This window comes from Anomaloglossus baeobatrachus, chromosome 2 (genome assembly GCF_048569485.1).
Source record: "Anomaloglossus baeobatrachus isolate aAnoBae1 chromosome 2, aAnoBae1.hap1, whole genome shotgun sequence".
NCBI lineage: Eukaryota > Metazoa > Chordata > Amphibia > Anura > Aromobatidae > Anomaloglossus > Anomaloglossus baeobatrachus.
The window spans coordinates 723,181,259-723,468,784 of NC_134354.1; the positions used below are offsets into that span (position 1 = coordinate 723,181,259).

At 47.6% G+C, this 287,526-nt stretch overlaps 1 protein-coding gene across 1 annotated transcript; it reads right to left on the reverse strand.

Moving 5' to 3' along the window:
• Positions 1 to 22,179: 22,179 nt before the first annotated feature.
• On the reverse strand, positions 22,180 to 222,632 carry LOC142289995 (cilia- and flagella-associated protein 337-like). Its single transcript, XM_075333941.1, has 30 exons — positions 222,616 to 222,632; positions 222,291 to 222,561; positions 214,347 to 214,400; positions 207,904 to 207,987; positions 205,605 to 205,670; positions 197,488 to 197,718; positions 194,449 to 194,531; positions 192,830 to 192,922; positions 187,178 to 187,223; positions 183,112 to 183,158; positions 179,446 to 179,566; positions 169,428 to 169,497; positions 157,258 to 157,492; positions 155,965 to 156,070; positions 138,131 to 138,282; positions 106,556 to 106,658; positions 102,152 to 102,258; positions 98,067 to 98,146; positions 93,645 to 93,699; positions 89,263 to 89,308; positions 86,835 to 86,894; positions 84,802 to 84,964; positions 59,634 to 59,726; positions 59,496 to 59,554; positions 58,673 to 58,814; positions 55,819 to 55,858; positions 48,257 to 48,345; positions 29,499 to 29,689; positions 29,206 to 29,309; positions 22,180 to 22,594 (listed from the first exon to the last, which is right to left on the reverse strand). The coding sequence occupies exons 1-30, from the start codon at positions 222,630 to 222,632 to the stop codon at positions 22,426 to 22,428; spliced, it is 3,177 nt and encodes a 1,058-aa protein (XP_075190056.1). The 3' UTR covers positions 22,180 to 22,425.
• Positions 222,633 to 287,526: the final 64,894 nt, after the last annotated feature.

Genomic DNA, 287,526 nt, shown 5'->3' on the forward strand with positions numbered 1-287,526 from the left:
CGCTCTCTTCGGAGTCACCTTTTTTGTTTTTTCATCAAGACAAGGTGGTTCTCCGTCCGACTCCGGACTTTCTCCCTAAGGTGGTTTCTCCTTTCCACCTTAACCAGGACATTTCCCTGCCTTCCTTTTGTCCGGCTCCTGTTCATCGCTTTGAAAAAGCGTTGCATACTCCGGATCTATGTGTCTCGCACCACTGTTCTTAGGCGGTGCACCTCTCTTTTTGTGCTAACCACAGGTCGGCGTAAGGGCCTCTCGGCTTCTAAGCCGACCTTAGCTCGTTGGATTAGGTCGGCCATTTCCGATGCCTACCAGTGTACTCAGGTGCCTCCCCTGCCGGGGATCAAGGCACACTCGACCAGAGCTGTCGGTGCCTCTTGGGCTTTCAGGCACCAGGCTACGGCTCAGCAGGTCTGTCAGGCTGCCACTTGGACTAGTCTGCATACCTTTTCAAAGCACTACCAAGTGCATGCTCATGCTTCGGCAGATGCGAGCTTGGGCAGACGCATCCTTCAGGCGGCTGTCGCCCATTTGTGAAGTTAGGCTCCGCCTACTTCTCAGTTTTCTGTTTATTCCCACCCATGGACTGCTTTGAGACGTCCCAATGTCTGGGTCTCCCATAGGAACGATAAAGAAAAAGAGAATTTCTTTGTCGCTCCATTGGGAGACCCAGACAATTGGGTGTATAGCTTCTGCCTCCGGAGGCCACACAAAGTATTACACTTTAAAAGTGTAACCCCTCTGCCTATACACCCTCCCGTGCATCACGGGCTCCTCAGTTTTATGCTTTGTGTGGAAGGAGGCACACATCCACTCATGCATTCTCATTTTAGTTAATCGGTTGGAAGAAAAGTGGGCCCCCACGGGGCCCCCGGCATGTTCCCTTCTCACCCCACTACGTCGGCGGTGCTGTTAAGGTTAAGGTACCCATTGCGGGTACAAAGGCCGGAGCCTCATGCCGTCTCCTTCACCATCCCTTAGCGGCTCTGGGAGAAGTGGGATCCTGAGCGGTCATCCATTCACTGGGACCGTGCTCCCTCCGCAGCCCCTGTGGGAATCTGTCGGACAGGAGTCTATTTATCCTCAGGGACCGGGCCCTGCATCACTAAGGTACTCTGTGTCCCCATGGGGGATGTGCATGGAGCGCCCTCATCCCGGACGCTGCAGCAGCTGCTTATTTGTGACGGCCGGCGGACTTCCGCGCCGACCGCGCCTGCTTGTCGGCCGCGGTCTTAAATTTAGTCCCCGGCTTCAATTGCGGCCTAGTAGCAAAACTCCCGCCCCCGGGCCTGTCTATCAGGGGTAAGGGCGGGACTGCCGACCTGACGTCGGATGTGAGGGCCGGAGCATCCTGTATGTTTCCTCCCCCCTCACTGATCACTGTGGGGACTCCAGATTCCCGCACTTTTCTAGCGCCGCCCACGGCCCCACTCCTCCCCAGAGAGCTCCGGCAGCCATTTTTTTGACATTCTGCCGGTGGAGGATTTCCAGGAAAGAGCTCTGCAACACTGGGAGACCTAAGGCAGGGAATCTGGAGGACACACGCTCCGCTTTTTAGCGGTCGGTAAGCCACACCGGTCACCCGGTGCTGGTCCCCTTAGGGTGCCGGAATAGATATATTTCTGTTCGGTCGGGCTGTATACCCTTTCCCATATACCCTCAGTGATCACTCTCCTAGGAGACAACAGCATGTCGTCCACAAGGAGAAAGGGTGCCAAGGCACAGGGTTATTTTGCGACCTGTACCTCTTGTGCGGCTAAGTTACCTGCGGGTTCCACCTACCCTCACTGTGAGCAATGCTCAACCCCTGTTTTGCTTGCTCAGCCGGAGCCTCGGTCACTAGGGGGCCCCTCGGCTCAGGCAGACCCCCCTGCTCTCCCTGTCCAGGCGGCAGGGACAGAGTTTGCCGTTTTTGCTGAAAAACTCTCTGAGTCTCTCTCACAATCCATGGCTCAGTCTATGGACAAATGGTCTGCCAAGCTGCTTGAAGCTTTGCAGTCCAGACCGGTCCTTACACAGGCCCGGGCCCTGTTGGATCGTCGCCTCCAGGCCCCTCTCTGTCCGCGCCGCAACGCGTTCCCAGGGGGGCCCTAGGTCTCACGTGGAGGACTCCTGCCCGGACCACAGTCCCAGACCGGCTAAGCGGGCCCGCTGGGAATCTTCCCCGACTTCTTCACGCTGCTCGGGTTCCCAGCTTGAGGACTCTCTGGAGGACGAGGCGGACGTCGCAGCTCAGGGCTCTGACCCTGACGTTGCTCTCAATCTTGATACACCTGAAGGGGACGCCATAGTAAATGACCTTATCTCGTCCATCAACCAGGTGTTAGATATATCTCCCCCGCCTCCACCTGTAGAGGAGTCGACTTCTCAGCAGGAGAAACACCAGTTTCTGTTCCCCAAACGTACACGGAGTGCGTTTTGCGATCACTCTAACTTCAGAGATGCTGTCCAGAAGCCCAGAGCGGTTCTGGACAAGCGCTTTACTGAGCGCCTTACTGACACACGTTACCCCTTCCCCTCTGACGTAGTTAAGGGTTGGGCTCAATGTCCCAAGGTGGATCCCCCAGTCTCTAGATTGGCGGCTAGATCTGTGGTATCTGTTGCAGATGGCTCATCGCTAAAGGATGCCACTGACAGGCAGATAGAGCTCCTGGTGAAATCCATCTATGAAGCCACGGGCGCGTCTTTTGCCCCGGCTTTTGCAGCCGTGTGGGCACTCCAAGCTATCTCAGCTTGTCTGGCTGAGATTAATGCGGTCACACGTAATTCTGCTCCGCAGGTTGCGTCTTTGACTTCTCAGGCGTCAGCTTTTTCTTCCTACGCCATGAACGCAGTTCTAGACTCTGCTAGCCGTACAGCGGTGGCATCCGCTAACTCTGTGGCAGTCCGCAGGGCCATGTGGCTGCGCGAATGGAAGGCAGACTCGGCTTCCAAGAGGTTCTTAACCGGTTTGCCGTTTTCTGGCGACCGCTTGTTTGGCGAACGATTGGATGAGATTATTAAGGAATCCAAGGGAAAGGACTCCTTCTTACCCCAGTCCAAACCGAAGAGACCTCAGCAACGGAAAATACAATCGAGGTTTCGGTCCTTTCGTCCCTCCGCCAAGCCTCAATCCTCTTCGTCCAGCAGGCCAGAGAAAGGCCAGAGGAACTCCTATGTGTGGCGGGCGAAGTCACGCCCCCAAAAACCCGCCGGAGGCAATGCCTCCAAGACGACCTCTTCATGACTCTCGCCATCCCCGAACCGCATCCTCGGTCGGTGGCAGGCTCTCCCGCTTTTGCGACGCCTGGTGGCCACATGTTCAAGACCGATGGGTGAGAGACATTCTGTCTCACGGTTACAGGATAGGGTTCAGCTCTCGTCCCCCGACTCGTTTCTTCAGAACCTCTCCGCCCCCCGAGCGAGCCGATGCACTTTTTCAGGCGGTGAACGCTCTGAAGACAGAAGGAGTTGTGATCCCTGTTCCCCCCCAGGAACATGGTCGCGGCTTTTACTCCAACTTGTTTGTGGTGCCAAAGAAGGACGGCTCGTTCCGTCCCGTCCTGGACCTCAAACTGCTCAACAGACATGTGAGCACCAGACGGTTTCGGATGGAATCTCTCCGCTCGGTCATCGCTTCGATGTCACAAGGAGACTTCCTAGCATCGATCGACATCAAGGATGCTTATCTCCATGTGCCGATCGCATCCGAACATCAACGCTTTTTGCGTTTCGCCATCGGTGACGAACACCTTCAGTTCGTGGCATTGCCTTTCGGCCTGGCGACAGCCCCACGGGTGTTCACCAAGGTCATGGCATCTGTTGTGGCGGTCCTACATTCTCAGGGCCACTCGGTGATTCCCTACTTAGACGATCTTCTGGTCAGGGCACCCTCTCAGATGGCGTGTCAAAACAGTCTTTCCGTCGCTCTGGCGACTCTCCAGCAGTTCGGGTGGATCATCAACTTCCCAAAATCCAAGTTGACACCGACCCAATCACTGACGTACCTTGGGATGGAGTTTCATACTCAGTCAGCGGTAGTCATACTACCGCTGGACAAACAGCTTTCGCTGCAGGCAGGGGTGCAATCTCTTCTTCGGGGTCAGTCACACCCCTTGAGGCGCCTCATGCACTTCCTGGGGAAGATGGTGGCAGCGATGGAGGCAGTGCCCTTCGCGCAATTCCATCTGCGGCCACTCCAGTGGGACATTCTCCGCAAATGGGACAGGAGGTCGACTTCCCTCGACAGGAAAGTCTCTCTTTCCCTTGCAACCAAGACGTCTCTTCAGTGGTGGCTCCTTCCCAACTCTCTGTCGCGGGGAAAATCCTTCCTACCCCCAACCTGGGCTGTGGTCACCACGGACGCGAGCCTATCAGGGTGGGGGGCGGTTTTTCTCCACCACAGGGCTCAGGGAACCTGGACTCCGATAGAGTCATCCCTTCAGATCAATATTCTGGAGATAAGGGCAGTGTATCTAGCCCTATTGGCCTTTCATCGGTGGCTGGAGGGCAGGCAGATCCGGATCCAGTCGGACAACGCCACTGCCGTCGCATACATCAACCACCAAGGCGGCATTCGCAGTCGTCAAGCCTTCCAGGAAGTCCGACGGATTCTGCAGTGGGTGGAAGCCACAGCTTCCACCGTCTCCGCAGTTCACATCCCGGGCGTAGAAAACTGGGAAGCAGATTTTCTCAGTCGTCAGGGCATGGACGCGGGGGAATGGTCTCTTCACCCAGACGTTTTTTTCGAGAGATCTGTCGCCGCTGGGGAACGCCGGACGTCGATCTCATGGCGTCACGGCACAACAACAAAGTCCCGGCATTCATGGCCCGGTCTCAAGATCACAGAGCTCTGGCGGCGGACGCATTAGTTCAGGATTGGTCGCAGTTTCGACTGCCTTATGTATTTCCTCCTCTGGCGATGCTGCCCAGAGTACTGCGCAAAATCAGGTCCGACTGTCGTCGCGCCATTCTCGTCGCCCCAGATTGGCCGAGGCGGTCATGGTACCCGGATCTGTGGCATCTCACGGTGGGTCAACCGTGGGCGCTCCCAGACCGCCCAGACTTGCTGTCACAAGGGCCGTTTTTCCATCTGAATTTTGTGGCCCTCAACCTGACTGTGTGGCCATTGAGTCCTGGCTCCTAGCGTCCTCACGGTTATCTCAGGATGTCATTGCCACCATGAGACAGGCCAGGAAACCAACGTCCGCCAAGATCTATCACAGGTCTTGGAGGATCTTCTTATCCTGGTGCTCTGATAAGGGTTTTACTCCCTGGCCTTTTGCCTTACCCACTTTTCTTTCATTCCTTCAATCCGGAATGGACAAGGGATTGTCTCTCGGCTCTCTCAAGGGACAAGTATCGGCGCTATCTGTTACGAGGGGGACCCGGGGAAGCGTGCCAAGATGGGGAATGGACAGCTTCCGCCGGTCAAGGTCCACTGTGCGGTGTAAGGGACCGCTGCTATGGTGGGTGAAGAGTGAGCGGGTTGCTGCTAGCGATCGTCTGGAATGTCACAGACGATCTATGTACACCGGTCTGCCCTAACCCGTGAGGGTTGTATGGCAGGGATCACACGGCTCGGTGTACCTGTTGCACGGGGAAGCACAGAGGTGCCCACGCACGTGTGCCAGTGGAAGTCACGAGAATATGGCACGGGGGTAGCACAGAGGTGCCCACGCACGTGTGCTTTCAATAACCAGGTGAGTCCGGTGGAGACTCGAGGAGCTCACCTGGAACAGGAACACGGCCTGTCAAAGGAGCTACTGCCGGAGCAGCAAGGCAGGGACACGGCCTGCAAACCAGGTGCTGCCTAAGCAGCAAGGGCCAAGCCCACAGAAGACGATAATGCCTGAGCAGTGGCGTGGCGTGGCAGCACGCTGCCAGACATCCAAACATAGAAGGACGGTCGCGCGCCGCCATGATGGCAGGAGGAGCTTTTAAGGAGGTGTAGCTCCAGCCAAGGGCGGGCACGAGGCGGAGATGACGGACTTGACCCAATCAGGATCCACGACATCCCAGCCTGGCCAGTCAGGATTCACCACGTCACCAGCCTTGTCATCAAGCCGTGTGACGTCAGTGGGCGAATCAGGATCCACCAAGCATAGCACATGCTCACCCTCCTGCCTCTGGGAAATAGAGGCGGGATCCTCGGTCTCATAATGTGTAGAGATAACGGGAGTCTCACTGCTTCCCTGAACAGCAAACCTCTGCACATTGTGCAACCTCACAGACCTTCGAGGCTGCTGAGCAGGAGGAGCTGCGGCAGGCAAGGAATGGGAGACCGCCTCATCTCTTGCAACAGGAGTACCACTAGGTGTCACCCTTGTGCTGCCTCTCTGAGGAGGTTTCTCCTGCAGTCTGGCAGACCTTCGGCGCTGCTGAGCAGGAGCGCTCGTGGCAGGCAAGGAGACTGTCTCATTCCTTGCCACAGGAGAGCCACGAGATGTAACAGCTATCCGTATTTTTTCAAAAGCGTCTAGCCAGGCTTCCGCAGGTCCGCACGTTCCTGCAGGGAGTTTGCCACATAGTCCCACCTTACAAGCGTCCGCTGGAACCCTGGGACCTTAACAGGGTGCTAACGGCTCTTCAGAAACCACCTTTCGAGCCGCTGCGGGATGTCTCTTTATCACGTCTTTCGCAGAAGGTGGCATTTCTAGTGGCAGTTACATCGCTCCGTAGAGTGTTTCGGAGCTGGCAGCGCTGTCATGCAAAGCCCCCTTCCTGGTTTTTCACCAGGATAAGGTGGTTCTGCGTCCTGTTCCGGAATTTCTCCCTAAGGTGGTATCTCCTTTTCATCTCAATCAGGATATCTCCTTACCTTCATTTTGCCCTAATCCAATTCACCAATGTGAAAAGGATTTGCACTCCTTAGATCTAGTGAGAGCACTCCGACACTACGTGTCTCGCACAGCGCCCCTGCGTCGTTCAGATGCGCTCTTTGTCCTTGTCGCTGGCCAGCGTAAGGGTTCGCAGGCTTCCAAGTCAACCTTGGCTCGGTGGATCAAGGAACCGATTCTTGAAGCCTACCGTTCTTCTGGGCTTCCGCTTCCTTTGGGACTGAAAGCCCATTCTACCAGAGCCGTGGGTGCATCCTGGGCATTGCGGCACCGGGCTACGGCTCAGCAGGTGTGTCAGGCAGCTACGTGGTCTAGTCTGCACACTTTCACGAAACACTATCAAGTGCATACCTATGCTTCGGCAAACGCCAGTCTAGGTAGGCGAGTCCTTCAGGCGGCGGTTGCCCACCTGTAAGAGGGGGCCGTTTTTCGGCTCTTTTTATTGAGGTATTCTTTTACCCACCCAGGGACTGCTTTTGGACGTCCCATTGTCTGGGTCTCCCAATGGAGCGACAAAGAAGAAGGGAATTTTGTTTACTTACCGTAAATTCCTTTTCTTCTAGCTCCTATTGGGAGACCCAGCACCCGCCCCTGTTCCCTTCGGGCTGTTTGTTCTTTTGTGTACACATGTTGTTCATGTTGAATGGTTCTTTTGGTTCATGGTTTTCAGTTCTCCGAACATCCTTCGGATTGAATTTACCTTAGACCAATTTATAAGTTTCCTCCTTCCTGCTTTTGCACCAAAACTGAGGAGCCCGTGATGCACGGGAGGGTGTATAGGCAGAGGGGAGGGGTTACACTTTTAAAGTGTAATACTTTGTGTGGCCTCCGGAGGCAGAAGCTATACACCCAATTGTCTGGGTCTCCCAATAGGAGCTAGAAGAAAAGGAATTTACGGTAAGTAAACAAAATTCCCTTCTTTGTTTACTTACCGTAAATTCTTTTTCTTATAGTTCCGTATTGGGAGACCCAGCACCCTCCCTGTTGCCTGTTGGCAGTTTCTTGTTCCGCGTGTTATCACCGGCTGTTGTCGTAGACAGAGGCTCCGGTTGTTCCGGTTCTTGCTCTGTCTTTACTTGTGGGTGGCTATTCTCCTTCAGCTTTTGCACTAAACTGGCTAGATCTGGTTATCCAGGGGGTGTATTTGCTCAGAGGGAGGAGCTACACTTTTTAGTGTAGTACTTTGTGTGTCCTCCGGAGGCAGAAGCTATACACCCAATGTCTGGGTCTCCCAATACGGAACTATAAGAAAAAGAATTTACGGTAAGTAAACAAAATTCTCTTTTTTTTAGTCACGGTAAATGGGTGATTAAGCAATTCCTTCAATTCAGCCACTTGTGTCCATTGACCTTTATTTAGGGTTACCTAAGGGTTCACCATATCTACTGTATAAGAAACTGTTTTAGTTCAAGCAATCGCTCAATCATTAAATAAGTGCTACACCACCGAGTGGCTTAATCAACAATTGCCCCTTTCGCAGCACGTCTCTCCAGGATGGAATAAATTTTAGGCGGCAATAACCAATTTCCTCCCTTTTCCAATCAGATTTCCAGCATGTCCCTCTTGTAGACTATCTCTTATTGCCAGCTGCAGCGTGTGCACAACACCGCGCATGTGATGAATATGAAAGTGTGTTGAAGCAGCTTCAACAAGATCATCTAATTCTAAAGTATCATTTTGCTGTTCTTCTGTTGTAATTTAATTGTTCCTCAGTTACATTAACAGCACTGTGGCTCCATCTCAAACATATGAATCCTAAATTTTCTTCTAGCTGTTGTTCATTACTCTCATTCATCAGTTTAATTGTACTTATCATGTTTGAAGCATTGTCTGTTACAATAGCAAGAACCTGTTCTTTTTTGAGTTGGTAATCTTGCAGAACTTTTTCCACTGAGGCCTGGAGAAACTGCCTGGTGTAATGAGCTTTAGTATCTTTTACTGCCAGTGTCTTGGTAACAATTTCTTTGTTGTCACAAACATATCAAACATTGATGGCAAAATAGTGCACTCTATGACGTGTGCAGGCATCCATTATAAGAAACATGAAATGTCTTTTGAGAGTCTTTTTAGGATCTTCCTTTTGTTTAAGGGCTTCTTCAATCACTAATTTTCAAATACTTTCCCTTTTTAGAGAAACACCAAGTTTGTGGGCCATTTCTCCATTAAGAGCTGTAAAAGCTGGTCGTGCATATAATGATAATGGTACACCGTCCTTCACAACAAGCTGTATGTGTTGTCTGTTAAACATCTGCTGTCATTGTTACAGTAACTTTGTCACTTACAAAATATCTTGTTAATGATGTTTGAGATGCTCTTTCCTCCACCTTTGTCTGGTAGGAAGTGCTGGCACTGGTTTCTTGGTGCTGCTGTTATCTTTCTCAGCTTTGAAAACGTCTGGGTAGAAGCATTGTAAATTTCTTCTTAGATTGGAAGCTCTTGCAGGAGCATTTTTATCACTGCCTAAGTACGCACTGATTTTGGCATCACAGCATTTATTTTCATCTGGGTCACTTGTCATACGTTGACACACACAATACTTTTCATTTTGAGTCACTGTGAAATGCTCAAATACAGCTGACTTCATAGGGAGATTCTTGAACATTTTGTAATCATATAAATTCACTCTCAAAATAAATATGTCCTATTTAAAAAAAAAAAAATAAATAATGTATATTATTCCAGCAAGAACAGGGAACCTTGTACAGTGGTGAAAATAAGTATTTGATACACTGACAGTTTTGCAAGTTTTCCCACCTACAAAGAAAGGAGAGGTCTGTAATTGTACACTTCACCTGTGAGAGACAGAATCTACAAGAAATCCAGAAAATCACATTGTATGATTTAAATAATTTGCATTGCATGAAAAAATACATATTTGATACAATAGAAAAACAGAACTTATTTGGTACAGAAACCTTTGTTTGCAATTACAGAGGTCAGACGCTTCCTGTAGATTCTATTTCTCTCAGTTGAAGTGTACCTATGATAAAAATTTCAGACCTCCATTCTTTGTAGGTGGGAATCGACAGTGTATCAAATACTTATTTTCCCCATTGTATAATTTTAGAAATAAAACAAACTTTATATTTGTCATCTGTAGTATTGATTTATGCAAAGTTTGTAAAATATGTCATTAGATAGCTTTACTTTGAATTTCCAATCTCAGGCTTTTCTTAGGTACAGCTCACTAAATGTTTCACATCAGATTGCTTCAGTCTATGAAGAGGGGAGGAGGGAGCAAGTTTGTTGTGTATCATACTCCAGGAACAAAGACTGATAACAGAGCTAATAACTTGATGTTTTGGCTTCTATACCTATACAAGTCCTCATATAAGTCCTCATCAATCCTGTTGCTGTATTTTCCCTGTATATTGTATGTATATTGTATAGAAGCTATCCTCCCAAAAGTACATGAGCTCAAAGAAAAAACAAACAAGCATCCAGCATACAGAGAACATACAGTATACTGGACTAGTGATTTATGCACAGTTTGAAAGTTTAAATATGCTTTAAGAAGTAATGACCTTAATCTTGTTCTCCTGTTCACTCCAGCAATTCTGAGATGAGTGCGGCCTTCCTTCTTTCTGAGTGTGGTTACATTTACCCTTGCCTGTAGAGGAGGAGCTTCACTGGTGCTCAAGTGCAGCACAGACTTCTCTCAGCTAAGACAAAGCCTAGATCCTCAGGCTACATACATTCACACACAGCGTTTTTGCAGATCTGTTTTTTTGCAGTGAAATGCAGTGACTCTGGGCATCCCAGCAAAGTCAGTGGGTTTCAAGATATGACATTCAGACACCACATTCTGTGAGGATCCATTTTTGGGCTCAAAAACGGATCCTCACAAAGAATGAGCAGTCAGTTTGTGGCAGTTTTCTAATCTGCTTTTGCTATTGAAAGCTTTATTTATGAGCTCAAAAATCTTTCAGGTGATGCGGTTTTTTAAAGCTGATCTGCTTTTGCAGCTGAAAAACGTATCCTCAAAAACCGCAGCAAAAACGCTGTGTGTGAATGTAGCCTTAGATCAGGAATAGAACAGCCATTTATAGGACATTTCATAACTTTCCCAAATTCCTATGAAAAAATATTCAGCACATTCTGCATTGCACTGCTGTCCCCAATTTATTATATATTTTAGGAGTCTGAGTCGGTCCATTTTATACCGACTCAGACTCCGACTTCACAGCCCTGTTTCAAAGGTGTTGATTCTTCTTTTGTCTTGTTTTTTTTTTTTATAGTCCAGGTTTCGCATCCATATGTTACCACACAAAAAAACAGACTTTGTACGAGTCGTGTCTTCGTCATCAGTGAAATGTTACTCAATTTGAGGACCTTGTCCAGTGACTTACATGTTAATTTCTCCATAGCTATTCTCCTATTGACTTCTGGTGGCATCGCTGCGTCTTGAGTGATCATTGATCTGAGTAGGTTGAATTCCTTTTACAATTTGCAGTTTGTCGCCTTGAAATCATTTTGAGGTGGTAAATTGGGGATGTGGTTTTGTTCAGAATTAATCAATAGTGTTGGGCGAATAGTAACATTCGTGTTCGGATTATTCGTAAAGAATCCCAAAGTAATATTCCGGTATTCGTCATGAATAACAAACCTAATGCAAGTCAATGGAGATCTCGAGCATTTTTTCCTTGTGACGAATACTGGAATAGTACTCAGGGTGTTTTTTTGTTTTTTTTTGCTGCGCTTTTGGTGCAGAATTGGTGCAGTTTGTGTCCATAAACTTCATGCAGTCCTTCCCCAGCAAAGCCTATGAGAAATCTGAAATACTGTGCACATGTTGCTTTTTTTTTTTCCTTACAGGTTTTGCTGCAGTTTTTCTGCAGCAAAAAGAAGTAGCATGTCACTACTTTTCTGCAGGTCCCTGTGTTTTTCCCCTGTGCTCTGCCATAATGTTAAAAAAACACAGGGACAAAAATGTGGAAAAAATGCACCGAAAACAAGGCAAAATGCTTGCGTTTTTTTTTTCTGCCAGAGGGTGCGTTTTTTGCTGGAGAAACAAATCTGCACATGTGCGCATATAGCCTTAAACGTGTTAAATAGTAGTTAGTACACAGCTGCTATAATTTACAATGATTCTGATAAATCCCATATAAGGCCTCTTTCACACGTCAGTGAATCTGGTACATATGTGCTAATTTGTATACATACCAGAATCACGGATATATGCAGGCCCATTATAATCAAAGGGTCTGCGCACACATCGGTGATTTTTCACTGACCATGTCTCCGTGCAGTGTACATGCATGTCCGTGATTGCTGTGCGGAGACAAGTCTGTTTTTTTCTGGCATCACTGATGTCCCACGGACAATACTATGGTGTGGTACGTGAAATACGTACCAGAAAAACACGAACCTTCAAAATAAAAAGCTTTTTAACCTCACCCTCTCCAGCGATGCTGTGTTCGACAGCTGCTCTCTGCTTCTTCCTGGCCAGCTCATTACTGGCATGCATATTCAGTTATACAGCCACAGCCTGCCCGGAAGTAGCTGCAGAGGTGAGAGACGCAGAGGCGGAGAGTTCAGCACCATGGACAGCAGGAACGGGACAAGTGAGTGAGTTCATGTCCATGTGCAATCACGGCACACGAAGGGACATATGCGTTTTTAACACGTCAGTAAAAAACGTGTTTATCACTGACGTGTGAAACAGGCCTAACGTTTAGCTGTTTCACTTGAATTTTCCTGACATTTTCTTAGTTGCATTTAATAGCAAAAGCCATAGTCTGTAAACAGCGTACAACACGGCAAATGTCTCATGTACCCAACAAAAAAAAATAAAGTGTAGCAAAAACGACATACAGCTGGAAAAAAAAAGTGGAAATGAAACGCGATCAAAAAGTCATATGTAAATAAAAATGTTAAAGCTAAAAACGCCATCTAGTCTCTCAAAAACAAAAAGCCGCCATATAGCTCCATCAGCGAAAAATAAATAAGCTATAGATCTCAGCATACAGAAATGCAAACACGTTTTTTTTTTTATAAAATTGTTTTTATTGTGTAAAAGCAGCATAACATAAAAAAACAAACAATATAAATGTAGTATCGCTGTAATTGTACTGACCCAAAGAATAAAGCTGTCTTATCAGTTTAAAAGAAAACAACCTGCACTTTGGTGAGTACGGACAATGCCAGTGGTCAGATTTTCAGCAAAGGGATTTATGTATTAAAACTAACAGAAAAGCTGTGACTTATTGACCATATCAACTGACTAAAGTTGAGGGCTAATTTGCTATAGGCAACAAGCCAGTATCTTGGGTAGATGGACTTAATAAATCACTAGTAACGTCAGATATTCATTGTGTTGTTTATAGTCCTATTAACCCTTTAGTGACGGAGCTAATTTTCACCTTAATGACCAGACCAAATTTTGCAATTCTGACCAGTGTCACTTCATGAGGTTATAACTCTGGAACGCTTCAACGGATCCCGGTGATTCTGAGATTGTTTTTTTCGTCACATATTGGACTTCATGTTAGTACCAAATTTAGGACAATATTTTTTGTGTTTATTTATGAAAAAAATTGAATATTGGCAAAAATTTTGAAAATTTAGCAATTTTCAACTTTTGAATTTTTATACCGTTAAACCAGAGATTTCTGTGACACAAAATAGTTAATAAATAACATTTCCCACATGTCTACTTTACATCAGCACAATTTTGGAAACAAAATTTTTTTTTGTTAGGAAGTTAGAGGGGTTCAAAGTTTATCAGCAATTTCTCATTTTTACATCAAAATTTACAAAACCAGTTTTTTAGGGACCACATCACATTTGAAGTGACTTCAATAGGCCTAGATGACAGAAAATACCCAAAAGTGACACCATTCTAAAAACTGCACCCCCCAAAGTACTCAAAACCACATTCAAGAAGTTTATTAACCCTTCAGGTGCTTCACATGAACAAAAGCAATGTGTAATGAAAAAAAGCAAAAATTAAATTTTACCTAAAAATGTTGCTCTAACCCAAATTTATTCACTTTTGGAAGAAATAACACAACAAAATGGACCTCAAAACTTGTTCCCCACTTTCTTATGAGCGCGTCGATACCCCACATGTGGTCAGAAACCTCTGTTTGGACAAATGGGAGGGCTCGGAACAGAAGGAGCAATATTTGAATTTTGGAAAGCAAATTTGGCTGAAATAGATTGCGGGCACCATGTTGCATTTACAGGTCCGCTAAGGTACCTAAACAGAAGAAATCCCTCACAAGTGACACCATTTTGGAAACTAGACCCCTCAAGGCTTCTATCTAGGGGTATAGTGAGCATTTTAGATCCACAGGTACTTCACAGATTTTGTTAACGTTACGTTGTCATATTGAAAATTTTAATAATTTTCTCAAAAATGTTGCTTTAGCATCAATTTTCTCACTTTTTCAAGAGGTAATTCCAAAAATTTGACCTCAAGGTTTGTTAACCACTTTTTTATGAGCGCGGTGATACCTCACAGGTGGTCTGAAACCTTTGTTTGGACAAATGGGAGGGCTTGGAACGAAAGGAGCAATATTTGAATTTTAGAAAGGAAATTTGGCTGAAAAAGATTGCGGGCACCATGTCGCATTTGGAGGTCCCCTAAGGTACCTAAACAGCAGAAACCCCGCACAAATGGCCCCATTTTGGAAACTAGGCCCCTCAAGGAATTTATCTAGATGTTTGGTGAGTACCCTGAACCCTCAGGTGCTTCACAGAATTTTATAACGTTGAGCCATGAAAAAAAAAAATAAAATTTTACCACAAAATTGTTATTTCAACCAGGTAGCTTTTTTTTTTACAAGAGTAAAAGGAAAAAATTCAGCATAACATTTATTGTGCAATTTCTCCTGAGTTTGGCGATACCTTATATGTGGTGGAAATCAACTGTTTGGGCGCATGGCAGGGCTCGGAAGGGAAGGAGTGCCATTTGACTGCAAAATTGGCTGGAATCAATAGCGGACGCCAGGTTGCATTTGGAGAGCCCCTGAGGTGCCTAAACAGTGGCGGTCCCCCACAAGTGACTTCATTCTGGAAACAAGACACCTCAAGGCTTTTATCAAGGTGTATAGTGAGCAGTTTGAATCCACGAGTACTTCACAGAATTTGATAAGCTTAGGTTGCCATATTGAAAATTTTCATTTTTTTCACAAAACTGTTGCTTTAGCATCAAATTTCTCACTTTTTCAAGAGACAACAACAAACCGTGGACCCCACAGGTTGTTATCCAATGTCTTATGAGCACAGGGATACCCCACATGTGGCCAAAAACCTCTGTTTGGATAAATGGGAGGGCTTGGAATGGAGGGAGCACCATTTGAATTCTGGAAAAGTTGAAATAAATTGCGCGCACCATGTCACATTAGCAGGGCCCCTTGGGTACCTATACATCAGAAAACCCCCACAAGTGACCCCATTTTGGAAACTGGATTTTATTCAGGAGTATAGTAAGCATTTTGAATCCACAGGTACTTCACAAAAATGTTGCTGTAGCAACAAATGTCTCACTGTTAGGCTCTGTGGCCATGATCCAGCGACACGGCATCTAGTACACAGTGTCAGCCTCCTGCAGAGATGTGAGTGTTGTCCACGGGAGAACGCAGCTGCCCAAGCCCACGATTTGGGTTCAGGCCGCTGTGGAGCTCTATGCTACCTGCAGAGAACACTCATCTCCGCAGCATAAATTGACATGCTGAGGCTCGGGAAGCTGCGCCACAGGTCGGTTTATGCTGCGGAGAAAAGAAGCACATTGGGCATGGGATTTCTAAAAATCCTTCCACTGTGCTTCTACTGCACAACGCAGCATTATGGACACAGGGAAAACACTCTGCACCCAAAACGCTGCAAACCCTGATTGTGGGCACACAGCGTAAAATGCTACAATGGATGAATGGATAGATGTCAAACAAATATAACGTCCCATTCCCCTGCATATTCTAAGCTGGCGCCCTTTAGTGCCTTTCATGTGGCACTAAAGGGTGCCTAGCCTTGTATTTAGCCCCCCAAAAAATTAATAATTAAAATAAACGACGTGGGGTCCCCCCTATTTTTGATAGCCAGCTAGGGTAAAGCAGACAGCTGTAGCCTGCAAACCACAGCTGACAGCTTCACCTTGGCTGGTGATCAATTTGGAGGGCTCCCCAGGCGTTTTTTAAAAAAAAAAAAAAACGTGGGGTCCCCCCCAAATTAGATCACCAGCCAAGGTGAAGCGGACAGCTGGGGTCTGGTATTCTCAGGGTGGGAAGAGCCATGGTTATTGGACTCTTCCCAGCCTAAAAATAGCAGGCCGCAGCCGCCCCAGAAGTGGCGCATCCATTAGATGCGCCAATCCTGGCGCTTCGCCCCAGCTCATCCCGCGCCCTGGTGCGGTGGCAGACGGGGTAATATATGGGGTTGATACCAGCTGTAATGTCACCTGGCATCAAGCCCTGGGGTTAGTGATGTCACGGCATCTGAACAGATACCCGACATCACTAACCCAGTCAGTAATAGAAAAAAAAAGACAAAAAAAAAATTTATTTGAAAAAACACTCCCCGAAACATTCCTCTTTTACCAATTTATTGAAAATAAAGAAATTCCGGTCGCTGTAATCCATTTTGGAGGTCCCGCGCCGACTCTGGATCTTCTAGAATATGGGGGGCACGTTCAGGGAACGTATCCCCCATTTTCTGGAAGAGCAAGCTCTCCATGAGCAGTGTGGGTGCAGTAATCTGAGAATACTGCACTCACACTGCCCCGGTCCAACCTAGGGCAGAGTGACCTGCAGTAACCTCATTCCAGAATATGAGGGGCACGCTCACAGAACGTACCCCCCATTTTCTGGAACAGCAGCCTCTCCATGTGAGGAGTGTGGCTGCAGATCACTGCACTCACCATCCCCCGGTCCACAGTGGAGCCTGTGCATCAGCGACGTCAGCAGGATCCCTGCTTGCAGGGATCCAGCTGACAGCCGCTGTCTGCGCATGCGCCGCCAGCATTGAAGAAGGAGGCGGCGATCGCGGGCCCGGAGCGGCAGACAGGTAACGTATAACCGGGGGCTTGGGGGGGGGGGTGACCTAGTGGGACCTGGGGACACCTTTCTGCCGCATGTGACGTGTCACATGCGGCAGAAAGAGCAGAATGAAGGCGGCCGCGCGCTGTGCGCCGCCATCTTCCACGCTCCAGAGGGGGGAGGGGGGTGGTGGCTCTGGAGAACCGGAGGGGGCTCCGGTGACCAGAGGGCTCCGGTGGACCGGAGGAGGGGTCAGGGGGAGGACATTTCCCTCCGATCTGAAATGTTTGATCATTTCAGATCGGAGGGAAATGACTGCAGAGCCGGCGCCGGCGGCAGTTTTCTGTGCGCTTCGGCGCCATTTTGGATGTCCGGTGGGGGTAGGGGTGGGGGTGGGGGGACTCTCCGGTACCGGGGGCTTTGGGGGCACTAGGGGGTTAGATTTCTTTCTCATCTGACATGTTTGATCATGTCAGATGAAAAAGAAATCAGTTTTACCGGCCATTTCTTTTTTTTTCATGTGTTCGTCGGTATACGGTGTATACCGCCGATCACATGATCGGGGTCCAAAAAAAACACCCCGATTCATAATCTGGGGGGTCTCAGCTACCCCCGGTAGCTGAAACCCCCGAGATTTTCGGTCGCTGGGGGGCGCTACAGGGTTTTTTCGGGCCGCCGCTTTAAAGCGGCGGAACAGAATAAGTACCCTGTTTTGCCACCGCTTTAAGTCGTACGGCCGTCGTTATGAGGTTAAGCCTGCTTTACACGCTACAAGATATCTTACGATGTGTCGGCGGGGTCACGTCGTAAGTGACGCACATCCGGCATCGTAAGGTATGTTGTAGCGTGTGACAGCGACGTGCAATTGCGATTGAACGAAAAACCGTTCATCGCATGCACGTCGTTCATTCCTGACGAATTGAACGTCAGATTGTTCATCGTACCCGGGGTAGCGCACATCGCAGTGTGTGACACCCCGGTAACGATGAACAGATCTTACCTGCCTCCTGCGGCTCCCGGCCCACAATGCGGAAGGAAGGAGGTGGGCGGGATGTTTACGTCCCGCTCAGCTCCACCCCTCCGCTTCTATTGGCCGTCTGCCGCGTGACGTCGATGTGACGCCAAACGTCCCTCCCACTCCAGGAAGTGGATGTTCGCCGCCCACATCGAGGTCGTATGGAAGGTAAGTACGTGTGACAGGGGTTAATCGTTTGTGCGGCACGTTCAACAAATTGAACGTGCTGCACATACGATGGGGGCGTTGCAAATTGCATACAATATCGTATGCGAAATTGCAATGTGTAAAGCAGGCTTTAGCCAAATTAATTAAGACCGGCGTAAAGAAAAACTGTGGCAGTTTCTCATAACAATCAACCAGAGCCCAACTATTTAGAGACAACCTGCTATGGGCTCCTCCTTCACGTTTCCTTCAGTTCCGTTACTTCTCTGTATTTATAGAAGTTCTATTTTTTATTACAAATAGTGTATTTTAAGATTTCAGTTTTTAAACCAAATTTTATTTTCAAATAATTTACCACATATACATATCGATATAGTTCTGCACTCTAGAGATACTCTAAAAAGGGCTGTGGAACTGGAGGAATTAATATGACATGTCTATGAGATTTCTAAAGTGCAGTGCGCATGCTGCTTTTTTTTTTTTTTCTTTTCCTTGCATATTTCATTGCAGAAAAAAATCTGCAGCATGTCAATTGGTGGGGTGTTTTTAATGTGTTTTTTTTAGCCCTTGCAGCCACTTCACTTAAATTAAAAAAAAAAGACCAAAATCGCATGCGGCTTTTTGGTGCGTTTTTCTGCCAGAAGGTGCAGATTTTATGCAGAAAATATCTGCTCCAAATCTGCAGTGTATGCACATACCATTCCATGTGAATATACCCTTTTAGGATAAAGGTACAATTACATATAGATAGATAGATAGATAGATAGATACTGTGCCTTGCAAAAGTATTCGGCCCCTTTGAATTTTTCAACCTTTTCCCACATTTCAGGCTTCAGACATAAAGATAAAAATTTTAAATATTATGGTGAAGAATCAACAAGTGGGACACAATTGTGAAGTTGAACGAAATGTATTGCTTATTTTAAACTTTTATAAAAAATAATAAACTGAAAATCAGGGTGTGCAATATTATTCGTCCCCTTTAAGTTAATACTTTGTAGCGCCACCTTTTGCTGTGATTATAGCTGCAAGTCGCTTGGGGAATGTGTCTATCAGTTTTGCACATCGAGAGACTGAAATTCTTAGCCATTCTTCTTTTGTAAACAGCTGGAGCTGAGGGAGGTTGGATTGAGGCGTTTGTGAACAGCAGTTTTCAGCTCTTTCCACAGATTCTCGATTGGATTTGACTTGGCCATTCTAACACCTGGATACGTTTATTTGGGAACCATTCCATTGTGGATTTTGCTTTATGTTTTGGATCATTGTCTTGTTGAAAGAGAAATCTCCGTCCCAGTCTCAGGTCTTTTGCAGACTCCAACAGGTTTTCTTCAAGAATCATCCTGTATTTGGCTCCATCCATCTTCCCATCAATTTTAACCATCTTCCCTGTCCCTGCTGAAGAAAAGTAGGCCCAAACTATGATGCTGCCACCACCATGTTTGACACTGGGGATGGTGTCTTCAGGGTGATGAGCTGTGTTGCTTTTACACCAAACATATAATTTGGCATTGTGCCCAAAAGTTTGATTTTGGATTCATCTGACCAGAGCACCATCTTTCACATGTTTGGTGTGTCTCCCAGGTGGCTTGTGGCAAACTTTAAACAACACTTTTTAGGGATATCTTTGAGAAATGGCTTTCTTCTTTCCACTCTTCCATAAAGGCTATATTTGTGCAGTGTACGACTAATTGTTGTCCTATGGACAGACTCTCCCACCTCAGCTGTAGATCTCTGCAGTTCATCTAGAGTGATCATGGGCCTCTTGGCTGCATCAGTGATCAGTCTTCTCCTTGTTTGAGATTACATTTTTGAGGGACAGCCGGGTCTTGGTAGATTTGCACTGGTATGATACTCCTTCCATTTCAATATGATCGCTTGCACAGTGCTTCTTGGGATGTTTAAAGTTGTGGAAATCTTTTTGTAACCAAATCCAGCTTTAAACTTCTCCACAACAGTATCACGGACCTGCCTGTTGTGTTCCTTGGTCTTCATGATGCTATCTGCGCTTTAAACAGAACACTGAGACTATCACAGAGTACGTGCATTTATACGGAGACTTGATTACACACAGGTGGCTTATATTTATCATCATCAGTCATTTAGAACAACATTGGATCATTCAGAGATCCTCAATGAACTTCTGGAGTGAGTTTCCTGCACTGAAAGTAAAGGGGCCGAATAATATTGCACGCCCCAATTTTCAGTTTATTCTTTTTTACGAAAGTTTAAAATAAGCAATACATTTCATTTAACTTCACAATTGTGTCCCACATGTTGTTGATTCTTCACCATAACATTAAAATTTTTATCTTTATGTTTGAAGCCTGAAATGTGGGAAAAGGTTGAAAAATTCAAGGGAGCCGAATACTTTCACAAGGCACTGTAGATAGATGGATAGGTAGATAGATAGATATATAAACAGAGCGAGAGAGAGACCTGACCTGACCCGACCATAAGTTTAATGTAGTGTGGTTGTGTAAAACTGGACATACATTGATTTCACACACTAACATCATTATTAAACAGGATGTCTCAGACTTTAACAATAACGACCTATCCTTAGGATAGTTCATCAATGTTTGACTGGTGGAGGTGCGATACCCAGCACCCCTGACGATCAGTTGATCCTGTTTCTGCCGCTGGCCGGGATTGCTTGGACAGCTCTGTTGACGGAATAGTGGCCGTGGCTGAGTACTGCATATCTGCCCCTTATTAATTTGAATAGAGGATGGATCTTCAATATCCAGTCGTGGCTACTACATGTCAGGGTGATGTGTGGCCTAGAAACCTCTTCCTACCCATCCCTGTGTTGTAATAGTGTGTAATATGAATGTATAAAAATGTTTTATTACTTACATGTTACCTATGTAAGTGAACAGAGGCTCTAGTTCCCTGGGCGTCACATTGCCCTGTGAGCGTGATACCATGTGGGTCTGATACCATGGATTTACATGAGCAACGTCACCGGTGCTCCTTGAGATTCCGCACGTGCTCGCTTACCATTCCCGCAGCCTTGTTATCTGGGTGCTTGCTTCTCGGCTTCAGACACGCTCTGCGCATGGTCGAAAGGGCTGGAGTCTCCTGAGCATGCGCAGTGTGTGTTTGAAGCCAAGAAGCAAGTACCCGGATAACGAGGCTGCAGGAATGGTAAGCGCGCACACGTGGGATCTCAAGGAGTGACGGTGATGTCACTTATGTAAATCCATGGTATCACACCCACAGGGGCGTGATACCACGTAAACCATGCAAATGCCCACAGGGCGATGCGACGCCCAGGGGGCTACAGCCTCTGTTCATTTCCATAGGTAACGTGTAAGTAATAAAACATTTTTATACATTCATATTACACACTATTACAACACAGGGATGGGTAGCAAGAGGTTACTATTCCACACATCACCCTGCTTCTAGGTTAGAACGCATATGGGACCTGACAGGTTTCCTTTATATAAAAGGAGGAGGATAGGGTATAAATAGGACAGGATGCAGAAGGAGGGTAGGAGAGTCCCCAGTAGGAGTTAGAAAAGCGGCTATACGATTGAACTTGATTAGAGGTCCTAAGGGTCAGCCCTTTGATCCTGGACATGCGGGGTCCTGCTCTTAAGCGGACTGTCGGAACTGCGTCCCCAGAAGAGGGATTTAGTCCAGTCGGTCGGGGTGGCGTCCATTCTTTCCTGGATTGAAAACCCAAAGAAATCCCCTGCAAGACCAAAGGTCAGTGGGCCCTGAAAGAAGGGTAGGTCCTGGTGTAAAGCATGAATGGAGGAGTGCTGTCACACGTAACCCTTCCAAAGCGCAAGCTAATCCCTGTGGGTGGGACGGATAGGTTTAATGGCTATTTAAATCGGTTCGTGTAGCATGACATCAGACAGGAGAATGAGGGGCCTCATAGTGTCCAGTGGAGCTCAAGTGCCAGGAAAGCGGTCGGCCGTTAAATTTAATGTTGAGCTGGAGTCTGGAGGGGAACCCATTGGGACCAGAAGCAGTGCCCGTGTTATGCGAGTGGAAAATGTCACTGTAAAGAAGACCAGTAAAATTTAGTTGTTTGAAGAAAATATACCAGTGCCTGCTTTATTGACTCAGAGAGAGAATGGACTGTGGCGAAGGCATCCCTGCAGTGGAGTAGCGACTGGGAGGCAAGGGGTTACCAAGTGGCTGCGCTGCGGCCTGATATCCCCTGCTCACACAACTACTACTGCTTGCCCGGTACCCTCCACAAGTCTAAGTCCAACTCGCGCATAAACCCCAGTTTGACTATCAGAGTCTGAATGGTCACTTGACTCAGAAGAAGAGCGGTGCGGAATACCAGAGAAGGCGGCGATCGGTGTGAGGCGTAACCCATTGACACTACACTAGTATTCACACAGGTTTAGGGGAAGAAATTAACAGGAATGCTTCTTTAAAATAAATCTGTCTTTACAGAGTATATGGTTTTGTTGCCGCTAGTCACATGTCATGAATGTACATAGCTCTGAAATGGATCAGTACCAGCAGCAGACATATCCGGCTTTTCGAAAGTCACAGAATTACTTTCAAGGTCAAAATATTGAAGATTGTGAAATGCATTGGGTCCACCATGATCCAGAGGCTTGTGTAAGATCTTGTATTTCTCATGACGTAACCTGCAAAGCCAAATATCAAAAAGACAGAGTTTTGTATAGAGGGAAAAAAAAACAAAAACATTTGCCTTACTGTACACGCTATATAAAGGGAACCTATCAGGTCTCCTCTGCCCTCCAACCCAGGAACTTTCACAGGTGTATGCCAAAATTTCCTGCCTAACAAGCCCTGTCTAATGCTATTTACTAAAATCAATGTTTAAAAAAAGCATTTAGAAAGGGCGCTGTTCCCATGCTAATTAGGCCTGTGACTTGTTGAAGTGAAGGAGATGGAGACCCTTGGTAGAAGACTCAAGAAGGCCATGTGCAATACCCACACAGTCTGTCTGAATTGATGGCATGTACTGTTGTCTCTAGTTTCACAGTGAAAGTGGATGCGCTTGCCTCAGCTTAAGGATTCGGTTCCACTTGCGATTTGCACGGACGAGTGCAATCCGATAAAACATTGGATTGCTCTCACTCTAGTACATCATTATGGGGCAGTGTCCATCTGTGATTGTTTTCTCTTGCCATATTGACATGAGAAATGAATCACAGTATGCTGAGTTTGGCAGCGATTCTCGGCTCACGCACCCCCATACAAGTCTATGGGAGTGTGTGACACATCGTACTGCACTCGAATTGCATACGACCACAGTGCGATGTACGCAGAGACAGGCTGGGGAGGAGATGGGGAGACAATGCTCCCTCCCTCTTCTCCGCACCTGTGATATGGTCACAAGATTGCATCACAGTCGCATATCCCTCGGCTAACGCTCGCAGCAGAGGGTCATTAGCATATCGCTTCCGATGATCTCGCATCAGAAGGGCCTTAATGGCGCACTGGGATTAGAAAACAATGAGCCGGTTCTGGGTAAAGGTGTCTCTGACTTTTCTCAAATTGCGCCGCCTCCTTGATTCCAGAAAGATAATTAACACATGGTGCATACTACTGTACTTTTGAAAATGAGGTGACCTCTACAAAACACAGGAACTAATCTAACAACTAAAGAAAGCAGTTTGGAGAGGCAAACATTTCTTTAACCCTTCGAGAAACAGAGTCACCGTCCTGACGGCACTACATAATCTTCATAATGGATTCACATAGAGTCTCTTGGTCCGAATTTGCCGGCCTCATGTATGCCTCTAGGGTTGTCAGATTTAGGTCTGGAGACGTACAGTCGGTCCGTGAGTCACAGTCTGTACTTGGAGTGGGACACATGAATGTGGGAATGAGGCATAAAGCTTCTAAGCCTGATTTCTTTAAAACATTTTCACTACAGTAACAAAACTCTTCTTAAACATATGGAATGCTTAGAGGACGGGGGAATTACCAACTGTGACCCAATAGATTCACTATAATTTACACCAAAAAGTGACAAATTATAATAGAATAACTGGTATAGTTTTCTGATTCCGGCACATTATACTTCAAAATCCTCCGTCGCTGTCAAAATCCTTAAATGTCATTTATAAAATAGTGCGCTGTAAAATAGCAGAGGTGACCGGGTCATGGAGATTTCAGTTTTGCAATTACTTTATTTAATGTAGGGAACTTTTTTTTACCTTGATATCAAATCACAGGTCATTTAGGTTGAATTGATAAATGAGCACAGAATAATGTCTGCATAGTGACGAGGAAGGAATTTTTATGTCTAGAACGCGGTAGAAAATGTCAAAATCATACAGCTCTACTTTTTAACATATCATTTAGTCATTTCCTACAAAGCATTTAAAGGGGTTTCCCTCTTTATAAATGGGAGTCTGTCAGCACAAAGCAGACCAAGTACAGGCACTCGGGTCACCCTTGGTGAGTCCAAACATTTAAGTACACAATCCCATTTATTTGTTTTCCCTCTATGTTGCTTGGCAGCTTTGGCTTTATAGAGCTACAGAAGGGCGGAGATAGATGGAAAACAAGTGTGACGCTCTGGACTAGCCAGGTAGTCACAGATAGCGCCCTGCACAACACCAGTCCCACACAAGGTAACACCAGCCAAACCATAAACCCTAGTCACCTCCCTCAGAGCTTGATGGACACACCAGGGGGCGGAGCCAGGTGGTTGGCCATGCCCACCGATGAGTTCAGAGGGTCTGAGGCAGGAAACACGTAGTCAGTTGGGAGTTCAGAGAGTAGTGACATTAGTGAAGGAGAGTGGAAGCAGGCCTGTGTAGCAGGTCTGCAGCAGTCTGACAGGTGCCAGGGTCGGAGCCCTGGTACCTTGGCTAGGAGGCAGACGGTGGCCTAGCCTGCAGGAGCCGGGAAGATGGCGCGGTGGAACCGTGGTGGACCAGGACAGGGTAGTGGCCCGCTGGTACCGACCCGGGGAACTGACTGGAAACCGGAGCACACAGGGGGTACTCAGACCCTGAAACGAGGTCCAGAATCCACTGGACTGAGTTAATTGACTGATTGCGGTCTGGACTATAGGTCCTTTCCCACCCAAGTCCCGTCTGAAGACAACAGCCCACCGAGGGAGATAGAAAGCCACCGCACAGGCAGAGAGATCCCACGGGCCAGCGTCTGCGGGCAAACGGGCTCTCCCGACATATACACAGCCGGGGAGTGGACTCCCGTCGCTGAAGCGCAGGCAGTCTACACATACACTACACGGTGCAGGAGAAAGGCCAAGACAACCAAACCGGCTGGGGGACCAGACGCAGCCGGCTGTGGGCACCGACCACCATCAACTTTGTTTACCAGAGACTTGTGTGTGTCAATAACAGTGAGTACAACAGTGCCATCCGGCCGCGCACCGCCCTGCACCGCCCAGCTACTTCTCCCCAACGGGTCCCGGGGCCATCATCCCTGCCCACGGAGGGGTTAACATCTTGCTGCATAACCATCTCCCCCGGGTGCCAAGTAACTGCAGCGGTGGTGTCTACACCTTCACCACATCCCGTGGGTGGCGTCACGAACTCAAACACGACTCCGGCCGTACACCTACCTACCACCCCCCTAAGTAGCGCCAGCACCCTTTCAGAGCGAAGTGACTCCGGGTCCGAAGGCGCTCGAGCCACCCACCAACGAGCCCGGATCCGAGCGGCTCGGCTGCAGCCGAGCGCGGAGCGGTACACAAGCAGGTGGCGAGGTGCACTGAACTGCTTGGCCACACCAAGGGTGCACCGAATGCGCGTACTTGGTATGAAAAGTTATTCTATGCTGATAAGACTCCCTATAAGTAATGGCTTTTAGCTAGATTATGTCACCAGTTACTGACTGGTTAGGACGTGCATCGATTGTAAGAATGAAAAATAAGAAACACAAACAATAAAGGATGAGCAGCCAAAGATCTGTCTGTGCTGCAGCTATATAGCAGCGCAATATAGGTGAATGGGGAGTTGCATTGCAACCTGCAAGGTACTGTGACCACAACAAGCAGGTTTTAAAAAAAAATCCAACTGGTTCTGGCTTTTTGCCACCTGCTTGTTGTGTTTGTGAGTCACAATCTGACCCCATTTACCTGTACTACGTTATAGCAGAGGCTCAGAGCTATTTTTGGCTAAGTTACCATTGCTGCAGCCTAAATGAAAGGGTTAAGTGGGTTTTACACGCTACGATATTTCTAGCAATTACTAGCGATATGGTACGCAAAAGCACCCGCCCCCGTCGTGTATGCGATATCGTGTGATCGCTGCTACAGCGAACATTATCGCTACAGCAGCGTCACACGCACTTACCTGGTCGGTGGCGTCGTTGTGACTGCCGAACAATCCCTCCCTCATGGGGGAGGTGCGTTCGGCGTCACCGCGATGTCACTAAGTGGCCGGCCAATCAAAGCGGAGGGGCAGAAATGAGTGAGACGAACATCCCGCCCACCTCCTTCCTTCCTCATTGCGGCGGGACGCAGGTAAGGTGAGGTTCCTCGCTCCTGCGGTGTCACACACAGCGATGTGTGCTGCCGCAGGAACGAGGAACAACATCTATAAACAACCATTAACAATTTTTTGGTTTTAAGACGACCTCTCCATGGTGAACGATTTTCACCACTTTGGAGGACGTTTAAGGTCACTGGGAAGTGTTACACGCTGCAATACCGTTAATGATGCCAGATGTGCGTCACTAACGACGTGACCCCGACAATAAAACATTAACGATATCGTAGTGTGTAAAGCCCACTTTAGTCTTATGCCATTCACTTCTGCGATGGTAGGGGACCTCTAATGATACATGCGGGAACCCAGGTACCAGTAGATGTGATATCACCTCCTGATACAGAAGTGAGTGGAGCAAGGCTAACCCCTAATACCACTCTGCAGTTTACTGCATATTAGGTGATCAGATACACTGATGTGCTGTGCGTGGGATCTGTAGAGGGGGATCTCTGTCACTAAGGCTACTTTCACATTGCGTTTTTCCCTTTGTTCTCTGGTCCCGTCGGGGCATCCGTGTCAACCCCCCCCGCAAAACGTGTTTCGTAAGCATGCGCCGACGGAGCCATTGACTATAATGGAGCAGACTCTGTTAGCGTGTGCTCTGTCTTGCTGCACCATTTTTGCACATATACGTTTTCTACAGGTGGACACCAAACCGCAGTCTACTACATCTGGGTGTCCGCCTGCATAAAACGTATATGCCCAAAAATGGTGCAAGACAGAGCACACGCTAACGGAGTGGAGGGGAGGTTCGGACAGATGCCATGACCACTGATCGTAAGTAAAAATGCAATGTGAAAGGGGCCTTATTATCTCAGAATCAGTGAGTATGCCAGAGATCAGACCTCCAACAATCATAATTTTATAGCATATCCTAGTGTTACACCATTACACTGTATGATGGGAATACCCCTTTGTATAAAAAGCTTGAAATGGAGAGGGGATGGGATACCATCTAGAAGTCTGTTCGAGTCACCCTATGGTTATGTTAAGACCTTCACTGATTGTCTTCACATTTCTGTTGTAATTGTAATAACAAAGGTGCAATTTGATAAAGGTCTGAAAAGACCCAAAAGTCTGTAATCAATTAATACTAATATTTATTTAAAGCTAACCTGTCCGCATTCAGGCAACATGAATCAGAGCCTGGACGCACGATTGCAGTAAGGTATTGCAGTGGCGTTTCAGAGAATACACTGCTTGAGAAACCAGCAAAAGAATAGAGAAAGAGATTACTAGACAGATGTGGTCTCCGGCTGGCTTCTCTCCGCCCCGCTCCAGTTGATTGACAGATCTCTCCCTATGTGCACACACTGGACAGACTGGCATGGGGTGAGGAGAAGCCAGCCAGGGTCCACATCTCACTGGTCAGCAGAAACACATAGTCCCTTGCAGCATTTCAATAAATACATAAAAATAAAGATGGTATGAATCAGAGCTCTGATTTATACTGTCTTTATTTATTGTTTATTTTTATATTTTCAGAGTGATTTGGCTTTGAGTTCCTTTTTAAAGTGGAAGCGTAGAAACTGTTTTAGATATGTTTTCTCCTATAGTGTATCTGGAAATATCTGTAAGGAGGGGGACATGCAGCCGTTGCTCTCTGAAGACACCAATCTCATTGTTGTGCTGTCACGTGAATTGTGTCCTGCGTCTTTGTAACTAATGTACAATATAGTACTGTAGTAATGTAATGTGTTATAATGTTCATGTGTATAATGTATAGCACTTGCATATGTAGTAGTCAGACTAGAGCAATTGGTAGTTGAGTGTTGGGGCTGGCCCACAATAAGAGGGGTTAGCATCTATGGAGGGAGATGGTTTCCTGTAGGATTTCAGGTAGGCCTCAGTGTGTAACTAAGAGCAGACCTATTGTCTGAGAGGTCGTCAGGGCCGCATGCAAAAGGAAAGAGGACACCGCATGAGTTACTGTGATCCTAAGGTGCTAATCGAGGCACAAGAAGCGAGACAACACTGAGGCTAGAGACCAACCTCATAATGGAGCGTCCCCAGGCAGGAGAGTCCAGAAGGTAGAACTTTAGTGACAAGGTCCCAACCCTAATGGGTCAGGACTAGTCTATGAACGGAGTCGACTTTCCAGGGTGAAGTCTTCTCAAGCATCAGCAAGTGCAAGGCTTTTTCTTGACACTATTGACAAACCCCTTACCCCCTTCCTCTACGAGGAGAAGAGACGTAAATATGTAAACGCCTGGGATCATGAGGCTCCACTCTAACCATAGTGATTCGAACCACTGTACCCCCTCATCTACAAGAAGAAAAGCCGTGAAGCCGCGGAATGGGATACTGACTGTTATCAGCTGGTCTATTGAACAGGACTGAGTTGTGGTGGGACTCACAGGACCAGTAAGATCAGAAACAATCCAGAAAGGCAGGAACTATGTATGAATATGCTTCGTGAAGTTGGAGCATACTGGAAGTTTTGTGACTGCTATCTCATGAACAAATTTGTTACTGAAGGACTGTTGAGTAAACCGTTAATGGTTAAAGTGAACTGTTGGTCTCCTTGTTGGTCTGTATCATCATATGGTCCTGGCCAGCCGAAGCAAATGGTAACATGCAGCCTGTACGGACACAAAGCCCACATGACACCAGTCCACACACGCGGCCAGGATCGTGGCTTTCATGTAGTGTGCCGAGAAGTCCGGAGTCAATCCCGTGCCCTTGACTACCACCCCGCACCACTCTACGGATCTATGTTATATGCATAAGTAGATCTCCTGTCACATTGTACATCTCACCGCTTTCCGGTACTGTGGGAGAGATTCTGCTTGTTGATCTCCTTTTGGATATCTTCCTCTGTTACATTTAGCAGTAAGGATTTTGTATTGTAGTTTACTTCATTCTGCAAAATACATAACAATAATAAGATTCAGGAGAATACAGTTTGCAGACGCCTTATAAAAAAAAATTATTGCTAATTATAGAATAAGTCATAAACTAGATTGTAAATATGTATGAAAGGACTCTGGCGACTTTTCTATACTGTGAATGTGTTTTTTCTTTTAATTAAACTACTTATTGCTCTCCAAACCTTCATATCCAATGTTTCTTTCGATTCCTCTTTTTCTTTAGACATCACTTCTTCTGGATCAGTTGCGGGCTCCTCCAGCACCGGATGCACGGGCATGCTCTTTGGGTCAATGAGGATCTCGTATGGCACCATGGGATGTTTCCAGGATGCTGGGGTAAACACCTCCCATGGGTCAGCCTGGCCAAAGGTGCCTGAAGCAATGTATGAGATGTAAGTATGGTTTGTATAATTTCCACTGTGCAAAAGTTACCGTGCATAAATGTTAGATTATATCTACAGAAATATAACACAGTTCTATTACCCAATGTACTTTCTTCTTTATGTTACTCACCTGTCTTGGTTTCAGCCCAGAGCTCGGTGTCTTTGCGTGTCTTGGACGACTCCCTTTGCTTTTTTACATGTTGTGTCACCATGTCAATCAGGCACAGTATTGTGCAGTCATGCTAACAGGTCTTATAAGCTGGATAAGCTTGACTGGAAATCTCTATGCGTGGATACCGGAGTTAGTATCCACACAGTTACTTTGGACTGCTTCCTTCTTCTGCATGGACTCTGTGACAAACTCAGCCGTGTTATATTGCTGGGTAGTTCTGTTACATCATTGGCCAGTTCTGCCTGACCTATGTAACAAACCAAGCTTTGCTATACTCATGGGTAGCTTTGCCACACTGTTGGCCAGTTCTGCCTGGACTCTGTGACAAACCAAGCTTTACTATACTCATGGGTAACTCTGACACACTGTTGGCTAGTTCTGGCCGGACTCTGTGACAAACCAAGCTTTACTATACTCATGGGAACTCTGCCACTCTGTTGGCTAGTTCTGCCTGGACTCTGTGACAAACCAAGCTTTACTATACTCATAGGTAACTCTGCCACACTGTTGGCTAGTTCTGGCCGGACTCTGTGACAAACCAAGCTTTACTATACTCATGGGTAACTCTGCCACTCTGTTGGCTAGTTCTGCCTGGACTCTGTAACAAACCACGCTTTGCTATACTCATGGGCAACTCTGCCACTCTGTTGGCTAGTTCTGCCTGGACTCTGTGACAAACCAAGCTTTACTATACTCATGGGAAACTCTGCCACTCTGTTGGCTAGTTCTGTCTGGATTCTGTAACAAACCACGCTTTGCTATACTCATGGGCAACTCTGCCACACTGGTGGCTAGTTCTGCCTGGAATCTGTGACAAATCCAGCTCTGCACAGAATATACAAAGTCCAGCACTACCTGATATATTGTGAAAAAAAATATATATATATTTTATTGCATATGTGTAGAAAGTATAAATAATATTCACTTGTATCCCCAAAATGACATTAAATTTGGAAGAAACAATTCTTTGTCAAGCCTGGTGTACAGACAGACAGGAACTTCCACCTTAAAAATTCTTCTCCAGCCAAAACCCAAATCTTACAGGTATAAAACGCTCGGCTGGATGCTGCATTGAGAGGTAAAACTTTATATTTACTTTATACATAAACATATATAAAACCGTATTTACCATATTAAAACCAAACATTCTTAGCGTCTCAGGATATAATTATAATATGCTTACATGATACTGATGGATTCAAATCCCACCAAGAACAACACCTGCAAGGAGTTTATATGTTCTCCCCAGTTTCCTCCCACACTCTAAACACATACTGATAATGAATTTAGATTTGTGAGCCCCAATGGGGACAGTGATATTGTCTGCAAAGCATTGCGGAACATGATGGCGCTATATAAGCATTACATAATAAATAAAATAAATGGATCATCTTTATATATTCCTTCTCTGTTGTAGATTACTTTTTGTGGTACCATAAACCTGGGGAACCATGAGTTGCAGATGTGGTGAGCAGGTTTCATTTACTTAAAACTCACATCTGCTATATCACTGGATACATCACTGGCCAGTTCTGCATGACAAACTTAGCTCTGCTATATTGCTGAGTATACTGCCATGGACTCACTAACCAACTCAGCTCTACTACTTATAACACTGCTACAGGATACCACTTTAGTATTTAGATAGTTGGTGTCTACGCTGCCACCACTGACTACAACCTATTTTTTCTTGGACTATGTGACAAACCCAGGTATGCGATATTCCTGGGTAACTCTGCTGAATTGTTGACCAGTTCTGCTTAAACTATGATAAATCCAGCTCTGCTATATCACTAGGTAACCCTGCTTAAAGGGAATCTGTCAGCAGGTTTTTGCTACCTCATCTGAGAGCAGCATAATGTAGGCATCATAAGAGATCCTGAATCCAACAATGTATCACTTAGATTACTAGGTACAGCCATTTTGACACAATCAAAGATGAAAGAGATCTGTCCTACCCACACAAGACTCTCAATAGAGATTATACATTGACAGTGAGATGTCAATCACAGGAGGGGGCGTGCTGGACTGTTTTCTGCATGACATTGTAGTCCAGCAATGATAATCATTAGGTGATAAAGCTTTTAGTTTAAGTAAACAATATGTCACGGGTGTGTCACGGGTGACAGACAGTACTCTAGTGTCCGGCAATAGAAGGTCACAGCATTTGGCTGCACAAAATGCTCCCTGACTTTTATTGTTCCTCCTGTCAGTATTCAGTGTACTAGCTAGTTCCTCTGCTGGGTTTTCATCATTTTTTCTTTAAGACCCAGCGGAGCTCCTTTTCCCTTCAGCTGCTGATCATCTGTATTTCCTCTTGGGTTTAAATACTCTCATTTTCCCTGGACTGGTGCGGGTGATATTCAGTTCAGTCAAGCTCTGGATGCAAGCAGGTGGCTTGTACTCATCTATGGTGTTGCTGTACTTCTACATGAATCATTTGTGGATTAGTAGATCATGCATTTCTCAACTGTGTGTCCTCCTGTGTCTTGTTTAGTGGGGTTGACAAAGAGCTCATCACACACATTCCCTATTTAGGGCCCAGTACTAGGGATACCTAGGGTTCGGTTTCCAGCTGGGAGTGTAGGTGTGGGACCTATCTAGAGTAATGAGGGACCCCAGGGACCAGCGGTAGGATTGGTCAGGAGTCACTATCTCACCCTTCCTTAGACACAGGGTTTCCCTTCCCTTTTGCAGTTTGCTTGGAACTTCCCTGTACCTAATGTGACACAATAGCACACAGCCTGATAAGAGAGGCATAGTTGATTTTTGTTTTCTTTTTTAACCTCTACAGCATACTGTCCTCAGATTTCATAGCAAAAACCTGCTGACAGATTCTCCTTAACCACTATAACATCAGGTTTACTAATTCATTGAGTAAAATATGCTATATCGTTGACAAGTTTTGCCTCAAAAAGTCCTATGTGAGACAGCTCTGCTTCTTGTTTTCTATTTACGGCTGTATTGCAATACTACACTGCTACACCAGTTATAGTTGCCACAACTTCCACTTTGATTTGTGGCTTCCCGTGGTCCCAGTTCTGCTATTTTAGTCGCTGTCCTGCTGCATCTGCCTCCTTTGTTTTAAATAGATCATCCTACTGCACAAACACCATCAGCTGTCTATGCTGAACCATCATGCACCTCCAATTTTCACATTTCGGCATACAGAGGTCACTACTACCGCACTAGGTCTGAGTATGAGCCCTTAGGAAATATGTAATCTAGCCTACGATTCTGCATAAATGTGCTGTAAATTTACCATTACGCTGCTATCAGAGCTTTTGATGCAGTGTTTTGAGCCAAAGCCAAAAGTAGATTCAAAAGGAAAGCCATAAGGCTATGTGCCCACGTTGCATCGAGGTAGTTGCAGTTCTAAATGCACCCTTTGGCAGACATGGTATTTGCCAAAGTTGCTTTTGACCACAAAAACGCTATAAATACGCTTGCGTTTTTACCGCGTTTTGCCGCGTTTTTTAACGCGATTTACATGCTTTTTCATTGCTTAAAGTCAGATGCGTTTTGATGACAAATACACTGCTAAATAAAGTTTTAACATTCAAACACTATAAAAAAAAGGAAAAAAATGATAACAAATATCAAGATTATAATCATAAACAAAATAGCTGCTTTTATTAAAATGATAAATGTTTGTTAATATTTATGCATAAAATAACGTTAAATTAATCCTTTTCTTTATTTTAATTGTCGGACTATGTGTGTGTAAAGGATGCATTTAATATAATGTCAAAACGCAGACAATTAAATTGTCAAAAATGCTTGTTTTCTGCATCCAAAAAGCAGGTAAAACGCTAGGATTTTGATGTAGAATGCGTTTTGCATCTTCTCATTGACTCTAATGTTATCAAAACTCAGCTCAAATGGCAAAAACAATTGACATGCTGCTTCTTTAAATGCTGAGTTTTTGCCAAAAATATGCAAATTAAAAGCAACGTTTAGAACAGCATTGTGCGCACAAAAAATCCCTATTTCTCATAGACTTTGCTTGGAAATCAAAACGCATGCCTTTTGGCATTAAAACACTGCAGTTGAAAACGCTGCGGAAAAGCATGTAAAAACGCAAAGTGCGCACATAGCCTAAAACTATCTCCATATAAGGCCCCTTTCACACGTCAGTGATTCTGGGACGTTTGTGCTTTTTTTTAAACGTACCAGAATCACTGACATACGCAGACTCATTATAATGAATGGGTCTGCTCACACGTCAGTGATTTTTCACTGCACGTGTCTCTGTGCGGCGTACCCGCGTGTGCGTGATTGCCGCACGGAGACATGTCCATTTTTTTCTGGCATCACTGATGTCCCACGGACCACGCAGTGGTGTGATCCGTGAAACACGTGCCAGAAAAAAACGTGCTTTTAAAATAAAAATCATTTTTACTCACCCGGCTTCAGCGGCGCTCTGTGCAGCCAATGCAGCCTGTTGCTTCTGAGCCGGCTCATTACTGTCGCGCATATTCATAATGCACGACACAGCCGACCCGGAAGCAGCTGCTGCGGGGGTCAGCGCCGGCCGGATGCTGCACCGCGGGAGCGATCAGCACCATGGACAGCGGGAGCGCGCACAGGTGAGTTGTTTTCTAAGTGCAATCACGGGCCACGGAGAACGGAGCCCGGATTGCACTTAGACAACCCACGTGTGCCGTGATTCACGGCACACGCAGGGACATGTGCGTGTTTTACACACCAGTGAAAAACGGCAGTGTTTTTCACTGACGTGTGAAACGGGCCTAAATGTATTTTTATAAATAACTGTATGGCAAGAAGAAAGTAGATTTTATTATGCTGTATTTGTGTCTCTTATTTGTTATTTCACATGTTGTCTCTAATTAATTCAATTGACAGGGATGTATAATCTCCCCGGATTCCCACTGATTAATGTAGCTATGCGCGCTACTTATATAGAAAGATCACAAGATAATTGGGTCTATTAACTCAAGTTCAGATTGACTGAGAGTACTTGAAAGTCAATTTCCTCCAGGGAGGTTATGCTTTCTGTGGATGCCAAAATTCAATCGCTGCCAACTACAGCCGCTAATTCATTGTATTAAATTAGCAGAATAAAGGGGGCTTTACACGCTACGATATCGCTAATGCAAAGTCGTTGGGGTCACGGAATTTGTGACGCACATCCGGCCGCATTAGCGATGCCGTTGCGTGTGACACCTATGAGCGATTTTGCATCGTCGCAAAAACATGCAAAATCGCTCATCGGTGACATGGGGGTCCATTCTCAAATATCGTTACTGCAGCAGTAACGAGGTTGTTCCTCGTTCCTGCGGCAGCACACATCGCTCCATGTGACGCCGCAGGAACGAGGAAGCTCTCCTTACCTGCCTCCCGGCCCCAAGGAAGGAAGGAGGTGGGCGGGATGTTACGTCTAGGTTGCATAGTCCTATCCAAAGGTTCTACCATGTCATGGTCTATAAAACCTCCATGACATTCAGCTCAGTCACTACCTTGAGCAACACAATGAAAAGAGCATCATGAAGGAACCGTCACACTGGTCCAAAGCAATTGAGAGGCAGGAACTTCAAAGTTATAAGTAGTGGTAAATTACTTTTGTTACATATTACAATAGCCCAATGTGATGCCCTGGACTAGTCAGGTCGTCCCAGGTAGTCACACACACATCACCCCCCTCCCCGATTAGGTGACAGCAGCCAACCTAGAAACCCTTGTCACCACTTTCCAGGTTTGATGTCTACACCAGGGGGGCGGAGCCAGGCAGTTGGCTCCACCCACCGAGAAGTTCACAGGCCTGGAGGCGGGAAAACAAACACACAAGTTGTTGTGCAGAGTAGAGAGAAGTCAAGTTCAAGGGCAGACCTGTGCCCAGGTCTGCCAACAGACTACTCCGGTGGCTGGGTCGGAGCCCAGTCACCTTTGGCAAGGAGGCAGACGGTGGTGGCCGCCTGCAGGAGCTGGGATTACAGCCGATGGAATCGTAGGGACCGGGGTCGGGCGGTGATACACTGGTACCGAACCGGGGAGCCAATTGGAAACTAGAGCACCAGGAGGGGTACTCAGACCCAGTACAAAGCCCTGAACCGACAGGGCCGAGTCAAATCAACTGATTGAGGACTGGACTTAAGGACCTATCCCACACAAGACCCGTTAGAAGACAACAGCCCAACCATATAGGGTAAAGCCACCGCCAAGGCATAGAGACCCAAAGGGCCAGCGTCTGCGGGCAAACGGGCTCCTACGGCATATACAAGTTGGGGAGCGGACTACCGTTGCTTAGGCATAGGAGTCAAAAGATTCTTACAAAGAGGTGCAGGAGAAAGGCGGAAACCACCAACCTATTCTGGGAGAAGCTGCAGCTGGCTGCGGGCCCTGTTCATCACCCCGTTTGGTTTACCAGAGACTCCACTGTATTGTGCCATAGTGAGTACACCAGTGCCTTCGGGCCGCACACTGCGCCGCACTGCATCAGCACCCAGCACGCACCCGCTCCCCCGCCTCAGCACCTCCCTCGGGCCCCCGGGACCATCGCTCCCCTACCCACGGAGGGATCAACACCAAGCTGCGCAACATCGTCCCTGGGAGGCCTAGTTATCGGCAGTGGTGGTGTCCATACATTCACCACAACCCATGGGTGGCGTCACGAACTTACATCCCAAACCACCGTGGCCCCGGCCGTGGAACTCCCAGTAAGTCCCTGCGTGCAACTCCCTTGCAGAGCGACGTGACCCCCGGGTCCGTGAGAGGCTCCAGCCACCACCCACCGTACGAGCACGGATCCGAGTGGCTCGGCGGTCGCAGCCGAGCCCGCGGGGGGGTACAGATCGACTCTTCTGGCGTCTGCGAACAGGATAGAACCGTCCACTTACCTGTGGAAGTGTGCCTTGGAAATTGTCGTTGGCGGCGTCCCGCTGAAAAATTGCAGAATCCGCTGTCTTTGGCGCGAAAAGTTCCCTTCCGAGCCGTCTTCCCTGAACAAAAAGGGCGCAAAAGTGAAACCCCGCCCCCCGAGAGCAGAGCGGTGCAAACAGCAAGGAGAGTGCCCGAGAAAGACCAAGGGGGGGCGGGTGAAGATTCGGCCTCATGTGACTGAAGAGATAAAAGGCAGGGATGCCAGGACTCTGCCACCCGTTGTGTTCCTGGATCCCGAGAGTGCAACATGTCCGCCCCGTCTGAGAAGCCCGAATTCCCGGGGCCCGCGCCTGGAACGGCGGCGTGGCTGGAGGCCCAGATGATGCTACTGTGTCACCGCAACCAAGCCGAAGTGCGCCTCCTGATGGACCAATGGACAGCAGAGGTGGAGGAGCTGGCTGCGGTCGCGCGGTCAAACGAGGTGGAGACCATTTTTGCGGAGCTGGTAGGTGACCCACGCCCCTATGTCCCTGAGGGACCGGCCGCTGCGGCTGAGGGACCCGGTATGCCCCTGGCCCCCAGGACCATCGCTCCCCTACCCACGGAGGGATCAACACCAAGCTGCGCAACATCGTCCCCGGGAGGCCTAGTTAACGGCAGTGGTGGTGTCCATACATTTGTGGCGCCCCTGAGGCTTCCATCGCCACAGGTCATTGCACCCCATCTGCGGTGTGATGCCCCATTCTGGGAGAGGAAGAGAGTGAACTCCGGTCCCCTGGTAAATTCACACTACACCCATTGCTAGGGACACACAGGACCAGGGAAAGTGGCAGGCAACCCTCCCATGCTGCATGCTGAGAGGGGCTGTAAGACCCATCCCTGCTCCCATAGGTTACAGCTTAGCAACTGGGGAGGTGGGAGGAGCCTAGGAGAGCAGACAGAGAAGGGAAGGTCAAGTTTAGTCAGTTCGCTCAGGGAGTGGGAGAGTGAGGAGTGAGCATGTAGGACGAGAAGAGAAGAAAGGGTCGCAGGGCCGCGGGTAGTCCTGTATGGTACCACGAGCAGTCCTTGTTGGGTACCGCTGCCGAGGGCCCAGAGGCGCTACGGGTAGCTGCAGGCTGCGGTGGCCCGTTCCACAGTGACATCGGTGGAGTGATTAGCTGCGACAGGGGACGGTCCCTAGAAACTGGAGGAGTGAAAAGACAGTCTCCAGACAGTAAAAACCGAGGCCCAGGGAATTGCAAGCTCCCAGGGCCAGCACCCAGAGCAGACCTTCAGAAAAGGGGAAATCAGCCGACAGGTGACCCCCCAGCCTGGAGGCTGTAATGGAGGCCAAGCCAAGTCCATCTACCTAAGGCAAGGCTAGTGAAGACAGCAGAAGAAAGAGACACTAAGAGAAGGGCACCGGCTTTCACTCTCAGAATCACCCAGAAACGGCGGAAGTCCCTGACAGTGGTCCCAGCAGTCCAAGGGTCCCTACAGCTGTGACAAGAACTGTGAGTAAAGAACTTGAACTGCACCCTTGAAGTGGTCTCTGTTATTGCAGCTGCATAGACATTCACAAGCACCAACTGTGCCCCGGGCATTGCTCCACCTGTGGGGAGCAGTACTACCATTGCTGCCATAACATCATCCCGGAGGCCTCACACAGCAGCGGCGGCTTACTAGCCGCATACCACAGGTGGCGTCACGAACACAACCATTAACAAGCAAGCCACATATTATACTGACACCCACCAGGGCCACGGAGCCGGGCCCAGCCACCACTGACTACCACCGGACTAGTCCGGCCCGGCACCGGGTGTCCCATAGCCCTGGGGTGGGCGAGTCAACTTTTGGCGTCACGAACAGGATTTCGTGCCCGGTCTAACCTGGTACTGTGCGCCTGAAGAACCGTGTGACAGACTGTGTACTTTACTGAGAAACCGCCGCCATTAGCGCAGCTGAGAGCGGGAAGAAGGGGGGCGTGCAAGAAGAAAGGGCGCGAAGAGAAGCCCCGCCCCCTTGTCCAAGAAAAGCGCGCGAAGTGGTGCCCGCCATGGAAGGCGGAAGAAGAAGCAATGGCGACTAGACAAGCTGGCCGACTGGCAGAGAGAGTCTAAATGCCAGACCAGCAGATAAAGAAAATGTACCTTATCGCAAGCGGAGTGATGCCGGCCGTGATGGGCTGGGCGCCCGTCTGGCGCCAGATGCAAGTGCAGCCTCCGGCCCCGCCGCCGAGAAGGGAAAGGGAGAAGCCGAGTGGCGTGGTCGAGCACCCGAGCAGTGATCCAGCAAGCGTCCCCCAGGTCGGCAGCATGGCAGAGAGGCTGCAGGAGTGTACACCAGGGACCGGGAAGATGGATCCCGAGCTGGACCTGCTCCGGGAGGAAATGCAAATCCTGGCTCGGAGACTACGTAACCTGCAAGCAGAGGTGGACCGGCGGAGTGAAACACCGATGGTGCCGGAGAGTGTGGGCCACAGGATGGAGGCCGCGGAGCAGCGACCGGGTGAGCAATGTGAAGCCCCGACCCGTCCGGACCCACTGACCCACCAAGCGCCACCGCCCTGTCCCTCCACTGTCCCGCAGGCCTTCCCCGCCAGCCCCGCAGATGCCCGGTGGGGCACCGGAGGCCTGCCCGAAACCTCCGCAGACGGAGCCTGGGGAGGGGTGGACCCCGACCAGCTAGTGGGCCCCCTACCGAGTCCCCCTGTGAGTCTCCTGGGAGCGACATCCCCGGGAGTGCACTGGGACGCAGCGCCCATAGAGAGTAGGGGACTGCAAAAGCCCCTGCGCCCCAAGGAAACCGCACTGCCAAACGAGCTGACCTGCCGGGGATTGGTGCAGGAGTACCAGCAGGAGCGGGAGGCCCGGGAGGAGACGGCCTCAGAAGAACCGGAGTGGCGCCGCACTATGCCAGCGTGCAGCGTCTCCCCTGTCAGCAGCAGCCGCAGCACTACCCCAACGCAGGCCCAAGCCGCAGAACTGAGCAGAGGTCCTGCGACAGTCACTCAGGAGACGCAGACCAGGATCTCCATGGCGTGTGTGATGCAGGGAGCCCGGCCAAAGCAGGGCCCCAGAGACCACAGCAACAGCCCCCTGCAGACAAGCAGCCCTCTGCAGCAGCGCCGTGCGACACCCGCAAGTAGCCCCACTCCAATCCAGGCTGCAGCACAGCGCAGAAGGTCAGGGACCAGCGCCCAGGGGACCCAGACGATGATCTCGTCGGCGTACCTGCTGCCAGGAGCCATGCCGGAGTGGGACCCTGATATCTACCCTCGAGAGTAAAGAAGATGAACAGATGCTGAACTGTACATAGCCCCTCATTCTTTTTGAAGAAGTCCCTCGTGTTTTGCCCCTCATTCTTTTCGAAGATGACACCCTTTCCTACTGTACTGCCCCTGATGCTTTTTGAAGACGTCACCCCCCATGTTATGTGCTACCGGGCCACTGAACTGGAATGTGGGCCCCGGTGAATGTTTAGGTGTCCTGTCATATCAAGCCACTGGACTTAGTGGCTGGTGTGTGGTGTATGTGTTTTATGTCCTACCAGGCCATTGGACTTAATGGCTGGTATGTTGTTGATCTGTCTGATGCAACCAGGCCATTGGACTTAATGGCTGGTCGAAGATGTTACTTTGTTTGTTTGAAACGAACTGACGGGCTACTGGACTTGTAGTAGCCAAAAATGTAATTAGTTGCACCCGTTGTGCCCCCTACCAGAATTATGGGGGATTTGCCTGAACCGTGCAATGGACTGGAAGTGCACACTTAGAGTTTTCTTTATAAGAAGTTCGCAACGTTCATGATATGTGCCTCCCATAAAGGGAAGAAATGTTTTACAGTTTATGATATTGCATACCAAAAATGTTTTGCAGTTCTCCCATTTGTTTTTGTTGTTTTTCAGCCCGAGGACGTGCTGGGATTTGCTGTGGGGGAGTGTGGCGCCCCTGAGGCTTCCGTCGCCACAGGTCATTGCACCCCATCTGCGGTGTGATGCCCCATTCTGGGAGAGGAAGAGAGTGAACTCCGGTCCCCTGGTAAATTCACACTACACCCATTGCTAGGGACACACAGGACCAGGGAAAGTGGCAGGCAACCCTCCCATGCTGCATGCTGAGAGGGGCTGTAAGACCCATCCCTGCTCCCATAGGTTACAGCTTAGCAACTGGGGAGGTGGGAGGAGCCTAGGAGAGCAGACAGAGAAGGGAAGGTCAAGTTTAGTCAGTTCGCTCAGGGAGTGGGAGAGTGAGGAGTGAGCATGTAGGACGAGAAGAGAAGAAAGGGTCGCAGGGCCGCGGGTAGTCCTGTATGGTACCACGAGCAGTCCTTGTTGGGTACCGCTGCCGAGGGCCCAGAGGCGCTACGGGTAGCTGCAGGCTGCGGTGGCCCGTTCCACAGTGACATCGGTGGAGTGATTAGCTGCGACAGGGGACGGTCCCTAGAAACTGGAGGAGTGAAAAGACAGTCTCCAGACAGTAAAAACCGAGGCCCAGGGAATTGCAAGCTCCCAGGGCCAGCACCCAGAGCAGACCTTCAGAAAAGGGGAAATCAGCCGACAGGTGACCCCCCAGCCTGGAGGCTGTAATGGAGGCCAAGCCAAGTCCATCTACCTAAGGCAAGGCTAGTGAAGACAGCAGAAGAAAGAGACACTAAGAGAAGGGCACCGGCTTTCACTCTCAGAATCACCCAGAAACGGCGGAAGTCCCTGACAGTGGTCCCAGCAGTCCAAGGGTCCCTACAGCTGTGACAAGAACTGTGAGTAAAGAACTTGAACTGCACCCTTGAAGTGGTCTCTGTTATTGCAGCTGCATAGACATTCACAAGCACCAACTGTGCCCCGGGCATTGCTCCACCTGTGGGGAGCAGTACTACCATTGCTGCCATAACATCATCCCGGAGGCCTCACACAGCAGCGGCGGCTTACTAGCCGCATACCACAGGTGGCGTCACGAACACAACCATTAACAAGCAAGCCACATATTATACTGACACCCACCAGGGCCACGGAGCCGGGCCCAGCCACCACTGACTACCACCGGACTAGTCCGGCCCGGCACCGGGTGTCCCATAGCCCTGGGGTGGGCGAGTCACATTCACCACAACCCATGGGTGGCGTCACAAACTTACATCCCAAACCAAACCACCGTGGCCCCGGCCATGGAACTCCCAGTAAGTCCCTGCGTGCAACTCCCTTGCAGAGCGACGTGACCCCCGGGTCCGTGAGAGGCTCGAGCCACCACCCACCGTACGAGCACGGATCCGAGCGGCTCGGCAGTCACAGCATAGCCTGCGGGGCGGTACACCAGCAAACCACGAAAGGAATCTCCTTCTTCCCTTCATGTGAGGATGAGATGCGTTGCTACAACTCCTTACTACTACTCTCAAAGTCCATTTAATGTGGACCACATGCTCCTTGGTTTGCCAATGCATGTTCAGTTCTCCATAGAAGAACACATGTCCCAGCCCAGCCATCTTCTCCTTCATGACCCACTTCCTGTTGTCATGCCGGAAACCCGCACACATTTGCAGTGTCGGCCTACTCCCCACGCTTGCTCCTTTCAGCCTCAGGTCTGCACTCCAAGTCCTGTTGCACTTTCCTCATGTCTCCACTCGGCTTTAGGGAGAGGTGGCTGAGTCCTGCAGGACTTTAACCCTGCTGTGCCCTGCAGGGTTTACCTTCACAGACCTATCTCCAAGGAGCAGGGGATTTATCAATAAGCTACCCCCACCATTCCTTGCCTAATCTTGGTTCCTAGTTCAATTTGCTTTATCTATTGTAGTGTTCTGCTAGGTGCTTCTTGTATTGACTTTCTTGTTCTCTGACTCTCTTGTTTTATGCTGGCCTCTCTTGCTCCTGACATCGGCTTTACTGAACCTGTGCTACCTGCCCTGAACTTGGATTACCTACTACGTCTGACTACGTTTCTGCCTGTGCCCTCTGTACTTCGCACACCTGCCTTGACCAGTTGGTCGACTACTGCAAGTCCAGGGACTGCTCTGCGAGTTCTACCTGGTGACTACCTGCAGCCCAGCCTATCTTCACCATCAAAGGCTCTAGTAAATACCAGGTAGTCACTTAGTCACGCTCCCCCAGGGTAAGCCCGGCCAGTGGCGCAGTGGGCCCACATCCACCAGCCGTCACACTTATCAAGCCTTGATAACATTTGCTGTAGACCTCCACTTGTCTGAGATAAAGAATCCTTCTGCCACTTAATCCTTTTTTGCTTCAGAACATGGTATCTGAGTATGGTCTCTCCCTTCTTTGTACACAATACCTGTTCAATGCAGGTCTGCTAAGGTTAGGACCACATGTCCTACTCTCTTCAGTACTCATCCCTATCATGCCTAACAACCAGGAAGTAACTTCTTTTGCCTACTGAAATCCTTCCACCATGGACTGTTCCCAATACAGTAGTGAACCATATCCACTGGCTAACTAGGAGCTGCAGGTCACCAAATAGACAAAACCACATATAAAACAGTATATCACTAGAAGATCTTCAAGAGTTTGGTGACAGCTACTCCACTCCTTTGCACACAGAGCGGAGTATAGGCTTGACAGTAAGGGGTACTTTGAACGTTGCGACATCGCTACTGCGATATCGTCGGGGTCAAGTCGAAAGTGACGCACATCCGGCGCTAGTAACGACGTCGCAACGTGTAAAGCCTAGAAGCACCGATAAACGATCGCAAAAGCGTCATAAATCGGTGATCTGTGTAGTGTTGGACATTTTCATAATGTCAGATCGATAGGAGTTTCAATGTTGCTCCTCGTTCCTGCGGCAGCACACAACGCTGTGTGTGAAGCCGCAGGAGCGAGGAACATCTCCTTACCTGCGTCCCGCGGCTCACGCCGGCTATGCGGAAGGAAGGAGATGGGCGGGATGTTTATGTCCCGCTCATCTACGCCCCACCGCTTCTATTGGACGCCTGCCGTGTACCGTCGCTGTGACGCCGCATGACCCGCCCCCTTAGGAAGGAGGCGGGTCACCGGCCAGAGCGACGTCGCAGGGCAGGTAAGTTCGTGTGACGCTGCTGTAGTGATAATGTTCGCTACGGCAGCTATCACAAGATATCGTATGGCCCACGGGGCGGGTGCTATCGCGCTAGGCATCGCTAGCATCGGCTAGCAATCTCGCAGCGTGCAAAGTACCCCTAAGGCGGGCTTTGCACGCTGAGACATCGGTAACAATGTGTTAACCGATGCTGCAGCGATAGTCCCGCCCCCGTCGCACGTGCAATATCTAGTGAAAGCTGCCGTAGCGATTATTATCGCTACGGCAGTTTCACACGCACATACCTGCCGTGCGACGTCCCTCTGGCCGGCGACCCGCCTCCTTCCTAAGGGGGCGGGTCGTGCGGCGTCACAGCGACATCACACGGCAGGCGGCCAATTGAAGTGGAGGGGCGGAGATGAGCAGGATGTAAACATCCCGCCCACCTCCGTCCTTCTCATTGCAGCCGGCGGCAGGTAAGGTGAAGTTCCTCCCTTCTGCGGCTTTACACACAGCGATGTGTGCTGCCGCAGGAGCGAGGAACAACATCGCACCTGTCGCTGCACCGGCATTATGGAAATGTCGGAGGCTGCAGCGATGATACGATAACGACGCTTTTGCGCTCGTTCATCGTATCAAAAAGGATTTGCACGTTGCGATATCGACTGCGACGCCGGATGTGCGTCACTTTCGATTTGACCCCATCGACATCGCATGTGCAATGTCGCAACGTGCAAAGCCGCCCTAAGTCTATGGATATGTGCGCAGCTCTGTGAGAGTTAATGTAAAGATGCATAGACTTACAATTGAACGCATACACTTTGATAGAACATGAAGTAGTCAGTGTAAATTTGGTGTGCCCTCTAAATAACTCAACACAGCCATTAATGTCTAACCAAAAGTGGTACAGGTAACAAAAGTGAGTACACCCCTAAGTGAAAATTGTTCTTAATTAGCCATTTCCCTTCCCCAGTGTCATGAGACTCCTTAGTGTTACAAGGTCTCAGGTGTGAATGTGGAGCAGGTGTTACATTTGGTGTTATCTCTCACACACTCTCTCAGGGCTCCAACACACATCCGTTAAAACCACACACGTGTGATATGGGCCGTTTTTCGGGTCCGTTTTTTAGGTCCGTTTTTATGGTATGTGTGGCCAGCGTGTGTATCCCGTATGCTAACCGTATGTGCGTGTGGAATGTCCGTGTGTGCGTGAGTGAAATAACTGACATGTATGTGTGTTGTCCGTGTAAAATGTTCCGTGTGTGTGTGTGATGCACAATGTCGTTGATACATGTCGGCAGACAACAGAGTTGCGCGATGAGAATGAACTCAGGTGAACTTCACCCGACTTCATTGTCATGCTGCGGCTCTATCTGTGTGCCACGTACTGATTAGCGGTCACCCGTGAAGGACTCACCGGTGACCGCTAATCCCCTGACTGAATTGAGCAGCCGTCTCTCATACTTACCGTTCCTCGATCTCCGGCGCGGCGCTGCACGGCTGTTATAAAAACTTCGGCGGCTTTTACTATTTTGAAAAAGCCGGCTGCCCATTAATCAATCTCGTATTCCCTGCTTTACCCGCCCACCGGCGCCTGTGATTGGTTGCAGTCACACACGCCCACCACGCTGAGTGACAGCTGTCTCACTGCACCCAATCACAGCAGCCGGTGGGCGTGTCTATACTGTGCAGTAAAATAAATAAATAAATAATTAAAAAAAATGGCGTGCGGTCCCCCCCATTTTAATACCAGCCAGATAAAGCCATACGTCTGAAGGCTGGTATTCTCAGGATGGGGAGCCCCACGTTATGGGGAGCCCCCCCAGCCTAACAATATCAGTCAGCAGCCGCCCAGAATTGCCGCATACATTATATGCGACAGTTCTGGGACTGTACCCGGCTCTTCCCGATTTGCCCTGGTGCGTTGGCAAATCAGGGTAATAAGGAGTTATTGGCAGCCCATAGCTGCCAATAAGTCCTAGATTAATCATGTCAGGCGTCTCCCCGAGATACCTTCCATGATTAATCTGTAAGTGACATTTAAAAAAACACACACACACCCGAAAAAATAATTTATTAGAAATAAAAAACACTAACAAAGTCCCTCATCACCAATTTATTAACCCCGACAAAGCCCTCCATGTCCGGCATAATCCACGGACCTCCAGCGTCGCTTCCAGCTCTGCTACATGCAGGTGACAGGAGCTGCAGAATACACCGCCGCTCCTGTCACCTCCACGCAGCTAATGAGGTGAGTAGCGCGATCAGCTGAGCTGTCACTGAGTTACCCGCGGCCACCGCTGGATCCAGCGGTGGCCGCGAGTTACCTGACTGACAGCAGCTGATCGCGCCACTCACCTCATTTGTTGCGTGGAGCTGACAGGAGCGGCGGTGTATTCAGCAGCTCCTGTCACCTGCATGTAGCAGAGCTGGAAGCGACGCTGGAAATCCGTGGATTACGCCGGACATGGAGGGCTTTGTCGGGGTTAATAAATTGGTGATGAGGGACTTTGTTAGTGTTTTTTATTTCTAATAAATTATTTTTTCGGGTGTGTGTGTGATTTTTAAATGTCACATACAGATTAATCATGGAAGGAATCTCGGGGAGACGCCTGACATGATTAATCTAGGACTTATTGGCAGCTATGGGCTGCCAGTAACTCCTTATTACCCTGATTTGCCAACGCACCAGGGCAAATCGGGAAGAGCCGGGTACAGTCCCAGAACTGTCGCATATAATGTATGCGGCAATTCTGGGCGGCTGCTGACTGATATTGTTAGGCTGGGGGGCTCCCCATAACATGGGGCTCCCCATCCTGAGAATACCAGCCTTCAGCCGTATGGCTTTATCTGGCTGGTATTAAAATGGGGGGGACCGCACGCCGTTTTTTTAAATTATTTATTTATTTTACTGCACAGTATAGACACGCCCACCGGCTGCTGTGATTGGGTGCAGTGAGACAGCTGTCACTCAGCGTGGTGGCATGTGTGACTGCAACCAATCACAGGCGCCGGTGGGCGGGTAAAGCAGGGAATATGAGATTGATTAATGGGCGGCCGGCTTTTTCAAAATAGTAAAAGCCGCCGAAGTTTTTATAACAGCCGTGCAGCTCCGCGCCGGAGATCGGGGAACGGTCAGTATGAGAGAGGGGGGGGAACTGACCGACAGACAGCTAGAGGGACAGATAAGACATAGAGACTGACTGACGGACTGAGGGAGAGAACGAAACAGAAAAAGAAAAAAGACCGACATCACATGAAAAAAGCACAAAACGTACAGGGAGCAAACAGACATGCGTCCGTGTCACTCGGACGTGCGCACAGACCCATTGACTTTCATTGGGTCCGTGCTGCGTGTTGCGTGCAGAAAACGGACATGCTGCCGTGCAAAACGCACACAGGTACGGATCACGGACATGGACAAACGGACATGCATCAAAAACGCACGTGGAGCTTTTATCATACAATAACATTGGTGCACATTTGGCCGTGTCTCCAGTATACACGGAAAAGGACCAAACACGCACGTGTTTCACGGATGTGTGTTTCAGGCCTCATACTGGTCACTGGTAATTCAACATGGCTCCTCATGGGAAAGAATTCTCTGAGGATCTGAAAAAAGAATTGTTGCTCTACATAAAGATGGCCGAGGCTATAAGAAGATTGCCAGCACCCTGAAATTGAGCACGGTGGCCAAGACCATGCAGCAGTTTAACAAGACAGGTTTACTCAGAAACTCAGAATAGGCCTCACCATGGTCGTCCAAAGAAGTTGAGTGCACATGCTCAGCATCATATCCAGAGGTTGTCTTTTAAAAAAAAAGAGATGTATGAGTGCTGCCAGCATTGCTGCAGAGGTTATAGGAGTGGGGGATCAGCCTGTCAATGCTCATACCATACACTTCATATTGCATCAAATTGGTCCGCATGGCTGTCATCCCAGAAGGAAAGAAACCTCTTCTAAGGAAGATGCACAAGAAAGCTACACAGTATACTGAAGGTAAGCAGACTAAGGGCATGGATAACTGGAACCACGTCCTTTTGTCTAGTGAACTCTAGTGAACTCCATGTCCAAGAGAGTTAAGTCAGTGCTTGAAAATAATGGTGACCACACAAAATATTGCCACTTTGGACACAATTTGGCCATTTTCACTTTGGGGTGTACACACTTTTGTTGACAGTAGTTTAGACATTAATGGCAGTGTGTTGAGTTATTTAGAGGGTGCACCGAATTTACAATGTTATACAAGTTGTACAATTACTTCTTTACATTGTATCACGGTATCATAAATTCCGTCAAAATAAGTGGATTTTAAATAATTACTTATATCCATGATAAAATGTGTCTCTTGAATTAAGTATAAAAAGTCAAATAGACATAAAAGGAATCAGTTATGTTGCAGAAGCAGAGACTGGCCACAACTATAGAGAGGCCCGTGAGGCATAAAATCGCTCCCGTTACAAGTTCCTTCTTCACAGTTTGAGAAACACTAATTTAGACACTTTATACAGTATTGTTAAATTACTAATCTAAAAAAAGCGAGATAGTAACATATAAAGCACTAACCTATAAATTCTCCATCTATGCTCCAGAGCCGCACAGCACAGTCTAATGATGATGACAACACAACTTTATCATCATCTATCACTTCAAGTCTAAAATGGAAATAAAACATGGTTATTCATAATCTAATATATGTTTTAAGAAAGCCTAAAAAATATTGGGCTTCTAAAGCATAATACAAAATAGTGGGCAATAAAGAAAGCAAAGGGGCAGACACCACTGAATCTTTGTAGGTTGCACAGAATGTGCAGATGCTGAACCTCCCGCTAGATCTTGTCTCTGCAGGCATACACAGCCATGAATCCAGCACTGTAGTTGGACTAACTTGCTGGCACATGGGTGAATCCGTACCAAATATTGATACCTGTGATTTAGCTATGTGGTATTCATTTGGCAAGGAAACATATTTGAAGCATAAAGAAGCAGCACACACATCATATTGATCTATGCTCCACAGGTCATTAAGGTGAAGGTCCAACAATGAGAAATGAAGGAAAGTGATCCAGCTGAGTGACCAGGTGATTTATTCAGTGCAGTACAGACATGGCATAGTCGTGGTTAACGCGTTTCTGGCTTAACGCCCTTAATCATGGTTACGATTAAGGGCGTTAAGCCAGAAACACATTAACCACAACTATGCCATGTCTGTACTGCACTGAATAAATCACCTGTTCACTCAGCTGGATCGCTTTCCTTCATTTTCTCATTGCTGCGGCCAGGGCAGGGCCGGATCCCTGTCTGAGGTGCGGTGAGGTCAGACGTGGGTGAGCTGGCTTCCATTACAAGTGAAGGTCCAACACCCGGCATCTCCACCAATCAACTGTTATCATTGATGTGAACAGAGTGGGAACAGCACGGCTCGGTACACTATGTAGTGGCTGTTCTGGGTACTGCAACTCCGTTCTCGTTCACTTGAACAGGAGCAAAGCTGTTGTACCCGGGAACTACCAATACAATATTTTAGTAGCCAAAGCTTTCTGCCTTACTTTACTGTCTACAACCAGCTGCCCCCAGAACTCATAAAAGCGAATCTGAAGGATACTTGCAGTCAGACTCTTTCCGACTGATATTGATGACCTATAGATAGACCAATATTATATCAGCCCTGGACAAGTCATTTTATTATTTTGCACGATGAAAGTTAATTAGAGATGATGGACATACTTAAATACATTTACACTCCCTGACAGACGTTCTGTCGCTTATCCATGTTATGTAAATAAAAGCCTATAACCTGACTTTAAATTCATCCATTGGTTTTATAAATTACTCTTTTGACAGCTGAAACTCTCCCAAATTCGGTTTAGGTTATTAAAATAAAGTTGCTGCAAAGCTGAAATATTGATCATTTAATGAACACAGAAAGGTCAGATTTTGGCAAGACAAAAGTTTTGTCGCCTTGTTATATAATGCACCCAAACCTAGTTTACATCCTCACCTGTGCTCACTAAATAATCAGTTAATTAGTGGGTGTGTATAAAAAGAAACCCAACACCCCAGAACTTCACTTGAACTGCAACTTGACCTCTGAGAACATGCCAAAAATCCACCCTGCGACCAAAGCCTTGATTATCAGGAGGCTGAAGACCAGATCCACTGCAGAGGTGGCTGGCACCTTTAATATGTCTCAGCGTCAAGTACAAAGAATTACGAAAAGATTTGAAGAGACTGGAGATGTTTTTGATAAGCCCAGGTCCGGCAGACCCTGCAAGACAACTGCTCAGGAGGAATGTTTGCTGGTTAGAAAATCCAAAGCCAGCCCCTCTTCCACTGCAGCAGAACTGCAACAGGCCTGGTCACCTCAAATCCCTGTGTCAACTAGAACAGTTTGTAAGATTCTGTCTCGAAATGGCCTCCATGGTCGAATCAGTGCCCAGAAGCCAGCACTAAACAAAAGGCAATTAAAAACTGTGTGGCATTTGCCAAGTCCCACAGTCTGCTAAATACATGGATGCTGGAAAAGTGGCAGAAGGTGGATTTCTCTGATGAATCTTCAGTTGAATTACACCACAGCCACTGCAAATACTGCAGGAGACCTACTGGAGCCCATATGGATCCACAATATACCCAGAAAACAGTTAAGTTTGGTGGTGGAAAGATCACGGTCTGGGGTTACACTCAGTATGGGGTTGTGCGAAACGTTTGCAAGGTGGTAGGCAATATCAATAGCCTAAAATATCAAGAAGTATTAGCTACCTCTTACATTCCCAATCATAAAAGGGGTCAAATTCTGAGCAGGATGGTGCTCCATCTCATACATCCATCTCTACAACAAAGCTCCTCCTGGTAAACAAGATCAAGGTGCTCAAGGACTGGCCAGCCCAGTCACCAGACACGAACATCATTGAGCATGTTTGGGGTAGGATGAAAGAGGAAGCTTGGAAGACAAAACCAAAGAATATAGATGAACTCTGGGAGGCATGTAAGACTGCATTCTCTGCTATTCCTGATGACTTCATCAATAACTTGTATGAATCATTGTTGAACCGCATGGATGCAGTCCTTCAAGCTCATGGAAGTCACACAAAATATTAAACATGGCTCTAATAGCACCACAACTTCATTCACCAATGTTATGCAACATATCTTTGTATTAGAAGTTAATTATTTGTTTGAATTTCACATTACTTTCTGTAGGCAACAAAACTTTTGTCTTGCCAAAATCTGACCTTTCTGTGTTCATTAAATGATCAATATTTCAGCTTTGCAGTAACTTTATTTTCATAACCTAAAGCAAATTTGGGAGGGTTTCAGCTTTCAAAAGAGTAATTTATAAAACCAATGGATGAATTTAAAGTCAGGTTATAAGCTTTTATTTATATAACATGGATAAGCGACAGAAATTCTGTCAGGGAGAGTACAAATTACTATGGTTCGAACAGACCAAGATGTCAATGCTGTAGTAGAGCAATCTGCCCACTTGACTATTATTATATTAATTGCCAATATTCTTCAATTTATGCTAATATTATGTGAATTGCATAATTTAGTAATTTGCAGTCCCATTCTTCTGCATTGTCTTCAGAGCCTTCACCTACTGTATATTATCATACTCTTTATCATTGTTGGTCCTTAGAGCCTCAGAGTCTTCACCTAAATTATCATATTATTTAGCATTGTTGGTCCTTAGATCATCAGAGTCTTCTCCTATATTATCATATAATTTTGCATTGTTGATTCTTAGATCCTCAGAGTCTTCACCTATATTATCATATTATTTTGCATTGTTGGTCGTTAGAACCTCAGAACTTTCACCTTCCTTACGCTTGTTGGTTTATTCCGGGATATTTTTTTATTTCACGGAAAATAGAAAAGCTTTTATTTGCCAACACTTGCTTTATAAAATGTTACTGAGTGGGTGGTGTTTACAACAGATTTCCAACTAGATTAGTTTGACAAGGAACACAAATGTCTTCCTCTCCTAAAATTAAATGCTTACAAAGTCTGGGATGTAGTCCAAGAAATCTGAAATTATTAATATCATTCAGAGACATCAACTCAGTCAAAACTTGGCATTAATCATATGCATAAAAGATCTGAACTGTGCGGAAAAGATGGATTTCTAATGCGAGGAGCAGAAATCTGCTACATGGAACTAGTATTGACTATAGGATAATTAATGGAAATATATGGATTTAATGAAATGTGTTTTCATACAAAAGAGCAAATGACACATGACGGCGTAATTTCTCTGTGATGTTATAATATGTATGCATGTTGTCTCCCATATTGTTAAGTTGTGTTTAAAATGAATATTAGTGATTAGCAAGCACCCCCATGGCCGGATGCACGGTACTCATTATGAGCAGTTGGATGCTTGGATGGGCGTCACTCGAGGACACAAGTATAACGGAAGTCAATGGGGGACTAGAGCAGTAATCCGGGAAATCTCAGAACGAGGCTCTACATTCTTGGGAAATTCTGTGCTGAAGCCGACCGCCAGAAACCAATGGAGTCCTGTTCTGAGAACGAGGCTGCGTAGGTCAATTCCGGTCAGCTATTTAAATAATTTTAAAAATCAGTGTGGGATCCCCTCTGTTTTTGATAACCAGCCAAGCTAAAGCTGATAACTGACGGTTGTAGCCTCCAGCTGTCTGCTTTACCTGCGCTGGTTATCAAAAATAGGTAGGAGCCCACGTCATTTGTTTTTTCTTCTTTACTGTTCACAGCAGTGTACAGGCAACTTCCACATGCAATAAAGCTTGTTGATTGGCTGTGCTGTAGCTTTTCAACAACCATTATTAACATACGAACAATACCCAAACTATGAACTTGGACACAAACTTTTTAAAAGTCCATGTTTGAGTCTGAGACCTGGTCACCTGGTGTCAGGTACAAACCCTGAACTTTACTATTTAGGTTCGCTCATCCCTAATTATTTGCTTTACTCAGTGGTTTCCTCCTCAGTCATCTTACATGAAGTTCACTTTGGCCAAGACAGCGATGGATAGTGAAATCTGACACTGATGTACCTTGATCTTGGAGATCACTCCAATTTTTTAAAAGTTGTTCTGGGCTCTTTGTTTACCATTCGTATTATCCATCTATTCAATTTGTCATAAATTTTTCTCTCGTGGCCACGTCCAGGGAGATTGTGTACAGTCCCGTAGACATTAATCTTCTGTATAATATGCACACAACTGTATTAACAGGACCATCTAGCTGTTTGGAGATGGTTTTATAGCCTTTACCTTTAACATGTTTGTCTATAATTTTCTTGCTAATCTCCTGAGATAACTCTCTCCTTAGCTTTCTTTGGTCTATGTTCAGTGTTGTACACACCATGATACCAAACAGCACAGTAACTACTTTTCACCTTTCAAATAGGCAGATTAGAAGTTTATTTGCACCTCTGAAGCTAATTACAGGACATGCCTACGGTCAAATTATTTTCAATCTTTTCCATCATTTTTGTTCAGGCCATTTTCATTAGTTTTTCATTAGTTATTCAATAATTTAAAATAGAAAATTACTTTTGTCAGTTTCGTGTTATTTCAGTGACTATTTGGGGGTTTTCTTACTTTACCAGAAGAGTAAATTAGAGATCGGGCAGAGTACAGACGAAATTTACAAAAATATATCAAAACTCCAATAAAAAAACCATTTTATTAAAATTTAATTAAAAATGACAAAAATACACAAAAGATGTATAAAAACAGATCAGGACAACCAATATCAAAAGCATGAAGATATGGGCTAAAGGGTGCCCTAATAGACCCTAGGGAAAAATTGTCCCCTACCTAACTACAGAGAGTGTGACACTTTAAGTTTTGGGGTGCCCCGGTTCCACGTTGGCTGACCCTTTTTCTATCCCTGCTGTAAAGAATAGCCCTAGACCAAAGGAGGAATAGATGAAAACTCAAATAAGTAAACAAGAGTTAAAGACTAATATTAAAAATACCCTAGGGAAATTTTTACTGCCTAACTACGGAGGAATTTTACGCCTTGGATTTCAGGGTGCCCCCGTTCAGCGTTGGCTTACCCTTCTCCTGTCCCTGCTGATAAAAATAACAGTCTGCCATATAATTCTTTCTGACATAGAATTCAGATGTAGCAGATATTAGTTCTAAATACATTAATCGCCATAATAATAACCTGGTGAAGATATATAAAGATCCATCCAACGGGAAACCAGTCCGGTGATATAATCAGAAAAACCACAAAGAACTATATCAAAAAAACACCAAAAAGGAGCCAAGACAAATGATATGTGCACACACAGAATGTGGTGAGCCTTCCTCATAAAGATGGCTGCAGCCGAGGTGCAAGATGCTGATGTCACAGCCACGCAACCTCCACACTAGGGGGGAGGGGCAGCTGCTTAGCATAAGACATGCACACTAATAAGACTTGCACTGGGAGCCCATCATATAATGAGTGAAATGCACAGTGTCTGAACTGTGACCTATAAATGACGCCAGAAACCCAGGTCAGGCGGGCTAAACAGCACTATATAGGTGCATCTCGCACAGATACACGAGACGCACAGTGTCTGAATAAAGGCCTATAAATGACGCACAACACCAGGTCCAGGCGGGTGGGTCAGTTAGCACTATGAGTACATAACACATGACAGGCTCACCATTTAACCACCTGAATTCAAAAGGTCCACACACATCCTGCAAAAATTTATTCAGTGTAGGGACTCGCAAGTGTGAGAATCCTTGACGAACGGATTGCGAGCTTACATATTTTGGGCCAAAATATAAACTAATATCTCACTATTTGAGGTATGGCACATTTTATCCATTTTTGCAGGATGTGTGTGGACCTTTTGACCAAATGTCGCACGAACGACGGGGGTGGGTGCTATCGCTAGCGATGTCGCAGTGTGTAAAGCACCCTTAAGGGAGGCGCACCACAACACCCAGCAAATCAAGAAAATAAATCGAACCTCAGAGGGACTTGTGACTCACTTAATAGCTGATTCGTTTTCTCACCACCCAAAAATAGGTATACACATTCAGGTCACTAAAAGAAAAAAGGGTTCTTGATAAACCCAAAATCATGGCAAAAAAAAACTTTTACAAAGCACTAATGAAAGGGTTAATGAAAATCATTACTTCCCTGTATAGATGCAGATATCCAAACCTTTCCAATTTAAAGTTTCAGGGTTCTTTTCCACTTGTGCACCGCTTCCAATACGAGAGTATCGGAGGCGATATGCTAATGACCCTCTACTGCGGGTGTCAGCTGAGAGTCATGTGACTGTGATGCGATCTTGTGAGAAGAGGAAGGGATCACTTTCTCCCATCTCCTCCGTTGTCTGTCTCTGCGTATATCGCACTGCAGTCGCATAACATGCTTCACACGCTCCCATAGGCTTGTCTTAGGGTGCGTGAGCCGAGACTCACTGCAAAACGCAGCATGTTGCGATTGCACCAAGAGCACGATTCATGTCAAGAAATAAAAGGCAAGAGGACACTGCCTCATTGATTAACACTGGTGTGAGTGCGATCCGATGTTTTATTGCACTTGCACATGAAAATCGCAAGTGGAAAAGAGCCTTCATCAGGAGGCTGGGGGAGAGGCATAAGGTCCTGAGGACAAATGATCCATGGCTGTGAGTTTTATTGGGATTTTTAGATTTTTTTATTTTTTTTTTTCACTAGAAGAGTACCAACAATTTTGTCTATGTGTGTATATACTATATGGACAAAAGATTACCCATCGCACCTACAGGAGCTTTTTTGACATCCTATTCTAAATCCAGAGGTATTAATATGGAATTCACCATCTTTTTGCAGGTATAACAGTTTCAATTCTTCTGGGAAGATTTCCTACAAGATGTTGGTTGGTGTCTGTGGGAATTTTTGCCCATTCATCCAGAAGAGCATTTGTGAGGTCAGACACTAATGTTGGACAAGGGTTCCCTGCTTACAATTTCTATTTTTAAACATCCCAAAGATGTTTGATGGATATGACATTAGTGCTTTTTGCTTGTCCACCAAACTTTACACTTGGCACAATGCAGTCAGACAGGTAATGTTCTCCTGAACACCTGAATTTCAGAGTTGTTAACCTTTTTCAATTTTACACATTTTGATCATACATATCTTACTCACTGTGTAATCATATCCACGTGAGCCCTCCAGTGCTTGATAACTATGCAAAAAAAAATATAATAAATGTATATTAATACTAGACAATATTTACAGCTAAGAGGAAATTTATTTCAAGGGGTTTTCGTATCTCAGAAAGTGATGGCATCACTACTCAATTTCTACAATGGCCAAGGGCTCCCACCAATCCTGATATTAAAGGGCGCAATCCTGGTGATATTCCATCACTTTTAAAATAGTAAATCTTCATTAATTAGACTATACAAGGTGGGAATATACTTCAGAGTAGTTGCTTTTGTCAGTAAGTGCGTTATTAACGGTTTCCATAAACTACTGAACTAGTGGCATGGCTTTATAGATCCCACTGCAACAAAAAAATTACATCCGTTGTGTAGTAATTAGTGATGGGCGGACTCGCAGATACCCGGGATCGGTGGGTATGACCAGGTTTATTTAAAAAAAATACCCAGTTTGGGCCCGAAATTGATTCTGGATATCTGGTCAGACCCCGCTCCCCATATAAGTCTATGGGGACCAGAATCCGGCACTTAAAAGCAGTGGTAGGGGGATTGGAGAAAGCATGTTATACTTACTGAGTCTCCCGCGTGGCTGTAACGCTTCTTCTGGGGCCACTCATTATCCCTTATGTATATGCACTGCTTCCTCTGTCCATCGGCAGTCCTGTTATCTGTGATTGGTTGCAGTCAGACGCGCCCCCACCCTGTGTGATAGCATGCCTGACTCTTTTCAATTAGAGCCGTTGTATGTGCATCTCTATTTGTGTAAAAATAGCTAAAATAAATTGCCGTAGGGTCATGTTCTATTCCCGCGCGCTGTCACTTCAGAAGTAACAGAGCTGGAATTGTCATGGGACCTTGTGTGGATTACTTCGGACCTGAGTGCTTTGGGTTTTAATAAAGGGGTGAAAGAGGGTGGTTTCTTTTGTATTTAATTTCAAATAAAGGATTTTTAGGTGTTTGTGTGTATTTCTTTTCACATACAGATTAGTAATAAGGTGTCTCATAGACCCCTCCCATTACTAATCTAGGGCTTATTGGCAGCTGTGAGCTGTTATTATCCCCTTATTACATCGATTGGGACTGCACCAGGGAAATTGGGAAGAGTTGAGTAAAGTTTTGGGATTGTTGCAGATAATGGATGTGACAATCCTGGGTGGCTGCAGGTTGCTATTTTTAAGCTGGGGGCCAAAATAGACATGTGTCTCCCCAGCCTGAGAATATCAGCCCCCAGCTGTCGGCTTTATCATGACTGAGTATCAAAACTGCGGTGGACCGCACACCAGTTTTTAAAATTATTTATCTTAATAATTGTAAAAAGCCGCATGCGTTCTCTTTTTATTTTGATACACAGCCACGATAAGCACATGGCTGGGTGCTGCAGCTAGTAGCCGTATGCTTTATCTGTGCTGGATATAATATTGGGGACCCTACGCCAATTTTATTATTTATTTATTTTCACACCAATATATACACACACACACACACACACAGCACCTCTGATTGAAGGCAGTACAACACGCTGTCACATAGGGTGGGGGCGTGTCTGACTGCAACCAGTCAGAGACGTGGGGACTACCGGTGGGCAAGGGAAGCAATGAATATGTATAAAGAATAATAAGTGGCCCCAGAAGCAGTGTGAGCGGCCCGGAAGCAGTGTACAGCCGTGCTATAGACTCGGTTAGTATAACGCACTTTTTTTGCAATTTCAATGCACTTGGAATTTATTTGCCACTTTCCAGTGCATCACATGATAAAACTAATGGAGTCATTCAACTGTTTAACTTGTCATGCAAATAACAAGCCCTCATATGTGTATGTGGATGGAAAAAAAAAAAGTTATGGCTCCAGGAATAAGTGGAGGAAAACACTTTAAAGCTCAAACACGTAAAATTGCCCAGCATGAAGGAATTAAAAGCACTTCGGAATTGGCATATTACATTCAGGAAGGGGGCCACATTTTAAATTTACCAGATTCTTGTCTTGTTGTTGAGGGGGAACCAATTGGTATATATATTTAAGAAATTTCTATGATTGTTACTTACATCTGAATGGGAAATGCAAACAACCCCATCAGTGGATTAATCTCTCCCTTCTGCCTAACAGAAAATGGTCACAAGCGACATTAGATATGGTCACTGCTCGTGATACTATTAGACAACTTTAGTGTGACATTCTTGGAAATTCTAAAATAAACAGTCTCTAAGGATATTCATTAAAGGGGTGATCTGTAGGCTGAAGAAATTTCAGTCTAAATCCCTATCCATTTAGTGCCCTAATCAAAACTAATTTCTAACATGGCCACATTAAATATTCCTTACCCTTCCTTCACTACACTATGTTGCTACTGTTGATTATTTTTCTTCCTACTTCCTGTCTGAAGACACTTTATTTGGAACCTCAGTGCATGCTGGGATACTCAAACAAAACATCATCAGGTGGCAGAGGCTGCGTTCGCAGTCACATTTTCTGCTCCCCCCTGAAACTAAGCTTCATCAGTGAAGCTTGTTTCAGTGGCTGGTGTGAGGCTGGTCTGTCCCTGTGTGCTTTCAATGTGCAATTTTGTACAGTGACAGTGTGCTCTGTGTTGAAGGGCACAGATTAGTAGAGCTAGCAACACAGCGGCGCACATTGTTAGTGCAAGGTGTCAGAGTACCCGGCGGCATTCAGAGACCAGCACCGCCCTCAGAAGTGACGTCACTTATTGTGGCAATAAATACATAGGGATTTAGATTCAAATTTCTTCATCCTTTGGACCACACCTTTAACTGTTTTCTTTAGTAGATTTTTCTTCATTACTCATGCCTGTAAAAATTCTCATGAAAGAAAATTAGACTTACATATCGGACGGTCTTTTTCAGCTCCACAGATAGCATAGTCTTTGATGTCATAAACATATATATAACCGATGCAATCTGCTACAAACATAAGCGAGTCGTCCTTAGTAATGGCAAGACTGCTGACCTGGCACCTAGTCCGAGACTTAAGTGAGAGAAGAGGGATTTATAAATTCACTTTCTAAATTAAGACATGTCAGTGTGAAGGGTTTAATTATTAAGGGGTTGTCCACCACTAAGTCAACCCTTTGTCATTCCCCATGTTTGCTCCATAAAACTAAAAAAGTCTATACTCACCTGCGATGCTGGAGCAGTTCCAGCGATGTCGGAACTCGCGTTCCTGGGGCCCACGTGACATTGTTATCACACATGAGCCCAACGACCAATCAGTGCTGGCTTCCTTCTCCCCAACTTCGGGCACTTAAGTAATTAACAGCAAGTGAGTGGTAGCCGCAGCGCTCACTTCCTGTTAATTACTTAACCGTACAAAGGCAGGGAGCAGAAAGCTGGCACTGATTGGACGTTAGGCTCATGTGTCATAACAATGTTGTGTGCCGGGGAGCGCGAGTTCCAACATCGCTGGAACCACGCCTGCACTGGAAAAGAGTATAGACTTTGTTATTGTTATAGGGGTGCACATGGAGAATGAATCTGATTACTGGCTTCATCCGTACTGACACAATCTAAGTGATGCATTGTTGGATTCAGGATCTCTTTGCCTACATCATGCAGCTCTAGGATGACATAGCAAAAACCTGCTGACGGATTCCCTTTAATAGCAGCAATGTCTATCTTACATCTACGTGTTATTTAGATGTACACTTACTGGTATAAAACTCGCAGACAGTTTTCCTCCTTGGAATATGTTCCAAAAATTGACCGTGCCTATAAAACACACATGCATTGTCATCCTTCCCAGCATAAGCCGATTTTCACTAACACTGGTGAGGTCACCATGGATTACCTGATGGTCCATTGGAGACAAGCGAGGCTGCTCCTTGTAACTTCACAGTCCGCGTTTTCAGAAACAGAATTTTGCTCACACTTTTGTCTGTTGCTGCGGAGAAATAGAAATCTTCAAATTAGAAGCAAAAATTGTGAAAGATTACATAACTTTTTTTATAACGTGTAACCAACTTCAGCTGATTTGTTTTTTTCTTGTTTTTTTTAAACCTCTATATGTAGCACCCCTGAGCCACTCAGGGCACTACTAGGAACTGCATCCTCACAGGGATGCAGGGCCTAGCCCAGGGACCTAGAACACCAGTGCCAGCAACATCTAGACACACCAAAATCCTAGTTACCACTCCACACCAGCGGTAATTGCTTAGTCAGACACAAGGGGATGGCCACCTAGGGGGCGGAGCCAAACCAGAGGGACTAGACAACCTGGTGGGGGGGACAGCAGCCAGTTCAGTAGTAGTAGTGAAAGTGGAAAGACGTGCCTAGAGCTGGGTCGTGTAATGGTGGCCCGGGGGCACAGGAGAGTGGTCGCCAGGGCAGGTACACCCAAGTACCGCTGGGACCAGAGCACCGACGTGGCACAGGGCCCTAGGTCAGGCGACAGTTTCAGATGGCCTGGCAAATACCTGCACAGTGAGGGGACCTTCACAGACCTCACTGACCCACAGATCCGGGGGCACCAGCAGTAAAGCAAGGATCAGAGTTCGGGACACAGACCAGCCCTACAGGGTCCACACTGCCCGCCGTATGGACAAGGAGACTGCCACCAAAAAGTGACAGTCAGGCCCCAAACGCTCCACGCTACGGGGACCCAACCACACTGAGGGTGTTGGGGACACAGCAACCGAGTCAGCAACTGGCACTGGAAATAGAGGGACCTGAACCAGCCGTCCAAGGGTCCAGAGTGAGTAGAGACTGTTAACTACAACCCACGGTGTGGTCTCCCTTATTACTCCATTATACATCTCCCAGGCTCAGCCCTACCTGCGAAGGGCCTACCACCACAGCTGCCATTACCACCAGCCCTGGGGGGTAACCAACTCAGCAGTGGCGGTTCCACAATCTTAACCGCAACCCGCAGGTGGTGTCACACAATTTACTTTAATCTCCCCTGTAAATAGTCCCCATTAAAAAAAGCACCCAAGGCACGGGACCGGGCAACAGCCACCAAAGTGAGATTCCCCAGTTATTTACTGCCCGGGAGTACCCCATTCCCTGGGTGACACATATACAGTTAAAAAAATTTCACATACCTGTTTCTGTCTCTAGCGGGAAGGCTCAATTCAAGAGAAGCAATCCACAATGTTTTTCAATAATCAGCCACATATGACACCATAGCAGGGTATTATCCATAGCTTTATTATTGCTACTTATTCTTTACTTCTTTAGTTCTTTTTTGTCATTAGACAGTGGAGCCCCATCTCTCTATGCTATGGAGCCCCATTAATTCTTGTTACATGCTTGTGTACGCCTGCAAAACTCAACCTCTAGATGGGCTTCTTGGGAGTTAAGCGGGCTTTACACGCTACGATAGAGTTATGATTTATCATCGGGGGTCACGTCGTTAGTGACGCACATCCGGCGTCATTAACGATACCGCAGCCTGTGACACTTTTGTGCGACCTAAAATGATCGCAAAAGCGGCCAAAATCGTTTGCAGCGGAGAGGTCGCCCTAAAACAAAAAATCGTTCTCTTCTAATTAACGATGTTGTTCCTCGTTCCTGTGGCAGCACACATCGCTGTGTGTGACACCGCAGGAGCGAGGAACATCTCCTTACCTGCCTCCACCGCCAATGCGGAAGGAAGGAGGTGGGCGGGATGTTACATCCCACTCATCTACGCCCCTCCGCTTCTATTGGACGCCTGCCGTATGACGTCGCTGTGAAAAAACAAAGCAAAATTTAGAATTTTGTTTTCCAGTAAATTATATGGTAAAACTCATGGTTTCATTTAAAAGTACAGCTCGTTCCGCAAGAAAACATGACCAGATTGACTGAAAAATAAAAAAAATTACGTCTCTCGGAACAATGGCGAAAAACACAACTTAAAGTGCAAAATCGGACGGTTGTGAAGGGGTTAAAAATGTAAAAGATTACTTTTTGTTTTGCCTAAAATACAAAGGAAATGTGTCATTTTTAACTTTATGCCTTTTATACCTTTCATTTCATCTTCAACTTCCTTAGCTGTTCACAATAATAGTAATTTTGACCAGGGGTGCCCAAACTGTTGCATGCCACTGTATATAATGTTATTTAGAATTTAAGCTACTAGTATATTTTTAGCACCCTAACCCAGGGGTGTACTTGGACCTATGCTTACAGTACATTGCATATAGTTTAATAGTTTAGTATTGCAGTCTATTGCAAAACTAAAGCGGGCTTTACACGCTGCGATATCGGTACCGATATCGCTAGCGTGCGTACCCGCCCCCATCGTTTGTGTGACACGGGCATATCGCTGCGCGTCGCGCACAAAATCGCACACCCCCCCGTCACATGGACTTACCTGTCCTGTGACGTCGCTCTGGCCAGCGATCCGCCTCCTTTCTAAGGGGGCTGGTCGTGCGGCGTCACAGCGACGTCACACGGCAGGCATCCAATAGAAGCGGAGGGGCGGAGATGAGCGGGACATAACATCCCGCCCACCTCCTTCCTTCCGCATTGGTGGTGGAGGCAGGTAAGGAGATGTTCCTCGCTCCTGCGGTGTCACACACAGCGATGTGTGCTGCCGCAGGAACGAGGAACAACATCGTTAATTAGAAGAGAACGATTTTTTGTTTTAGGACGACCTCTCCGCAGCAAACGATTTTGGCCGCTTTTGCGATCGTTTTAGGTCGCACAAAAGTGTCACACGCTGCGATATCGTTAATGACGCCGGATGTGCGTCACTAACGACGTGACCCTGACGATAAATCATTAACGATATCGTAGCGTGTAAAGCCCGCTTAAGACAGTGACGACAATGCTGCTTCAAGTAACAGCGTGGCATTCTTTGCATGTGGTTTCTATAGACAGTCGCATCTTTCTGTACACATAAGTAATAGTCACCTTCTTTGGGATAAATATTGTAGGTACACTTTTCACGACCAGCCTCATACAGTGATACACTTCACTCTTCCTTAGGGCTACATACAGAAAATAACCTAGATACATATAAACATATGACCTATAGTTTTCTAACAGTAAAATAGAAGAAAAATGCTCAGATTTCCATAAAACATCAGCCCTCATGTATCTAGCACTGAATAAACAAGATGGATCCAAGAAGTGACCTACATTTATAGGGCTGCATTACTTTTACATACTGTTTTCTGAGGACTCAGCTAGAAACTGTCCATGTCAGCCCACCTATTCCATCCTGTAAGTCATATGGAGAATCTGTCACATATATCTCTGTATCACTGTAACTGGACCAGCATTTTTCAGACAGACATCTATCTCCAAACACTGCCACGCCCTATTAATTTCTCGTTTTCATTGCAACCGGTGGCAATCCTCCGGGTCAGGGGCCCCCTGGACGTGGGGCCTCCGAGAGACAAGCAGATGTGAAATCTGCACCCGTCCCGTAAAACAACACCTGGGCCCGTTCCTGGACTGGGGAAAAGGGGTGCTGCCCATTTCTTAGGGGCAGCATCAAGGCTAGGTTTGTTTGGGTGGGTGACTGAAGGACCCGTTCCCGTGTTAATAAAAATGTTACATTTTGCAACATTTAAGCATGTGCCTCCCGCAAGGGAAGAACTGAAGTCAATATTTGAAGTTTATACAACTGTTGGTATACTTGTATTGTGTTTCCCGTTTTATCTTTCAGAAACAAAATAAACTGGTGATGGACGGGCAGCCCGCGGATGGTCTGCATTAAACCAAAGGGGAATGTGACGCCCTGGACTAGTCAGGTCGTCCCAGGTAGTCCCATGCACACACACACACCATCCCCTTAGAAAGGTGACAGCAGCCAACCTACAAACCTTTCTCACCACCCTCCGGGTTTGATGTCCACACCAGGGGGGCGGAGCCAGGCTGTTGGCTCCGCCCACTGAGGAGTTCACAGGCTCGGAGGCGGGAAAACAGTTAGAGAGAGTGGAGTAGAGTCTTGACAGGGAGTGAGGAGAGTCAAGTTCAAGGGCAGACCTGTGCTCAGGCCTGCCAAAGACTACACCAGGTGTCTGGGTTGGAGCCCAGGCACCTTTAGCAAAGAGGCAGACGGTGGTGGCCACCTGCAGGAGCTGGGATTACAGCCGGTGAAACCGTAGGGACCGGGGACGGGCGGTGGCCCGCCGGTACCGAACCGGGGAACCGACTGAAAATTGGAGCACCAGGAGGGGTACTCAGACCCAGTACGAGGCCCAGAAACAACTAGGTAAGTCAAATCAACTGATTGAGGACTGGATTTTAGGACCTTTCCCACACAAGACTCGATTGAAGACAACAGCCCAACCATTAGGGTAAAGCCAAGGCATAGAGACCCAAGGGGCCAGCGTCTGTGGGCAAACTGGGCTCTCCCGACACACAGCAAGCCGGGGAGCGGACTACCGTTGCTTAGGCATAGGAGTCATAACGTCTACACTAAAGAGGTGCAGGAGAAAGGCGGAAACCACCACCTGTTAAGGGGAAGCCGCAGCTAGCTGCGGGCACCGTTCATCATCTCATTTTGGTTTACCAGAGACTCCAGTGTGTTGTATCATAGTGAGTACACCAGTGCCTTCGGGCCGCGCACCGCACCAGCACCCAGCACGCATCCATCCCCTCGCCTCAGCACCTCCCTCGGGCCCCTGGGACCATCATCCCCCTACCCACGGAGGGGGTCAACACCAAGCTGCGCAACACCGTCCCCGGGAGCCTAGGCAGCGGTGGTGTCCATCCATTCACCACAACCCGTGGGTGGCGTCACAAACTCAAATCCCCTTACAAACAACCGCGGCTCCGGCCGTGGACCTCCACACCGCAGTCCCTACATGTAGCGCCAACCCCCTTTCAGAGCGACGTGACCCCCGGGTCCGTGGAAGAGCTCGAGCCACCCACCGATGAGCACGGATCCGAGCGGCTCGGCAGCCGGCCGAGCCCCGGAGTGGTACATGGGACAACCACAACATTCCGGAATTTTTATCCCTTAAAGAATTTGGGCAATGGAGGAGAATTGGTATCTGGTACCTCTCCCAAGTGATGGATGGAAACATATTTAAGACTTTTGAAGTACTGCTAAAAGACTTCCCACTGGGACATAGTATGTTTTATAAACACCTGCAGCAACGTCACGCATTTGAATCACAGAACAGAATAACACCAATTGTTATACAATCAGATAGTGTAATTAATATATTAGGGACGCAGAGAGGGACGGCAGGATGTATATCGATGGTCTACGGGGGACTTCTGTCCATGTCGGTTGGGAGGCAACAAATTGGGGCATATGCAAGGTGGGTGGAAGATTTGGGAGAAATTGGGGAGGAGAAATGGGAGTCTATTTTACAATATGTCATCAAAATATCTCCGAGCGAGGCGAAACGGCTATCACAATTATATGTTATATACAGAGTATATAGAACCCCCATGTGGATGAAGAAAGTGGGAGTGAGAACGGATTCCAAATGTCCAAAATTTTCTGTGGAGGAAGCAGGGATCATGCACATGTTGTGGGAATGCCCATGTTTACAAGGGTTTTGGATCACAGTGTTAAATTTAATTCAATCAGTGATGCAAGTGGACCTAACCAGAAACCCGGTGGTGTGTGTGCTAGGGTATGTGCACAAAGTGGGGGTGGATGAACAAGAGAAACTGGCAGTGGCACGATTGTTGTATGCAGCAAGGAAACTAATTGCCTTGTATTGGCTATCTGAAAAAGCACCGACACGTCAGGCATTTGTTGAAAAAGTGAATTATATTATTTATATGGAGAAAAATGTTTATATTAAAAAGGGAAGGAAAACTGAATATGAGAAGATCTGGAGCAAGTGGCTGCACTTTCCAGGATTAGCGTCATTTGATCTACTGAAAGGATATGTAGACTATAGGTAGGAAAGGAAAGATCGCAGTGGCTGAGATATAAGGAGGGCAGGTCATTATGTGAATAAAGAGGGATGTAGAGAGTGGAGGGGTGAGACTGTCGACCGGAAGAGGGTGGGGGGAGGGGGTATGTGTGAGGACTACCCTCACAATGTGTTGTTATGTTTATGAAAGTTTTAAAATGCAATAAAAATTTATCTGATTTAAAAAAAAAAATCTATCAACATTTCCACATCTTAAGCCTGCTTTACACGCTGCAATGTATCTTACAATATGTCGGCGGGGTCACGTCGTAAGTGACGCACATCCGGTATCGTAAGGTACATTGCAGTGTGTGGCAGGTACGTGCGATTGCGATTGAACGGTAAAATCTTCATCGCATACACATCGTCCCTCTCTCTAGAATTGCATGTTAGAGTGTTCATCGTACCCGGGGTAGCACACATCGCAGTGTGTGACACCCCGGGAACGATGAACAGATCTTACCTGCCTCCTGCGGCTCCCGGCCCACAATGCGGAAGGAAGGAGGTGGGCGGGATCTTTACGTCCAGCTCAGCTCCGCCCCTCCGCTTCTATTGGCCGGCTGCCGCATGACGTCGATGTGACGCCGAACGTCCCTCCCACTCCAGGAAGTGGACGTTCGCCGCCCACATCGAGGTCGTATGGACGGGTAAGTACGTGTGACGGGGGTTAATCGTTTGTGTGGCACGTTCAACAAATTGAACGTGCCACACATACCATGGGGGCGTTGCAAATCGCATACGATATCGTATGCAAAATTGCAACGTGTAAAGCAGGCTTTATTCTGGCAGATTGCGCGGGATTAACCCTTTTTTTCCTCCTACTTTGAGGGTATAGTAGAAATTTCACAAGGAAAAGATAAGTGGGACACCACTGTGCTTATTATAGTATAAAATATATTGAACTTAGTAATAATAATTATTATCCTTTAAGATGATTATCTTTTAGGATGGCAACACCTCCGGCTAGGGAGAAATTCCTGTTAGGGCCATATTAGGCTCAGTGCTTACTGCACCCATTCCCTGTTTTTTGTTTTCCCCTTTGTACTTATACGCCATTTGGATATTTGGGCTATTATTTGTATTGCTCTGTCCTAAGGCTACCTCCTACTGCTTCTACGGTATATATGATTATTTGCTAGCCTGTGGAAGTGATGGGCTTCCCTTTAGTATATAGTAATTCCATTGGAACTATTCCATTACTTTTTTATATTAGTCTTAACTATTATTACTATTCATCTGAATATCTATGAGTTATTGTGCTTTCTTTGGTATCTAATTAATTTCTACCTAATTTGTTCAGAGTCCCTTGGCAATAAACTACTTAGAGTGTCTTTCTGTTGGGATAGCCTTGATCAGCCTTTATCTGTGAAGACTCCTGGCAGTCTCGACATTTTAGATAGCTGATGGCAGAACAGTGGTCAAAGCTTGCCAAACCTGCTGATATGTAGGAAGGTGGACAGAACAGCCTAGTAGGATTAGTGATGGGACACTGGCCTCTGCTGACCAAGGAAAGAAGAATCGCCTAGGAAAGAAGAATTGTCTAGGAAGGAAAATCCAGCCAGCAGCTTTCTGGAGGGAGGCTGTTAAGGGAAGGATGAGTTCAGAAGGGAGGGTTGTGGCTATATCCCAGTGGCTAGAAGGACCTGTGAGCGTAACCGGCTTGGTTAGTGGGCATGACAGCTTGTTTGGTGGGCATGGTGATGTTTCTTCCTTCCACTATACTAATGCAAGGGGGGGCTTCGCCCTCCTGCACCCTCCCCATCTGGGGATCTTACCCCCAGGTCCCCGCTTCTATAATAATCAACTCCATGCCCACGTGGATTTAAAAAAATAATGTTTTATCCTGGTATCAGCTATGTTGGCAGAGGTCCCGTTCCTTCTCATCACATGGGCGTGACGTCAGCAGAGGTCCCTCTGTCCACTGGGATTTACACGTTACCCAGAAGGTAGCAGTGACTCAGCAGCAGATGTTAAAAGCCCTGGAAGTGACCAGACGGGCAGTTTTGACGCCAAGGGAGAGAAGCAGAGAGACGTGCACGCAGGGGTGAGGAAGGTTGCCTCCCCTGCTGAAGAGTCGAGAGGCCCAATTGCTGCTCCTAAAGAGTCTATGTCAGGTAGTGTGCCAGAAGATTACCCTAAGCCCGGACTACGTGGTCAAGCCGCAGACATCACCTGTCAAGTTCATGGGTGACCCGAGTGTACCGAGCTGTTGCTACTTAGCAGTGCGGTACTTAATGTTGCGATTGTAATGTTAGTGTCTCAGATTTAATCCATTATACAAGTTATTGACTGTTATACAGAAAGACGTAGGATATAATATTTTTGGGACTATAGACAGTGGCCCTGACATAAGTACTCCCTTCATGTTGGATGATTTGGGTTAATAATTGTTTAGTAATGTAGTATTCCTTCTTGGGCCAGCTAAACTGAATGTGTATAAGCAAATGTCATGTTTATTGCATGTGTAATCTGAAGAGACTGATCAATTTTTCTTGTGATAACAATTCCCTGTATTAGCCCTATCCCAGTTTGTGTAATAATAAATATAGTGTGAGTCACCACTGAGTCTTCCTTCTCTGTGTACTGTATCCCGGGCCTGCTGTTACAGATACAGCGGTATCGTAGACAGTCTATTGTGTTGGGGGGCTTTGGTGTTCCATTTTCCTACACACCACCACATGGTAAATTAGCATTGTGAAGTACCGGACGGAGGATCTGCCAAGGTCTGCTGGTGTAATCGCATCCCCGACCGGCTCACTTCATGAAAAAGGGGCAATGTTTGTAGCGGTGGTAGAATGGTGCAAGCTCCCAGTAACGCTGCCAGGTCTATCTCTGAACTTTGTTCCAGTCCCCATAAAAAGAGAGGCAGACACCGGTTTCTCTTCTAACACACCATCTTTACTGTAGTATAAAGGCTGCTTTACACGCAGCGACATCGCTAGCGATGTCGCTGGTGAAAGCACCTGCCCCCGTCGGTTGTGCGGCACGTTGCCCGTGGCGCCCAACATCGCTAGGACCAGTCACACGTACTTACTTGCCGAGCGACGTCGCTGTGGTCAGCGAACCGCCTCCTTTCTAAGGGGGCTGTTCGTGCGGCGTCACAGCAACGTCACACGGCAGCCGTCCAATAGAAGCGGAGGGGCGAAAAGCAGCCAAAAGAAAGTGACATCCACCTCATTGCCGGAGGACGCAGGTACGGTGTTGTTCGTCGTTCCTGGGGTGTCACACGTAGCGATGTATGCTGCCTCAGGAACGACGAACTACCTGCGTCCAAAATCAGCAACGATATTTGGGATTAGAACGACGTATCAACGATCAACGATTAGGTGAGTATTTTTGATAGTTAGGGGTCGTTCGTACGTTTCACATGCAACGACGTTGCTAATGAGGCCGGATGTGCATCACAAATTCCGTGACCCCAACGACATCTCGTTAGCGATGTCGATGCGTGTTAAGCCCCCTTAACACTTCATAACTAGTGATGAGCGAGCATGCTTGTTACTACTCGGTACTCGCACGAGTATCACTGTACTCGGTCTACTCGGCGGGGACCGAGTAATCTCGCGATACTCGTGCTGTACTCGTGGTCTTCATTTCTGCATGTTGGCGCTCTTTTGAGAGCCAGCCCTCATGCAGGGATTGGCTGGCAGACCACTGCAATGCCACAGCCCTGTTAGTTGTGGAATTGCAGTGATTGGTCGGCCTGCACAGCGTGACCGAGCCTTTATACCGGCGGGCGCGCTGTGCTCTGCTCACTAGTGATGAGCGAGTACTAAAAAGCTCGGGTGCTCGAAGCTCGGGCCGAGCCTCCCAAGATACTCGTGTACTCGGCCCGAGCAACGAGCCCAATGTTATCCTATGGGAGACCCGAGTATTTTTGTGAAATGACCACCGGCAGCATGTAGAAACCCTAAAAATGGCACAAAAGTCTCAGAAGAGTGCTCAAATGACATGGCAACAGCATGGGGAAGACCCCTTGAAGCATTTATCACTCAAAAGTCACAGCTGTGAACAATTTTGTCCGCGTTTTACGCCATTTTTACGGACTCACCAGAAAACCTTCCAAAATGACACCAAAATGAATTTTCATGGCGGAAATGTTAAGGGCACATACCCAATAGTGAGATAGAGCTAATGTATGTTACTTTTTGAGATCAATACATGAAAGATTTTACGTAAAACATTGTGTGGCACTCCGATGTCCCTGAGAAGAGACGTACATAAAGGCCTCTGAGTCTAATGTGCCCATTTTGAGGAACTGAGTCTTTGTAGTATTTTCCTTTGCCAGGGCAGTCCAAAATTGTGAGGTTCACCAATGCCCCTGCATACAGACGTGCATGATGGCCTGTAAACCTGAAGTGCCCATTGTAAGGAAGTGGGTCTATTGTAGTATAGCCCTTTGGCAGGGCAGCCAAAAATTGGGAGGCTCCACGTTGTCCCTGGATAGAGACGTGCATGAGGGCCTGTAAACCTGAAGTGCCCATTGTAAGGAAGTGGGTCTATTGTAGTATAGCCCTTTGGCAGGGCAGCCAAAAATTGGGAGGCTCCACGTTGTCCCTGGATAGAGACGTGCATGAGGGCCTGTAAACCTGAAGTGCCCATTGTAAGGAAGTGGGTCTATTATTGTAGTATAGCCCTTTGGCAGGGCAGCCAAAAATTGGGAGGCTCCACGTTGTCCCTGGATAGAGACGTGCATGAGGGCCTGTAAACCTGAAGTGTCCATTGTCAGGAAGTGGGTGTATTATAGTATAGCCCTTTGGCAGGGCAGCCAAAAATTGGGAGGCTCCACGTTGTCCCTGGATAGAGACGTGCATGAGGGCCTCAAAACATTAAGTGTCCATTGTCAGGAAGTGGGTGTATTATAGTATAGCCCTTTGGCAGGGCAGCCAAAAATTGGGAGGCTCCACGTTGTCCCTGGATAGAGACGTGCATGAGGGCCTCAAAACATTAAGTGTCCATTGTCAGGAAGTGGGTGTATTATAGTATAGCCCTTTGGCAGGGCAGCCAAAAATTGGGAGGCTCCACGTTGTCCCTGGATAGAGACGTGCATGAGGGCCTCAAAACATTGTTCCCATTGCAAAGGAGCGGGTCTCCTGTCGTTGTAATGTCCATTCTGCAAAGAATGGGCGAAAAAATTTACCACTGGGGGTATACCTGAAACAAAGGCCTAACTCTTGTAACGGTCATCATGGTGGCGCATGAGGAGAAGGAGGAGCAGTCCAGCGATTATCCAAAGTCCAGAAGTGTGTACCCATGGGTGACTGGAGGTACATGGCAAATTCGCGTTACAAACTTTAAATTCCGCTCTCATTTGCTGGTGGTGTGGTGAAGTCTGGCCCAATCCAACCCTTGTTCATCTTGATCAGAGTCAGCCTATCAGCATTTTCAGTTGACAGGCGGGTGCGTTTATCTGTAATGATTCCACCTGCGGCACTAAAAACACGCTCTGACAAAACGCTAGCGGCAGGGCAGGCCAGGACTTCCAAGGCGTAGAGAGCCAATTCATGCCACGTGTCCACCTTGGATACCCAATAATTGTAAGGCACAGAGGAATGTCGGAGTACAGTTGTTCGATCTGCAAGGTACTCCTTGAGCATCTGGGCAAACTTAGGATTTCTTGTGGCACTACCCCGCACCTCAGGGGCTGTGGTACGTGAGGGGCTGAGAAAACTGTCCCACATCTTAAAGACTATTCCCCTACCTCTGGCGGATTGGACTTGTGCCTCTCTCGGCTGTACGCCTTGGTTGTCCACTGATTCCTGACCTATGCCGCTAGCGTTTTGTGAGGGGAATGCTTTGCCTACTTCCGTGACTATGGCCTTCCGGAACTGCTGCATTTTGGTTGACCTCTCCGCCTCGGGAATAAGAGACATAAAGTTCTCCTTGTAGCGTGGGTCTAACAGTGTTACCAACCAGTAATGATTGTCGGCCAAGATGTTCTTAACGCGAGGGTCACGAGACAGGCAGCTTACCATAAAGTCAGCCATGTGCGCCAGACTCTTAACAGCCAGGACTTCAGTAGCCTGACCAACACGTTGACTGAACATGCTGTCCTCCTCCTCCTCCTCCTCCTCATCTACCCTGTCCTCTGGCCAGCCACGCTGAACCGAGGATATGACTGGTGTGCATGTCATATCCTCAATTTGGCCGGAGATTTGCTCCATCCTCCTCCTCGTCATAGTCCTCCACTGCACGTTGTGATGAGACGAGGCTGGGCTGTGTGTTATCACCCACACCCACTACTGTTTCTTGCTGCAACTCATCGCGCTCCGCCTGCAATGCATCATGTTTGGTTTTGAGCAGAGACCGTTTTAGAAGGCAGAGTAGCGGTATGGTGACGCTAATAATGGCGTCATCACCACTCACCATCTTGGTGGAGTCCTCAAAGTTTTGGAGGATGGTACATAGGTCGGACATCCATCTCCACTCCTCAGGTGTTATGTGTGGAGTTTGACCCATTTCCCGACGGCTTAGGTGATGCAGGTACTCAACAACTGCCCTCTTCTGCTCACATATCCTGACCAACATGTGCAGAGTTGAATTCCAACGCGTGGGGACATCACACACCAGTCTGTGAGCCGGAAGATGCAAACTGCGCTGAAAGCCGGCAAGGCCGGCTGAAGCAGTAGGTGACTTTCGAAAATGTGCAGACAGGCGGCGAACTTTTACCAGCAGATCAGACAGCTCTGGGTATGACTTTAGAAACCGCTGAACCACGAGGTTGAGCACATGGGCCACGCATGGAACATGTGTCAGCTGGCCTCGCCTCAAAGCCGCCACCAGGTTCCGGCCATTGTCACACACGACCTTTCCTGGCTTTAGGTTCAGAGGTGTGAGCCAGTGATCTGCATGCTGTTTCAGAGCTGTCCACACCTCTTCTGCATTGTGGGGTTTGTCACCTATGCAGATTAGCTTCAGCACAGCCTGTTGCCGCTTCGCCGAGGCAGTGCTGCAGTGCTTCCAGCTTGGGACTGGTGTGGAGGGTACAGTGGATGAGGATGCGCAGGAGGAGGAGGAGGCTGAAGAGCATGACATTCCGGAGCTGTAGAGTGTGGGTGAAACACTGACTGAGGTAGGGCCTGCAAACCTTGGTGTGGGAAGGACGTGTTCCGTCCCTCGCTCAGACTGGGTCCCAGCTTCCACAATATTAACCCAGTGTGCCGTCAACGAGATGTAGCGGCCTTGCCCACAAGCACTTGTCCACGTGTCTGTGGTTAGGTGGACTTTGGGTGAAACAGCGTTGTTCAAGGCACGTGTGATGTTTTGTGACACGTGGTTATGCAACGCGGGGACGGCACACCGGGAGAAATAGTGGCGGCTGGGGACCGAGTAACGTGGGACAGCTGCCGCCATCAGGTCGCGGAATGCTTCTGTCTCCACCAGCCTAAAAGGCAACATTTCCAGCGCAAGCAGTCGCGAAATGTTAGCATTTAGAACTGTGGCATGTGGGGTGTTGCAGTGTATTTGCGCCTGCGTTCAAAGGTTTGCTGAATGGATAACTGAACGCTGCGCTGGGACAAGGACGTGCTTGATGATGGTGTTATTTCTGCGTAGGCAACTGCAGGTGCAGGACCGGAGGAGGCTTGTTCGCAGGCAGCATGGACAGGGGATTGGCTCGCATGCACAACCAGCGAAGACGTAGCAGTGACATCAGCAAGCACTGCTCCTCGACTCTGTTGTACTTCCCACAAAGTCGGGTGCTTGGCTGACATGTGCCTGATCATGCTGGTGGTGGTCAGGCTGCTAGTTTTGGTACCCCTGCTGATGCTGGCACGGCAGGTGTTGCAAATGGCCTTTTTAGAATCATCTGGAGCCAACTTAAAAAACTGCCAGACTCGGGAAGACCTAACATTTGTACAGGCACCTTGTGTCGTGTTGTTGTTCCGGGGAACGGTTGCCTGACTTCTGCCTGGAGCCACCACCCTGCTTCTTACTGCCTGTTGGGATGCTACGCCTCCCTCCCCCTGTGCACTGCTGTCCTCGCTCTGCATATCCTCCTGCCAGGTTGGGTCAGTTACTGGATCATCCACCACGTCATCTTCCTCTTCCGCACCCTGCTCCTCCTCCTGACTTCCTGACAATTGTGTCTCATCATCGTCCACCCCTTGTTGAGACACGTTGCCAACTTCGTGAGAACGTGGCTGCTCAAATATTTGGCCATCTGTACATACGATCTCCTCATGACCCACTTCAACATGAGCTGGCGAGAGGCCAGAATGTGCGAATGGAAACGTGAACAGCTCTTCCGAGTGTCCAAGTGTGGGATCATTAATGTCCGAGGACGTGTACTCAGCCTTGTGGTAGGAAGGAGGATCAGGTTCTGAAATGTGCGGTGCAGTATCACGGCTACTGACACTTGACCGTGTGGAAGACAGAGTGTTTGTGGTGGTGCCAATCTGATTGGAAGCATTATCCGCTATCCAACTAACAACCTGTTGACACTGGTCTTGGTTCAAGAGCGGTGTACTGCTGCGGTCCCCAAGAATTTGGGACAGGACGTGCGAGCGACTAGATGTGGCCCTTTGTTGTGGCAAAATTAGAGCTTGCCCACGACCTCGGCCTCTGCCTGCACCACCATCACGTCCACTTCCTTGTTCCTTGCCAACGCCCTTGCGCATTTTGCAATGCTGTGCTGACGTGTATTCACTAGACTTGGGCGTTATATCCAAGTTTGTGCAAATCGTGCACCTGTACGCTGCCAACGACAGGCACACACGTGCGGTTTTTAAATGCAAGCACGGACGCACTAAGAACCTAACAGGTTTTAGGAGCAAAAATTAATGAGAACTCTGACACTATCAGCCACTGCTGACTGACGTGTATTATACACTACACTTGTGCGTTATATAATAGTTTGATAAAAACGCACACAAGTGCACCTGTACGCTGCCACCGACAGGCACACACGTGCGGTTTTTAAATGCAAGCACGGACGCAATAAGAACCTAACAGGTTTTAGGAGCAAAAATTAATGAGAACTCTGACACTATCAGCCACTGCTGACTGACGTGTATTATACACTACACTTGTGCGTTATATAATAGTTTGGTAAAAACGCACACAAGTGCACCTGTACGCTGCCACCGACAGGCACACACGTGCGGTTTTTAAATGCAAGCACGGACGCACTAAGAACCTAACAGGTTTTAGGAGCAAAAATTAATGAGAACTCTGACACTATCTGGACTGTTTTAGACTGTGTACACCAGCCCCAGATATGATGAAGGCTGGTATACGGTCACCACTAGGAATGGCTATATACCCTGCCTGCCTGCCTGCCTGTATACTGCTACAATAGTCCTGACAAGGACTCTTTTGGTCACTAGCCTGTATTCCGACCTGGCTATACCCTGCCTGTATACAGCAACAATAGTCCTGAGAAGGACTCTGCTACTGTACTCCGACCTGGCTATACCCTGCCTGCCTGTATACAACTAGAATAGTCCTGAGAAGGACTTTTGGTCACACTGTTTGCAGCCCTTCTACGGAAATAGCTATAAAGGGACGCAAACCTTTCCCTGAAGCAGCGACACTCTCCCTGCACTGACTGTCTGGATAGCTGTGAGCAGAGCACAGCGCGCCCGCCGGTATAAAGGCTCGGTCACGCTGTGCAGGCCGGCCAATCACTGCAATTCCACAACTAACAGGGCTGTGGCATTGCAGTGGTCTGCCAGCCAATCCCTGCATGAGGGCTGGCTCTCAAAAGAGCGCCAACATGCAGAAATGAAGACCACGAGTACAGCACGAGTATCGCGAGATTACTCGGTCCCCGCCGAGTAGACCGAGTACAGTGATACTCGTGCGAGTACCGAGTAGTAACAAGCATGCTCGCTCATCACTACTGCTCACAGCTATCCAGACAGTCAGTGCAGGGAGAGTGTCGCTGCTTCAGGGAAAGGTTTGCGGCCCTTTATAGCTATTTCCGTAGCAGGGCTGCAAACAGTGTGACCAAAAGTCCTTCTCAGGACTATTCTAGTTGTATACAGGCAGGCAGGGTATAGCCAGGTCGGAGTACAGTAGCAGAGTCCTTCTCAGGACTATTGTTGCTGTATACAGGCAGGGTATAGCCAGGTTGGAATACAGGCTAGTGACCAAAAGAGTCCTTGTCAGGACTATTGTAGCATTATACAGGCAGGCAGGCAGGCAGGGTATATAGCCATTCCTAGTGGTGACCGTATACCAGCCTTCATCATATCTGGGGCTGGTGTACACAGTCTAAAACAGTCCAGATAGTGTCAGAGTTCTCATTAATTTTTGCTCCTAAAACCTGTTAGGTTCTTAGTGCGTCCGTGCTTGCATTTAAAAACCGCACGTGTGTGCCTGTCGGTGGCAGCGTACAGGTGCACTTGTGTGCGTTTTTACCAAACTATTATATAACGCACAAGTGTGGTGTATAATACACGTCAGTCAGCAGTGGCTGATAGTGTCAGAGTTCTCATTAATTTTTGCTCCTAAAACCTGTTAGGTTCTTAGTGCGTCCGTGCTTGCATTTAAAAACCGCACGTGTGTGCCTGTCGGTGGCAGCGTACAGGTGCACTTGTGTGCGTTTTTACCAAACTATTATATAACGCACAAGTGTAGTGTATAATACACGTCAGTCAGCAGTGGCTGATAGTGTCAGAGTTCTCATTAATTTTTGCTCCTAAAACCTGTTAGGTTCTTAGTGCGTCCGTGCTTGCATTTAAAAACCGCACGTGTGTGCCTGTCGGTGGCAGCGTACAGGTGCACTTGTGTGCGTTTTTACCAAACTATTATATAACGCACAAGTGTAGTGTATAATACACGTCAGTCAGCAGTGGCTGATAGTGTCAGAGTTCTCATTAATTTTTGCTCCTAAAACCTGTTAGGTTCTTAGTGCGTCCGTGCTTGCATTTAAAAACCGCACGTGTGTGCCTGTCGGTGGCAGCGTACAGGTGCACTTGTGTGCGTTTTTACCAAACTATTATATAACGCACAAGTGTAGTGTATAATACACGTCAGTCAGCAGTGGCTGATAGTGTCAGAGTTCTCATTAATTTTTGCTCCTAAAACCTGTTAGGTTCTTAGTGCGTCCGTGCTTGCATTTAAACACCGCACGTGTGTGCCTGTCGGTGGCAGCGTACAGGTGCACTTGTGTGCGTTTTTACCAAACTATTATATAACGCACAAGTGTAGTGTATAATACACGTCAGTCAGCAGTGGCTGATAGTGTCAGAGTTCTCATTAATTTTTGCTCCTAAAACCTGTTAGGTTCTTAGTGCGTCCGTGCTTGCATTTAAAAACCGCACGTGTGTGCCTGTCGGTGGCAGCGTACAGGTGCACTTGTGTGCGTTTTTACCAAACTATTATATAACGCACAAGTGTAGTGTATAAAACACGTCAGTCAGCAGTGGCTGATAGTGTCAGAGTTCTCATTAATTTTTGCTCCTAAAACCTGTTAGGTTCTTAGTGCGTCCGTGCTTGCATTTAAAAACCGCACGTGTGTGCCTGTCGGTGGCAGCGTACAGGTGCACGATTTGCACAAACTTGGATATAACGCCCAAGTCTAGTGAATACACGTCAGCACAGCATTGCAAAATGCGCAAGGGCGTTGGCAAGGAACAAGGAAGTGGACGTGATGGTGGTGCAGGCAGAGGCCGAGGTCGTGGGCAAGCTCTAATTTTGCCACAACAAAGGGCCACATCTAGTCGCTCGCACGTCCTGTCCCAAATTCTTGGGGACCGCAGCAGTACACCGCTCTTGAACCAAGACCAGTGTCAACAGGTTGTTAGTTGGATAGCGGATAATGCTTCCAGTCAGATTGGCACCACCACAAACACTCTGTCTTCCACACGGTCAAGTGTCAGTAGCCGTGATACTGCACCGCACATTTCAGAACCTGATCCTCCTTCCTACCACAAGGCTGAGTACACGTCCTCGGACATTAATGATCCCACACTTGGACACTCGGAAGAGCTGTTCACGTTTCCATTCGCACATTCTGGCCTCTCGCCAGCTCATGTTGAAGTGGGTCATGAGGAGATCGTATGTACAGATGGCCAAATATTTGAGCAGCCACGTTCTCACGAAGTTGGCAACGTGTCTCAACAAGGGGTGGACGATGATGAGACACAATTGTCAGGAAGTCAGGAGGAGGAGCAGGGTGCGGAAGAGGAAGATGACGTGGTGGATGATCCAGTAACTGACCCAACCTGGCAGGAGGATATGCAGAGCGAGGACAGCAGTGCACAGGGGGAGGGAGGCGTAGCATCCCAACAGGCAGTAAGAAGCAGGGTGGTGGCTCCAGGCAGAAGTCAGGCAACCGTTCCCCGGAACAACAACACGACACAAGGTGCCTGTACAAATGTTAGGTCTTCCCGAGTCTGGCAGTTTTTTAAGTTGGCTCCAGATGATTCTAAAAAGGCCATTTGCAACACCTGCCGTGCCAGCATCAGCAGGGGTACCAAAACTAGCAGCCTGACCACCACCAGCATGATCAGGCACATGTCAGCCAAGCACCCGACTTTGTGGGAAGTACAACAGAGTCGAGGAGCAGTGCTTGCTGATGTCACTGCTACGTCTTCGCTGGTTGTGCATGCGAGCCAATCCCCTGTCCATGCTGCCTGCGAACAAGCCTCCTCCGGTCCTGCACCTGCAGTTGCCTACGCAGAAATAACACCATCATCAAGCACGTCCTTGTCCCAGCGCAGCGTTCAGTTATCCATTCAGCAAACCTTTGAACGCAGGCGCAAATACACTGCCAACACCCCACATGCCACAGTTCTAAATGCTAACATTTCGTGACTGCTTGCGCTGGAAATGTTGCCTTTTAGGCTGGTGGAGACAGAAGCATTCCGCGACCTGATGGCGGCAGCTGTCCCACGTTACTCGGTCCCCAGCCGCCACTATTTCTCCCGGTGTGCCGTCCCCGCGTTGCATAACCACGTGTCACAAAACATCACACGTGCCCTGAACAACGCTGTTTCACCCAAAGTCCACCTAACCACAGACACGTGGACAAGTGCTTGTGGGCAAGGCCGCTACATCTCGTTGACGGCACACTGGGTTAATATTGTGGAAGCTGGGACCCAGTCTGAGTGAGGGACGGAACACGTCCTTACCACACCAAGGTTTGCTGGCCCTACCTCAGTCAGTGTTTCACCCACACTCTACAGCTCCGGAATGTCATGCTCTTCAGCCTCCTCCTCCTCCTGCGCATCCTCATCCACTGTACCCTCCACACCAGTCCCAAGCTGGAAGCACTGCAGCACTGCCTCGGCGAAGCGGCAACAGGCTGTGCTGAAGCTAATCTGCATAGGTGACAAACCCCACAATGCAGAAGAGGTGTGGACAGCTCTGAAACAGCAGGCAGATCACTGGCTCACACCTCTGAACCTAAAGCCAGGAAAGGTCGTGTGTGACAATGGCCGGAACCTGGTGGCGGCTTTGAGGCGAGGCCAGCTGACACATGTTCCATGCGTGGCCCATGTGCTCAACCTCGTGGTTCAGCGGTTTCTAAAGTCATACCCAGAGCTGTCTGATCTGCTGGTAAAAGTTCGCCGCCTGTCTGCACATTTTCGAAAGTCACCTACTGCTTCAGCCGGCCTTGCCGGCTTTCAGCGCAGTTTGCATCTTCCGGCTCACAGACTGGTGTGTGATGTCCCCACGCGTTGGAATTCAACTCTGCACATGTTGGTCAGGATATGTGAGCAGAAGAGGGCAGTTGTTGAGTACCTGCATCACCTAAGCCGTCGGGAAATGGGTCAAACTCCACACATAACACCTGAGGAGTGGAGATGGATGTCCGACCTATGTACCATCCTCCAAAACTTTGAGGACTCCACCAAGATGGTGAGTGGTGATGACGCCATTATTAGCGTCACCATACCGCTACTCTGCCTTCTAAAACGGTCTCTGCTCAAAACCAAACATGATGCATTGCAGGCGGAGCGCGATGAGTTGCAGCAAGAAACAGTAGTGGGTGTGGGTGATAACACACAGCCCAGCCTCGTCTCATCACAACGTGCAGTGGAGGACTATGACGAGGAGGAGGATGAAGACATGGAGCAAATCTCCGGCCAAATTGAGGATATGACATGCACACCAGTCATATCCTCGGTTCAGCGTGGCTGGCCAGAGGACAGGGTAGATGAGGAGGAGGAGGAGGAGGAGGAGGAGGACAGCATGTTCAGTCAACGTGTTGGTCAGGCTACTGAAGTCCTGGCTGTTAACAGTCTGGCGCACATGGCTGACTTTATGGTAAGCTGCCTGTCTCGTGACCCTCACGTTAAGAACATCTTGGCCGACAATCATTACTGGTTGGTAACACTGTTAGACCCACGCTACAAGGAGAACTTTATGTCTCTTATTCCCGAGGCGGAGAGGTCAACCAAAATGCAGCAGTTCCGGAAGGCCATAGTCACGGAAGTAGGCAAAGCATTCCCCTCACAAAACGCTAGCGGCATAGGTCAGGAATCAGTGGACAACCAAGGAGTACAGCCGAGAGAGGCACAAGTCCAATCCGCCAGAGGTAGGGGACCAGTCTTTAAGATGTGGGACAGTTTTCTCAGCCCCTCACGTACCACAGCCCCTGAGGTGCGGGGTAGTGCCACAAGAAATCCTAAGTTTGCCCAGATGCTCAAGGAGTACCTTGCAGATCGAACAACTGTACTCCGACATTCCTCTGTGCCTTACAATTATTGGGTATCCAAGGTGGACACGTGGCATGAATTGGCTCTCTACGCCTTGGAAGTCCTGGCCTGCCCTGCCGCTAGCGTTTTGTCAGAGCGTGTTTTTAGTGCCGCAGGTGGAATCATTACAGATAAACGCACCCGCCTGTCAACTGAAAATGCTGATAGGCTGACTCTGATCAAGATGAACAAGGGTTGGATTGGGCCAGACTTCACCACACCACCAGCAAATGAGAGCGGAATTTAAAGTTTGTAACGCGAATTTGCCATGTACCTCCAGTCACCCATGGGTACACACTTCTGGACTTTGGATAATCGCTGGACTGCTCCTCCTTCTCCTCATGCGCCACCATGATGACCGTTACAAGAGTTAGGCCTTTGTTTCAGGTATACCCCCAGCGGTAAATTTTTTCGCCCATTCTTTGCAGAATGGACATTACAACGACAGGAGACCCGCTCCTTTGCAATGGGAACAATGTTTTGAGGCCCTCATGCACGTCTCTATCCAGGGACAACGTGGAGCCTCCCAATTTTTGGCTGCCCTGCCAAAGGGCTATACTATAATACACCCACTTCCTGACAATGGACACTTAATGTTTTGAGGCCCTCATGCACGTCTCTATCCAGGGACAACGTGGAGCCTCCCAATTTTTGGCTGCCCTGCCAAAGGGCTATACTATAATACACCCACTTCCTGACAATGGACACTTAATGTTTTGAGGCCCTCATGCACGTCTCTATCCAGGGACAACGTGGAGCCTCCCAATTTTTGGCTGCCCTGCCAAAGGGCTATACTATAATACACCCACTTCCTGACAATGGACACTTAATGTTTTGAGGCCCTCATGCACGTCTCTATCCAGGGACAACGTGGAGCCTCCCAATTTTTGGCTGCCCTGCCAAAGGGCTATACTACAATAGACCCACTTCCTTACAATGGGCACTTCAGGTTTACAGGCCCTCATGCACGTCTCTATCCAGGGACAACGTGGAGCCTCCCAATTTTTGGCTGCCCTGCCAAAGGGCTATACTACAATAATAGACCCACTTCCTTACAATGGGCACTTCAGGTTTACAGGCCCTCATGCACGTCTCTATCCAGGGACAACGTGGAGCCTCCCAATTTTTGGCTGCCCTGCCAAAGGGCTATACTACAATAATAGACCCACTTCCTTACAATGGGCACTTCAGGTTTACAGGCCCTCATGCACGTCTCTATCCAGGGACAACGTGGAGCCTCCCAATTTTTGGCTGCCCTGCCAAAGGGCTATACTACAATAGACCCACTTCCTTACAATGGGCACTTCAGGTTTACAGGCCATCATGCACGTCTGTATGCAGGGGCATTGGTGAACCTCACAATTTTGGACTGCCCTGGCAAAGGAAAATACTACAAAGACTCAGTTCCTCAAAATGGGCACATTAGACTCAGAGGCCTTTATGTACGTCTCTTCTCAGGGACATCGGAGTGCCACACAATGTTTTACGTAAAATCTTTCATGTATTGATCTCAAAAAGTAACATACATTAGCTCTATCTCACTATTGGGTATGTGCCCTTAACATTTCCGCCATGAAAATTCATTTTGGTGTCATTTTGGAAGGTTTTCTGGTGAGTCCGTAAAAATGGCGTAAAACGCGGACAAAATTGTTCACAGCTGTGACTTTTGAGTGATAAATGCTTCAAGGGGTCTTCCCCATGCTGTTGCCATGTCATTTGAGCACTCTTCTGAGACTTTTGTGCCATTTTTAGGGTTTCTACATGCTGCCGGGGGGTCATTTCACAAAAATACTCGGGTCTCCCATAGGATAACATTGGGCTCGTTGCTCGGGCCGAGTACACGAGTATCTTGGGAGGCTCGGCCCGAGCTTCGAGCACCCGAGCTTTTTAGTACTCGCTCATCACTATTCATAACCAATTTCTTCCCCATACGAAGGGCACATTCTTTTTAGAGGACAGAATACATATCTTCGCACCACACTCTTCAACCTGGCTATGACAGAGTACAAACGGCTTCCAGGGGTTCCAGCATTTCCCACTACGGCTTTAGGCATACTGGACAGTCTGATCCAAACTTCCAGGAGTCCTCAGCACTACTACACAGTGGCATTCCCTAGGACTTGGCCCCACGCTTTCTGTGTCCGTGTCTTTCCATGCCTATGTGTAGCACCCAGGGATATGGGGTACTCTGTTTCGGGTAGTGTCTCTATTGGGAATGTCACAGTGGTGGCCGTTACCCGGTTCCATGCCCTGGGCCTTTTTTGTAATGGGGGATATTTACAGGGGATTTGTGAATAAAGTTATTTGTGACGCCATTTGCGGTGATGTGGTTAAAGGTAGGGAGCCGCCGCTGCAGTGTCTCTACTGGGGCTGATGGTATTGCAGCAAGTATGGTAGTCCCTCAGCAAGTAGGGTATTGCCCCAGCGGGTGTATCATGCAGTAGACGTCGGAAGTAGGAGTCCAGACAGGTATTCAGTGCAACTGGTTTACTCACTTTTTGGGTGTTAACTGGTTGCCGGAGGCCAGCTGGTTTCGCCTTCAAGTCCCCTTCATCCAAGTGCCAGTCTGGTTCTCTGGTACCTTCTTCCCTGCACCTGTCTCTGGTAAATGGGTCCCTGTGGTATGGAACACTGGGGGTCCCCGGTTTGTGGTTTTTCCACCTTGTCCGCCTGACGGTACCGTGAACCCTGTGGTGATGGAGTCTCTGGTCCTGTCCCCGGCTCTCTCTTTGCTACTGAGTCTTCGGATTCTTTAGGGTCAGCAAGGTCCTTGATGGCCCCCTTTGTTGTGCAGGTGTTAACAGGTCGGCTTCACGCTTTTTCCTGTCCTAGGGTCCTGTACCCTGTCGGTGCGTAGTTCCGGTAGTACTCCACCGTACTCCACCGGCAACTACTTCTTCTGGGTACCAGGTCACTGTTAACCCGTGTCAGGGAGTCACTTCACTTCCCTTTCACCTTTACAACTCTGCAGTCACTACTCAACTCCCCCTGACTTCCTGTGTTCCCGACCACAGTCTGCCCCTCCCACCTGGTCAACTAGTGGACTGGAGTGGCTCCACCTCTAGGTGGCCATCCATGGTCCCCCCCTAGCTAGGCACCATTGTATGGGGGATTGTTGGGGAAAACTGGGATTACCTGGGTTTTTGGTGGTACCGGCACTGGAGTTCTGGGTACCTAAGGGGGTAGGCCCCGCATCCTGATGGGGATACAGAACCTTGTAGCACTCCGATGGTCTCAGGGGCGCTACATATGCACTGGCCAGGATCCCTCTTTCACTCTCCAACTCTGTCCATACAGCCTCTCTCTAACTTGTCTTCTTCACTACTCTCCTTGCTCACTCGTTCCCCTCCCCTTTCTACTGTCCGAGCTCATCCACTTCCACCCCTGAACTCAACTATGGGAACACTGTGCCCTCTGGTGGTGAATGGTAGAACTCCACCCCAACCCACCTTTCTAACATACCATGAAGCCAGGTCGTCAGGGAGATTTTGGGTCTCCTGCCACCCCATTACAATTACACAGTGTCATTAAAAGCAATGAATTAAATGTGCAACATGGGACATGACAGATCCTCCAGATATAGAGGCTAAAGCCTGCTTTACATGTTACGATTTCGCATACGATATTGTATGCGATCGTAACCGCCCCCATCGTATGTGCAGCACGTTCAATTTGTTGAATGTGCCACACAAACAATTAACCCCCATCACACGTACTTACCTACCATACGACCTCGATGTGGGCGGCGAACGTCCACTTCCTGGAGTGGGAGGGACGTTCGGCATCACATCGACGTCACACGGCAGCCGGCCAATAGAAGCGGAAGGGCGGAGATGAGCGGGACGTAAACATCCCGCCCACCTCCTTCCGCGGACGGAGCCGCGGACGGAGGTATGCTGTCGTTCAATGTTCCCGGGGTGTCACACACTGCGATGTGTGCTGCCTCGGGAACATTGCACAACCGCACGTTCAATTCTTGAGAAATAAACGACGTGCATGCGATGAACGGATTTTCGTTCAATCGCAATTGCACGGAGGTTTTACATGCTACAATCATACTTACGATGCTGGATGTGCGTCACTTACGACGTGACCCCGCCAACACATCGTAAGATTTATTGTAGCGTGTAAAGCGCCCTTAAGGCCAAGAGATGAGGATACTGAGGACCATCCATATTAACTCAGAATTTTCTAATAGGGTATATGACACTGGAGCAGAAATCTATTGCTATATTTGTACAGTTGACGATATGTCTGAGTCTTATATCTCCTACCATAAAATAATTTTTAAGCATAAAGATTTTCATCCTTTTATACAGTATGTCAGTCTGCTCTTACTAATTACCTATTTATTAGCTAAAAGAAAGGGAAATATGTATTATACTGTCCATTTAGGCTTCTCACATCTGATCAATATATTATCTCCACTTTGTACATATATAAAACTACGCGTTTCATTATTGCATGCAAGTATTCCTATAAGGCTCTGAGTACCTACATTTCATTCCTGCAGAATCCACATGAATGGATGTGTTTATTCGGCATTGTATGTGGCCCGAGATCATGTTCCAGATAATAATTTCTCCATCATAACTCGAGCTGGCAAGGAGATTAGGAGGATTTAGAGCTATACACAGAATGTCTTCACGGTGACCTCGGATCTGCAGAAGTAAAAGGTACATTGAGCTCTGATGTTATATCCCATCATCAAGGCCAGAGCTGTGCTCTGTAAAAAAAGATCACAATCAATTGTGCCTCAACTCTCGTGACCCTTTCATTATTGCTTATTTCAAAACTGGTACGATAAGCCCTGCCGAATCACATAGAAAAAAGACAAGACTAGAATGCACTAAAATCCTCTTACACTTTGTAGAGCTTATGTACCAAATGTCTTCAAAAAATGATGTTGTTCTGCATCCCTAAAAATAAAATTCCAATTTCCTGCAATACTTCACCCAACCATGTGGTGTGCTGTGATAAGAACTCATGACAATTACTGCAATTTTTTTTTTAAATACGACATACAGTCCCAGTAAAATGCTATTGTGATTTTTAGTGATGAGAAAACTCTGATATTAATTTTAACTTCTAAAATTGTGTTCTTATGATGATGGAGCGATGAGCAGGAGTGGACCTACTGGACCACAAGGGGGACTCGAGTTTATGAATTAGTGGGAGGGGCTTGACTAAGTGCCTACCAAAGCAGACGACTGGTGCTACCCCCAGGACAGGAACGGGGTCAGGTATGGAGAAGTGCTGCCATAGATCGCTGAGGCAGACAGAACGGCCACGACAGGCAGGCAGAGTCTCTACAGCCGACAGGTGGTGCCGAGGACAGCTGAGGCAGATAGTACCACCAGGACAAAAAGAGAGAAGCCTGGCTCAACTGTGGTTGGTGCTCAGAAGTAAAAAATAAGTCCAAATTAAAATCAAAATACTTCGGCACTCATTATAACAAAAAATGAAACTTCAGTCTGTCCAAAATTATGATTTTATTTATGCAGAAAAGTAAAGACAGCATCCAGACGTTTCGGCATTTTTTGCCTTTATAAATGCATCACTGTTAACATTTTGACAGTGGTGCATTGATAAAGGCAAAAAAATGCCGAAATGTCTGGATGCTGTCTTTACTTTTCTGCATAAATAAAATCATAATTTTGGACAGACTGAAGTTTCATTTTTTCTTATAATGAGTGCCGAATTATTTTGATTTTAATTAGTACCACCAGGACAGGCAGGCAGAATCTCTACTGCTGACAGGTGTAGTTAGGTAGGCTGAGGCAGACAGTACAGCCAGGAGAGGTGTGTACTGAGGGCATGGCCGAGATGGGGTGACAGATATGGATCAACGGACAATGGCACAGGTAACTGACAGTGGGCAAAGGGATCTGACAACTAGCTAGCTAGAGGGACAACACTAACAAACTAAGTTGCTCAGGCACATCCCCTAGTGGGAGGGATCCTTAAGTATCTTGTGCCACTTAGTGATAGGCTAAGAGACACTTCTGGAAAATGGCATGCTGGCCCTTTAGGAGCTGAGCAGGAAAGCGTGCCCTAGGCTGGGTAGAGTTAATGCTGGATAGAGGCCAAGCAGCGCTACACTACATCAGGCGAGGGGCATATCATAAGGTATGGGGCCCTGATACAGATTGAGTTACTCCTCGGCTTTAATGAGTCCATACACATTAAACATATGTTGGAGGAATGTGACGATTTTGGTGGACCTGGCCAACCAAGTTGATCAAACATGTTGAAATCCTTTGTTCGCAAGGGAGAAACACAAGTTCCAGATTGAGGAGAAAGGAATAGCTGTTGGCCTGATGTTTGGACACCTTTATGCAATATTAATATCTGTTCCCAAACTCTTGAATCTCACAAAAAAGTCAATGGGGTTCATCAGAGTTACTTGGGATGCATTTGAAAACTTTATTTTATATATACAAAAGACACGTTGACCTTTATTCTACTTATCAACATTTTTGTGGGGAAGGGGGGGGGTAGTGGTAGAAGGAACATTTGACTTTGTCTTACCAAATCATCTGACCAGCCTGCCTGTGGCTCTTGGAAGTGATGAAGATCATCATCGGAATCCTGGAAAAAAAACAATCAGTTTCCGGAGAATGTAAGACATATACTGTATATAGACTATATATTCAAATATGAAAAAGGACAAAAAAACCAGTGTTATGGCATAACTCATATCTTTTTCAAGGTGCTGATTTTTAAGATGGTCGGTTAGCTCTCTGATATGTCTGTTTAGTAAATATTTGCATTCCCCATATATTAACAATTCTGTATCATTTTTTTTTATTTTTTTTAAATCTAGACTTTGGCATTCCTCTGTTATTCTTCCTTGAAAGCTATGAGTAAATTGATAACTAGGCATTAACAGTTGGAGATCCACACATTTCAAAGGGGTATTCCCATTCCCACGATCCTATCCCAATATGTAGTAGGTATAATAATAATAATAATAATAACAACAACAATAACAACAACAACAAATACCTCCAATTAGAAAATATAGTATAGTTCTCCTGATTAGCTATGTCTCTTACCTCATGTGCAGGGCATTGCAGCTTAGGTATCCATAGTTACGTCCACTCACATAGGGACATTTAGTTAGTTGTTGTGATTGTAACCATGGACACCTAAGCTGCAATGCCCTGCACATGAGGTATCAGGAGAACTGTACTACATTTCTAATTGGAGGTATTTGCTAATATTATTATTACTCCTACTATATTGTTATAGGATCTTGGAGATGGGAATAACCCTTTAACCTGTATGACCTTATGCACAGATATGTTCGAATGCTTTTCCCATCACATATATGGTGACGTCACCGCTATTCAAAATAAGACTCAATGTAATCACTAACAAATAAATTCTGCTTGCCATCTATATATATAATTGCCTTATTCTGTCTGTCTGTCTGTCTGTCTGTCTGTCTTGCTCCAAAATTGTGTCCTTACGGTGACACAAAGCTGATTGGCCGCTGGGCTCGCCATGGCCCCGCCCCCCACACGGATTGGCCGCTCGCCTCGCCTCGGCTCCGCCCCCCACGGATTGGTCGCTCGCCTCGGCCTGGCCCCGCCCTCCGCATGGATTGGCCGCACGCCCCGGCCCTCCGTACACATCGCCAGACATAACCTTGCGCTGCTGGGATCGTGACGGAGCCGGTGTACGCTGGTAACCATTATACACATCGGGTAACTAAGGTCCCTTAGTTACCCGATGTGTATCATAGTTACCAGTGTACACCGGCTCCGTCACGATCCCAGCAGCGCCAGACATAACCTTGCGATGCTGGGATCTTGACGGAGCCGGTGAACGCTGGTAACCATTATACACATCGGGTAACTAAGGTCCCTTAGTTACCCGATGTGTATCATAGTTACCAGCGTACACCGGCTCCCGGTACACATGTGCAGGGAGCCGGCATTATACTCCTCTCCCCCCAGGACTACTCCTCCTATTATAGTCCTCCTATTATACTCCTCTCTGAGTATAATAGGAGAACTATTATAGCATGGGGGATGGAGCACGATGGGGTGCGCAGCATGGGGGATGTAGCACGATGGGGAGTGCGCAGCATGGGGGATGGAGCACGATGGGGAGTGCGCAGCATGGAGGATGGAGCACGATGGGGAGTGCGCAGCATGGGGGATGGAGCACGATGGGGAGTGCGCAGCATGGGGGATGGAGCACGATGGGGGGTGCGCAGCATCGGGGATGGAGCACGATGGGGAATGCGCAGCATAGGGGATGGAGCACGATGGGGGGTGGGCAGAATGGGGGATGGAGCACGATGGGGGGTGCGCAGCATGGGGGATGGGGCACGATGGGGGGTGCGCAGCACGGGGGATGGAGCACGATGGGAGGTGCACACCTCCCCCCAACACACACACAACACACCACACACACACTGGGAACCACAAACACCGCCATGCACAGACACCCACACACACAGACAACGCCGCACACACACAACACCCAACACACAAACACCGCGGCATACATAAATATACGCACATACCGCACAACACACATTGCACAAAACATACCTCCCCCCAAAACACACCACACCCACACAAACCGCGCAACACACACACACACAACGCTACAGACACACAGCACTCCACAAACAACGCAACACACGCAACACACATACAACACTGCTCTCACCCCCCGCCACACCCAGACAACACCCAGAACATGTACAGCCCCTACACAAACACTTGGTAACTACAGACAACAACATCTATATATATATATATAACAAAAATCATACATGAACTACACAATACGTAAATTCTAGAATACCCGATGCGTAGAATCGGGCCACCTTCTAGTTATACATAAATATATAACTGTATTTCATCTTATATCATGCAGGACAGCCATGATTATATTGTAATCAATATCCACTCTGATAAATGTAGAGCAGTGTACTCACAATATACATATTTATTCGTCTGTCCCATCCCACGGCAATAATATATCTGAAATAATAAAAATGCTGCATATTATTTTAATGACAATGTATCAATTTGCAACAGATAAGTTGTCAACTTACCTAAATAAAGAAGTTATTAAAGAAAGACTTGTGAGGTAAGCCTGGTTCTGATATTTTGTATATTTTTATATACATTTATGTTGTTCAGTTTTGTTGGAACTACAATAATTGGTTTGTCCTCTATGGCCAGATTTACAAGATAAGTTAATAGTAGTTTACCAACTACACGCATGGACAAAATTGTTGATTCCCTTTTGTTAAAGTAATAAAATTCCACAATGGTCACTGAAATAACTTGAAGCTGACAACAGTAAATTTTCAATTTAAATGTACTGAATATCAACTAATGTAAAATCAGACATTTTGAATGGTTTGGATAAAAAAAATTGTGAAAATGGATTGGACAAAATTACCCGTAAAGAAGATTGAAAGTTATTTAATCATAGGGGCATGTTAAAATAAGGTGTGTCCTGTGATTAGCAAACTCTCTTTTACATTTCAACTTAAAGTTAAAGGTTAAGTTTAATACTACTTCAATAAAAAAATAATAAAAATGGTGATGTGATAGAACAGTGCTAATGACCTGAGAGAAGTCACAGTGATGTGATAGAGCAGTGCTAATGACCTGGGAGAAGTCACAGTGATGTGATACATCAGTGCTAATGACCTGAGAGAAGTCACAGTGATGTGATACAGCATTACTAATGACCTGAGAGAAATCACAGTGATGTGATACAGCAGTGCTAACGACCTGAGACAAGTCACAGTGATGTGATAGAGCAGTGCTAATGACCTGAGAGAAGTCACAGTGATGTGATACAGCAGTGCTAATGACCTGAGAGAAGTCACAGTGATGTGATACAGCAGTGATAATGACCTGAGAAAAGTCACAGTGATGTGATAGAGCAGTGCTAATGACCTGAGAGAAGTCACAGTGATGTGATAGAGCAGTGCTAATGACCTGAGACAAGTCACAGTGATGTGATAGAGCAGTGCTAATGACCTGAGAGAAGTCACAGTGATGTGATAGAGCAGTGCTAATGACCTGAGAGAAGTCACAGTGATGTGATAGAGCAGTGCTAATGACCTGAGAGAAGTCACAGTGATGTGATACAGCAGTGATAATGACCTGAGAGAAGTCACAGTGATGTGATAGAGCAGTGCTAATGACCTGAGAGAAGTCACAGTGATGTGATACAGCAGTGCTAATGACCTGAGAGAAGTCACAGTGATGTGATACAGCAGTGCTAATGACCTGAGACAAGTCACAGTGATGTGATAGAGCAGTGCTAATGACCTGAGAGAAGTCACAGTGATGTGATAGAGCAGTGCTAATGACCTGAGAGAAGTCACAGTGATGTGATAGAGCAGTGCTAATGACCTGAGAGAAGTCACAGTGATGTGATACAGCAGTGCTAATGACCTGAGAGAAGTCACAGTGATGTGATCGAGCAGTGTTAATGACCTGAGAGAAGTCACAGTTATGTGATACAGCAGTGCTAATGACCTGAGAGAAGTCACAGTGATGTGATACAGCAGTGCTAATGACCTGAGAGAAGTCACAGTGATGTGATCGAGCAGTGCTAATGACCTGAGAGAAGTCACAGTGATGTGATACAGCAGTGCTAATGACCGGAGAGAAGTCACAGTGATGTGATAGAGCAGTGCTAATGACCTGAGAGAAGTCACAGTGATGTGATCGAGCAGTGTTAATGACCTGAGAGAAGTCACAGTGATGTGATAGAGCAGTGCTAATGACCTGAGAGAAGTCACAGTGATGTGATCGAGCAGTGTTAATGACCTGAGAGAAGTCACAGTGATGTGATCGAGCAGTGCTAATGACCTGAGAGAAGTCACAGTGATGTGATAGAGCAGTGCTAATGACCTGAGAGAAGTCACAGTGATGTGATACAGCAGTGCTAATGACCTGAGAGAAGTCACAGTGATGTGATACAGCATTACTAATGACCTGAGAGAAGTCACAGTGATGTGATACAGCAGTGCTAATGACCTGAGAGAAGTCACAGTGATGTGATAGAGCAGTGCTAATGACCTGAGAGAAGTCACAGTGATGTGATAGAGCAGTGCTAATGACCTGAGAGAAGTCACAGTGATGTGATAGAGCAGTGCTAATGACCTGAGAGAAGTCACAGTGATGTGATAGAGCAGTGCTAATGACCTGAGAGAAGTCACAGTGATGTGATAGAGCAGTGCTAATGACCTGAGAGAAGTCACAGTGATGTGATACAGCAGTGCTAATGACCTGAGAGAAGTCACAGTGATGTGATAGAGCAGTGCTAATGACCTGAGAGAAGTCACAGTGATGTGATACAGCAGTGCTAATGACCTGAGAGAAGTCACAGTGATGTGATACAGCAGTGCTAATGACCTGAGAGAAGTCACAGTGATGTGATAGAGCAGTGCTAATGACCTGAGAGAAGTCACAGTGATGTGATACAGCATTACTAATGACCTGAGAGAAGTCACAGTGAGGTGAAAGAGCAGTGCTAATGACCTGAGAGAAGTCACAGTGATGTGATACAGCATTACTAATGACCTGAGAGAAGTCACAGTGAGGTGAAAGAGCAGTGCTAATGACCTGAAAGAAGTCACAGTGATGTCATATAAGATTGCTAATGACGTGAGTGAAGTAACAGTGATGTCAAAGTGTAAGGTTAAATCTCAGAGATGTTATATTACAATACAAAGATTATAAACACTGGAAATCATAGGGAAGAAGTTACGACAAATTATGATGTCACTGTACAGTAATCATGGTCACAGTGTATAATACAAAGATAACGCAAAAAAAACCCCATGAAAAACAAAAATAATGAATAGTTATTACTATCAGTGATATCATAGTATTACAAAAAGTGATGTAATGGTATGGCAATGATATGCATAGTGATTACATCAAATGATATCACACTATGGGGTGATATTAAGATTGTGAGCCCCCTTGGGGACAGTGTTGCCAATGTATGTAAAGTGCTGTGGAATGAATGGCGCTATATCAGTGAATAGATATTATTATTATTATTATATATCCAATGGTGTCCCAGTATAGGAATAATGTACACAGGGATGTCACAGAACCGATATGACATAACTGAAGGATAAGGACAACAGATGTCACAGCACAGAAAAAACAAGTGTAATGTGGGTCTGTCAGTGGTGACTAGACAGTGCTAAATTGCTACCACAATCAGACTTGTCACAAGCCACTCTGGTCTTCACCCTTTAACCCCTGTACAGGGACCTGTACTTACACAGGTGAGTCGGGGCTACAGTCATCTGCTGGCTGGTATTGCAGGCTGGCAGATAGAATGGTCCGGTAGCTGGGTCAGGACCAGGAAGGAGGTCAGTGCAGGGACAAAAATGTAAGGCTGGAAATTAGTCAAAAACTGAGTGGAGGTCAAAATCAGGAATGTCTACTGAAATCACAAGCAAGACACATGTAAGTACAGTGAAGCTAGTAAAGTTATAACTGGTAGCAGGATTTCATGAGCTTAAATAGCTTACAGCCCCACCCCCATGGAGAAGACATAAGGGAGCAATCACTAACAGAAGTTAAATGTCAATCTCCTAACCAGACGGAACTATAAGTCCAAAAGGTCACAGAACTTGAATTGTTGCCTCACGTCACCTACAATGAGAGTGTGGCACTGCCTGGCCATAGGAGCAGAGACAGGAAGGGCAGGCACCAAAACAGAGGTCACAGATACACAATATCATACAAAAATAATGCACAACACATTGATAATGGACACTACATCTAGGGGTGACGCAGCCTCTATATTCCCTGTTCAGACAATTTTGGTCCCAATTCATCAGTCTGTGGCAGACAGTTAAGGCCCTGTTACACGCAACAACGTATCTAACGATATATCGCCGGGGTCACAGATTCCGTGACGCACATCCGGCATCGTTAGCGACGTCGTTACATGTGACACCAACGAGCGACCGTTAAGGATAGAAAATACTCACTGAATCGCCCATCGTTGACACGTCCATTTTCAAAAAATCGTTGGTTGTTGAGGACGCAGGTTGTTCGTCGTTCCTGAGGCAGCACACATCGCTATGTGTGACACCGCAGAAATGAGGAACAACCTCGTACTTGCGGCCGCCGGCAATGAGGAAGGAAGGAGATGGGCGGGATGTTACAGCCGCTCACCTCCGCCCCTCCGCTTCTATTGGGTGGCCGCTTAGTGACGCCGCTGTGACGCCGCACGAACCTCCCCCTTAGACAGGAGGCGGTCGGGCTATATCTATTAATTTTGTCCGTTTACCAAAAAATAATATTACAAAAAGGATCTTACTTGTTCCTGTTAATTTCCACATATGTGCAGTCACAGATTTCATCAGCCTTGTTTGCTGTGAATGAAAAAAATATTCCTATATTATAATACATCTTAATTGTGTTTAAGTGCTGTCGAATATGTTTGCACTATATAAATATTATTATTATTATTATTATTATTATTATTATACATTAAGAGGTATTGCAACCTAAAACTGACAAATGTTTTAATTCAGGGGATAATAAATAAGTCCTCTGTGAGGACTCTAATGGAGAGAAAAGGGAAAAAATGCGGGAGCGCCTAGATAAAGAATCGGGATTACTCTACTTGAGGCTGATTAATTCAGGGGGTATAATATGGTGCTGTCACTAGAGATGAGCGAACCGATAGAGGTTCAGTTCACAGGCCGCAAATGAACAGAACCTCTTTGTGACCGAACCTTGCACGATAAGGTTCAGAAACACTGATTTCCAGTTTGAGTCTCCGCCCACATATAGCCAGCCATATGCAGATCACTTCAGGGGGAGGGTAATCTAAACCTTTTTTGGAGCACACCACATCAGATCATGCTGTTGTTACCTCCAGTGCGAGCCAATGAAACACTGCAAGTGTCGCGGGCGGGGAGGAGGGTGTCAGCACACCGCGCTCACCCCTTCTGCTCGGGTCCGGCAGCTGCTCCTGGTGGCTCGAGCTGTGGGCCGGATCCCGGGGTTTCTCGAGCGACACTCCTCGCCCGTGAGTGAAAGGGGGGTGTTTGTTGGGTGTGGGGATTGTTATAGTTCATGACGCCACCCACGGTTGTGGTGACTGCACCACCGCTGCTCAGTGTGGGGGTCCCGGGGATGGTGATGCGGAGCAGCCAGGTGTTGTGTTGCCCCTCCATGGGTAGGGGTTGGTGATCCCGGGGCCCGGTGATGAGATGTGAAGTGTAGGGCCTGGAGGGCGCAGGGATGCGGGGGCAGCGCGGTGCCTTGCGGCACTATGGTACTCACTCAGCCTGACACACGGACACAGTCTGTACGGTAAACCAACGGCTGGTAGGACGGTCCCACAGACGGCTGCACCTGCACTCCCGGTAGGTGACGGTGATGTCCCTCTTCCTTGCACCTGTGTTGACTGATGGTAGCGGTGGATTCCCTCCGGTTACCCGCTCCCCGGCTGCAATCTGGGCCGGAGGAGCTCTACACTTTGCCCGCAGGCGCTGGCCCTGGGGAAACTGGTGCCCTGGCGGTGGCGGTGTCTCCCCGGTAATGGTCGGGCTGTTGCCTTCACTCGGGACTTGGTTGTTGGGGGAGCTGCGTCCCCGTCACTGACGGATTTGGCAAATCTGGCGACTCCTAGCCTTGCCGGGGTCCGAGAGGCCCCTGCCCTGGTGCTGACTGTCCTTCGGAACACTGCTCCAGACCACCGGGCACACAGCCAACGGGGTCCTTCCAGGAACTTCCGAACTGTCCCACTCCGGACAGTCACCGCCGTTGCTGACCTTGCTGTTCTGGCCCTACACAAAGCTGGGCTCTCAGGCTTTCTTTCTCTTCTGTCACTTTACTTGCTTTTCCTCCTTTTCCACTTTCTTACTTTCCCTGCTTGTTTACTCCTTCACTTAGCTCCTTACACTTGCCCTGCCTGGGCTTCACTTCACTCCTTCCACTTCCTCCTCCCTGACAGAACTCCTCACTCAAGCTCTCCCTGAGCTCTTCTGCCTGGTTCCTTCCTGCTTCCAGAGTTGTGAGCTCCTCGGTGGGCGGAGCCAACCGCCTGGCCCACCCCCCGGTGTGCATCATCAGACTCCTGGAGCAAGGCAACAAGGATTTCTGGTTAGCTGTGATGTGCCTACCTGGAGTGTGGGGTGTGGTGGTGTTGTGACCTGTGTCCCCTGGCTTGCCCAGGGCGACACACAAGCGGATCACACAGGGCTGAGCACCGAGCGTACCTGAGCACTGCCTTGCTCGCGCAACTTAAGTTCACACATAAAGCATTCACACTCCAAACCTGAGACCTGTGGTTTTTAGTTGGTGTTTGGTTCGAAAACTGAACTCCAGGTTCGCTCATTTCTAGCTGTCACAATTCCTCCGCTTAGTATGTCTTGAACGCAATGAGTGACTGTTTGCTGTAGTATGGAATTAGGGTGTGCTGAGCTGTCAATGTTCAGTCAGAGGAGTTTGGCCAGACTGGTTAGAGAAGAGCCCACGATACTGGTCTAATAACCTCCATAGTTGACTGGATTGGGCTGGGGAGAGGTGATCCCCTAAGGTGACTTGCTCCACCCATCCCTTTTTTTTGGTGTGACGTAACAAGTCCAGGAGGGGATCAGGTTCTGAGGCATTTGGAAGGGGACAAATGTCATTGTACCACTTCTGCATCTTCCTCGCGCCTGCCTAAATAGGTCACCGGCGCGCGCGAGGGCAGCTATGTTTTCTGCTCTGCCTGCGATATAGCAGAGCGAACTGCGCCTGCGCGAGCAAACATGACTGCACAGGCGCGAGATTTTAAAGAGCAGCGTGGATGATGACGGAGGCGTCATCACGTCAATCCAGAAAGGAGGACGGCGAACAGCGGCAGGAGGGGGGACAGGAGGCGAAAAAGAGCATGCCCATCTGAGCCACACAGGTCATTAGCATATGTAACGGTCATGTTTTATAAAGTTATTTTTGGGGTCTGTAAGGGGAGTCAGGGAACAAGGTGCACCTTCATAGAATGCAGCCCAGGAGCTGCAGAAGGTGACACTTTTAGTTTAATAGTAAAAAAAACTGATGACAGGTTCCCTTTAATAACCTAGGCAGATTAACAATGCAATTATTTTTATTTCTTCTGTTCTGTCTGACAGCAACTTTGGGTAGATGACCAAAATGAGATGCCCCTACCCATAAGATCCCAAAACGGGACAGGTAGTTCCACTGCCCCTTTACCAGGTGACACCCACTGTCTCCCAACGTTTGGTTGGCCCACAGTTTTGTATCTCCTGCCGTCATAGCCTACAGTCACAGCTTATGTGATGCGATGGATACCACAATCGGAGCACGTGTATCCAGTTACAGCTAGCAGCAACCCCCCTTCCTCTCGCCAGTGTCCTAAGTATGCCAAGCCGCCCCCGGGATCGGGCCCTCGAGAAACACTCCCCGCACCCCAAAGCTAAATGTGCATCGTAGGAGGTATTTTCCTAACGCAACCCTTACCTGCGGCTGCATGTTAGACCTTTTGTGGTGACGGCTCCACTGTGTCTACTATTACCTTCCACATAATGAGACTAGTGGCTAGGAGAACAATGGCTTAATTGAGGACACTGTGACACTATCAATGGCTTTACTCTTATTACCAATCTCGTGCCTGGCCTTCTGTGTACTTTAATCTGACAAGCAAAAAATATTTAATAAAACACAACATTGAGATCGACGTAACCAGCGCCCCATGCCGTGGACTATGCTCTACGTCCATTATTTCATTAGTCTTTAGTCCGCAGCCAGCTCCTCACATGTACATAGAAAGTTTTAAGCGGGCTTTGCACGATGCGACATCGCCCGAGTGATCTCGTTGGGGTCACGGAATTTGTGACGCACATCCGGTTGCTTTAGCGATGTCTTTGTGTGTGACACCTATGAGCGATTTTAAATAGTCGCAAAAACGTTCAAAATCGCTCATCGGTGACATGGGGGTCCAATCTGAAATATCGCTGCTGATCGGTGCACGAAGTAGTTTGTCGCTCCTGCAGCAGCACACATCGCTATGTGTGACACCACAGGAACGAGGAACCTCACCTTACCTGTGTCTATGAGGAAGGAAGGAGGTGGGCGGGATGTTACGTCTCGCTCATCTCCGCCCCTCTGCTTCTATTGGGCGGCGGTTCAGTGACACTGCTGTGACGTCGCTGTGACGCTGAACGAACCGTCCCCTTAGAAAGGAGGCGGTTCGGCGGTCACAGCGACGTCGGTAGGCAGGTAAGTAGTGTGACGGGTCTGTGCGATGTTGTGCGCCACGGGCAGCGATTTGCCCGTGTCGCACAACCGATGGGGGCGGGTACCCACGCTAGCGATATCGGTCACGATATCGCAGCATGTAAAGCGGCCTTTAGATCTTAGAGTACAGCTCATGAAAAATGGGAGCAAAAACTAAAGTGTTGCATTTATATTTTTTTAGTTTATATTATTTATATTGTGCTTTGTATGTCTTTTATAACAATATCTTCATTCTTCACTTCCCTCCCATCTGATTTCGTTACTTGTTCAGAATACATTCCAATAGGGAATATAACACTTTTCTTACTCTCTGGTTTCTCTGCCCCATGTGTATTCCTCGGATTATGCAGAAATGGTCTGGTAACTGAAGCATAGGGCGAGAGAGATCTTCTGGGCTCATCACAATACTAATTGGATAACATAAAACATACCTCATTCTACCTAAGGGAAGACAATATCATTAAAGATACAGTGAAATTGTGCCATTTACCTCTTTTCAGAGTGTGCAGACACTGGCCATTATTGTAATTCCAGACTTTCAAGCAGCCATCTCTTCCTCCAGTTATTAGTCTAGGGAATGAAAATATCCGCAGACAAAGGCAATTTAGACTCGAAAAACTTGCAGACATGCACCATGATCAAATTTTGTTTTATATATGTATAGTTTTTTTTAACGTCTTCCACATTTAAGAAGAATTGTGAACATCTATGTACATCACATGGATAAAGCAGTGGTTTACATGAGTGGTAAGGGTGCTTTAAACGCTGCGACATCGCTAGCGATAGCACCCGCCCCCGTCGTTCTTGCGATATGTGGTGATCGCTGCCATAGCGAACAATATCACTACGGCAGTGTCACACGCACATACCTGCTTAGCGACGTCGCTGTTGCTGCCGAACAATCCCTCCTTCAAGTGGGAGATGCGTTCGGCGTCACAGCGGTGTCACTAAGCGTCCGCTCAATAGCAGAGGAGGGGCGGAGATGAGCGGCTGGAACATGCCACCCACCTCCTTCCTTCCTCATTGCCGGTGGACACATGTAAGGAGATGTTCGTCGTTCCTGCGGTGACACACATAGTGATGTGTGATGCCACAGGAACGATGAACAACCAGTGGCACGCACCACCAACGATATTATGAAAAGGAGCGACGTGTCAACAATCAATGATTTTTAACGTTTTTGCGATTGTTGATCGTCGCTCCTAGGTGCCACACGCTGCGATGTCACTAATGATGCCGATGTGCGTAACTAACGATGTGACCCCGACGATATATCGTTAGCGATGTCGCAGCGTGTAAAACACCCTTAAGGCTCAATTCACTTGAATGGGATTTTAAGGGCAAAGTTCTGAATTTCAGCATGTCCTATTTAGAAGAATTGGTAAATCATAGAAATCTCTTTAACAAACATGTCTTGAGTATACCCCTACGTTGTCTTCAGAGCTTCAGGATGCATTCAGTCAAACTTATTTTTTGTGCGTATGTTGTCCACATGGATCACAGACAGTAGCTCAGAGTCCTAATTTTAGTCTATATTCTAATTCTCTTACGGGTGCTTTAAACGCAACGATATTGCTAACGAGATGTCGCCGGGGTCACGGAATTCGTGAGGCACATCCGGCCTCGTTAGCGTCGTCATTGCGTGTGAAACACACGAACGATCGTTAACGATCAAAATTACTCACCTAATCGTTGATCGTTGACACGTCATTCTAATCCCAAATATCGTTGCTGTTGCAGGACGCAGGTTGTTCGTCGTTCCTGCGGCAGCACACTTCGCGATGTGTGACACCGCAGGAACGAGGAACAACATCGTACCTGCGGCCGCCCTCAATGAGGGAGGAAGGAGGTGGGCAGGATGGTCCGGCCGCTCATCTCCGCCCCTCCGCTTCTATTGGGCGGCCGCTTAGTGACGCCGCTGTGACGCCAAACAAACCTGCCCTTTAGAAGGGAGGCGGTTCGCCGGCCACAGCGACGTCGCTAGGCAGGTAAGTCCGTGTGACAGGTACTAGCGATGTTGTGCGCCACGGGCAGCGATTTGCCCGTGATGCACAACCGACGGGAGCTGGTGCTTTCACCAGCGACATCGCTAGCTATGTCGCTGTGTGTAAGGCCTGTGACACACATCCGTGCCGCCGGCACGTGTTTGTCATTTTTTGCACGTACCGGCGGCACGGAGACACGTTAAGCAATGCTACCCTATTGTAGCAGGCACACACACGTAAAACCACACGGAACATGTGTCCGTGTGCGTTTGTACGTGTGTGCGTTTTTCAAAGCGCTGACATGTCAGTGTTTTCTCCCGCAGCACGGGTGTCACACGGCCCGCACCCGTACCACACGGGTGTAGTGTGGATGCGGTCCCGTGTGACACGCGCTGGAGAAAACACACGTGTCAGTGAAAAAAAAAAAACATTTACTCACCTTCTCCTGCCCTCCTGTCTCTGCCGCTGCTGCCTCTTGCTGCCGACCGCCGCTCATTATTCTCATTGAATATTCATTTCACTGCCTGGCAGCAGCAGCAGCGGGGAGACGGGAGGGCTGGAGACCGAAGATCAGCACCACGGACAGCAGCGTGGACAGCAGGAAGGATCAGGTGAGTATGTAAATTACCGGTTCTACGTGTGCTATCGCGGATAGCACACGTAGAACACACGTGTCCCGCACGTACCAGAGACACGTACTTACCTGCACGCAACATGCAGGGGAAATACGTGTCTCTCAGCACGTGCGTGATTTTCACGTGAATGTGGCAGAGGCCTAAAGCAGCCTTTAAAGGGAAGGTGCCATCATTTTTTTTTTCTTAATAACTGAAAAAATATAAATTATTCATGTTTTAATGTCTTCTTTAAATATTATAATTTGTTTTTAATGGAGCCAAATATGAAAAAATTTAAAAAGTTTGATATGTTCCACTTTTAAACATTAGGGGGAGCAGCTGATTATTATATTTACTAAAACAGTGCTGACAGATATTCTTTAAATTAAATCCTTAATTGGACATTAATAGGATATCCATAGCACTGCTCCCTAGATTGGGATCCAAAACCTCTGTTGCACAGCTGATGTGACTGGAAGGCTGGCTATGAACACTGTAGCGCCCAGTCCCAGCATGGCATCCCCACGCACCCTTTCTTCCAGGTCCCGGCGGGGGTGCCCTCCCACTCACTTGCCCAGTGGCTCCACTCGCTTCTCTCCTGCTCCAGGGTCTGCAGCAGCCTGCCCCTGCATCCAGGCCGTGCGGAGCCCTTCTGTGCTTGCCCGTAGGGTGCGTGCGCGGCCACACCCCATTACCCGGAAGCGATTCCTGAGGTCACCTGTTACCTTAAAGGTATTTAAGACTGCCTCCCCTTAAAGGAGGCACCTGAGCAATGTTGCCTATTAGTTAGTGCGTTGCTAGTTTCCAGGTCCCATTACGCTACTGTGTCTAGTTCTGCTAATTGTGTCTTAGTACCATTCTCGTGTTCTTAACCTGTGTCTCGTCCTAGAGCCTGCTTTCTACCACCACCTCTGTGCTGCCATGTCTGAGCTACCAGCTGCGTGCTGCCACATCTGAGCTACCAGCTCCGTGCTGCCACGTCTGAGCTACCAGCTCCGTGCTCCACATCTGAGCTACCAGCTCCATGCTGCCACGTCTGAGCTACCAGCTCCGTGCTCCACATCTGAGCTACCAGCTCCATGCTGCCACGTCTGAGCTACCAGCTCCGTGCTGCCTTGTCTGAGCTACAACCTCCGTGCTGCCATGTCTGAGCTACCACCTCCGTGCTGTCACGTCTGCGCTACCACCTCCGTGCTGCCACGTCTGAGCTACCACCTCCGTGCTGCCACGTCTAAGCTACCACCTCCGTGCTGCCAAGTGTGAGTTACCACCACCGTGCTGCCAAGTGCGAGTTACCACCACCGTGCTGCCATATCCGAGCTCCGAGCTGTCTAGTTCAGCTAATTGTGTCTTAGTACCAGTCTCGAGTTCTTAACCTGTGTCTTGTCCTAGAGCCTGCTCTCTACCACCAGCCCGTGCTGCCACGTCTGAGCTACCACCTCCGTGCTGCCACGTCTGAGCTACCACCTCCGTGCTGTCAAGTGCGAGTTACCACCACCGTGCTGCCATATTCGAGCTCACCAGCACCGGACATTAAGAGCCGACAACCACTGAATCCTGGCAGTCGTGCATTTAGGCCCCCTGTTGCTGCGAAAGACAGTCCCTGTATAGGGGTTCGCTACTGGTTAGCTCCTTCAGGGGAGTCCGGGGTACGGCCCAGTTGTTCCACTCCCAGACGCTCGCCGCACGTAAAAAACATCTCTCTCCATTCACTCCTATTTTGAGGTCTGAACAGAGCCATTTTGACTGTTATTTTTTATAACTCCCATAAAGTGAATACTGAGAACTGGTATTTCCATCAACAGCAGCCCCAAGGGGTCTGGTATCCAGGTTGTGCAACCCACTTCAACCGTAAGATTAGATTTTATGAATTCTAAAAGGTGAAAAGAGATAGATGTGCGTGCAGGCAATCCTTCATTCAAAGCAGTCCCGTGATAAATAATACCTCTTTAGAAATATGAAAAACAACAACATACCGTCTACCTCTGGAATCGAATGTCATACAGGTGATCCCAGAACTACCGTGCGCGTCATTGAATTCAAACATTTGTTTCCCAGTCTCAAAATCCCAAACTCTCACAGCCTGTAGAAAAACAAATAGGTTAATTTTATCAAATATACATGCCAAGTAACAATGTAGGAAGAGGAGACTTAAAACACAGATAAAGAATATTCATATCATAACAGTTATATATAAAAAAAAGCTTAGAATGTTTTTAGGCATAACAAAGTTATTAATTTTTGTAATATACTTCATTACTGTATTGTGACTCCTCTTCTTTTAAACACTATGCTGAAATATTGTTTTAATACCCAATTCCTGCTCCTTTAGAAGCTGCTTTCAACTTCTGCTCATCAAAGATCACTATACTATACAGTCTGTGCATGGGGTTTTCCCAGTCTGAGGAGCAGGGACTGACAGAAAGGAAATTTTGGACGAAGCTTTTGAAGAAGCCAGAACTTGGCATTGAAATAACATTTCAGTATGGTGTTTGGGAGAGATTGATTCAAAATAAGGTAATGAAGTTAATCATAAAATTCATAATGTCATTGCAATGTCTGGAGAGTAATTATTTAATGGAAATCAATCTGTCAGCATGTTTTTGCTATGAAATCTGAGTGCAGAATGATGTAGGAGCAGAAAGACTTAATCCAGCGATGTTGTAACACACCCATCCCAGGTCCGGGCTCGGCTCCCTTCACCCCATTCTGCTATCCTTTCTTGTGTTCCTTGTCAAGCTTTGCCAGCAGCCTGGCATGTTCCCATGTGTTGAGCTTCCTAGGCCTATGTAAGTCCTACCAAGACACACACCTGTATCTTGGTATTAAGAATTTTAATTTGTCTGTGCGGAGCAACCTGTCTACGGTCACCAGGACTTCTCTCTGCCTGCAGCTTCCTGTAATTCAGCTCCCTGTCTGCCTGTGTCTTTCAGTACCTCTGCAACCTGTCTGCGGTCTCCAGGACATCTCCTGCCTACGGCTTCCAGAACCTCAGCAACCTGTTTTTCCTGTGGCTCCCAGTGCTTTCAGCATCTTGTCTGCCCGCGGTTTCCAGTACTTTCAGCATCCTGTCTGCCTGTGGTTTCCAGTGCTTTCAGCATCCTGTCTGCCTGCGGTTTCCAGTACTTTCAGCATCCTGTCTGCCCGCGGTTTCCAGCATTTTCAGCATCTTGTCTGCCTGCGGTTTCCAGTACTTTCAGCATCCTGTCTGCCTGTGTTTTCCAGTACTTTCAGCATCCTGTCTGCCTGTGACTCACATTGCTTTCAGCATCCAGTCTGCCTGCGGTTTCCAGTACTTTCAGCATGTTGTCTGCCTGCGGTTTCCAGTACTTTCAGCATCCTGTCTACATGCGGTTTCCAGTACTTTCAGCATCCTGTTTGCCGGCGGTTTCCAGTACTTTCAGCATCCTGTCTGCCTGTGGCTCCCAGTGCTTTCAGCATCCTGTCTGCCTGTGGTTTCCACTACTTTAAGCATCCTGTCTGCCTGCGGTTTCCAGTACTTTCAGCATCCTGTCTGTCTGCGGTTTCCAGTACTTTCAGCATCCTGTCTGCCTGTGGCTCCCAGTGCTTTCAGCATCCTGTCTGCCTGTGGTTTCCACTACTTTAAGCATCCTGTCTGCCTGCGGTTTCCAGTACTTTCAGCATCCTGTCTGTCTGCGGTTTCCAGTACTTTCAACATCCTGTCTGCCTGTGGCTCACAGTGCTTTCAGCATCCTGTCTGCCTGTGGTTTCCAGTACTTTCAGCATCCTGTCTGCCTGTGGTTTACAGTACTTTCAGCATCCTGTCTGCCTGCGGTCTCCAGTGCTTTCAGCATCTTGTCTGCTTGCGGTTTCCAGTGTTTTCAGCATCCTGTCTGCCTGCGGTTTCTAGTGCTTTAGCATCCTATGTGCCTGCGGTCTCCAGTCTGCCAGTACTTCTGGTAATGATCTCATGTCTGCCTGCGGTCTCCAGTTCCTCAGCTGTGTCCTGCGTGCCTCATCTGTCTGTTGCACCGATCTGTCCACCCGGACGTTGGACTTTGAGGATTGATCTCACATAGTGAGCCATTGACAGATGGATCATTTACTGAACTATGTGGTGCAGTTTAGATAGAATACCTGTTTTCTCTCCTGTAGGTCAGTATGCTGAGTTATATATTACCCCACCCCAGTGATTGGCAGCTTCCTGAGTACATTGTGCATTGTCCATAAGCTGCCAATTAATAATGAGGCTGTTTTTTGTAGATTTGCTGGACTGCCTTAGGGGTACTTCTTACATAGCAAGATCGCTGTTGAGTCACAGGTTTTGTAACGTACCAGTGACCTCATCAGCGATCTCGCTGTGTGTGACACTAAGCAGCGACCTGGCCCCTGCTGTGAATTTACTGATCGTTACACGCTGTTCTGGTTCATTTTTTGCTCGTTGGTCTCCCGCAGGGCAGCACGCATCGGTGTGTTTGACTCCGGGAGACCAACGAGCACCGACTCTGTGTAAGCAGGTTACGCTGGTAACCAGGGTGAATATCAGGTAACTAAGCAAAGCGCTTTGCTTAGTAACCTGATGTGTAACCTAGCTACGTATACAGGGAGCCAGCGCTAGCAGCCTGTAAGCGGTGTATGCTTGTAACCAGGGTAAATATCGGGTAACCAAGCAAAGCGCTTTGCTTAGTTACCCGATATTTACCCTGGTTACCAAGCGCAGCATCGTTACACGAGTCGCTGGTCGCTGGTGAGATCTGACTGTTTGATAGCTCACTAGCGACCCTGTAGCGACGTACCAGTGATCCTGACCAGGTCGTATCTTGGTCGGAATTGCTGGTACGTCGTTTAGTGAGACGGAACCCTTACAAGTGACACTTAGGGTACCGTCATACTTTAGTGACTCTCCAGCGATCCCACCAGTGATCTGACCTGGTCAGGATCGCTGGTGTGTCGCTACATGGTCGCTGGTGAGCTGTCAATCAGGCAGATCTCACCAGCGACCAGTGACCAGCCCCCAGCCAGCAGCGACGCGTGGAAGCGATGCTGCGCTTGTTAACTAAGGTAAATATCGGGTAACCAAGCGCTTGGTTACCCGATATTTACCTTGGTTACCAGCGCACACCGCTTAGCGCTGGCTTCCTGCACTCCTAGCCAGAGTACACATCGGGTTAATAAGCAAATGGCTTTGCTTATTTACATGATGTGTACTCTAGCTACGTGTGCAGGGAGCCGGCACTGACAGCCTGAGAGCGGTGGACGTTAGTAACCAAGGTAAATATCGGGTAACCAAGTAAAGCACTTCGCTTGGTTACCCGATATTTACCTTGGTTACAGCTTACCGCAGGCTGCCAGAAGCCGTCTCCCTGCACATTCAGATCGTTGCTCTCTCGCTGTCAAACACAGCGATGTGTGCTTCACAGCGGGAGAGCAACATCAAAAAAATGAACCAGCACTGTGTGTAACGAGCAGCGATTTCACAGCAGGGGCCAGATCGCTGCTCAGTGGCACACACAGCGAAATCGCTAATGAGGTCACTGCTGCGTCACAAAAACCGTGACTCAGCAGCGATCTCGCTATGTGAGAAGTACCCCTTACTCATGATAATCTCTTGCTGATAAAAGGTTGATTGTATTGAAACTACAGAAAGCTGCTAAACAATTGATAAATCCCTATTCAGGGTCTCTACCCGTACATTATGCTGCTTCCAAATTAAATAGAAAAATCCTGTTGACAGATTCCCTTTAAAAAAAAGTTTATTTACACTTTACAGTGTATCTGTCCTTTCACACAAACCTATAGAAAATGTATGGTCTTGCCACTCTCATCCCCCACAATAGATTAAAACCGCTATTGGTGCCTTCCCAGCAAAGTCATGCTCCTGAAAATGACAGAATCCCTTCTCTATCCATCAGAAATGATCTGGCACTGTGATTAATAATAGAGCTATGAACAAATCATTATTATTATTATTATTATTATTTATTATTATAGCGCCATTTATTCCATGGCGCTTTACAAGTGAAAGAGGGTATACGTACAACAATCATTAACAGTACAAGACAGACTGGTATAGGAGGAGAGAGGACCCTGCCCGCGAGGGCTCACAGTCTACAGGGAATGGGTGATGGTACAATAGGTGAGGACAGAGCTGGTTGTGCAGTGGTCTACTGGACTGAGGGCTATTGTAGGTTGTAGGCTTGTTTTAAGAGGTGGGTCTTGAGGTTCCTCTTGAAGCTTTCCATGGTAGTGGAGAGTCTGATGTGCTGAGGTAGAGCGTTCCAGAGTATGGGGGATGCGCGGGAGAAATCTTGTACACGATTTGGGAAGAGGAGATTAATCATTTAATAGAATACTAATAAATCAAACAGGCAAAGAACAAAGAATAGAGACATTGTGATGCAGCCTTGAGAAACACTTACCGAGGCTTCTGAGCAGGTGACGACTTGCCTGAAGGCTTTATTGTACTTGCAGCAGAGAACAGCTTCTTTATGGGAGCTGTCAAGGTGAGGCTGAGCCAAGGACCTAATACAGAAGATGATGGATTCATCCAGATTAAAAAATGAAATGTTTTGTAGGACATTTAAAATGGTTTTAAAAAAAATACAGTTTATTTATATACGTGGTCCTCCAAGTGGAGACCTCAGGGTGGTGGTGCAGTGTGAATATTGGGGAGATTTACTAATCTCCGCAATATTTACTAAAGCCTGCTTTACACGTTACGATTAAGCATACGATATCGTACATGCGGCACATTCAATTTTTTGAACGTGCCGCACATACGATTAACCCCCGTCACACGTACTTACCCGTCCATACGACCTCGATGTGGGCGGCGAACGTCCACTTCCTCGAGTGGGAGGGACGTTCGGCGTCACATCGACGTCACGCGGCAGCCGGCCAATAGAAGCGGAGGGGCGGAGCTGAGCGGGACGTAAACATCCCGCCCACCTCCTTCCTTCCGCATTGTCGGCGGGAGCCGCGGACGGAGGTAAGCTGTTGTTCAATGTTCCCGGGGTGTCACACACTGCGATGTGTGCTGCCTCGGGAACATTGCACAACCTCACGTTCATTTTTTGAGGAATGAATGCCGTGCATGCGATGAACGGATTTTCGTTCAATCACAATTGCACGGAGGTTTTACACACTACAATCATACTTACAATGCCGGATGTGCGTCACTTACGACGTGACCCCGCCGACACATCGGAAGATTTATTGTAGCGTGTAAAGCGGGCTTAAGCAAAATGCACTAGCATTAGGACAGATTTGTGATTTTTATGCATTTTAGACACTTTTGATAGCTGGACAGGACATTGCAGAGGTTCTGCATTCATCTGCATGAGGATTTTCCTAAACTCTTTATGGTAAATTGGCTACATTGTGTATTTAATGAGTCTCATTGCGAACATCGATTGATGTGAATTATGATAATTTCTGTACAGAATATCTTAAATCTCATTAAACTGCAAAAAATAAACATAGTTATAATTTATTGCTGAATTTGTCTATGAAACAAGTTGAACAAATCAATCAAAATTTGATTTTGTCAGATTCACTCAATTAAGCAGTTGAGATTTCACTTGCATGGAATAAATTCAGTACAAATCAAATCTAGAAGGTAGAGGTTAAAAAACAATAAAGCATGAAACCCTCCGCTCTACATATACTATTCACACCGACACAGCTGTTGCCCAGTCCTCTGATTGCTTCTCTTTGGCCTTCTTCCCACTCTGGGTCTCCCGACACTGCCACTGACTTGGCTCCATGCTGTCATGTGGTGCCTGATGCATGACATTGATGTTAATGACATGTGTTTTGCACATATGGATGCATAAGACTGTCGTGCGGTGTTCAGCATTGAACTTGCTGGGTGTCATGGAGGCGTCGGACTCTGTTCACACTGCAGAGTCTGACAAACAGCCTGGGATCCCTTAGTTGTGTGGCGCCCTGGACAAGCCAGGACGTCACAGGTACTGCAGCAACACACCCCACACCCCGGTTAGGAACACCAAAGTCAGACACGAATCCTTGTTGCCTCCCTCCAGGAGCTGATGTCCACACCAGGTGGAGCGGAACCAGGCGGTTGACTCCACCCACTGAGGAGTTCACAGTCCTGGAGGCGGGAAAGAGAGTGAAGAGAGTGAAGGGAGAGTGAAGGAGAGTGAGGGAAAGTGGAAGGAGTAAGTGGTAGGAGAGGAGCAGACTGACCATGTCCGGGTACGTGGCCCGGGCACCGGAGAGCAAGGTTGGCACTCAGTGGTGACCGTCTGCAGGAGAGGCCGATTGCCGCACAACCGTGATGACCGGGGACGGGCGGTGGCCCGCCGGTACCGAATCGGGGAGCAAAGAGAAGCCAGCACCATCCGGCAGGGCCTACGGACTCCGACCAGGCTTGGAGTCACCGTTAACCCGGTCAAATCCGTCAGCGACGGGAACCTCCGGGGTTTCCCAGCAGAAAAGACCCGACTGAAGGCAACCGCTCAACCGTGAAGGGAAATACAGCTACCGCCACAGCTAGGGTTCCCAGGGCCAGCGCCTACGGGCAAAAGGGGCTCCTCCGGCAAATATACCGCTGGGGAGCGGGTTACAGGTGGGAAGCCATCGGGGCCGAGAACATAACACCGGTGCAGGGAGAGACAGTTACCGTCAACCTACCGGGAGTGACCGTCGCAGCCATCTGTGGGACTCGTCCATCCAGCCGTTTGTTTTACCAGAGACTCCGTGTACGTTACTAGCTGAGTAAGTACCACCGTGCTGTCTGGCACTGCGCTGCCCCGCGACCCTGCACCTGGCCAAGCCCCACAATCCACTTCACAGACAACAACTCTGGGCCCCGGGACTACCAAAATCCCCCTACCCACGGAGAGGAGAGAAACATCCCAGCTGCTCCCTGTCATCGCTCCCGGGATCCCCGTACAGAGCAGCGGTGGTGCCCCAACCTCACCACACACCGTGGGTGGCGTCACAAACCGACACCCCAAACACCAACAAACCACCCCTTTCACTCACGGGCGAGGAGCGCCGCTCGAGTCCCCGGATCCGGCCCACCGCTCGAGCCACCGAGCAGCAATAGCAGCAGCGCTGGACCCGAGTGTGGTGAGCGCAACGCCCTCCGCGCCCGCAACAGTTGCACAGCCTGTTATGGGCGTCGGCTGGGTCTGGTTTTACTGCTTTCCAGTACAGCAGGAGTTAATTCCTGCTGGCTTGTGATCATCTGCAGGGAACTCAGGCCGCTGATCACCAGCTGCCTCTACCCTTTGTAAGGTTCTGGATTCTGGAGCTGAGAGCCGGATATAGCTTCTGCTTCCTAGGTACCTGTCGTTATCCAGTTCTACAAGTTGCGGTTCATCGTGGTGGTTGAGTCCTCTAGTTGTGCATTAATTCCCTACCACTTTTGCTTTACTCCCCTGTTCACTTCCTGTCCCTCCTTTGTGTTTGAGTGCAGTGTGTGCGAGTTTTCGTTTACCCTTGTCTGTGCCTATTTGTGGGGTTCTGAATACTGGGTTTCCGGCCCGCTCCCAGGGTGGCTGTGAGTAGTGTCAGGGCCTCAACAGGAGACAGGGTAATGCTGGGGGCTTGAACCTGGCTACCATCGAGCCTACCTTTGAGATAAGGGACAGCGCAGGGGCCCCAGTCTTAGGGGTACTTTGCTCGCTGCGACATCGCAAGCCGATGCTGCGATGTCGAGCGCGATAGTCCCCGCCCACATCGCAGCAGCAATATCTTGTGATTGCTGGCGTAGCGAACATTATCGCTACGGCAGCTTCACACGCACTTACCTGTCCTGCGATGTTGCTCTGGTCCTTCCTAAGGGGGCGGGTCGTGCGGCATCACAGCGACGTCACACGGCAGGCGGCCAATAGCAGCGGAGGGGCGCAGATGAGCAGGATGTAAACATCCCGCCCACCTCCTTCCTTCCGCATTGCAACCGGGACGCAGGTAGGAGATGTTCCTCGCTCCTGCGGCTTCACACACAGCGATGTGTGCTGCCGCAGGAACGAGGAACTACATCGTACCTGTCGCTGCACCGGCATTATGGAAATGTCGGACCCTACACCGATGATACGATAACGACGCTTTTGCGCTCGTTAATCGTATCAAAAAGGATTTGCACACTACGATATCGACTGCAACGCTGGATGTGCGTCACTTTCGATTTGACCCCACCGACATCGCACCTGCGATGTCGTAGTGTGCAAAGCCCGCCTTGGAGACAGTCTAGGAGCCCCTGTTCCATCTGTACAAAGCCCGTGACAAAGACAGTCAATATAAGGCCCAGAATGAGATAAAGACTGAAGAGGAAAAGCTAAGGAGCAGGTGGGAAATGGCTGCAATGAGGAGGATAACAGTTTATTGTTTTAACTTTTAACCCTTTTTCAGGACCTCAGGATGAAGAAAAATGTCATCTGGTAATTTGGTTGAAGCAAATTTGTATTTGCTAAAATTCAATGGCTATATTCACTTTTAGGATTGCTACTTCAAAAGGTGGGGTTCTTTGAAGAGAATATTTGCATTCCCAGGGGAGCATTTCATGGCTTATAAGTCTCCTTACGCCACCAAGGCACTCTCCACAAAAAGAAATGTTCCCCCCTTCTATTTGCTGAAATTCATTGTGAAATAGATTGTTTTAGAATTGTATTGCTTGCTTCAACATCCCACTTGAGTTTCCATATTTTAGGATATGGTCACACCTGAATTGTATGACAGATACCAAAGTACCCCACAGACCCCCACTCACTTACATTCTGTCCTTCTGGTTCTGTCGTAGTGCTCTTTGTATAACTTTTTGCAGAGATATTCTTATTTTAACCATAAACTTTATTGATTTTCATAGGCAGTATAACAGTATAGTAGCATATAAATGCTTAACAAATATTAAAGGGAACCTGTCAGCAGAATTTTCACAATTAAACTAAAAGATTCCCCTTCTGCAGCCCCTGGGCTGCATTCTATAAAGGTTCCTCTTGCTTCTGTGCCCCATTTGAGACCAAAATAAATACTTTATAAATTCTTACCTTTTTGTATGCAAATGTGTTTTTATGGTCACGGGGACGGATTGTATTTTGTCTGTTATTCGCATCCCTGCTGCTGTACGCCATCCCCCATTGCTCATTTACATATGTGATGCCCTGGACCAGCCAGGTAGTCACAGATAGAGCCCCGCACAACACCAGTCCCCTCACTAGGTAACACCAGCCAACCACATTAAACCTTAGTCACCTCCCTCAGGGCTGGATGGACACACCAGGGGGGCGGAGCCAGGCGGTTGGCATGCCCACCGAGGAGTTCAGAGAGCCTGAGGCAGGAAACACGGTGAGCAGTTCAGTTTTGAGTCTGAGGAGTTCAGTTTAGAGTTCAGTGGAGCAGGTCAGGCCTGTGTGACAGGTCTGTGACAGACTGACAGGTGCCAGGGTAGGAGCCCCGGTACCTTTGGCTAGAAGGCATATGGATGTCTCTGCCTGCAGGAGCCGGGAAGACAGCTTGGTGGAACTGAGGTGGACCGGGACAGGGTAGTGGCCCGCCGGTACTGACCCGGGGAACCTACTTGGAAACCGGAGCACAAGAGTGGGTACTCAGACTCTGAAACGAGGTCTAGAAACTACTGCACTGAGTTAATTAACTGATTGCGGTCTGGACTTTAGGTCCTTTGCCACCCAAAGTCCCTCATAGAAGACAACAGCCCAACGAGGGGGATAAGCAGCCACCGCCACGGCTCAGAGATCCCACGGGCTAGCGTCTGCGGGCAAAGGGCTCCTCCGACATACACAAGCCGGGGAGCGGACTCCTGTATTGCAAGTTTAGGTAGTCCATCATCACAACCAGGTGCAGGAGAAAGGCAGAGACCTCCAACCGGGTGGGGGAACCCGACTGCAGCCGGCTGCGGGCACCGAACACCATCATCTTGGTTTACCAGAGACTCGAGTGTTTCATTCTAATAGTGAGTACACCAGTGCCCTCCGGCCGCCCATCTCCCTGCACCACCAAAGCACCCCCAACGGGTCCCGGGGCCACCATCCCTGCCCACAGAGGGGTTAACAACTTGCTGCATACCATCTCCCCTGGGTGCCCCGTAACTGCAGCGGTGGTGTCCACCTTCACCACATCCCGTGGGTGGCGTCACAAACTCAAACACAGCTCTGGCCGTACACCTATGTCCCCAAACCGCCAACCCCTTTTAGATCGGAGTGACCGTGGACCCCCGGGTCCGGAGACCCTCGAGCCACCCACTGAAGGTCCGAGCGGCTTGGTTGCAGCTGAGCACGGGGCGGCACACATACATGAGGACGCCGCCCTTATGTAACTGTGTGCTCCCGAGGTCTGGCACATGCCCAGTGGCACTCTCGCGGGACTGAGCACTGTGCAATTCGTGAATGCTGGAGAGGTGATTGCGCAGGCATGAGATTATGGGCAGCGCTGTGATTGTCATCAGCAGCATCATCCAAGTACCCACCTATAATCTCGTGCATCATCCACAGTTATGCGCAAGCGCTGGCCATATGAACCACTTTACCTATGACCTATCGGTGGTGTGCTGGTCCTCCCACCTATTTCCTGCTCCAGGGAAAGATGGGTAATAGGTGACGTGGTTCATATGGCAGCGCTTGTGCATAACGGTGGAGGCAGAGGGAAAGCGCGGGCACGAGATTATGGGCGAGTATTTGGATGACGCTGCTGATGACAATCACAGCGCCGCCCATAATCTCGCGCCTGCACAATCACCTCACCAGCATTCACGCTTTGCAGAGTGCTCAGTCCCGCGAGCGTGCCACTGGGCATGCGCCAGACCTCGGGAGCACACAGTTACATGAGGGCGACGTCCTCATGTATGTAAATGAGCAATGGGGGACGGCGTACAGCGGCAGGGATGCAAATAACGGACGAAATACAGCCTGCCTCCGTGACCATAAAAACACATTTGCATACAAAAAGGTAAGAATTTATAAAGTGTTTATTTTGGTCTCAAAGGGGGCACAGAAGCAAGAGGAACCTTTATAGAATGCAGCCCAGGAGCTGCAGAACGGGAATCTTAGTTTAATTGCGAAAATTCTGCTGACAGGTTCCCTTTAACATAAACACTGAGTAATACAGGTTTACAGGGGAAGAGTAGAAAGAGTCTAAGAAATGGGGGGTAGTATGGTAAGATGGGAGATAGCGGGAAGCTGATAAAATTTGCAGCAGAGCCTCTGTTGGTTTTCCATTTCCATTCCAATGAAAATGGTTTATTAGTCTACGCGTTTTAAGGCACTCTAGCCCCTTCCTCAGGACAAAATATACTGTGGTTACTGGTTACTATGTTTTTGTACTGAAGAATGGGCTAGGTTGCCTTGAAACGCGTAGACTAATAAACCATTTTCAACTGAATCCATTTTGAATCCTTTTCGTCCATTGAGGCAGCGCAGAAAAACTGCATTTTGTCCTGATCATCTCTAATAATCGGCTTACAGACAACTAGTCTTCCTTTCCTTGGTAAAGAATCCATATGACTTAAAATTGAAAAATTGTAAAACAGCAGCCATGACCTTATATTTTTGTGAATTGCTATAATGTAATGGCCTCATGACCACTGAGGAAGGATTCTCCGGTCGTGATGGTTACTATACCCCCCAAACTTAACCTAAAAATAACACACCGACTGCATGCGACTTGGTTAAACAAATTGGCCACAGCAGCCTTTATTACCTATTATTAACATACTAACACAAAGGGGGCGCCGTCCAACGGGCGACCCCAACACATAATAATAATAAACGGTACATGAAACCCTATGTAGGCCCGGTCCAGAAACCCTTTCCTACACCAATATCCCTGGCTGCAACACTCCGACCCAGAGATGAGGTATTAATCACCCCACGGATTAATACCCCCCAAACTTTGCAGAACCCCGTGCCTGCAATTTCCCGGAACCCAGAGACACCATACCAAGACAGTGCCTCTCGGTCCAGCTACCAATCCCTTACAACCGCTTCTGGACCAGACCTACCCCCGCCACAGGACAGGACACGTGACACCTTACGTGGCCTGGACCCGCCACACACCCAAGGCTTGCTCCACACCATCCCGCAAACCCAGGGCCCATAAATCAGAACCAATGTCATTAAGATGAACCCCATCACTCCTCCGAAACTGCCACTTCGGCGATTCCAGGTCCGCATGCCTCACCACCACACCGCCGTTTCTCCGCACGAAACGCGCAACCACCCTGTTCACTTGTGCCCGGGCGCGATTAATCTTCTCAACCGACCGAGCCCCCCTCCACCATAATCTGGCCACAATATCCGACCACACCACTATCAAGCCCGGATACCTTGCCCATAAACGCAGTAGGTCGATCTTAATGTCCCTAATCAGATCGCGGGATGCCCACGAACCCAGGTCATTCCCCCCCACGTGTAAAACCAACATGTTCGGAGGTCTGTCCATCCTGCAATAATATTCAAATTCCGGCACGACCCTGCTCCATTCCATGCCACGCACTCCAATCCACTTGACCGACGCCAGCGATCTGTCCACACCCAACTGCCGACCAGTCGGGTGAGCGTCGGCCCGACGGGCCCCCCAGAAAACGAACGAGTGCCCCAGGATCCAGATCAGACACACTCCTACAATAAAGGAAACAATTTTAACAAACAACACCAGCATTCCAGATTGCAACAAAGAACAACCAAACCCAAAGGCAGAACAAACAAAACTTTAACCAGAGCCCTCAACGAGATAATAACTGTGGGCACACATAACCACGAAAACGAGAGGACTCCCACCGACCAATCCGTCTCACCTAGTCATCTCCAAGGCCCCAACGAGAAGCCTCGGTAGCCGCCCCAATCCTGAACGAATGGGACCCGTAATCCTCTGGGCGCTCACCCGCCCAGTACAGGCAACTCCTCAGCACTGCCACAAACTGGTAACGAGACAACCAAGCCCCGTCCTCGTGACGTAGCAGCGGGCCCGGAAGACCGCCCCGCAGACCACAAAACTTACTCACCACCTGCACCGGGCACAAGCCATCCCCTTGCACCGCATTCAACACTACTAACCTGCCTCGACCCATCTGGTCCGTCTTGGACCGCCGAAGCCGACACTCCACTCTCTGTCCCACTGCCGACACATCCTCAAATAGCAAACCACCCCCACTAACCCTCGACGGGCTCACCAATTCTCCTATCCGAAAAGCCCCGAAAAAAGCTAACACAAAAGCAGTTTCAAACAACACCGTCTCATACGCTGAGACACAAATTCCCTGCAAACCATCCACCAAACGCCGTAACAAGTCCAACGAAATGGGCCGCCTAGTGTCCCGCACCTTCACCCCTTTCCGAAAACCTTTCAATGCCTGCCTTACCCGGAAGTCCCGTGAAACGTCCTGCTCACCCCTAACCTTTAACTAAAAGGCCACGGCCGCCACCCTAAGCGCCACAGCCGACGCTGACCTCCCAGCCCTAAAATCCTTTCTCACCAATGCCAAGAGCGCCAATAAATAATCCACTCGCCCGTTACCAAACATCTCACCCAGCACTGCCTGCCACTCAACCCACACTTTAGCATAACGGCACCAAGTCACCTCGGTCACCGAATTCCTAATCAAACCCGCAATCACTGCCTCACCAGGCTCCACAATTCCTCTGGGCACACCACTCCGATCTCGTCTGCCCCCGGCAGTAACTCCCGAAACCTGTGGAACTGGAAACGAGATAAAGCGTCAGCCACCCCGTTATCAACCCCCGGCACATGTTTTGCAACCACATGAATATTCCACAGCAAACACTTGAGCACCAAATGCCGCAAATATGCCACTACCGGTCCAGATTTCGCTGACAAGCTGTTTAGTGCATGTACAACTGCCTGATTATCGCAATGAAAGCACAAGTTACGTCCCGAAAATTGCGACCCCCACAACTCCACCGCCACCACAATTGGAAACAACTCGAGCAGGGCCAGATTTTTTACCAGGCTACCCTGTCGCCAATCCTCGGGCCACCTTCCCACACACCAATGACCCTGAAAAATGGCGCCGAAACCCGCCGACCCGGCCGCATCCGTATACAGTTCTAGAGCATCATTGGGCACCACCTTCTTCAACCACAAAGTGCGGCCGTTAAAATGCCGCAAGAAGACGTCCCAAACCAACAAATCTGCCTTGATCTCCCGCGTGACCCGCACAAAATGCGCCAAGGACCGTACACCTGCCGTAGCTGTCGCCAACCTCCTGGCGAAAACACGCCCCATCGGCATAATCCTGCATGCAAAATTTAGCTTTCCAAGCAAAGACTGTACCACCTTAAGCCTCACTTTTTTTGCTGCCAGCATTGCTGCAACCGCACTCCGCAAATCCACAATCTTGTCCTCTGGCAACCTACATTCCATGGCCAGCGAGTCGATTTCAATCCCCAGGAACCGCATAACCGGCGCCGGCCCCTCCGTTTTTTCCTGCGCCAAAGGGATCCCGAAACGATCCGCCACTCTCTGCAAGGCGAACAACAAACCAGCGCAAACCATGGAACCCGCCGGACCAACACACAGAAAATCATCCAAATAATGAATAATGGATGACAAGCCGGACACGTCCCGCACCACCCACTCAACAAAGGAGCTAAAAGCCTCAAAATATGAACAAGAAATCGAACAGCCCATGGGCAAACAACGATCAACATAAAACTTCCCGTTCCACCAGCAACCCAGAAGGTGCTGACTCTCCGGATGCACCGGCAACAAACGAAACGCCAATTCTACATCCGCCTTTGCCATCAATGCACCGCGTCCTGCCGTCCGTACCAAGTCCAGCGCTTTGTCGAACGAGACGTAGTACACCGCCGACAATTCCGGCACAATGCCGTCATTCACAGACGACCCCTCCGGAAATGAAAGATGATGAATGAGCCGAAATTTATTCGGCTCCTTCTTTGGCACCACCCCCAGCGGGGACACCACCAAATTACTGAACAGAGGGCTCTCAAATGGGCCCCCCATCCTGCCCAGCTCAACCTCTTTACCCAACTTCTCACCCACAACCATAGGGTGGTCCCTTGCCAACCGTAAGTTATGACAAACCGGAGGCAATGCCTAAACCACCGACGGAATCCGAAAACCGTACAAAAAACCAAACCGCAAAAGCGACGCCGCTGCCCCGTCCGGATACCTACTTAAAAATGGCGCCATCGCCTCTATTTTCACCGGCGTCCTCCCTTTTACCAGACCCGTCCCCGGCCTTGCCTCTCCCTTTCTTAAAACATTTGGACAAACTATGTCCCCCCCCGCAGCCGGAGCACTCATGCTTGAACCTACACACTGCACCAAATTTGCACTGGCCTTCGTTAAATTGCCAGCACAATCCCTTTTTCTGGATCCCCGAGGGCCCGGCTCCCGTTCCCCCGGCACCGCCACGAAAGGGCTGGCTCAGGGCCGCCATTAAGTGCATCCATAAGGAAATGTCCTTATGATCCCACCGCATGCCGGGCCGCAACGCCTTCCGCTGCCTAAACTGCTCATCATACCGCAGCCATGCCAAGCCCCCGTACGTGCGATACGCCTCCCCGATTGCATCCATATAGCCGAATAGAGCCGAGCAGTGCTCCGGCTCCTTTTCCCCTACCACGCTAGCCAAAATTGCGAACGCCTGCAACCAATTGGAAAAGGAACGAGGAATGAGCCTATAACGGCGTTTTTCTTCCTCCACTTTTTCCTTCTTGGAATCGCTCGGCTTCACCTTGTCTAGGTTAAATTTTTCCAGGGGTAGTAAGGAAAATATCTCCACATACTCCCCTTTCCAAATTTTTTCCCTCACCTCTTTTTTGAGGTGCGCCCCTAGCGGTCCCTCAAAGCACACATACACCTCGCTCTTAGTCCTATCATCCAGCTGCACCACCTCATCCTCCTTTTCCTTCTCCTTTTCTCCCGCTTTATCGCCTGCAGGCTCCACTACTCCGCTACTTACACCCGCCCCTACCGGCGCCTTCTCGCCGCTAGCCGCCGCTGCGCCATCCACCGCCGACCCTGTCCAGGCCGCCGCCGGCACTCGCGCTAAACCCTGCAAAAGCCTCAGCAACTGGCTAAGCAAAGCTGACCCCTCTGGCGCTGCCGTGCCCGCAGCCACCTCCCCAGCACCAGCACCCCGCGCCGCAAGCAATGCCGAATCCACGACTAGCTCACCCGACCGTGACGCGGCGATGGAATTCGATACTGCGACGTCGTCCGCCATCGGCTCCTCTAATTCATCCCCCGACCTGAGGGCTCCTTCTTCTTCCTCACTGTAGCCGTCCTCCACCGTCCCAGCTCCAGAGGACGCAGCCGATGCGTCCCCTCCACCACAGCCACCCTCCTGGGCAGCCGCGTGGGCACTGGCGGTGGGCGTCCTCTGCTTTCTGTGCGGCGACAGCCCACAAGACCGTCCTGTCCCCTGGGCCGCGCCGACCGAGTCCTCTTCCTGGAGGAGCCTCTCCCCGAGCTCTGGGGGCTCCTCACCGCCGGTTCCTGCCCTCCAGGGCCTCCGACCGAGACCTCCCGCTGGGTCCTCCCCCGCCCGAGGGAGACCGCGGCCGCCGGGCGCAGTGCTGATGACCTGAGGGACCTTGCGGTCCCTGCGGGGCTCCCGCCGTCCCTCCTGCCCTCCGCAGCCGTACAGGTATCCGGGTGGCGCCTGCCCACACCGGTCCCCCTGCTGGCTGCCTGCGCCCGGCCCCCCCACCGTCCTCGGGGAGTACTGCTGGCCTCCATCGTAAGCCGGGCACGCTCCTGTCCAGAAGCAGCCGCCGGGATGTGCCCCACCGCCGGGGGCCCGGCGTCCAGAGCAGGCCCCAGGCTGGACACTCCCCCTCTCCGTGCCTCCGGTTCTCGCTGGGCACGGCCCGGTTCCCGGGCTGCCGCTGGCCTGCCAAATCTAGCCCGAGGCCTGGGACCAGAAGTAGGCCCCAGGCCGGGCCCGCCTCCATCCAGGCCACCGCTGGCCTCATTCCATCGCCGGGCTCGCTCCCGGCCGGGAGACGCCGCTGGGCTCTGCACTCCAGCCCGAGGCCTGACATCGGAAGAAGGCCCCGGGCTGGCCACGCCCCTTTCTCGGCCGCCGCGGCCTCGCCGGAGATTCCTCCCGGCGGCCGGGGCAGACGCTGGGAGCTGCTGCCGTCCGCCCCGCCGCGGAGGGTCCCGAGGGGGGCTCTCGCTGAGCCTCCTCGCCCCCCCTGCGCCCGGAGAGTACCTGAGCGGGGGCCTCGAACGCCGCCCGCGGCTAGAGGGGGAGCGAGGGGCAGGTGCCGACGGGGAAACCCAGGCAGCCCTGACGTGGGACTGCACTGCCTGGGCCCCGTGCACCGCCATCGCCGCTCTGATCAGCCTATTCAGCTCCTGGAGGTCCACCATGCTGGTTCCGTGGTCCTCCAATTTGTCGCCGTCCAGAGTCCAAAAGGGGAGGTAAGACCCTCCCTCATCACTTTTATACTCCCCCCCCCCTCCCCTACAGGGATCCTTTCTCCACCAATCCCCTATATCTTCCCATAATGCCCCTCATTATAACTTTATTAACCCCTCACTCCCTCCCTTCCCTCTGGTCATGTCGCCCCTCCCCCCTATGGGGTCCATGGCTTTCTTACATCAGTGTAGGGTCAAAAACAGTACACACACGTGATACAGAAATGCCATTTTATTTACCGCTGCAGTTTGAGAGCATCGAATGAACAGCTTGTACCATGATGAAATGTGACTCATAGTGATGAATGCACTTAGTGCGGGAATTCAGGGCTTGAAGAGCCTCTTGACCCAACTCCAAATGGCTCAAAGTGGTCTCTACATACCATGTAATTTGATGTACATGTAGAATGTCAAACTTAACCCGTTGTCAATGCCGTCATCATTTTCGTTATTTTGCTTTTGTTTTTTTCTTCCTCATATTTTAAGAGCCATTACACATGAGGGCTTGTTTTTTTGCAGGACAAGTTGTAGTCATCTATATATATAATTGCCTTATTCTGTCTGTCTGTCTGTCTTCCTCCAAAATTGTGTCCTTACGGTGACACAAAGCTGATTGGCCGTTGGGCTCGCCATGGCCCCGTCCCCCCGCACGGATTGGCCGCTCGCCTCGCCTCGGGTCCGCCCCCCGCACGGATTGGCTGCTCGCCCAGGCTCCGCCCCCCACACGGAATGGCTTCTTGCCCTGAGGTGAGCGCATCAAGGTCCTGCAGCGGCGGAACACACACACACGCACACGCATAAGAACAGACACACAGACTCACACACTTTCACTCACACTCAGACTCACACACTTTCACTCACACTCAGACTCACACACTTTCACACACACTCAGACTCACACACTTTCACACACACTCAGACTCACACACTCAGACTCACACACTCAGACTCACACACTCAGACTCACACACTCAGACTCACACACTCAGACTCACACTCAGACTCACACTCACACTCAGACTCACACTCAGACTCACACTCACACTCAGACTCACACTCACACGCACACTCACACGCACACTCACACGCACACTCACACGCACAGTCACACGCACAGTCACACTCAGACTCAGACTCAGACTCACACGCACACTCACACGCACAGTCACACTCAGACTCAGACTCACACGCACACTCACACTCACACGCAGACTCAAACTCAGACTCACACTCAGACTCAGACTCACACTCAGACTCACACTCAGACTCACACTCACACGCACACTCACACTCACACTCACACTCACACTCACACTCACACTCACACTCAGACTCACACTCACACTCACACGCACACGCAGACTCACACGCAGACTCACACGCACACTCACACGCACACTCACACTCAGACTCACACGCACACTCACACGCACACTCACACGCACACCCACACTCACACGCACACTCACACGCACACTCACACGCACACTCACACTCAGACTCACACGCACACTCACACGCACACTCACACGCACACCCACACTCACACGCACACTCACACGCACACTCACACGCACACTTTCACACTCACATCAGATCGCATCCACGTCCTGCAGCGGCGGAACACACACACCTCACACACACATCAGATCGCATCCACGTCCTGCAGCGGCGGAACACACACACCTCACACACACATAAGAACAGACACACACACACACATCAGATCACACTCACTCTCACACACCCCTCACACATACATCAGATCGCATCTACATACTCACAACATCCCATGATATCGCTTGCTTCTCGGCGGCGATACTGTGCAGTGATCTTCCAGGACCTGCCGGAGGATCACATGGCCGGAAGCATGTGGTATCTCCGGATGTTGTGAGTGTGTCAGCGCGTATGTGCGATATCGTCAGTGTGTGTGTGTATGCGATCGGATGTGTGTGAGTGTGTGTGAGTGTATGCGATCGGATGTGTGTGAGTGTGTGTGTGTGAGTGTATGTGATCGGATGTGTGTGAGTGTGTGTGAGTGTATGCGATCAGATGTGTATGAGTGTATGCGATCGGATGTGTGTGTGAGTGTATGCGATCGGATCTGTGAGTGTCGGCAGAGGAGCACGGCGTGCAGCACAGCTGCTGGGACCGTTCACCGGTGGGAGAAGTGGGGTGTGTGTGTGAGTGTATGCGATCAGATGTGTGCGTGTTTACTGTCTGATGTGTGACTGTGGAGCACGATGGGGGGTGCACAGCATGGGGGATGGAGCACGATGGGGGGTGCACAGCACGGGGGATGGAGCACGATGGGGAGTGCGCAGCATGGGGGATGGAGCACGATGGGGGGTGCGCAGCATGGGGGATGGAGCACGATGGGGGGTGCGCAGCATGGGGGATGGAGCACGATGGGGAGTGCGCAGCATGGGTGATGGAGCACGTTTGGGAGTGCGCAGCATGGGGGATGGAGCACGATGGGGAGTGCGCAGCATGCGGGATGGAGCACGATGGGGAGTGCGCAGCATGGGAGATGGAGCACGATGGGGTGTGCGCAGCATGGGGGATGGAGCACGATGGGGGGTGCGCAGCATGGGGGATGGAGCACGATGGGGAGTGCGCAGCATGGGGGATGGAGCACGATGGGGAGTGCGCAGCATGGGTGATGGAGCACGATGGGGGGTGCGCAGCATGGGGGATGGAGCACGATGGGGAATGCGCAGCATGGGGGATGGAGCACAATGGGGAATACGCAGCATGGAGGATGGAGCACAATGGGGAGTGAGGATGGAGCACGATGGGGGTGCGCAGCATGGGGGATGGAGCACGATGGGGGGGTGCGCAGCATGGGGGATGGAGCACGATGGGGGGTGGACCACGATGGGGGGTGCACACCTCCCCCCAAAACACACACACACACTGCCACACACGCACTGCACAACACACCACACACACACTGGGAACCACAAACACCGCCCTACACAGACACCCACACACACAGACAACGCCGCAGACACACAACACCCAACACACAAACACCGTGGCACACACAAATATACGCACATACCGCACAACACACACATTGCACAAAACATACCTCCCCCAAAACACACACACACACCCACACAAACCGCGCAACACACATACACAACGATACAGACACACAGCGCTCCACAAATAACGACACACAACGCAACACACATACAACACCGCTCTCACCCCCCGCTACACCCAGACAACACCCAGAACATGTACAGCCCCTACACAAACACTTGGTAACTACACACAACAACATATATATATATATTGTGAGACTGTGACCGGGCTGGTCCATGACGGCCGGTACGTCTCGCCCCGGTTGTGCTCCCTCCATGTATAGAAGGCAACTCCACTCCAGGGTTACTCCTGTTTCCCTACAGGCTGAAGTGAGGGTTAAAAGGAAACAGGAACATGGGCGTGGGTCCCTAGTGTGTGAGGGAGTGAACACAACTCCCTGAGTATCTGCCGGAGAAACAAGTGTATGCTGTATTGGACTTGTGGTTTGTGCAATAAACCGTGTGCTGTGACCCTTGGTGCCTAGATCCCGTGTCTTCTGCTACGCAGCCGACCACGCTACCTCACATATGGTGGAGAATGCGGGCATGCCAGCCCGGTGAGGTGTAGCTTCCATTTCTGGTGACCTGGTAGCACATGTCCTGGATTCAAGCGGCTATACTACAGCCCAAACCCGGCGACGCCATGGAGGACATACTAAAGCAGCTGGTTCAGGCCAATGCACGTCAGCAGCAAGCCTTGCAATTGCAGGAACAAAGACACCAAGAACAGATGGTTCTCCTGGCCAAGTCGATCCGTGGCGGACCGGCAGCAACAACCCCGGGACCGGGTGACGACGGCAGCGTCCGGAAAACGGTGAGACAAGCGTTGCAAAAGATGACCCCGGGGGATGATGTGGAAGCGTTCCTGGCGGTGTTTGAGCGGGTGGCCGAGCGGGAAAAGCTGCCGACCCCCCAGTGGGCTGAGGTATTGTCGCCCTATCTGACGGGGGAGCCCCAAAAAGCATACCTGGACCTCTGTACCGAGGACGCCATAGACTATGCGACCCTGAAAGCCGAAATACTTGCTCGGTTGGGGGTGAATACCTATGTACGGGCTCAGCGGGTAAATCAGTGGTTCTATGAGGAAGCCAAACCCGTACGCTCCAAGGCCTATGACTTGTTGCATCTGGTAAAGAAGTGGTTGCAGCCTGACACTCTGAGCCCTGTGCAAATGGTGGAAAGGGTAGTGGTGGATCGCTTTGTGCGTACCTTACCCGTCACCATTCAACGGTGGGTAGGACAGGGCGACCCAAGTACCCTGGACCAATTAGTAGGTCTGGTGGAGCGGCATGTGGCTACGCAGGACTTGATACGGGACACTGAGACTTTGCGTGCCGCCCGTCGGTCCGGCCCCTCCAAGCCTCGGGCCAAGGACCCACCGCTGACACCGGTGCGGGAGTCCGTTACCGTCCCATCTGAGGTTGCGCCCGCCGTCCCTGCGGTCCGGAAGGCTATGTACCCTAAACGACAACTCGTCAAGGAGGTATCCTTCCCTATTAGATGTTGGCGGTGCCAGCGGGTGGGACATATGGAGGCCCAGTGTCCACTCACCACGGAGCCCATGGATTGTGGCGTTACCCGGCGGGGTTCAATGTATGCTCAGGCGGTATATACCGCGGACCTTGTCTCCCCGGAGACTGAGCCCCACTTGTGCCAAATACAGGTGAATGGACGTCCGGTTACAGGCTTGTTGGATTCCGGAAGCTTAGTGACCCTTGTGCGCTCAACCCTAAGGGCTAACATAAAGGCCACAGGACGTACCGTGGGGGTGGTTTGCATACATGGGGACCGACGAGACTATCCCACGGGGGTTGTCCCCATCACAGCACCCTGCGGACAGGTGCAACATGAGGTGGGACTTATGAACTCTCTTCCCTATGACGTGATCCTAGGAAGGGATCTGCCATATTTTTGGACTCTATGGAAGGGGCCTCCTAAGTCCCTTCAGGTATTGGACCGTCCGGGACCTGAGCCCGACAATCCCGAATCCGGGACGCCTGCCGTAGGGGTCCCCATGATAGGGACAGAGTGTGAACCCGATAGGTCGCCCCTAGAGGTATTGGCAGGAGAGGCTGAGATGGTCGAGCCCATCCCGGAGTTGGAGGCGTCCCCGGATACGTTTGGGACAGCCCAACTCCAGGACCCTACATTAATACATGCCCGGAGTCGGGTGACAGTGGTTGACGGGGTGGCACAGCTACCCGGTGCCCAGGTAAGGTACCCCCATTTCGCCCTTAAGCAAGACTAAAGCGGGCTTTACACGCTACGACATCGCTAATGCGGAGTCGTTGGGGTCACGGAATTCGTGACGCACATCCGGCCGCATTAGCGATGCCGTTGCGTGTGACATCGATTAGCGATTTTGCATCGTTGCAAAACAGTGAAAAATCGCTAATCGGCGACACGGGGGTCCATTCCCAATTATCGTTACTTCAGCAGTAACGAGGTTGTTCCTCGTTCCTGCGGCATCACACATCGCTGCGTGTGACGCCGCAGGAGCGAGGAACGTCTCCCTACCTGCCTCCCGGCCGCTATGCGGAAGGAAGGAGGTGGGCGGGATGTTACGTCCCGCTCATCTCCGCCCCTCCGCTGCGATTGGGCGGCGGTTCAGTGACGTCGCTGTGACGCCGCACGGACCGCCCCCTTAGAAAGGAGGCGGTTCGCCGGTCACAGCGACGTCGCCGGACAGGTAAGTCTGTGTGACGGCTCTGGGCGATGTTGTGCGGCACGGGCAGCGATATGCCCGTGTCGCGCAACAGATGGAGGCGGGTACCCACACTAGCGATATCGGGACCGATATCGCAGTGTGTAAAGTAGCCTTTACTCTACCGGGTAGATGAAATAAGGGGCGTGGGGGTAGAGCAGTTGGTGGTGCCCCAGCCGTATCGCTGGCGGGTCCTCGACTTGGCTCATAAACACCTGATGAGTAGCTACCTAGGGGTCAAGAAAACGCAGGAGCGAATATTGCAAAGGTTCTATTGGCCCGGGGTCTTCGGGGAGGTAAAACGGTTCTGTGAAACCTGCCCGGAGTGTCAGCTTACCGCACCCCTGGCCCACTTTCGCAGTCCGTTGGTGCCCTTACCCATTAAAGAAGTCCCTTTTGAACGGATAGGGATGGATCTGGTGGGGCCCCTCTTAAAGTCCGCTCGAGGGCACCAACACATCCTAGTGATCGTTGACTATGCCACCCGGTATCCCGAGGTGATACCTCTCAGACATACTGCAGCAAAGCTTATAGCTCGGGAGTTGTTTGCTGTGTTCTGCCGGGTGGGGTTGCCCAAGAAGATCCTTACGGATCAGGGGACCCCATTCATGTCTAAAGTGACCAAAGAGCTATGCCGGCTACTCCAGATCAAGCAGTTGCGTACGTCTGTGTATCATCCTCAAACGGACGGTTTAGTCGAGCGTTTCAATAAAACCCTGAAAACCATGCTCAAAAGGGTGATTGCAAAAGACGGGAAAGACTGGGATATGATGCTTCCCTATTTGATGTTTGCCATCCGAGAGGTGCCACAGGCATCCACGGGGTTTTCGCCTTTTGAGTTGTTATACGGGCGACATCCCCGGGGATTGTTGGACCTGGCAAAAGAAACCTGGGAGCAGGAGCCCACCCCCCATAAAAGTGTGATTGAACACATTTTAGGAATGCAGAACCGCATAAGCGCGGTCATGCCAATTGTGAAGGAGCATTTACAGGAGGCTCAGGCCGCGCAAAGCGGCCGCTCCAATAGACAAGCCACCGTGCGGACCTTTAAACCCGGGAATCGTGTGTTGGTATTAATCCCCACGGCGGAGAGTAAATTCCTGGCTCAGTGGCAAGGCCCCTACGAGATAAAGGAAAGAAGCGGGGTAGTCAACTATAAGGTATTGCAGCCCGGTAGGCGGAAACCTGAACAAATATACCATGTCAACCTGTTAAAACCTTGGCAGGAACGGGAAAGCCTGATGGTTGATTTTTCCCCATCTCCCTCCTCTTCGGGTCGTTCAACCCCTGCTCCAGCGACCTCAGGAGAGGACGAACCGGAAGTAAGGATTGGAGAAGCCCTCACCAAGCAACAGAGGCGAGAGGCCAGACGGCTGGTTCAGCAGAACCCCGATGTCTTCTCCGAGCTGCCTGGTAGGACAAGTCTGATACGACATGACATTGTCACCGAGCCTCACCTGAAGGTACGCCTGAAGTCATACCGGGTACCGGAGGCTCGAAGACAAGCCATATCAGAAGAAGTGAAGACAATGCTACGCCTAGGGGTCATCGAAAAATCCCGGAGTGAATGGGCTAGTCCTATTGTCCTAATACCAAAACCCGATGGCTCCTTAAGGTTCTGCAATGACTTTAGGAGATTGAACGAAATATCCAAGTTCGATCTCTACCCCATGCCCCGGGTGGATGAGCTGATTGATAGGCTGGGACAGGCGCGATACTTCACCACGCTCGACCTGACCAAGGGGTACTGGCAGGTGCCACTGACGGAGTCCGCAAAGGAGAAAACCGCTTTTGTTACGCCGGAGGGTCTCTTCCACTATGTTGTCTTGCCTTTTGGGTTACACGGCGCTCCGGCCACGTTCCAGAGGTTGATGGACTTGGTGCTGGAACCCCACCAGGCGTATGCATCAGCGTACCTTGATGACATCATTATTTACAGCTCCGATTGGCAGACCCACTTGGAACAGGTACAAGCGGTGGTGGACGCGCTCCGAACAGCCGGATTGACAGCCAATCCCAAGAAATGTGCGTTGGGGCTCACGGAAGCCCGCTACTTGGGCTACGTAATAGGCCAAGGAGTGATTAAGCCCCAAATTAACAAAGTGGAGGCGATCCAGAAGTGGCCTAGACCCCTGACCACGAAGCAGGTTAGGGCTTTCCTGGGTATTGTGGGGTACTACAGGAGGTTTGTAAAGGATTTTGCGGGACTTACGGCCCCCTTGACGGACCTTCTCAAAGGCAAGAAGTCCGTCATGGTGCGCTGGACTCCGCAGGCCGAGGACGCCTTCCGGGCCCTGAAGGGGGTCCTGTGCGGACAGCCCGTTCTTGTCAACCCTGATTTCCGGAAGGAGTTCATAGTACAGACTGATGCCTCTGAGGTCGGCCTGGGGGCAGTGCTGTCTCAGGTGGTTCAGGGGGAGGAACACCCCGTCACCTTCTTGAGTAGGAAGCTCACCCCTCCTTAGCGGAATTATAGCATAGTGGAGAAGGAGTGCCTGGCGATTAAGTGGGCCTTGGAGTCCCTACGCTATTACCTGCTGGGACGGCAATTTCGCTTGGTGACTGATCACTCTACGCTGGTCTGGATGAGGTCCGCCAAGGAACGGAATGCCCGGGTTACCCGGTGGTTCCTTTCTCTGCAGAACTTCTGTTTTACGGTTGAACACCGGGCCGGTAGGTTGCAGGGCAACGCCGATGCCTTGTCCCGCGGCCCGTGTTTGATGGCGGGAGTTCAACCCCGCACGCTTGAACTGAGGGGGGGTATGTGAGACTGTGGCCGGGCTGGTCCATGACGGCCGGTACGTCTCGCCCCGGTTGTGCTCCCTCCATGTATAGAAGGCAACTCCACTCCAGGGTTACTCCTGTTTCCCTACAGGCTGAAGTGAGGGTTAAAAGGAAACAGGAACATGGGCGTGGGTCCCTAGTGTGTGAGGGAGTGAACACAACTCCCTGAGTATCTGCCGGAGAAACAAGTGTATGCTGTATTGGACTTGTGGTTTGTGCAATAAACCGTGTGCTGTGACCCTTGGTGCCTAGATCCCGTGTTTTCTGCTACGCAGCCGACCACGCTACCTCACAATATATATATATATATATATATATATATAACAAAAATCATACATTAACTACACAATACGTAAATTCTAGAATACCCGATGCGTCGAATCGGGCCACCTTCTAGTTCATTTATATTTACCTTACAATGTGCTGGAAAATTAGCAAAAAAATGGGGTGGAACTAGGAAAAACAGCAATTTCACCATTATTTCTTGTTTTTACGATGTTCATCTTCTAATAAGGCAAATGTGACCTGGTAACTCTGTTCTGGAGCACTACTGTTATAGTGATGTCAAATTTATATGTTTCTGTTTTACTAATTAAAAAATGTAAGTTTTTATAGATTCTATTTTGGGGTCTAATTGATTTTATTAACTCCTTCTCATTTCATTTTTTTTTTTTTCACTTTATGTGACCACTAATAGCAATTCTGCCATTTCAATTTTTTAACATATGGAATAAATATTTTGGTATTGTTTTACTTTGCTATTTACATTTTGGGAAATATAGGTGATTTATACTTTTCTATCTTTATACTTTTATGTTGTTTATATTTTTAAAACATATTTTTCACTTTTTTTATTACAGTCTATTGAATAATTAGGTTATTTTCACATGTTGACTATTTGGTGAGGTTTTTTTTACCTCTGTCTTTGTAGCCAAAACCAGAAGTGGATCAAATCAGAGGAAAAGTAGAATAGAAACACGTCACCTCTTCTGGATTTATCACCCACTCCTGGTTTTGGCTGCAAATACAGATGGAAGATACTGACCAAATACTGAATGTGTGAACATGGCCTTACTGGTCTCTTGTGGAGCCCTGCTACAGGCTGAGCTTCATAGGTGTACAAACATGGTAGATATGATAAGATAGACAATTTAACAGCATACCACAATTGCATTACAAAGGGGTGCGGGAACAAAGGCATTGGAAGCGCACTCACCCGCGTTCCTAACCTCTGTAATGCGAGTGTCACAATTATACTGTTGCGATTAAAGCTAGCTCCAATTGCAGCAGTTATTCTCGGATGAGGAGTGTAAGGGGGGCTTTGCACGTTGCGACATCGCAAGCCGATGCTGCGATGTCTCACGCGATAGTCCCTGCCCCGTCGCAGGTACGATATCGTGTGATAGCTGGCGTAGCGAAAATTATCGCTACGCCAGCTTCACATGCACTCACCTGCCCTGCGACCGTCGCTCTGGACGGCGACCCGCCTCCTTCCTAAGGGGGCGGGTCGTGCGGCGTCATAGCGACGTCACACGGCAGGCGGCCAATAACGGTGGAGGGGCGGAGATGAGCAGGATGTAAACATCCTGCCCACCTCCTTCCTTCCGCATTGTGGCCGGCGGCAGGTAGGAGATGTTCCTCGCTCCTGCGGCTTCATACACAGCGATGTGTGCTGCCGCAGGAACGAGGAACAACATCGTACCTGTCGCAGCATCGGCATTATGGAAATGTCGGAGCCTGCACCGATGATACAATAACGACGTTTTTGCGCTCGTTCATCGTATCATCTAACATTTACACAGTACGATATCGAAAGTGACGCCGGATGTGCGTCACTTTCGATTTGACCCCACCGACATCGCACGTGCGATGTCGCAACGTGCATAGCCCCCCTAAGACACAACTGGCACCCATGATGAATGGTGGATCTTGGCTCCTGACCCTGCTTTATACAGGTAAGCACAAATCTATGGTAGATATCACTAAAAGAATAAAAACAGAGGCCATTGCAGGTCACATCATGCAGCCTCAGGAGGAGATCATAGTAATCCCTCCCAATGTGCTTATTCCTAGTTTGTTTGTTTTTGGCTTCCATTTTTTCATCCCTGTCATCCAGTTGACTTAAGGGCGCTTTACACGCTACAATAAATCTTACGATGTGTCGGCGGGGTCACGTCGTGTTACGTCACCGCCGGAGTCTGCTCCAGCGACTTCTGCTCCAATCGCCAGTCGACGCCGTGTTCCTGCCGTGGATGGTGCTGGTGATGGGAGAGGAGTCGATGCCAGCAGCACCGGTGGGCGCAGGCTCCGATCATCCACTGGGCTGGGTTATCTTGGGATCTGCAGTACCGCTGGCTGACTGTAGGTGGCGGGTGTCTCCCAGCTGAAGTACCATCATTCAGCTACAGCTAATGGGAAGACACCACACCCTTCTTATTCCCCCTCCTGTCTGCTGACCTCTGCCAGAGATAGTTCTGATTCTGGCTCATGTGCTGTTTGTTTTGTGATTCCTGTGTGCTGACTTGCTTGTTGTTGACTACCCTTCTGCCTGCTGTTTTGTACCTCACTGCCCAACCCGGATCTGACCACTGCTACGTTTTCTGTTTACGCCTTTGCCTGCCGATTCTGTCCCTGTTCTGCTGTTCCTGGTTTGACCCTGCCTGACGACTACTCTCATCGGACTGCAGCCTTCCACGGGTAGAGATCTCCAGGGCCCTGAGTAATTCCTAATCCCTGTATAGGGGTTAAAGGGTTTCAGGGTTCTGGGGTCCTGCTTGGTGAGGGGCTTCCCTCTAGTCTGTCCATTACATCCTACCTGAGTCTGTTGATCCAGGCAGGTGTTACACCTCGTAAGTGACGCACATCCTGCATCATAAGTATGATTGTAGCGTGTAAAACCTCCATGCAATTGCGATTGAACGAAAATCCGTTCATCGCATGCACGTCGTTCATTCCTCAAAAATTGATCGTGCAGTTGTGCAATGTTCCCGAGGCAGCACACATCGCAGTGTGTGACACCCCGGGAACATTGCACGACAGCTTATACCGTCCGCGGCTCCCGCCGACAATGCAGAAGGAAGGAGGTGGGCGGGATGTTTACGTCCCGCTCATCTCCGCCCCTCCGCTTCTATTGGCCGGCTGCCGCGTGACGTCGTTGTGACGCTGAACGTCCCTCCCACTCTAGGAAGTGGATGTTCGCTGCCCACAGCGAGGTCGTATGGACGGGTAAGTACGTGTGACAGCTTTTAATCGATTGTGCGGCACGGTAAAAAAAATTGAACGTGCCGCACATACGATGGGGGCGGGTCACATCGCATACGATATCGTATGCGAAATTGAAAGGTGTAAAGCAGGCTTTAACTTTTCAAATTTTACATTGAAATAGCCATGTGAAAACTTGCTTTTTGTGGGATAAGTTGCAGTCTTTAAAGGCAATCTATCACTAGGATCAACCCTCACAGGCCGACTATATGGACATGCAGGTCATAGGAAATTAAATAAAGTGAGATCTTGATATTTGTGATCTGATGCCTTATTCCAGAGAAAGCCACATTTTACTATTATGTAAATGAGCTGTTAAGATCTAGGGTCTGGACATAGATCTCCATGAGAATTTGCCTTCCAAGCCTATTTTAAATTAAAGGGGGGGGGGCTTTACCTGTGTGAGACATGTAATAACTGACAGTCTGTTCTTGTCACGATGACTATGGGATGGCAGAAAACCAGAGATTCTAGGCTGTTGCTTGAACTAGGGGACCTTATGCTATTCCTAACCTCAAAGATGATGGAGAGTACTGAGTCTCCTTCCTGGCCCTGCTCCTGACCAGTCCTGATCTCTTTCCTCTTCCCCCTCCCTCCAGGAAGGGATGGGATCAGAGTATGATGAAATCCACAGATAAAGACAGACAGGGGGAAACCAAAACTCCATCACACAGCAAGCACACACAAAGGTAAAGACAATAAAAGGTTCAGGAAAAAAACAAGAGCCGGAAGGAAGCCATAAAACAGGGGTAAACTGCAAACCACACAAAGCAATAAGCACAACGTTCACCACAACATGTGATTAAAAGAGCAAGCAGACCATCAGAGATTAAATCAAGCTAGCCTGCTTATGAATGAGCACAAAGCAGTTAAACGCCCAAGTCTGCCTGTGTTGATCCCAGACACTGGAGAAACCTTTGGGAGGAGTGTCAGAATCTGCAATCTGAACAGTACTCGACAGTGCCATGACAGTTGGCGAAGTTTCTGCAAAACTCTGTGTGACAGCTCTCCTAATCACAAACAGCTCTGCAGTGAGATCAGAACAAACACAGTACAGCAAAAGTGAACTTTCATTCAAAACACATTTGCAGCAGCAGTTATCCTCTCTTAGCGCTGTCAGCTCTTTTGCAGAGCTGTGCCTGATTATAACCAATGCAGTACAGCAGAGTTGAAAATTACTTCATTACAAACATAGCAAACAAACAGTTGTCTCCTCACAGTGCTGTCAGTTCTGCTGTACTATTCTTCACCCCCACACTTATTACCTGTGAGACAGAAGCTGAAGCACTGAGAGAACAACTGTAGCTGCAAATAGGTTTGTAATGGGACAAAGGTCATTTCTGCTGCATTGTGTTACTTCTGATTACACTGCAGTGCTCACGTCTTAAACTGGTAATGCCCCCTTTCAGTTAAAAAGCTCTGGAGGTAGATTCCCAGGGTCATCTGTGTCCGGCCCATAGATCTTAACAGTTCCTTTACATATTAAGAGAAACATGGATTTCTCAGGAATAAGACATTATATCACAGATATCAAGGTATCATTTTATTCAGCATCCTATGACCTACATGCCGGGTTGTACACAGACTGTAGAACACGAGATTCTGACAGAACTGCATGTATGTGTGAATTTGAAGGCATATCTGTTTCCGAGGCTCGCCGAGAACTGATCTCCAAGGAGGATGCCGAGTTTCAGAGCCTTTGAGGAGTCTAAAGCCAGCTTTACACCTTACAATTAGGTGTGCGATCTCGTATGCGATGTGACACGCCCAGGTTGCATATGCGATTGAATGAGATTGAACGTAGGTCGTTCATTTGCTGTCACACGAGCGTTAGTAGTCTATGTTAAATTGATCAATTTTGTGTGCGATCCTTTAGATCATGTGTTCTGTGACGTATGCATTGGGCACCCTTTTTTTTTTTTTTTATTTATTGACTTGCCAAGCGTGTGTAATGTGTAGGGATGCGTTTTTACTATGTCATCTGCCATTCAGCTCTGCTACATGGCCGCTGACAGCAGACACAGACAGCCATGTAGCAGAGCTGAATGGCAGATGACGGCAGACACAGACAGAGCCGCACAGTCAGAATGAACTCGGGTGAACTTCACCCGACTTCATTGTCATGCTGCGGCTCTGTCTGTGTCGCGTCCTGATTAGCGGTCACCTGTGAAGGGCTCACCGGTGACCACTAATCCCCCGAGTGACTGAAGTTAGCAGCCCTCTCTCATACTCACCGATCCCCGATCTCCGGCTCTGCACGGCGTTCACACTGCTCCGGCGGCTTTTACTGTTTTGAAAAAGCCGGCCGCCCATTAAACAATCTCGTATTCCCTGCTTTCCCCGCCCACCAGCGCCTATGATTGGTTACAGTGAGACACGCCCCCACGCTGAGTGACAGGTGTCACACTGCACCCAATCACAGCAGCCGGTGGGCGTGTCTATACTGTGCAGTGAAATAAATAATTAAATAATTAAAAAAAACAGCGTGCGGTCCCCCCCAATTTTAAAACCAGCCAGATAAAGCCATACGGCTGAAGGCTGGTATTCTCAGGATGGGGAGCTCCACGTTATGGGGAGCCCCCCAGCCTAACAATATCAGCCAACAGCCGCCCAGAATTGCCGCATACATTAGATGCGACAGTTCTGGGACTGTACCCGGCTCTTCCCGATTTGCCCTGGTGCGTTGGCAAATCGGGGTAATAAGGAGTTATTGGCAGCCCATAGCTGCCAATAAGTCCTAGATTAATCATGTCAGGCGTCTATGAGACACCTTCCATGACTAATCTGTAAATTACAGTAAATAAACACACACACACATGAAAAAATCCTTTATTATAAATAAAAAACACAAACATATACCCTAATATACAGCTAATGAAGACAGCCGTGCGATCAGCGGTGGCCGCGGGTAACCTCAGTGACAGCTCAGCTGATCGCGCTACTCACCGCCGCTCCTCTCACCTCCACGCAGCAACTGAGGTGAGTAGTGCGATCAGCTGAGCTGTCACTGAGGTTACCCGCGGCCACCGCTGCATCCACCGCTGCATCCAGTGACAGCGGGTAACCTCAGTGACAGCTCAGCTGATCACGCGGCTCTCTTCATTAGCTGTGTGGAGGTGACCGGAGCGGCTGTGTCTGCTGCAGCTCCGGTCACCTCCATGCAGCAGCGCTGGATGCGACGCTGCATCATCCTGGATTACGCCGGACAAGGAGGGCTTTTTGGGGCTGATTAAAGTGGTTAACCAGGGTATATGTTTGTGTTTTTTATTTCTAATAAAGGATTTTTCGGGTGTGTGTGTTTATTTACTGTAATTTACAGATTAATCATGGAGGGTGTCTCATAGACGCCTGACATGATTAATCTAGGATTTAGTGGCAGCTATGGGCTGCCAATAACTCCTTATTACCCCGATTTGCCAACGCACCAGGGTAAATCGGGAAGAGCCGGGTACAGCCCCAGAACTGTCGCATCTAATGTATGCGGCAATTCTGGGCGGCTGTTGGCTGATATTGTAAGGCTGGGGGGCTCCCCATAACGTGGAGCTCCCCATCCTGAGAATACCAGCCTTCAGCCGTATGGCTTTATCTGGCTGGTTTTAAAATTGGGGGGGACCGCACGCTGTTTTTTTTAATTATTTAATTATTTATTTCACTGCACAGTATAGACACGCCCACCGGCTGCTGTGATTGGGTGCAGTGTGACACCTGTCACTCAGCGTGGGGGCGTGTCTCACTGTAACCAATCATAGGCGCCGGTGGGCGGGGAAAGCAGGGAATACGAGATTGTTTAATGGGCGGCCGGCTTTTTCAAAACAGTAAAAGCCGCCGGAGCAGTGTGAACGCCGTGCAGCGCCGGGGATCGGTGAGTATGAGAGAGGGGGTAAGAGGGATAGACTGACATGGACAGAGAGAGAGGGACAGAGGTAGTGACAGAGATTAGTGAATGACAGACATTGTGAGGCGCTTCAGAACGCAGCTTTTCAGCTGCGCTCTGAAGCGGACCTTTTTTAAGCTGCGGTGCAGAGCGCACACCTGCGCACATAGCATCAGACATCAAAATCGTATGAGGGATGTCACACGTTTCAATTGACTAGGTTCATACAACAAAACGTCCAATGTATGAGGAATAAACGACGTGTATGCGATCACCGTATTTTCGTTCAATCTTGATCGCACGTAGGTGTCACACGCAAATACGTCACGAACGATGCAGGATGTGCGTCACTTACAACTTGACCCCGACGACGGATTGAAAGATTTATTGAATCGTGTAAAGCAGGCATAAGAGTGGGTGGTCCAGCCTAATTGTCCTAGTACCAAATCTTGGTGGTGAAAGGAGATTCTGCAACCACTATCAGACACTGAATGAGTTCTCCAAGTATGGCGCGTATCTGAGATCTCGTGTTGATGAGCTGATCGAGACGTTTGGGCCGGCGTGGTACTGTATATTACCACCTTGGACCTAACAAAAGGATATTTGCAAATCTCCATGTCACAAGATCCTAAGGAGAAAACATCCTTCTCTATGCCTCACGGGTGCTTACAATACACTAGGATGTCATTCGGGTTGGAGGGAGAATGTAACGCCTGCCTGGAGCCACAGACTCAGACTGGCCATTAAGGGAGACTAGAGGAAAGCTGCTCACAAAGTAGGAGCCAGAGAACTCTGCAACCCTTTAACCCCTATACAGGGATTTGGAATTACACAGAGCCCCAGAGATCACCACCTGTGGTAAGCTGTAGTCTGTGGTAGTCAGGCAGGGTCAAAATCCAGGAGATGCAATACAGGAACAGCTTCGGCAGGCAAGGGGTAATGAGGAAACAAAGCAGAGGTCAAATCTGGGACTGGCAGCAAGGTACAAAAACAACAGGCAGGTGGGTAGTTAGAAAACAAGCAGAGGTCAGCGCACAGGAATTACTATACAAACAGAACAGGAACCAGGAATACAGAACTATCTCTGGCGGTGGTCAGCAGACAGGAGGGGGAATAAGAAGGGTGTGGTGTCTTCCAATTGGTTGTAGCTGAATGATGGTAACTTCAGCTAGAAGAAACGCCACCTACAGTCAGCCAGTGGTACTGCAGATTCCATGGAAACCCAGCCCAGTGGATGAGCGGATCCTGCGCCCACCAGCGCCGCTGGCATTGACTCCTCTTCCGTCACCAGCACTATCCACGGCAGGAACACAGCGTCGCCTGGTGATTGAAGGAGAAGTCGATGGAGCGGACTCCGGAGAAAGACGTAACAGAGCTCTGGTCAACTTTCAGAGGGTCATAGACCAGATCCTGGCTACACATAAGAGTTACACAGCGGCCTTTCTAGATGATATCATAATCTTCAGTCCGGATTGGGGAAGTCATCTGAGAAAGGTCTAGGTGATGTTCGATGCTTTCAGGAAGGCGGGATTTTCTATAAATCCAAAGAAATGTGCCATAGGGAAAGAGGAGGCCAAGTACCTTTCAATATATTTTAGGTAGAGGTGAAATCAAGCCCCAAATCAAGAAGGATGACACAATCCAGAACGGGCCGAGACCAGTCTTGAAGAAACAGGTTAGGGCCTGTCTTGGAATCATGGAGTACTACAGAAGGTTCATTCCATGACTGCCACACCCCTGACCGACCTTCTTAAGGGTACGAAGTCAGCTATGGCCAAGTGGACTTCTGAGGCAGAGACGGATTTTGAAGAGTTGAATGGCCCTATGCAAACAGCTGGTCTTGTGGGGCACCCAACTTCAAGAAAGAATCTGTGATGCAGACGGACGCTTCAGAGGTTGGTTTATTAGCGGGTCAATAGAGAAGAACACCTAGTATCCTGAGTAGGAAGCTGTCGGCCTGTGAGAAAAACTATTTGATTGTAGAACATGAGTGCTTGGCTATCTGGTGGGCAGTTGACACATTACGGTTTTAGGTCGAAAGTTTAGGTTTGTTTTGGACCATGCCACGCTCAGGTGGATGAGGGAAAAGAAAGGGAAGAATGCCCACATTACCTATTGGTTCTTAGCCCTTGAAGATTTCAGCTTCCATGCAGAACATAGACCTGGGAAACTGCGTGGTATTGCAGATGTGCTATCAAGACTCTGGTAGTGGAAGGTGCCAAGCTCCACAACTATAGGCACAGGGGGAAGGTATGTAAGATGACTGCTGGACACTTCGTAAATAGGCGGTATGTATCACAGAGGTGGTTAACCTCTGTGATGTATGCCCAGATGCAAGCTGTAGTACATCTACTACTAAAAAAGTTATCAGGGCACGTCAGGGTCGGGTTTTTCAAACAGCTGGACAGGTTTGGCTGCTCACATGCCTCCACCCTTGGAAGTGGTACATAATATAAAATGGAGACCAGTAGCCTGACAGATGGTCTGTGTGTGGAAGTTTTTTTTACTTTCTGTTTATCACTTTGTGCCGACAAAGGTTGTTTTTATTTCCATTTTACTGGAGCGGTTTACGAGGATGGAATAAACCTGCTGGACTTAGATCAAACTGTTTGTGTGTTTGCCTCAAATCCACAAACGAGCGAGTCAGAACTGTACAACTTGTATTGTAATGTATAGGACGTTTTCCAAGTGGAAAATGCCAGACGAATGGAGATGTCACTTGATTTAACCATTTGGCATTTTTAGAAACCTGAAATACTTAAAAGCTGTTCAATATCCTGAATATATGTACTGTGAGTCGTCTTGATATAGAAATACATATGATCATTCTTTAAACTGTTTTCTGTTAGTTTTTTCTCTATATCCCATCATTTTTGTCTCTTACTTCAGTTTCACCTGCAGAAGGGCGATAGAATCGGTGGTCACACAGAGAGCTTTGATTTCTGGGATATAAAGGCATGCGGTGAGCTCTCCCCTTATCCCACTGGATTTTGAGCATGCTGTGAATAGACACGTCTGACTCTGGATATCCCATATCTGAAACACAGAGGAATTTCATCACATACACTAAATACACAGGCAAATCTCTACATTGGGTTAACATTACTATTAGAGTCATAGAGACCCCATTAAAATGACTGGCTAGAAGAATCGTAGTCATAAAGAATAGTTGATTAAAACTTCATGAGGGGAATTCTAGTCCACTGTCACTTCAGTATGATAATATATATAAATATGATATACCATCTAATATATAAAGCTATATGTGTGTGTGTGTGTATGTATGTATGTATGTGTGTGTATGTCCGGGATTGGCATCTGCACCGTCGCAGCTACAGCCACAAAATTTTGCACACTCACACGTCTGGTCCCGAGAGCGTCATAGGCTATGTTGTGAGGTGAAATTTTAACCCCGCACGTTCCAATTTTCCAATCAATTTTGCCCCTATGTACATAATGGAGAAAAAGTGAAACGAAAAGTGTATCCACACCATCGCATTCACAATCATGACATTTTGCACAGACACCTCATGAGACCCAGGGAACGTCGTAGACTATGTTTTGACAGGAAAATTTAAACCCGCGCTTTACAGTTACTCTCCAAAAAACATGCCTCCATTAAAGTAAATGGAGCCTGGAACTACAGGTTATTAGTAGGAGCTGTGAGTGGTTGCTATAGGAACAAAAGACATTCATAGTATAAGAAGCTTATATGTGAGGTAATAAGATGTTGGTGGGGAGATGGATAGAGGGAGACAGAGAGAGACAGACAGGGACAGACAGAGAGACAAACAGTGAAAGAGACAGAAAGAGACAGATGGGGAAAGAGACAGATGGGGAAAGAGACAAACAGACATGCAGACAGGGACAGAGACAGGCAGACAGGGAAGGAGGAGACAGCCAGAGAGACAGACAAATATAGATGTTGAAAGACACAGACCTTGATAGAACACAGACGGGAAAAGAGACAGAGAAATAGAGACAGACAAGAAAAGAGACAGACAGGAAAAGACACAAAGAGACGGGGAGACAGACAGCGAAAGAGACAGACGGGGAAAGAGACAGACGGGGAAAGAGACAGACCTGGAAAGAGACAGACCTGGAAAGAGACAGACCTAGAAAGAGACAGACCTAGAAAGAGACAGACGGAGCACATTACTTGGCCAATTTAGTTAAATCTGGGTGGAATATCTGTGGTGTGTGTGTGTGTGTGTGTGTGTGTGTGTGTGTGTGTGTGTGTCCGGGATTGGCATCTGCATCATTGCAGCTACAGCCACAAAATTTTGCACACTCACACGTCTGGACCCCGAGAGCATCATAGGCTATGTTGTGTGGCAAAATTTTAACCCTGCACATTCCAATTTACCAATCAATTTTGCCTTTATCTACATAATGGGGAAAAAGTGAAACGAAAAGTGTATCCGCACCGTCGCATTTACAATCACAAAATTTTGCACAGACACCTCATGTGACCCAGGGAAAGTCATAGACTATGTTTTGACAGGAAAATTTAACCCTGCGTTTTACAGTTTCTCTCCAAAAACATGCCTCCATTAAAGTAAATGGAGCCTGGAACTACAGGTTATTAGTAGGAGCTGTGATTGGTTGCTATAGGAACCAAAGACATTCATAGTTTAAGAAGCTTATGTGTGAGGTAATAAGATGTTGGTGGGGAGACGGATAGAGAAAGACAGAGAGAGACAGACAGGGAAATAGACAGACAGAAACAAACGGTGAAAGAGACAGACAGAGAGAAACGGTGAAAAAGACAGAGACAAACGGGGAAAGAGACAGACAGAGACAGACCTGGAAAGAGACAGACCTGGAAAGAGACAGACCTGGAAAGAGACAGACCTGGAAAGAGACAGACCTGGAAAGAGACAGACGGGGAAAGAGACAGACGGAGCACATTACTTGGCCAATTTAGTTAAATCTGTGTGGAATATCTGTGGTGTTGAAACATATGTTGTGAAATGCTTCTATAAGCTTATTTTTTGTCTTTTAATAATTACATTTCTATCTATTTGTTTTGTGGTGTTTATGTGCAGATAAAATTTTTGGTAATACATTCTATTTTGTTAACAGCAGTCATTAACCCGGGCGAAGCCGGGTAGCACAGCTAGTATAATGTAAAATTGTACGTAATTCATAGTCACCAACGCGGCATAATTGTTGATAAGTAGATGTATTTTGTTTGAAGAGAACTCATGATCGGAGCATTCTTACATTAAGAAACTGGTATAGTGAGATAGTATGAAAGTAAATAAGCTCGTAATTGCAATTGACTTGCTTTTCATATCTACAGTCTTTCTCTTGTTATGAGACTTTATCATTCCTTGTTTACAGCTTGTTTCCAAGGAGACCGACCACCAGAACCTGGCTGTGTATGCATACCTCCCAACATTTAAGGAAAGTAAAGCGGGACAAACTCTGTGGCACGCACTGCCCCAAATTTTGACCACCCCCTAGCCACACCCATTTGGCAGTAAGGCTATGTGTGCACGTTGCATTTTTTCATGCGTTTACGCAGCGTTTTAAACTGCAGAGTAAACGCATGCATTCTTCGTCTACAGCAAAGTCTATGAGAATTTAGCCAATTCCATGGGCACGTTGCGTTTCAAAACGCAGCGTTTTGCATGCCAAATTTTTTACAAAATCAATGCGTTCTAAAAAGCAACATGTCACTTCTTTTGTGCATTTTGGATGCTTTTCCCACTCTGTCTATGGGAGAGCAAGCATCCAGAACGCCTCCATTCTGCATTCAAAATACATCCAAAACGCAGCGTTTTGGTTGTGTTTTGAAATGCACATGTAGTGACAAAACGCTGCAGAGTATTTGTCACGGCAGAATGCAATGTGCGCACATACCCTAAGGGTCATTCAGAAGATGCCCTGGACTGTTCATTCATTCATAGGAGCCAGAATTTTCTTATATTTTCTTATATTCTGTGTGCAGAATTATTAGGCAAGTTGTATTTTAGAGTAATTTTTTTTATTATTGATCAACAACTATGTTCTCAATCAATCAAAAAGACTCATAAATATCAAAGCTTAATATTTTTGGAAGTTGGAGTGGTTTTTTTTTTAGATTTGGCTATCTTAGGAGGATATTTATTTGTGCAGGTAACTATTACTGTGCAGAAGTATTAGGCAACTTAATAAAAAACAAATACATTCCCATCTCACTTGTTTATTTTCACCAGTTAAACCAATATAACTGTACAAAATTTAGAAATAAACATTTCTGACATGCAAAAACAAAATCCCCAAAAATTAGTGACCAATATAGCCACCTTTCTTTATGATGACACTCAACAGCCTACCATCCATAGATTCTGTCAGTTCCTTGATCTGTTTACGATCAACATTACATGCAGCAGCCACCACAGCCTTCAGACACTGTTCCGAGAGGTGTACCGTTTTCCCTCCCTGTAGATCTTACATTTTATGAGGGACCACAGGTTCTCTATGAGGTTCAGATCAGGTGAACAAGGGGGCCATGTCATTATTTTTCATCTTTTAGACCTTTACTGGCCAACCACGCTGTGGAGTAGTTGGATGCATGTGATGGAGCATTGTCCTGCATGAAAATCATGTTTTTCTTGAACAATACCGACTTCTTCCTGTACCATTGCTTGTAGAAGTTGTCTAGCAGAAACTGGCAGTAGGTCTGGGAGTTGAGCTTCACTCCATCCTCAACCCAAAAAGGTTCCCAAGTTCACCTTTGATGATACCAGCCCATACCAGTACCCCACCTCCACCTTGCTGGCATCTGAGTCGGAGTGGAGCTCTCTGCCCTTTACTGATCCAGCCTCTGGCCCATCCATCTGGCCTATTAAGAGTCACTATCATTTCATCAGTCCATAAAACCTATGAAAAATCATTCTTAAGATATTTCTTGGCCCAGTCTTGGCCCAATCTTATGTTTCTTGTTCAAAGGTGTTCGTTTTTCAGCCTTCCTTACCTTGGCCATGTCCCTATGGCACACCTTGTGCTTTTTGATACTCCAGTAACGTTGCAGCTCTGAAATATGGCCAAACTGGTGGCAAATGGCATCTTGGCAGCTTCACGCTTGATTTTCCTCAATTCATGGGCAGTTATTTTGTGCCTTTTTTGCCCAACACGCTTCTTGTGACCCTGTAGGCTATTTGCCATGAAACGCTTGATTGTTCGGTTATCATGCTTCAAAATTTTGCCAATTTCAAGACTGCTGCATCCCTCTGCAAGACATCTCACAATTTTGGACTTTTCAGAGCCAGTCAAATCTCTCTTCTGACCCATTTTGCCAAAGGAAAGGAAGTTGCCTAATAATGAAGCACACGTTATATAGGGTGTTGATGTCATTACACCACACCCCTCCTCATTACAGAGATGCACATCACCTGATTTACTTAATTAGTAGTTGGCTCTCTAGCCTATATAGCTTGGAGTAGAACAAAATACTCATTTGCCTAATAATTCTGCACACAGTGTATGACATGTTGCTTATTTGTGCCTATAAGGCCGTATTCACATGTTGCATAAATTCTGTGTTATTTTTGGTTTCTGCCACTTGTGCACCAAACTACACAATAACAATCTTCTCTGGTTATTCCACTTTTGCTGCATTTTTTTATGCCTTTTCTCCATTATTTAATTTGTTTTTGGTTGTGAATCTGCTTTCTTAAGTGTTTTTATTGTACAGAGAAGCTTTTTCCTGCATTTTTTTAAGCTCCACATAGAAAACTCTAGATTAAAAAAAGCACCAAAACTGCAGAGTTCAGCGGCGTCTTCTCATGGAATCACATCCACTTTAGACAATTGAACACAGCAGAATATACGTGTAAAAAAAGAGGCAGAAAAAAATGCAGCTTTTACACTACATGTGAACATGGACTAAATATCCAAGCAAAGTGGATGTGACGTCATGAAATCTCCACCCCTGGTGTATCTAAAAACACCGCTGAACTGTGCAGTTTTGGTGGGTTTTTTTCTTTATAAGCTTCAAGATTCACATCTGTAACAAACATGTATCAAATAAGGGGAACAATGCATAAAAAATTCTGCAAACATGCAATAATCAGAGAAGATTGTTATTGTGTTGTGTGGTGTGGTGCGGACACCTGCAGAAAAAAATCCACCATTTACGCTACGTGTGAACACGGCCTTAGCAATAAATTTTTTATGGGGTTCAATAAAGAAAAATAATAAATTGCTCCATTTTTTATGCAATTTACTGATCCCAATAAATAACCTTATCACTGTGTTGTTTGGGTCGTTATGATTACAGGGACACCAAATATGTCCATGCTATTTGTTCATTTGTGATATTTTATAAAAAAAAAATATTTTATAAAAAAGAGTGCAATTAAAATTACATTATTCTAATTTGCTAATTATTTTTAGTAATTTTATTAGAAGGAAAAATAAATCTCTTTTCCTCTCCCTCTAGAGTACAGGACAGAGACGCTGCTCTGTAAAATGGATCTCTATGTCCTGTGTAATCTGCTGTGTAAGAGGCTGCATTGTAGGTTCATCTATATAAAATCCTTCCTCTGCCATCATCATTCCTTATGGCTCAGCAGCTAGGACAGCTAAGGGCTGCTGGACACATGTTTGAAAGTTGCTGGTTTGAATCTGAGGGGAAGAAAATGTTTTTATATATATCTGTATTTTTTTTCTCATTTCTTTATAGTAGTTTTATGGGAGCAAATGAATCTGACTCTTTTCTTCACCTGCATAGAGATGCAGTATCTATCTATCTATCTACCATGTATCTATCATCTATATATCATGTATATCTATTATCTATCTATCTCTATCTATCTATGTATCTATTTTCTATCATCTAGCTCTATCTATATTTATTATCTATCTATCATCTATATATATATATATCTACATCTATTAACTATCTATATCTATCATGTATCTATCTATATCTATCTCTCTATCATGTATCTATCATCTATCTATTATCTATATCTATATCTATCTATCTATCTATATAAATAATCTGCTTCTGTTTTTTCTCCCTGCAATACAGGTCAAGATTATCAAATCTTCCAAATATGTTTGATAGAGGCAGTAGCTCAATGGTAGTGCTTCCTATGGACAATGAGTTCACGAGTTTAAGTCCTGGTCCTGGTAAACCAGAACAGATGAGAATTTAATTTATGCACTGACCTGAGTTCATTTATTCACTGCCCTGAGGGAAGGAGCCGGGACAAAAGCTGTGATCAGCAGGAGAGAGCCCTCAAATCGGGACAGTCCCATTTAAACCGGGATGGTTGGGAGGTATGAGTATGCACAATAGCTACATTCCAGGCTAAGGAGTTAACTCCTGAGATCCAAGTCACCTCTTTGCAACCTATTTATTTCTACATAGCAGTTGGCTGCTCACCTCCTCCTTCCTTTCATCATCTGACCTGAAGTTGTCATCAGTCCTGCAAAATCACAAGCCCCCTCCTTGCCCCGCACCTGTCCACTCTTCCAGACCAGCACTTCTTATCACTGCTCTCACTTTCACTATGCATGTGCTTGTTCAAAGTTCTTATTGTCTCTATATGCAAATCAAATTAAGTGATACCATAGTAACAAGTCCCTACCAAACCTGAGTGTGTCATAATACATGATTAATTCAATAGAAAGCCATGGACCACAACTGTCACTGAAGAAGGAGTACCCTCCCCCCAACAACAGGAAGTGAAGAAACTGTAGGGCTGTGAACTGCTGAACACACATGTTCACATGAAGACACATTTTAATGTTTTATTTACTATAATTGTCAAACCAAAATGTTATTTCTTTGGAGGTCTTTATTTTCTGTAGGAAGCAGTATGCCTTGAGCATCATCCTTTCTCATGGGCAGGTTGTTGTTGGTACAGTAGAGACCTGCAGACAGATCTGTTTTGGGGGTGTAGGGGTCATCATACTATATGTGAGGGGTGTCAGAGAGCTGGGGGGTATCATACTGTGTGTGGGGGCTAACATACTTTGTGTGGGAATCATCATATTGTGTTTGGGGAGAGACTGTGGAACTACATATTGTGTGTGGAGATCTGTGGGGGCCATCATACTGTGTGTGGGGGAATGTTTGAGACATCATACATGCTGTGTGGGGAACACTTTAGGGTCATCTCTTTGTTGGAGGTATTACACTGTGTTGGTAAGTTGTGTGAGGCATTATACTGTCTTGGGAGTTGCTGTGTGGCCGTTATACTATGTGTGAGTCTGTGTGGGTCATCATATTGTGTGGTGGTCTGTGAGGGCCATCATGGTGTGTGTATGGGAACCATGGGGACATCATAGTATGTTGGGGCACTTTAAGGTCATCACTTTGTTGGAGGCATTACACTGTGTTGGTGAGTTGTATGAGACCTCATACTGTGTTAAAGGTTGCTGTGTGGCCCTTATAGTATGTGTGGGTCATCATATTGTGTGGTAGGCTGTAGGGGGCCAGCATGCTGTATGTATGGGAACTATGGGGACGTCATAGTGTGTTGGGGCACTCTAGAATCATCTCTTTGTTGGAGGTATTAAACTTTATTAGTGAGCTGTATGAGACATTATACTGTGTGGTGGGCTATGGGGGCCATCATGGTGTGTGTGTGTGTGTGTGTGTGTGTGTGTGTGTGTGTGTGCATGCACTATGGGGACATCTTACTGTGTTGGGGCACTTTAGGGACATTATGCTGTGGGAGGGATATTGATATGGGGGTTCCATAATATCTATGTACACGATGGATAGCAATATATGCAAGATTCACTTCTACATATAGGCAAAGTTGATTTGGAAATCTGCCCTGTATAGACAGACATCTGCTGCAGCCAGGTATACATAAGCTAAATGTACATTATCGTTAAAAACCAATGTAAAAAGTAAATTGTCACAATCACACTTTACAAATGGCCAAAGGTCTGTCTGGCAAAAAAAAATTTGCTGCGTGTACTATTATTGTATGATTTGCAGATGAGATCGTGCTTGTTTACATGGCAGACAGCTCTTGCACCAATCTGCATTGTGTACAAGCGCACAGGCTGCAATTTACAGACATGATTGGTCCGATGATTTCAACATTTGTCTGTTGTCAGCCTAATCTTTAGCCCCCTTTTTCCCCCATAGACCACTTAGGAAGTGGTTATTACCCGGGGTCACCCAGAAATCAAATATTACCCCCTCTATTGTTCTACAACACTGGAGCTGGCAGCAATTAACTCTCCACTACCTAAGACCAGAAGACCACGAGGAAATTATAATTAAAATTTCGTGTAAAATAATATCATTCCGAATTTTTGCTGTCTAAACATGGATACAAATTTAGTAAAAAAATAGTGAAAAAAAATAAAAAATAAAAAATTCAGTTTGCCCTGAAAGTATGTGCAAAAAAAAAAACATTTTTGGCTTGGATTTTACAAATCAATATGTACAGTAAGCGAGGGCTGCATGTGACAGCAGCAGAGACGTGATATGAGACAGTATATGAGACGTGCTGAAGACTACAAGAAATAGAAATGTCCCCTCTCCTGCTTCATCAGCATGTAAGGCTCCGGTCACAGCGGGAGGAGGGTGTCACATTCATTTCCACCTGAGATCACCTTGTGTGATACCTCCAGGGTATAACCAAGGCAAATGCTCTGTCTATGACAGGAATTATTTATACACCTCTGTTCATGTCCCTGTTGCTTACACAATGTATCTATCTTATAGTATATCATTAAGGCCTCATCCAGAGATTGATTTCATCAGTCTGCAAGATCCAATTTTCATCCATTTTTAGTCCATTTGACCTATTTTTACTATCAATTTGGCATCTGTTTTTCTCATATGTAAAAATAAACAAAATAACCTTTTCAAGCATCTCCTACCTATTAAATAATGAAAAAGGCAACAAACTGCACGACTTTGAACCGTGACATATATTGTTTAAACTTTAAAGGGAATTTGACAGCATGTTTTTGCTATTTAATGAGAGCACCATAATGTAGAGAGAGATCTTGTTTCCAGCGATGTGTCAATTACTTAGTAGTTTGCTGTGGCTTCAATACAATCAGTGTTTTATCAGCAGAAAATTATTACTGCAGGACTAGCTGGGTAAGATAGTCAGGCTAATCTGTGTAACTCCACCCCTATCACTGATTGGCAGCTTCCTATGTACACTGTGAATTGTCAGCCAATCAGTGGTGTGGGCGTGGTTATACACAGCTCAGCATTTTACCACTGCTACATCTATAGCACAGAAAACAGGGATTCTATCAAAACTACAGCAAGCAGCCCATTAAGTGATAGATCGCTGGAATCAGGATATCTGCCTCTACATCTTAGAGCTCTCAGATTCCAAAAACCTGCTGACAGATTCCCTTTAAGAAGTCAACTGCCAGTCGGATCCAAATCTATAACATATATTATGACAGTATATAATTGGATTGGGTACATTTATCTAGCAAAATGCACCACAATTCTGCACACAAAAAACCTGTATTTTGTGACATGCACCATATCTTTGATGTGTTGGAGATACTTTTTATGACTTGAGAGAAGCAGATTAAATCAACGAGGATGGGATTCAAACCCACCCACGCATGCAGAGCACAATGGATGAGCAGTCCATTGCCTTAACCATGAGTTACCATCCATGTATCATGCATTTTTTATGGAGCCATTGCAACTGTTAACAGGAAACTTTATTTGGTCTTTATTATTTATTATATTATTTATTATATTGTTCATGTAAAACCAGATGCCATAAGGGATATACAAAACGGCTGTACATGGACAGGAAAAATGGACATATGGATGTAAACAGATGACAATACAGAGGAAAAGTTGTTTTTTTTTTTCGTTTTTTTTTTGGGGGGTGGGGGGGGATGCAAACTGGATGATTTTGCATACACTCGACTGAACCCAGACTTAGAAACTGGTTTTAGACACAGTATGAACCCCTTCAATAAATATGGTACATTATAAGACTGTCTAGTCTGTGTTTGCACAATCTAAGAATTAGAAAGCTTGGATCAAGATTCAATATACTCAATTGTTGAAGAAAAATTTAGGGGAAACCTCAGTGATATAACAGTCCAATTACGGGCGGCACGGTGGCTCAGTGGTTAGCACTGCGGTCTTGTGGTGGCTCAGTGGTTAGCACTGCAGCCTTGCAGCGCTGGGCTCCTGGGTTCAATTCCCACCAAGGACACTATCTGCAAGGAGTTTGTATGTTCTCCCAGTGTTTGCGTGGGTTTCCTCCGGTTTCCTCCCACACTCCAAAGACATAAAGATAGGGAATTTAGATTGTGAGCCCCAATGGGGACAGTGTTGCCAATGTATGTAAAGTGCTATGGAATTAATAGCGCTATATAAATGAATAAATATTATTATTACCTTGTAACTTTGGATCTCTGCTGCTCAATTTCTGTCTGACTGCAATGTATCCAGAAATTGTGCAAAACTGCCCTCTACTGGCTGTGAGCGGTACTGCAGCTGCAATATTTGGATTTCACACTTTCAGGATGACACAAATTATTATGCAATGGGTACGTCCACACAGGAAATTTCCACAGTGGAACCGCTGTGGTTTTAACTGAAGATTTAACTCTTTACATTTCAAGACTTTTTTTTACTTTTATTCTGTGCATGTAAAAGACTACTGGCAAGACTTTATTGTATTTGTATACTAACGTACACAGACATATTTATTGATGTAAGACAGCAGCCATGATGGTGACAATAGGAAACCTGAAAATCAGGTATAGTATTTCACTTCTAATCATTTCAGGCAACCATAAAGATAAGCCATCACCAGCATATAATGATCTATTTAGAACGTAGCCCAACCAGTAGAACGAAACGGCTGAATATTTGTAGTTTCTTATTTTATTTATTTTCCCAAGCACAGATAGTACATAAGAATGTGACACTTGTGGTAAAGTGCCAGAATAAACAAAAGTTGCACAAGAGCTGGCGGCAGTGAACTGCGTTAACCTCATGATGTCACCGCTCTTCACTGCCACTGACGGTTCTCACGGAGTGCAGCTTGTGAGAGCCAACAGTGGCTGCTGTTCCAGCCTATGGGGTTCATTCTCTGTACGTTCTTCATAAGCTGGGACACTGAGTCTGGGGAACGTCGTGGAATCCCATGTGGATTATGGCGGAACATCAAGGCTTTTTTATTTTTAAATAAATTGGTGAATTAGGGACTGTGTCCTGTCTTTATTTCTTTAATTCTCTCTTTTTATGTCTTTCAAGTTTGCTTTTGTGAAATGTTGTGGGACCTCCATGGCTTTTTTTTCATAATAAATTGGTGAATGAGGGGTAGAATCGGGGGGTGTTTTTGAACTAGGATTTTTTTTTTGTGTGTGTTTTTTTCTATTTACATCGGCTGAGTTTGTAATGGGGGTATCTGATAGATGCCCACTCATTACTAACACCTGGGCTTAATGCTTACTGTCAATTCACAGCTGATATCAACCCTATGAACCATTACCCTGATTACTACTGCACCAGTGAAATTGAGAAGAGACAGGTACTGCGCCAGTATAGGCGTATCTAATGAATGCGCAACTTCTGGGGCGGCTGCGGCCTGCTATTTTTAGGCTGGGAAGGACCAAATAATTATGGGCCTTCTTACCCTAATAATACCAGCCCCCAGCTGTCTGCTGTACCTTGGCTAGTTATAAAAAATGGGGGAATCCCACGCCTCCCCGACATTTTTTTACTTATTTATTTAAATAATTTAAAAAAAAACAAAACAAAAACACATTGTGGGATCCCCTCTATTTTTCATAGCCATCCAAGGTGCAGCTGACAAATAAGGGTTGCAGCCTGAAGCTGGTGCTTTACCTGTGCTGGCTATAAAAAATAGGGGGGACCCCATGTTATTTTTTAATTTTTTAATTTCTTAATTTGACTAAATAGCTGTACTACTTATCTATCTATCTATCTAGCTTGCATTTATCCATAATTTTTATAGTTTTGCACATCTTTTATACATAAAAATTATGTGTTTTTTTTTCCCGGTACCGGTCACTCGGACGATACACAAGGATGGCCAAAATGGACTGTGGAACACATGCAGTTTTTACATGGACATGTTTAGGAGGACTAAGCCTGGAGTCACACTTGCGTGTGACTGGCGCGAGGATCGTGTGGCCCTGGATCGCCCGCCTGCTCTACTTACAGCAGCGTGCAGCTTCATGCATTTCTATGCAACTGTATGCCCTTGTCAGGACAGTGGATGGCCGGTCCGGGTGATGGGATTCTCACGTGAGTCACATGCGAGTGTGACTCCAGCCTAACACTGAGAGAAGGGAATGGTTGCTGAGAGCCCTCATGAGCTCTGGGAGCTGCTGAAGAAGTTACAGACTCTGCAGCAGCAAAATGAAATAAATGTTTTAATGAAGATTATTTAGAAAGTAACTTAACTTTGCAATTTACACATGAAAAATAAAAGATGCATGAAGGTGCTCATGATATTAAAAATGTGTTACAGTAAATATGAATCAATTAATCAGGATTTATATTTTGAGATAAGAAAATGGATTTTGCCAATAGGCAACACAGGGACCATCACTGGACAAGCATTCGTTATCCTTACAGCAGAACAGGTGGACTATTGTCGCGGGCGGAGGAGGGGACGCCGCGCTCTCCCACTGCTGCTCGGGTCCGGCCGCCGCGGCTGCTGCGGCCTTCTGCTGCTCGGTGGCTCGAGCGATGAGCCGGATCCCGGGGACTCTAGCGGCGCTCCTCGCCCGTGAGTGAAAGGGGGTTGTTGGGTGTGGGGATGGTTTATTGTCCGTGACGCCACCCACGGTTGTGGTGATTTATTGGCACCACCGCTGCTCTGTATGGGGATCCCGGGAAGGGTGGTATGGAGCAGCCAGTTGTTGTGTTGCCCCTCCGTGGGTAGGGGTTGGTGATCCCGGGGCCCAGTGATGAGGTGGGAGATGCAGGGCTTGGTGGGCGCAGGGACACGGGGGCAGCGCGGTGCCTTGCGGCACTGTGGTACTCACTCAGCCTGAGACGTTGACACAGTTTTACGGTAAACCACACGGCTGGAAAGACGGTTCCCACGGACGGCTGCACTTGCTCTCCCAGTAGGTAACGGTGATGTCCCTTTGACCTGCACCTAGTGTTTCTGTGTTGGTAGCGATGGGTTCCTACCGGTAACCCGCTCCCCGGCTTGGATATGGGCCGGAGGAGCCCTGCTTTGCCCGCAGACGCTGGCCCCGAGGAACTGGTGCCCTGGCGGTGGCGGTGTTCCTCCTTAATGGTTGGACTTTTGCCTTCAGTCGGGACTTGGTTGTTGGGGGATCGACGTCCCCTTCACTGACGGATTCGGCAAATTATGGCGACTCCTAGCCTTGCCGGGGTCCGAGAGGTCCCTGCCCTGGTGCTGACTGTCCTTCGTATACTGCTCCAGACCGCCGGGCCACTACCCGTCCGCGGTCCTTCCAGCAACCTCCGAGCAGTCCCCCTCCAGACAATCACCGCTGTTGCTGACCTTGCTGACTCTGTCCTGCACTTAGCCGGACCAACTTCAGGGCTTTCTACGCTCACTTTTACTCCTTTTCTTCTTTGCTCCACTACCACATCACTTTCACTTAGCTCATCTACCACTTCCTTCTACTTTGAACTTCCACTTCTAACTCTTGACTCAAGCTCTTCCCTGAGCTGACTGCCTGGTTCCTCCTGCCTCCAGGGCTGTGTACCCCTCGGTGGGCGGAGCCAACCGCCTGGCCCACCTCCTGGTGTGAACATCAGCCCCTGGAGGAAGGCAACAAGGATTTCAGTAGCTTTGGTGTTCCTAACTGGGATGTAGGGTGTGGTGGTGTGATGACCTGTGACCCCTGGCTTGCCCAGGGCGTCACATTCCCTTTTAGCAAAATGCAGACCGTCCACGGGCTGCCCGTCCAACACCGGTTTTATTTTCTGTAAATGTAATAAAAGTAAACATATAAATCATAACATCATCCCACAACGGGAGGCACATTTCTTAAACGTTACTAAACGGTTTTACGGGTACGGTTTCCGCTCTCTCCCACCCAAGCAACCTGGCCCTGATGCTGCCCCTAAAACCCAGGCAGCACCCCTTGACCCACAGTCCAGCACAAGTTACCCGAGCGGGATCTGTCCTTCCCCTCCAGAGGGTAGCCACCGGTTCCGTTGGTGGCTGGGCCCAGCCTGCTCTGCTGAGGGCCCTCCCTCCAACCTGCCTCTCCGGAGGCGGCAACTGCGGAAAACAGTACGGTAAAACAACTTATTTACAAGCCACTTAACGTTTGTGGTTGCCCTGCAAGTTCACGGGCTTGTCCATGGATAGTTCCCATGCAAAACAACTTTTTAAACGGTCCCCACGGGGACAACGGTGCCGGCTCCGGCCGGTTCAATCACTGTTAATCAGGTTAAACTTCGGTTATTATTTTGCTTATCCTTTTCATTTTAAACTTTTCAACTTTTAAACTGGGGGTCCCAACGGGGACTGGACAACGGTGCTCCGCTGCCCTACTCCGATTCTTCGGCTGCGGCGGACCCATCCTCTTCCACCAGCACATCAAACATGCACTGACATGCCTGCGGTGACAGGGGCACCCGGTACCCATTTCCACCGGTACGCGGGGTATGGGCAACCACGGGGTCTAATACATAGCGGGAACGCTCACTTGCCTCTTCAAACTCAGCAGCGGACCCGGGACTAGGGCCGGAGTCGTCATCTCTTGTTTCTGCGTCAGGCGGGTTACCGCCAGCTGTCGCAGCCTCCTGGCCTCCAGCATCCAGCACTTCAGTCCCTTCTGCGGTAGCACGGAGCAGCAAATTAGGCGAGCTTACACTGAGGCGCCCCCTAAGTAGCGGCAAGGGTGATGTATAGGCCGAGACTAGGCCGGGCCCCTCAGCCGCAGCGGCCGGTCCTGGTAGGACATAGGGACGTGGGTCAACAGTCGACTCTGCTATATCCATTTCCCCTCCGTACCTCGGGGCAGTCGTAGTCAGCATCTCCACCTCGCTGGTCCACTGCTCCATCATCTGGAGGATTTGATCCTGCTGACGCTGATGGAATTGCATCACCCGGGCCTTCATCCAGGCCACGGTCCCGGGCTCAGAGTCTGGCACAGTCTCTACTGGGACTTCTGGCACCATGCTGTTAAGGGGCCGCGGTTCTAGCGGTTCCCCCTGGGGTACTTCAGGGACGTCCCGGACGTCTGCAGCCGGCTGGTCCGCCGGAGCGGCTGGGCAGGGTATCGCTACCGGTTGGGCAGGTAGCGGGCCTAATGGCGGAGCGGCAGCAGCTATCACGGGTAGCGAGGAGAAAGGCAGGGTGAGCGGAAGCCGGCCGGGCCCCTCAGCCTCAATGGCCGATCCCTCAGGAATACAGGGGCGTGGGTCGCTTACCAGCTCCTCCAAATCCTCCTCTATCTCGCGTCTCCACATAGCAGCCACCACGTCCGCCATGTCGGTCTCCCATTCCTCCAGGAGGAGTTGCATATGGGCCTGCAGACGGTTACTCAGCGGGACGGTCCGGTCCCTCAACCACGTCGCCGTGCCGGGCGCGGGGGCTTCCTCGTTGGGAGTTGGGTTGTACATCTTGGCAATCGTGCCTTCCAGGAACGGAGTGACTGCAGAGTCCTGGCGTCCCTGCTTTTATAGCTGCTTTCACATGCAGCCAGCCGCCATCGCGTCCCCCTTAGCTTCTCTCCGGCCCCTCCTTTATTGGGGCGGAGTTTTGGCCTTCGCGCCTCTGCTACTCGAGAAGACGCTCGAGCGGGAACTTTTCGCGCCAAAGATGGCGACTTCTGGAAATTTTCAGCCGGATACCTCCGGCGGTTACAAGGCGCACCTCTACCCAACGGCAGAGCGGTAAGATCCTGTTCACAGCGCCAAGTTGTCGCGGGCGGAGGAGGGGACGCCGCGCTCTCCCACTGCTGCTCGGGTCCGGCCGCCGCGGCTGCTGCGGCCTGCTGCTGCTCGGTGGCTCGAGCGATGAGCCGGATCCCGGGGACTCTAGCGGCGCTCCTCGCCCGTGAGTGAAAGGAGGTTGTTGGGTGTGGGGATGGTTTATTGTCCGTGACGCCACCCACGGTTGTGGTGATTTATTGGCACCACCGCTGCTCTGTATGGGGATCCCGGGAAGGGTGGTATGGAGCAGCCAGTTGTTGTGTTGCCCCTCCGTGGGTAGGGGTTGGTGATCCCGGGGCCCAGTGATGAGGTGGGAGATGCAGGGCTTGGTGGGCGCAGGGATGCGGGGGCAGGTGCGGTGCCTTGTGGCACTGTGGTACTCACTCAGCCTGAGACGTTGACACAGTTTTACGGTAAACCACACGGCTGGAAAGACGGTTCCCACGGACGGCTGCACTTGCTCTCCCAGTAGGTAACGGTGATGTCCCTTTGACCTGCACCTAGTGTTTCTGTGTTGGTAGCGATGGGTTCCCACCGGTAACCCGCTCCCCGGCTTGGATATGGGCCGGAGGAGCCCTGCTTTGCCCGCAGACGCTGGCCCCGAGGAACTGGTGCCCTGGCGGTGGCGGTGTTCCTCCTTAATGGTTGGACTTTTGCCTTCAGTCGGGACTTGGTTGTTGGGGGATCGACGTCCCCTTCACTGACGGATTCGGCAAATTATGGCGACTCCTAGCCTTGCCGGGGTCCGAGAGGCCCCTGCCCTGGTGCTGACTGTCCTTCGTATACTGCTCCAGACCGCCGGGCCACTACCCGTCCGCGGTCCTTCCAGCAACCTCCGAGCAGTCCCCCTCCAGACAATCACCGCTGTTGCTGACCTTGCTGACTCTGTCCTGCACTTAGCCGGACCAACTTCAGGGCTTTCTACGCTCACTTTTACTCCTTTTCTTCTTTGCTCCACTACCACTTCACTTTCACTTAGCTCCTCTACCACTTCCTTCTACTTTGAACTTCCACTTCTAACTCTTGACTCAAGCTCTTCCCTGAGCTGACTGCCTGGTTCCTCCTGCCTCCAGGGCTGTGTACCCCTCGGTGGGCGGAGCCAACCGCCTGGCCCACCCCCTGGTGTGAACATCAGCCCCTGGAGGAAGGCAACAAGTATTTCAGTAGCTTTGGTGTTCCTAACTAGGATGTAGGGTGTGGTGGTGTGATGACCTGTGACCCCTGGCTTGCCCAGGGCGTCACACTATTACCATTTGAATTTATGACCATCTAACACAGAGGTTCCCAACCTTTCTGACCTTGAGGGCCATATTTAGATCTGAAAGAGGGTCGGAAGCCACATTTGGCTGTAGTAAAGGATCGCGAGCCACATCCAGCTTTCGTCCCCCTCATAGTAGTGACACTCAGAACCCCTATTATCAGTATAATGACAGCAAAATCTTTTCCACAGAAATCACACAGACAGTATACTAAGATTCAGGGGTTCCTACCATACCACCCTTTCCGATTTGTTCTTCTATTTGGGGCTACTCTCAAAATTCCCCATCTGGAGACGTGCTCCTCTTAGCTGCCTGTTACATCTGGTGCTAATGCACAACACTGGAAAACATTTGCAAGCCACACATCACGGGCCTGAGATCCACGTGTGGCTCCCAAGCTACAGTTTGGGGACCACTGATCTAACATATGGTTTTATTGAGCCTACCAGAAAGTGAGATAGTCTTTGCAGAAGTTCTATGCTCTGACTCATTGAGGGGATGTCTGGAGACCCCACTTTCCTTTAAAGGAGTCATACCACACAATACATCCAACTGCTCTTATACTTATATATATAGTAATATACTAAACCTTACCTTTACTGTATTGTCTGCTGCAACTGAAAAGATCTTGTTATCTTCTGACGAGACATCAAGGAAAAATATGGGGGCTGTATGACCGCGGAGCATGCCTGTTGCCCTCCTGTGAACAACAATGAGGCTCACTTAGCGTGATAACTTTACACCAATCACTGCAGTATGTTAAAACAGGAAAAAAAATATCCCAGGAACCTGTGCATTGGTCACTTTCTGCTCATTTCAAATCGTGGCCAGCAGAATTATGAATGCAGCTCTGGGGTATAATGTTAAATACATACATACAGTAAGTTAACTGTAAAATTGTGTGCAACAGTGAACTCGTAAAAGTCTACTGATCCTATAGGACCTGATTCACCATTGGTATTTCTCCAGTTTTCAGGAGTAATTTGTTCTTTATTAGTGGCTTTAATAATTGCACCTTGAAGGCCCCGATTCATCATTGAATTTTTGCCATTTTTTTATGTAAAAACTTCTCAATTAGTGACAAGTTTATCAAACCATTTGTGCCTTTTCTAAAGCTGTCACGTTATTTAGTTGGTTTTCAGAGTTTTAGATCAACATTACTTTTCCAGATGTTTTCAAGAGATATATCAATTTAGATTGTGAGCCCCAATGGGGACAGTGATGATGATGTCTGTAAAGCACCGTGGGATTAATAGCTCTATGTGATTAAAATAAATAAATTGTAACTTAAAAAAAAGCAAAATTTGGCTCATATATTCTCCAGCCCTCCTCGGGAGAAATTTTATATAACCCTGCTATTTTGATGGAATTTTTGCACCATTTTTCAAAATGTGCCACTTTTTGAATCGACGAGACAAAAAAAAAAAAAGAGCATTTTGTAATGCTCAAGAACCACATGTACCATTTAGAAATATTCAGAGCAAAATATTTCAATAAAAATCATGAGATAAAAGTGACAGGTGACTTAAAAAAAACCTTCACAAAACATGAATCGGGGTCTAGGACCAAATCATCCAAGTGTTGACACCAGAATTTTGACATAAATCACTTTGAAAAGCCACAACATTTTTGCACAGCACAGAGTTGCACAAACATGTTGCCAATTTTAGTGTGTTTATGTCAAATTCATCCAACTGCACCGAAATCGGCAGAGCTGGGTCAAGACAGGGGCGTGCCAGCACAACTCGCCTAATTCATGATGAGCTGTGGTGTTCCTTTAAAACATTAGCGAATACTGTACGACAAAAAAGAAATGTGACTTAAAAAACGCAAATGATGAAATGGACCCATACTGTCTACATAATATATAATTGTACGTTATCTTACGCAGGTACATAGAGGTTCCACAGTCTTATAATGCGATCCATTCCACCTGTTACGACAAGACTGTTCTTCTTGCAGAATGCAAAAGTTTTCACCCCTTTATAGACACGGAACACTGTTTGGTCTCCACGCGCTCTCCTCTGTGGTTGTCCAGGTGTGAATGCTCCTCGACGTCCCTTCACGTGATCTTTTATGTCCTTCATCTGCTGCTCAACATTTGTGGTCCCAATTGTACAACCTTTAAAAGAACAAATGTAAGATGACATCTTCTCGCAGGTTCCTGATAGATCTGTATTGTGAGAGAACAAATCCATTTTGTTCTTATAATTTCCATCTTGTCCTGTAGCTAATGATGTCATAGGGTTCAGCTAACACTGATGGGTGAGGAAGTTTCATATTTCCGTTCACACTCCTACTGCTCTTATTGGTGGTTCAGCGGGAACCCTATATAAACTGGTCACATGTACTAATAAAGGAGAATTATTTGAGTACACCATACTATGCACGTGCTGTATTGATTTCTCAAGCGCTTGTAAAAAAAATCTTATTAATTTGGAGTTCAAGAGGTATAGGAGGAGTGTATTTCGCTCACAATTTGAAATCACTAAATTAAATTTGGTAATACAAGACATTTAGCTTTGCACAACAATGATGTTAACGAGTAGAAAAATGCACAAATATACAATACATACAAGAGAAGAAGCGAATAAGCAAAAAAAAAAAGAGATTAACATCTTGATGGTAGGTCAGGCACTTTGATGACATACCAAAGGGTCCAGTGCAGGTCTCAAACATACAGGCTGCATGTGGCCCCTCACGCAATTGGTTGTGGCCTGCAGCTAGGGGCGGGCAGGACTGGGTGGGAAAGGTTCAGCACTGTTTCTTTAAATGTGTCAGATGCTGTACCAGCCGAGTCACAAAATAGCAGACACGTCTGTAAAATTATATCATGCGCAAATGTGTTTGTAAGAAGAAAAGGTTCAGTTCAACTGTTCAGTGTTAGCTAAATGACTCAGACTGGGAACATTCCCTATTTATTTAAAATAATCTCTGGAGGCAGAATCTCATGCAGATCAGTGTCCGCCCCATAACCTGGAAAAAATCATTGATTGTGATCCAGTGCATACAGTGATGACACTGTATGCACTGCAGGCAGCAGTCAGATTATGACAGTGCCAGTAGCTACACAGGGGGCAGAGCGGGCGGTCCTGACCTGGAGGGGAGCCTCGGAGCTTATGAGCTGCAGCGCGGCAGGGGCAGAACACAAACTGCTTCTGAGAAGAAGAAACTGCATCTAGTGGATTTGCAATTAGCACCTACGATGACTCATGCTCATGTGACCGTGTGGGAGGAGTTGGGCAGGAGATGCCGACCGAGGAAGATGTGGCCGGTAAAAGAGGGGTGAGAGGGGCATGGGGGGGTGAGTGGCATATGAGGGTTCCAGACTGTGACAGAAGAGTGTTAAGGGATACTGAGTGTGGGACATGGTGCTTCAGTGTGTTTGAGAGAGGGGTAATTTGGGGTACAGCCAATCTGTCTGAGATATGCAGGGCATGAGGGTGCAGGGTGTGTGTGATTTGGGGGGTGCAGGGTGTGTGTGATTTGGGGGGTGCTGGGTGTGTGCACCAGTCCCTGCTGTGTGACGTGCGTAAAGTCCACACAGTAACCATATATCAGTAGGGATTAGGGAAAGAGGGATAGCAGCAGTCACAGCATGGATGTGAGAGGCTCTTTTCCTTATCACCCAGCTATTCTATGTTCTGATAGCCGTCTTGTCCTCAGCTCCCCAGTTTCCAGCTTTCCCATTCTCTGATATCATGGGAAAGCTGGGTGCTGAGCTGAGGGAAAGAGACTATTTTCCTCATCACCCAGCCTTTCTATGTTCTGATATCCATCTTGTCCTCAGCTCCCCAGCTCCCAGCTTTTCCATTCTCTGATGTCATGGGAAATCTGGGTCCTGGGCTGAGAGAAAAAGGTTCTTTTCTTCATACTGTACCCCATTGTCAGTGTCATTATCCTGTACCCCCAGTGTCAGCGTCATTATCCTGTACCCCCAGTGTCAGTGTCATTATCCTGTACCCCCAGCGTCAGTGTCATTATCCTGTACCCTTAGTGTTAGTGTTATTATCTTAGACTATATGTAATTACTCTTCAGGGGGCCTCTATATATGATGATAGTACAGGAGGGGCCTCAGTATAAATATTGTATATGTAAAAAAACAAAAAACCTGAGCTGCCTATAGAGCAGTATTGTCAGAATACACAGAAATAGTAAAGGGTTTATCCAACAAGTAAAACTAGTTTGTAAACCATAGTGCGGCTTTTCTAGGTCTCTGTCCCCACAGAATGACTGTAGAGATCCAGTACAGACAGTGGGGGCCGATCATTACCTGATAATTATGTAATGTGTGACGTTGGAAAGAGAAGAGAATTCACCAGAGTCTCCACATGGTAGAGTGTATGGAGGGAAACGCTTCACACCTCCACATACTGACTCTATAGGGGATTTCCCTATATGATGGATAGATGGGGGCAGAGGTGGATTAATTTTAGTAAACTTTTCCATCTGAAGATGCTGGACAGCATTTTATTTATTTATTGGTCGAAATGTATTTATTGATCCGAAGACTCGGCGCGACTTACAATAACATAAGTATACAACAACATATGATCCCTATCAGTATACCTTTAATTGTAGGAGAAAAACAGAGGAAACTCACGCAAGCACGGTGTTACGGTTGCTGCGAGCACTGGAGACTATGTCCAGATTTCTTGCTACTGCACATGTGCGAGCGCTGGAGACTAAGTCCAGATTTCTTGCTACTGCACATGTGCGAGCGCCGGAGACTAAGTCCAATCTTGGAGCCATTGCACATGTGCGGGTGACATCATCGCTGACACGAGGTCACATGTCTCTGACACCTTCTATGCCGATTGGTCGCTGGTCATGTGCTTGTGACGTCTTGCTCGGTGATAGGCCAGCATGACGTCACTCCTGTCGTTCTGGCAGCGGATTGGCTCTGGTGTCCTCCATCTTGGATGAGGCACAGAGTCTATATAAGACCCTGACGCACGCCGCATGGTGCTCAGTCCTCTTGGTTCATGCATATGAGTAGACGCTCTGTGCGCGTTCCTCTAGGCATTCCTCTGTCTATGCTAGGTGAGCGCTACCGGCAGGGTAGCGTTCTTATACCTTACAGCTTCGGCTGCTGTCCGTATCCTTACCTCTTAGGGGAGCGGACATAGGCAGGTGCCTGAGGCACATGGTCTGGCTGGGCCTTGTGATTCTACTCGTAGGTGGACGTTGCCGCTAGGGTAACGTTCCTTATACTGCGTCTGGCAGTTGTTCGTATCCTCGCACACTAGGGGAGCGAACAGAGGTAGGAGCTTTGTGCGGCTTACGCTGCTGTTCGTCTCTTTTGCACCACCAGAAGAGCGGACCTAGGCAGGTGCCATATCTAGTGGTTCGTGTCCTCGCACACTAGTGGAGCGAACGCAGGTAGGAGCTTTGTGCGGCTTACGCTGCTGTTCGTCTCTTTTGCACCACTAGAAGAGCGGACCTAGGTAGGTGCCATATCTAGTGGTTCGTGTCCTCGCACACTAGTGGAGCGAACGCAGGTAGGAGCTTTGTGCGGCTTACGCTGCTGTTCGTCTCTTTTGCACCACTAGAAGAGCGGACCTAGGTAGGTGCCATTTCACACACATTGCCTTTGTCTCTGTGATTATTAACAGAGATCATTCCACACACCCTCCAAGTAAGGGAGGAATTGCTTTACTTGCTTATTATATCCTTCTGTGAGTTAACAGAGGTATTGCACTCTGCCATAGTCTGCAGCAAAGTCTTTGCACGGTGGACCCTGACTGTCTGATACTCCTTTCGGTTATTATCAGACAGCCCCCCGTAACACACGGGGAGAATATACAAACTCCTTGCAGATGTTGTCGATTAGAACCGAGGACCCCAGCGCTGCAAGACTGTAGTGATAACCATTCAGCCACTGAGCCGCCTTTTTGCTTCTCTATTGTTTGGCTGATGGATTCGGTGGTTTTCCTAGGACAAGTAATGCCCATGAGTAAAGGTCCAGTCACACATAACGAGATTGTTACTACGTCACAGTTTCCGGATCATTGTTAAATCGTTGGTGAGATCGTTGGTGAGATGTCACACAGTCATTTTCCCAACGACTTTAGTAACGATGTCACACAGCAGCTATGTAAGGAATTCGACCTCGAATAGGGGCATAGTGTTTGATGCTGTAAGCCACATAGGCGTGCATATGCGTCGCCTTTTCCACACCCCTCCGCTCCGATTGGTGGCCAATACTGCGTTCTGATTAGGCGGCCGGCCTAGAAGGCAACTTTGCATCGCTTCATCCTTTGTCCCTTTTTGAGCCTTGCTTTGAGGACAGAACCTGCGACTCTACCCGGATTCATTCGTACTTTGTTCCCGGTTGCTTGCTTGCTTTTCGGATCGAAGCTGCATCTGCACCCGGATTCATACCTCCTTCGTTCCCGAGTGTTTGCTTACTGTTCTCAGGGCCAACCAATTGGTGCAGAGGGGGTGCGGAAAAGGTGACGCAACTACACGCCAACGTATCACACTTTAAGTTCTCATCTAGGTCGTTAACAAGATCGTTGGTAGGTGTCAAACATATAGATCCATCCTGCCCAGCAGAACTCCAACGAGCAAAAAATGGCCAGGACATTCAGCAACGACCAACGATCTCACAGTAGGGGGCAGATCGTTGGTACGTGTCAAACATAACGAGATCACTGGTGAAGTCATTGTTTCGTCACAGAAACTGTGACATAGCAACGATGTTGTTAGCGATCTCGTTATGTGTGAAGTGGCCTTAAGAAAAACTGTGACTGATTGTAAATAATAGATTCCATTATTAACTAGAATACTGTAATAAAAATGTTTATGGCAGCTATAGTGTGGGCCCCTAGAGGCAATTTCCCTGGTAGGCCCTTCACACCCCAGTCCGACCCTGCTAACGCCCCTAACTTTATGCTGCTATGCTGCTTGATAAGGAAACAATCCAGGCTTACCATGAATTGGGGACCCCCACTCTTCAACAAGAAGAGACAGAAACTTACTGTGGGTAGTGTGCACTACTGAGGAACCGACAACAAACAGAATCAGGATGCGAAAGTACAGCAGATGAGAAGATGAGGAGTATTACTCTGGCCCCAGAGAAAGACAGCAATTAAACTCAGTTGAGAAAAAGGGTCTTCAACAAAGAGATCGACTTTGCCATTGAGAAAGAGTACTGTATAGGAAAGTCAAACTACCAACCGAGCTAGGATTCACTATGCAGGTCGTACACCCAAAAAGCTAAGAAAAGCAGCCGAATGGGTACACAGAAAGAAGGGACATTTTGGTCCAGCAAACAAATTTGAATGGTTATCAAAGTTTTACTACCATCCTGTACAAGACACTGCCTTGGAAGTCTGCCAAAGTTGTCGAAGCTGTAATCTGTTGAAAGCTGGGGAGAAACAGGCAACAGTGAGAATGGTGCAGACCACTTACCCATTGCAGTTAGTACCAATAGATTACCTGACAGTCAAAAAGTCTTTACAAAGCCTTAAGTACTTAATGGTTATGGTGGACCACTTCACTAAATTTGCTGTATCAGTGCCCATGAAGGATCAAAAGTCCTAAGGAAGACCTTCATCCTTCCCTTCAGTTGCACTAATCAACGACACTCAGAGGCTTGCTTCGAAGGTAGGATGATTGAAAAATTGTGCCAGTTATATGGAATATGCAAGACACTGACCACTCCGTACTGCCCTCATTGTAAAGGCACCTGTGAACTTATACTTTATTGCAACATTTACAAACTCTTGAAGAAGAAAATAATGATGGCCTAAATATGTTGCTTAACATTGGCAACACTGTCCTCATTGGGGCTCACAATCTAAATGCCTATCTGTATGTTTTTGGCGTGTGGGAGGAAACTGGAGAACCCGGAGGAAACCCACGCAAACAAGGTGACAACATACATCCTTGCAGATATTGTCCTTGGTGGGATTTGAACCCAGGACTCCAGCGCTGCAAGGCTGCAGTGCTAACCAGTGAGCCATGTTATAGTCTTTAGATGTAAGAAATTAAATGTTCAAAATCACTTTCAGCAGAGTTTTGAAAATTGTGAGAAACTCCTCACAAGATAATTCTGACGCGTGATAAAGGTGCTGCAATATCTATGGTAGATATTACTTGAGAATATGCAAGAAAGATGTACCTACAGTGACCAGTAGATGTAGCCAAAACCTCCCTCTATTGCTCAATAAAGAACTTTCCTGCAGAATTTTCAGAGGGACGTATTCTAAGGAGCACAGGTCAAAGTGTGTGTCTTGGGGAACAGAGAGGGAGAAAGAGAGGAGCCGGAGGAATCACAGCAATGGGTGGGGACATCAGGCCACCCCAGCAGTGTCAGGGAGCTGGAGACAGACTGTGACCACTCCTAGAAGACGCCTGCCAGGAAATGTGGCAAGGTGCAGGAAGAGTTTGTGTACAGAACAGCAGGAATCCGGCACCAGGGCCTTCTCTAGAAAGAGGATAGCAGGACTGCACCTCACCTTCAGAGGCCATAGCAGCAATATTCTGAACCTCACGGTCCATCATCTGTGATTTCTAGAATTCAGAGACTGATTGACTTATTGCCATTGTGTCCCACTGCCCCTGATCAGAGCCCATCCAGTTATAGACTCCAACACTTGCTATTTTCCCTATTGTCGATGTTTACTTCAATTTTACCTAATCTCCACTAAGTAAATCATGCTGAAAATAAATCCAGTCTCAGTGTTATTGTCGCCTATTCACCTGCATCTTACGTAACGACAAAGCTTCAATTACAAAAAAAAGCAAAAATCCCAAAACTTTAGAGTATGTGCACTTGACGTCTTTTTCAGGTGGATTCTGCCTCTATCTTCCTGAAAAAAATGCTAAAAAAAATGCCAAAAAACCCTAACATATGAACTGTAATGTTAAAACAACTTGTTTGTATTTTCTGTCTTTTGTGACTTCTTTATTCTTCTTCTTTTTTCTTCTTCCAAAGCCATGAAGTGGAGTGACCTGTCTATTCTTTTGGCAGGTTCCCATTGGAAGCCACCACTATCTTCTTTATGAAATAAAAAATAACGGAGTCTTAGCCGCTACAAATAAGGCATTTTCCTTACACATTTTCCACTTCAAAAACAATGCGGGTATGCCGGCTTTTTTAAAAGGCGACTAAAAGGAATGATCAACATTTACTTTTATGTGGAGTTGTGGAAAAGGAGTAGAAGGAAAGAAAGAAGAGTTTTCTGATAAAGTGTTGTGGCTATAAGTGCACCACATACAGTGGAGAATATTATTTGATACATTGCTGATTTTGCAAGTTTTCCCACCTACAAGAAATTATCATAGGTACACTTTAACTATGACAGACAGAATCCCCCCCAAAAACCAGAAAATCACATTGTATGTGTGCCGCCCTGTGCTCGGCAGCTGAGCCGCTCGGGTCCGGACCTTCAGTGGGTGGCTCGAGGGTCTCTGGATCCGGGGTCCTGTGGTCACTCCGATCAAAAAGGGGTTGGCGGTTTGGGGACATAGGTGTATGGCCGGAGCCGTGTTTAAGTTTTTTGACGCCACCCACGGGTTGTGGTGAAGGTGGACACCACCGCTGCAGTTACGGGGCACCGGGGGGAGATGTTGCGCAGCAAGTTGTTAACCTCTCCGTGGGTAGGGATGGTGGCCCCAGGACCCGTTGGGGGGGGGGGGGGGGGAGTTTGGGCGGTGCAGGGAGATGGGCAGCCAGAGGGCACTAATGTACTCACTATTAGTAAACACACGAGTCTCTGGTAAACCAAGGTGATGGTGGTCGGTGCCCGCAGCCAGCTGCAGTCTGGTCCCCCACCCAGTTGGTGGTCTCCGTCTTTCTCCCGCACCTGTTTTGTGATGGTGGACTACCTGCGCTTGTAACTACAGGAGTCCACTCCCCGGCTTGTGGTCGCCTAAGGAGCCCTTTGCCCGCAGACGCTGGCCCGTGGGATCTATCTGCCGTGGTGGTGGCTTTCTATCCCCCTCGTTGGGCTGTTGCCTTCAGTCTGGACTTTGGGTGGGACAGGACCTATAGTCCTGGCTGCAATCAGTTAATTAGCTAGCCTCCAGTAGCTTCTGGACCTAGCTTCAGGGTCTAAGTACCCCCCTTTGTGCTCCGGTTTCCGAGTCGGTTCCCGGGTTGGTACCGGCGGGCCACTACCCTGTCCCGGTCCACCGCGGTTCCACCGAGTCATCTTCCCGTCTCCTGCAGACAGAGGCCTCCGTATGCCTCCTAGCCAGAGGTGCCTGGGCTCCTACCCTGGCACCTGTCAGTCTGCTACAGGCCTGTTACACAGGCCTGACCTCCTCCACTGAACTCTCAAACTGATCTCCTGTCTTTTCCCGCCTCAAGCCATCCAACTCCTCGGTGGCCGTGTCCAACCGCCTGGCTCCGCCCCCTGGTGTGTGCATCAAGCACTGAGATGTTTGGCTGCTGTCACCTTGTTAGGGGACTGTTGTAATGTGGGGCCCTATCTGTAACCATCTGGCCAGGGCGTCACATATGATTTTTAAATTATTAATTTGCATTTTGTTGCAAGAAATAAGTATTTGATCATCTACCAACCAGCAAGAATTCTGGCTTTCACGGACCTGTATTTTTTCTTTAAGAAGCTCCTACTCTGCACTCATTACCTGTATTAATTGCACCTGTTTGAGCCCGTTACCTTCATAAAAGACACCTGTAAATACACTCAATCACACTACAACCTCTCCACCATGGCCAAGACCAAAGAGCTGTCTAAGGACTCCAGGGCCAAAATTGTAGACCTGCACAAGGCTGGGATGGGCTACATGACCATAGGCAAGCAGTTTGGTGAGAAGGCAACAACTGTTAGCGCATATATTAGAAAATGGAAGAAACACAAGATGACTGTCAATCTTACTCGGTCTGGGGCTCCATGCAAGATCTCACTTCATGAGGTAAGGATGATTCTGAGAAAGGTCAGGAATCAGCCCAGAACTACATGGAAGGACCTGGTCAATGAAGAAAGCTGAGACCACAGTCTAAAAGATTACCATTAGTAACAATAACCCCTGCTCACGCCAGTACATTTGATGTACCAGTGATGATCCAGAGGAGGCAAGAGAGAAGGTCACGTGGTCCGATGACACCAAAATAGAAGTTTTTGGTATCAACTCCACTCGCTGTGTTCAAAGGAGAGAGAAGGATGAGTAAAACCCCAAGAACACTGTCCCAACCAATACCACGATAGATGCACGTAGAGTCTGTGATTGGAAGCAGTCAGTTGACACGCTGACACTCAGGGTGGGGGCGCATCTGACTGCAACTAATCATAGACGCTGGTGGGCGGGGAAAGCAGTGCATATGCAATTAAGGTAATGAGCGGCCCCAGAAGTAAATAAGCGGCCGAGGGAGCAGTTACAGCCATCTCGGTGACTGGGTAAGTACAGCCCGCATGTTTATTACTTTTTCGTTATTTTTCCTTTATTTTTTTTTGTATTACCCGAGTGCTGGATCTGGATCAATACACAGAATTCCCTGAGAATCCCAGGCCCGGCCCCGACACTTGGGTACCTTTGAACCCCTGCGATCCGGACTTTAGCAGTACGGGTCCACCCATCACTAGCCAAAATCCCTGCTGCAGTGTGTGCAAACTTTGTCAAGTACTACAGGAAACATCTGACCTCTGTAATTGCAACAAAGGTTTCTGTACCAAATATTAAGTTCTGTTTTTCTATTGTATCAAATACTTATTGCATGCAATAATATGCAAATTCATTATTTAAAAATCATACAATGTGATTTTCTTTATTTCTGTCTGTCACAGTTGAAGTGTACCTATGATATAAATTACAGACCTCTCCATTCTTTGTAAGTGGGAAAACTTGGAAAATTGCAAAATCGGCAGTGTATCAAATAGTTCTCCACTGTACTTGCGAACATACCAGTAAGTTGACAAGTATGGTCTACTGCAGGGGTGGGGAACCTCCGGCCCGCGGGCCGTATGCGGCCCGCGACGACTTTTTCTGCGGCCCCCGGGCTGATTCCCGGGAACTGTAGTGCTGGGGCGGCAGCCGCATCTTACTGGCTGCTGGCCCTTTAAAACCCCACACAGCGCGTTCAATGCTGAACGCTGCATTTCCTATACCTGAAAGACTACGTCCCCACGCTGGCACTGCCTACGTGAGGACGTACTTTGTATGTGGGGTTGGCGTGAGGGGCGCTAAAATCAAAAGGAGAGGATTGACTGCCAATCATCCCCCAGGTCTTACTGTGCCGGCAGCGCTCTGTGCCCAGCGGCGGCTCCCTGTGCCCGGTGGTTGCGGCGGCTCCCTGTGCCCGGCGGTTGCGGCGGCGGCTCCCTGTGACCGGCGGTGGCTCCCTGTGCCCGGCGGCTACCTGTGCCCGGCGGCTGCTCCTCTCTGTGCCCGGTGGCTCCCTGAGCCCGGCGGTTGCGGCGGCGGCTCCCTGTGCCCGGCGGTTGCGGCGGCGGCTCCCTGTGCCCGGCGGTAGTGGCGGCGGTGGCTCCCTGTGCCCGGCGGTTGCGGCGGCGGCTCCCTGTGCCCGGTTGCAGCTCCCTGTGCCCGGCGGTTGCGGCGGCAGCTCCCTGTGCCCGGCGGTTGCGGCGGCGGCTCCCTGTGACCGGCGGTGGCTCCCTGTGACCGGCGGTGGCTCCCTGTGCCCAGCGGCTACCTGTGCCCGGCGGCTGCTCCTCTCTGTGCCCGGTGGCTCCCTGAGCCCGGCGGTTGCGGCGGCGGCTCTCTGTTCCCGGCGGTTGCGGCGGCGGCTCCCTGTGCTCGGCGGCGGCTCCCTGTGCCCGGCGGCTACCTGTGCCCGGCGGCGGCTCCCTGTGCCCGGCGGCTTCGTGCCCGGTGGCTACCTGTGCCCAGCGGCGGCTGCTCCTCTCTGTGCCCGGCGGCTCCCTGTGCCCAGCGGTTGCAGCGGCGGCTCCCTGTGCCCGGCGTCTCCGTGCCCGGCGGCTCCCTGTGCCCAGTGGCGAAGGCGACTGCTCCTCTCTGTGCCCGGCGGCAGAGCCCTCCGTGCTCACAACCACCTCCAGCGCTCTGTGATCCCAGCCTCCCCCAGTTCTCTACCTCCAAGCTCATCTGAGTCTGTCTGTTCCCCCAGCGCTCTGTACCTCCAGTGCTCTGTGCCCCTCTTTCTCCCCAGTGTTCTGTGCCTCCCCCAGTGTTCTGTGCCTCCCCCAGTGATCTGTGCTCCCCCAGTGATCTGTGCCTCCCCCCAGTCTCCCCAGTGATCTGTGCCTCCCCCCAGTCTCCCCAGTGATCTGTGCCCCCCAGTCTCCCCAGTGATCTGTGCCCCCCCAGTTTTGTGTGCCCCCCCAGTCTCCCCAGTGATCTGTGCCCCCCAGTCTCCCCAGTGATCTGTGCCCCCCAGTCTCCCCAGTGATCTATATTCCTCCCAACCCTCCCCTGTGATGAATATACAGCAGTCCCAGCCAACTCAAACCTGGAAAAGCAGTTGTGAAAAGCAAAAAGATCAATATCGCCTAATATTACAGCTGCACCAAAGAGTAGAAGCTCCAGTCGCCACAGTGAGTTAATTGTTTGACCAAATATATTAGGGTACTTTTCAAGTTGATAATTTTGTGCGGCCCCCGAAGGTTGGTAAAAATTTCCAAATGGCCCCCGGCAGAAAAAAAGTTCCCCGCCCCTGGTCTACTGGGTGTTCAACAATTTTAAATGTTGGGAGGTATGTATATGTACCCCAAGGTTATATCAATATTCATGGTAGTGAAAAACGTTCTAGAATTCTAGATAATGCTCATAAAATGTCAATCTGATAGAGCCAACACACTTATATGTTCTTTATCAATGTCATCATTCAAGAAATTGCATATCAGCAGCTACTTGCTCTTCTGATTACCTCTGCCATTAGAGAATTGTATAAAACAAGATTATCTGTACAGCGGGGGCGATAGAATACTGGTCAATCGCACTAGGAAACATGGTAGGTAGTCCAAAATAATGCTCCCTGGTAGTCAGTGTCTCTCTGTACCCGTGTTAAAATAGATGCGCGCATAATCAAAGTTCTTATATATAGTACTGTATAGTACTGTAGTAATATGTACTGTAGTAATATGATTATTATTCACCAACTCACCAATTACTAAAGCCGTAGATTCATCATTTGATGCAGAAACAACAGCTTTAATACAGTCATAATATTTCATCTGAAAAATAAAACAGTCATAGATATGCTGTAAGTATGCGTGTGTGTATATATATACAAAATATATATATTTATATTTATTTATTCATCTTTTGTATATCATTAACATGTCTATTAATCATGTGATTTCCAAAATTCTATGTTCTTTCCTTCTTGGTGTTGCAAGTGAGCATTGAAATTGCACCAGCAACATGAAAACGTCGTGGGATTATGAAAATTACAGTATCGATACCATGATAATGATATGCAAAAGAGTAAAAAAACAGAAGCAATATATTAAAAACATCTTGACAAGTCCGGAGATGCGGAAGGCCAAAGAAACATATGGTAACACATTTAGGGCATGCAGGCTTCTTAGAGTGAAACAAGTAAAATGTGGCCTGGCATTGTCGTGTTAAAAATGGCTTTGGGGACACCTTGGATTCACCATCCACTCTGGAAAAAAAAAAATCTAAATTCCATATTGACCAAAACAAGATGTCAAAAACTCGAATTCTCCAAAATGTTTCCAAAACACCCAATTTAAAGGGAATTGCAATACTGCAAAGCCTCCAATTGGCTGGAAAAGACTGGCATGTGTTGCACTGTGAGGTTTCCTAGTAAGGCATTGAACCACTTTCAGCTTTTTAAAACAAAAACAGCCTTATTAATGTCTGAGTAACATATATAGATATACAGTACAGACCAAAAGTTTGGACACACCTTCTCATTCAAAAAGTTTTCTTTATTTTCATGACTCTGAAAATTGTAGATTCACATTGAAGGCATCAAAACTATGAATTAACACATGTGGGATGAAATACTTAACAGAAAAGTGTGAAACAACTGAAAATATGTCTTATATTTTAGGTTCTTCAAAGTAGCCACCTTTTGCTTTGATTACTGCTTTGCAGACTCTTGGCATTCTCTTGATGAGCTTCAAGAGGTAGTCACCGGAAATGGTTTTCACTTCACAGGTGTGCCCTGTCAGCTTTAATAAGTGGGATTTCTTGCCTTATAAATGGGGTTGGGACCATCAGTTGTGTTGTGCAGAAGTCTGGTGGATACACTGCTGATAGTCCTACTGAATAGACTGTTAGAATTTGTAGTATGGCAAGAAAAAAGCAGCTAAGTAAAGAAAAACGAGTAGCCATCATTACTTTAAGAAATGAAGGTCAGTCAGTCCGAAAAATTGGGAAAACTTTGAAAGTGTCCCAAAGTGCAGTGGCAAAAAACATCAAACGCTACAAAGAAACTGGCTCACATGAGGACCGCCCCAGGAAAGGAAGACCAAGAGTCACCTGTGCTGCAGAGGATAAATTTATCCGAGTCACCAGCCTCAGAAATCGCAGGTTAAGAGCAGCTCAGATAAGAGACCAGGTCAATGCCACACAGAGTTCTAGCAGCAGACACATCTCTAGAACAACTGTTAAGAGGAGACTTTGTGCAGCAGCCCTTCATGGTAAAATAGCTGCTAGGAAACCACTGCTAAGGACAAGCAACAAGCAGAAGAGACTTGTCTGGGCTAAAGAACACAAGGAATGGACATTAGACCAGTGGAAATCTGTGCTTTGGTCTGATGAGTCCAAACTTGAGATCTTTGGATCCAACCACCGTGTCTTTGCGCGACACAGAAAAGGTGAACGGATGGACTCTACATGCCTGGTTCCCACCGTGAAGCATGGAGGAGGAGGTGTGATGGTGTGGGGGTGCTTTGCTGGTGACACTGTTGGGGATTTATTAAAAATTGAAGGCATACTGAACCAGAATGACTACCACAGCATCTTGCAGCGGCATGCTATTCCATCCGGTTTGCGTTTAGTTGGACCATCATTTATTTTTCAACAGGACAATGACCCCAAGCACACCTCCAGGCTGTGTAAGGATATTTGACTAAGAAGGAGAGTGATGGGGTGCTACGCCAGATGACCTGGCCTCCACAGTCACCAGACCTGAATCCAATCGAGATGGTTTGGGGTGAGCTGGACCGCAGAGTGAAGGCAAAAAAGCCAACAAGTGCTAAGCATCTCTGGGAACTCCTTCAAGACTGTTGGAAGACCATAACCGGTGACTACCTCTTGAAGCTCATCAAGAGAATGCCAAGAGTGTGCAAAGCAGTAATCAAAGCAAAAGGTGGCTACTTTGAAGAACCTAGAATAAAAGACCTATTTTCAGTTGTTTCACACTTTCTTGTTAAGTATTTCATTCCACATGTGTTAATTCATAGTTTTGATGCCTTCAATGTGAATCTACAATTTTCAGAGTCATGGAAATAAAGAAAACTTTTTGAATGAGTTGTGTCTAAACTTTTGGTCTGTACTGTGTATATATATATATATATATATATACATATATATATATATATATATATATATATATATATATATATATATATATATATATATATATATATATGTATATATAGTGTGATATGATCACTGGTCCAGTGCTGAGAGGGTTAGGCTATGTGCGCGCTTTGCTTTTTACCTGCTTTTTTGCTGCTTTTTCATGCTGCGTTTAATGCCAAAATGGATGTGTTCTGCTTTTCAAGCAAAGTCTATGGGAATTTGGGTTTCTTGTCCGCACTATGCAGTTCAAAATGCTGCCTTTTTGTGGCAGAAATTTGGGCAAAAACTCTGCTTTTCAAAGAAGCAACATGTGAATTGTTTTTGCCATTTGGGTTTTGAACTGCAAAGCAGAGTTTTTGTTCAAATTTCTGCCACAAAAAGGCTGCAGTTTGTACTGCATAGTGCGGACAAGAAACCCAAATTCTCATAGACTTTGCTTGAAAAGCAGAACACAACCATTTTGGCAATAAGGCTATGTTCACACTAGAAAAATGATTTTTCTTAAGAAATTTCTTAAGAAATTTCTTAAGAGTGCACCTGTGTCAAAAAACGCACCAAAAACGCACCTGCGTTTTTGCCGCGTTTTTGGTGCGTTTTTGGTGCGTTTTAGGTCCGTTTTAGGTCCATTTTTGGTGCGTTTTTACCGCTGGTTGCTCCCTGCGTTATTGTGCCAATTATCTATGGCAAAAAACGCAGTTAGCTGCAGAAAAGAAGTGACATGCTCATTCTTTTTCTTAAGAAAATCTACTGAAAGAATTTTCTTAAGAAAAAAACGCAGTGTGTGCACAGCTAATTTTTTTTGCCATAGGTTTTGCTGGGGAATGTCTGCAGAAAGGTTACAAGAATTTCTCAAGAAATTTCTGCAGCAAAAACGGACCAAAAACGGACCAAAAACGCAGGTAAAAAACGCAGTGTGTGAACACAGCCTTAATGCTGCAGTTGAAAAAGCAGCAAAAAAGCAGGTAAAAAGCAAAGTGTGCACATAGCCTTAATGTGTATTACCTGGGCCGGGTTTGTTGTGAACAGCTAAAGAGATGGGTGGGATGGCTGTTCACCATATCTCCACCTCGGGGTGTGGTCCCAGAGGTAAAAGCCAGGCCTCTGGACACACTGGTGGCTCTGCTCTGAATTTCCTGTGCTGGAGGAAGTGGCTCTGTGTTTGTTTGTGGGTGGAGGGGAGGAAACTTCTTCTGAGAAGTCTCTGCAGGGACTTATGTGCTGGACTGACACTGAAGATCTGTTGTGTGGGAATGTACCTGTTTTTCCTGCATGTAAATGCCCTTGGTGTTCGGTACTGGCGGTATGCTTTATGTAGTCCAAATAAAGCAGCCTGAGGTTTTAAGCAAAGTGCCTCCCGTGTCTACCTGAACCCGCATGCTCAGTGAGAACCCCCCCCCCATGTTGCAGGGTGCAAAATCACAATAGCCATACATATACAGGCTACAGTTAAATGGAATCTGCCAGCAGGTTTTTACTACTTCATCTGAGAGCCACATAATGTAGGACAAGAGACTCTGATTCCAACGATGTATCACTTACCGTAGGTTACTGGGTTCAGGCGCTATGAGACAATCAGAGCTTTTAGACTAAAGTGGGCTTTACACGCAACAACATCGCTAACGAGATGTCGTTGGGGTTACGGAATTCGTGACGCACATCCGGCCTCGTTAATGACGTCGTTGCATGTGAAATGCAGGAACGACCGTTAACAATCAAAATTACTTACCTAATTGTTGATCGTTGACACGTCGTTCCTTTCCCGATTATCATTGCTGTTGCAGGACGCAAGTTGTTCGTCGTTCCTGTGGCAGCACACATCGCTATGTGTGACACCGCAGGAACGACGAACATCACTGTACCTGCGACCGCCCGCAATGAGGAAGGAAGGAGGTGGGCGGGATGTTCGGCCCACTCATCTCCACCTCTCCGCTTCTATTGGGCGGCCGCTTAGTAACGCCGCTGTGACGCCGAACGAACCGCCCCCTTAGAAAGGAGGTGGTTTGCCAGCCACAGCGACGTCGCTAGGCAGGTCCCGTGTGACGGGTCCTAGCGATGTTGTGGCCACGGGCAGTATTTTGCCCGTGACGCACAACCGACGGGGGCAGGTGCTTTCACCAGCGACATTGCTAGCGATGTCGCTGTGTGTAAAGCCCGCTTTAGTCATGCAGCAGAGCTGAGAAAGATAACCCGCCCACACCAGGCTCTCTATGTAAAAATGTAAAATCTTCACTATAGATGTACAACACCAGGCAGGGTAATAAATGACATATGGTTGAACTCAGTATGTCAGCATTGATCTCCTGCTATATTCAGATTACAATGCAAAAACCTGCTGACAGAGCCCCTTTAAATGCTGGATGGTAACCGATTCTATCAATAGCTGTTCAGAATGAGTCTTATTTATGATCAGCAACTGGTTAATTGTAGGAGATGAAAAAGCAATGGCTTTTCAATAGACTATACAAAAAGTATTACTCTTTATGGGAGCAGCAACAGATTTGTTGTTTTTAAAGTGAATGAGCAATGACTTTACCCTTTTAAAAATTAGGGTTCCCAGTAGCAGTACAGTATATTTATAGCATATAGGGAAAAGCAGCTGGGTTATCTATTGACTCTGTGCAGAATATACTCTCTGACAGTACACTGGAGGCTGGACAAGACAGTACGCCCATTGCAAATTAGGCCAGTTATTGCTATTGGTACATTATGTTGACCAAGAATTCCATGGGGGTCCAGGTACAACAGAACCAACCTATGCAGGCAGTGCATCTCCTTTTGCTGATGGGCGTTAGGTTGACATAGTGGCAGATAAATCATCTGGATCCAAAGAAAAGCACAGTCCTGCACTACACGTGCGTACCTGTCACACTTGGGCTCACTCGTAGATAGGAAAAACACAGCACCGGTTGTCAAAGCGGATTCCGGATCAGCGTGCAGGTCACAGTAGGAGCAGCTAGTTCCAACGATCCACATAGAAGAAGAATGAGACCGCACCAATGCTGATACTTTTTTCACGGTAATTCTTTATTCTATATGCAAGGTTAAAAGGTGTTTGGCAGTCAGCGGGTGGAGGAGACCTGGATGCGGCCCCTCGCTGCGGACGACGGCCGTTTCGCCTGTAATTAGGCTTCCACGGGTCCACATGTGGGGTAAGATCAGCTCTCCTTAAATAGGATAGCACATCCAGGTGACCTCCCCGCACATAAAAAATGCAAGTGAAGTGTATAATACAATAAAAGGTACTTTGCATCAATACATAGTGTACCATTAATTAAATTTCGTTTCGTTTTGTCAAAAAACGCTTTTATGTTTCTAGAAAAATGGTATGTACAATGCGGGGGTACTGCGATGGGTACCCCCGTCTCGTGCGCCATGGCTAACATTTTTTTGGGGCATTTTGAAGGCAAATATGTGTACACGGCCAACAACCCATATTTGAAGCATATTAAGTATTATTTAAGGTATGTCGACGACGTGTTCATGGTGTGGGACGGAACAGAGAAGGATTTTTCCAACTTTGTCTCCTACCTAAATACCACCAATACCATGAACATGTCGTTCACCTCTACCTTTGGAGGTAATTCCATAAATTTTTTGGACGTTGAGGTTGGAGTACGTGATGGGGTAATAACAACAAAAATTTATAGAAAACCGACAGCCTCAAATTCTGTCCTACATTACGGAAGCGCCCATCCCCAACACACAAAAACCGCTTTACCTTATTCACAATTTTTGAGGGTAAAAAGAACTAACAGTACCGATGTGGTCTTTGCAGAACAGGCGGTTGAATTAAAACATAGGTTACAGGAACGGGGTTATCCCGATACTATTATTGATGCAACGTATAAAAAAAACTGTAAGTGAGGATTCTCATCTCTGTCCGGTAGACTGTTTGAGGGGTAAAAGAAAGAAAAAGAATAACATCTATGATAGATTTGCCTTTAGTTTCAAATTCGGACCCATGTTTGATACTATAAGAAAAACTCTAAATAACAATTGGCACATTCTGGAGAGAGATCCAGAGTTGAAAAATATGACTATTTCCAAACCGTTAATTTCCTACAGGAGATGCCATAATTTGAGGGACTTGCTGGTCAAGAATAGATTGACAAGTAAAAGTACATGGCTGGATAGACAATCCCCAATTGGCAACTTTAAATGTGGCCAATGTAGATTTTGTAATCTACATATGACTGGAAAGTCCATAAAAATTGGCTCTCATATACATCAAATCAAACATTTTATATCATGTAAGACAAAATTTGTAGTCTACGTAATAACTTGTCCCTGTGGGAGATTTTATATAGGAAAAACTATCAGATGCCTATATATTCGGTTTAGGGAGCATTATAACTCAATAGTGACAGGCAAGGGATCCCCTAGATTGATAGAACACATACGAGAATCGCACAATAGCTGCCCTGATACCCTTAATTTTGCTGGTTTAGAAAGTCTCACTCCCACCACAAGGAGGGGACCATCAAAAATTATTGTTGCAGATGGAGGCAAAATTAATCATAAAATATGGAGCACAAGGGGCATTGGGAATGAATGACTGCAATGATTTATCAGTTTTCTTGTAACAGAGAGGTTTTTTGCTGCAGGAATATTATTATTATTAAATGAGTATATATGTTTGAAGATTAATGGGATTAATAATAACGAATAAAATATAAAATATATCCAAAAAATTAACATATATAAAAGATCAATACATGGATAAGTTTGAATAATTCTAATCATATATATTAATTATGTATGAATTCATTCTGTGAGCAGCATTGCAATTTATATTTCTGTATAATGTCATACTCTGGTTTGCTCACAACTTTGTTTTTAATTAATGGTACGCTATGTATTGATGCAAAGTACCTTTTATTGTATTATACACTTCACTTGCATTTTTTATGTGCGGGGAGGTCACCTGGATGTGCTATCCTATTTAAGGAGAGCTGATCTTACCCCACATGTGGACCTGTGGAAGCCTAATTACAGGCGAAACGTCCGTCGTCCGCAGCGAGGGGCCGCATCCAGGTCTCCTCCACCCGCTGACTGCCAAACACCTTTTAACCTTGCATATGGAATAAAGAATTACCGGAAAAAAAGTATCAGCATTGGTGCGGTCTCAATCTTCTTCTATGTGGACAGATAAATCATCTGGTCCATCATGTCATATAAACTGTAATTGTTGCTGGCTCCTCAGATATGTGATATAGCATTAGCCCAAGCACAGGGGAGTGTTGGCTTTGCGAGGAGCGGACTGTGGTCTCCTGGTTGAACATGTGGTCAGCAGGCATCTGCTAGGCCAAAAGCTTTGCTGCACAAGGAACACAGTTTATTCTGTTATCATACCAATTTTGACTCCCTTTCAGAATCTACAAAAAATATCCCCATTTGATTTTATATTGACGGTCTAAAACCATAGTTAATCAACAGTCATCTCTTTGCTTAATGCTAACAATATACTTGTCATCCTACAGTAATTGAGCTGGTCATCAATGTTCCACTGGCTGTCACCTTGGCCCCTGCCTAACTCAATGTACTTCTACAGATCCTTCTGTTACTGCTGCTCTTTTCCCTCTTCCATATCCTGCTGCATGTAACAGTGACCTTGAGGGTCCTCAATAGCATATTTCCATGTGATTTGGAGTGCAGTTCCTCTATGTGCTGCAACCAATGAGCTCAAGTTACTTTGCTCTAATGTAGTGTAATCAGAATGATTCAGGCATGGCTCTTATTACTATGCCCAGTCTCAGTTGATTGGGTGCTGTCCAGCATGAGATTTGTTGCTAAATACAGAAAACCAACTTACCCAGTGTATGGGTTTAGTTGACCATGGTCACAAACTGTAAATCAGCTTGATAGCACTTAAAGGGAACCTGTCATCAGAAATTTTGCACTAAACCTAAAAGATTCCCCCTCTGCAGCTCCTGGGCTGCATTCTAGCAATGTTCCTGTTGTTTATGTGCCCCCTTTCTGACCAAAATAAAGACTTTGTAAAGTGGTACCTTTTTGGATTCAGATCTTGATAATGGTACACGGGGGCGGGCTCTCTGGTAGCCGTTAGTCTGCCTCCCTGTCGCTTTAGGCCGTCCCCCATCGCGCAATTTCAAAGAGGTGACGTGGGTAAGCTGGCCAGTGCTTGCGAAGAACGGTGGAGGCGGCGTTGGAGGTGGCGATGGAAGCGCGACCACGAGATTATGGGCGGTACTTGCTGATGAAAGTCACAGCGCCGCCCATATCTCGCGCATGCGCAACACGTCACCAGCGGTCACACTGCACATTGCAGTCCTGCGAGAGTGGCACGGCGCATGCGCGAGATTATGGCCGCCCATAATCTCGCGCATGCGCAACACGTCATCAGCGGTCACACTGCACATTGCAGTCCCGCGAGAGTGGCACGGCGCATGCGCGAGATTGTGGCCGCTCATAATCTCGCACATGCGCCGTGCCACTCTCGCGGGACTGTGCAATATGCACAGTGTGACCGCTAGTGACGTGTTGCGCATGCGCAAGATTATGGGTGGTGCTGTGACTTTCATCAGCAAGTACCCGCCCATAATCTCGTGGTCACGCTTCCATCGCCGCCTCCACCGCCGCCTCCACCGTTCTGCGCAAGCGCTGGCCAGCTTACCCACGTCACCTCTTTGAAATTGCGCGATGGGGGATGGCCTAAAGCGACAGGGAGGCAGACTAACGGCCACCAGAGAGCACGCCCCCGTGTACCATTATCACGATCTGAATACAAAAAGGTACCACTTTACAAAGCCTTTATTTTGGTCAGAAAGGGGGCACATAAACAACAGGAACATTGCTAGAATGCAGCCCATGAGCTGCAGAGAGGGAATCTTTTATGTTTAGTGCAAAATTTCTGATGACAGTTTCCCTTTAATCTTACGAGAACAAAAATACTGAGGGTATGGAGCGAATGCAACTCTGTGTCATGCTCCTGTGAGGATGGGGTCATGTTCGTTGAGGAGAATGCTAAGGAGGTGTAGTTGGTGATGTAACCAGTCCTAACGCCCAACCATGGAGGTCTCTTCAGTCATGGTTGTGGTGTTGCTTTGTTGCCAATAAAAACATTCTCTCAATGATCCTTAAAAGACATATACTATCCCTGTACATAGTTGCTTCTCCATGTGTCAAAGGTGCAATGCACTTTTGAGCTCCTTGCCAAGTCAAGACAGTGTCCCACTTTCTCTTGCACGTTATAACACAAAGAGAGCACTCCTTTCTAAGAGAAATACATTTTGGTGGGTATCCTCCAGTGAGGCGGAGTACTTGCCTTCATTTCTTGAATGGTAGCAGAGCCCACACAGTGGTATGGCAGCAACTTCACCACCAGGAACTTGACTAAGTGGAAGTTGAGTTGGCACACAAATGGCTGACTGAGAGTGCTAATTTTCAATACGAAATAAACATATGACCCTTTTGTAATGTGCCTGCAAAACCATCCATATATCTTTTAGGCATTTTTTATGTCCTCTCTTAGCTCATTGCAGCAGGCTCATTGACAAGTAGTACTTCTGCAGCTGAAAACTCCATTTGTCACTTCACTTCTCTACTAGAAACATTTGTGAACTTCTGCTTTTAACTATGCATAATAATACTTTGGCACTTACTTGCGTCACCCAATCTGCATGCACTTGCCAGCAGATTAACGTTACGTGAGGAGACAGAATGGCATTTTCTAGGACAATAGTTGGCATTATGTTATCTGGACGAGGCATTTTTTTCCACATTCTGAAAAGTAGAATTTATAATATTTAAGATATGGTCTTCAAAATCAATTAGGTTTGTGACGGTTGGTTCAAGGATTCATTGACTGAATTAATTTTTACAGGAAACCAGGGTGAGAAGGAGAGAGTTACTGATCACCCTAGTACTACATCCCTTCGTAAGTTTCCCCTGCACAGTGGGAACTACAGCATTGCCCAAATTATTTTAATGGTGCTATGATGTTGTACCTTGTACAGCGAAGGGCTGCAGTGTAGGGAAAACAGAGAAAGTAGAGCTCAACTAGTGCTGCAGATCCCTTATTTTAAATTTTTATCGGGATCCCAGAAATAGGACTTTCAAAGATCATTAAAAGGATTCTATTGCCAGGTTTTTGCTACTTCATCTGAGAGCAGCATAATGTAGGCAAAGAGATTCTGAAACTAACCATGTTTAACTTAGATTACAGGGTGCAGCCGTTCTGACTTTATCTCAGAATTGAGTGTAGCAGAGCTGGGAGCTGTCCCCGCCCACACCAGGCTCTCAATAGATTGACACCTCACAGTCAATGCACAATCACACTAAATGGGCGTGCTAGTCTGCTCTGCATGTGTAGAGGAGGTAGTCACAGCAATGTTAGTCACAGAACAATAAATCTTTGAGTATGAGTAAACAATAGCTCACACACAGATAAAAGAATCAAAGATGTTTTTTCTTTTTTAACCCTCGCAGCATGCTGTCCTCAGCTTACAGTGCCAAACCCTAGTGACAGATTGCCTTTAAAGAGAGGCTGTCATCAGGTTTCCTTGTTCAAAACAGCCTCAACAGATGTTTTCTTACTGTAATCACTTTTTTTAAATGTATGTTTAGATCAACACAACAACCCTTTGATATGTCCAGTGGTGGATTGTGTGTACAGACATGGTGTAAATACAGGGAGGTGGTGAGGGAGAATGATGGGATAATTTGAAATCCACCAGATAAGATACCTAGTGTCAATTAGTAAGTGTGCAATATATAAAGAGGCAATGGACACTGCTCCAGTATCCCCTGACAAAGCAATAGGCAAAACCTATTTTGAGTTACTGGGTAGTGTGTGACACATGCCTTACCAGGATAGCATGTGTTGGGTATTTAACCTTAATGATTTTGATTTAGCATCTGGTCAGTTGCTCTATATATTTATACTACAGTATATTCACAGGCAATTTTAAAGGTATTTTTTCTGGAGCAGTTTTTTTAATTCGACTTTGGTACCCATCATCTACCTTTTGTGATTTAGTATTTATTCTAATGTCATTGTCACCCTTCCCTATGGGTTTGTGATGGCGTGTTTTTGGAATTTTTGGGGCATTTGCTATATATTTGTTCTTTAATAAATAGTATTTACATTAGTGATTGCAGGTATATTGATCTGGGATGTGTGTGTGTGTGTGTGTGTGTGTGTGTGTGTGTGTGTGTGTGTGTATTTGCTATTAAGTAACTATAAGATTTTGTTTGTATTATTGAGCTGCCTTTGGCTTTACTTTTTATGTGAATTATTACATAATGGGCCTTTTGGTGCGGAATTGGTTTCTAGTCTTCTGTGTTCACAATAGCCTCAACCAATGTTTTTTCTCTCATAATCAGTTTTTCTCAAACATAGATTTACTTCACCACCAGATCTCTAGAATCCCTGGGAAAATATCCTTTATTCCGGTCCAGTATTGTATGTCCATTCCCATTAAGTGGTCATATGGTTAGACCCTGACTATCCTCATAACCCCCTGCAGCGTTGTTAATCCTGAAACCTCTCTCTGATTGACTTCCGTACTTAGCAGTACGTATTGTGTCTGTGCTGTGCACCCAAACTCAGCGCATGCGCATGGGCAAAGTCAGTTACTGGCCTAAATAAGACAATGTGCGATGTGTGTGCGCTGGGCTTTGGGAGGGAAGCATCAAAGGACAGGCCCCCAAATCGGACCTCATGTTAGGGGTGTACATACATATTGTACAAAAATAAAGAAACTTTGTTACACATATCCAGGGCTGCGATGATTAACTAAAACTAAACATACATTTAAGAAAGTGATGACAGCAGAAACACACTATTTGAGACCATTTTTAACAGAGAAAGCTGATGATGGGTTCCTTTTACTTCATGACTAGTGATGGGCGGACCAGGACTTTAAATGTCCAGATCTGCCGCCTCGACTACTGCAACCTCCTGCTCTCTGACCTCCCTTCCAACACTCTTGCACCCCTCCAATCTATCCTAAACTCTGCGGCCCGCTTAATCCATCTCTCCCCTCGCTACTCCCCAGCCTCGCCACTCTGCCAATCCCTTCACTGGCTTCCCATCACCCAACAACTCCAGTTCAAAACATTAACCATGACATACAAAGCCATGCACAACCTGTCTCCTCCCTACATCTGTGACCTAGTCTCCCGGTACCTACCTGCACGCAACCTCAGATCCTCACAAGATCTCCTTCTCTGCTCCTCTCTTATCTCCTCTTCCCATAATCGTGTACAAGATTTCTCCCATGCCTGCCCCATACTCTGGAATGCTCTACCTCAGCACATCAGACTCTCCCCTACCGTGGAAAGCTTCAAGAGGAACCTCAAGACCCACCTCTTCCAACAAGCCTACAACCTACAATAACCCTCAGTCCAGTACACCACTGCGCAACCAGCTCTGTCCTCACCTATTGTACCCTCATCCATTCCCTATAGATTGTGAGCCCTCGCGGGCAGGGTCCTCTCTCCTCCTATACCAGTCTGTTTTGTACTGTTAATGATTGTTGTACGTATACCCGCTTTCACTTGTAAAGTGCCATGGAATAAATGGCGCTATAATAATAAATAATAATAATAATCTGCGCGGTTTCAAAGGTACCCGAGTGTCGGGCCCGGACCTGGAATTCTCGGGGAATTGATCTGGATCCAGCAACTTGGGAAATAAAAAAGAATAAATGAAAAATAAAAGAAAATAAGAATGAAGCAAGCGGTGCTATACTTACCGAGGCTCCGGCATAGCTTTACACTGCTCCAGCAGTCCTTCTGGGACCACTCATCATCGCTCATCCATATGCACTGCTTTCCCTGTCCAACGGTATCTGTGATTGGTTGCAGTTAGATGTGCCCCCAGCCTGTGTGATAGCATCTGACAGCAACCAATCACCGGCTCTGTCTGCAGGTCTACCATATAGTAAAAATAAATAATTTAAAAAATTGGTGTAGGGTCCAGCCATATTATGATACCCAGCACAAATAAAGCTTATGGCTACAGGCTGCAGCCCCCAGCCTTGCACCTGTCTTGGCTGTGTATCAAAACAGGAGGAACCACATGTAGCTTTTTATTTCTTAATTATTTTTTAAATAAATAATTTAAAAAATAGAGTACGTCCCCCTCAATTTTGATACCCAGCCATTAAAAAACCCAACAGCTGGAGGCTGGTATTCTCAGACTGGGGAGATCCATGCTTATTGCACCACCAGCCTACAAATAGCAACCTGCAGCAGCCCAGAACTGTCACATCCATTAGTGAAGCAATGTTGATTACAATACATTTATTACAATATTACTTTACCTTAGTGTTTCTCCTATTGACGTAAAGAGCAGAATATTCACACATCCCTGTAATAAAGAATAGGAGAGAGTGCTGACACCATAATGCTAAAATATCTCCACTTTATATTTTATTAGTTGGTATATTACCCAATGTAATTTGATTATTGTCAATAATAATAATAATAGAAAATCTCCAGATATAAGAACAAAGCTAGGTTAAAATAGATCTACAGTGCAGTTTTCCATATCCTAAAACTATTGGATGAGCAATATATATTGTATAACATACCCTCCGCAACATTGAAATTGCAAGACCAAGAAGGAAATATCATGGAGTTATGAAAATCACAGGATGGACAGACACGTTTTTGATATGCAAGTTATGAGGAAATGGAAACATTCTCAATGCTTCTCGATTGATTCATTATCGAGAATGCAAAAATCACACACTTACACACCTTCGCTGTTATCAGTGCCATTATTAATAGCTGTCAGAGGAATGACCTGCCATGCTGAATGCACTTGGGAACAAAACTCATCAAGATCCACTGTTGGCAGCTCCCCTTGCTGACCAATGACATCCCAGATGTGCTTATTTAAAGACAAATCCAGAGAGGCTGTATAGGCCATGGTAGACATTTAGGCCATGCAGGCTGCTTACAGTACAACGAGCAACATGCGGCCTTGCGATGTCATGTTAAAAAATGGCTCCTGGCATATTTTAGAGACATGGCCATAACACGATTGATCCCGTCTGTACTGCAAGTGCAATTGAACATCATATATAAAGCCTAAAGCGGGCTTTACACGCTGCGACATCGCTAGCCGATGCTAGCGATGGTGAGTGTGATAGCACCCACCCCTATTGTTTGGCCGATATTTGGTGATTGCTGCCGCAGCGAACATTATCTCTATGGCAGAGTCACACGCACTTACCTGGTCGGCGGCGTCGCTGTGACTGCCGAACAATCCCTCCCTCAAGGGGGAGGGACGTTTGGCATCACAGCGACGTCACTAAGCGGCTGGCCAATCAAAGCGGAGGGGCAAAGATGAGCGGGACGAACATCCCGCCCACCTTCTTCCTTCCTCATTGCTGGCGTGTGGCAGGTAAGGAGAGGTTCCTCGTTCCTGCGGCGTCACACGTAGCGGTGTGTGCTGCCGCAGGGACGAAGATCAACTTTGCCCACGCGACAGCAGTGATATTTGAGAATGGACCCCCATGTCAATGAGGAGAGATTTTGGACGTTTTTGCAACGATCCAAAATTGCTCCTAGCGGTCACACGCAACGAGATCACTACAGCGGCCGGATGTACATCACAAAATCCGTGACCCCAACGAGATCACTGTAGCGATCTCGTAGCATGTAAAGCCCGCTTTAGGCATCAAATTGTCTACATAAACCATCATGTGGTGTTTCCAGTTCATAGGGCTACGAGCCAGAAGTCCGACTACAGGTGTCCATTGACTTTATGTCACCACTCTCAAAAATTATCAAGATGCAGAGCAAGACAACAATGGAGGCTGAAATGGAGGTCTATCTTCTTCAGCAATAAGTGTTTGTTATGGATGTAATGATAGCCAGAGATTGGTCTGGAGATCACATAGGCGACGCTATAAAGAAGCCTTCATGTGGAAAAGTCACAACAGTCCTACTCTTGGTATTCTGGTGTGGGGTGGCATAATGTACGATAGCCAGACCCTCTTGTCTTTATTTCAGGTACATTACACAGTGCAGTGTTACAGCACATACCTTAAACAACCATTAATAACCTCATTGACGGCATCCAAGGTGTGTAAGTTTGGGGATTTCTGTACCTGGCGCTCATGCTTGATACTGAATAAATTCAGATGTTTTTAAAAGTTTGTTCCCGTTTTTTCATCACTTGCATATTAGTATCAAGTCTATCCGTCCTATGACTTACATAATTCCACAACTTTTCCTTCTTGATCTTGCAGTTTCATTGTTGGTGAGTTTATATCTGCACCCAAGTTTTCCTACTACACTGTGTGCAGAATTATTAGGCAAATGAGTATTTTGATCACATGATAATTTTTATACATGTTGTCCTACTCCAAGCTGTATAGGCTTGAGAGCCAACTACCAATTAAGTAAATCAGATGATATGCATCTCTGTAATGAGGAGGGGTGTGATGTAATGACATCAACACCCTATATAAGGTGTGCTTACGCTTACTTCCCTCCTTTTGCTTTATTCCCCTGTGCACGTATAGTCTCTCCTTTGTGTTTGAGTGCAGTGTGTAAGAGTTTTTGTTCTCCCTTGTTCGTGTCATTTTTGTGGGGTTTAATACTGTGTTTCCAGCCCGCCTCAAGGGTACGGAAGGGGGGGGAGTAAGAAGATAGGTCAGTCAGAAGTCAGGGTCACGCTGGGGGCTCAGACCTGGCTACCATCAAGCCTACCTCTAAGATAAGAGCCCACAGTCTCAATATAAGGTGTGCTTAATTATTAGGAAACGTCCTTTCCTTTGGCAAAATGGGTCAGAAGAAAAATTTGACGGGCTCTGAAAAGTCCAAAATTGTGAGGTGTCTTGCAGAGGCATGCAGCAGTCTTGAAATTGCCCAACTTTTGAAGCGTGATCACCGAACAATCAAGCGTTTCATGGCAAATAGCCAACAGGGTCGCAAGAAGCGTGTTGGGCAAAAAAAGCGCAAAATATCTGCCCATGAATTGAGGAAAATCAAACGTGAAGCTGCCAAGATGCCATTTGCCCCCAGTTTGGCCATATTTCATAGCTGCAACATTACTGGAGTATCAAAAAGCACAAGCTGTGCCATACTCAGGGACATGGCCAAGGTAAGGAAGGCTGAAAAACGACCACCTTTGAACAAAAAACATAAGATAAAATGTCAAGACTGGGTCAAGAAATATCTTAAGACTGATTTTGCAAAGGATTTATGGACTGATGAAATGAGAGGGACTCTTGATGGGCCAGATGGATGAGCCAAAGGCTGGATCAGTAAAGGGCAGAGAGCTCCACTCCGACTCAGACGCCAGCAAGGTGGAGGTGGGGTACTGGTATGGGCTGGTATCATCAAATATGAACTTGTGGGACCTTTTCGGGTTGAGGATGGAGTGAAGCTCAACTTCCAGACCTACTGCCAGTTTCTAGAAGACCACTTATTCAAGCAGTGGTACAGGAAGAAGTCGGTATCGTTCAATTAAAACATGATTTTCATGCAGGACAATGCTCCATCACATGCATCCAACTACTCCACAGCGTTGCTGGCCAGTAAAGGTCTAAATGATGAAAAAATAATGACATGGCCATCTTGTTCCCCTAACCTGAACCCCATAGAGAACCTGTGGTCCCTCCTAAAATGTAAGATCTACAGGGAGGAAAAACAGTACACCACTTGGAACAGTGTCTGGAGGCTGTGGTGGCTGCTGCACGCAATGTTGATCGTAAACAGATCAAGCAACTGACAGAATCTATGGATGGTAGGCTGTTGAGTGTTATCATAAAGAAAGGTGGCTATACTGGTCACTAATTTTTTGGGGTTTTGTTTTTGCAGATCAGAAATGTTTATTTCTAAATTTTGTGCAGTTATATTGGTTTACCTGGTGAAAATAAACAAGTGAGATGGGAATATTTGTTTTTTATTAAGTTGCCTAATAATTCTGCTCAGTAATAGTTACCTGCACAAACAGATATCCTCCTAAGATAGCCAAATCTAAAAAAAAAAAAAAAAACACTCCAACTTCCAAAAATATTAAGCTTTGATATTTATGAGTTTTTTGGGTTGATTGAGAACATAGTTGTTGATCAATAATAAAAAAAATCTAAAATACAACTTGCCTAATAATTCTGCACACAGTGTATTGTTATGTATGGCCTGTTGTGCATATTGTACAGCCATAAAAGGGCAACCATGGAGGCGTCATGCCTGTACTGTACCCCTGTAAATCTCCCATTTCATAGGAAATCTGTTATTATGTGACTGAAAATAAAGTGTCATGTTCTATCAGATAGCCAACTTGTAATTATATGATAACATTTTTTTAACTCAAAAATTCAGGTGTAAATATTGAGTGACCAGCGATGGGCCAGTTTGCTATATCTTTACCTTGTCATCGCCATATAAAATCATACATTCATCACTGTCAGTTCCACTGCAAAGAGAACAGAAGAAATAAGCTTAAATGCTGAAACCTATATACAGCATATTACTGAAATCAGTATACAGTACAGTATACGGAAAGTATTCAGACCCCTTTACAAATTTCACTCGGTTTCATTGCAGACATTTGGCAAATTCAAAAAAGTTAATTTTTTCTCATTAATGTACACTCTGCACCCCATCTTGACAGAAAAAAACCCAGAAATGTAGACATTTTTGCAAATTTATTAAAGAAAAACTGAAATATCACATGGTCATAAGTATTCAGACCCTTTACTCAGTATTGAGTAGAGGCAACCTTTTCATGAGTCTTCTTGGGAATGATGAAACAAGTTTTTCACCCCTGGATTTGGGCATCCTCTGCCATTCTTCCTTGCAGATCCTCTCTAGTTCTGTCAGGTTGGATGGTGAACGTTGATGGACAGTCATTTTCAGGTCTCTACAGAGATGCTCAATTGGGTTTAGGTCAGGGCTCTGGCTGGGCCAGTCAAGAATGGTCACAGAGTTGTTCTGAAGCCACTCCTTTGTTATTTTAGCTGTGTGCTTAGGGTCTTTGTCTTGATGGGAGGTGAACCTTCGGCCAAGTCTGAAGTCCAGAGCACTCTGGAAGAGGTTTTCTTCCAGGATATCTCTGCACTTTGCCGCATTCATCTTTCCTTCAATTGCAATCAGTCGTCCTGTCCCTGCAGCTGAAAAACACCCCATAGCATGATGCTGCCACCACCATGTTTCAATGCTGGAATTGTATTGGGCAGGTGATGAGCAGTGCCTGGTTTTCTTCACACATACCACTTAGAATTATTATCAAAAAGTTTTATCTTCATCTCATCAGACCAGAGAATCTTATTTCTCATAGTCTGGGAGTCTTTTGTGTGTTTTTTTGTAAACTCTATGCAGGCTTTAATATGTCTTGCTCTGAGGAGAGGTCACTCTGCTATAAAGGCCCAACTGGTTGAGGGTTGCAGTGATAGTTGACTTTGTGGAACCTTCTCCCTACTGCATCTCTGGCGCTCAGCCACAGTGATCTTGGGGTTCTTCTTTACCTCTCTCACAAAGGCTCTTCTCCCACGATTGCTCAGTTTGGCTGTATGGCCAGGTCTACGAAGAGTTCTGATGGTCCTAAACGTCTTCCTTTTAAGGATTATTGAGGTCACTGGGCTCTTAGGAAACTTGAGTACTGCAGAAATTCTTTTGTAACATTGGCCAGATCTGTGCCTTGCCACAAATCTGTCTCTGAGCTAATTGGGCAGTTCCTTTGACCTCATGATTCTCATTTGGTCTGACATGCACTGTGAGCTGTGAGGTCTAATATAGACAGGTGTGTTGCCTTTCCAAATCAAGTCCTATCAGTTTAATTAAACACAGCTGGACTCCAATGAAGGAGTAAAACCATCTCAAGGAGGATCACAAGGAAATGGACAGCATGTGACTCAAATACGAGTGTCTTAGGAAAGGGTCTAAATATTTATGACCATGTGATATTTCAGTTTTTCTTGATTAATAAATTTTCAAAAATTTCTACATTTCTGTTTTCTTTGTATCAAGATGGGGTGCAGAGTGTATATTAATGAGAAAAAAATGAACTTTTTTGAATTTACCAAATGGCTGCAATGAAACAAAGAGGGAAAAATGTAAAGGGGTCTAAATACTTTCCGTACTCACTGTATATTACTGAAATCAGTATACAGAATATTACTAAAACCTGTATACAGCATATTACTGAAACTTTTATACAGTATACTGATCACACAACAGAAATTTAAAGGGTTATTCTCACCTTGTTAATAAGTAACAATGCAAAGTTCTTGTAAACACAACAAATTTGCAATTTACTTCTAATTAGAATTCCTTTCCATTCACAAGAATTTAGGGATTTTTTTAATTCTATATTTTACTGGTTATTGCTTTGGTGACTGGCCACTGCTGCAGTCTATCAGAGGTGATCAGTTTCCTAGGCAAATTGTGTGTGCTTTCAAGATCTTTGCTTTAGAGCCTGCAAGCTCTGCTCTGAGGCTTGTCCCCCCCCCTCCCCCGACCTCCTCTGATGCTACAGAGGTACCTCTGCTTGCAGAATATGAGGGCAGGTAGTTTGGACCAGTGTCACAATCATGCTGCTGGCCCAAAGTGTCATTCTACAGGAATGCCCCTCCCCACGAAAAAAAAAGAAGCCAGAAGACAGTAGGAGGCAGTGCACTACTGAAGAACGATCATGAGTAAACATCTTTAAAGAACTTAGGCTTTTCTTGGAAAGAGATCCTAAAACTTAAAGGGAATCTGTCACCAGGTTTTTGCTACCTTATGTGAGAGCAGCATAGTGTAGGCAAAGAGATCCTGAAGCTACCACATTTATCTTAGATCACTGTGTGCAGCTGTTCTGACTTTATCTCAAAATTGAGTGTAGCAGAGCTGGGAGCTGTCTCCACCCACACCAGGCTCTCAATAGAGATTGTGCACTGACTGTGAGGTGTCAATCACAGCAGGGGATGTGCTAGACATTTTTTGCAGAGGAGTCACATTAATGTTAATCACAAAGCAACAAACCCTTTAGTATGAGTAAACAATAGCTGAACACAGATAAGAGAAACACTGATTTTTTTACTTTAACTCATGCAGCATACTGTCTTCAGCTTACATTGCAAAATCATTGTGACAGATTCCCTTTAAAGGGATTGTCTCAAGTTTGTATCTGGTTAAGAGATGTTTGATGAAGTTCTGGTGCTCACTGAAGAAATACAGGTGATTTTTGGAGACTTAAGGGTGCTTTACATGCTGCGACATCGCTAGCGATTGCTAGCGATGTCGCGAGCGATAGCACCTGCTCCCGTCGTTTCGTGTGACATTTGGTGATCGCTGCCTAAGCGAACAATATTGCTACAACAGCGTCACACGCACATACCTGTTCAGCGACGTCGCTGTAACCGTCGAAAAATCCCTCCTTCAACGGGGAGGTGCGTTCGGCGTCACAGCAACGTCACAGCGGCGTCACTAAGCAGCCGCCCAATAGCAGAGGAGGAACGGAGATGAGCGGCCGTAACATGCTGCCCACCTTCTTCCTTCCTCATTGCCAGTGGACGCAGGTAAGGAGATGTTAGTCATTCCTGCGGTGTCACACACAGCGATGTGTGATGCTGCAGGAACGACGAACAACCAGCGGCATGCACCACCAACGATATTATGAAAAGGAGCGACGTGTCAACGATCAACGATTTTTGGCGTTTTTGCGATCGTTGATCGTCGCTCCTATCTGTCACACGTTGCGATGTCGCTAACGATGTCGGATGTGCATCACAAACACCATGACCCCAACGATATATCGTTAGCAATGTCGCAGCGTGTAAAGCCCCCTTTACCCCATGAGAGAATGTTAATTAGCTTACATCCAGAAGGATAAAAACTATCTTCTATTAGTCTAACTGGACAGCTGTTTTGGGATTTGGCCGAGAGTCGTGACACCTGTCTACAGTTGTGTGTTGAGTTTAGCTAATATGAGATCGTTTTCATCCTACTGAAAGATGGATAATTGTATAAACCACCTGGGTCTCACTACCCCTTCCCCACAAAAGGCAGGAACTAAGCAGAAAATTAAAACTAAGAAATTCTATACAATTTGATAATTTTACTGTAAAATGTCCTACAGACCTCTCTGAGGAATTTTAAGTTGGCGGTACAGCTCTCAAGATTGTCCTTAAAAGGGTTATTCCCATCTCTAAGATCCTATCCTAATACCGTATGTTGTAGATGTAATAATAATAATATTAGCAAATCCCTCCAATTAGAAATGTATTATAGTTCTGATTATTCACTATGTCTCTGAGCAGATGTTTAGGGCATTGCAGGACCTTAGGTATCCATGGTTAGCCACAGTTAGTTGCTATTGATTATAACCATAGATATCTAATGTCCTGCAATGCCCTGAGCATGAGGTAAGCGACATAGTGAATCAGGAGAGCTATACTACATTTCTAATTGGAGGTATTTGCAAATATTATTATTATTACACCTACTACATATTGGGATAGGGTTTTGGAGATGGGAATACCCCTCTAAGTCTGTAATATGAAAATGTCTGTTAGGTCTGTGAGCCACTGTACAGGGTCCATGCACTCAGCAATGAGCTCTAAAGTCTGGGGCTAGTGCTATATGTGACCACCCAGTGGCTGTCATGCCTGTAAAGGTTTTAAAGGGAACTTGTCATGTAGAAAGTGCTATTAACCTGCATATATTGAGTTCATCTGCAGGTTAATAGTGTTCTAACACCATGCAGCAGACACACTGAGAGCCCCATTGATGGGAGGAAATGATCTTTATTCCCCCTGGCAGCCTTGGGCTTTCAGTCATGGGGGTGCGGCCAACACGGTTTCAGTCACCACTAAGAATAGTGGCTGTAAATACAATCCTGACACTAAAGGGGGCTTTACACGCTACGATATCGTTAATGTTTTATCATCGGGGTCACGTCGTTAGTGACGCACATCCGGCGTCATTAACGTTATCGCAGCGTGTGACACTTATGTGCAACCTAAAACGATCGCAAAAGTGGCAAAAATCGTTTGCCATGGAGAGGTCGTCCTAAAACCAAAAATCGTTCACCTCTCATTAGCGATGTTGTTCCTCGTTCCTGCGGCAGCACACATCGCTGTGTGTGACACCGCAGGAGCGAGGAACATCTCCTTACCTGCCTCCACCGGCAATGCGGAAGGAAGGAGGTAGGTGGAATGTTTACGTCCCGCTCATCTCCGCCCCTCCGCTTCTATTGGACGCCTGCTGTGTGACATCGCTGTGACGCCCCACGACCTGCCCCCTTAGAAAGGAGGCGGATCACCGGCCAGAGCAACGTTGCAGGGCAGGTAAGCCGTGTGACGGGGGGGCGCAATTTTGTGCGCGACGGGCAGCGATATGCCCGTGTCGCACAAACGATGGGGGCGGGTACGCACGATAGCGATATTGTTACCGATATCACTACCGTGTAAAGCCCCCTTAACAGCCGGCTTAGCATTGCATCAGTAGAGAACTGACTGTCTGTTAGTGCCAGTGTGTGGTTACAGCCGCCGCTCACTATGCACTGAGTGATGACTGAAACCACATCAGCCGCACTCCAAAGGCTGCCTGGGGGAGTAAATATCCTTTCATCCTGGCAGCAGGGCTCTTAGTGCAGCAGTTGCACAGCTTCAAAACACTATTAACCTGCAGATTAACCCCATATCTGAAGCTTAATAGCATTTCATTACATGGTTGGAAGGAGCCAGGGTGAGATGGGACTATGTCCACCAGTCAAATTCATTAAAAGTGGCGGCCCACCCTACATCATACATATTACTCCAGTCACTGGCAAGGCACTCAAGACTGATTTATTCGTGGCGTGTGACTCTTAATGAACGCGGCGCTTCTTATTCCTTCACGTCCCTCATTAAACTGGATTATAAATGTCTTAATGAAATTGGCCCTAATGCTAAACAGTAGAATTAAAATATTATTAATTTATTAATGAATTGATAAATAACTAACCTATGATGTTATTACTTGCTAATTAATAAATTTAGGTTATACTGATGATTTTTTTTTCAGGAAAAACAATACACACTCATAGTTATACATTACCAGTAATCTAGTTTTAATGGCATTGTTTCCAGTCCTGTAATCTGGCAGTATGGTTCCAGGTTGGAGAGTTCATACAGCTGGATCTCTCGATCCCTACATTGCGTACAACAGATTTCATTAGTCTTTCATGTTGGCTGAAATCTACATTACGGAAAATAAGTATATGATACACTGCCAATTTTACAAGTTTTCCTACCTACAAAGAATGTACATTTTTTCTTGTTTTTTTTTTTTTTTTATTCTGTCTGTCACAGTTAAAGTGACCTATGATAAAAATTACAGCCCTCTCCATATTTTGTAGGTGGGAAAACGTGCTAAATATATATAAGTATATATAGTATACTATAACAGACATAACTTCTCAAATTTAATTGCATCCTACACAAACATTTATTTCAGGGACTTCATATCATTACACCACAGCTGCCTCAGAGTATATATATATATATATATATATATATATATATATATATATATATATATCATATTAAATTAATAGTTTACTGTAATGTAATTGACCATGTTAAAATACGTCATGAGAATCGTTTCTGAAAGAAATTGATATTAGTGATGAGCGGGCACTACCATGCTCGGGTGCTGGGTACTCGTAGCTAGTGATGAGTGAGCACTACCATGCACAGGTGCTGTGTACTTGTAACTAGTGATTAGTGAGCACTACCATGCTCGGGTACTCTGTACTCGTACCTAGTGATGAGTGAGCACTACCATGCTCGGTACTCATAACTAGTGATGAGCGGGCACTACCATGCTCTGGTGTTCAATTTTTCGGAACTAGTGATGAGCAAGCACTGCCATGCTCGGGTACTCGGTACTCATACCTAATGATGAGCGGGCACTACAATGCTCAGGTGCTCGTAAGTAGTGATGAGCGAGCACTACCATGCTCAGGTGCTCGGTACTCGTAGCTAGTAATGAGCGAGCACTACTATGTTCAGGGGCTCAGGACTCGTAACTAGTGATTAGTTAGCACTACCATGCTTGGGTGCTCGGTATTCGTAATTAGCGATGAGTGGGCACTACCATGCTCGGGTGCTCGGTACTCGTAACTAGTGATGAGTTAGCACTACCATGCTTGGGTGCTCGGTATTCGTAATTAGCGATGAGTGGGCACTACCATGGTCGGGTGCTCGGTACTCGTAACTAGTGATGAGTTAGCACTACCATGCTCGGGTGCTCGGTATTCGTAATTAGCGATGAGTGGGCACTACCATGCTCGAGGTGCTGGGTACTTGTAATGAGCAGTTGGATGCTCGGGTGAGCATGACTCGAGTAGCAAGTATAATTGAAGTCAATTTGGAAATCGAGCGTTTTTCCAGGAACTCTTCCGGAAAAATGCTTGAGTCCCCTTTTGACCTCCATTATATTCAGTTACTCAATTCACGCCCTTCTGAGCGTCCAAATAGTAGTGCTTGCTCATCACTAGTTACGACTACCGAGCACCTGAGCATGGTAGTGCCCACTTATCACTAATTCATATGTAGAAAACATTAGGTAAAATGACAGTTTATGCTACGTTGTTATATTATAATGTAATATAATATACGTCAATAATACACTATACTATAATCTATATAGAAATAACAGATACATGTACATACCCTGTTGCTAGGACTAATTTATTATATTGTGTCATGATTGTAAAATCTGTCACCCATTTTGTCATCTTCTTTACGCTCTTTTCCTAAAACCCAAATGAAATGTTCAATGTTTAAGAAAAATAGACAGAGGAATGAATGCAGCACTACTGACACGTCTGGATTAGTAAATATTCATTTTAAATAACATTTTCCTAGCACTGAGGTATGATAGGTCCTCTTTAAAGGGGTGTTCTCATCTTCAACATCCCATCCCAATATGTAGTAGGTGTAATAATAATAATATCAGCAAAATACTTCCAATTAGAAATGTAGTAAAGTTCTTTTGATTACGTATGTTGCTTACCTCATGTTGAGGGCATTGCAGGACCTTAGGTTTCCATGGTTATGACCATGAGCAACTAACTAAATGTGACTATAACTGTGGTCGTAACCATGGATACCCAAGGTACTGCAATGCCCTGAACATGAGGTAAGTGTAACGCCCCCGTGGCAGCGGCCGAGCTGCTCAGATCCGGAGCCGCGGTGGCTCGAGGGGTCTCCGGATCCGGGGGGTCCGCGCGGACACTTGAATTAAAAGAGGGGGGATATGTACAAGGGAGTTAGAAAGTTCGTGATGCCACCCACGGTGCGTGGTAATGTGAGGTACCACCGCTGCTGTTGTGGAGCCTGGTGACGATGGTGCAGTAGCAGGATGTTTAACTCCTCCGTGGGTAGGGGGGTTGTGTCCCGGGGCCCGTTGGATTGTTGGTGCTTGGGGTGCCGTGGGGGATAGAAAAAGGGGTTTCCAGTGTACTCACTCAGTCCAGGAATAACAACACTGACAGCTTGTAGGGAGCACGCTTGGGTCCGTGCCCTTGGTGTTGCTGTTAGCCTGTGGCCCTTTCTTCACCCCCATCGGGTAAATTACCGGAACGCGTGAAACTACTTCCTGGCCTACGGTCCCCGTACCCCGTCGTACCCTGACCCCTGCCCGGTGATAGCTCAAGGCCGCCGGCTGCCTTCCTCGGCAGTCTGTGCCCCTTGACACAATCCCCTGTGACCGGGGTTCCAGCTCCTACCAGGCCCAGACCAACGTCTGCCACCTAGTAACTACAGGCGCCCTGCTTCAGGCCGGTGCCCTCTCCCTTTCAGAGAGTCACCTGCACCTCCTTCCTCTCCTGGTTCACTTCACTCTCCTCTGCTCCTGTGTCACTTTTCCCACTTTCCCCTACCAACCCCCCATGTGGGCGACCCTATTCCATTCAGGCCCCCCAATGGTGTGTCTGGTGGGTACAATGTAAAGTGTTCCTAGGATTTTGATTGGCTAAGCTGTTAGTAACACCAAAGGACCAGGACCCATAACCAAGGAGGAGTGGATACTGTGCAGAAGGGCAGATTGCACAATACCCTGTGACGACCTGATAGACCAGGGCGTCACATAAGCAACATAGTGAATTAGAGGAACTTTACTACATTTCTAATTGCTGGGTATTTGCTATTATCATTATTATTATTATTATTATTATTCCTACTACATATTGGGATAGCATGTTGGAGATGGGAATACCCCTTTAAATCTGACATCTTTGAATGAATTTTCACTAGGAGCTTTAGTTTCTTTCCACCCATTATCTTTCTCTTTGCCAACATTTCCCACTATATAACACTGATGTTGGACAGTACTGTATTTCCAATTCTCACATTGCAGTAACATCTTGAGCTTCGCAGTTGTGGAGTTAATAATGCTGCTGCACTGTGTTCTTCTTCTGAAACATCTAAAGAAGCCCGTAATGGGCGCCTTGAAGACACCAGACAGCGGCCATAAGGAGTTATGAAGTCAAACGGTGATGTCTATAAACATATGAGGCAGGTCTCTGTAGCGTCCCTGAGACTATCAGGGTGCTACAAGGTTCTGCATCCCCACAAGGATGCAGGGCCTACCCCCTTAGGGACCCAGAACCCCAGTGCCGGTACCAACAAAAACCCAGGTAATCCCAGTTTTCCTCAACAAGCCCCCATACAATGGTACCCAGCTAGGGTGGGACCATGGATGGCCGCCTAGAAGTGGAACCACTCCAGTCCACTAGTTGACCAGGTGGGAGGGGCAGACTGTGCAGAGTAGTCAAAGAGTTGACAGCAGTAGAGGAGTGAAGGTGGAAGTGAAGCAATGTCCTGACTCGGGTTAACGCTGACTTGGTACCCAGGAGAAGTGGTTGCCGGTTGAGTATGGTGGAGTACTACGCACTGACGAGGTACAGGACCCTAGGACAGGAAAGAGCTTCAAGCCGACCTGTTAACACTTGCACAGCAAAGGGGACCATCAAGGACCTTGCTGACCCAAACGAATCCAAAGACTCAGTAGCAAAGGGAGAACCAGGGACAGGACCAGAAACTCCAACCCCACAGGGTTCCCACTACCGTCAGGCGGACAGAAGTGGACAAACCACAGAACAGGGACCCCCAGTGTTCTATACCACGGGGACCCACTTACCAGAGACAGGTACAGGGGAAGAAGGTATCAGAGAACCAGACTGGCACTGGGATGAAGGGACCTGGAGGCGAAACCAGCCGGCCTCAGGCAACCAGTTAACATCTGCAGAAAGTGAGTAAACCATTTGCACTGAATACTTGTGTGGACTACCTTCTTCCGACGCCCACTGCGCCATACACCTTCTGGGGCAAAACCCTACGTGCGGAGGGTCTACCATTCTAGCTGCCAATACCACCAGACCCAGTAGACACATTCGGCAGCGGCGGCTCCCTACACTTAGCCGCAACACCGCAAGTGGCATCACAAGTGAACATTATCATATTCTCCCCTATAAATATCCCCATTAGAAAAAGGGCCCAGGGCACGAAACCGGGTAACGGCCACCACCGTGACATCCCAAAGAATGACATTGCCCGGAACCGAGTATCCCATATCCCTGGGTGCGACATCTCCTCCATAAATCATTCATACACCAACATATACATCTAACACCTTCCTAATCGCTCCGCAGACTGTACTTAACTTATCTTTATAGGTTTATTAAACATTAACCCTTTATTATAACTTACAAATATTCCTTTGTCACGCTTTAGCTTCAGTTGTGTAGACCAAAACAAGATGTGGCCGTCTTCCCTAACCATTATTAGTGCGTTGTCTGGCATTAGAAAAACTCGCAGAATAGGATCCCCGTGAACGATGTCTTGGATGGTCGCCGGTAACATGAAGCTGATTCTCCTGCGCCTGAGATAAGAGTCTTCCAGCTCGGAGTAGTCCAGTTGCATGTAAGTGCAGAATTGTTCCTAAATAGATTATTACATTACACCAAGGCAATAATAATAATGATAATAATAAATAATAATAATAATAATAATAATATTAAAAAACTAATAATGCAAAATAAAATAATAATATAATAATAATAATAATAATGATGATGATGATGACAATAATATTTGTGTTTGTCGTCATTATCATTCTCCTTATATACTAATATTGTATCATTTATAGAAAATCTGTCGCCCTTAAAACTGAATAGAATTTACAGTACTTTATGCGACGTAGCCTCTACAACTCCTTCCTGCACTATAGATTTGTCTTATTTAATTTTAAATGGTTTCATTGCATAAGCAAATATGGGCTCTCCGATGCACCGAACATGCCGCTAGGCTTAATTGACAACACTCACCTGCCGAGAGCAAGTGCTGCCTGAATGGAATCCCTGGCCCCACATGCCACACTGACACTGCAGGAGCCAAACAGGCACCCATGTACGCAGTGTAAGTGCTGAAACACAATCACTCCTATCTCTTGTCTGAGGCGTACCCTCGCTGAAGGTACGATCACAAAGTAGCATGAGAGAGCTGTAGACAGGAGAGAGATGAGAGCGCGCCCGCACTCACTGGGTTCCTGCAGTGTTAGTGCGGATGGGCAGTGCCAGCAATTTAAAACAGGCAACACTCGCTCTTGGAAAGTGTGCTGCGTTAATCAAACTAAGAGGGGTGCGCGGCATGATGATTAAAGGGGGGGTGGTACAGTGCACTGTGTCCTGGGCCAAGCTAAAGGTGCACCAAGGAGTAGTGCTGGACACAAACAGAAAAGGTCCCTGTGCAAGTGTAGTGCCCCTGAAGCCATCAGGGCACTACAAGGTACTGCATCCTTTCAAAGATGCAGAGCCTACCCCCAGGGACCTGGAAGACCAGTGTCGGTAACAGCAAAACACATTAAAATCCCAGTTTTTCCCCATCCCCAAGGACTGATAACAGACTGCAGCTGGACCCAATGGATGGCCACCCAGGGGTGGAGCCGATCCAGTCCACCTGACGACAACCAGGTGGGATGGGACAGACGGAAGTGGAAGTGAGAGGAGACGGACGTTACTGCTCTGGAAGGAGATTGTAATGGCGACCTGAGGGCCCAAGCGTGTGGTTGCCGATTAAGTACAGTGGAGTACTCCCGAAACCATAGCACCGACAGGGTACAGAGCCCTAGGTCAGGCAAACGATCCAGGCAGACCTCATAAAATCTGCACAGTGAAGGGACTATTCAGGACCTCACTGACCTTAGAAGTCCGGGGGCACCAGCAGTAACGGGAGAACCAGGGAGAACCAGGGACCGGAACAGAACACCGACCCTACAGGGTTCACACTGCCTGCCGTACGGACCAGAGACTGGAAGACTACCAGGAGGGACCCCCAGACACTCCAATCCACGGGGGCCCACCAACTTGAGAAGGGTGCAGGGGAAAAAAGCCACCAGGTCACCAAACCGGCACTGGGACTAAGGGGACCAGCGGTGAAAACCAGCCTTCCTCCGGGTACCAGCCATTCAACTGCTGTAAGCAAAGAGAACCAGTTACACTGCAATCCCTTGTGTGGCCTACCTTCTTTCTGCACCTAACTCCATCACCTACCCCCTGGGGCCCTGGCCCTACTTGCGGAGAGTCAAACATCCAGGCTGCCGTTAACATCAGCCCCAGCGGAGAGACTGTGCAGCGACGGTTCTATCTCCATAGCCACAACCTGCAAGTCGCGTCACAACATAAACTTTATTAAATATTCCCCTGTACAAAAACCCTTTTTAAAGCGACCGCCAGGGTCACGGAACTGGTCAACGGCCACCCAGTGACATCCCAATAGTACACCGTCCGGGAGAGAGTACCCCATAGCCCTGGGGCGAGTCACAAGGACAATGTATGGGCCCTACAGTCCAATACTTCTGTCTCTGGCGGACGCGGTTTGCTGCTTTGAAGATGGTAGTGGCCTCTCACCTCTTGGGTTCCTGTGCGGTTGTACAGATTGCCCCAGTGATATGTCTGCCACTCCTGAAGAGCCTTCATTTACAGATGCATTGAAACCATTTTTCTTTACAATTAAAGATAAAAAAGTCTATGCTGCTGTGCCACCCCCGTAACAGCAGCCGACGCTGCTCGGATCCGGACCCGCTGCGTGGCTCGAGGGAAACTCCGGACCCGGGGGTCACGTGGACACGCCGAATGAAAAGGGGGACATAGTTGTACGGCCTTGACCGTATTTTATTTGTGACGCTACCCACGGTGTGTGGTGAAGTGAGACACCACCGCTGCTGTTGTGGGGTACCTGGGGGAGATGTAATGGCAGCTGGATGTTAACCCCTCTGTGGGTAGGAATGGTTACCCCGGGGGTATCTCTGTGCAAGGTATGGCGATGGCAGGGGCCTGCGTGCCCAGACGTAGCAGGGGATATTTGGTTACTCACAAGTAAATGAATCACACAAGTCTTTTGGTAAACCAAGGTGCTGGTGGCCGGCCGCCGCAGCCAGTTGTACTCTGGTCCCCCACCCGGGCTGGTGATCACCGTCTCTTCCTCTGCACTGGTTGTAGTTGTGTGTTTGGACTTCCCGGTGTGGAACACAGGAGTCCGCTCCCGGCTGTCTGTGTGCCTGAGGAGTCGTGCCCGCTGACGCTGACCCGTGGGATCTATGGTCCCTGGCGGTTGCCCTATCCCATCTGTGGGTGGTTGTCTGCTTTTGGCACTTTGGTTGGGACAGTACCTGTAATCCTGCCCTCAATTGGTTGATTTGCTAGGCCGTTGGTTCCAGTCCTGGCTTTAGGGTCCGAGTACCCCATCAGTGCACGGTTTCAGGTCTGGTCTCCGGTGTTGGTACCGGCGGGCTCCAAACCTGCTCCAGTCCTCCTCAGATCTGCCAAGCTGTCTTCCCGTCTCCTGCTGCTGGATACCACCGTCTCCCACCTAGCCAAGGTACCAGGGCTCCGGCCCTGGCACCGTTCAACTTGAACTTCTCCTCTGCTGGAGCTACACCTAGCTCCAGCACACACTCCTCTCTACTTGAACTACAGACTAGAACTGTTTGGTTTCCCGCCCCAGGCTGTCTAGACCCCTAGGTGGGCGTTCCCTAACCGCCTGGTCCTGCCCACTGGTGTGCCTGTCTTGCCCTGAGGGGGGTGACTAGGGTTTCAGGTCGGCTGTATGTGACCTAGGTGAGTGATGGTGTTATGCGGGGCCTATTGTGTGACTACCTGGTTTTGCCAGGGCGCCACACTGCATGTATGAGAATTACAGGGACTAAGTCCCCTAAAGGACTGTATAGTTTAAACTAAGTTTTGGGGCTGACATCCTCTATCATCATGTCAATCTAAGAACACTAAAGCTCCTTTTTTTTTGCCACCGATTTGCCCGTCTTTACATCAGTGTTTACAGTGCGCTATTGAAAAGAGATTGTAAGCACTGTCTATGCTTGGCAGCGCTGCTAGACTGCAGAGGTGGCCGGAAACCTAGACAAGAATTAAACATTAAAATTAAAAAAGAGGAATTTAAACTAGACTAAAATAGCAAAATTGTTTGTTTTACAAGAACCTTGCCATTTTAACCATTAATGATATTGAGGCAGCCCCTTTAATATCCCTTCATAATGCTCTCAGTGGTGTTTTTCTGATATAGACCACTGAATCTCATGCAGAGGTATTACTTTAAAGTGAACTTGCCATTTCATCAGAATACAAAATTAATATGTAGGTTATCCAACACCCGTCACCCCCACTGATCAGCTGTTATCTGCTTCAGTGTTGCTGCTTGATTTAAACATCTTGAATGGAGCAGTAAAGTGCAGCTCTATTAAATGCATAGCAGCCATGGCCCAGTATTACGGAATGACTCCTAATCACTGGAATAGGAGCTGTTCTGCAATCCCGTAGCGGCTGCTACACTATGAATGGAGCTGTGCTATGTAGATCCATTAAAGGGAATCTGTCAGCAGGTTTTTGCTACTTTATCTGAGAGCAGCATGATGTAGTCAAAGAGATCCTGAATCCAACAATGTATCACTTAGATTACTGGGTGCAGCCATTGTGATACAATCAGAATTATTAGATTTAGCCATGTAGCAGAGCTGAAAGAGCTGCTTCCACCCACACCAGGCTCATTATAGACATTGTACATTGACAGTGAGATGTCAATCAGAAGAGGGGGCGTACCAGACTACCCTACTCATGAGTTTCTAGTCCTGTAATTATAAGTCATGCTGCTTAAACAAACATAGCAAATAAACAAAAGATGGGCTGTGACTAAATAGGCATGCCTGAACTAAAGGGGGCTTTACACGCTGCGACATCGCTAATGCGAACTCGTTGGGGTCATGGAATTGGTGACGCACATCCGGCCGCATTAGCGATGCCGTTGCGTGTGACACCGATAAGCGATTTTGCATCATCGCAAAAACGTGCAAAATCGCTCATCGGTGACATGAGGGTCCATTCTCAAAAATCGTTACTGCAGCAGTAACGAAGTTGTTCCTCGTTCCTGCGGCAGCACACATCGCTCCGTGTGACACCGCAGGAACGAGGAAGCTCTCCTTACCTGCCTCCCGGCCACTATGAGGAAGGAAGGAGGTGGGCGGGATGTTACGTCCTGCTCATCTCCGCCCCTCCGCTTCTATTGGGCGGCGGTTCAGTGACGCTGCTGTGACGTCGCTGTGAAGCTGAACGAACCGCCCCCTTAGAAAGCAGGCAGTTTGCTGGTCACAGCGACGTCGCCGGGCAGGTAAGTAGTGTGACGGGTCTGGGCGATGTTGTGCGGCACGGGCAGCGATTTTCCTGTGTCACACAACAGATGGGGGCGGGTACCCACACTAGCGATATCAGTACCGATATCACAGCGTGTAAAGCGGCCTTTAGTTTAAACCATTGCAGCATGCTGGTTTCAGCTTACATGCAAAAACCTGCAGATAGATTCCCTTTAAAGGTTTACATCCCATGGCTATCAGACAAATAGTAGTCCCATGTATCTGACCCCCACCGATCTGATATTGATGATTTATCCTTTTGGTACGTCAGCCATATGTTGTGACTGGACAATCCCTTTAACTATCTTTTAAATTGACATAAGCAACATTTTGGATACAGACAAAACAGTTTTTTTTTCTGATGTTAAGGCTCCGTTCCCACTATGACTATTTGGTGATTCTTTGATTTTTGTAGAATGTCTGCAACATTTCTGCACCGTGTAAGACAATTAGGTTACTTGCTCATTTATTTATTGCATTTTTAAGTGCGTCTTTTTACATTTCTTATTATATTTTTTAACACTGAGGTTTTTGGCTCTATTCGTTATGTGATGCTTTATATAAAGCTGCTTTGCTTTAGATACAAAATGGTATTTGGCTTTGACAAAACTTTAATGATACTACCTGTGTTTTAAGTGAGTCTTTGCAGCATGTGTATTTTTCACCTGTAGATTTTCCGCATCTGATGCAATTCTGTGGGGAAAATCTGCACATAAAACTCAACGTTCCACGGAAAAGAAAACGGCATGTTGGAAATTTCAAACATGCAACGTAAAAAATGTAAAAATAAAAAGCACAGTGGGCATGAGATTTCTACAAAAAATACTTTGCTGGAACTGTACGACGGTGCTTTGGAAATACACTGGATGAAAAACTCACAAAGTCATCGTGGGAACATAACATAACAATTAAGATAATAATTTCATTAGTATGTATATCTGGAATTGATATTAGTCAACATGTGGCCAAGGGTTAGTCGAGCTTTGGAAGTGATGATTATAATAAAGTGTCAGATCATTGATATTGGTTAAAAAAGATTGAAGAGACAATAAAAGCGTAAATACAATAGAGTCTTATCCGGGTAATATACAATTAAAACCGAGGTAGATGTACTCACCTTGCTGGGTTGTGTAAGTCACACCCAGTGTAATAGCATAAACAGGGCTGCACTAACCCCACATGGAAGTAGATGCTGATGAGGAGGAGAAGGGGTTAATCTAAGCTGCCATGAATGAATTGATGAGACCAAGATCATGAACAAGTGATTTAATGTCAACACATTTCAGAGTGAGTAGCACTCCTTCATCACAAGCTTGTGTCACGGGGTATGAAATGACAGAACAGGGGCTCCTAGGCTGCCCTCAGACTTGAGACTGTGCGCTGTCTCTTATCTCAGAGGTAGGGTTGATGGTTGCGAGGTCTGAGCATCCAACGTGACCCTGACCCTTGGGGCGGGCTGGAAACACAGTATTAAAACCCCACAGGAACAACACGAACAAGGGAGAACAAAAACTCTTACACACTGCACTCAAACACAAAGGAGAGACTATACGTGTAAGGAATGCAAAAGGAATGAAGTAAACGCACAACAGGGGAACTTCCGCACCACTCAAAATAGCAACTACAGATCACCACTAAGACCGGAATAGCTGGAGCTACGCTAAAGCTATTATCGGAGCTGAGTAGTAAGGTCCAGAATCTAATATAGGAAGGAGACGGCTGTGATTGGTCATTATCAACCTGAGCTCCTAGTGTGGCGCCCTTGAGGCTTCAGTCGCAACACAGTATTGCACCCAAATTTGGGTGTAATGCTAAACTCGGATCCTAAGGAGGTCTTTCCTAGTTTCACCACTTACACACTCAAATACACACCAGGTCATCGATTCTCAACTCACGTCAGCACAGACTAACCCCTTCTCTTCCTCTTCAGATCATTGACATTGGACATATAGTACATAATAAAATGCCTATCATCCTTCTCCAATAAAATACATAGGTCATAATTAATATGGAGTAAATATTATATAATAACTGCGCCTGTCATCTGATGTCTGCGGCTTTGTTTTTCTCTGTTTGCTTTACTCTGCATGTTAAGTAGGATGAAAATAATACATAGGAGAGTGTGAGGCTTGATGTATTTTCAGGAAACGTACAATCAGTCGTATTATGAGCCCATGTCTCAATATTCAGCAGAAAAGATTCATTTAATAGAGGTGTATAGTTTGTAAACTTCTCCTCAAGCCAATTAAAATCAGTAGGGGTTTAGTTATCTGTTCACGTCTCGCAGGAATGAGCTCGTTATAAGGAAAAGTTTTTCTATAACACTAAATTAAATATAAAGTCTATTAACTATGAATTGCCAATAAGCCGAAAACTCCAAGAATATCACTGAAAATGTGAGGCAGGGAATAATCCTCCGGCCAAACTACATTTTTATGACTATTTTAGAAATAAACAATCTTCTCATTAAATTGCTCAAAACTCAGAGACAATGCTCCAATTCAACGGAATATTAATCTTTACATTTACAGTTGATGTTGGAAAAAAGATTGTTTTTCTATAGCAGTTGTTGTTGGAGTTGGCTTTCCATCTAAAAGTTCACAAAGACGACCGTCTAAAAGACAACGGCTTCTTTAGAGAGGCCCTGTCGCTTTTCTTTTGTTCCTATGCCTCTCTGTTCCTGAGACATGGTGCCCTCCTCCTTATATGTAAGTCAAGTATTTTTTAGTCAACGGGGCGTGGTCTTCAACTCTTCTCTGGGGGCAACTTCTTAAGGACTATGCCCAGTTGGGTAAAAAATTACTTTTATATACAGGGAAGAGGGTGCCATATCTCAAGACCGGAGGAGAGCTGGAACAAGAAAAACCATGCCAAATTAAGAACCGCAACATTTACACAAAACAAATACATAATGAATGTATGACAACTGTCAGGTTGTCTTTAGTTTGTCAGTTGTCACAATATTACTGCAGGATAGTGAGGGACAGAGGGCTTCTATGCTGTCCCTCACACTAGGGGACCCTATGCTATCCCAGACCTCCAGATTACCCCTGAAGCTTGGAGACGCCAAAGGCACTTGCCACAGACTCCATGGATCATTGATCAGTGTAAGGTACAATAAAATACTAACCCACTGAATTTTCCCAGTTGCTGTGAAGTCGATTTTCATAAACAGCTTTTCTATCTGTTCATCACTCTGAAGAGAAAGAGACAAGCACATTATTAGTCACCGTTCTCTACTGATGAGGTTGAGCTGTGGTTCTTATTAGTTAGAATCTAGCCATGTCTTGGGTAACTTGAACATTTCAGATTCTCTTCACTAAAGAAAAACATTTTTTAAAGGAAATATGAAACACAATCTCTTTTTTGGCCATATACAACTTGGTGGGCAAGATAGATTTCCACATGCCTAATGATAAATCCATATATTCTTCTGAAAAAGCTTTCGACAAGATTGTGGAGGTGTCTGCGGGTATTTTTGTACATAACTCCAGTAAAGCTTTTATAACGTCATACTTTGATGCTGGCAAAGAGGGTCTGGCTTTATAAGCTCAATTCTAATACATCTCAAAGGTATAAGATGTGGTTGAGTTCAGGGCGTTGTGTGACCAGTCAAGTTCTTCACCATGAAGCTCCCCCAAGCATGTTTTTATGGGCTTTACTTTGTGTACTGGGCACAGTCATGGGGAACAGAAAAGGGCCTTCACTAAATTGTGTCCATAAAGTTGCAAGCTACAATTGTCCAAAATGTCTTGGTGTGCTGGAACGTTAAGATTTTCCATCACTGGAAGTAAGAGCCTAGGACAACCCATGAAAAACAACACACGGGATTATCTGTCCACCACCAAAATGTATAGCGAGCATAATACAGTCAGGCAGGTAATGTTCTCCTGGCATTTGCCAAACTTAAACTGACAGAGGAACGGGATTCATCACTCCAAATAACATATTTTCACTGCTGCAATGAGGGGAGCTATACATCACTCCATCAAACACTTGCCCTTGTGCTTGGCGGTATAAGGCTTGCATGCACTGCTCAACCATGGAAACCCATACTTGGGGCACAGTTTTTGTACTTATCTTACCAGAAGAGATTTAGACTGCAGTTATGGAGCCAGCAGGGCGTTGGTGACATTTATGCCCTCTGCTCCTCAGCACTTGGTGTCCGTGCTCTGTAATTCTACGTGGTCTCCGTGTTGTGGCTGAGTTACTGCAGTTGCTTCCACTTTTTAATAATGTTCAATAGATGTTAGTAAAGTGAGATGGCATAGTGAGGGGCTGCATGGTATAACTGGATGAAAAGCGATGGAAAGAAAATCTGAATTCAATGAGTAAGATGTGTGTCCCAATAGTTTTTCCAACAGAGTGTTTCTCAAATATATGGCAGGCATACCGTCATGGTGTAACTTTATCTTTTGTAACATTGAAAGTAGAAGATTTAGTCAAATTAAACTAATAAGTAGAGATGAGCGAACCTGAGGTTCGGTTTTCGAACCAAGCACCAATTAAAAAACCGGACTCGGGGGCTTTACATGCGAACTTAACTCTCACGAGCAATACTGCTTGGGTACGCTTGGTGCTCAGCCCTGTGTGAGCCGCTTGCAGTGTTTGAATGGCTCTCACTGGGGGTAACAATACCGCGATCGGATGTAGTATCCAACCCCCCCAAAAAAATTGAAAATACCTGCCCACCCTCTCCCGGAAGTGATCTGCTTATGGCTGTCTGTAAGTGGGCATAGACTCAAATATCCAATCACTATTTCCGAACCTCCTCGGGCAAGGTTCGGACACATAGAGGCTCGGTTCGTTTGGTGCCAGCGAATCGAACCTCCAAAGGTTCGCTCATCTTTACTAATATCCTAGATGGATTTCAGCTGCTAACCGATATTTGAGATTGCACAGGTATGGGCGAGAGCATCCCGGCTTCAGAGAAGCACAATGCGCATGATCGGCAGTGCAGAAGCTATTCTTCCTATCATGCTCATTGTGCCTATCTGAAGCTGGGAAGCGTATACCCGGCTTGTGAGGCACACAGATTTCAAGGAGCTCACGGTGACGCCGGCTCATGGAAATTATGTTATCATGCCCACAGCGACATAATAACATGTAAACAGAGCCGACTAGTCTTTTGAAACAACACCCCTGAGACTAGTCAAGGCCCTAATTAGCATGGAAACATCACACTTTTTAATTACTTTTTTTAAACATTGATTTTAGTAAATAGCATTAGACAGGGCTTGTTAGGCAGGGAATGCGAAGGCTGCTTGGTTGGAGGGCACAGAGGACCGGACAGGTCATCTTTAATGAATTCTAGGGTGAAATATCTTTGTAATTTTTGAAAGCCTTTCAAATGAGTTTCTTCTATCAGGTAAATAAAATATAAATAAAATCAATATCAAAATAATCCTACAATTTAGAAAAGAACTTACGGTTGCTCGTAATCCTGTGCTCTTCTTTACTGCCCATTTAAATGTATCAATAGTCAGAGATTTATGGCCATTCTTTTCAAGCTCCTAGAACAAACAAATTCCATTGATTACAGTAAAGAGAATCGATTCCTAACCAAGGTCGCCCTGACAATCTTGGCATATTATATAAACTCATCCAAATGTATTTGTTTTGTAACCTGTCCAAGAATAACTCAGGGATTGCCTTTGTACACAATTATTTACTTTTTTCATTTTGAAGGTTGAAATCTATTAAGAGACTTATCACTGGAAAAGAAAAAGTCTTATAAATAATGATAACAGAATAAATAATACATTGTATGAGATGTAAGACACAGATATGGCTGAGCTGATTTGCGGCATCAATTTATTTGACTTTTTTCATCTGCTTACTTTGGCTAAGGCTTTTAAAATTTCACAACAAAAGGATCAGATGTTGCCCTTGACATTACATGTACAACTTATTTATTTATTTTACCCGCTAATATAGCACTATTAATTCCACAGCGCTTTTGTCACGCTGTACTCTAAGATGTACAATAGCAGTACAGCGCAGTAATGTGGGACTGAGAGGATTCCTGAAACTATCTGAGAAGGTAGTTAGCTGGTAAACCACTAGGGGGCGTAAAAGTGGAGGAAACGTATGAGCAGGGAATTCCCTAGCAGAGGTAATACTAGTCAAGCCCACCAGATGGCAGTAGAATCGTCAGAAAGCCGTGTCACAACATGAGGTCTTGTAAGTACACAAGGGCAAAGTCTAAACGTAGTCAGAGGGAAGCAAATAGTCAGTAGCCGGGAAATCAGAGCCTAGAAGCGAGGGGGAGTGGGAAGACAAGACAGAATAAAGGTAAACAGATAAGGAACGATCAGGGAGACAGCGGGAGAGACACTGATGGAGACAACAGAGGAGGTTAACAGGTCAGGTGAACACGGAGGTCAGGAGGGGGCAGGGCAGACAACAGGTCACTCAAGAGCAGAACACAGCAGAGCCAGAAATATCACTGGCGAAGTCCAAGAGAAACAGTGCCCTAATAAAGCAGTCTGACCTCCAGAACGAGGCAGAAAGGATTAACCCCTAACGTAACTTGCATCAGAAGTGAAACTAAAAAAAAGGCTCAGCTCCAGCTGAGCCAGGAGTCAATCATGACAGCTTTACAGACATTGTGTTTAAAACTAAGATAAACTATGAACACTGCAATTGAAGGGGTATTCTGATCTTAAAAGGGAATCAATCACCAGGATTTTCGTATATAACCTAAAGCCAGTGCTATACTATATATCATACAAGGATAAGGCTGCACATCAAACTTAGATAATGGTATAATGCCTCAAGCATATGGAAAAATATTGGAATATACAATGAAAAATGCTACTTGCTAATTTGAACATGTGAATAATGAATTGCATACCTGCCATGAATATTAGGAAAAAGGAGATATTTAGCAATCGCATTGATCAATGTAACTGAGCCCCAAGACCTCGTCAAGGTATATCTCTATATTGGGGTCCCTAGCTCTGTGACCCTAACTGTGTGTCATCTCATTGCAATTAAAAACTGCTGTGGGTGGAGAGGGGTAACTAAGGACTTTCCTATATAGGAGATGGAAAAAAACATGGCCGAAAGGGGCAGAGCTGTGTTCACATTCAGAAAAAAAACTACATATAACTGAATAGGATAACTGAAGTGAGCACTAATATATATATATATATTATATATCCTTGTATAGTATGTATTTTTTGGCTTGCACTCATAATATATATATATTAGTGCTCACTTCAGTTATCCTATTCAGTTATATGTAGTTTTTTTTCTGAATGTGAACACAGCTCCGCCCCTTTCGGCCATGTTTTTTTCCATCTCCTATATAAGAAAGTCCTTAGTTACCCCTCTCCACCCACAGCAGTTTTTAATTGCAATGAGATGACACACAGTTAGGGTCACAGAGCTAGGGACCCCAATATAGAGATATACCTTGACGAGGTCTTGGGGCTCAGTTACATTGATCAATGCGATTGCTAAATATCTCCTTTTTCCTAATATTCATGGCAGGTATGCAATTCATTATTCACATGTTCAAATTAGCAAGTATCATTTTTCATTGTATATTCCAATATTTTTCCATATGCTTGAGGCATTATACCATTATCTAAGTTTGATGTGCAGCCTTATCCTTGTATAGTATGTATTTTTTGGCTTGCACTCATAATATATATATATTAGTGCTCACTTCAGTTATCCTATTCAGTTATATGTAGTTTTTTTTCTGAATGTGAACACAGCTCCGCCCCTTTCGGCCATGTTTTTTTCCATCTCCTATATAAGGAAGTCCTTAGTTACCCCTCTCCACCCACAGCAGTTTTTAATTGCAATGAGATGACACACAGTTAGGGTCACAGAGCTAGGGACCCCAATATAGAGATATACCTTGACGAGGTCTTGGGGCTCAGTTGCATTGATCAATGCGATTGCTAAATATCTCCTTTTTCCTAATATTCATGGCAGGTATGCAATTCATTATTCACATGTTCAAATTAGCAAGTAGCATTTTTCATTGTATATTTCAATATTTTTCCATATGCTTGAGGCATTATACCATTATCTAAGTTTGATGTGCAGCCTTATCCTTGTATAGTATGTATTTTTTGGCTTGCACTCATAATATATATATATTAGTGCTCACTTCAGTTATCCTATTCAGTTATATGTAGTTTTTTTTTTCTGAATGTGAACACAGCTCCGCCCCTTTCGGCCATGTTTTTTTCCATCTCCTATATAAGAAAGTCCTTAGTTACCCCTCTCCACCCACAGCAGTTTTTAATTGCAATGAGATGACACACAGTTAGGGTCACAGAGCTAGGGACCCCAATATAGAGATATACCTTGACGAGGTCTTGGGGCTCAGTTACATTGATCAATGTGATTGCTAAATATCTCCTTTTTCCTAATATTCATGGCAGGTATGCAATTCATTATTCACATGTTCAAATTAGCAAGTAGCATTTTTCATTGTATATTCCAATATTTTTCCATATGCTTGAGGCATTATACCATTATCTAAGTTTGATGTGCAGCCTTATCCTTGTATAGTATGTATTTTTTGGCTTGCACTCATAATATATATATATTAGTGCTCACTTCAGTTATCCTATTCAGCTATACTATATATCAAGCTGATTTTCTACATACCTGTAGTGGTCAGCTCGAATGTTTAGGTTTTGAAATCCAAGAAAGTAAAGTTTATAAAATCGGCAGCTGCTTGAGTGACAGCAGCTGAGGATTAGATAATATCTGGGCGGTATTCATAGTTATCCCCTCCCCTTGTTAGAATTAGTAGTATACAATCGATGTAACTTTTCACTTACAGGACCTGTGGTGAGGTGATACTCATGTGATCAGAAGGGGCGGGGCCTCAGCCAACAAAGCTGATATCAGGAAGTAACATTTTCCTATTGGCTGAGGCCCCGCCCCTTCTGGTCACATGGGTAATTTTTGGACATGTGAATAATTATCAGCTTAGTTTCATGTTTATGGCTTTCTTTATCCTGATCTCAGTTGGAAAGTTACTCCATGTGGATAAAATGTCCCCAGGTGCCATGATTTCCTCTAATCCAAACAGTTGTTGTTTTTTTTATAAAGGAAACGTGTCACCAGTTTTCCCTATTTAAACTAAATCCAAAATCATTAAGTCCACATGAATATCAGCCCAGCAACCTGTTAGTAAGATCTCAGCTGTCCCATATATCTAAAAACATATCTTTTGTATTTGTAACCCTCCCTGGTTTGCTCTGATAGTAATTGCGGGTCTGAACTCAACACCATCCTCCTGCCTTGATTGACATTTTGTACATGATCCAAAGAGTCTGTTGTGCCTGCACAGCTCTTATTCTATACTGTGTAGGCGCAAGAGCTGAATATCTGTGGATGACAAAGGAGATGGCAAACAAAGCAGGAAGACTACGATTCTGGGGACAAAGAAGGTGCCAAACACCTAGTAGCACACCACACCGTCCTCCTGCCTTGATTAACTTCTTGTACATATATCGAAGAGTCTTTTGTGCCTGCACAGCTCTTGTTCTATACTGTGCAGGTGCAAGAGGTGAGGATCTGTGGATGACACAGGAAATGTTAAAGAAAGCAGCAAGATTATAATTGTGGGGACAGAGGAGGCGCCAAACACCTACCAGCACACCACTGGGATGGACTGTGCCAATTAGCATACAGTGCGGGAGGATTTTCTCAGCTATATCGGGAAGCTGTGGTTTTATTAAGATTGTTGGACAACTTTGTAAGACAACTTAAAAGGGGTGGATGAGAGATTTGGTTTATTCAGTATATAAATTTATACTTATACAGGGAAAATCTAGTGACAGGTTCCCTTTAACTTAAAGAGAATCTGTCATTAAGATTTTGCCACCAAATCTGACAGCAGCATAATGTAGAGACAGAGATCCTGATTCTAGCGATGTGTCACTCACTGGGCTGCTTGCTGTAGTTTTTTTCAGCAGGAAATAATCACCAGAGGACAAGTAAACTTTCTGCTATGTAATGCTCCACATTATAAGCTATGTGTAAAGGGCGCTTTACACGCTACAATATATCTTACGATGTGTCGGCGGGGTCACGTCGTAAGTGATGCACATCCGGCATCGTAAGGTACATTGTAGAGTGTAACAGCTACGTGCGATTGCGAATGAACAGTAAAACGTTCATCGCATGCACATCGTTCAATTCCTAAAAATTGACCGTCAGGTTGTTCATCGTACCCGAGGTAGCACACATCGCAGTGTGTGACACCCCGGGAACGATGAACAGATCTTACCTGCGTCCCGCAGCTCCCGCCGGCAATGCGGAAGGAAGGAGGTGGGCGGGATGTTTACGTCCCGCTCATCTCCGCCCCTCCGCTTCTATTGGCCGGCTGCCGCGTGACGTCAATGTGACGCCGAACGTCCCTCCACCTTCAGGAAGAGGATGTTTGCCACCCACATCGAGGGCATATGGACGGGTAAGTACGTGTGACGGGAGGTTACTCGTTTGTGCGACACATTCAACAAATTGAATGTGCCGCACATACGATGGGGGCGGGTACGATCGCATACGATATCGTATGCTGGATCATATGGTGTATAGCAGGCTTAACCCAACACACACTACTGATTGGCAGCTTTCTGCCTACGCACAGATGCACACAGAAAGCTGCCAATCAGGGTGGAGTTTTACAGTGCTCAGCATTAAAATAAATGGCTGATTGGCAGCAGAGAAAACATTGATTTTATCAAAATGACAACCTCCTTTTAGCACCTGTGGATCCAGCTTCAAAAAAGGTAAATGGGCACTCCTATTATCTTTAAAGACTACATTTTCCAGCAGCACCCTGCTACTTTTCAGTGCTACAGGCCCCTATCTCTGTTCTTCAGTGTCCTGATAGACATAGTTCTCCAAATATAGAGAAAGAAATGAGAGAGACAGAGAGAATAAAGAGAGAAAGTAATAATGAGTGGAGAGGGAGAGAGAGAGAGATAGAGATAGAGAGAGAGAGGAAAGAGAAAGAAGAGAGAGAGGGAAAGCAAGAAAGTAGAGGAACAGTAAGGTTGAGACCACACTGTGATTACTGTGAGTGGTCGCATGACACTCGGCACATGCTCACAGCACAGCGGGAGCCGAGTGTCATGCGAGTGTCATGCGACTGTGGTCCGATCGTGCGATCAGACCACAGCTGCGGAGGGGAGGGCCAGCACTGCAGAGGGGGGATTTATCTCCCTACCTCCTCTGTTGCCAGCTGATGCGAGAATCGCACTGCTCTCGCGTTACACCGCTGTAACGTGAGAGCAATGCGATGTTTCTCTCGCTCCATAGACTTGTATGGGTGTGAGTGGAACAAGATCAAATTCCACCTGCAGCATGCTGCGACTGTTTTCTTGGTCCGATTAGGGCTGAGAAAATAATTGCTCATAGGAGCTGCCCCATAGAGTAATATTGGTTCAAGTAGAATGTGATTTTTTTTTATCACATTGCACTTTGTCCGTATTACTCACTGTGTGTGCTGACCCGAAGGAGAAAGATTGGAAAAAAATAGGGAAAAACAGGATTGTGGTACATTAGTTGTTGCACTTATCATTCATAGAATAAACATTATTTTATAAAAATTTCATAAGGATACATGTGTGGTCCTGGGGGAGGTCACCCTCACATGAACATGCACAACCCACTTTTTAAATACAACCACCCTGACAATCAAAAAATATTGGCAGAAATGTGTGGGTGGCTACATATTTCCAAATGCATGGACAACACTGTGTGGTATAGTCCTCCAAAGCAGGAATCAGAACTTGAAGCATCTCTCCATTCTGTATACAGAGAGAATCCATATTCTGGAAATTGTATTCTGCAGTTATAAGTTTTTTATTTGACCATAGAGAACACATACCTCAAAAGCTTTCTTCAGTTTATGCAACTGCTCCAGCGTCACTTGTTGTTCAAACTGTGGAAACAAAATTATATTATCAAACATGATCATATAATTATCATTGTGAGGTATATACTGTACGTAATACGACAGAATTATAGAAAACAGAACACAGTTTAAAGGCGTGTTTCACCCATAATTATTATTTGCTAGATCGATATTATGTTGAGAAACAATGTTTCTCTCAAATATTTTATATAGGCAGTAGTGTCTGTGAGTGGCGCTATTGCGGACCGCTGTTCCCCATCGCCTGACTCCCGGCATCCGTGACCTCGGGGATCCGGTGATGTCACGTCAACTTCCTGCTGACCTGACATCACCGTGGCGGCCCCAGTCTCCGTGAGTGATTGGCTGTGGGCGGCGTTTCACAGCTTCCTCCTCCCTCACAGCAGAGCGCTGCAAGCAGGAGACACACTGGGCTGTGACGAGTGATGAAACTCCGCCCACAGCCCAGTGACTCAGGAAGACTGCGGTCAACCGCGGTGATGTCACGTGTTCAGGAACTTGACGTGACATCACCGGATCCCCGAGGTCACGGAGCCCGGGCATCAGGCGATGGGGAAGAGCGGACTACAATAGCGCTGCTCACAGGTACTATTGCCAACACAAGTTGAGAGAAACATAGTTTCTTAACATAATATCGATCTAGGAAATAATACATTTGGGTGAACCACTTCTTTAACATTCTGATCAGACGGTATACAGCCCTCTACTAAAGTTATGTGGAAAATTAGTCTGTTTAAAGTAACTGAGAAAAAGCTCACTCCTCATAATAGCATTAATTTCCATATACATATAGACACTACGAGCACTGCACATTGACTTCCACATGAAAACATGAACAAAATATCATTTTTTAAACTGAATATGAAGAAAAAGATAAAAATAGCAGTATCTGAATATTTATTTACAAACTCGAATATTTAAAGTATAAACTTAAATTTGTTTACAGACTTAGCTTTTTTGTTAATCACTAAACTAATATTTAGTTATATAACCTTTGTTTTTGATAACTGCTCTACATCTGTGTGGAATAGAGTCAACTACCATCTGACACCTGTGAAACAAATATTTCAGCCTAAGCTGACTGGACTACATTCCACAGTTCTTTTGTATTGTTAGGTTTGGTGTCATAAACAGCAGTTTTTATGTCATTTCACAAATTCTCAATTGGATTGAGGTCTGGGAATTGGGATGGTCTCTTTATAAGTTCAATCTTGTATGTCTGGAACCAGGATGTAGCCCGCTTGCTGGTAGGTTTGGAGTCATTGTCCTGCTGAAACACCCATTCAAGGGTATTTCTTCTTCAGCATAAGGTAAGAAGACCTCCTCCAGTATTTTGATATATTCAAACTGGTACAAGGTGCCTGGTATGCGATGAATGGGCACAACTCCAGAGTATGAGAAACATCCCCCAACCATTATGCTTGCCCCTCCATGTTTTACAGTCTTCATAGTATACTGTGGCTTGAATTTAGGGTTTATGTGTCATTTCACAAACGGTCTGTGGCCTTTAGACCAAATAAGAACACTCTTGCGCTCATCTGTCCATGAAATGTAGTGCCACGTCTCTTTAGGCCAGTCAATGTTCTTTGGCAAATGATAATCTTTTCATCTTTTTTCAGCAATGATACTTTATAAGGGCTTCTTGCAACTAGTTTGGCTTCACGGAGGTGTCTTCTGATGGTTGAAGAACGCACAGGAAACTGAAGATCTTCTTTGATCTCCCTGGAGCCGATCACTGGATGCTTCTTTGTCATTCTTGTTATTCTACGATCTATGCGGATGGTAGTGTTTCTTTTTCTACCACATGTTTCGGAATTTCTTTGCCATTTTAAAGCATTGGAACTCTATTTACCTGAGAAGTCAATTATTTTCTGCACTCTATATGTTTTCTCCTCTCCAATCAACTTCTTGATCAAAGTTCTTTCTCCTTCGGAACAATCCACTTTACTCAATGAGCAAGGGTTAAAACCAGCAGGTACAACATTTGATGACCTCGTTTTTTAAATAAGGGCCACAATTCACAACTGATTCTTCACAGACTGAAATACCTCACTAATTGAACTCTGCACTGCTAATAATTAAAACTCCCTCTTTTCAGTAAATTAGGAAATTACACCCAATTAGCGGCATTTATGCAATGACTGTTGATTCTGTTGGTTGCCAATTACTCGCTTAGACCCAGGCATTATTTTTTTTCCATGCTTTATGATCTTTTCTTCCAAAAACAGTAAATAAACCATTAGTGATGTTAGACCACTATTAGTTTGCACATAACAGTCCATCAGAATGAACCTCTTAGAGAATCCCTAGCTTAAAAGGTGCGGTGCTCCAACCATCCTTTTAGTGGCAGTGCACCAGCAGGGCAGTGCCCCCCAGCATCCATTCTTCAAGGCTGAGTCCCCATGACTTCAGGCCACACCACTCCACAAGAACAGCACCACAGCAACAATGGCTATCACACAGCACCAACATTGATTGAATTGATCTAAAACTAGGCTAGGGACCTACAGACGTCCACCATGACATGGCAGTTGTTTCATAAAGTCTGATCCGAATTTTAAACTAAGAACCTCATATTCAGTCTTGTAATTTTTGCCTAGCGATTCTAGACCAATGTATAATTTTTGGATGTGAAAACATGTCTGGTTTCTATAAATTCTGGCATATACTGTATATAGGAATATAGTACTCAAGGAAGATCATCCAAGATGATCATATTCATCAGAATGAGGCACAGTGGTGTGAAAAACTGTTTCCCCCCTTTTCTGATTTCTTAATCTTTTGCATGCGAGTCACACTTAAATGTTTCAAATGACCCCCAAAATTTAAATATTAGACAAAGATAACACAAGTAAATATAAAATAAAGTTTATAAATGAATGCCTTAATATTAAGAGAAAATGAAACCCAAACCTACAGGGCCCTATGTGAAAAAGTGATTACCCCTAATGCTAATATAGATTGGGCTACCCTTAGCAGCAGCAACTGCAATCAAGCATTTGCGATAACTGGCAATGAGTCTTTTACAACGCTCTTGAGGAATTTTGGCCCACTCATTTTTGCAGAATTGTTGTAATTCAACCACATTTGAAGGTTTCTGAGCATGAACCACCTTTTTAGGGTCCTGCCACAGCATCTCAGGAGGATTAAGGTCAGGACTGTGATTAGCCACTCCAAAGTCTTAATTTTGTTTTCCTTAAGCCATACAGAGGTGGACTTGGTGGAGTGTTTTGGATCATTGTCCTGCTGCAGAAGTGTGCTTCAGCTTGAGGCCACGAACAGATGGACATACATTTTCCTTCAAGATATTTTGGTAGGCTGCAGATTTTATGGTTTCATTTACCACAGCAAGTCTTCCAGGTCCTGAAGCACCAAAAACAGCCCCAGACCATCACACTACCGCCATTATATTTTACGGTTGGTATGATGTTCCTTTTCTGAAATGCTGTGTTACTTCTACACCAGATGTAATGGGACATATGTCACGGGCAGGGAGGATGCCGCCGCCGCTGCGCCCTCGCTGGCGCTCGGGTCCGGCGCTACTGCTGCTGCTCGGTGGCTCAAGCGGTGGGCCGGATCCGGGGACTCGAGCGGCGCTCCTCGCCCGTGCAGTGAAAGGGGTGATTTGGGTTTGGGGAGTTGGTCCGTGATGCCACCCACGGTTTGTGGTGAGGTTGGGACACCACCGTTGCTCTGGACGGGGATCCCGGGAGCGATGACAGGGAGCAGCTGAGATGTTTCTCTCCCCTCCGTGGGTAGGGGGTTGGTGGTCCCGGGGCCCGGTGAGGTGGGACGGGGAGGCAGGGTTGGCGAGGTGCAGGGTCGCGGGGGCAGTGCGGTGCCAGACGGCACGGTGGTACTCATTCAGCCAATGATGGATACAGAGTCTCCGGTAAAACAAACTGCTGGATGGACGGGTCCCGCAGCCGGCTGCGGTAGTTACTCCCGGTAGGTTGGTGGTGGCTGCCTTTCCCTGCACCTGTTGTGTATCTTCAGTCCCGATGGCTTCCCACCGGTAACCCGCTCCCCAGCTTGGATATGGGCCGGAGGAGCCCCTTTTGCCCGCAGGCTCTGGCCCTGGGAATTCTAACTGTGGCGGTAGTTGTATTTCCCTTTCTCGGTTTGGACGGTTGCCTTCAGACGGGTCTTTGCTGCTAGGAAACCCCGAAGGTTCCAGTCGCTAACGGATTTGACCAGTTTAACGGCGACTCCAAGCCTGGTCGGGGTCCATAGGCCCTGCCGGTTTGTGCTGGCTTCTCTTCGCTCCCCGGTTCGGTACCGGCGGGCCACCGCCCGTCCCCGGTCCTACGGTTCCACGTCAATCAGCCTCTCCTGCAGACGGCCACCAACATCTGCCAACCTTGCTCTCAGTGCCCGGGCCACGTACCCGGACACGGTGAGTCTGCTCCTCTACCACTACTTCACTCCTTTTCCTTCACTCTCCCTCTCTAATCTGACTTCCTTTCCCGCCTCCAGGACTATGAACTCCTCAGTGGGTGGGGCCAACCGACTGGCTCCACCCCACCTGGTGTGGACATCAGCCCCTGGAGGGAGGCAACAAGGATTTGTGTGTGACTGATGTGCCTATCTCGGGGTGTGGGGTGTGTTGTTGCAGTACCTGTGACGACCTGGCTAGTCCAGGGCACCACACATACACCAGCCAAAAAGTTAAACTTTTGTCTTGTTAGTCCACAGAGTATTCTTCCAAAAGTCTTGTGGATCATCAAGATGTTTTCTGGAAAAACTGAGACGACCCTTTGTTTTTGCTCAGCAGCGGTTTTCATCTTGTAACTCTGCCATGCCGGCCATTTTTGCCCAGTATCTTTCTTGTGGTGGAGTAATAAACACTGATCTTAACTGAGGCAAGTGAGGCCTGCAGTTCTTTGGATGTTGTTGTGGTGTGTTGTGACCTCTTTGATGAGTCATCACTCGTCACTGCGCTCTTGGATTAAGTTTGGTCTGCCGGCCACTCCTGGGAATGTTCACAACTGTTACATGTTTTTGCCATTTGTAGATAATGGCTCTCACTGTGGTTTGCTGGAGTCCAAAGCTTTAAAAATAATTTTATAACATTTTTCAGACTGATAGATCTTAATTACTTTTTCTCATTTGTTCTTGAATTTCTTTGGATAGCACCATGATGTCTAACTTTTGAGGATCTTTTGGTCTACTTCACTTTGTCAGGCAAGTCTTTTCTTTATTGAGAACATGTGTGGCAGTAATCAGGCCTGGGTGTGGCTAGGGAAATTGAACTCAGCTTTCCAAAGATGTGATAAACCACAGTTAATTTATAAGGAAAAAGATGGGGGCAAATCCAGCGGTATTCCTCAATAACCAGAAGGTATAAAACCATAAAGTCTTTATTCGGATAATATTTTAAATCCAGCTGTAGTAGCAGTAACAAGTCGAGAAATTAGTCAGACTAGTTTCAGCACTCAAGCCTTCATCCTATCTGAATAGCATTGCTCTCCAAGACGGCATACTAATGAACCCCACCGCGTTTAGCATAGTTAATGCAATTAGTATAGGGTGTATATCACTAGGTTTGCGAGGGTTAAATATTAACAAGAAAAAAAGGAGAACTGTTTTAAAACAATCTCTCGAATAGTCACTGAATACATAAATATATGCAAGGAGAAAAATGCATAGAATTGCAAGTATATTGAATTAGAGGAATAACTATATGGAATGCATTTCATACAGTTAATTTATGTTTTAAAGGGGGGAATCACTTTTGCACACAGGGCCCTGTAGGTTTGGATTTCTTTTCCCTTAATAATAAAGACTTTAATTTATAAACTGCATTTTGTGTTTACTTGTGTTATCTTTGTCTAATATTTACATTTGTTTGGTGATCTGGAACATTTTAAGTGTGACAAACATGGAAAATAATAAGAAATCAGGAAGGAGGCAAACACCTTCTCATACCACTGTACTCGTGTATACTGTACGTATGGATATAGTACTCAAGGAAGAACATCCAACAAGACCACATCCATTATTGTGAGTTATATGCTATTTGTAAGAATATAATGTTCTTAGAGTGAAAAACATCAAAGATGATCATATTCATCACTCAGAAATGGAATGTGGAGCAGTCTTGCCTGGTAAGAAGCTTTTTATTAGCAGCAGTAATAAATGATAATGGAACTTCAGACTTTCTTGACTTTTCAAAAATCTATACTATTCATATATTCATACTCATAAAGCCATATCCAACTACTTGAAGAACGTAGTATTGATCAGCTACATCTTTTATTTGACTTTTCAAAATAGCATGCTATTTTGATGCTTTTTTAAAAAAAAGTAAATGTAATATAAGCAGTGGATTGTGTTTGACCTAACATTCATTGTCATGACAATGAATGGAGCGGCACAGAGCATATATAACTAGACCACACTGAGGAGGAACAGAGGATCTGCACTCATATTCTAGAGATCGTGGGGGTTTTGATAGTGGGACTTTTGATAACACTTTTATCAACTATCATGTGGATAGGGGATAAATACAACCCCAATTCCCAAAAGGTTGGGATGCTGTGTAGAATTGAAAGAATGCAATGATTTGCAAATCTCTTCTAACCATATTTTATTCACAGCATAATATAGAACACAGATCAGAGGGGGAAAGTCAGACATTTTTCCATTTTATGTGAAAAAATTAACCCATTTACAAAGTGATGGCAGTAACACATCTCAAAAAGTTGGAACAGAGTTAACAAAAGGCTGGATAAGTGAGTTGTACTAATGAAAAAACAGCTGGTGGGTCATTTTTCATGTAATTCACATGACTATGTAAAAAGAGGATATGTTAGAGAGGCAGAGTCTCACAGAAGAAAAGATGGTTAGATGTTTATCAGTCTGTGAACGGCGGAGTCTAAAAAGTGCATACATTTTTCAGAACAATGTTCCTTAATGTAAATCTGCAAAGACTTTGAATATCACACCATCAGGAGTACATAATATAATCAGAAGAAACAGAGATTTTAGAAGAATCCATCTCCACAAGTGATAAGGTCAACGGATGATGTTAGTTGTTAGTTGCTTGTGATCTGTGCGCAGTGCTTTAAAAACAAGAATGATTCTGTCTTGTAGTTCACTGAATGGGCTCAGGAATACTTCCAGCAATCATTGTCTGTGAGCACTGTACAAGGTACAATTGCAAGTTAAAACTATCATGCAAAGAATACGCCATATATCAATACAACCCACAAAACACTGTTGTTTTCTCTAGGCCAAAGCTCAATTAAAATGGATTAATGCAAAATGGAAAACTCTTCTGTTGTCAGATGATTCAAAATTTGAAATTCTTTATGGAAACCACATATGTCGTGTCTTGCAGACGTTGGAGGAGAGGGACCATCCAGCTTGTTATCAACGCACAGTTCCTGCATCTCTGATAGTAAGGGGCATTACTGCCTAGAGCAAGAGCAGCTTACACATCTAGAAAAGTGTATCAATGCTGAACATTATATAGAGGTGTTAGAACATCCAGACAACATCTATTTCAGAGAAGGCCTTACATATTTCAGGTAAACAAAGCTAAACATCCGTGACAACAGTGCGGCTTCACAGAAGAAGAGTTTGGGTCATGAACTGGATGCCTGCAGTCTAGACCTTTGACAAATAGAAAATATTTGGCGCATTATAAAAAAAAATCTTGCAAAGAAGCCCCAGGAGTCTGGAGGAGATTCTTCATGTTCTCCATGTTCTTTGTGAATAAAATATGGCTATAAGAGATTTCCAAACCATTTAATTTTTGTTTGATTACATTTTACACAATGTCCTAACTATTTTGGAACTAGGGTTTTATCTTTCATGGAAATACCCTTTAAGCCTTCCATTGCTTTATTTTCTCTTGCTATTATTTGCCAATGTTAACACATACATAAACCTTACCTTCTCTTTCCGTAGGCTTCTAGCTGGGTCAGAAACATTTTGAAGACTTTCCATCACATTGTCGACAAGTCCCAGGGAATATCGTCTCTGCTGCCTGCGAATTATCTCCTTCTCCAACCATTCTGGCGGGGTTTGGATCTGCTCTCTAGGTTCTCCACTATAGTCAAATGGGGACATAGCTTGGACCCTGCTTGTCACCACAGCAGTTTTTGCCCTCTCTGGAACAGACTGGTTTGAAGCAGCAGTAGTTTTTCTTATTTCACTGAAAAGACTGTAATATTTGTTCAGTTTTGGTTACTAAATACCATGTACACCTTTGCAAAACCTTTTTTTATCATACATTTGTTTCCTAAATGCAATACTAAGCAACTATGTAGACTTCATTAAAAATGTTCAACCATTATTCTGCTGCCCAGTGTTTGAACGTCCTTTTGCTACTTTAGCAATCTACACAAAGGTTACAATTTTGTTAGACCTCCAGCTCCTCCTGATGGATCTCTCTGCTTCCCCCTCCCTTCCTTCAGTGTTGGAGTTAGCAGATACAACAGTAACCTAAGTACAAGAATTAATTTCTAAAAGAAAAAACAAAAAAGATTTTAACCCCTTATCAACCTAGGACGTAACGGTATGCCCATATCATGTCAGGGTAATCACTACTGGCGCTGCGGTGGGCCGGCAGTGATCCCTGCCCATGTCTGCTGATTTGAACAGCAGACATGTGCGGCTAACAGGCGCGGGTGGATCCACGATCCACTCACACCTGTTAACCCTTTAGATCGCTCTGTGAAAATTTTACAGCGTGATTTAAATGGCCACGATCACAAGGAGCCAATAGTTGCTATGGTAGCAACGGGTCATGTGATGACTCCTGTCGCTATCATGACATAGTTCCTGTTAGAGCCGACAGAGTAGCAGCTCTAACAGGAATGCAACACTTCTACTGATCAGAGCTGTGCAGCTCTGATCAACAGAAATTAACAAACAATGAGACTGCTGATCCTTATAGTCTCCTAGGAGAACTAGTAAAATAAAAAAAAGTAAAAAATGAAAGTTTTAAAAAATAAAAAAACAAAACCTAAAAGTTGAAATCACCTCCCCTTTACCCCATTGAAAATTAAACAATACAAATAAATTAAAAATATACACATATTTGGCATTGCCGCATTCAGAAATCCCAGATCTAGCAAAATATAAAATCAATTAACCTGCTTGGTAAATGATATAGTGGCAAAAAAATTCCAAACGTCAAAATTACTTTTTTTGGTGGTCACAAATTTTGCTCAAAATGCAATAACAGGTGATCAAAATAAAACATAGCATCTGTGCAAAAATGTACTGTTAAAAATTTCATCTCGAAACGCAAAAAATAAGCTGTCACTGAGCCCCATATCCCAAAAAATGAGAACGCTACAGGTTGCGTAAAATGGCGCAAAAAGTGCACCACTTTTTTTTATCAAACTTCTGAATTTCTTTTAACTCCTTAGAAAAAAAATAAACCTATACATATTTGGTACCGACAAACTAACTCGTAAAGACCTGAGACATCACACCGACACAAGACAACACACCGACACATAAGGTTTACCATATAGTGAACACGGTGAACCCCCAAAACAATCATCCAATCGCATTTTTTTTTTTTTTTACAATTTTTCCGCACTTGGAATTACTTTTCTGTTTGCCAGTACACACTATATGGTAAAACTCATGTTTACATTTAAAAGTATAACTCGTCCCCCAAAAAACAAGCCCTCATATGGCAAGATTGACTGATAAATAAAAAAGTTATGGCTCTCAGAAGAAGGGGAGCAAAAACCGAACACATAAAAATGGAAAAATCGCCCAGTCCTTAAGGTGTTAAGGTGTCCTAAGATCATCTGTTTTTTTCCTACAAGTGTCTTTGAGTACAAAATATGGATTTATTGTTACCTCTGCATTTGTAGATTCAGGCTCATTGACAAAGATTTTGCTATTGAATGTGGATAGACTGTTTCTACTCTTGGGTATCCTATTCAGGTGTCAGTGATCGATAATTCTCTGCTTACTCAAAGTCATGTTCTAAGGTCGAGAATGTATGCATGAAGGTGGGAAAGTTACATACACAATCAATTTCACTCATGGTCCTTTCTTCTTTACCTACTAAACTGGTGGTGTTTGACATACCCTGGTTGGTTAAATCGTACCATCAATTGGGAGACTTGGGAGATTAAGTCTTGGGGGGGACTTTTGTTCCCCCAGTTGCTTATCCAAGTCCTTAGCATCTATGAGATCTCATCTTCCTAGATTTATTCAGGATTTAGAGGATGTGTTTTCTGAGACTGAGTGTGAACTTTTTTCTCCACATAGGTGATATGATGTGTAAGGGATTGCTGGACTCGTGCACCCCACCCCTGAAGACCTCAGTTGATGTAGAGAATATTGTAGATATCGGTGAGGTATTTTCGCTAATTTTTCACATGTGGCCACTTAGTGGACAGTTTCAGGTACTGTTCCTTTGCAGGATGTTAAGGGTTATCTAGCATTAGGAGTAGCCAGACAAAGGGAGAGATAGAGAATAGTGTAAAGAAAAGTTTAGAGAGTATTGGTAGTGTGCAACCCAGCAAATATCTAGGTTTGAGAATGGTTGTATGTGGTGAAGCCCAAAACCAAAAACAGAAACTGTAATGTAGGATGGAACAGCAGAGTGCTCTATCCTACCGTAGTGAGTACCAAACCCTCAACCCGGTTATCCTGGGTTATAACTGTGTCCAACGGTACTAGTCCTAGAGCAGAGGGCTGATATAAACTTGGGCAAACAAGTCGTTATGGAGACACTAAGTGAACGAATGTGGTCCATCGGCAGTGTAGGTCAGCAAGAAGTGTTAGTAGGATATTAGTAGCAAGAGCCGGGGCCTTCAGGGCTAGGTTCGACCGTGGCCAAACAGGAATTTATGACTTTACTGGGTGAAATCGTGGTGTCAGCAAGTGAAGGAAAGGATAGTGTAAGACCAGCAGCAGTACCAAGAGCCAAGGAGGGAGAAATAATGTCTTCTGGAGCAAAGTGTTTCATGCCTACAATGTTCAAGTGTTGTGGCTACAGTAATGATGTGACTAAAGTACTGTCTGTAACTGTTAGGAAAAGATAAACACCAACATAGAACTGAAAGCAAGCTAATTTACAAGATTTACTTAAAAAATTATTTGTTAACAATAAATGTTTATATGTAAAAAAGCAAAAAACCAATCGAATGGAACCACCCAAATGACGAATGGAATAAATTCACATGGGGGACACGACACGTATGGTGAAATTGTCACACCACCATATACCAAGGAAAACAATAAAATAGTAGTACTAAATGTATGGTTGACAATAAAATCCACAGTCTGTATACTATTATATATGTATAAAATACCAATCAGGTATAAGATTATTATATATAAAGACAGCGGAGTGAAATATGCAAACCACACAACATATTAACAATGATAGTGTATCCAAACAAAGTACCTTAGTGAAGGTGTAGAGGTGGGTGCTCTCGGGATTGATCTCAGGGCATTAAGGAAGCTCAGGATAGTGCACCAGAGGAATTGCCTGTGAACAAACTACTGTATTTGTGCTATTTTGTTTTTGCACAGACCTTCTTAACAAAGTGTATGATTCCGTGTTGGCTGGTCATGTAGGTTCTTTTGCCACTTGGAGAGATATTTTGAGGTAATTTTGGTGGCTGAATACTTCTAAGGATGTTGATAAGTATATTTATAAGTGTACAGTTTGCGCCAGGGCTAAAGCTTCTCGCCAGTTCTCGCCGGGTTTTCCCTTACTTAATGAAGTCCCGTCCCAGCCCTGTCCATGGACATCGTCACTGATCTACCTAATTTTGGTGATAATACTGTAGTGTGGGTGGTGCTGGACCATTTCAGAAAGATGATTCATGTGGTTCTTCTTCAAAGATTGCATACTACTAAGAGCCTAGCTACACTATATTTTGCCGATCCTTGGCATCTATCTTACCTGACTCTTGCATTCACAGTACTCCTGTGTTATCTATGAGAGAGCCATTGCTAAATATGTCCGGCATTGGCTTAACACCTAGAAATAAAAAGGATACTTGAACTCAACACACAATAGACTATCGGTTTAATCTGGGTGATATTGGTAGCTTTGGTCAATGTTACTTTAATATGTATGGGGGCTTTTAATTACAATCGAAAGAGTGTGGGCACTTTTAGTATGTCTTAACTGGAAAGGTGAAACATGACCACTTAAAGTATATCGGGTAGCATGAAAACCAAATTTGGTCCTACTGATAAGGCATCAGAGGCTTTTAGTAAAGGGTAAAACTGGCATTAAATAAATATTACACTCTGGTAGATACTACTGATTTTAATTCACCAGCAACACATTAATTACCCCCCCATGGCAGGACTGGACGACTCATATGTATAATTGTCTCTTAACTTTCTTATCTGATGGCAGATGTTGGGTGAGTGGTGGGGCAAGGAGTAAAATGGTCCTGTTAATCGTGAAATTTTGGGGGAATATTTAAAATTGTTAATGTAATTGTTGGCCACCTACTGCTTATGGTGTTTGGAATGATTTAATAAGATCCTTTTGAATCTATTTGGCAGTGGCTCAGTCATGAAGAACACAGGACACTTTGGCCAAGCCACTCTGTGTATTGGGGAGTCAGGAAAAAGATAGGTCTTGGCCGAACGCTTTCTAATATACGTGTGAGGGTTTTATATCTTTGGTCTTGGTAAAAGAGCTCTACCTACAACTCTGAAGTGGGAGGCTGTTTAGAGTAAGACAGAGGCCATTGTCATCGGGAATTTCTTGCTTTCTTTCAGTACTAATAATAAATGTTAACAGATAACTGCACTCTAGACTTCAGTATTGTCACAACAATTAATTTTCCTCCTAAATGTTAGTCCATTAAGGAGTAAAAATACTGATATATAAAGGAAATCTATAAAGTGTTATTTCCTTTGTAAACAGAACAGAGGCATTTTATATACAATGGCATGCAAATGTTTGGGCACCCCTGGACAAAATTACTGTTATCGTGAACAGACAAACAAGTTTACGATGAAATGATCTCTAAAAGGCATAAAGTTAAAGATGACACATTTCCTTTGTATTTTAGATTAAAAAAAAATAAAAAAAATCATGTTTTACATTTGCAATGCAAAAGTTTGGGCACCCTGCATGGTTAGTACCTAGTAGCACCCATTTTGGCAAATATCACAGCTTGTAAACACTTTTTGTAGGAGCCAAGAGTCTTTCAATTCTTGCTTAAGGAATTTTCATCCATTCTTCCTTCGAAAAGTCATCCAGTTCAGTGAGATTCCTGGGTTGTCTTGCATCCACTGCTCTTTTGAGGTCTAGTCACAGATTATCCATGATATTCAGATGAGGGAACTTTTGTATTTTTCCTTTTTTGTTCATTTAAAAATGTAAAAGATGAAAATATTTTTATTTTGCTTAAAATACAAAGGAAATATGTCATCTTTAACTTTTTGCCTTTTAAGCCCGCTTTACACGCTGCAATGTATCTTACAATGTGTCGGCAGGGTCACGTCGTAAGTGACGCACATCCGGCATCGTAAGGTACATTGCAGTGTGTAACTGCTACGTGCGATTGCGATTGAACGGTAAAACGTTCATCGCACGCACGTCGTTCATTCCTCATGAATTGAACGTCAGATTGTTCATCGTACCCGGGGTAGCACACATCGCAGTGTGTGACACCCCGGGAACGATGAACAGATCTTACCTACGTCCTGCGGCTCAATGCGGAAGGAAGGAGGTGGGCGGGATGTTTACGTCCCGCTCATCTCCGCCCCTCCGCTTCTATTGGCCGGCTGCCGCATGACGTCAATGTGACGCCGAACGTCCCTCCCACTCCAGGAAGTGGATGTTCGCCGCCCACATCGAGGTCGTATGGAAGGGTAAGTACGTGTGACGGGGGTTAATCGTTTGTGTGGCACGTTCAACAAATTGAACGGGCCACACATACGATGGGGGCGTTGCAAATCGCATACGATATCGTATGCGAAATTGCAACGTGTAAAGCAGGCTATAGAGATCATTTCATCTTCAACTTGCTTAACTGTTCACAGTAACAGTAATTTTAACCAGGGGTGCCCAAACTTTTGCATCCCACTATAGTCAGCATAAATTCCATAATTATCAACTTGCTGACATTTAAATTTTAATCATACCTCAGTCTATACTACTTTTATATAAAAATGTTCCTTTATTATCAAATATCAAAATGATATACATATACACAACACTAAAAGCAATTACGATAAAGAATAGAAGGAAAAAAGGGGGGCTTTTACCCTAACCTTTCCCTTCCTATACTACGGGGGTCGGCGTCCTAGTCACAATGACGCCCCCGTTCCGCGATGACTATACCCTAAGCAAATCCGTCCCTACTTCTAAATAGAGTGCACTAACTCAAGGGAGTATATTAACCGAAAGCGGTAAGACCACAGGGAGAAAAATGTGCACAGTCCGAGGTGACTAATTTGTCTGTATCATCACCCAGGGCTATAAGGGATTGGGGCTTCTGGGTCGTCATATATGTCACTCAGTCTGTGTGCTCAGTAACAGGTAGTGAATGAATAATAGGTAGAAACAAAGAAAAGCTATCCAAGAATCGCCCTACGCGTTTCGCCCTTTCTGGTAATAATGATCCCAGGGCTCATCAGGGGCGTCTCAACTAAATTCATGAAGAGTTCTTTAATTCATTCCAATCAATAATGGATACAGCCATACTCCATGATTAAATGACATCAGTGGATCCTTTATGTCCAATATCTGAACTGGTCAATAAATTACCATAACATAATATTGTGCCACCTCAGTCTATAGCGGCATTTTTGTAATTACTCCTCTACCGTTGATGTCCAAAAATACCTTCATGGGTCTTCACATATGGCACTGTGTCCTAGGGGACCATGCTTTAGTTCACAAACGACTGCACCAATACGATAACAGAGCAATTGATTATGCCGTCCCAAGTGCAAGTGCTTAACATTCTGGGACCTATTCTTGCTAACACATAATAAGTTGTCAGCCAGGTCTCATTCCAATTGATATAGATTCCCCTCCAGTGGCTCTATCAAACAGGCTCAAATGTCACAAAAAAATCCTGGCTACTGTCCCTCACAGTGGAGCGATGTATGAGACCAAATAAGTTGTCCACAGCAACCCAGGCATCTATTATTTATGTCCGTGTAGCAGAGAGTGTGGATCTCAGGGTCTGGCGGTCGCTGAGTAATTTTACCCCCTCAGATGTTTACTAGACATGATATAGGTAGGCGTGTAACGACTGCGGTAGCACAGGTTGCCATCGTGACCAGGACCGCGGGGTTAAGGGCCACCCTGTAGAGAAGCAGCCGGCTACTCTCTGTGAGAATGGAGCTGCACTGTACAGTGGCAGACCACGTGGCCGCTATATGACCAGTCAGGGGGAGGCCCGGTGTCAGCGATGGTGGCACCGAGCCCCCCTTACCCATCATCACACACAGCAATGATGAAGCATCGAGCAGAGTGCTCCGCTTCATGCTTCATCATTCTCCCATGTGTCTGCGCTCGACGCCTCAGCACAGCAGAGCGCGGTTGTAATACTATTGTATGAACTGAGGATTTCGATAGCATTAGGGCAATGACAACCAGAGACAGGGTCTTGGTGCAAACAAGTTTTATAATATGCAACCAATAAATATGTACACAAAAAAGAACATAAACACGGTATATACCTGCCAGGTTCAGAGCAAGGGGAACTCCCGGGACCGCGCACCGGACTCCCCCAGGGAGGCCACCAGGAGCGAACCCCTATACAGGGGCTGTCTGGCAATCACCCCAGAAGGCCTAAATGCACAGCAGCCGGGACACGAAAGGTCAACAGGTTGTAGTCTAAAAATGTCCGTACGTGATGTGGAACGTGAGTCCTAGAGCGGATATGAACCGGAAGGGACCGGGCAGAAGCGCCGACCAGTGACTGCAGACGGAGTCCGGGACCAGCAAGGGCACAGCTTGATGAGACCAGGTGGAGTCCAGAGCCGGTGTCGGGTGTTTCAACAGGATCCAAAATAGCAATCAGGAACCAAGAGCAGCAGGGCAGGAGTAGATAGGAAGCAGTATACTCAAGCAACTAGACTAAGCTTAGGGGCAGGCTTTTAAACAGATGAACAGGAAGTAGGGCAACAGAACAGAAAACTCCATGTTAACAAAGGGCAAGATCCTTCAAAAGCAAACTGGAAATCCCGGAACACTGACAGCGGTGAAGTCACCACTGTGCGACTGATGTGCTGAGACTGCAGAGCGCAGGATGAGAGGACACTCTGACCAGAGCAGCGGGGGATTGAGGAGAGATAAGGACTAGTTGTTGTTGATTTTTTTTTTAATTAATGAGTACAAGGTGGCCAGAGGCCTATGGGGCTGCATTATACATGGAGGCCTATGGAGGTGCATTATACATGGAGGTCTATGGGGCTGCATTATACATGGAGGTCTACGAGGCTGCATTATACATGGAGCCGGCCTATGGGGCTGCCATCTGTGGATGTCGGGCCCTCATGCCATCCTCATGGAGTCGGTTTCTAACCGTTTGTGTAGACACATGCTCATTTGCAGCCTGCTGGAGGTCATTTTGCAGGGCTCTGACAGTGCTCCTCCTGTTCCTCCTTGCACAAAGGTGGAGGCAGCGGTCCTGCTGCTGGGTTGTTGCCCTCCTACGGCCCCCTCCACGTCTTCTGGTGCACTGGCCTGTCTCCTGGTAATGCCTCAATCTTCTGGACACTACACTGACAGACACAGAAAACCTTCGGATGCAGGTGACAGCCGCGGCAGAGACTGTAGGGTTGGTGGAGGTGAGTATGTGTTTTTTTATTTTTACAATGACACGTGTGTTTCTCCGGCGCGTGTCACGTGGGCCCGCATCCAAACTACATCCGTGTGGTAAGTGTGCGGGCCGTGTGACACCCGTGCTGCCGGAGAAAAACGGACATGCCTCCGTATGGAGCACACGGGCTCACGTCTGCTCCACACGGAGGCACGGGCCAATGGCTTAACACGTGCGTGCACATAAACCCATTGATTTTAATATGTGCCCGTGTCTCCGGTACATGCAGAAACGGACCTAGCACGTACCGGAGACACGTGCGTGTGAAGGGGGCCTTATTGAGTGTGTCTTAATAATTGCCAGTAATTTCCTTCTGATGTCTATTCCACTTACACAACAGCATGTGAAATTGATTGTCAATCATTGTTGCTTCCTAAGCGGACAGTTTGATTTCACAGAAGTTTGATTAACTTGGAGTTATATTCGGTTGGTTAAGTGTTCCCTTAAATTTTTTGAGCAGTGTATATGGAGGACTATGGGGGCTACCTTATACATGGACTATGGGAGTGCATTATAAAACATGGAGGACTATGTGGTGCAGTATAATATATGGAGTACTATGGGGGCTACTTTATACATGGACTATGGTGGTGCATTATAAAACATGGAGGATTATTGGGGTGCATTAGAATACATGGAGAACTATGGGGTGAATTATAAATCATGGAGGACAATGGGAGTTGCGTTATAGTAATTGGAGGGCTACTTTATACAGAGGACTATGGGAAATGCATTATATTATATGGAGGACTACGGGGGTTTATTCTAATATATGAAGGGTTATGTGGGACCCTTTATACTATATCGAAGGCTATATGGGGGCTATTATTGTATTTTGAGAAGTATATACGAAGGAGGAAAAAGATACAAACATGGTATGGGAAAGTTTTGTGCTGAGGGAAAGAGGCTCTTTCCCTCAGCACCCAGTTTCCCCATGCTCTGCTATACATCTTTCCCTCAGCATCCAGCTTTTCCATGCTCTGATTTCATGGGAAAGCTGGGTGCTGAGGAAAAGATGTATGGCAGAGCAAGGGGAAGGTGAGTGCTGAGGGCAAGATAGATATCAGAACATAGGAAAGCTGGGTGCTGATAGAAAGAGGGATTTCAGATCATCGGAAACATGGGTGCTGAGAGAAAGAGCCAAGTGTCAGCCACACTATCCCATACCGTTGGTTACAGGTATGTGTGCTTCAATATGGTTCTGCTTTTAATTTATTTATCTAGGAGGCCGCATGGCACATAAAATACATAATATAGAGTAGCACCCCCCTATTGAGATTTGCCGTGAAGTGTCAGGGGTGGCTCAAACAATTGATCAGTTATTTGCTAACTATCTCATTTTGTATTATAGTACAGTTGGAATAAATCCGTGAATTTGCACTTTTTATATGATGAATGCCACTCTCAGATCGTGCTGGCTCCCCTTTCTTTGTTTGGTTGTAGTTACGCTACATTGGTCTGGTGGCTGACCATCACCATGCCATGCATGCCTGATTTTGGTTTGCAATGTATTCCTCCTGTTGGTGGCTGTTCACATTCAGCTGCCTCACCCTTTTTCCACAGGCAATGCTAATTAAGCACCATATTTGGATCTGGTCCGCCTTTATTTATGGTTGGTGGTCTGGCACTCTGAAGGTCATTTCTGATAGTGTCCTGGCGTGTGTGGCATCTGCTGCGCATGCTGGGACCTGGGCTGCCTTTTATCCACAGTTGCCTCTTTTTGCAACATGGAAGTGGTTATATATAGGTTACAGGTATGTGTGCTGTAATATGGTTCTGCTTTTAATTTATTTATCTAGGAGGCCGCATGGCACATGAAATACATAATATAGAGTAGGACCCCCCTATTGAGATTTGCTGTGCAGTGGCAGGGGTGGCTCAAAGAATTGATCAATTATTTGCTAAAAATCTCATTTTGTATTATAGTACAGTTGGAATAAATCCGTGAATTTGCACTTTTTATATGATGCATGCCACTCTCAGATCGTGCTGGCTCCCCTTCCCATACCATTGATGTATGGTTGCGGAGGGGAGGCCCAGGTCCAAACTCTGCACCAGAGCCCATCAAACTCTAGTTATGCCACTGTGTTCTAGGGCCTGTACATACTTTGAATTGAACTATTAAACCTTTCTTCTAGATTGTGAATCTTGTTAAAGCATTTCTGTGTTAAATGTTTTGTTTAATTTTTCTTTTTACAATTCTTGGCAATATTTTTTACAGTTTTCCCATTAAAATAAAAATAAGAAATCTTGACATTTTCATAATGGCCTCCTCTAGGACTCATATTTCTGGTTATTTCAAGATGTCCACATTATTCATACATTAAAAAAAAACAAAACTGATTCTGATCCTGTTTTTAGTATTAAATTATCAAATGATTGTGAAAGGAGGGTGAGGAAAGAACAGCTGTGACATCACCTATTGTCATTAGTGGATCCTGTATTATCAGCTTTGTATATAGTTTGTACCTGTCATTGTAATCCTGTCTCTGATGATTAGGAAACTGCTGTAAACTCTCCCTGAAAAGACAGGAAGTTTGAGACTAAACAGCCACAGTGGCCAGTGTGAAAATTGCATGATCACTAATTTTATTTTTTAATAAAATTCGTGATATGAAAAAGAAAAAAACCCTCCGATGACAACACAAAGGCTTGCTTTAATGCATAGATCATTTTCTGATGACATATTCCCTTTAAGGTGGCTAGAATGTTAGGATAGCTGTTTGCAGAAAGCTATTTACTACAAATATGGATGCTTTTTCAATGCAGAGAAGGAATAAACTGATATCAGATCCTTATAGCAGCAGTTGGCATAATGAGGGTCAGGACACCTCCATACATATTATGTGGCGCCCCTGAGGCTTCCGTCGCCACAGGTCATTGCACCCCATCCAGCGGTGTGATGCCCCATTCTGGGAGAGGAAGAGAGTGAACTCCGGTCCCCTGGTAAATCCACACTACACCCATTGTTAGGTACATACTGGGACCAGGGAAAGTGGCAGTTACCCCCCCATGCTGCATGCTGGGAGGGGCCGTAAGACCCATCCCTGCTCCCATAGGGTGGTAGCTTAGCAACTGGGGAGGTGGGAGGAGCCATCTGAGAGCAGACACAGAGAGGAAGGTCAAGTTTAGTCAGTCTACCTCAGGGAGTGAGAGAGTGAGCATGTAGTTGGAGAAGAACGAGAGAAAGGAGGGAGGAGGAGGCCTGCTGGAGGCAGGCAAGGAGGAGAAAAGAAAGAAAGAAAGAAAGAAAGAAAGAAGGAAAGAAAGCTCCAAGTCAGACAGGAGCAGAGAACCAGAAGGAGACGCTTCCTGGTGAAGACCCTGGGACCCAGAGGTCCAGGTGACACCACGTAGAAGACAGAAGGAGTCGCAGGGCCACGGGTAGTCCTAGAGGTACCACGGGCAGTCCTAGAGGTACCCCGGAGAGGGCCTAGAGGCGCCACGGGTAGTTGTAGGCTACGGTGGCCTGTTCCACAGTAACATCGGTGGAGGGATCAAGCTGCGACAGGGGACGGTCCCTAGAGACTGGAGGAGTGCAAAATCATCTCCAAACAGTAAAAACCGAGGCCCAGGGACGTTGTAAGCTCCCAGGGCCAGAACCCATAGCAGACTTCCAGAAAAGGGGTAATCAGCCGACAGGTGACCCCCCAGCCTGGAGGCTGTAGTGGAGGCCAAGCCAGGTTTATCCTATCAAAGGCAAGGCTAAGGAAGACAGCAGAAGAAAGAGACACTAAGAGAAGGGCACCGGCTTTTACTCTCTGAATCACCAAGAAACGGCGGAGGTCCCTGACAGTGGTTCCAGCAGTCCAAAGGGTCCAACAGAGCTCTGACAAGAACTGTGAGTAAAGAACTTGAACTGCACCCTTGGAGTTGCCTCTGTTATTTCATCTGCATAGACATTCACAAGCACCAACTGTGCCCCGGGCATTGCTCCACCTGTGGGGAGCAGTACTACCATTGCTGCCATAATATCATCCCGGAGGCCTCACACAGCAGCGGCGGCTTATTAGCCGCATACCACAGGTGGCGTCACGAACACAACTTTATTCACCAAGTCACATAGTCTACTGACACCCACCAGGGCCACGGAGCCGGGCCCAGCCACCACTGACTACCACTGGACTAGTCCGGCCCGGCACCGGGTGTCCCATAGCCCTGGGGTGGGCGAGTCAACTTTGGCGTCACGAACAGGATTTCGTGCCCGGTCACACCGGGTACTGTGCGCCTGAAGAATCGTGAAACAGACTGTGTATTACAACGAGAAACCGCTGCCATTAGCGCTGCTGAGAGCGGGAAGAAGGGGGGCGTGAAAGAAGAAAGGGCGCGAAGAGAAGCCCCGCCTCCTTGTCCAAGAAAAGAGTGCGAAGCGGTGCCCGCCACAGAAGGCGGAAGAAGAAGAAATGGCGACCAAATAAGCTGGCCGGCTGGCAGAGAGAGTCTAAATGCCAGACCAGCAGATAAAGAAAATGTACCTTATCGCAAACGGAGTGATGCCGGTCGTGATGGGCTGGGCGCCAGTCTGGCGCCAGATGCTAGTGCAGCCTCCGGCCCCGCCTCCGAGAAGGGAAAGAGAGCAGCCGAGTGGCGTGGTCGAGCACCCGAGCAGTGTCCCAGGCAGCATTCCCCAGGTCGGAAGTATGGCGGAGGAGCTGCAGCAAGGTGCACCAGGGACCGGAAGAGTGGATCCCGAGCTGGACCTGCTGAGAGAAGAAATGCGAGTCCTGGCCCGGAGGCTGAGTAGTGTGGAAGTGGAGGCGGACCGGCAGAAAGAAACACCGAGGGTGCCGGAGGATCTGGAGCGGTGGATGGATGCCGTGGAGCGGAAGCAGGGTGAGCAACCAGAAACCCCGTCCAGTCCGGACCCAGGGCCCCGCCACGCGCCCACGCTTAGCCCCTTCACTGACCCCCTGGCCTTCCCAGCCTACCCCGCGGACGGCCGGTGGGGCACCGGAGGCCTGCCTGAGACCCCCGCAGACGGAGCCTGGGGAGGGGTGAACCCTGAACAACTAGCGGGCCCCCTGCCGAGTCCCCCTGTGAGCCTCCTGGGAATGGCATCCCCGGGAGTGAATTGGGATGCAGCGCCCATTGAAACCAGGGGACTGCAGCGGCCGCTGCTCCCCAAGGAAACTCCCCTGGCCAGCGAGCTGACGTGCCGGAGGCTGGTGGTAGAGTACCAGAGGGAGCGGGAACTCCGGGAGGAGAAACGGAGGGCCCGAGAAGCCGCTAATCTCGCCTCCAAGGAAGAGGTCAGGAAGGCCCTGAAGGGATCCGAGGGCCCAGTGCGACGGGGCCTAGTAGTAGACTTCAGACAAGCTGGTGGCTGGGGCTTCATAAGGGAGCCCGGTCTGGGCAAGGACGTGTTTGTGGCCCAAAGAGACATCGAGGAGCACCTGCCCAGAGGCCACCCAGGGCGCGATGCCAAGCCGGGTGATGTGGTGGAGTATACACGGCTGATGGGGGACCGTGGATGGTACGCGCTGCATGTACATATCCTGCGGGAAGAAGCGGCCCCAGAAGAGCCAGAGTGGCGCCACACAGTGCAAGAGCACAGCATCTCCCCTAGCAGCAGCACCACCTCAAGGCAGACCCAGGCCACAGAACTGAGCAGAGGTCCTGCGACAGCCACTCAGGAGACGCAGACCAGGATCTCCATGGCCTACATGCTGCCCAGGGCCCTGCCAAAGAGGGACCCCAAGGACCCCAGCAATGAAGAGTAAGAGTAAAGATGAAGAGATGCTGAACTGTATATAGCCCCTGTCTGCCCCTCATTCTTTTTGAAGAAGTCCCTTGTGTTCTGCCCTAAAGTTCTTTTCGAAGATGACACCCTTTCCTGCTGTACTGCCCCTCATGCTTTTTGAAGAAGTCACCCCCCATGTTATGTGTTACCGGGCCACTGAACTGGAATGTGGGCCCCGGTAAATGTGATGTCTTATGTGTCTTATGTAACCAGGCCATTGGACTTAATGGCTGGTTGATTTTGTCCCATTGTTGATTGAAAGAAACGAACTGCCGGGCTACTGGACTTGTTGTAGCCGAAAATGTATATAGTTGCACCCGTTGTGCCCCCTACCAGAATTATGGGGGAAGTGCCCGCACCATGCAATGAACTGGAAGTGCACACATAGTTTTCTTTATAAGAAGTTCGTAACGTTTGAATAATTGTGCCTCCCACAAAGGGAAGAAATGTTTTATTGTTTTATGTTTTGCATACCAAAAATGTTTTGCAGTTCTTCCACATGTTTTTGTTGTTTTTCAGCCCGAGGACGTGCTGGGATTTGCTGTGGGGGAGTGTGGCGCCCCTGAGGCTTCCGTCGCCACAGGTCATTGCACCCCATCCAGCGGTGTGATGCCCCATTCTGGGAGAGGAAGAGAGTGAACTCCGGTCCCCTGGTAAATCCACACTACACCCATTGTTAGGTACATACTGGGACCAGGGAAAGTGGCAGGCAACCCTCCCATGCTGCATGCTGAGAGGGGCCGTAAGACCCATCCCTGCTCCCATAGGGTGGTAGCTTAGCAACTGGGGAGGTGGGAGGAGCCATCTGAGAGCAGACACAGAGAGGAAGGTCAAGTTTAGTCAGTCTACCTCAGGGAGTGAGAGAGTGAGCATGTAGTTGGAGAAGAAGAACGAGAGAAAGGAGGGAGGAGGAGGCCTGCTGGAGGCAGGCAAGGAGGAGAAAAGAAAGAAAGAAAGAAAGAAAGAAGGAAAGAAAGCTCCAAGTCAGACAGGAGCAGAGAACCAGAAGGAGACGCTTCCTGGTGAAGACCCTGGGACCCAGAGGTCCAGGTGACACCACGTAGAAGACAGAAGGAGTCGCAGGGCCACGGGTAGTCCTAGAGGTACCACGGGCAGTCCTAGAGGTACCCTGGAGAGGGCCTAGAGGCGCCACGGGTAGTTGTAGGCTACGGTGGCCTGTTCCACAGTAACATCGGGATCAAGCTGCGACAGGGGACGGTCCCTAGAGACTGGAGGAGTGCAAAATCATCTCCAAACAGTAAAAACCGAGGCCCAGGGACGTTGTAAGCTCCCAGGGCCAGAACCCATAGCAGACTTCCAGAAAAGGGGTAATCAGCCGACAGGTGACCCCCCAGCCTGAAGGCTGTAGTGGAGGCCAAGCCAGGTTTATCCTATCAAAGGCAAGGCTAAGGAAGACAGCAGAAGAAAGAGACACTAAGAGAAGGGCACCGGCTTTTACTCTCTGAAACACCAAGAAACGGCGGAGGTCCCTGACAGTGGTTCCAGCAGTCCAAGGGGTCCTACAGAGCTCTGACAAGAACTGTGAGTAAAGAACTTGAACTGCACCCTTGGAGTTGCCTCTGTTATTTCATCTGCATAGACATTCACAAGCACCAACTGTGCCCCGGGCATTGCTCCACCTGTGGGGAGCAGTACTACCATTGCTGCCATAATATCATCCCGGAGGCCTCACACAGCAGCGGCGGCTTATTAGCCGCATACCACAGGTGGCGTCACGAACACAACTTTATTCACCAAGTCACATAGTCTACTGACACCCACCAGGGCCACGGAGCCGGGCCCAGCCACCACTGACTACCACCGGACTAGTCCGGCCCGGCACCGGGTGTCCCATAGCCCTGGGGTGGGCGAGTCAACTTCATGGTATGCCAGTCTTACGGAAATTGGATGGCCAATTGTACATGGACAAAAAACGGTAAAGCTGTGAGATCGCTGAACAGCTGACAGTTGCCTCTCCTAACTATTCTTATAAATAGACAGGAATAAATAATACACATTTATTAAAAATTGGCAAGGGCAATACCTCTCCATGACACCGCTGATTCTATTATGTATTCCACTGTGAAACTTGGCAGTATAATTCCCCAGGTCAATACAAATTCATAGACACCAAACTTGTATAGTTTTTTTTTATTTAAGTGGTGACAAAAATTCAGAAATTTGTTAAAAAAAAAAAAAGAATTGCGCTTTTGGCGCCATTTCCCGAGGCCCTTAATGTTCCAATTTTTCGGAATCTGGGTCTAAGTGATGTTTTATTTTTTGTGTCCTGAGCTGGCATTTTTAATTATGCCATATTTGGGTAGATATGATGTTTTGATCGCATTTCATTGCAATGTTGTTTTTTTATTTTTCTCGTTTTTTCTCGTTATACCCTCGTTATGCCCTTTACCAATCAGATTTATTTTGATAAATCGGGCATTTCTGAAAGAGGTGATACTGAATATGTGTATATTTCTATTTTTTTTTTAGATTTTTTTTCTATTTTCCATGGGGCAAAAGGTTGGGTGATTTGATCTTGTGTTTTTTTTATTTTTTCAGATTTTTTAAAACTTTATTACATTTTGTATTGTTTATACTAGTCCTCTTAGGCAACTTGAAGCTGATATACTCTGATCGCTTGTGCTGTACAGAGCGATGCTTCAGCATCAGTATCAGCATCAGCACCGCTCTGAACAGCAGAAATGATGATCTTGTGAATGCTGGGGCTCAGCTGGCAATCACAGGAACTACGTCATGACTAACACAGGGATCATCAGCTGACCCTCGGCTGTCATGACAACCCATTGGTGTTCTGCGATCACATCATGGGGCTACCGATGGGAATGGGGAATGTTGCACTCCCTGCCGATGCGTGTTGACTCCAACTGTCAGAGATTGACAGAAATGTAACTAGTTAACAGGTATGGGTGGATCTCCGATCCACCAGCGCCTGTTATAGGCACGTCGGTTGGGGGCGTGTCCTGGACATGGCGGCGTGAGGAAGCTTGTTCCCAGAGCTCCTGCGCCCACAAAAGATTACAGTTATATCCCGCTGACCCCGCTTACCCAGGATGGCTCCAAAGAAGAAACCGGGTAGTGCTGCAGCTCCTGCCTCCCCCACGGCGTGTCAGAACTCCCAGGGGAGCATATCCAGGTACCTGGCGGCGTCTGGGACTGAGCCTCCGCTGGCGGCCCGAAGCAAGATGGCGCCGGTGGGCTCGCGGCCCCCTCCAACGGGGAATTCCCCAGGCGCGGTCCGGCGCCCTCCCACAGCCAGCAACATTGCACCGGAGACCAGCGGTGGGGAGGAGCGGCGCAGGGCCCCGGCACTGATACAGAAGGGAGAGAGCCCAGGTAGGGAGGGCTGGAGGGGTGGGGGGGGAACCGCGCAGCATTCCTCGCGGCCTGCCTCCATACATGCTGCTGCGGGGGAGGCGGTGACCTCGGCCCCTGGGGGATCATGCGATCCGGGAATACCTGCCATCCTCTGCACCCAGGGGTCCCCCCCCCCGCTGGAGCGCACAGCGCCCCTGTCCTTAAAAAGCACCCTGCCCTCTGGCCCTCCGCAGGAAGACATAAATGCTCTCAGGGAGCTTATCCTAGCCCTCCCCAGCAAAAAAGACCTGGAAGATGTAGTGGCCAGAATTGAATCCTCCCAACAGATGGCGCTGTCCACCCTGAGAGAGGAAATGGTGGTGCTGGAGGACAGAATTGAAGCAACGGAGCAAGCACAGGAGTCCCTGGAGAGCAGAATGGAGCGAATTGAAAGGGACTGTGAATCTTCTAATGCCCACATCAGAGACCTGGCCCTGCTCCTGGATGACCAAGAAAACAGGAGCAGGAGAAATAATGTCAGACTGAAGGGTATACCGGAGAACTGGCCCCAGGATCTCCTGCGTTCTAAAGTCCTGTCCATTTTCAACATGGTCACAGATCGTCCGCTTGAGGCTACTTATCTTTTTGATAGAATCCATAGGGTTGCCAGGCCCGGCACCAGACCCACGCCCACCTCCAGGGATGTGTTATGCCGCCTACATTACTATGGAGACAGAGAAAAGATCCTGCAGGGGGCTTGGGCACACGGCCCTGTGAAAATAGACGGTGCTATGGTAAAGTTGTTCCCGGACGTATCCAGCCGCACACTGTATATGAGGCGTCTGCTGCAACCTCTCCTGATTAGAATAAAGGAAGCGAACGCCACCTATAGATGGGGCCACCCCTTCCACCTGATTGTGCGTAAGGGGGACTCGGTGTTCCTTCTGAGGAGGCACTCGGAGCTCCCGAATCTCTGTGCCTTTCTGGATATTTCGGACTGCTCGGTTCCGGACTGGACGGCTTGGGAGCCTCAGGCCTATACGGAGCAGAGGAGGAGAAAGGGGGGAGCCACCCCTGCTCAAAGAGAGGTCCCGTGAGAATGAAGGCTCTATATGAGCAAGATCTGAGCAGAGGCAATGCTGGTGGTGAAGGAGACGGGAGCTGGGAGGGTCTTCTGTGAGCCTACGCCTCAGAGGGAAAGAAGAGAAAAAAGAAAAAAATGACAATCTAGGCGTTAAATCAATTCTAATGGACACAATGTTCTGGGGGATGTCTAAAACATTTGCGTTGGTGGATCCTAAGATAGTGGGCTGGGGGGGGTGGGGGGGGGCAAAGTTTCTATAAGCTTGTTCTGGGGGGTGGGGTTAGTGGGAGGTTATTTGGCGGACCCATCCTTAGGTTTGGGAGGGAGGGGCCGGCCAGCAGGAAAAAGAAGGGCGCGGGGTAGCGCTCTGGCCGTGTGTCGGTTCGTGTCCCCGTTTTTCCCTTAAGTAGTCCCTGGGCTGGTCCCCGGTTCTACGAACAGTATATTAACTGTTTCTCTACTTTCCGGTTATCTTCTTGAGTTTCTGTTTTCTCTTTTTTCTAATCTCGAAGTTTTCTTCTCCCCCTTTCTTTTTTTCTCCCTCTCTCTTCTCCCCTGCCCCTTCTCCCCCTCCCCCCTTTTTTTTTTTTTTTTTTTTTTTTTTTTCTCTCTCCTCTCTCTCGCCCCTCCCCCCCACCCGGGTTCCTGTGACAGAGCATGGTGAAACAAAAGCAGCATGAGCTACGAGTGGGCTCATTGAATGTCAAGGGACTCCACAGCCCGGAGAAACGCTCTATACTACTGAACCTCCTATGGAGAAACCGAATCCAGGTCGCCTTTCTTCAAGAGACACACTACTGCGAATCCAGACCATACAGACTCACGGACAGAAGGTATCCAATAGTACTCCACTCACCCTCCCCGGATCCTAGATCAAGGGGCACAAGCATCTTGCTGTCTAATACGCTCCCCTGGGAACCGTTAGACTCTCGGTCGGATGCCGAGGGAAGGCTCCTAATGCTCAAGGGACGCATTGTTTCTCAAATAGTCACCTTTGTGGCAGTTTATCTGCCCAACAAGGGTCAGTGTGCCGCCTTGATACGCTATCTTGAGCAGATTGAGGAATTCTCAGAGGGTACCCTGATTCTGGGGGGTGACTTTAATGTCGTGTTGGAACCGTCGAGGGATAGCTCAAAGGGGGTGTCCAGTGTCCCACAAAAGGCACTACGCCGGATGAGAAGGGGATTACATGATCACCAACTGATAGACACGTGGCGATTGATGCACCCATCAGACAAAGACTTTTCATTTTACTCAGCTGTTCATAACTGCTATTCACGGTTGGACCTTTTCCTCCTCAGACATGGGGACCTTCATTCTCTGGTGGATGCGTCGATTGAGTGCATATCCTTTTCTGATCATGCTCTGATCACAGTCACTATTTCCCTCGACTGTTCCATCAGAAGACAGGGACAGTGGATGCTGAACACTTCATTACTTGCGGACCAGGCGACGATGCGGGAACTGGGGGAGGCCTTGACTGAATATTTTGACAGCCACAGAAAGGGGGAGGTGTCCCCTAATATTGTCTGGGAGGCGCACAAATGCGTGGCAAGGGGTCTACTCATCAAGCATGGTTCACGTTTGAAGAGGGAACGGGCAGAGGAGGTCACATCTCTCTTAGCCGAAATAAGGGAGTTGGAAGTAACACATAAGGGGTCTTTGGAAGGGGAGATAGGAGTCAGGCTGGGTAGGAAGAGGAAGGAATTGCGTACTTTACTATACCACAAAGCCAAGGGAGCACTAGCCAAGTGTAGAAGACACTTCTACGAATTCGGTAATAAGAGTGGCAGGGCACTGGCTCGTGCCCTGCGGACTCAGAGGGCGAGGGGATATGTCCCTAAAGTGCAAACTCCTGGAGGGGGGTGGGCCACACTGCCGAAGGACATCGCATCCGCCTTTAAAGACTTTTACTCCTCGCTTTACTCCATAGACGAGGGACGGTCCGAGAGAGCTGGGGCGGAGCTGCGGCAACGCATAAGGAAATATATCTTGGATTCCGGCTTGAAACATTTTAAACCCGAGGATGCGGCGGCACTGGAGAGGCCCATCTCCGAGGAGGAGTATTGGTCCGCAATCAAAAACTCCCCCACAGGCAAGGCCCCGGGCCCAGATGGTTTCCCTTTGCAATACTATAAAAAAATGGGCACTCTACTGCTTCCCCCATTCCTTTCAGCCTTTAACAATATCCCATCATGTGATGCAGCCCCGTTGCCGAGGGATTCCTTAGCCACTAACATAGTAGTCATCCCTAAAGAGGGCAAAGATCCTTCCTCCTGCTCAAGTTACAGGCCAATATCCCTCCTCAATACGGATTTGAAGTTCTTTACTAGAATTATTTCGGACAGACTGTCCCCGCTGATAGGGGAAATTGTTCACACAGACCAGGCAGGGTTTGTAAGGGGAAGAGAAGCAAGAGACAATACAACTAAGGCGGTGAATTTAGTCCATAAGGCTAAAACGGAAGGGACGCCACTCATGCTCTTGTCGACTGATGCAGAAAAAGCGTTCGACAGAGTTAATTGGATATTTATGGAGGAGGTATTGCGAGTGGTGGGGCTGGGGAGGATGATGTTCAAGTGGATCTGCTCTCTGTACAGCATCCCATCGGCAACAGTTAGAGTGAACGGTCTCAACTCAGACAGATTCCCCATTCTTAATGGCACAAGACAGGGTTGCCCCTTATCGCCCCTGATCTTCATTCTGACCCTGGAACCCCTACTATGTCGAATAAGAGGAAACATTAACATATCGGGCCCTAGGGTTGACGGCTCCAACTACAAAATTGCGGCATATGCGGATGACCTACTCTTTTTCATAACTAATCCACATGTTTCCCTCCCCAACTTATTGAGAGAGTTGGAAATTTACTCCTCTCTTTCTAATTTTAAAATCAACATGTCAAAGTCCGAAGCTTTAAATGTATCTCTACCCCAAGAACAGGTAGTCTCGCTTCAATCTGCATTTAGGTTTAGGTGGTCTAGTCACTCCCTGAGGTACTTGGGGGTCCAGTTGGCAGCGGACATTAGTCAACTCTACAAATTAAATTATCTTCCTCTCTTGCAATCTATTAGAACAGACTGCGCAAGTTGGGGGAAGGGCTACTTTACTTGGTTCGGGAGGTGTGCAATATTAAAGATGAACATACTTCCTCGGCTATTATACCTCTTTCAGTCCCTGCCGATTCGGATCCCGGGCTCCTTTTTCGGGGATGTGGCTTCACTACAAACTAAATTTATCTGGGCAAATAAACCGGCGAGAATTTCCCGTTCCCTACTGTGTAGACCTAAGAGCAGAGGAGGTCTGGGAATCCCCGACTTGAAAAAATACTACTGGGCTACTCACATGGTCAGGGTACTAGACTGGTGCCGCCACTTTAAGACAAAGGCATGGGTGGCACTGGAACAGAGTTTCTCGGACATACATCTCCCGGCCACTCCCTGGCTTTTGCACTTTTCCCCGACAAATTTGAAATCTCACCCACTTATTGGAGCTACCCTGGAATGCTGCTCGAAAAACGAGATTCGGCGCCTTCTCCTCCCTGTGCCCTCTTGCATGTCGCCCATATTGGGAGATCCGGAGTTCCGCCCTGGCCTCTCGGACCCTGTCTTTCGGGGTTGGGTTCAGGGGGGTAGATTTAGAGCTTGTCATCTGGGAAGAGGGGGGGATTGGCTACCTCTTGAGGATATCCGCAGTCTCCTGACCCCGAATCCCATGGGGAGATGGAGAGCGACGCAACTGAGGCATTTTCTGCGCTCCCTCCCCTGCTTCACTCAGTATGCAGGGCCCCCCACGAGGTTTGAAAAACTGTGCTTAGAGGGGGGTGTTCTTCGGCATTCGCTCTCCTTAGTGTATACCATGCTAGCAGACCCAGGAGACTTGCCCATTCCGGCATACCTGCAGCAGTGGGAGAGGGATCTGGGGATGGCCCTAACTGTCACGCAAAGAGACAAAATTTTAATGTTAGCACATAAAACATCGATCAGCTCCAGATTGCTGGAGGCCAACTATAAACTGCTGGCAAGGTGGTATAGAGTCCCGTCTAGGCTGCATAGGATATTCCCCTCAGTGGACCCTGCGTGTTGGCGGTGTGGATTGGAGGAGGGTGATTATGTACATGTCTTCTGGTCATGTCCCTCTTTGCAGAGGTTTTGGTCAGAGGTGAAGCAGGTAATCAGACAGGTGACCGGGACGAAGGAGACACTGGGACCAGAGCTGTTTTTACTACAATTAACGGGACTCCCGATCTCTAAATATAAAAGTTCCTTGCTGAGATTCCTAGTCATGGCCGCCAGGTCCTGTATTCCTCTTGGCTGGAAGTCTACGGACCCCCCCACGGTGGCTCAGTGGGTATCAAGGGTCAACGACTTAATGCACATGGAGGATTTGACATCCTCTCTTAATGATCGCCGGGGGGACTTCTACGGGACATGGCTTCCATGGATGGAGTTCACCTCCTCTACAGACCACATAAGACTGCTCTCTGACCCGCGGGAGCGACCTGGTGGGGGTGTGGGGTAATCCCCCTGGACTTTCTCCCCCCCCCCCCTTTTCTCCCAAACCCCCCCCCATTCTTCCCTCTTTCCCCCCCCCCTTTTTTTTTTTTTTTTTTTTTTTGTCTTTTCCCTCTCTCTTTCTCTTCTTCTCCCTCTCCCTCTCGGTCTCCTTTCCCCCCCTCTTCTCACCTTTTTTCCCTCACCCCCCTTTCTCTCACCTTCTTCCTGTTCCTGATACACAACTTATGATGTTCTCTTTTAGGACTTTCTTTTCTCTCATTCTGCTAAATGTTCTTCTTTCTTTGTATAGAGTTGGTTCTCAAAATAAAAGGTTAAAATCAGACCAGACTCGTAGGGATGGCAGACGGGATGCATAAGGATACTGGAGGTCAGGATTTATGTCAACGTTATATCCCTGATATTTTTCATGTTGCTCCTTGTGGAGCAGAAAGTTTTTTCAATGTCACGAGTTGGTATGTAAAATAAAGAATTTAAAAAAGGCACGTCGGTTGATCAGATCAGGGGACATGTTTAGGGAAATATGCATCAAAGGGATAGATACGATCTTAGAAGAATCAGTATGTTCAAGATTGGGCAAAGGTTACATCTCCTTTCCCCTAAAGCGGGCTTTACACGCTATGAGATCGCTACAGCGATCTCGTTGGGGTCACGGATTTTGTGACGCACATTCGGCCACTGTAGCGATCTCGTTGTGTGTGACTCCTAGGAGCGATTTTGGATCGTTGCAAAAACGTCCAAAATCACTCCTCTTTGACATGGGGGTCCATTCTCAAATATCGCTGCTGTCGCGTGGGCGAAGTTGATCCACATCCCTGCGGCAGCACACATTGCTACGTGTGACGCCGCAGGAACGAGGAACCTCTCCTTACCTGCCACACGCCAGAAATGAGGAAGGAAGGAGGTGGGCGGGATGTTTGTCCCGCTCATCTCCGCCCCTCCGCTTTGATTGGCCGGCCGCTTAGTGACGTCGCGGTGACGTCGTTGTGATGCCGAACGTCCCTCCCCCTTGAGGGAAGGATTGTTCGGCAGTCACAGCGACGACGACGACCAGGTAAGTGCGTGTGACGCTGCCGTAGTGATAATGTTCGCTGCAGCAGCGATCACCAAATATCGGCATAATGATAGCACACGCCCCTATCACGCTCGCCATCGCTAGCATCGGCTAGCGATGTCGCAGCGTGTAAAGCCCACTTTAGGATAGGTGTCCAGATAACTATTTGGCTGTCCCGAATGCAATAAATCATTGATTTATGCTATTGAAATTTGAGGGCTCAGCTGAAATTAGGTGTATGATCATCTTAAAAAAGAAAAATTGGAAGCTGAGTGATTACTCTTACAGGGGTATTCTTAATGTCATATCCACAATGTATGATAGATACACACCGACCTGCATTTACCTAAGGATACAGCCCCATCACAAACCATGGTAAGTAGCCGAAATAGCTGAGCTATTCTTTAGATCTAGATAGACGCAGCTCTAATCTATCATAAATTATGGCCTATCCAGTGAGTGTTGCATAAACGTAAGAGATTTGACAAGCCCTTTATGGGAATTACAATGATTGCCATAATGCTTGTCTCCCATAATCTATAGTCTTTTTTTGCAAACAGTCAAAAGCATTGAAAATTGCTGAACAGAAAATTGCAAAATGCCTCACAAGAAAGTGTTATAATTCTAGCTAATCTCTTACCAGTGAACTACTCCCCGAAGCCTTATATTGTATTATAAAATATATCAAGTAGATGTAACAAGAAAAAAGAAAACAGGATTTCAGAATTCCATACTGATGACATTTCCTACAATAGATAATCTGTGATATTATACCAAATGTTTCTCTAGAAATGACAAAGCTCAGCACCTCCTATTACCTGTGACATTTCCCACCAAATATAATCTGTGAATTAATTTTCATGCCCCTGATCACATTTATGTGCTAAATATCCTCACAGAACAAGATGCATTATTCAGTAGCCTGTGTGATACATTGTATCCAGGCTCAGCATCATTACATTCTAACGTGCTGCAACATTCTATTGCCATAGCAACGGTAAACATCCTCTACACGCTGGTAATTTCTCTGTACAACTCCCCTACTCCAAAAACACTAAATCAAATTTTATTTAACAAGTTCCAGGTTTCTTACCTGTGGGCATTGTGTGTCTCCAGTCTGCCCAGGGCAGAGCTGGGTCTCAGCTTCATTTTCTGATACATGGTTTTAAAGTCCAGTTGGGAACAACTTTGTCATCCTAGTGTATTGATAGTAGCAGAGGATGACACTCCCAGCCCCAATCAGCTGCAGGGGGATGTTCTGAGTCAATTGTGAATATGAAAGCCCCTCTAAGAGTTATGGCTTCAGGCCTCCCCTCTCCTCCTTTGTGCTCCTGTTCTTCGCTCTGTGTATGTTTGCAGGTCAGGTTACTCCAGGCTTGGTCCTGCCTCTAGAGAACAAGGTAGTTGGCTCAGGTTTCACAGCTCAGTCTGGCAGGTTCCCATACAAATATATACAAGTAATACCGTAATCTGGCCTCAGCATAATCATAGCAATTTAAAAATATGTTTACATTTAAAATATAGGCTTTATGTGTATTGTTACATGTATTCTATAGGGTATTGTTTCCATGAATGTAGTATTAACTCTATTCCTATAGTGACTGTTCTGTAGAATAAATACAAAGAAGTGGCAGTGCAGAACTATGCTCCAAGCATTAGGCCTTGTATCCACGTTGCTTTTTTCATGCTTTTGTTGCGCCCAGGGAAGGGGGTACTCGGTCCCGGGCGGTAACAAATGGGAACGTCACTCTGGTGGCCGTTGCCCGTTCCCGTTCCCTGGGGCTTCTTTTGTAAAAGGGGGTATTTACAGAGGTGAATAGAGTTAATGTCATGTGACGCCACCTGCGGATTGCGGTTAAGGATAGAGAACCGCTGCTACTAAATGTGGATACTCCCAGAGCTGGTGGTGATTGCAGCAATGGTGTTAGGCCCTCCGGCAGGTAGGGCCGTGCCTGGGAGATGATGAGGCATAATAACAGAGACCACACCAAATTGTCTTTAACTGTCTCTACTCACTTAGACCCAGGCGTTGCTGGTTCAGGTTCAGATATCTTGGAGTATTAATGCAAATGTAGTGACTAAAGATGAGCGAACTGGTCGCGGTTCGGCTCGAGTTCGGTTCGCCGAACGGAGGTCGCGTTCGAGTTCGGTTCGGCGAACCGTTCGATGAACCACTCAAACCCCATAGGAAACAATGGGAGGCAATCACAAACACATGAAAACGCCTAGAAAACACCCTTAAAAGGTGTCCAAAAGGTGACAAACAACTCACAACACAACACAAACACATGGGAAAGTGACAAGAACAAATTCTTATGCGAAAACAAAACAGCTTGAAGAGGAAAAAGAGGACGACACACAGATATAGGCATGGCATGCCCTTCTAAAATCATGCAAAACACCGCAAGGGGACTCCAAGCGGAGTCTCCCTTTTTTTCCAAAAATTGGGCCACACAGACACCCCTTCAGTGGCAGCACTTGTGCCCCAGTTGTACACTTCACAGGTAGATTTGCATCAAGCACATTCAAAAATACGCCATACTTAACTGTCCCCAGGATGACACCGGGGTGGGTAGCAAAGTCTTTGCTGATCCCAGATCTGTTCATCTTGGATCATTTTGAGAAACACAGCAAGCAAGGGTTACTCCAAGCGGAGTCTCCCATTTTTTCCAAAAATTGGGCCACACAGACACCCCTTTAGTGGCAGCACTTGTGCCCCAGTTGCAAACTTGACAGGTACATTTGCATCAAGCACATTCCAAATCCACAAGCATTTACTCTCCCCAGGATGACACAGGGGTAGTAAAGTACTTGTGGATCCATGACTTGTTCATCTTGATGAACGTTAGTCTGTCCACATTGTCACTGGACAGACGCGTGCGCTTATCTGTCAGCACAAACCCAGCAGCACTGAAGAAACGTTCAGAGACAATGCTGGCAGCTGGACACAACAAGATCTCCAAGGCGTAAGTGGCTCATGCCATTATTCAAGATTTGAAGCCCAAAATGAGCAAGGCTCCAGTTGCAATGTCATGGCATCGATGTTCATTTGGAGATACTCCTGTATCATCCTCTGCAACCGTTGACTATGTGTCAAGACTTCTTGTCTCTTGTGGCCTTGCAAAGGATGGTCTAAAAAAATTATGAAACGATTCAATAAAATTGCTGTTACCAGCACCAGATACGGTGCTGCTGGTACAGTTAGACTGTTGATGACGAGACCGTCCCATGTTTGTCAAGTTACAACTGGAATATTCACTCCGTGCACCACTGGGGTTTGGTGGAAAAGCGGATCTAAGATCGAGTAACAGCTTCTGCTGATACTCCTGCATACGTGCGTCCCTTTCTATGGCTGGAATTATGTCACAAAATTTGGACTTGTACCGGGGATCTAATAGTGTGGCAAGCCAGTAGTCATCATCACTTCTAATTTTGACAATCCGACAGTCATGTTGTAGGTAGTGCAGCAAGAAGGCGCTCATGTGTCTTGCGCATCCATGCGGACCAATTTCTCGCTGTGTTTGTGTCATAGAGGTGCTAACTGTGCTTTCTTCCTCTGACATCTCCCCCCAACCTCTTTCAACTGAAATTTGACCAAGGTCTCCCACATCTGCTGAGTCTTCCATGTCCATGGACAGTTCGTCCTCCATTTCTTCATGTTCTCCTGCACCTTCCTCCATATTTTGCCTGCTACCATGCGCCCTTGTTGATCCCTCTCCCTCACCGTCCCATGCCTGCCGCCTTGGTGATGATGAACGTCTGGACCTTGTAGATGTTGGTATCCCTCGCGCATATGAATCCTCCTGTACTTCCTCCTTCCTGTTGTCCCACCCCCTGACTCCGAATAATTGATCTGACACACTATGAAGAAAAAGACATGGATCGCACATCCCAAAAATACATTGATCTAAAAGCCGCTAGGCAAAATATTAAATAGAACATGAGGTTCTTTTGTTACCATTCTGATCAGATTGTATTAAGCCCACTGCCACGTCACGGCAAACCTCTTGAGTGGGTCCCTAACCTGACCTTTTTGTGTGGCACCGTGCACCGACCACCGCCGTAGCGACAAAGCGCCAGCAGGGCGGGCGACCTGGCGCCTCACAGCACCCATGCTGCAAGGCAAAGCCCCCAAGGCTCCAGGCCGCGCCGCCCCACCGACACCACACCACCACAACAGCAGCCACCACACAGCACCAGCACACAGTGAGAGGAGCTGTGCACTCACCTCCCACTGGCTCCCATATGTGAACTGGGAGCAAAAAGAAGGCTGACCCCTCTTGCAGTTTCCTGCTGATAAAAATCACCTGTGCCAAATGGGGAGAGTGCAGATCCAAGCAAAAAAAAAAAAAAAAGCCTTCTTTTTGCTCCCAGTTCACATATGGGAGCCAGTGGGAGGTGAGTGCACAGCTCCTCTCACTGTGTGCTGGTGCTGTGTGGTGGCTGCTGTTGTGGTGGTGTGGTGTCGGTGGGGCGGCGCGGCCTGGAGCCTTGGGGGCTTTGCCTTGCAGCATGGGTGCTGTGAGGCGCCAGGTCGCCCGCCCTGCTGGCGCTTTGTCGCTGCGGCGGTGGTCGGTGCACGGTGCCACACAAAAAGGTCAGGTTAGGGACCCACTCAAGAGGTTTGCCGTGACGTGGCAGTGGGCTTAATACAATCTGATCAGAATGGTAACAAAAGAACCTCATGTTCTATTTAATATTTTGCCTAGCGGCTTTTAGATCAATGTATTTTTGGGATGTGCGATCCATGTCTTTTTCTTCATAGTGTGTTATACAACATTCTATCCCCCTCTTTTTTTTGCTTGGATCTGCACTCTCCCCATTTGGCACAGGTGATTTTAATCAGCAGGAAACTGCAAGAGGGGTCAGCCTTCTTTTTGCTCCCAGTTCACATATGGGAGCCAGTGGGAGGTGAGTGCACAGCTCCTCTCACTGTGTGCTGGTGCTGTGTGGTGGCTGCTGTTGTGGTGGTGTGGTGTCGGTGGGGCGGCGCGGCCTGGAGCCTTGGGGGCTTTGCCTTGCAGCATGGGTGCTGTGAGGCGCCAGGTCGCCCGCCCTGCTGGCGCTTTGTCGCTGCGGCGGTGGTCGGTGCACGGTGCCACACAAAAAGGTCAGGTTAGGGACCCACTCAAGAGGTTTGCCGTGACGTGGCAGTGGGCTTAATACAATCTGATCAGAATGGTAACAAAAGAACCTCATGTTCTATTTAATATTTTGCCTAGCGGCTTTTAGATCAATGTATTTTTGGGATGTGCGATCCATGTCTTTTTCTTCATAGTGAATAATTGATCTGAGACCACTCCATCAGGGTGATCTTCCCCACCTCTGCATCTCGTTGGCCCAGGCTATACGTCATGACGTATTGCACCAGGGCTCGGCGGTGCTGCCACAGTCGCTGTAACATGTGGAGAGTTGAATTACAGAGTGTCAGCACATCGCATTTCAGGCGATGAACCGGCAGGCCGAAAGACTTCTGGAGCAATGCAAGTCGGTCAGCTGCGGCGCTTGAATGGCGGAAGTGAGTAGACAGTTTTCGTGCCCTGTGCAGAAAGCCATCTAGGCCGGGATAGTGTGTTGAAAATTGCTGGACAACAAGGTTCAACACGTGAGCCATGCAAAGCACGTGTGTCACCTTGCCCAGGTGAAGGGCCGCACCCAGGTTTGCAGCATTGTCACACACGGCCTTACCTGGCTGCAGGTTGAGTGGAGACAACCATTTACCAAACTCGGTCTCCAGAGCTGCCCACAACTCAGCCGCTGTGACTCTTATTTCCAAGACATTTCAAGCTAAAGACCGCCTGATGCCATTGCGCTCTGCTGCCAGCATAGTAATGAGTGAGTCACTTCTTCTCTGATCACCGGTGAAACAGCCCATTATATTCCTATCTCTCCTAATGATCCTTCATTTCATGACCTGATGTCCACTGTAGTTTATGGGCGATGTATCACACAGTAGCTTGATATATGTCAGAGCGATACGAGACAATTTTGCTTCAATTGTATAAACCAAGATAAAAGTGTTGTGAATCCAGACTTTACCTTCCATTACCAGAAGTAATGGATAAATGAATTCTTTAAAAAAATGAGCCATATGAAACTGAAGTATGCGAATAGCCGAAACGTTTTATTTGCAATACTTTATTGGAAAAATTTTTTTTGAATAAAAGATTAATCACAACATAATCCCTTTTTGAGTGCCGGAGTTACTTGTTATTATTACATGCCCTTGCTTGTCTGGCAAAAAGTCCACTTACCTGTGTGTGTGTCTGGGATTGGCTGACATGCTGGCCCGCCCCATTACACGCGCGCTTAGGGAAGAAAAAAAAAATGGCGATCGGCATTCTCTCAGCAACACAGATCTAAACCCCATCCCCCCCGCACACTATACGCTGAAATTTGATTATAGTGTGACTCACAGAGTGACTCACACTAATCCAGTGAAAAGCCAGCTAGTAAATAGCTAGGCTTTTTGCTGATCGAACCGTTCTCGAACGTAACTCAAGCTGCCGAACTTTTAGCAAAAAGCTCGAGTTCTAGTTCGATCTAGAACACCCACCAAAACTCGAACATGAAATTGTCGAACTTCGAACCACGCTCAACTCTAGTAGTGACCCAGGTTGCTCTGTCCCCGACACTCTGTTGGTTGGGTCCCCCGTAGTGTGGAGCATTTGGGGCCCGACTGTCCCTTTTGGGGTACAATCTCCTTCTCCGTACGGTGGGCAGTGCGGACCCTGTGGGGAGGTAAGTGTCCGAACCCTGATCCTAGTTTACTGCTGATGCCCCCGGATTATTTGGTTCGGTGAAGTTCGTGAAGGTGTCCTCACCGGGCAGGTATTTATCAAGCCTTGTAGACTGGAGTCTGATCTAGGGCCCTGTGCCCCGTGCGTGCTCCGGTCCAAGCGGTATCTCCGGTACCCGACCTGGCGACCTCTCTCCTGTGCCCCTGAGTCACTGCTGCACGGACCCAGCTAAGGCACGTCCGCACACCTCTCCTGTGTGCCACACTTCTTTAGACTCTCTACTCACTGCTGACCCCTCCCACCAGGCTGGCTAATCCCAGGGACTCGTTCCTTTCCATGGCGACCATGCCCTTAAATGGCTAACCCTTTATGCCTCTATGCCCGGTGTGGAGTGGAGAGCTAGGATTTTGGTTGTGCTCTGGTGGTATCAGCACTGGTACTCCAGGTCCCAGGGGGTAGGTCCTGCATTCTCAAGAGGATGCAGTTCCTTGTAGTGCCCTGAGTGTCTCAGTGGCACTACACTTTTTTTCTTGCTTCTTTTAATCAATACAAGCAAGGAAAAAATCATTTCAGCAAAGTCTATGAGAATCCCGACGCTTTGTGCACATTACATCTTTTTTTACTTGCAGTTTTTGTTGCTGAAAAGAAGCAGCATGTTAATTGTTTCTGCATTTTTTTCCTGTTCTTTTACCAATTGACTTCAATGTAGTCAGATAAAAATGCAGGAAAAAACACATGTAATGCCCATGTTGCTATTTTTTGTACTTTTTTGACATCACTGGGGTTCCCTACAGCCTCATCTAGCGGTCTTTACCACAGGACCTTCCGCAGGGAACTCCAGTGATGTCACAAGGTGAATAGAGTTCATGTCGGCGAATTACTGGGGTTTCCTGCAGATCCACTGGCATGAACTCAGTTCACCTTGTGACGTCACCAGGGTTCCCTGCACCTAGGCCTCGCGGTCTTTAACACAGGACCTTGCTGGAGGGAACTGCGGTGACGCGGGTGCCCTGGTCTGTGAGGTGATCTGTACCTAAGTAACCCGGGGTTATCATGGTTTTGACCCAGGGTTAACATGGCAGAAATCAGGTATCTGTGATCACATTACAGGGACCCAATCGCCAGGGAGAGGTAAGATCTCTCTCTCCCTGCCTTCTGAATGCTGCGATCACACTGATCACAGTATTTTGGTGGTTAAACTGCCGGGAGCGGCGCGGGTACTGCTCCTGGCAGTGAAAGCTGGCTGTAAGATCAGCTGGAGATCCTGTGGTGACCGCGGGGGTACAGCACCTGAACCCTGTGGTCGCCATGACTAAAAAACACACGAAAACAAGCATAGAAAAAAGCATGTAAAAAAATGTGCAAACACAATAAAAAAATGAGTGTTTTTTTCAGCTGCTTTTTTCCTGCTAAAACATGCGTATTTATGTGCAGATTTTCTGCAGCTGTCCGCCCGATGTCCATGGGCTCAGGTTCGGGTTCAGGGTATGTGACTGATGCTTCGGATTTGGGAAAAGAGGGAGCCAGTCGCACACGAGAACGACTCTGAGCCTGCTCTAACTGGTGCTCAGAGTGATGTTTGTCGATCCTCGTAGCAAGTGAAATCAAGGTCTCCAGGTCAGGTGGTATCTCCCTGGTGGCCAATGCGTTTTTCACATGCCTCGACATTGCCGACAACCCTCTCCAGAATACCGGTAACAGGACCTTCTCTGGCCACTTTAACTCAGCGGCCAGAGTCCTGATCTCTATGGCATAAACCGATACCAAATACGTCCCCCGAACCAGGTCCAAAAGACATAAGGCAGAGTCATGGACCATATGGGGACCCAAGAACACCGCCCTTAAAGCCTCCAAGAAATCAGTAGCCCAGTTAGCCACTGGATCCTCTTGCTCCCAGAGCGGAGTGGCCCATGTCAGTGCTCGATCGGCAAGGAGCGATATCACAAACCCCACCTTAGCCCTCTCTGTGGTGTATTGTGAGGACAAGAGCTCCAGGTGTATCGAACACTGATTTATGAAACCCCGACAAGCCTTACTATCCCCTGTGAATTTAGTGGGAAGGGACAGGTGGAGCATGGGCTTAGATGAGGACAGTGACGTAGTCTGAATTACAGTCTGTTTAATCAGAGCTGCGATATCCACAGCTGGAGAGGACTCTTCCACAGCCCTGAGATGTGTTTCCAGCTGTTGAGTATATCGCTGTAGTTGTTGAACATCTGCCATGTCCGGGAGAACTGTTGGCGCGAGCGTACTGTTATGGAGGGGACGATTGAAATAAAAAATATAATATCAATTGTGCTGCCCCGTGCTCAGCAGCAGCCGAGACGCTCGGATCCGGACCTTCAGTGGGTGGCTCGAGGGTCTCCGGACCCGGGGGTCCTGTGGTCACGTCGATCAAAAGGGGTTTGGCGGTTTGGGGACGTAGGTGTACGACCGGAGCCGTGTTTGAGTTCGTGACGCCACCCACGGGATGTGGTGAAGGTGGACACCACCGCTGCAGCTACGGGGCACCCGGGGGAGATGTTATGCAGCAAGTTGTTAACCCCTCCGTGGGCAGGGATGGTGGCCCCGGGACCCGTTGGGGGTGTTTGGCGGTACAGAGAGATGGGCGGCTGGAGGGCACTGATGTACTCACGATTAGTAAACACACAAGTCTCTGGTAAACCAAGGTGATGGTGGTCGGTGCCCGCAGCCGGCCGCAGTCTGGTTCTACACCCGCTTGGTGGTCTCTGCCTTTCTCCTGCATCTGTTTGTGATGGTGGACTACCTGCGCTTTCAACTTCAGGAGTCCCCTCCCCGGCTTGTGGTTGCCTGAGGAGCCCTTTGCCCGCAGATTCTGGCCCGTGGGATCTCTCTGCCGTGGCAGTGGCTTTCTATCCCCCTCGTTGGGCTGTTGCCTTCAGTCGGGACTTTGGGTGGGACAGGACCTATAGTCCTGGCCGCAATCAGTTAATTAGCTAGCCCCCAGAAGCTTCTGGACCTAGCTTCAGGGTCTGAGTACCCCCCTTTGTGCTCCGGTTTCCGAGTCGGTTCCCCAGGTCGGTACTGGCGGGCTACTACCATGTCCCGGTCCACCTCGGTTCCACCGAGCTGTCTTCCCGGCTCCTGCAGCCTCTGTCTGCCTCCTAGCCAAAGGTACCAGGGCTCCTACCCTGGCACCTGTCAAATTGTTTTTTCTCCTCTACTGGAGCTGCACACAGCTCCAGCCCACACACCTCTCCAACTTGAACTCTGAAACTGTACTGTTTACTTTCTCGCCCCAGGCTTTCTGAGACTCCTCGGTGGGTGTCTTCCAACCGCCTGGTTCCGCCCCCTGGTTTGTCCATCAAGCTCTGAGGGGGGTTACTAGGGTTTTAAATGTTTGGCTGCTGTCACCTTGTTAGGGCACTGGTGTAGTGCGGGGCCCTATCTGTGACTACCTGGCCCGGCCAGGGCATTACACTCCCCCTTAGTTAACCACAGACCGTCCGCGGGCTGTCTGACCACTACCGTTTATTTTTCTTTAACTGGAAAAAAGATAAAAACATTTACAATTATAATAACATTTGTACAATTTTAAGTATACTTTTGATTTTCTTCCCTTACGGGAGGCATGTTACTTAAACGTTGCAAAACATTTTTATCAACCGGGAACGGGACGGGACCGGGTCCTTTCCATTTTGCCCACCCAAGCAAACCTAGCCCTGATGCTGCCTCTAAAAACTAGGTCAGCACCCCTTTTCCCCAGTCCAAGAAACGGGTTCGGGTCCGGATGTTGCCCACACGGGCCGGGTAATAAGTTCCTTACCCGGCAGTTTCTTTCAGAGGCCCCATGTCCAGAGAACCCCTGACCTGGAGGGTAGTCACCGGTTTCCTTGGTGACGGACCTCGGCCTCCTCTACCGCAGGCCCTTCCTCCAATCAGCCTCTTAGGAGACTGCAGGAAAATGAAAAGGGTGGTCAGGGACTATTTAACTTCACTGTCGGTACAGTTTCCTTGGGCAACTGTCCCACAGTCCACTACAGGGCAGCACTGGTCCCCAATGCCACCATCACTCACGGGCGACACTGTCCATAAAGACCCGTCCTCACTGCCTGCAGTGCGGGTACGGTCACTCCTCCAAGCCGGGCTTTACAAACGGGACTGTCCTCACTCCACTTAACTCCTTGTCGTCCTCCACCAGGGGCTCCGACCACAGTGGTGTTCAACAAGTCAGACAAGGTCCTCCTCCTTCCACCCCGTGTGCTGGATGGCGTCTCCCGGGGAACTTGGAGACGTTCAACAAAGGTAGGAGTCATTGTATCAGGAGCGGGTTCTTTAAAACTTTTCAAATTTAACTTTTAACTTCGGGGGTTAACTTACAGGTGCGGCTTCCATTGCAGAGGACCGTACTGCGCCATCCTCGGCCAGGACACCGGGCTCCCCTTCCAGGTGCAATACATCCTAGGGCTCTGGACCTCCAACGGGAATGGTGGCGGTGGTAGTGTAGACGGCACCGCTTCCTCCAGGAGCTGCGCTATACAGGCCTCGCTTGTTACGGTGCTGGCAGGCTCCAGCTCCCAGCTGATGAGGGACGACATAGGGGTCTGCGTAGCTTTATCCTGGTGTGGCACGGCTGAGGCGGCCCTCTGTTTACGGGGCCCACACCACGTCAACCATCCTCCGGACCTCCGCTTTCCAGTCGAGCACCTGCTGCAGCGTTTGGGCTCTGACCCGGACGCAGAATCTGGAGAGCTCCTGCTGTCCCTGCCGGTAGCCGATTTGAGCTCCGCTTCTCCGCATCAAAGTGTAATACTATTGTATGTTCTGAGGATTTCGATAGCGTTAGGGCAATGACAACCAGAGACGAGTTCTTGGTACAAGATGTTTATAATATGTAACTACGGTAGGTACAGAACGGAACAAACACAGCAGAACAAACACACGAAATACTTTCCCGAAACGGAGCGAAGGGAATTCCCGGGGCCACGCACCAGACTCCCCCAGGGAGACCACCAGAGCGAACCCCTATACAGGGACTGTCCGGCAATCACCCCGGAAGGCCTAAAATGCGCAGCAGCCGGGACACAAGGGGCAAGTGGTAAAGTCCAGGAGTGTCCGTACGGGATGATAGTCCAGAGTGGTTACAAACCGGAAGGAAACCGGGCAGAAGTGCTGAACACAGACGGCAGACGGAGTCCAGGCACAGCTTGAAGAAACCGGGTATGGTCCAGAGTCGGTCGGTATTCTTTCAGGAGGATCCAAAGGCAATCAGGAAATAGAAGCAGCAAGGCAGGAGCACACAGCAAGCAGTATACTCAGGCACTGGACTAGGCTTAGAGGCGGCCTTTTAAGCAGCTGGACAGGAAGTAGGGCAACAGAACAGTAAACTCCATGTTAACCGAGGGCAAGCTTTTGTCAAAAGAGAACTGGAAAACCCGGAAACCTGACATTACTCCCCCCCCCCCAGAAATGGCCTCAGGACGGATCAGGGCCAGGTTTGTCCGGGTACCGTCGATGAAACTGAGCAATCTTCCGGGGTGCCCGAATGTTACCCACCGGTTCCCAGGAATCGTCCTCGGGGGCATACCCCTGCCAACGTACCAGATATTGAAGCCGACGACGATGGATCCGGGAGTCAATAATGTCCTCAACCACGAACTGCTCCTCGCCGTCGACCATCACAGGCGGAGGAGGAGGCACGACACGACCATGAAACGTATTAGGAGAAACGGGTTTGAGGAGAGAAACATGAAAGACCGGGTGTACCTTCAGATGGTGCGGTAACCGCAGCCGACAGGCCACAGGGCTCACGATCCCGGTGATCTTAAACGGACCGATGAATTTTTGTCCCAGCTTCTGCGAAGGAACACCCAACCTCAGGTTTTTGGTGGATAACCATACAGAGTCCCCTACCTTATACATGGGTGCTGGTTTCCGGTGAGTGTCTGCCGACCTCTTGTAACGCTCCTGAGCCGTAGCCACAGTGTCCTTTAGGGTATGTGCGCACGTTGCTTTTTACCTGCTTTTTACCTGCTTTTTTGCTGCTTTTTCTTCTGCGCTGTTTAATGCCAAAATTGATGTGTTCTTCTATTCAAGCAAAGTCTATGGGAATTTGGGTTTCTTGTTCACACTATGTTGTTCAAAATGCTGCCTTTTTGTGGCAGAACTTTGGTCAAAAACTCAGCTTTTCAAAGAAGCAACATGTCAATTGTTTTTGCCATTTGGGTTTTGCACTGCAAAGCTCAGTTTTTGACCAAAGTTCTGCCACAAGAAGGCAGCATTTTGAACAACATAGTGTGAACAAGAAACCCAAATTCCCATAGACTTTGCTTGATTAGAAGAACACATCAATTTTGGCATTAAACAGCGCAGAAGAAAAAGCAGCAAAAAAGCAGGTAAAAAAGCAGGTAAAAAGCAACGTGCGCACATACCCTTAGAATCTCCAGATTTTGTCGTAGCTCTGTCACTCGGTCCTCCACCGCTGGCACCGAAACCGCTACGGGTGACCTAGGCAAAATATTCGGATGGTAACCCAAGTTAGCAAAAAAGGGCGTTACCTTAGTGGAGCTGCTCTGAGTGTTGTTATACGAGAACTCCGCCAACGGAAGCATCTTCAACCAATCGTCCTGCAGATGGCTGACATAACATCGAAGGTATTGTTCCAGGGTTTGATTAGTCCGTTCGGTTTGCCCATTTGTCTGAGGATGGTATGCAGAAGACAAACAGACATCAATCTGGAGTGCCGTACAAAACCCCTTCCAGAACCTAGACGTGAACTGCACGACCCGGTCAGAGATGATCTCGTCTGGTACCCCATGCAATCGGAATACGTTCTGGATAACCAAATCCACTGTCTCTGCGGCTGAGGGAAGACCGGTACACGGAATAAAGTGAGCAGCTTTTGTCAACCGATCCACCACCACTAAAATGGTATTGTGACCGCCTGAGACCGGCAACTCCACAATAAAATCCATTGAGAGAGACCCCCAAGGGCGAGATGGCACGGGTAACGGTTGGAGGAGTCCCGTAGGAGCCACACGAGGGACCTTGCACCGGCCACAAACCACACATGAGTGGACATAGTCCTTTACATCCTTTAAACAGGTAGGCCACCAGAAAAAACGGCTCAAAAATTCCTGCGTCTTCTGTACCCCCCTATGACCAGCCAACACGGAGTCATGGACTAACTTGAGAACCCGAAGTCTTATGGCCTCCGAGACATAAATGCGTCGCTCTCTCAACCACACACCATTCCGAAGAACAAGAGTTACATCATTCGGGGGGGCAGCAAGAAATACGTCACCATCATAGGCCAGCTTGATGTCCTTCCACAAGTCCTGGTCCTGGATTACTCCAACGAAATTGGCATCCGATAACACGGTCTGAGACGGGGTTCCAGGCACGGAGTCCACGGCGTGGATTCGGGACAAGGCATCGGCTTTCCCATTACGTGAACCTGGACGGTAGGTAACGATAAAATTGAACTGGTTAAGGAATAGGCTCCAACGGGCTTGCCGTGGAGACAGGCACCTGGCAGACTTAAGAAATTCCAGATTACGATGATCTGTGAGTACTATCACTTGCTGCGTGGCTCCCTGTAAGTGGTGTCTCCATTCCTTAAAAGCTGAAATAATCGCCAACAATTCCTTGTCCGCAATGTCATAGTTCCTTTCTGCAGGGGACAACCGGCGGGAAAAGAAAGCACACGGATGCAAGAGACTCTTGTCCCCAGTCCTTTGAGAAAGGATGGCCCCTAATGCATAGTCGGAAGCGTCGACTTCCACGATAAAGGGAAGAGCGGGATTCGGATGTACTAATATTGGCGCTGAGGTAAAACAAACCTTGAGACGATGGAAAGCTTCCTGGGCCTGGGTGGACCACACAAACTTCTGTCCTTTCTTGGTTAACAGAGTGATGGGACGAACGATCTCTGAAAAGTTACGGATAAAGCGTCGGTAAAAGTTGGCAAAACCGACAAAGCGTTGTACCTCTTTGATGTTTCCCGGTTCCGGCCAGTCTAGAATTGCTTGTATCTTGCTAGACTCCATGTTCAGTCCCTGAGGAGAGATGACATAACCTAAGAATTGTATTTGTGAGCAATGGAATTCGCATTTCTCCAGCTTAATGTACAGGTGGTTTTCCCTCAGCCGGGTAAGTACGGTCTTGACGTGCTCCTGGTGTTCCTGTAGGGAATCAGAAAAGATTAGGATATCGTCCAGATAAATCACCATGAATTGGTCCATTATATCCCTAAAAATATCGTTAACTAGATGTTGAAAAGCCGCGGGAGCGTTACAAAGTCCAAAAGGCATCACTAGGTACTCAAAATGTCCATACCGACATCGGAACGCGGTTTTCCACTCGTCTCCGGGACGTATGCGAAGTAGATTATATGCCCCACGGAGATCCAATTTAGTGAATATTTTTGCCTGTTGGACCCTCTCCAATAGCTCAGGAATCAACGGTAACGGATACCGGTTCCGGATGGTTATTTTATTCAGTTCCCGGTAGTCAATACAGGGTCTCAGAGTCCCCTCTTTCTTTTTCACGAAAAAGATGGGTGCCCCTGCTGGTGAGGTAGACGGGCGAATAAATCCCTTGGCTAGACTTTCATCAATGTACTCTTTTAGTGCTTCTAGCTCAGGTGCCGCCAACGAGTAGACATGACCAAACGGGATCTCCGCCCCTGGGAGTAAGTCTATGGGGCAATCATACGGTCTATGCGGGGGAAGCTGATCGGCTTTTCTTTTGTCGCATATATCAGCGAAGTCATGATAAACCGGGGGTAAAACAGGTACCTGTACAGTGCCCTCCACATTCGGTGTTACTGGAACCGGAACAGTTGGACTAATGGTCGGACCACTCTGCGGTGGAAAGGATATTTCCTTAGTCTCCCAATCGATGACAGGATTTGTAGACCGTAGCCACGGAATACCTAAAATAATCGGAAAATGAGGAGAAGAAATTACCATGAAAACAAGGGTCTCCAGCTGACCTGGCTTCATCACGCATTCTAGCGGTACTGTTTCCCGATCAACTGGTCCAGAGATTAACGGAGATCCGTCTACCGTCTCCATGGTAACCGGTGAGGATCTTTGCTGAGTCCGGATACCGTGTTTCCTGGCAAAAGAAGAGTCCATGAAATTTCCCCCTGCCCCAGAGTCTATCATTGCAGAGGTAGGTATTAGCTGTCCCTCCCACCGGATCTGAATGGGAAGCGAGCAATGGGTATATTTCCCTTCTGAGTCCTTCGGTGAGGTTGACATTACAGTCAAGGGAAATACCGCATCGAAGTGTCCACTTGCCTCAGAGATATCGGACTCTGCGTCCGTGTTGTCACACTCTGCCATGGCTGCCAATACCTTATTTGGGCGATTTGGACGTTTCGGGCAGTCGATCAAGAAATGGTCCGATTGACCGCAATAGAAACACAAACGCTCACGGAGCTGGTGTTCACGACGTTTGTTGGTCTCTCGCTTTTGCAGAGAGTCTACTTGCATAGGAACGTCCTCGGCCTCCCGTGGCGTCCTAAGAGCGGGTTCTCTGGAAGGAAACGCAAAGTTGTTTACACGGTTTACAGCTGCCCATTTTTCCTGTCTACGTTCCGTCAAGCGGGTATCAATACGCACACAGTGCTGGAGAAACAGTTCAAAATCCCCTGGAGATTCGGAACGAGCTAACTCGTCCTTGATGGTACCGGACAAACCTTTTCTGAAAACAGACAATAATGCATTGTTTCCCCAGTCGGTGTCTACCACTAACCTCTTGAACTCAGTGGCGTATTCAACGACAGAACGCTTTCCCTGACGTAAGGAAAGGAGAGCCGATTCAGCGGTAGCACGGCGATTCGGATCATCAAACATTTGCGCCATTGCGGTCAGAAAGTCATCCAGGTGATTTAAACGAATGTCCCGATTCTCTATCATAGGATTAGCCCAAGCCAGTGCTCGTGAGGTTAATAACATGATTATACATAACACTTTTGACCGGTCAGAACGGTAATAATCAGCATGTACATCAAAAAACAGTATACATTGGTTAACAAATCCACGAAACTGACTACGATCACCATTGAAACGGAATGGGGGTAACCTAGGCATACCGGCAGCTGATACGGACGTAGTGGGGACGGCTTCCTGAGCCTCCACTCTGACTTGCAAATCCTGAATAGCCGGACCCAGTACCTGGTGATCATGGCCCAGCTGTGCCTCCACATCTCTAAGTTTAGTTTGTACCGCCTCCATCTCCTGCTGTAAGGAGTTAATCATGGAAAAGAGCTGATCTACTCGTGTCTCAGTCATTGCCCCAGCGAAATCCTCTTATGGCCTGAGTATAATGTAATACTATTGTATGTTCTGAGGATTTCGATAGCGTTAGGGCAATGACAACCAGAGACGAGTTCTTGGTACAAGATGTTTATAATATGTAACTACAGTAGGTACAGAACGGAACAAACACAGCAGAACAAACACACGAAATACTTTCCCGAAACGGAGCGAAGGGAATTCCCGGGGCCACGCACCGGACTCCCCCAGGGAGACCACCAGAGCGAACCCCTATACAGGGACTGTCCGGCAATCACCCCGGAAGGCCTAAACGCGCAGCAGCCGGGACACAAGGGGCAAGTGGTAAAGTCCAGGAGTGTCCGTACGGGATGATAGTCCAGAGTGGTTACAAACCGGAAGGAAACCGGGCAGAAGTGCTGAACACAGACGGCAGACGGAGTCCAGGCACAGCTTGAAGAAACCGGGTATGGTCCAGAGTCGGTCGGTATTCTTTCAGGAGGATCCAAAGGCAATCAGGAAATAGAAGCAGCAAGGCAGGAGCACACAGCAAGCAGTATACTCAGGCACTGGACTAGGCTTAGAGGCGGCCTTTTAAGCAGCTGGACAGGAAGTAGGGCAACAGAACAGTAAACTCCATGTTAACCGAGGGCAAGCTTTTGTCAAAAGAGAACTGGAAAACCCGGAAACCTGACACAAAGGCCACCCCGCCTCTACTACTTCAGAGCCCCGCCACTCCGCCATCGGGGTTTGGTGCGGACATCTTCCCACTTTTCCCCCTTAGTCTTTTCGCCACACTCTTCTCTCCGGCCGGTAAGTTTCGTTTTACGACTTCCGGCCTTGCTTTACGGCCGTGTTCCCAGGGGGCGGGGCTTAAGTTCTCACGCTCTTTTCGCAGGTAAGAAGACTCTGGCGGGAATCTTCGCGCCAAAAGATGGCGGCAAGATGGCGGATTTTGAAAACTTTGCAACAGATCACCGCTGATTTCAGTTCAAGGCGCACTTCCACAAGGTAAGTGGATGGGTAAGTATCCTGTTCGTGACACCAGAAATCGAGGTGTGCCGCCCCGTGCTCTGCAGCAGCCGAGCCGCTCGGATCCGGACCTTCAGTGGGTGGCTCAAGGATCTCCGGACCCGAGGGTCCTGCGGTCACGTCGATCAAAAGGGGTTTGGCGGTTTGGGGATGTAGGTGTACGGCCGGAGCCGTGTTTGAGTTTGTGACGCCACCCACGGGATGTGGTGAAGGTGGACACCACCGCTGCAGCTACAGGGCACCCGGGGGAGATATTATGCAGCAAGTTGTTAACCCCTCCGTGGGCAGGGATGGTGGCCCCGGGACCCGTTGGGGGTGTTTGGCGGTACAGGGAGATGGGCAGCCGGAGGGCACTGATGTACTCACGATTAGTAAACACACAAGTCTCTGGTAAACCAAGGTGATGGTGGTCAGTGCCCGCAACCGGCCGCAGTCTGGTCCTACACCCGGTTGGTGGTCTCTGCCTTTCTCCTGCATCTGTTTGTGATGGTGGACTACCTGCACTTTCAACTTCAGGAGTCCGCTCCCCGGCTTGTGGTTGCCTGAGGAGCCCTTTGCCCACAGACGCTGGCCTGTGGGATCTCTCTGCCCTGGCGGTGGCTTTCTATCCCCCTCGTTGGGCTGTTGCCTTTAGACGGGACTTTGGGTGGGACAGGACCTATAGTCCTGGCCGCAATCAGTTAATTAGCTAGCCCCCAGTAGCTTCTGGACCTAGCTTCAGGGTCTGAGTACCCCCCTTTGTGCTCCGGTTTCCGAGTCGGTTCCCCGGGTTAGTACCCTGTTTCGGTCCACCTCAGTTCCACCGAGCCATCTTCCCAGCTCCTGCAGACAGAGGCCTCCGTCTGCCTCCTAGCCAAAGGTACCAGGGCTCATACCCTGGCACCTGTCAAATTGTTTTTTCTCCTCTACTGGAGCTGCACACAGCTCCAGCCTACACACCTCTCCAGCTTGAACTCTGAAACTGTACTGTTTACTTTCCCGCCCCAGGCTGTCTGAGACTCCTCGGTGGGCATCTTCCAACCGCCTGGCTTCGCCCCCTGGTGTGTCCATCAAGCACTGAGGGGGGTGACTAGGGTTTTAAATGTTTGGCTGCTGTCACCTTGTTAGGGGACTGGTGTAGTGCGGGGCCCTATCTGTGACTACCTGGCCCGGCCAGGGTGTCACACAATCGTTGCCCCACATCCGCTGGGCAGGTGTTAAAGCCACTAAGGACAGAAGAACGGATTACAGCAACTCAGGAGACCAAAACAGAAACAAAAGAGATGTTGTAAAGGCACACTCCTACATGTAGTGTGTCCCTGTTAACCTCACAGGTGCACAAATAATGGTCACGTGTGTAGGAACACATCAAAACCAACGAAAACGCAACAGAGAACGGTCACGTGTGTAGGAACACATCGAAACCGAAAGGTAACCCAGTTAGCGTCACTGGGAAACCAGGAACGTAACCACTGAGCCGGTCATGTGTGTACAGGGGCACATCAGACCGTGAAGGCTACTCAGTTAGCGTCACTGGCAACCTGGAACATAAACACTGATCTGGTCACGTGCGTACAGGGGCACATCAGACCGTGAATGTAACATTGCATATATACACAAGTCTGCCACAAGCACTGTAGACTTACAATGGCGCTGGAACCCACTCACTCTGACAGCCTGGACTACAGCCTTTGCTGTCAGCATGTATAATGACTCTCGCGCGCTGATGGGCAGAGCTACAGACCTTTTATAGCCGCCACCCTGGCCCAGACCACATGGCATGTGGTAATGGCGTCGGCTGCAGCCATATAGGGGCTGCCACGTCATTGCTGAAGTCATGATGACCAATCAGCGGCTGCCACTTCATCGCTGATGTCACTGATGACCAATCAGTAGCCACCTTGTCATCAATGACATCACGCACATGCTCAGTGCGGCTGCATGAGCGCTTAGGCTCAGGATGGTACAAAACTCTAGCCACCTAGCCTCAAGCGATGGCCAGGTGGCACTGCAGAGTTAACCGACCCCAATGTGGGAGTCAATGACAAGACTAGGCTGGTTCGAGGCACAACTGTAACAGCGATTGTATAGAATAAGGACATGAAGTGCAGGGAAATCTGTGTGCCACAAATTGGCATTTTATGATATAAATAGGTATTGCTACTTTTTAGTGCCTGCAAAAAAATTGCCAGTGAACCATCTCAATAGGTATTGGTACGTTTTAGTGCCTGCTAAACATTTTCCAGTGAACCCTCTCAATAGGTATAGGTACTTTTAAGTGCCTGCTAAAAATTTGCCAGTGAACCATCTATCTAGGTATTGCTACTTCTGTGGGCTATCCCAATATTGCCATCTCAGTCAAGAAACACAGATTTTTACTTTTGTGTCAGGTGTCTGACAGGTGTTGGCCTAGGGTTGTGAAAATTCTGTTTCAAAAGGGAAGGGTACATCAAACATGAGTGGTAAATCATAGTGATGAGCGAGTACTAAAAAGCTCGGGTGCTCGAGGCTCGGGCTGAGCATCCCAAGATACTCGTGTACTCGGCCCGAGCACCGAGCCCAATGTTATCCTATGGGAGACCCGAGTATTTTTATGAAATGACCCCCGGCAGCATGTAGAAACCCTAAAAATGTCACAAAAGTCTCAGAAGAGTGCTCAAATGACATGGCAACAGCATGGGGAAGACCCCTTGAAGCATTTATCACTCAAAAGTCACAGCTGTGAACAATTTTGTCCGCGTTTTACGCTATTTTTACGGACTCACCAGAAAACCTTCAAAAATGACACCAAAATGAATTTTCATGGCGGAAATGTTAAGGGCACATACCCAATAGTGAGATAGAGCTGGTGTATGTTACTTTTTGAGATTACATGAAAGATTTTACGTGAAACATTGTGTGGCACTCCGATGTCCCTGAGAAGAGACATACATGAAGGCCTCTTGAGTCTAATGTGCCCATTTTGAGGAAGTGAGTCTTTGTAGTATTTTCCTTTGCCAGGGCAGTCCAAAATTGTGAGGTTCACCAATGCCCCTGCATACAGACGTGCATGATGGCCTGTAAGCCTGAAGTGTCCATTGTCAGGAAGTGGGTGTATTATAGTATAGCCCTTAGGCAGGGCAGCCAAAAATTGGGAGGCTCCACGTTGTCCCTGGATAGAGACGTGCATGAGGGCCTCAAAACATTAAGTGTCCATTGTCAGGAAGTGGGTGTATTATAGTATAGCCCTTAGGCAGGGCAGCCAAAAATTGGGAGGCTCCACGTTGTCCCTGGATAGAGACGTGCATGAGGGCCTCAAAACATTAAGTGTCCATTGTCAGGAAGTGGGTGTATTATAGTATAGCCTTTAGGCAGGGCAGCCAAAAATTGGGAGGCTCCACGTTGTCCCTGCATAGAGACGTGCATGAGGGCCTCAAAACATTGTTCCCATTGCAAAGGAGCGGGTCTCCTGTCGTTGTAATGTCCATTCTGCAAAGAATGGGCGAAAAAATTTACCACTGGGGGTATACCTGAAACAAAGGCCTAACTATTGTAACGGTCATCATGGTGGCGCATGAGGAGAAGGAGGAGCAGTCCAGCGATTATCCAAAGTCCAGAAGTATGTACCCATGGGTGAGTGGAGGTACATGGCAAATTCCCGTTACAAACTTTAAATTCTGCTCTCATTTGATGGTGGTGTGGTGAAGTCTGGCCCAATCCAACCCTTGTTCATCTTGATCAGAGTCAGCCTGTCAGCATTTTCAGTTGACAGGCGGGTGCGTTTATCTGTAATGATTCCACCTGCGGCACTAAAAACACGCTCTGACAAAACGCTAGCGGCAGGGCAGGCCAGGACTTCCAAGGCATAGAGAGCCAATTCATGCCACGTGTCCACCTTGGATACCCAATAATTGTAAGGCACAGAGGAATGTCGGAGTACAGTTGTTCGATCTGCAAGGTACTCCTTGAGCATCTGGGCAAACTTAGGATTTCTTGTGGCACTACCCCGCACCTCAGGGGCTGTGGTACGTGAGGGGCTGAGAAAACTGTCCCACATCTTAAAGACTGTTCCCCTACCTCTGGCGGATTGGACTTGTGCCTCTCTCGGCTGTACGCCTTGGTTGTCCACTGATTCCTGACCTATGCCGCTAGCGTTTTGTGAGGGGAATGCTTTGCCTACTTCCGTGACTATGGCCTTCCGGAACTGCTGCATTTTGGTTGACCTCTCCGCCTCGGGAATAAGAGACATAAAGTTCTCCTTGTAGCGTGGGTCTAACAGTGTTACCAACCAGTAATGATTGTCGGCCAAGATGTTCTTAACGCGAGGGTCACGAGACAGGCAGCTTACCATAAAGTCAGCCATGTGCGCCAGACTCTTAACAGCCAGGACTTCAGTAGCCTGACCAACACGATGACTGAACATGCTGTCCTCCTCCTCCTCCTCCTCCTCATCTACCCTGTCCTCTGGCCAGCCACGCTGAACCGAGGATATGACTGGTGTGCATGTCATATCCTCAATTTGGCCGGAGAGTTGCTCCATGTCTTCATCCTCCTCCTCGTCATAGTCCTCCACTGCACGTTGTGATGAGACGAGGCTGGGCTGTGTGTTATCACCCACACCCACTACTGTTTCTTGCTGCAACTCATCGTGCTCCGCCTGCAATGCATCATGTTTGTTTTTGAGCAGAGACCGTTTTAGAAGGCAGAGTAGCGGTATGGTGACGCTAATAATGGCGTCATCACCACTCACCATCTTGGTGGAGTCCTCAAAGTTTTGGAGGATGGTACATAGGTCGGACATCCATCTCCACTCCTCAGGTGTTATGTGTGGAGTTTGACCCATTTCCCGACGGCTTAGGTGATGCAGGTACTCAACAACTGCCCTCTTCTGCTCACATATCCTGACCAACATGTGCAGAGTTGAATTCCAACGCGTGGGGACATCACACACCAGTCTGTGAGCCGGAAGATGCAAACGGCGCTGAAAGCCGGCAAGGCCGGCTGAAGCAGTAGGTGACTTTCGAAAATGTGCAGACAGGCGGCGAACTTTTACCAGCAGATCAGACAGCTCTGGGTATGACTTTAGAAACTGCTGAACCACGAGGTTGAGCACATGGGCCACGCATGGAACATGTGTCAGCTGGCCTCGCCTCAAAGCCGCCACCAGGTTCCGGCCATTGTCACACACGACCTTTCCTGGCTTTAGGTTCAGAGGTGTGAGCCAGTGATCTGCCTGCTGTTTCAGAGCTGTCCACACCTCTTCTGCATTGTGGGGTTTGTCACCTATGCAGATTAGCTTCAGCACAGCCTGTTGCCACTTCGCCGAGGCAGTGCTGCAGTGCTTCCAGCTTGGGACTGGTGTGGAGGGTAAAGTGGATGAGGATGCGCAGGAGGAGGAGGAGGCTGAAGAGCATGACATTCCAGAGCTGTAGTGTGGGTGAAACCCTGACTGAGGTAGGGCCTGCAAACCTTGGTGTGGGAAGGACGTGTTCCGTCCCTCGCTCAGACTGGGTCCCAGCTTCCACAATATTAACCCAGTGTGCCGTCAACGAGATGTAGCGGCCTTGCCCACAAGCACTTGTCCACGTGTCTGTGGTTAGGTGGACTTTGGGTGAAACAGCGTTGTTCAGGGCACGTGTGATGTTTTGTGACACGTGGTTATGCAATGCGGGGACGGCACACCGGGAGAAATAGTGGCGGCTGGGGACCGAGTAACGTGTGACAGCTGCCGCCATCAGGTCGCGGAATGCTTCTGTCTCCACCAGCCTAAAAGGCAACATTTCCAGCGCAAGCAGTCGCGAAATGTTAGCATTTAGAACTGTGGCATGTGGGGCGTTGGCAGTGTATTTGCGCCTGCGTTCAAAGGTTTGCTGAATGGATAACTGAACGCTGCGCTGGGACAAGGACGTGCTTGATGATGGTGTTATTTCTGCGTAGGCAACTGCAGGTGCAGGACCGGAGGAGGCTTGTTCGCAGGCAGCATGGACAGGGGATTGGCTCGCATGCACAACCAGCGAAGACGTAGCAGTGACATCAGCAAGCACTGCTCCTCGACTCTGTTGTACTTCCCACAAAGTCAGGTGCTTGGCTGACATGTGCCTGATCATGCTGGTGGTGGTCAGGCTGCTAGTTTTGGTACCCCTGCTGATGCTGGCACGGCAGGTGTTGCAAATGGCCTTTTTAGAATCATCTGGAGCCAACTTAAAAAACTGCCAGACTCGGGAAGACCTAACATTTGTACAGGCACCTTGTGTCGTGTTGTTGTTCCGGGGAACGGTTGCCTGACTTCTGCCTGGAGCCACCACCCTGCTTCTTACTGCCTGTTGGGATGCTACGCCTCCCTCCCCCTGTGCACTGCTGTCCTCGCTCTGCATATCCTCCTGCCAGGTTGGGTCAGTTACTGGATCATCCACCACGTCGTCTTCCTCTTCCGCACCCTGCTCCTCCTCCTGACTTCCTGACAATTGTGTCTCATCATCGTCCACCCCTTGTTGAGACACGTTGCCAACTTCGTGAGAACGTGGCTGCTCAAATATTTGGGCATCTGTACATACGATCTCCTCATGACCCACTTCAACATGAGCTGGCGAGAGGCCAGAATGTGCGAATGGAAACGTGAACAGCTCTTCCGAGTGTCCAAGTGTGGGATCAGTAATGTCCGAGGACGTGTACTCAGCCTTGTGGTAGGAAGGAGGATCAGGTTCTGAAATGTGCGGTGCAGTATCACGGCTACTGACACTTGACCGTGTGGAAGACAGAGTGTTTGTGGTGGTGCCAATCTGACTGGAAGCATTATCCGCTATCCAACTAACAACCTGTTGACACTGGTCTTGGTTCAAGAGCGGTGTACTGCTGCGGTCCCCAAGAATTTGGGACAGGACGTGCGAGTGACTAGATGTGGCCCTTTGTTGTGGCAAAATTAGAGCTTGCCCACGACCTCGGCCTCTGCCTGCACCACCATCACGTCCACTTCCTTTTTCCTTGCCAACGCCCTTGCGCATTTTGCAATGCTGTGCTGACGTGTATTCACTAGACTTGTGCGTTATATCCAAGTTTGTGCAAATCGTGCACCTGTACGCTGCCACCGACAGGCACACACGTGCAGTTTTTAAATGCAAGCACGGATGCACTAAGAACCTAACAGGTTTTTAGGAGCGACAATTACTGAGAAGTCTGACACTATCAGCCACTGCTGACTGACGTGTATTATACACTACACTTGTGCGTTATATAATAGTTTGTGAAAAACGCACACAAGTGCACCTGTACGCTGCCACCGACAGGCACACACGTGCGGTTTTTAAATGCAAGCACAGACGCACTAAGAACCTAACAGGTTTTTAGGAGCGACAATTACTGAGAAGTCTGACACTATCTGGACTGTTTTAGACTGTGTACACCAGCCCCAAATATGATGAAGGCTGGTATACGGTCACCACTAGGAATGGCTATATACCCTGCCTGCCTGCCTGCCTGCCTGTATACTGCTACAATAGTCCTGACAAGGACTCTTCTGGTCACTAGCCTGCATTCTGACCTGGCTATACCCTGCCTGTATATAGCAACAATAGTCCTGAGAAGGACTCTGCTACTGTACTCCGACCTGGCTATTCCCTGCCTGCCTGTATACAACTTATTGTATGTCCTGAGAAGGACTTCTGGTCACACTGTTTGCAGCCCTGCTCCGGAACTAATTATAAAGGGCCGCAAACCTTTCCCTGAAGCAGCAACCCTTTCCCTGCACTGACTGTCTGGATGGCTGTGAGCAGAGCACAGCGCGCCCGCCGGTATAAAGGCTCGGTCACGCTGTGCGGGCCGGCCAATCACTGCAATTTCACAACTAACAGGGCTGTGGCATTGCAGTGGTCTGCCAGCCAATCCCTGCATGAGGGCTGGCTCTCAAAAGAGCGCCAACATGCAGGGATGAAGACCACGAGTACAGCACGAGTATCGCGAGATTACTCGGTCCCCGCCGAGTAGCCCGAGTACAGTGATACTCGTGCGAGTACCGAGTAGTAACAAGCATACTCGCTCATCACTAGTAAATCACAAGGTTGTGGTGGAAGGGTGAATAGGTGGAGTATTTCAGGTGTACATGGGGGATGTTGTAATGTTAATCAAAGCTCTACTGAGCAAACAATGACTGGTCCTATCCCAAGAGACCTGAGAACAACTTCAGCTACTGGACGGGCTACTCCACTCCATTTCTTTGGCAGCCACACATCGCTTCAACTTGTAAATGAGGGACAGAACAGCATGTGCTAGAGTGGATGGAAAGCGCTGCATGAAGTGGCCTTTCCTCCTCTTACTGCACCTCAACATCACAAACAGTTCATTCCTCAGGAGGTGGCACCCCAATTACACTTGTTTGCCCCCACATCACAACTCTCCAACTGACTGTGGGGAACCACACATGGGCGAGTCTGCAGAGTTGTTCACACATCTTATCCCATGGGCATGAGAGGTCTACGCCAAAGATTCACAAACTGAAGAGGAGGAAAGCATCCGCATTGATGCTCAAAAGCTTTGTCCGTTGGATCCAGGGTCGCGTCTACACAGGATCCAGACCCTCGTCAACAGATGTTAACCCCCAGGGGTGGAGGTGATGATGATGAGACTCAGATACCTGAGGTGCATGTGTACTGTACTGTGATGTCAGGTTAAGAAGAAGAGGAGGGTAACTGTAAGGGCAAGGAATGGGACAATAGAGAGAATAATGATGACATTGTATATCCCACTTGGTGTGTGAAGCCAGAGGTACACAGCTGATTAGCTCTGCAGAGGAGGAAGACTAGGTGTTTTCTGTACAGACATGTAGTGATGCAACCAGGACAACCACTGTGTCCTCATCTACAAATTTGGTTGTGTCCAGCAGCGGTGGCAAGTCTACATTTTGCATGGGCGGCAAGGGTTGCCTTGCCTGGGCCCTTTTTGAGACCAAAATGGATAACCCAACTCACGTTCTCTGCAAACTTTGTAAAAAATTACTTAGTAGAGGCAGAAATACAAATAATTTGACTACTACATGCATGCACTGTCACATGACCAAGCCACATGTGTTAGTCTGGCAAACTTACTGTGCTAAAATGTAGCATAATGGGCATCCCCAACCACCCGATGGCCCATTAACTGCATCTCATGCTTCTTCTTCCTCCATCACCCTTGAAACTGTTGACACCTAGGTCTCCGACCGCAAAACCTCCACTTGTTTACCGCGGAAGTGGACAAGTTAGTGTATAGCTTGTATAACAGTATAAATTTGGTGCTCTCTAAATAAGTCAACACACAGCCATTAATGTCTATACCAATGGCAACAAAAGGGAGTACACCCCTAAGTGAAAATGGCCAAATTGTACCCAAGGTGTTAATATTTTGTGTGGACATCATTATTTTCAAGCACCACCTTAACTCTCTTATGCATGGTGATCACAAGAGCTTCAAAAGAGCCGCTGGATCGCCTTACATCCTCCATGACCACATCACAGAGCTGGTGGATGTTAGAGACTTTATGCACCTCAACCTTTCATTTGAGGATGTCCCACAGATTCTGAATAAGGTTTAGGTCTGGAAACATTCTTGGCCAGTCCAGCAACCTTACCCTCTTTTTTTTATCCAGGCAGTGGTCGTCTTGGAGGTGTGTTTAGGGTCATTATCTTGTTGGAATTGTTACAATGTAGGATAGCAAGGGACAGGAGGCTCCTATACTGTCCCTCATGCTAGGGGAGCCTAGGCTATCCCTAACCTCCGTATTACCCCTAAGGGTGGAGATGCAGAGTCCCATGCCTTACTATTATCCTGACCAGAAATAAATTGACCCCCTCATAGGCAAGTAAGGGGCAGGAGTGTGATGGCAACACCTAAAGACAAACAGTAAAAAAACAAAACTCAGACACACTGCCAACTCACAGGAACAAACCGTAATAAACTCAGGAAAAAATCAAGAGAAGTAAGGGAGCAACAAAAGGATAACCAAGTTAACACCCCAACTGCTCACAGCAATGAAGTACTACAACGACCAGTAAGTCTGGATCACAACACCACACAAGACCAGTATGGAAAAGCTATAGCTGGCATTAAAGGAAGTCTCCAGCCAGCATATATAAAAGGGGAGTGAATGTGACTGGCTCCCCCACAGCATGTTATCAAAGGAGACTAACAAGCAGCCCAGCAGAGATTAACTCTTGCTAGTGTGACGCCCTGGACTAGCCAGGTCGTCACAGGGACTACAACACAACACCCCCCACCCCGAGATAGGCACATCAGCCAGACACAAATCCTTGTTGCCTCCCTCCAGGGGCTGATGTCCACACCAGGTGGGGTGAAGCCAGGCGGTTGGCCCCACCCACTGAGGAGTTCACAGTCCTGGAGGCGGGAAAAGGAAGAGAGATCAGTTAGAGTAGTGGTAGTGGAGGAGCAAAACTCACCGTGTCCGGGTACGTGGCCCGGGCACCAAGAGCAAGGCTGGCAGACGGTGGTGGCCATCTGCAGGAGAAGGCAGATCGACGCAGAACCGTAGGACCGGGGTCGGGCGGTGGCCCACCGGTACCGAACCGGGGAGCGAAGTGAAGCCAGCACAAACCGGCAGGGCCTGCGGACCCCGACCAGGCTTGGAGTCGCCGTTAAACAGGTCAAATCCGTTAGTGACCGGAACCCCAGGGGTTTCCTAGCAGCCAAGACCCGATTGAAGGCAACCGTCCAAACAGCAAGAAAGGGAAATACAGCTACCGCCACAGCTAGAGTTCCCAGGGCCAGAGCCTGGGGCAAAAGGGCTCCTCCGGCACATATACATGCTGGGGAGCGGATTACCGGTGGGAAGCCATCGGGACCGAACACACACAAAAGGTGCAGGGAGAGGAAGCCACCACCAACCGTCCGGGAGAAGCCACAGCAGCCGGCTGCGGGACCCGTCCATCCAGCCGTTTATTTTACCAGAGACTTTGCATCCATTTGTGGCTGAGTGAGTACTACCATGCCGACCGGCACCGCGCTGCGCAGTCCAAGCGACCCTGCACCTTGCCGACCCTGCCTCCCAATCACCTCACCGTGCCCCGGGACCACCGACCCCCTACCCACAGAGGGGAGAGAAACATCCCAGCTGCTCCCTGCCATCGCTCCTTGGATCCCCGTCAATAGCAGCGGTGGTGCCCCAACCTCACCACAAACCGTGGGTGGCGTCACGGACCAAATCCCCAAACCAAACTACCCCTTTCACTCACGGGCGAGGAGCGCTGCTCGAGTCCCCGGATCCGGCCCACCACTCAAACCACCGAGCAGCAGCAGCAGGAGCGCCGGACCCGAGCGTGGTGAGCGCAGTGCCCTCCCCGCCCGCGACAACTTGGCGTCACGAACAGGATCTTACCGTTCTACCGGCTTGTAGATGTGCGCCTTGTGTCCCGCCGGCGGTGTCCGGCCGAAAAATTTCAGAATCCGCCATCTTGGGCACGAAGATTTTCCCGCTCGAGCGTCTTCTCGAGCAGTGGAGGCGAGAAAGCTGAAGCCCCGCCCCTGAAGAGGAGGTGCTGAGAAAAGACCAAGGGGGGACGGATGGCGTCCGGCCGCATGTAAACCACGCCTATAAAAGCAGGGACGCCAGGACTCTGCCGCCATATTTGGTTCTTGGAAGATACCGCTGCCAGTATGCACCGTCCGTCCGGTAACACCGCAGTCCCTGCACCCGCACCTGGTACCGCAGCGTGGGTGGAGATCCGGACCATTCAGCTGAGCAGCCGCCTGCAGGTCCGAATGCAGCTCCTCCTGGAGGAGTGGGAGGCCGACATGGTGGACGTTGTGGCGGCCATACGGAGACGCGAGGTGGAGGAAGACTTGGAAGAGCGGGTAAGCGACCCACGCCCCTGTGTTCCTACAGGATCAGTCATTGCGGCTGAGGGGCCCGGTCTGCGCCCGCTCGCCCTGCTGCCTCCCCCGCTACCTGCGGAACCCTGCCCGTCCACCCAAGCGGACCAGCCTGCAGCTGAAGCCCGTAGCCGCCCCGAGCCGCTTCCCTGGAAGCTTCCGATGGCATTACCCGTCGGCGAAGATATACCAGTAGCACCAGAAGTGACCGTGCCGAGTCCCGTTCCGGCTCCGGTGATCCGTCCCGTGCAGGAGGAGGCGGAGGCCAGGCGGGAGAGGACCCCTGTACCCAGCCCCCACGCCTCGGCTGAGGCTGCGCCGGGTCGTTGCTGCAAGGCAGCGCCCCAGGCCATGTCACCGCGGGATCTTCCACCGAGGCCGCCAGTAGTGGGCAGTGTAGCGGAAATCCCGTGGGGCCCGACCCGCACGCAGGGGCAAGCAGCTGCCCCTTACTGGGACAGGGAACCGAACCCGCTGGGCCGAGAGATTGCGGAGAGGGAAAAGTGGAAAGCTGAGCTGATAGCCCGCACCATACAGAAAAAAGAGAGCCTCCGTAGAGCCACCTTCCGGGTACGGGGCCCGATCCATGAGGGGCAAGTAAGAACATTTGTCATCCGCTGGGGGTATGGATTTATCTTTGAGCCGGGCCTGGAGGCCGAAGTGTTTGTGGCCCGCCAGGATGTTAATGCCCACCTGCCAGAGGGCCACCCGGGCCGCAACTTGCTCCTAGGCGACTTAGTCACGTACACGCGGCACTGTGGAGAGAGGGGCTGGTTTGCCCTGGATGCCAAGTTGAGAGGAGGCCAGGAGCCCAGGAACCGGCCCAGCCTCCTCCTCCGGCTTGCGTTGTGGATCTAAAGTAAGGCAGCGGTCCCTCCGTTGCACCGTTGTCCCCGTTGGGACCACCAGTACCGTTGACCAGTTACATGAAAGTAATCAAACCGAAGTTGTCACCTGATTGTCGACTGTGATTGACCCGGCCGTTGCTGGCAAGTTGTCCCCGTAGGGACCCTTTGTTACCGTGCATAAGGAACTGCTTATGGACATGCCTGAGAACTAGCAGGGCACCCACAAACTAGTGGAAATGTAAATATGTTGGCATGTTTCCGTTACCGCCTCCGGAGAGGCAGATTTGGAGGAGGGACCCGCAGAGGAGCAGGCTGGGGTCCGGCCACCACCAGGACCGGTGGCCATCCTCCGGGGGTCAGGGGTCCCCCATGGACGTGGGGTCCCCTGAAGTGACCGTAGGGTGCGAGACACCGTACCCGTTCCCGCTCGGGCAGCCTGGATCTGGACTGGGGTCAAGGGGTGCTGCCCACTTCTTAGGGGCAGCATAAGGGCCAGGTTGTTTGGGTGGGAGAGCGGAAGCCGACCGCTATTAATAAAAATGTGTTGTAACGTTAAAGTACCGTGCCTCCCGTTAAGAGAAGATTCATAACAATGCTTTGTTGAATGTTTCATATATTTTCTACCTTTTTTTACAGTTGAAAATAAAACCGGTGATGGACGGGTAGCCCGCGGACGGTCTGCATTTAACCAAGGGGGAATGTGGTGCCCTGGACTAGCCAGGTCGTCACAGGGACTACAACACAACACCCCCCACCTCGAGATAGGCAAATCAGCCAGACACAAATCCTTGTTGCCTCCCTCCAGGGGCTAATTTCCACACCAGGTGGGGTGGAGCCAGGCGGTTGGCCCCACCCACTGAGGAGTTCACAGTCCTGGAGGCGAGAAAAGGAAGAGAGATCAGTTAGAGAAGTGGTAGTGGAGGAGCAAAACTCACCGTGTCCGGGTACGTGGCCCGGGCACCAAGAGCAAGGTTGGCAGACGGTGGTGGCCGTCTGCAGGAGAGGCAGATCGACGCGGATCCGTAGGACTGGGGTCGGGCGGTGGCCCACCGGTACCGAACCGGGGAGCGAAGTGAAGCCAGCACAAACCGGCAGGGCCTGCGGACCCCGACCAGGCTTGGAGTCGCCGTTAAACAGGTCAAATCCGTTAGTGACCAGAACCCCAGGGATTTCCTAGCAGCCAAGACCCGATTGAAGGCAACCGTCCAAACAGCAAAAAAGGGAAATACAGCTACCGCCACAGCTAGAGTTCCCAGGGCCAGAGCCTGCGGGCAAAAGGGCTCCTCCGGCACATATCCACGCTGGGGAGCGGGTTACCGGTGGGAAGCCATCGGGACCGAACACACACAAAAGGTGCAGGGAAAGGCAGCCACCACCAACCATCCGGGAAAAGCCACAGCAGCCGGCTGCAGGACCCGTGCATCCAGCCGTTTATTTTACCAGAGACTTTGCATCCATTTGTGGCTTAGTGAGTACTACCGTGCCGACCGGCACCGCGCTGCGCAGTCCAAGCGACCCTGCACCTTGCCGACCCTGCCTCCCCGTCACCTCACCGGGCCCCGGGACCACCGACCCCCTACCCACGAAGGGGAGAGAAACATCCCAGCTGCTCCCTGCCATCGCTCCCGGGATCCCCGTCAATAGCAGCGGTGGTGCCCCAACCTCACCACAAACCGTGGGTGGCGTCACGGACCAAATCCCCAAACCAAACTACCCCTTTCACTCACGGGCGAGGAGCGCCGCTCGAGTCCCCGGATCCGGCCCACTGCTCGAGCCACCGAGCAGCAGCAGCAGCAGCGCCGGACCCGAGCATGGTGAGCGCAGCGCCCTCCCCGCCCGTGACACTAGCCTGCCTAAGAACTACAAGTTTGTGGGTCTACACCTGAGTCTGCCTGCACTGATCATAGACATCAGAGAAGTCATAAGGCAGAGTGCCAGTATCTGTAGTCTACACAGATCCTGATGCCTCTGTGACACCCTGGACTAGCCAGGTAGTCACAGAAAGAGTTAATCCTCCTTGGTAATCTGATCCCACAACTGGTACAGTTCTGCAGACACACCCCTCCCCCCAGTGTAGAAGCTAAACAGAGCAGCAGGTGAGGGGCTGGAGCAGTGTGTGAGAGGAGAGTGAACAGAGCAGACCGGGTGTAGGAGCTCCCGGCTGCTCTGAAAGGGTGGAAGCGAGCTCCAGGTTTCCTGGAAGGAGTAGAGCGGTGGGAAGGAGCCGAGGTGGCCGGGGCAGGGTAGTGGCCCGCCGGCATTGGAGTCGGCTCTGGATTATCGCTGGGGAGTGGACTCCCCGTGTCAAGTTGAGGAGGCTTCCTAAAGTAGTGGAGAGAGAGAGAGAGAGGGCCCTGCTGTACCGGGTTTGGGATCCGAACACCCTCTGTACCAAAGGCTGTGGACACCGGCAATTTCTGGTTAATTCCTGACTCTGTGTGAATTTTCTTGCAAAGCGAACTGTGAGTCAGAACATCCCCCGGTCCAACCGGGCGCACAGCTCTCAGACGGTCTCCATCTCCTCCCTGCACCACCTCACCGGGGTCCCGGGACACCAACACCCTACCCGTGGAGGGAAATCACCACCTTGCTGCCCACCACCATCCCCGGGATTCATTAACCGGCAGCGGCGGTGCTCCGTTACTTCACCGCACACCACGGGTGGTGTCACGGACAATCTCCCTTACCTAATCCCCTTCTTACTGTGGAGCCTGGGATCACAGACCGGGTCACGCCACCGTGATACCCACAGAAGTGACCCCGTGGCCCGGATCTGAGTACCCCTTATCCCTGGGCGACACACCTCCATGACAGTCAGCAATGTTTGTAAAAACCTCCTTGTGACAGAAATACTGCCCTGTGGCCCAGTTTTCAAAGGGAGAGGATCATGCTCTGCTTCAGTATGTCACAGTACATGTTGGCAATCATGGCTCCCTTAATGAACTGCAGCTCTGCATAGCCGGCAGCACTCATGCAGCCTCAAACCATGACACTCCCACTACCATGCATGATGGTAGGCAAGGCAAGACTTGTCTTTGTACTTCTCATATGGTTGTCGCCACTCATGCTTGACACCATCTGAACCAAATAAATGTATTTTGTTCTTATCAGATTGAAGTACATGGTTCCAGAAATCCATGTTCTTAGTTTGCTTGTCTTCAATAAATTACTGGCTTTTTTTGTGTATAATCTTTAAAAGAGGCTTCCTTCCACCCTTTATGATCTGCAGCAATGCTTCCAGCACTCATACACCTATTTTGAAAAGACCACTTCTGCATATGATGCCGAGCACGTGCACGCAACTTCTTCCATGGCGAGGCATTTCTGAGTGGAACCTGGCTTATTAAATCGCTATATGGTCTTGGGCACCGTGTTGCAACTCAGTTTTAGGATGTTGGCAATCTTCTTATAGCCTAAGCCATCTATATGTTAATCAATTCTTTTTTTTTCAGAACCTCAGGGAATTCTTTGCCATGAGGAGCCATGTTTAATGTCTAGTGACCAGTATGAGAGAGTGTGTGAGCGATAACACACCTGCTCCCCATTTACACCTGAGACCTATTACCACTACTGTCACATGACATCTGTAGGGAAAATGATTAGTTGGGTATAGTTTAGTCATTTTCACTTAGAGGTGCACTTGTGGCGCCCCTGATCTGGTCAGGCACCACTGAGTACTGCACCCATGCTGGGACAGTACTTCCAGGTAATCCTAAGGGCCAGAATGAGGTGTGTACGCACAGACACATAGCAACCAGTTCTCCCACACCATTAGATGGGAACCTTGGGTAGTCTCCAGAGGGGGCTAGCTTTCAAATCTCATCAAGGGGTGGAGCGGAGAGGCTGAGAGCTAAAGTTCAGAGGTTGTCAGGGAAACGATAAGAGCCAGTCTGGTAGTGGAGCGTGGCGGTTGCTAGGCAGATACGCGCGCTCAAACTAGTTAGAACCTGCGCAGTGTAGTGACAGTTGGCGGGGGAGAACGGTCACCGAGTAGTCAGAAAGAGGTGCTCCTGGTGACTAGGCACGTATGGGGACAGGTCCCTAGAGCAGACTACAGTTTAACTATCTGCTAAACCTGCCGGTGAGGGGAACTACAAGTACCTCACCAACCACACAGAGTCCGAGCCTCAGCAGAAACGCAGGGACCCATAAGGAGACAGAGCTAGAAGCCATCTCACCTGGTCCACGCTGCCGGCAAACGGTCCAAAAAGGGGAGAAAAGGCAGTTGCGACTCCCTGGATAGACCTCCATGGTACTTCACGTCAGGGGGTTATCTGAACACAGAAGTGCTAGGAAGGCGAGCTAACTGGTCACCCTCAGACTGGCCCGAAGGAGCCCCTGGTCCTACCTGGTTCATCACAGCAACGCCCAGGTCAGCTCACCATAACATCAGTGTGAGTAAAAATCAGTTAAATGACTTTTGAACTCTGCCTGAGTTATTCTGGGACCCGTTATTCTACACACCTGAGCCCCTGGGTCCTGCCTCACTCAAGGGAGGCCACACCATCTGACTGCAGACCCATCAGCCCCAGACGCTCATAAAATCTGCAGTGGCGGTTATCTATATCCCCGACCGCAAGCCGTGAGTGGCGTCACGACACATACAAAATCTGACAAACCTGTTTGCTATATACAAAAGAAGACTCTGTGGCGTCCCTGAAGCTGGATCGATGTCCCTGGGGCGTTACACACTCACTTTTGTTACCAGTGTTTAGACATTAAAGGCTGTGTGTTGACTTAGATTTTTGATTCCCAATCTTTTTGTGTATATTCAGCTGTTTGAGAGGATCACTCTTTAGAATACCATTTTTACTCCATTTTTGGAGGCTCTTTCCAGGAAGTTTTACTGTACTGCGATATTAAATATAGTGAGGTATTGGTCCATATTTTGGCAAAAATATGTGACGCCCTGGGCAAGCCAGGGGTCACAGGTCACAACACCACCACACCCTACACCCCGGTTAGGTACACCGAAGCTAACCAAAAATCCTTGTTGCCTTCCTCCAGGGGCTGATGTCCATACCAGGGGGTGGGCCAGGCGGTTGGCTCTGCCCACCGAGGAGTTCACAGCCCTGGAGGCGGGAAAACCAGGCAGATCAGTCTAGTCAGAGTCTGAAGTGAGAGTGAAGTGGTAGAGGAGCAAGTCAGAGGAGTAAAGTGGAAGAGACAGTAACAGTTAAGAAAGCCTGAAGTTGGTCCGGGTGTGTGCCCCGGACTGAGACAGCAAGGTCAGCAGACGGCGGTGACTGTCTGCAGGAGAGGCTGCTTGGAGGTTGCCGAAAGGACCGTGGACGGGTGGTGGCCCGGCGGTACCGGAGCGGTATACGAAGAGCAGTCAGCACCATTGGCAGGGGCCTTTCGGATCCCGGCAAGGCTAGGAGTCGCCGTGAATTTGCCAAATCTGTTAGTGAAGGGGACCTCTGGGTCTCCCAACAACCAAGTCCCGATTGAAGGCAACTGTCCGACCGTTAGAGAGAGACACCGCCACCGCCAGGGCACCAGTTTCTCAGGGCCAGCGCCTGCGGGCAAAGTAGGGCTCCTCCGGCCCATAACCAAGTCGGGGAGCGGGTTACCGGTGGGAACCCATCGCTACCATCATCGTCTTAGGTGCAGGAAAAGGGACCGTCACCGTCAACTACTGGGGAAAAGCAACTGCAGCCGTCCGTGGGAACCGTCTTTCCAGCCATGTGTTTTACCAAGAACTGTGTCCCCGTCTCAGGCTGAGTGAGTACCACAGTGCCGTGAGGCGCAGCGCTGTCCCCGCGTCCCTGCACCCCACCAAGCCCTGCACCGGCCCTGCCTTCCAGCATCCCCCACCTCATCACTGGGCCCCAGGACAACCACCCCCTACCCACGGAGGGGAGAACTAACAACTTTGCTGCTCCCTGTCACCGCTCCCGGGATCCCCATACAGAGCAGCGGTGGTGTCCATACAATCACCACAACCGTGGGTGGCGTCACGGACAATAAACTATCCCAACAACCAAACCCCTTTCACTCACGGGCGAGGAGCGCCGCTCGAATCCCCGGGATCCGGCCCATCGCTCGAGCCACCGAGCAGCAGCAGGCCGCAGCAGCAGCGGCAGCCGGACCCGAGCAGTGGGAGAGCGCGGCGTCCCCTCCTCCGCCCGCGACAAATACATAAGCTCGTAACCCGATGTCAAGAGTCCCCACACTTACAAGTCCCTACACTACATTAAAAATTATTCACAGAAAAGGACATAAATTCAAAAGAAGTAAAAAAAACTTACCAAAAACAGCCATTAGCCAACAGGTCAAACAGCAAAAAGCACTAGCAGGATGAAGCTGGCCCCCTATGATAAAGGTGGGGGCAACACACGTGCAGAATATCAATAAGACAACTATTCACAGCCTACCAACTCATGGAGGGGATGATTGCTGGTATTAAACATGCACAGAGATGGGGTTTGCATAAGGCGCCAGTCACACACATATGTGTGATGCACAGTGTCTGGCTTACAGCCTATTGATGATGTCCATACTATTAGATCAGGCAGGCTGCCCAGCACTATGTAAGTGCCTCATCTCACAGGACAGACATCCCAAGGGGTCAACTGCATCCTGCTGAAAATTGTGCAATATAAAAAAGATATAAAATTATAATAAATGTGAGGTATTCGTCCATATTTTGGACAAAATACGTAAGCTCATAACCCAAACGTCAAGGGTCTCCAAGCTTTCGAGTCCCTATACTACATTCAAACTACATTCATAGGGGGCTGGCTGCATCCTGCTGGTGCTTTTTGCTGTTTGACCTGTTGGGTAATGGCTGTTTTTGGTGAGTTTTTGTGACATCTTTTGAATTTATGTCCTTTTCTGTGAATAATTTTGAATGTAGTGTAGGGAATCATAAGCGTGGGGACCCTTGACATCGGGTTACGAGCTTACGTATTTTGGCCAACATATGGACCAATACCTCATTTTATTAAATATCATATTATATAATTTTTATTGCACAATTTTCAGCAGGATGCAGCTGGGCCCTTTGGGGTGTGTGTCCTGTGTCGAGGCACTTAGAGTTGTGCTGAAAAGTTTACATACCCGTATAGATTTTTTTCTTTCTTGGCCTTTTTACAGAAAATATGAATTCTAACACAAAAACTTTTTCTCAACTCATGGTTAGTGGTTGCGTGAAGCCATTTATTGTCAAACTACTGTTTTCTCTTTTTAAATCATAATGACAAAAAAAACATCCAAATGACCCTGATCAAAAGTTTATATACTCCAGTTCTTAATACCGTCTATTGCCCACTCTAACATCAATGGCAGCTTGAATATTATGGTAGTTGTTGATGAGGCAATTTATTTTCTCAGATGGTAAAGCTGCCTATTTTTCTTGGCAAAAAGCCTCCAAATTTCTGACCTTTCTTGCATGAATTGCGCACTTGAGTTCTCCTCAGAGTGGCTCAATGATATTGAGGTCAGGAAACTGAGATGGCCACTCCAGAACCTTCACTTTGTTCTGCTCTAGCCAATGACAGGTCGACTTAAGGGGGTTTTACACGCTACGATATATCTAACGATATGTCGTCGGGGTCATGTCGTTAGTGACGCACATGCGGCATCGTTTGATATATCGTAGCGTGTGACAGCTACGAGCGACTGTGAACGAGCAAAAATACTCACCTTATCGTTGCTCGTTGACACGCCGCTCATTTTCAAAAAATTGAATGTCCTTCTGCGCGCCGGTTGTTCATCGTTCCCGAGGCACACATCGCTCCGTGTGACACCCCGGGAACGATGAACTGCAGCTTACCTGCATCCCGCCGGCAATGCGGAAGGAAAAAGGTGGGCAGGATGTTTACGTCCCGCTCATCTCCGCCCCTCCGCTTCTATTGGCTGGCCGCTGTGTGACGTCGCTGTGACGCCGAACGTCCCTCCTCCTTCAGGAAGAGGATGTTCGCCGCCACAGCAACGTCGTTTGGAAGGTAAGTACGTGTTACAGGGCTTTACGATTTGTGCGACACGGGCGGGGGCGATCGCACATGCGAACGCACGATAACTCGTAACATGTAAAGCAGCCTTTAGCCTTGTGTTTTACATAATTGTCATGTTGAAATGTCCAAGTACGTCTCATGTGCAGCTTTTGGGCTGATGAGTGCAATTTTGCCTCCAGTATTTGCTGATAACGTGCTGAATTCATGTTTCTTTCAACTTTGACCAAGTTTCTTGTGCCTTTGTAGATCACACAGCTCTACATCATCAGCGATCCACCTCCATGCTTTACAGTAGGAATGGTATTCCTTTCATCATATGCCTTGTTGACACCTCTCCAAATGTAACTTTTATCGTGTCCCCAAAAAGTTTGATTTTGGTCTCATCACTAAAAATTACCTTGTTCCAGAAGTTTGGAGGGTTGTCTCTTTGCTGTGTGGCGTAGTTGGCCTGGTTCTGCCATCCTGAATACTCTTCAGCACATGATGTCAAGGTGAGACCACTTCCTTGGAGCTCCAGGGCAGACTCTCCCTCCTGGTCATCTCTCCGGCTCCCCTGTCTAGTTTTGTTTCTCCCTCTCCTGACATCAGGGGGCGGGGCTTTTCTTTTGCGCCACTCCAGCCTGCCAGCCTGCAAAGAGCGGGACGTTTCCCGCCAACTGGTGTTCTGTAATGGCGGCTAGATGCAGATTTCACATAAACAGTCTCACCTTCATAGGTCGCACAGTACCCGGTTGTTGCGGGCACGAATACCCTGTTCCTGACGAAAAATGTAACACCCTGGGGTTTGGGGGTTTTCACCCGACTCGTCGCCAGGCCGGGGGTGCAGGTCCTCTGCAATGTCACGGGCTGGCCCTGCCCGGTTTCGTTACCCCGAGGCGTACAGAAGGGAGGGAAGGTGGTGGATGGGAGGAAGGATGGAGCATCGGAGTAGTTGTGACGGTTAGGAAAGTCTTTTTAGATTGTGACGCCACCTGTAGTCCACGGCCAGAGAAGGACCGCCGCTGCGGGTGCTGGTCTCCAGGGCTGATGGTGAAGGTCGCAGCCGGTATGGTGTCGCTCCCCACAGGCGGAGCGGGGTTACCCCGGGGAGGATTGTGGAGAACGGACGGGGGTAGTGGTAGTCCCCATTGGCGCCGCAATGCTGGGTGTCGGCACTGGCAAAGGACAGGCAGAGACAGGGGCTGTGGTTCCAGGTCTTTTACTCACTGATAGTTAAGGCGCTGCCCCAAAGTTCCGGTCTCCGTCACAATGGGCTCCAGCTGATCCCGAATCCGCAGAAGGTCAGGTCCGGTGTATGTCAGCCCATGGGCCCTTCCTCCTTTTGATGTGCTAAGTATCGGACCCCCGTGGTGTCAAGCACTTGGGGATTCCGGTGTCAGTAAAGTGTCCCGTCCTGTATGCTGATAGCGCTGTTCTGCCGTGAGGCTGGTCGAAGACCTCAGGCCCAGATCCTATATGCTATTTGGCTTCAGGAATGGTGGGACAGGTCCGGTGACTGTTCTAGCCAGTTCCTGCGACCCTTGCAGAGTTGGTAGACAACTTGAAGTATGCCAGCCCTTGGGTTCTGTTCCCCGACAGCGCCGGTCCTGAGGAAGCAGCCTCCTGCTTCTCCCCAGCGACCGTGTTGAAATGCCTTGGCCCACAGAGCTGCCTCTTGGCACGTCCGCTCTGCTCAGTATCTGTAGCTATTCTCCTTTAGTTGTGTTGTGTGTTTGAAGTTGTTGCCCCCCGCCCCTGCCACCGGCTGGTTCACTACTCTCACTAGGTTAACCTGCTTCTCCCCCTGTGTGCTCCTAACTCCCCCTGGTGGTTGCTTCTCCCTGACCCTGAGTCCCGGTTCCAGTGGATCGGGAGCCTCTAGTGCGGTCCCATCCGCTGTGGTGATCCCCTTGTGTCACCTGACCCTGGCCCGGTCCCCATTGGAGAGAGCAACCCACTGTTTATGTATGTGCATGTTGGTGGAACCGGCACCGACCTTCCTTAGACCCGGGATAAGTAC

Coding starts and splice junctions, on each gene's coding strand:
- LOC142289995 (XM_075333941.1), bottom strand. Junction 214,401..222,290: donor GAAGCCTACGGAAAGAGAAG/GTAAGGTTTATG, acceptor TTGTTTCCACAG/TTTGAACAACAAGTGACGCT. Junction 102,259..106,555: donor TCACCTGCTCAGAAGCCTCG/GTAAGTGTTTCT, acceptor GTTTTTCTACAG/GCTGTGAGAGTTTGGGATTT.